Source organism: Notechis scutatus, chromosome 3, assembly GCF_049901735.1.
Source record: "Notechis scutatus isolate UNSWTSFEM ecotype Mainland chromosome 3, rNotScu1.2, whole genome shotgun sequence".
Taxonomy (NCBI): domain Eukaryota; kingdom Metazoa; phylum Chordata; class Lepidosauria; order Squamata; family Elapidae; genus Notechis; species Notechis scutatus.
In genome coordinates this window covers 94,597,529-94,841,321 of record NC_142011.1, presented here as the reverse complement: position 1 = coordinate 94,841,321, position 243,793 = coordinate 94,597,529, and the positions used below count along the sequence as shown (strand labels likewise).

Sequence of the window (243,793 nt, the reverse complement as noted above, 5' to 3'; positions counted from 1 at the left end):
AAGTTCTCATAAGTTTACTAAAATCACTGCATAAACAATATTACACTGGTGATCCTCTGTAAACTTAGGAGTACTATTGTTTGGTAAATGGTCTGCATTTCTTTTTACACAAGCATATTTGCTGCTATGAAATAATGGTGGCTCGTTTTCCAAATATTTACAGTTCAGCCTTTAAGGTATTTAAATCTGCCCTTTTCAGTTTAAGGCCTTTAGATCACATATTAAGTTTCAGAATAGTCAGTCATGCTACATTTCTTGGGTTCTGTTATAGGATAAATGTGTCTGTCTGATACATTTCTTTTTGCATATAGGGAAAGGAAATGATTAAAAACTGTTTCATGCCACAGACCAGCTATGGCTTAAATGTGAAATCAAGCTAGTACCATGATTCTAGAATGCTTTAGTTAAGATGGCCCGTTATCTGAATTCAGTATTGCATATACTGGCTGGCAGTGACTTTCAGGCATGGCAACTGGAAATACAACTGGAAATATCCAGGATGAAGCTGTAACTGACTGCATGCTAAACAAGTTCTGTAAACACATTTTCTTCTTAGCCTTTATAAATAACTTAATAACATACCTAATACTCCTTCCTCCTCTTATTGCTCCACAACAACAACCTTGTAAGGTAGGTTGGGCTGAAAGAGAGAATGACTGGTCCAAAGTCCCCCAGCTGGCTTTCATGGCTAAGGTGGGACTACTACTCAGTCTCCTGGTTTCTAGGCTGGTGCGCTAACCACTAGACCAAACTGGTTCTCTTATACAGCTCCATCCCAAATGCAAGCTTATATTGTGAACTGAAGTGGAGCAAATATATTCAAAGGAGATAGGCTCAAAATAAAAGAATAAAAACACACACAAAAAAGGCCAACTAAAACAGATTAAAAAACCTGAAGATCTCTTATTTCCTTTATTATGATATCCTGAGTTGTTTTCCTTTAGTCATTTACCACGCACGTAACCTCTCAATAAATAAATATTCCTTACGTTTTATTCCCACTGCTGTTGGAAAACCCGTCCCCTGAAATGTTTAAACCTTGATTGAAAGCAGAAGTCAGTTTACATAATGACACCACTTCTTGAAGAAGCCCACCCTCTTCAAGAATTTCATTTCCATCTTGGGTTTCTCTCTCCCACGGAACGAGGAACGATGGATTTGGACTCAAGCTTGGTGACTTCTCATCTGCAGAGGTCCTGCTTAGTGTTTCATTCCACTTACTCTTCAGTTGCAAAGTTTGCAGAGAATGTTCCTGCATAGTTTCTTGGGGTGAATCTGGAGATCTTAGATGATTATTAGATGAGGTCAAGTCATCAGCACTGGAGGTAAGGTTAGGGTTTTCTTTACTTAGCACAGAAACAGATTCTCTATAACTGCTAGAAGGAACACATTTCCTGGGTGACCGAGGAAGCTTCTTTTCCGTGAGGATGTTGTCCTCCTGTCGCTGATTCCAAGTAGCCAGGTCAGATGTCCAACCACTACAGAGTAGGGCAAGATTGCTCTCACTTGGAGTGTTGGATTTATTCTGAAATAAAAAAGAGAATGTGAAGCCTATCAGAATTCTTCCCCTTGGTGGCTCTAAATAACAAATTCACTGTATTTTTAATCAGAAAAAATAGCATAGAAAAATTACACTAAATTTTAAAACATCTTAATTAACTTGCCCATTTTTATTCAACTGAATGAATCAATAATAAATTATGTAAAATTTCTTTCCTTACAGAACAATTTTCCAAATTTTGACTTCTATTTCGATCCCCACAAAAGTTTTAAATTTGAGTTAATCCAAGTTAGTTTCAGGAGTTGATTGAGTTAGTTTCAGGATGTAAAGATATTCTAGGTGATAAAAAAAACCTGAAATGAAGACAACTCTTAATGTTGTAAAATTTAGAAGTTCTTTTTATCCTTAATCACAGTATTTGGGTCCGATTAGATCTTAGAGATCACAGCAGAAAGAAAACTACTCAATCAGGAACAAATGATCAGCTTCTAATTGACAAGATGATTTTGGAAAACTTTAAGAGAAGGAAGACCAATTTGGATAGATTACAAGAAGGCATTCAACTCCCTGCCACATGAATTGGAGGGAAATGAAAGGTACAGAAATGTGAAAGTTTGACAGACAGAAAGACATGCCTAGAAAATAAGAGGAGTCAGTAGAATAATCAGAAACACTGTGCAAAGATTAATGGCACAATGGAAGAGACAACTGCTGTTCAACGGGGATGGATTGGGAGAGGTTAATATCATGAAAGGAATCTTTCAAGGAGACTCACTATCACCACTACTGTTTGTCATTGATTGGTCTGAACAATTCAGGCCATGGCTATCAAACATGAAAAACATCTGCCAACCTATCCTACCTCCTTTACACAAACACTCTGACGCTATATGGAGAAACACCATCTGAAATGGAATCGTTGCTCAACATTGTCCAAATATACAGTCCAGAGACTGTGATGAGTGTGAACCAAGCAATTGTGCCATCTTACTTACATAGTTACTTACAACAGAAAAAAAAACAGTGAAAATCAAATGAATCAATATGCCCTATGGACATAACATCAAGAGTGGATGAACATCAGTATAAATACCTGGGAATCCATCAAGCTGAAAAGATCAAGTACACTGAAGTCAAGAAGATGATTAGTAGTGAATACATTAGAAGAGTGATGAAGAACCTAAAAGTCCAAGCTCAGTGGTGAAAATACCATCAAGGAGATTAATATCTGGACAATTCCAGTTATTAGATATACAGCTGGAACAATGCTTCAGGCTGAACTAGAAGCAAGTTGGGCAGCAAACAAAATCAATCAATCAATCAATCAGAAAAACAGTGACAATGAATCATAGCCCTTCAACCATGCAGTGATGTTGACAAACTGTATTTATCAAGGAACATATATGGATATGAAATGTTGCAAGTACACCAGACAGTTGAAGAAGAAAAAAGGACACTGGAGGAATTTCTGAAGGACAGTAAAGAAGCACTGAAGCTAGTATACCATGAAGACTTACCGAATACCAAAGAAACTAAACTGGCCTATAAGAAAGACCAAATGAAGAAAAGAGCTATGGGAAGGCAAAGTATTATATGATCAATACCTAAAAACACTAGCAGGCAAAACAGATAATAAGATCTGTCAATGGCTAAAAAAAGGAGTGTTGAAGAAAGAGACAGAGGGACTAACACTGGCAGCAAAAAACCAAGCCTTAAGAACAAATGCATACAAAGCCAGAATTCAGAAATCACCATCAGAAACCAAATGTCACCTCGGCAAAGAAGCTGAAGAAACAGTGAACCAGTAAGCTGGTAAGCTGTAACAAGAAGATCGCACAGACTGATATAAACAACAGCATGACAAAGTAGCAGTAATGGTATAATGGAACATCGGCAAAAAAATACCACCTGTTTGCAAGCAAGAATTGGTGGGGTCACCAAACAAAGAAAATAATAGAAAATGGAGAAGCTAAAGTGCTCTGGAACTTTAGAATGCAAACAGACAAGCATCTGCCACAAACACTCCAGACATAAGAATTATTGTTAAGAAAGAAGAAAAAAAGTCTGGATAGTGGATAATTGACAGTCTGGTGGAGTCATTTCTTCACAAACAAAAAAATATCCACACCACAAGCCAAGCAAACACCTGGGCACAAACAGACCCCCCCTGATACCTCCAGCCCAAACACACCCCAGCCAGCCACCCAGATGAAATCTAGCTTCCTAATAAACGATAGCCGGACATTCACCCAAAGCCAAGCTGCGCTAAAAGCCCGCAATACACGAAACACAATGTTGCCAGCCAATCAAGACAAAAAAACGCTACAAAACAGACAGAAGATATTAGAAACACCAATCAAGCAGAACACAGCAAACTCCAAGACCAAGAAACACAGATCAAGACTCTCAACCAATCAGGATGAAGAAAAAACCATTCTAACAAAGCACAAGGCCAGCACCAAATTTAAAACAGAAACGGCTGCAAAGCCTGACACACAGACAAACCCAATACACAAGCCTGATGATGGCAGATGAGATTCTGCCGAAACGTCGCTACAACTTTAAAAGCACAACTATAATGATGTGGGAAAATACCCGAACAAAGCTGAATACCACACACACACACACACATATTGACCTGTTGATCAGCAACTCTAACAACTGGCTTATAAAGGGTTAGAGAGCAGAAGGGGTCAAAAAAATCTGAAAGGTATACCAGCCATAAAAGCCAACGTTACAAAGAAGATATTTCAGATTTAAGATGGAGGCAAGATAAAGCAACTAACCTTTGACTTGTAGTCAATGTTATCCATCGATCGAAAAAAGTCCAAGCTTTTTGCCCCCGAGAGCTTCCCTTGATCAGAACTATGTGTACTCAGTGTATCCAAAATCTCTCCCAGCAGATCCATTTCTCCAGGAGGAACAGACGTTTTGGATAATTCCCCAGAGTCGTCACTGTCATACAAATAGTAAGACGTTTCCTCACTGTCTTCCGATGACAATCTAAAGAAAAATATAAAGTCTTTTCACTACCGTGGTATTTTATGACCATGACAATGAATTTAAATGTTGGCGAAGCTTTAGCTGACAGTTACTACAAAGATCTATTTTTTTGGGGGGGAGGGCGGGGGAGCCTCATAGCCCTTGCATTTGTTCTGAAAAAAACATAATTATTTAGTTTTGTGACTTTGGACAGCAGCAGTCAGAAATAGCAACTTGTGAAATTCTCATTTCCAGTAAGCTAGAAGGAGGGGTGGAGGGAGATAAACTATGCCCATTTTTGTCCTCAGGTTGGGATGGAAAACAAGGAAATGCTGCAGGGAGATGTTTTTTAAATGCATACCCGTAATGCATTGTGACAATGCCTTAATGTATAGGCTTTTTGTGAGTGAAAATCTCACTTCAGAAAACACAGCTCAAGAATGAGCTCTTTCAAAACCTTGCATTTGCAAGTGTTTCTTTGACGGAATTTTCAAATCCATGTGGATGGGATTGATTTCAGTATGGTCTATTTTTCATTATTATTTCCTAAGCTTTTGATGGCTGAAATGTACTTAGGTTAAATGTTCCGAATTTAAGAACTGGAGGCCTACTACATTATTATCGAATATAGTTTTAATTTTAATAGGTTAGCCAGACTTGAAAGGTACGTGGCCTTTGTTTCTTTTTGAACTGCTGCTGTTACTTTATAATTCATAATTTGAAAAAAGCCAAGCAGTAGGCAGAGGCACTACAGGTTGGGAATTGGTACAGAATATTGCCTTGAGAGCAATATTCTGACTCTGCTGAGTCAATATTCAGGTGTAAAAATATATAGCCGTATGTTTCAACCTGGATGCCCTTCCAGATGTGTGGACTTCACTTCCCAAAGAGGTACGACCACTATTAACAAGCTGGATTTCAAATCCACACATCTGGAGAGAGCCAAACTGAGGCTGGTATAGGTGATTGCATCTAAGTATACTTGGTGCAGACATGCAGGAGGAACAGCAGAAGTAGCACTAATCAGGAAATCATATACAGATGCAGTGGAAAGCCTTCTTTCAGTATATTATTGCATTCAGGGATATACACACACACACACACACACACACACACACACACACAATTATAGCAAGTTTTTTCCCCAAACAATATGCCCTTGGATACAGGTTTTGAATTGCTGGTTGACAGAGTGCCTGTACATTATTTTTTCCTGTATACATCATATGGTTCCACTTTATCTTTCAGTCCACCAGTTACTTTCTATAGCTTCTATCCCAGCTGAAAGTTAATCAACACTTTCAATGCAGGCAGTCCCCGGCTCACAACCATTCATTTAGTGACCGATCAAAGTTACAATGGTACTGAAAAAAGTGACTTCTAAACTGCCGTCACACAATCATCACAGCATTTCCATGGTCATGGTCACATGATCAGAATTTGGGTGTTTAGCAACCAGAATGCATTTATGGTGGTTGCGGTATCACAAAGTTATGTGATCCCCACTTGCTACCTTCCTCCTTTGCTTCTGGCAAGCAAAGTCAATGGAGAAAGCCAGGTTTGCTTAACAACCCCATGATTTACTTAACAACTGCAATAATTTGCTTAACAATCCTGGCAATGAAATAAAATAAAATCCTGGTCATAAAATTAGATACAACTCACTTAACAACCACCTTGCTTAACAATGGAAATTTTGTTCCCGGTTGTGGTCGTAAGTAAAGGACAACCTATATTTTATTTACGCTCTCCCTTTTTACAACAAGCAGCATCACAACTAAGTCTGTTTTTCCCTTTCCTCTTATTTGTTCTGTTTTCTCCATAATTAAAGGCCCTGCTCGGGATTCTTCTGTTTACCTTGCCTCTGAGTGGCACTCAAAATCAATGCAAGGTTTCCCACCAACTGTGCAATATCTGCTTTGTTTCCCCTAAGGTTTTACCAATTGGTCCTGGATGTATAACTCTGTCAATAAACCACAGCTCAAATCACGCCTAAAATCAACTTACTTGCTTCCTGGGTCTAGCTCATCATCAGCATCTTCATCCAAGGCAGAGTCGTTATTTTGCATATTGCTTGAAAAATGCCCAAAGCGTGTCTGAAAAGGGAAACATTCCTTTTAGTTTTGGAGAGGTTGGGATTCATGGTCCATCTTCACACAGCCTGCCAAGATCCTGACTGCACTCTTCCCAAGCAAGACTGCCCAGTAGTTCTAATCAACTGACAGAAGCTGTTAACCGTATGCTTCCAGCAGATTTACTACCAAACTAAGGTTAAGATTCATTCACATGACAACTCTTCCAACTATGAAAAGGAGTACACAAAATATATTCAAAATTCCATATTAAACGGAATGTAGATATGCAGGGTCAGAAAATGAAAGGCTATTGATCATGATGTACACTGTGACCAATGACTGCAGGTAGGCATGGAACACTCTAATTCAGGGCTGTCAAACTCCCGGCCCATGGGCAGGATGCGTCACGCACTGGCCACGCCCACACCCATTTTAGAGAAGGGGGGAAAGTCCTGATACATCTTGTGATGCCGCCGTGACAAAATGAGTTTGACATCCCTGCTCTACTTGAACTTTCCTAAATTGGAATTATATCCACATCATTTCCTCCCAATGCCCTCCTTCCCTAAGGGATAAAAATTCTTATCTTGAAAAAGAAAGTGAAGGAAGAAAGGAGGGAGGGAGATACAGCAAGAAAATAACGAAACTTTTTTGAGTTAAATATTTAAAATGGCTTCCAAAATATTCAGACAATTAAGAATTGAACTTTCACATTTTTAAAATTGAATATTTAAAGCAGCCAAAGCGATACTTTTTAAGTAAAAGGTGGTTGACTACAGGTAGTCCTTGACTTACAACAATTGAGCCAAAATTTCTGTTGCTGAGCAAGACAGTTGTAAAGTGAGTTTTGCCCCATTTTACGATCTCTCTTGTGATAGTTAAGTGAATCACTGTAGCTGTTAAATTAGTAAAGCGGTTAAGTGAATGTGGCTCTCTCATTGACTTTGCTGATCATCAGGTTGCAAAAGGTGATGACATGACAAGACACTGCAACCGTCATAAATACATGCCAATTACCAAATGTCCTAATTTTGATCACGAGCCCCCCCCCCACCATGTTGCAATGGTCATGTGTGAAAAACAATCATAAGTCATTTTTTCAATGCTGCTGCAACTTCAAAAATGAATAGTTGTAAATCAAAAGACTACTATATTCAAATCATTTATAAAAATTAAATCTTATAGCAATCACCCACAAGATATGTATTTTGAGAAGACAATGTACTTTTTAAATTCAGACTTGTTCCAACACTAAAGTATGTATATGTAAACACATACTTTAGTGGAACTACCAAGCTCTAAAAAATTCCAATCTTTACTTATTAAAACTATTTTCCTTTTTTTTCCATATCAGTGCTCAAGATGATAAATGCATCATGAATTCTTATTAACTTATTCTGCTTCTGGTGATTCTATCTCTTAAATTTACCTAAGATAAAATATGTTGGCAGTATTTCTTTAAATAAAGTATCACTGTGATATTTAGGCCAATAGGATACTGTCTCATGGGATTATTGTTAAAGAATGAATTCTGAAAACAATGAATACTTAGTGTGTAAATAAGGCAGAATGGGAAAGCACTGATAATTGTATAATCCAGTTCAAGGTGACTAAATTCCATCAGGGATACAATTTTCTTCTTTTCTTAAAAAATATCCACAGAAAATTGTGATGGGCCAATGCTCACTGCGCGAATTCATACAGGATAGAAGATATTTCCAAAGAAAGCAACATTTGCAAGAACTTCCCCCATTGTAATTATAGATATTGTGGCAGCATCATTCATTCTGTTTTCTTTTATAAACCCCGGTAAGCTGGCATGTTACACTTTATTTTGTGTTGGGCAGACCTCGCTTTGAGTAGTGGTTCATATCTGGCAGAGCATTTTAAGAAATATTCAAATAAACAGGGATAGGTTCATAAAAGTCCTATGAAGTAAGGTTGAAGAAACTGTTTATTCTTGAGAAAAGTAGACATTGAGTCAGGACACGATTGTATTTTTTGTTTATCCAAAATTATTTAACATCAGTATGGGATACAGAGTAATGGATGTAAGCTGAAAAAAGGCACATTCTGATTGAAAAACAAATGCTATTGGTAAAAGTAGTAAAACAGTATAATCGATTAGTCAGACAGGCAATGGATTCACTTCTATTCGATGTTTTTTATCAAGAGGCAGACGACCATGTCAGAGTATATTCATGAACTGGAATAAAGCTTGGTAACAAGGTCAGCCAATGAATAGGCATAGCAACTAAGTCAGCCAATGAGGACTACTTTGGAAACTGAAACTAGAAGTAGCCTAGGCTGGAAACTGAAACTAGAAGTAGCCTAGGCATGGCTTTATATTAAGCTCTGCAGCTCTGAAGCTATGTTGAACTCTGTCTATTGAAAATGAAACTGTTTCTTTCCTCTGCTGTGTATAATGCTTGCCTGCTGAACTAAAGTGAAACTGATGTCTGTTTCTGAGCTGCTCGTGTGCTACTGAAATTACTTGCAATCTACAACTGGTTTGTAAAATCTACTTATCATGTTTATAAAGACGTTAAATGAAGCATCAGCCATCTGTGTTTATTTTTCTGGTGCTGAATTAACGCTCCAAAACTCTGAATAGACCATCTGTCATGGAAGTTGTAATTTGGATTCCTGCATTCAGCCAGACATTGGAGTGGATGGCCTAAATTGCACTTTCCAACTTTGTTTCCATGTTTTAGCTCAGGTATTCAAGCACCAGCTCCTTTGCTTCCTAAATTCCAGTTGCTCCTCCTCAGAATTATTGCTTGTGGGATAAATGGGCAGGTCCCCAGAACTTCTAAAACATCTTGTAAAAATATTGCGCACTTCCTTCTGGTGTCCAGGGTGAAAACTGACCAAGTTTAAAGGAAGAAATTAAAAACACATGGAAACAAACTAAGGTGCTTTTCAGTACTAATGAAAGTGAAAATGAAATCAAAGACAAATGTTCTGGCTAAGCTCAATTTTCAGTATGCAGAGGCCATGGCTGAGATGTGGGCAAGAGAGATGATTTCTGTCACTTATCATCAGTGATATAATAGACAGTATGCAATAGATATCAGTTACAGATAATCTGCACCTCAAATTTTAAAGGCTATTTTCTTATAAAATGATAAGAAATGGGGAAGGGGGAAGACACTCCCCCCCCAAAAAGAAGCAAAGCTTAATAAATGCCAAAAGGAGAGACATTGAATGCACACCTACAGAATTTGCTAGAGTTATTTATAGTAACATTTTATTGATGTTCCCGGCTATTTGCAGATATTCAGCCTTTTAATTTTTGTCTTTACTTCATTTTCAAATGTGTACATTTCTCCCCTGCCAATTTTGGGAAAGGAAGGGGGAGAGCGGAAGAGAAATGGACTTCTGTTTCCTTCTTGATTAGTATTCTAATAATAACCAGACCTCTTTGCTTAAGCAAGAATGGAAAATACAGCATTTGCTTCAAGAACTAGAAATGTTTTATCAAGGTCTTCATTTCCTTGATGCTTGGCAAATGGTTGCCACAAATTGATTTTTCCACTATAAATAGGTAACTATGTTTTTTTTAACATGATTGCCATGTTATTACAATTATCACATCTTTATGTAGAAAAAGAAGACAATTGCTGAATTCAGTTCCTTAAAAAATGTCAGTATCCAAATCAGTTACAATTTCTGAAAGAGTAATAAAATATTCTTCTTTTGGACACGCTTAAAGGATAGGATTCGTTTTGATTGTTAATTTTAATAGTGACATTGTTAGTCATAAGTGCAATCCTAGATGACATGGAACAAAAACTGATAGGTTGTTTAAAAATGTGCAACTGCCAAAGAAGATTTTTTTTTTTTGTAATGTGAAAGTATGAACTGATCCTAGGACTAATTTTAGGGTGGCTTTTTTTTTTTTAGCATATTCATTCTGTGTTCCCATTAGTATAGTATTAGGTTCAGATTATTCAAGTTGTATCTAATACTATGGAGAAAAGATTAAGGCTGCACTTTGCTGGTTTTATCTCTAGGATAAAATAGTGTGTTTATTAGTATTGGACTGTTCCTACAGAATCAGAGTGATTTATCTTTTGATTTATAAACAAATAAGTTTCTAAAGTTGTCTAAAATGAAATGAAATCCTCTGAAAATGTTATTTTTATGAGAAAAAGCAGAAATTAACATTAGTGGACTTAATTCACAAAAGTGGAAAATAATTGACATATTCCTTATACTGAACTACAAAAACTTTTGGGAAAGTAGATTGGGGTTGATTATATTGTAAGCAGATCCAATTAAATCAATAAAGCCTATGTCTATTACCGTTAATTTGTATCACAATTCCTCCCAGAAAAGTGGACTGGAGAAAATAAACAGATATAACAAGGATACATAAACTTCTGATTTATTGTAGGTAAGACAACTTTATATAAGACTTCTAGCAGCTGCTATGTTTAAATCAAATATGAATTCTAATTATATTGTAACTCACATTCAAATTGTGTTTCTTTCTCCCAGTCAACTGTATTTGAAAGAATGTAAGTGATGTTTTTTAAAGACTACAACGGACCATTTGTATCTGTTCCTTCTTTTGGTAATGTCAAGATGCAGACTCAAGCTATTTCTTTTAAGTGTATGAGAAATGATTCCCACACCCATCACATTATTTTATCTATTCTAAACTAATGGTAGGTCCAACTCATTGCCAACTGATATTTAAAAAAAACCATAAATGACAAAATTTAGATAATTTTATGCAAGATTCTTTGGAATTTGATCTTTTTTTTAAAAAAAATCAGCATGTTGAATTGTTCTACATTTGTGGTGTGTGTGTGTGTGTGTGTATTCAACTGCTACTTCCCACCTCTACCTCATCTTTGAAAAAATCTTATCAGTAGCTGCGCTTGTTATCCCTTTACTGTCTTCAAACTCTTTTATGGCCTCATAGAAATCATGCTAATAAGATTCTGTTGCAAAATACAGATATGCACATAAAATGGAAATAAAGATGGCATGTATAAGCCCTCAAACAGGAATAACATAAGGAAGATGGGAGGAACAACCTCTTCCAAACTGCTGCAGAAAAACCCAGGCTCTCATCTCATGTGATGTCATTGTACTATTGTTCCCCTTTTGGCTATCGAATGGTGGCCTGCCCTTAGTTTAAATCAAGGGTGTCACTCAATTTCATTGAGGGCTCCATCAGGGTTATGTTTGACCTCAGGGGGGCTAGAGGGCATGGCCAACTTGACATCACTCACGTTTGGGGCGCCTGTGATGACCCAAGTGCTCTGCCAGAGAAAAGGGGCTCACAAGCTCCGTTTTTGGCTGTGACAGCTTCCTGCAACCCTCTTCCAATGAAAATGGAGCTTGGGAGGGTCGCACATGGCCCTCCCAAGCTCCAGTTTTGATGGCAGAGGCACTGTGGGCCGGTCATTTGCTGTTTCTAGGTTGGCCCCATGGGCCAGATCTAAGTACCCCCTAGGCTGGATCCAGCCTCACGACTTGAGTTTGACACCCCTGGTTTAAATAGAGAAAGTACATCTATGCTCTTGTAAGTCACTTTTTGCTACCATCTCCCTTAAGAGTTTCAAATCTTACTTGGTAATACTAATAAGTAATAATAATAAATAGAGCAACAAAATATTTCATATTATTAAAAAAAGAGATTAAAAATATGTAAATGGTCAGGAAGAACACTATTATTTATTGATCAATACGGGGTTCTTACATTCCAATGTCCAGGAACCAGTGAATCTCACTCAATTGCATTCAGCTAAAAGGATATTGTTTCACAAAAAATAACCCCTTCCTTTCCCTATGTTAGAAGATATGGTTTGCATCAACTGGGGAAACAAATACTTTGAAAAACATCAATGTTGGAAAGCCAAGAATGAAATAAACATCTCCAGATTATAAACATGGAAAGCAATTGTTGAAAAACTATTATAAGCTTTTAAAAAAATATTGTTTTGCTTTTTACTTGCTTTTCTATAGATACAGGACTGTGTACGTATGAAGAATTATTTTACATGCTCCCTGAAAAGTCATTTATACCACTAGAGGGCAGTCTCGTAATTTTGTGCAGCCTACATTTTCTATTTTTAATTAAAAGATATGCAGGCTGCAGTATAGATGGATCATAATTGACAAGGAAAGACAAAAGATTGTCTCTTCAAACAAAAACTAACAGAGCCAAGCACATCTATGGATTATGCATTCTTTTGTCTAAAACAATGTGCTAATTGACTGAATTTACCTTTTTTATGAGAAATCTTAAGCTAAAACAGACTACCAAACTGTCGATTCAACACTGCTCACTGTTACTCTGCATGACATCTGTCACATACAATATTCTATTCACATTACTTAAATTGCTAGATAGAGCTCAATGGTGCCCTAGCATTATGTAGAATGTCCTGCAAAAGGCAAAAACAGAGGAAAAAGGAATGCCCGGGTGCCTGAACTTCAATACGATTCCACGTGCTCTGCCGAATCTCATTCTCAGGTATTTCTTCATTTCAAAAAAAATAATGATGTTCAATTTTGCTTTGAATCTGTTGCATGCAACCTTCAATTCACAACAGGGCTGAATGTTGCCAAGACCGAACCCTATTTGTTCAGTTCATTCCATCTTGACAGATAGAACAGGACACAACCTATACTGTATCTCTGAGGTTGGAAATGGTGGGGGTGGATAAAGCACAAAGGGGGCTCTCTTCTGTAGGGGGACAGCCTGCTTTCAGGAAAGTCAACCTGTCAGCCTGCAGGAGACTCACAACCACAGTGAGACAGCAGCCACAGTGAACACAGGGTTGCCAAAGCAAGTGGTTTGTATTGGTTCAAAGACATTCCATAATTTGATTATGCATATGATTAATTCAAAAGTAGCAGCAGAAAACGTTCATTCAGAGCAGCTCTATGGGAAAAAATCAGTAGTAAAGCAACATACACAAGTACTTCAACCATATTTTTGGTTGGCTTCTATACTACAAAGTGGATTTGCTAAGAATATTTCACGTTTATTTTAAGTTCATTACATAGCTTTATGACCATTCCTGAAGTTATGTTTAAGCAACAAATTATATTGCCTATACAATATAACATCTTTGTGAAAAATAATTCACTTTCAATTAATTTCTGAAAAAACCCTGTATTTTGTACAAAGTAATTTTTTTTAAAAAAATAAGACACTTATAAGTAACTGTATACCTTGAGTTACCAACCATACATATACATCATACATTTCACAAAAAACAAGGAAGCACTGCTAATTCTTCATTATAACATATGTTCCTAGCAGTGTTACACAGGATGCTACCAAATGTGTGACAAAGATTTATAAGCCAGTATCTTTTCAAAACATGAAAAGCTTCTTTAAAATGGGTTGAAAATGATGTTCAGGATAATTAGCACATCCTCAAATATACCTACCTTTGTTCTACCTGAAATATTTACTTGAAAGCAATGCTGTGGAAACAGGCCTGCATTTTAAAAGATCCATCTAGCTGATGCATCTATGGATACTCAAGAAAACCATCCCAAACTGAAACAAACTTTTTACAATCTAAGGCATTTTTTACAGGCTGCATTAAAAAAGAAAGGTAAAAATTAAAAGGAAGAAAAGGCAAAGTGGGAGAAAACTGTTGACATGTAAAAAATCCTGTCATTTCCTTTTTTTAAAAGTATTCTGTTCAATCCAAGTTAAGGCGAAGGGGAAAGGGATTACTATTTAACCATGAAGGGATGAAATGGTTAACTGTAAAATACACTTCAAGATTTTAATAAGGATTAATAATAAAAAGCCTCAGCCTGCCGCTTTCATTAGATTTTGTTGTGGTGGCTTTTCCCTTGCTTAGGGCAATCCATCTGTTAATTTTGACTTGCAATGCAGTTAAGCTCTTCCTTCTTATTTTCCCTCTCCCGCCTCTGCACACCCACAACCAAACAGACTAGAATAGCTATGAGGAGGCTGGCACATGTCTTACAGAAATAGAACAATTCTTTTCAGAATTTCTTAGGTGAAGATCAGTTGTGCTGTCATAGTGTGGGATCTCTTCCCTGTTGCACGCAGAAGCAATCTGGTGTACATACAATGGAGAAGTTAGTACAATGAAAGCCTTGGCAATACAATTATTTATGCCTATTTTATGTGCATGTGTAAAATCTATGCATATTTTAATGCACTGATTTTTGAGCTCTAGCGTTGAAATGGAGGGGGGGGGAGAGCAATTGATCTTGGCTGTGACAGAGATTAGTAAATATTCATTGTTAACAACTGATCTGCACTCTGACCAATGCCAATATTCTCACTGGGCCAAACTAGCCTTGTTTTCAATAAAAGCAGCGAAGTACCCTCTCCCTTGAGCCCTGTTAGACTGACGCTGCAGTTGGAACTGTCATCTTCACACAAAAGCAAAGGGGCTGGGCTTTACAAATGCAAAGCCTAATTGGGAGATCTCCATGTCTGTACCCTTGACATTTATTTAAACCTCATCAAAAAAATAGGAAATAACCAAACTAATTAGCAGACTGGCATAAAAACTATTATTTGTTGGGGTAGAAAGCATATTCATATTCAGCTCTAGAAAAATGACAATATTACTAATGACAATGTCAAAAACAGCATTAATACGATCTTCCAGCAGGAAGATGAGTTTGATTTTTATGCACTGTTTTATAAGGGCAACATATCGGCCCTAAATTACTAATATATTTTTTATTTGAACAAATATAAAGGGAGAAATACTGTGCCTTAAAATCCAATTGCAGAGCCAGGACTACATAGAAAAATGTACAGTATGTACTTTTATAGAATCTACATAGGTAAACATTTTGCAGTAGAACTATTATAATGTGGCTGAATAGAATTCTACATTAGGAAAAGTGACACAAATACATTAATTAGTAATTGATATATGCAATAGAATAAGCAGATCATTTAACTAGTTACTGGAGATTTCCAGATTTCCTTTTTTTGATGCAAAATTCATATCAAGGAATTCAAGCTCACCAATGTTATTTGAAATCTATCAGCACAGCTCATTACTTTAACAGTACAATCTACTGATCATTAGCCAGTCACTAAAATCTGAGTGGTTTTTATATAGGATCTAGCATATACTGCTCTAATCTATAAATTGCTCACAATCTACCCATGTCAACCTATCTTATTCTGGAACATTTTGCTCTCATTATTAATGTAGCATGCACGGGTTCTATTATTAAACAATTAAAAGTGCCGGAAACAGACTGGAAAATAGAAAAATAACTTTTCTTAGATATAGGGACATACAGAAATAAATCCATGTGAAAATCCAAATTAAATCTAGAAATTGTTCCTTATGTCTATAGAAGATAGCTGTATATTTAAAATATACAACTTGCCATTTCCATTTATACAACATAGTGAACTTGTGCTAGAAAATGACATGCTAGTTGTCACAATGCTTAAAAGTGTTAACTAGATATCTGTACTCTTTACATGTATTATTTGCTTTCTCGGTTTTCAATATTTTACATATTTATAGAACTTAGATTTCTGAAAAACATGATATATTGTATTTTTACTGACACCAAGAAAACTACAGATGCAGCAGTTTGCCACTAAGGATTATTTTTTAACAGTAGATATAACCAACTTGCTTAGTTAAAATTCTAATATGTCTACATTTGAGTTGATTGTTTCTGGACTAAGAATTTGCTAGGAAGCTATACATGCTCTACCTGGCATTGAACCTAATCCCATGCTCTAATGCTGCTAGATATACATATGAAAATCCTACAGGAGTTTTGATATATATAAACATATATATATATGAATATCTCTCTGTGTGTGTGTATGTATATGTATGATGCATGATGTATGTTTATATATATGTACATAATACATATATGCATTGTCTGTCTGTCTGTCTATATTTTGCAGGCAATCCAAAATTCATCAACTATCAAAAATCAAATGGTCAAATTTTTCATGTTCATATCTCTCAAAGTGAAGGATACTCTTTCAGCACTTAGATTATACTAAAATAAGTTTTGTCAACATTTATATCTAAATGCAGTATTTACCAAAAGTTAGAAATTCATGGTAATGTTGCATAAGAATTGCCATTAATCTAGATTCTTTCTGCAAATGGTATAACAAGCTAAATGAATCTTTTGAGACAAGCCTTCCATGTCCTAGGCAAATACAATTCTAGTCTTTACAGAGGAAACACTTCTTTAAAAGCACACTGTATTTAAATAAATTACATTTTCATTGCAGTTTCTTTTATTTATTTATTTAAATTTACATGCTACCCAACTCTGAAAGCCAACTCCATTATTAAACATTTATTCATAAGGTGAAGTGCCAGTTTGGATACATCTGAGATAGGTTGGATACTAATGACTGTGTAGTGGCACTGTGTGTATGAGTGTGTTGTGTGTGTGTGTCTATTAAACAACCTTTTGTGGACCACTGGGCACATTTGCAATTTTGAGAACAGTTCTCAATGGCTACAAAAGACTAGGCTATTTATTTTTAAATGCATTAACAGAAGAAAACATATAAACGATGGTTTATAACATCTCTGTTACTTTTGCCTACTTACTGAACTGGTAGACAAATTTTAAAATTAACTAGCCATTGTTTTTATTTTCTAGCCCTGTCTATTTAACTCATGTGAAACCCAGATACATTCATATAAATAAAAATAATGCTAAAACATGCTTTGCTTTGGAGAAAGCAATGTTCCCATTGTATGTTTTATAAGCAGGGGTCAGGGAACAAGGATAGAGGGTTCACAATGCTTATTACTGCTGTACATTCTTCATCTTGATTAACAAATACCTTGTTTGTTAACAACATCCAAAGGGAGAACATTTTTAATTACCTGTGCAAGTCGCCTTTTTTCTGTGTTCTCTCTTGAAGAATTATGAAAGGTATAGAATGGAGCGTATTGTGAAAAACCTGAGCTACAAATTCCATAGCCATCTTCTCTTTCCTACAGAGAAAATTGAGACTGAAAAACGTTTGTAACTACATATTTCTATATCTAGTTAAACACATACACACGGTTAAAAATTTGGTCACCTAAAAGATTTAAATGCTGGAGTAACAACTACCATATAATTTTTAATTATGATGAGACTATCAAGTAAAACAAAATTCCTTTCATACATTTGAGCCTTGATACCTGAGGAGAAAGTGAAATAGTGCTCAAACTACTTGATTTAAAAATGAATATTGGAGATAAACATATCTGAATATGTGGAGACTTGATATGATGCCTTCTCATACTTTTAAATCATGCTCTTGGAAGGCTTAGGGTACTAAAATAATGCCACTATTTACTGAACCAATGAAACCTAAATAGACAACTATTCCTGTTGAATTATATTTCTCTGGTAAAAGTCACTTGCTTTAAATTCTCAGCTAGAAGCAAAGGCTTCAATTGTGACATCAAAGTAATCAGCTTTATGAAAACATACATCCTGTTAATAGATCTTTGAAGACTTCTGTTTTTTTCATGATAAATATGCAAACAATAAAGAGATTATTCAAGTAGATGCACAGAATGACAGAGTTGCCAGAGGGCTTGTTATAAAAAATTCATTGTTGAACAAAGGGCTAAGCATATTTCAAAAGTCATTAAAAACACAAATCTTGTGGGATTCATAAAGTATATACTTCAAACTGAGGAAAGAAACAAGGTAAGAAAGTACAAATTTTGCCACATACCTTGTGTTTCAACTTACTCTTCACCTCTTTTATTCCCTGTTTTGCATGATTTTTTGCCTGGGGGAAAGAAGAGGAAGGGAAAAAAGCTAAGTGTATCTGCAAAGCAAGGGTTTGATATTGCCCTAGATGAAGTAAAATAGAATTCAAAATTAAAATGTTTGCATTATGTGGTATAACAAAAAGAAATCACTTTGTTAATTTCATACAGATTGCTAACAAGGTTTGCATTAGGTGTGCATTAATTGTTGACACTCTTTAAAATTGTATTTCTTTAATGTAACATTTTTATGAAATGGTGTACCTATAGAAATAAACTCTTAGTTTGGCTACAGGTTGAACAGGAAAAAAGCTCAAGCAATCTAGCTCTTTTTATATGCAGAGCCATGACAAAGTGTTGTGTTCTTCATAGTTACTATTAATAGATTTGAACTAAAGTTTTATGCCACCTCTTCACATCAGCCTGAATAAAAATGACAATTATAGTTCTCTTTTTAAAACAGGTGAAATAATCATTCTAGAGGCAAAATAATTGTAAAGAAGTGTGGTTTTTCTTTCAGAGGCAATTTTAACTTTAAAGAGGAAGAAATAGTATTTCAATTCACTTTATTATTCAACTTCAAATTCTTGCAACTCATTCTTCAAACAACTGCAATAGTTGGCTATTTTTCTATCCAAACTAAAAGCCAAATTAAAGATAATGAAATTATTGTTGCTATTCCCAACATATCCGTTACTTACGAGATTATGAAATGGTCTTTATATTTGAGAACTACTCTTCTTATGATAAATCTAACTTGGGATGAACTATAGAGGAAAAACAACCAGCAGCCAATGACTCACACATGTATTTTAGCCCCCCATCGTATTGTTCTCATTAAGCCCCTGCAACTCCCCAAATTTCCCCAAACTGTGCAATGCTAAGCTGTTTTCTCTGCTAACTCATATTTCTTGTGGCATGTAAAGGCAAAAAAATGGGCAGTAGGGGCAGGGGAATGGAATAAATATTGGTTATTTTTAAAATGTTTGCATGCTGTGCAAATAATCATATCCTCTAACTGCACACTCAGTTATAAAAGGCCTTTAAACTTCATTGTTTTCAGCAAACTAATTTACATTTCAACAGTATAGTATACACAGATTGAATGTCTCCCAATAGAAAGCATTAAGTTTTCTCCAGCAAGTGCATATTACATATGCAGATGTTGCTTGACTTCAGTGTTCTGTGACAAGTATATATAAATGTATGGTACGTATATATGTTTAGTTGGAGTGTGCACAAGGCACCCTCCATCACTAATTGCCTAGGTGAGAATATTATGATAATCATCATACTTGATTTTCCATTGGACAGAAGCCATTATTTTATCTATTCACATTTCTGCAATGTCATGACAGGACACCAAGATGGAAACTTGAAACTAAGATGTCCTTTATTAAACCAGTGAAATGCTCAGAAGATGATACCAAAGGGACAGCACATAGGCAATTTTTCCAGCATTCTCTTTAAAAATTTAAGTCAGCAGTGAATATAGGAATAGATTCGTTACAAAATTATAATGTTCAAAATAAAACAGAAAGACACCCAGTGGTGAGAAAAGGGAGCAATTTTTTTACCATTCCCTTAGAGAATGTATAAGTTATAAATGAACACATGAATTCACAGTACTTTCAATGTATTTACCTGAAATATGGGTTCAGTGTGATTTTGAACGATGTAAATTTAAAAATTCTCTTTTGAAAATGAAAGTAAGGAACTGATTCATTTATTCATGAATGAAGCTCAAAGGGAAAGAAGCAATTTTCAGACATCTCCCTGGTTTTGGTTCTCAGTGTTTTTTCACCCATAGCACCTTCCCAACACTGAGATAATTGTCATGTATTAAGGAAACAGGTTGTAGTCAGATGTACTGATTAAAATGTTGGAACAGCATCAGGGAGACTAAGGTTTAAATTCACCAATCAGATAGCTCTTCAGGGTTAAGTATCCAGATTATACCCATCTGGAACAACCTCAGGGATGAAGTTGGATATTACTACAGTATGCACAAGATAATATAAAGTCTCTGTATAATGTTTAGATTCACCACACTCTGATTCAAATTCAGAATAGTGTGGTCCATTAACTGGACCTTAAAAGTGTTACTAAATCAAATTGCTAGTGCATATCTTAGGCAATATATACAAGAAAACTCAATTATTTGTTAATGTTCACAAATTCACACTGATCCATCATTCAACAAATACTCTCATTCAGTGTGGTCCATTAAATTATTGGTCATTGGTCTACAATTTGTTGATTTGCTGGACAATCCTTTGAAACCATTATTGGCATAATAAAATTATTAATTTAAAAATGTTTCTTGCAAATCATGAACTCTATACTGGATTGTTTGCAAATCAAATTCCCTTTCATTAAACTCAAATCAATATTCCAAACCTTGGCTTGACAAACTCTTAAGCCTTAGCCAAGGCCATGGCAATTTCAGTTTACCAAAATACCCAATTCTGTAATGATTCTTCCTTCTGAGAAACATTTATTCATCAAAGAATACAAAAGGAGTATTTGAAAGAGAAAAAAACAAAAGTCACTAAATTAGCCTAGGTTCCAACAAGCAGTACAAAATACAGTTAACCATCTGTTCTGGTGTCTTGTCTCTTACTTGTCAGTTAAATCCAGCTTTAGTGTCAACAACATAATCTTCCTAGGGACCAAATATTTTCATGATTTAATGAGAGTCCATTTGGTGGTAACTTTCATAGGCCTCAATTATCTGATCCACTCCTGAATGACCCTCAATTTTATAAACATAAATTCAAAAATTAATTTCTTATTTGGTAAATCCTAAGGTAAAGAGAATTATTGAAAATAATTTCTAACTGATAGGCATCTGCATTATTTTATCCACTATTAACAACTTACTATTAGTTCCCAAGAGGTGGGTGAACTCTGTCACTCCCAATATATATAAGAAAGATGATAGGCACAATCCTATCAACAATTAGTCAGCCTTTTGGCAATAATTGGCAATTGTTATGTTAAATTTTTCTATTATAAACTTTGGATGAACCTGGAAAACATCTTGCCCCCAAAGTAGGCAGGTTTCAGCCCTCATAAAAGCATCCTTATGTTGCTTTGATTGAGATTCTGTTTCTCATTGGAGTCTTTAGAAGAAATCGTAATAGCCATTGACTACCACCTTTTCATATTTATATTAAAATACTATCACATAAATTAGTGGCATATACAATGACCTATCCACATTTTCCCTTTTTAAAGGAGATAAACAGGGATCTGTTCTTGTACCTTTAATTTCTATATTAATGACACCATTATGACCCTTTCTAAACAGAAACTTCATTCTACAACTCTAGCTATTTGATCTATTTCTATTTGTCTTTAGATGATATAACTGCTTTATCTGTAACTTTAGTGGGCCTTGGCAGTTGCCAAATTCCTTTACTGATTTACTGCTCTAGGGAATTTCTTGAAATTAATTTTTAATTGTTTTTGGTTAATTATTTAAAAACTAAATAAAACTATTTAGTTTAGAGAAATGAAACTATTTAGAAACTTCTTTAGAATGCACTTTAAAGTTTCTGATCAGGTGGAGAATTTAAAAAAGACCAGTTTACCAGGTAAAGGACTTGAAAAATCTAGGCATCCATTTTCTACCTTCCACCTGCTGCAGTAAACAACTGAGTTCTATGTAGGAGCCCAGAAAGCCTCCAATGTGACCCTTAAAATGTGTGAGCCATCAAAGCAATAATCGTATCTTAGCAGCAATTAAATTAAATAGATCCAAAGGGCTTGGTAACCAGCTGTGATGCCCAGCTATGTGTTTGTTAAGGGTGCTTTGCCTTTGGAAGCTATCCAGTTTATTTCTTAATTTTATTTTTAGGAGCTAAATTTTGGGTTTTTGCTCAACATCAAATCTTTGGACTCAACTTCCCCTTGAACCACTACTTATGAGTCAGATGTCTTAAGTTTAAAAAAGCCTATAAAATGCTTCTCTTTTCAAAATGGAGGCTTTAAACCAGAATTTGATACTGGCAAAAATTATGGTAGTGCTGGATGTTTTGAGATAATTTTAATTGTTAAAATATTATTATTTTAGTGTTATTGTATTGTTATTTTCTGTAGTTTTCTTTGCAAGAAGCTCGAGTATAAACACCAAATAAAAATACTACTACTATTTATATTACTACTACTGCTGCTGTCTGCTGCAACAACTCCTAAGCAGAAGAGGGGAGAATCTTAGCACAAAGAACTGGAGAACTGAAGGAGTTTCACCTCTAGATTCAGTCACTGTATGGGGGGTTCTGCAAACAAGTATATGACATAATGAGTAGATTGACATCACTCTCACTAAACTTCATGTGTCTGATTTTGGCTTTCAGTGACTTAAACTCTTCATTGAGGATTGTTATGGTTATAACAATTGTTATGGTTATAAATTCATGTTATGTGTAAACTAGGCTACTATAAATTGTTCAAATTATGGTTAAAGCAAACAACATATTAGTATAATGTAGAGTTAGCAAATATTCTGTAGCATCTTGAAAAAAAAGGGAATAAAGGTAGTCTTCAACTTACAACCATTCATTTAGTGACCATTTGAAGTTACAATAGGCACTGAAAAATGCGACTCATAACCATTTTCACACTTATGACCATTGCAGTATCCTCATGGTCACATGATCAAAATTTGGATACTTGGTAACTTGCATTTATAATGGTTGCAACCTTTTGTGATCTTCTGATAAGCAATAGGAAAGCCCAATTCACTTAACAATTGTGACAAGATCATAAAATGAGGCAAAACTCATTTACTGTCTTGCTTAGCAATGGAAATATAGGGCTCAATTGGGGTTGTAGGTTGAGGACCGATGAATTATGTGCATACTTCTTAAAAAAGCTCTCCTCTGCCATAGCGGAACTTTTAAGCATTATATATGCGATATCATTCAGAACCAGCTCCTTACCAAACCTATGGTCCTTTGCTACAGTCATCTTCAAAAAAAGTGACCCCAGCCTGGTTGAAAACTGCAGACCAATCTCACTGTGTTGTATCACGTGCAAAGTCATGGGATCAATCATTAACCCTCCATTTAGAGTCAAATAACCTACCCTCCAAAAAACAATTTGGTTTCAGGAAAAAATTGTCCTGCAATCTTCAAATCCTACACTGCAAAAACATATGGACTACTCTACTTAACCAGGGTAAAGCTAAAGACGCAATTTACATAGACTTCTGCAAAGCCTTTGATTCAGCGGTACATGACAAACTACTGTTAAAACTAAACTCTTACGGCATTTCCGGATCCCTTCATAAGTGGATTACTGCGTTCCTGTCAAACAGGCAACAAATAGTAAAAATAGGGAGTGCTATACCAAACCCTGCTCCAGTTAACAGCGTGTCCCCCAAGGCAGTGTTCTAGGACCCACACTCTTTATATAAATGACCTTTGCAATCAAATTATAAGCAACTGCATCCTCTTTGTGGATGATGTAAAACTATTCAACACCACCAGCAATGCTACTGTCCTTCAGAGCGACATTGATTATGTGTCTGAATGGTCAAACAATTGGCAACTCCAAATCTTGACCAACAAATGCTCTGTCCAACACATTGGTAAAAAAAAATCAGTATACCAAATACAAACTAGGAGGATATGACCTCGTTGATGATCCTCACTCTGTCAAGGACCTTGGAGTTCTCATATCAAATGACCTAAGCGCCAGAGCTCACTGTAACAGCATTGCCAAAAAGGCACTAAGAGTTGGAAATCTAATCTTACGAAGCTTCTCCGGAAATATTGAACTGCTGACTAGAGCATACAAAACAATACTCGAATACAGCTCATCATCTGGAATCTGCACTGTATATCGGACATTAATACAATTGAGAGAGTCCGGAAGTATTTCACGAGAAGAGTACTAAACTCCTCTGCTCACAACAGAATACCTTATATCACCAGGCTTGAGATTTTGGGCTTGGACAACCTTGAACTACACTGCCTACAGCTGGATTTAAGCGTAGCACACAAAATTATCTGCTACAATGTCCTACCAGTCAATGACTACTTCAGTTTCAACCACAACAACAAGAGCACACAAAGATACAAACTCAATGTAAACCGCTTCAAACTTGATTGCAAAAAGTACGACTTCAGCAAAAGAGTGGTCAATGCCTAGAATGCACTACCTGACTCTGTTGTTAATCCTCTAACCCCCACTCCTTTAACCTCAAACTATCTACTATTGACCTCACCCCATTCCTAAGAGGTCTGTAAGGGGCGTGCATAAGTGCACCATTGTGCCTACTGTCCCTGTCCTATTGTCCCCATTTATTCGTACCTATTTCCTGTATTCTTACTCATGTTTATACTTATACCTATTATGTAAGCGATTGACAAATCAAATAAATAAAATAAATATAAATCTGCAAAAATGCAGCAGGAAAAGAATAGCTCTTACATATTGGTATGCTGTTTTCACAGCTGGAGTAGCTTTGTTCACTGCTGTGTTGATCAAGGCTCCTCCTTTCTGAAATACAATATACGTATACACACATAAACACAGAGATTCTGATGTACAGAAAAAACAGTTTAATTCTAAATTTAAATAACATACTTAGTTTCTAAAGGAAAATCTACACCTCTGGTTAATTTAAATTACAACTCTTAGCATGACCCTGAATATGCCACTTTGAAGATTTCTACAGCTGCCTTTCGTCTAGGTTTGTCTACTACCACCCAGAGTTTACAATACATCATTTCTATGGCTGACACATTTATCAGTATACTCTAATGTACTCATGTAGGGCACAATCCACCAGGAAATTGTCTTTCATAATGTTCTGATTGTATAAATGGGTACTTTGTATGAGACATTTGCACTGGTCTGCATGTATACACTTGTATATATTGCACAAATTCTGAGCAATCTTTCTGCATGTTTTTAAATAAGATTACAATCACATGGTAACACTTTTTGCACTGCAAGATTTACTCCAGTCTCCTGACATGCTGTCATACCTTCACAGTATGCATCCACTGATGGTATGTTCTTAAATTTCCTTTAAAAATATAAATTAAAGGGAAACAAAGATTAGAACCATTTTTGCTATACTTTTATGCATAATCTTCACTGTACATGAAATTCACATTCACAATGAATAGAGTTTTACAGCTCTTATCTTCAAAGAACATCAGATTATATTATTTTCTCTGACAAAATCTGTTGCTGATATGAACAGAATTTTAAAAATATGGTAAATTTAGAATTAGAATCAGAATCAGAATACAGCTGGAAGGAACTTTGGAGGTCTTCTAGTCCAGCCCCTGCTCAAATAGGAGATCCTATACAATTCCTATACAAGTGATTGTCCAATCTCTTTCTAAGAACCTCCAGTGATGAAGCACTCGCAACACCTGAAGGTTATTTAGGGATTGAAAAAAATACATATATGCACAAATATATATGTATTATATCAGGGTATTGTATAATACTACACTTTCTACAGTCTTACAGTTGAACAACATTTTGCAAGGGGGGAGAAGAGCAAATCAATGTGCGTTCAATAGTATTACACTAATAAATTATTCATAATGGTCAGGGGAAATTGGATTCCATAAAAGGTAGCACTGCTATTTATTTTGCATGCAAATAAATTTAAAATTTAGCAGAACAAGTGGGTTTAGTTTTAAAACCATTATTCATTTAAAAATAGTATGAGAAATGATAGTTGCTATAAATTCCTAGCCAATGGCTTCTTTTAGCACTTTGATTTGTTCCATTACACTGAAAAGCTAGTCTGGGTGCTGACAATTCAAAGTGTGAATTCTTACCTTTAAAGCCTTTCGTACCTCAAGACTTGGGTATCTGAAGGACAACCAATTCTATCTGTTTCCCAATAAGACCTGGTACAGCGGGCTCCCTTTGCAGGGATTGGCATCAAAGGTGGTATTCAGCAGGTTCTGGCCAGTTCTCGAGAACCGGTAGCAGAAATTTCAAGTAGTTTGGAGAACCAGCAAATACCACCACTTCTAATGGGAGATTTTATAGTATCCTTCCCCTGCCACGCCCACCAAGCCACCCACATAGAACCGTTAGTAAAAAAATTGAATCCCACCACTGATTGGCATCTTCAAGAATCATAAAACTGAAGAGGACTTCTGGTTTGAGCTTCTTCAGCGACAGACCGAAACCTTGTCTCTGCGAGGCTTCGATCAGTGCTCGCCGCTGGAGCGCCCCGAGCTGGCTGGTTTCGGGTCTAAGCCACCCCGTAGAGGTGGTGAAGAGGGGGGAGACTGCCAGCAGGGTTGAGGAGAGCCGCATCTCTCCTCCCCAGCTGGCCATTACTCCCTTTCCCGAAGGCGGTTGCAGTGGTGGTCAGAAATGGCCACCACAAAGAAAAACTCGACCGGAAAAGAATGTGCAGGAGGAAGATAAGAAGAGAAAGTTTTGGTTGACCGGGTCAAACAGCAAAAGCATCAAATAAGGTACCCTGGAATTGAAACTGTTAAAAAACAATAACATTGTTCTCTAAGAAGATTTTTAAGCTGCAAAGGAGAGAGAAAAGGGAAAAGATTTGGTTTTCTCCTTTTCCTATACTGACAGCTAAGAGACTTAAGCAAGAAATTGGAAACAAATCCACTTTGACATCAATAGGCATTTAATGCTGAAAATAAAAAGTCAAAGGGATAATAAAGATTTCTGGATAATCAAAAGCTTTTGAAAACAGGAAAGGAGAGAGGAAGAATAAAAGGGCAGGATCTGGAAGGGAGGAGACTGCCTGGAATTAAAAAAGAACTTACAGCAAAATCTCAACAAGACTTCAAAAAGATACATTCTAACTGAAATATCGCAACAAAAACCCCAGGAAGAGAAAGTCAAAAAAGAAATAAGAAGATATAACTCAGGACTATCTGGATTACTTGATGATTTCTGAATTCTTGGTTATTGTTTTGAATGACTAAAATCAATCGGGTGGTTGTTTAAAACTGTTTAAAATGGCTCCACTTTTAGAAGAACTGAAAATGGAACTTAAAAATTACAAAGAAGATGCACAAGAATGGAGAGGTTCTTTTGGCTTCGTATGTCAGTTTTTAGAAATTGAGATTTGGAATTATGAGAAACAACAAGAAATGCCTGCAGAACAAGAAGATTGCGACAAAGAAGAAGCCATCTTTAATGAACAAGTAATCTTAGATGGGGGGGAAAAAGAAAGGGGAGAAAGAGAATGGAAAGTTTAAGATTGGGAAAAACAACTCCAAAAAAAAAAAAAAGAGTGAAAAATAAGTATAAAATCAAAAAGCAACCGAAGAGGGAAATGCAGAAGAGAGAATTAGAACTAGAGAGACAAGGGGGTAAAAAGGGGAGAGAGAAGATGAGAGGGAAGAAAGAAAGGAAAAGAAGTTATAAAGGACAGAAGCAAAATATAGAGAAACAGGGTCTATTTAGAGATAATGGGTGAAAACTTAATGGAAAAGGGGATTTTGCAAAGGTACATAAGATAGTATGGTTATATTAGAAGCAGAAATAATTTTAGAAAATATGAAACAATGTATGATTAAAATGTCTGATAAAATAGCTATTGTAATTCAATGGAATGCTTGTCAATAAATAAATGTAACAAAAGGTATATTTAATGATTTATAAAACATATGTGAAGAGAAATAAGGGAAAAATTAATTATGGAGATTACATGTGTTTTTAAGGAAGTATAATATTTAATTGAAAAGAAGTGTTAAAGATGTTATGGTTTTAATGATTATTAATGATAGAACTGAACTGGAATGGAATGAGGGTTTATAATTACATATATTTACAATCTTTCTTTTTTTTTTAAAGAATATAGTGTGTATTATAAGAATGTACCAAGCAGAATTCGATTGGAAGTTATGTATTATGTATTATATTGAAGGTCATAAACGTAAGGTATATATTGAAGTTTAAATAAGAGTTGAATGGATGTAATTAAAAGATATAAAGGTGTCATACTCCAATTAGTAACTACAGGAGAAAATTTGTTTAATGAGAAAAGATAATATGAAATTGAAACAGAACAGACAAAAGTATAAATATAATGATTTGAATTGAGATGAGATAATCAAAATAAAATTGAGAAAATTAAAAGAGGGGAAAAACTATATAGAAAATGTAAAATAGTATAAAATATGGAATAGAATACAAAAAGGAGCATGAAATTGAGTTTTGTGTCTGTATAAAGAAGTTCAACCCGGGACCATGCTATTTTCAAAAAAGATGTTTTACTTGTATTTTGTGTGTGAAAACCCAAATAAAACTTTATTTAAAAAAAAAAGAATAATAAAACTGATGTTCTCAATGACTACCCACTTTTATGGAACAGATGTCCTCTGGAAATTTAAACAAACCCTTCCTGATTGGTTTTTAGGAAAGCCATTAAAAGTTGGCTATTCTAGCAGGTCCTGGAGGTGGAAACATTTTAATATTCCTTCTGGCTTTGGAGGAATTATCCAATTCATATTGCTGGTATTGATAAAAGTACCCTAATCCTAACATTGTTCATCCAAAAGAGAATATCATGATGTGTATGTATATGGATGTATGGATGTGTATTCAAATCAATCTTGACAAGCTCCTGCATGTTTTCTGGGTAATATTTTTGGAAATGGTTAGCTATTTCTTTCGTCCTAAGGTTGAGTGATTAGCCCAAAGTCTTCCAGCTGACTTTGTACCTAAAGTGAAGTTAGAACTCAAGTCTGGTGCCTTAATCACTGTAGAAAACTGGTTCTTATGTACAATTACTAAAGCATTTTCATTTAAAACTGCAGATACTTGCATAAAAACTGAACATGTAATTTTGAGAAAAGGAAGATGAACAAGTAAGTCTGAAGAGTCTTTCTGCCTGTCATTTTTAATTAACCATTATATTCAATTCTATCAATTTGCCCTAATAATGTTTATGATATCCTATGAAGCTGAAGTTATAAACCTTCACAGGAACACATATCGAACACACAGAAGTACAATTAAAGAGATATAAAAATTTTAAAACACTTAATTCAATAAAGAGATCAAGCCTCAATTGTGGTTTTTGGTATTAAGAGAATTGGCATTAATTATCAGGCATATAGGTAAAACGTTATTACAATCACAGACTAATTTCACCGCTCATCCATAAGAATAGTGAGTATTTTATTCATTATTATTTTTTCATTCTAACTACTCAAGTATCACATTAGTTGCTTTAACTTCTATATATGTTGAAAACTACAATTATTTGAAATAAAAATACAAACAATTGTTTGGTAAAATATCAATACGATCATATATAACACGTATTTTATATAAACTTTTGTTCATCTCCTATATAAAAGCATCTAAAATGTCAATCAAGATTTTTTTAAAATGTTTTTGGATTTTTAGCAACATGGAATCTGAATAGTATTTCTATTTCAATTATTTAATCAAAAAGTACCCACGGGCAGCACAATGCTAAAAACCAATTTAAAAAGTATTGTCATTTTTTACTATTTCAATTAATACAGGAAAAATGAAAGAACAGGTAGGTTGTGATTAGTGTGAGTTTGAATAATGTGATATTTGATTTAGTGAGAACTGTAAATTGTGTTTAACCCAAAATTCACTTAATGAAAGGCTAGTGCAAGCATAATTTAAGCTATTACATATGCAGTTGTGTTTGGGGTTTTAGAAAAAGCACTACGCAATCTAAAACCATCTCTCTCTATTGGACCGGATGGAATATGTGCCTACTTCTTAAAAAAGCTATCCACCGCCATAGCCAAACCTCTAAGCATAATCTTTGAAAAATCCTTCAGGACCAGCTCCTTGCCTAACCTATGGTCACAAGCCACAGGCATCCCCATCTTCAAAAAGGGAGACCCAAGCCTAGTTGAAAATTACAGACCAATCTCCTTATGCTGCGTCACCTGTAAAGTCATGGAATCAATTATTAACCAATCCATCATCCTCCACTTAGAGACAAACAACCTACTCTCCAATAAACAATTTGGTTTCAGAAAAAAACTATCCTGTAATCTGCAACTCTTACACTGCAAAAACATATGGACGACACAACTCGACCAGGGCAAAGCAATAGACGCAATCTACATAGACTTCTGTAAAGCCTTTGATTCAGTGGTACACGACAAACTACTCCTAAAAATAAAATCCTATGGTATCTCTGGACAACTGAATAACTGGATAGAAGCATTCCTGGCAAACAGACAACAAATGGTCAAAATCGGGAGCGTCCTATCAAATTCTGTACCTGTCAATAGTGATGTCCCCCAAGGCAGTGTTCTAGGACCAACTCTCTTCATACTCTACATAAATGACTCTGTGATCATATTAAGAACAATTGCGTTCTTTTCGCTGATGATGTAAAGCTGTTCAATACCACAGACAATACTGCTACCCTACAAAAAGATCTCGACTATGTATCAGAATGGTCAAACAAATGGCAACTTCAAATCTCAACAAATAAATGCTCTGTCTTACATATTGGCAAAAAAAATCAGAAAATAAAATACAAGCTGAATAGTCAAGATCTTGTTGATGACCCAAGCTCTGTAAAGGACCTTGGAATACTCACCTCTAATGATCTAAGTGCTAGAGCCCACTGCAACTACATAGCCAAAAAGGCATTAAGAGTTGTTAACCTAATCCTATGTAGCTTTTCTCTGGTAATATCACACTACTAACCAGAGCATACAAAACATTTGCTAGACCAATACTCGAATACAGTTCATCAGTCTGGAACCCACATTACGTATCTGATATTAGCACAATTGAGAAAGTCCAGAAATATTTCACAAGAAGAGTTCTCCACTCCTCTACTCGTTGTAGAATACCTTATGCCACCAGACTTGAAATTCTAGAACTAGAAAACCTTGAATTACGCCGTCTTCGGTCTGATTTAAGCATGGTATATAAAATCATACATTGCAATGTCCTACCTGTCAATGAATACTTCAGCTTCAACCATAACAACACAAGAGCACACAATAGATAACAAACTCAATGTTAACCGCATCAAACTTGATTGCAGGAAATATGACTTCAGCAATAGAGTGGTCAATGTCTGGAATACTCTACCCGACTCTGTAGTTTCTTCCCCAAACCCCAAAAACTTTAACCTTAGATTGTCTACTATTGACCTCACCCCTTTCCTAAGAGGTCTGTAGGGGGCGTGCTTAAGCGCACCAACGTGCCTACCGTCCCTGTCCTATTGTTTCTCTTATTCTTCTTTTATTTTTCTTATATGTACCCATTTCATGTATTCACAACTATGTATACACTTATACTTATTATCTTGTAAACAATTGGCAAATCAAATAAATAAATAAAAAATAAAAATAGATGCTGCTATTCTTCATGTGTGCAAAATGGACAAAAGTAAAGTTCTGTCAGAAGAAAATAGGGAAAGTTTTAAAAATAAGAGCCTTGTTATTACCCTAGAGTGAAAATTTGGTGTAACTGAATTACAATATATGAATGAGGCCCTAGCAACATTAAAATAAGGATGAGATGTTGGTATGCTTGAATTTCTGGTAGACTTTTTAAAAAAAATTGCTTTCTATAAGTACTCTGTGACTTTGTATTAACCATACATTTAAATTACAAGTATATTCTTTTTATCCTTTACTGAAATAATTCATATTTAAAATATATATAAAAATTCATTGCCTATTTCCTTTGAGCTGGAACCAATTACCATATTTTCTATGGAAATATTACTTCAAATAGTGCAAATTTGAATAATGTCACCATTTCATGGGATTCATTAGCTGTCCTAATCAAAACCTACCTGTAGTCAAGAAGTAAAAAAGTGTTTATCTACCTCCACTTCCTGATGAGATTTCTTCTTCAAATATATCGGAGAATCCTTTTCCTGCGTTTAGCTTTGCAAGTCGACCTTCAATAAACTGCAATAAAGTATGTATCAAAGCTGTAATAACTGTTAAGAAAAGTGTATAAAATGTAATTTTACTAGCTTCTCTACAAAGTGCTAGAAATTTAGAGAGGTCACATCTACTTCCATTTCATTACATAATCACCTGTCCATCCACCCTTCACTATTACTTTTATTCTTTGTAGCTTTTAAAGCTGAATTTGGGAAGAGGGAACGATGATTTGAAACTTAATACTTGTAGTAGTTTTTGAATCAGAATTCACAAAATAAGGTGTTTTTTTTTGGGGGGGGGGAATCACAATCACCATGAAAATATAACAGAATGATTCCATAGCAAAATATTTTGACACTGATTGCATTTTAATTAATCTCAAATTGGAATATAACATTTATTATCTTCATATTTTAAAGGCATGATACTCAAATATTTTCCCTTCAAACTGGTATCTAATTTGCTTTAACTCCGATATCTATATTCATTTTAAAGTGTGGGACACATTTTAAAATGTTAAAGTATGTTAAGAAAAAAAATGTCCACCTATGGGATATATGAGCCTAATCTGATTGCAGTATGATAATCTTAAACAAGGAAACAGCAATTATATGGTGCCATATTTGATATATTTACATTCTAAATATATTTTGTAAAAGCAAATCATATTAAAGAAATTCAAATTTGTCAGCTTGAAATCAATGTCTAAAATCTCTATTTTCCCGTTAAACCACTGAATTATTCTAAATTCACTGTTTGAATTTCTCCAAAGAACATACAATTCTAGCCTACTTAATATTGGTTAGAAAGAAAACTACTTTCTTTAAATAACTCCTAACTTTCATACTATGGTTATATACCAATTCATACAAGCTCTCTTAAATCTTAGTTGCTAGATACAAGCAGTGCTGTAATTATAACAACGAATTGCGCTTGAAACTTTCTTAAGTGTTAACAAACTTCATACTTTCAATGAAAAGGATAGCAGAGTAAAAATAACTTCTTTCACCCACTCAGTACTTTTTACAAAGCAAAAACCTTAATGTCCTTATTACTTAGATTAGAAGAATTCCAAGCATGTATGGAATGCAAAAGTGGAAGAAATGCACAAATACCATTTTATACTGTACAAATAGGTCAAAGAAGTTAATGTTTGTCATTTGTATCAACCATATTCTACAGAAATTTAATTCAAACACTTTTTTAAAGGAAAGTCTCTAATTACACTGATATAAATCCAGTTCATAAATTTTGTACAATTTGTTGCCTGAGAATTTATATAGTAGATGGCAGCTTTTTTGGCCTGACAGATATATTTAGAACCTTGTGAGCATAAAGGACTAATACAATGGGCACAACTAATCCCCAAACAGAAGGAACTGGGGAGATTGTTTTATTTTTTAATCTCCTCTATACTTCCCAAAGGTTCATTTGTCAGAAGACTTAACCTTCTACACATGGTACTGGATTACAGTCACCCATCATTTTTTTCTTCACTGAAACTTGGTCTTAAAATAATCTTTTAAAAAATTAAAATTTCATGGGACAGAGAGACATAAGGATATGGAGGGAAGCGTTCATAGGAACTTCATAACATTTAGCTATAATTTCTATAAAATTATCTTAATTTATTTAATGAGGAAAGCAGAACTATGACCTGATAAATTGATATTCAAATAAGAATATTACATTAAGTAACAGTAATGCTTTATATTGAGACCGCACCTAGAAAATTGCATCCAATTCTGTGATCATGATACAAAAAATGTTGAAATCCTAGAAAGAGTGTAGAGAAGAGCAACAAAGATGATAAGGGGTCTGGAGGCTAAACCATATGATGAATTATTAAGGGAATTAAGTATGTTTAGTCTAACAAAAAGGACTAGGGGTGATAGCTATCTTCCAATGCTTGGGGGGCTGTCACAGAAAAAAAGGGGGTCAATTTATTATCTAAAGCACCTAAGAGCATTTCCTCTGGTTAAAAAGCCAGAACCTTTGGGGTGGGGAGTGGTAAAGAGTGGAAGATCATTAAAGAGAGATCCAATCTAGAACTAAGGACTAATTTCCTGACAGTGAGACAAATTTATCCATGAACCGTTTTGCCTACAGAACTTGTGGGCGCTCATTGGAAATTTTCAAGAAGACCCTGAACACCATTTGTCTGGAATGGTATACAATCTCCTGCCCAACTAGAAGTCCTTCAAGCTTTATTATTCTATGTTCTAAGATAAGGATTAGCTCATAATATAGGATAAATATATAAGTTATATAACAAATATACAAATACTGGATTTTATAGAGCTTCACTTTTATAAAATGTTTATGAAGTCCTATCTATTTATATGCACTGAAAAAGTAAATGTTTACTAAATGATGAAGGGTCCAAAAATTATTTTTAATCCCTCCCATTTATTAAGAGGACAAGAATACAAGATCTATGTGCATGTCTTTCCTCTCACAATAAAATTCTTTTTTCACTTTATAATTAATCACTATAAAATTAAAACCAATGGTTACTGCTAATAATTTTAAACAATGATTTCAATTAACAGAAGTTAACATTTATCATAGTTTGCCAATTTAAATCTCACCCCAAAAAGTTAGTGCTAAAAAAAAGGATCTTAGAAAAAAAAGGAAGTGTCTAATTCTCCATCCACCAAGATCTCTGAACCTGGCTATACATAATCTGAAAAGAATCATGACACGTTGTCAAAACTCCCAGCGTTAAATTATTGACAATTAGAATCTGAGTATAATTCTCAATGCAATAACAATGTATTGTAAAAACTCTCAATTTGCATTACATTTTCATAAACCTAAAAACAATCTTTCTCAACCCTCCAAAAGTACGGGCATTTTTAGGGTACTTGTGAGGTAATACTTCTTTGCCAGGATTAGGTAGCCAAAATATGAGATAAACAAAGAAATTGTTTGACTGATTGCACATTTTCCAACATGAATACCAAATCGCTGCTAACTGAAATGGTACACAGGAGCCAATAAAAATTAATTATTTGGCTGACTGTCATATGCTATCACAGATTATCCAAACAGGCCTGTCAGTGAAAATCTGATGCTTGTCAATGGATAGACTGATGACATGAAACAAACTGTTCCATGAATACATTTTGAAGAGGACTAGATAAAGGCAGACTCAGCAGTAGCAGCGAAAGACATGCTATCACTGATTATTTCCTCTTCTTCTTAGCTAACATTCTTCTCCCTCCACCCGCCCCTCAGCCTTAACCTGGCCTTTTTCCAAATGGGATGGTTCATGGTCAGACCGCGGTAAGGGATCACTGGATTATTTCACAGCAAGAATGAGATAAAGCACCTTTAACCACCACTGTGCAGAAAACATTCTTTGAGCCACAAAGCATTATCTATCCAGGGAGAGTTAAGAAATCATTCTTTGCTCTCATACGAAGCACATGATTTATGAATGTAAGATAACAGAGTGTTAAGCATGAACTGAAAGGAGATATTTGTTTTGGGTCTAATCTTATACACACAAAATGTTAATACAAATTGGAAATTCATGAAAAATTAATAGATGCATCATTAATTGTGTTTGGTGGATTTGTCAGATTTCACCAGGAAGAATGACAAACTAAATGAACAATAGTCTTGCCCCATCCCCCTATTTTTTTCTTCACCTTAAGTAATATAGATTTTGTACATCTGCTTCAACATTATACCTATTTACTGGGTATTGTATACAAAACACAAATATGTCCTATTAGCAATTCAGAGCATTGTCTAAATAATAAAGGAGTTATTAATAATAAAATAAATGTATGTTTCAAATCAGGTCATATTTTAGTTTTAACCAGACTGGAACTGCTTCGATTATTTTATCTTGAACAATTCAGTAGCACAGGGGCTTATAAAAATTGAATAGAGGTGCAAAAACTTGGTCAATGTTCTGCTCTTAACAGTATATACTGGGTAAGGATTTCATCCATTTTTCATACACACATCATGTTTTCTATTTCAAATCAGATAAAACAGTTTTCTTTCCTTCCAGAAAAAAAACATTTTCTGTTCTTAGACTTAGCAGTATGCAGCCATGCACATAAGTATTATTATACCATCAGCAACTTCAGTAAAACACATTTCCCAAAGTTTAAATAGTTAACCTTTTTCTTAGGTTATTAAATTATATATTCCTTATTAATGGCATTAAGTGAAGGAGATTGATCAGCTTAGTTTTGTACTTATCCAAAATAGCTATTATTAAAAGTATATACGTTTAAGGCCTTAGAGAAATTACATACATATATATGGCGAGTCATTCAAAAATGGCTGAAACTAATGAAATACATATTTGTGTGCAATACTTCATTTCAATTATCAACCAATTCTATTTGAGGCTTTTTATATTCAACTAACTGGTCTAAGTGGACATCACCAATGCTGTGTGTATGTTAGAAATGTTAGAAATCTATGGTGTAATATGTAGTGTGTACTTTTTACACACTGCTTTTGCTTCCTGTTTATATGGTTACAAAGATGTTACTTTCCAAAACAAGTGTTTCAGAATTACAATGCAAATGTCTGCCCTGCTGCTGTTTCACATATACCATCCATCCATCTGTCTCTCTCTTTGAACTTCTTTTCTGTTTAAAAAAACAGTATTTGCCACTGAACCTAAAGCAACACTTTAAATTCAAATCTCTTATGATTTAAGTAACCTTGAAAAGTGCCTAATTACAAACAGGTCTTGGATCAGATGCAGCTGGGATGTGGAAGAGAAAGAGGAGGAATTATATAAAATACTAAAGGGGCATAAAATAGTTTCAAAACATATTTCTTTCCCTATTGCAGAATAATACTATTTCTATTCTTTCTTATTAGAAACTGTACTTTTCACTTCTACTGCCATAAATCTTTATACCAACCATTAAATTCCAAGAACACACACTTTTTTAAAAATGAAAGTTACCTAGCATCTTGTGAATTTCACTTATCTGTTTTGCACTATATCTTCAAAGAGAGTCAGAAGATTAATTAAATATGGTGTATGCCCTCCCCCCCTCAAAAAGGTTAATCAAAAGAAATGTTTTCTATTTTGTGCTGGAGCTTGGACTGCAGTGTTTAGCCAATGCTTAGAATAAGCTTTTAGGACTGTTCCTATTTGTATCATTTTGTTCTCTCTTCATCCAACAATGATTTCTAACAGGCTAGCAGAGAAACTAATCTTCTGGCATCAATCAATGGCATGCGGCAGCAAATACCTACAATTGAAGTAGCCCTTCTAAATCCTGTTTATATCAAGACAGTTCAAAACTAAGAATTTTTTTCTCAATTCCAGACACACAATTTGAGTTCTAGCTTTTGAGATTCATCAGACAAAATAGTTCCGAAAACACTGCACTTTCACCCTTTCCTTTCCTCTGTTACAACTACAAGGAAGAGGTAAGAAAGCACCTACTTCTAAAGAATAAAGGTTCCTCATAACATCTGAACTAGAGACAGATTAAGTTTTTAAAAAATGTTTGAAAATCACCCATGATCAACAGTTGTTGTTCCACTCTGTTTTTTTCACAAGACCCTGAGGAAATGGAGTCTCTGTTGTGCCTTTCTGGCCACCTGGATTGTGTTGATTTTCCAGGTGAGATTTTCGCTGAGGTAGACTCCCAGGAATTTAAAGGAGGAAACTCTTTCCACACAGCCCCCTCGAAGTAAAGTGGGGCAGGTTCCTCTCTCTTCTTCCTGAAGTTTAACACCATCTCCTTTGTCTTGCTGATGTTCAGGTGCAGGTTGTTTTGTAAGCACCAGGTGGATAATTTTTTAACCTCCCCCTATGCTGTTTCATCTCCACCTGTAATAAGACCCAATATGGTGGTGTCATCTATGAACTTAATGATCACAATAGATGAGTTAGATGATACAATCATGTGTGTACAGAGTGAGTACAGAGTAGGGACTGAGCATACACAGTGCTAAGCTTCAGGAGGGTGAATATGACAGACCCAGCTCTCACTGTTTGTGGCTGGTCCCTCAGAAAGTCCTTGATCCATTGTTTTATCAATGGTTGGATAAAAAGGCATGGTAATGTAATAGACTAGATAATTTTGTGATAGAAGTTTAATAGATTGATATAAAACATAATATAGACATATATACCGTATTTATCGGCGTATAACACACTGTAATGGAATGAGACGCTCTTCATGGCTTAAGAGGTAAATTTTCACCCTCTTTTTTTCCCACAAGCCCTGAGGAAATGGATCCACAGTGTCCCTTTCTGCCTGCCTGGCCTGTGCCTTGATTTTCCTGGTTGATTTTGGGAGCACTCCCAGGAATTGAGAAGAATAACTATTCAAGCCCCTTTTACTCAAGTAAAGTGGGGCAGGTTCCTCTCTTCTTCCTGAAGTTTAACACCATCTCCTTTGTCTTGCTGATGTTCAGGTGCAGGTTGTTTTGTAAGCACCAGGTGGATAATTTTTAACCTCCCCTATATGCTGTTTCATCTCCACCTGTAATAAGACCCAATATGGTGGTGTCATCTATGAACTTAATGATCACAGTAGATGAGTTAGATGATACACAATCATGTGTGTACAGTGAGTACAGGAAGGGACTGAGCACACAGTGCTAAGCTTCAGGAGGGTGAATATGACAGACCCAGCTCTCACTGTTTGTGGCTGGTCCCTCAGAAAGTCCTTGATCCATTGTTTTATCAATGGTTGGATAAAAAGGCATGGTAATGTAATAGACTAAATAATTTTGTGATAGAAATTTAATAGATTGATATAAAACATAATATAGGCATATATAACCACTGGTTGAAAGTATAACATAAATTTGAAGATAAAACTTGGAACATCTCGTATAAAATGATGGAATAAATAGTTTAGTCATGAATGATTAATAACTGATAAATATATAAGCATATGTTAGTTCGACAATGTGAAAACTGATATAAATTGTGAGTAAATGACTACAAAAGGATAGCAAAAAAGATTTGCAACCAACTGACACACTGTATGTATATAAAATGGAAGATGGTTTTATGTTTTTATGTTTTGTATGTGTATGTTTGTTTTTAAAAATAAAAATTCTTTATAAAAAAAAGAAAAAGAAAGTCCTTGATCCAGTCGCAGATGTAAGAGGGAAAATCCAAGTCAGTCAGGTTTTCGATAAGGATGCTCAGCAGAATGGTATTGAAGGCCAAGCTATAGTCAATGAAAAGCATCCTGCAATAGTTTCTGGGTTTCTCCATATGGCTCACCACAGATGTAAAGCAGAAGCTATGGCATCCTCTGTCGATCTATTTCCCCTATAGGCAAACTGATATTTACCAAAGTCGGTGGGAGGCATGTCCTCAAGTGTTGGAGAGCCAATCTCTCGAAGCATTTCATCATTACAGAGGTTAATGCAATAGATCTGTAGTCATTTAGGCAGTTAATTGCTGTTTTCTTTGGGAGTGGGACAAATCATGCTTTCAAGCATGATGGAATGCAGGCCATTTGCAGGGAGATGTTAAAAGTATTCAATTTTAAAGAAAGTCAAAGTCAACTCTATGAGATAAAATACTGTTTTTTATTTAATTTAATTTAATTAATTACTTTATTTTATTTTATTACCCTAACAGCAATGTGCTCATCCATAAGAAAGCCTCTTAAATAATGCCAAAATATTATCCATGACAAGTATGAGCACCAAGGAGCTGGGAGCAGACTCTTTCTTCTGTTCTCCACATATGTTTGCATCATACCATCTCACACAGCAAATTTCCTAGTCCTGAAGAGAGTAGTTTAAGAGAGGATTTGGAAGCTAGCAGACATTTGAAAATTGGCTCATTTTTATTAGCGATAATCAAATTAAATGTATATATTTATCCAAAACTTTTTATATATAGCAATAGCACTTAGACTTATATACCGCTTTGTAGTGGTTTACAGCCCCCTCAAAGCAGTTTACAGAGGGTCAGCCTATTGCCCCCAACAATTTGGGTCCACACTTTACCCACCTCGGAAGGATGGAAGGCTGAGTCAACCTTGAGCCTGGTGGGATTCGATCTGTCAAATTGCAGTAGGAGTAGCTTGCAGGACTGTATATAAACAGCTATTCATTGAATAAGGGCTTAAATTTGTACCTATATCAGAACCATTTATTAATACTTTCCCATACACCTGCCAGATCTGTTCTAGAGGATTAGAAAATCTGCCAAGACAGATTTTGGATGCTCACAGGAGGGTAGCAATGATTCCAAATAGAAATACAGTTACATATATTGGAAAAAACCCAAGACCCTTTAATTGAAGCACGTTTATTTCTTATTATCTCAAAGAGTTGTCACTAGAAAGAACCTTTTGGGATTATAATAGAAATGTACAAGAATTTATCCTAGCTATATTCTAGTTTCTTCTCAGATCATAAAAATCTTTCAGTATTCCAATCAAAATTCAGAAACTGCTACTGATGATTGTTGTAGCATTTCTCTGTCCCTGAATATGCATATACTACATGCATTGGAATAATATTAGATCAAAATCTCAGAAATACCTGTTTAAAAAGTTGGAGATTCACTGCAGTTTCCAGAAAATATTTAGTAGAACTGGAACGATGCTTGATAAAGCTTTCCTCACAGAAAATGATAGGTTCTCCCTAAATTTGAAAAAGATAAGAAATATACATTTTTATAAACAGTTCTATTTAACATTTCATTGCAATACACCAATTATTTTGCATATAGCAGTATTTGCAATCAATATCCTGGTAAACGTAACTTATTTTTCATACTAAAAATAAATTCCCTATGATGCATAGACAGAATACAACTATGTTTTAAATGTAAGGAAAACCAAATGCCCAAAATAAATTATTTTGTAAAATCTAAATTTTTAAAATGTCATGCCTAAAGTATGCTCAGAAAAAAAACAGACAATCAATAGCTAATCATGGGCACAAAACAGATTAGAAATAATTAACATCCATTTTAATTATTCAAAAAAAATTCTGTTACTTTAATTAAAATTTCATCTTTTCTGCAAGTGAAGGACCTTGTTTTTTTGGTTTGGGAAATATATCAGAAATACTGAAAACTAAAGAAATAAAATAAAAGGACATTTTCTTAGCCACAAGAGTTGCCCTATGTGATCCAATGGGTCTCTACTAAGCGTTTTTTTCTTGTGATTCTGTAATAAAATATAGTATGCCCAATAATCCAGAATGGATTATTCAAATTTTGATTATGCAAATTAGCTATGGATTTTCCATGAAACCCTCATGTCTGTTTAATTCTCTGATGGATGCATTCACATTTAGCTAATTTAATTATTCAGAAACATTGAATATTCCCCAAATAATTTATTTATAATTTATAATACTATAGTAAATACTTTCAAAAGAATCCAGTTAAGATTTATTTATTTTTAAGTCACAAAGTTAAATAAAACTGTGTATCATTCATGGGTTAAAAATGGGGTTAAATAAGGCTAAAATGTTTTAGTTGGATGCCCAAATGCCAGAAAGAAACCACACCGCAATAAGAATAGAAGCAAAGCTTAAAGGTTTGTTCAAAATGAATTTCTAACACTACAAATGTAAAATTATATATTTGAAGTCCTCCCCATCAAGACTTTAAGTTACTACCACTGCTATAATAATTTGAATAAAAACAATCAGAATACTCTTGTACCAGTCAACCTGAAACAAATTCATGACAATCCTCTATTCAGTTTCAATAAGACTAGAATTAAAAACTGAGTCTTCCTGTTTGTGCTTATGTATTAAAAATAATATTCTTTCATTCCAAACTATTAAACGTCAAGGATAATTCTGAATACTTTAGGGTTTTATGTATCTATCACCTTCTGCAGTAAATATGTATTGATTATAGATTGTTAATAGCTGATGTATATTGCTACAGTACATATGATTTGCTACAATTCTTCATGAAAAGAATTGAATGAAACTTTCTGGAACTAAAAGGAAAGACAGGAGTATTTCATGCCTATAATGTTTATACAACCCCTGAAATTTCAAACATAAAGTAAGTACTACCTCAGACTCTGGTGGATTGGATGGGAAATTAATAGATAACATGGATAATTTTAAGAAAGAAGCTTCTTTGAACTACTTTGAAACAGGCTAGTTACTAGTACATATCTAGTACCTCCTATAAATCGTATTAACCTTCCATCATTGGGAACTATATTACTTCAATTTCCCAGAAACTCAAGTAATTCACTGACTCTACATGGAGATCTGTTTGAGAGGAGGGAGACTAAAACCAGCTGTAACTTAAACATTTAAAAGTAACTTCAAGTTGTTACATGTTAGGCACTTGCATAAGGTCCTATATTTAAAGACTACTGTTCTCCTTTCTTGTGTTCCATAGACATCTCCAAGAAAAAAGCCAAGATTATATACAAACATTTACATGCTACTAATATAATGGCAATTTGTCATACTGTAACCATCAAATCATTTCTCAATGCACTTTCCCCAAACACACTGGACTTGTTACATACATTGACTTTTAGTCTACATTAGTCTCAAATTTTTTGGCACTACAGTACATGAAAAAGAAGAAATGCTATTATATGGGTCTTCCACACTGTGTCCTTCCTACTCCTTGGTGGATATTTTCTTAATTCTTGAGCCTCGTGCTAAAATGCAAATCAAAGAAGATTATTCTAGGAGTGTCTGTACAAAAGTTGCTAAGGATCAGAAATCTGATTAGGATTAGCTATTTCATAATCAAGTTGACCTTTTATGGTCTGCTTGGATTACTGATAACAACAAATCATTTTGATTTGATATGCAGCTTTTGGAATCAGAAATGCAAGTAAATACAAGAGAGAGGGAAACAATTGGGTCTCTGGATACCTTACATTGCCAGGGATAGGAATTCAATAGATCACAACTCATTCCCTGCCTCTTAACACTCAGATTCTTTTTGCATTTGTGAACCAGCAAAATTGCACGGGCCTTGAAACTATTGTATCATCTTGGGATATTGCTACGTAACACCTACACTTAGAAATAGATTCGGGGATTCACCTCCTTTGGAAAAGAAAAGATCCAATTATGGTGTTTCTGACACATAACATAATCACCTCCTGTAACTGCCTGTTTTATGTCAATAATCTTTTTCAGAAAAATGACCAACAAATGACCAACTACTCTATTAGTTTTCAATGTAATCACATCAAGCCAATTCAAAAATTTAAAGTTTACCTTTGCAAAGAGTTCATTCCTTTTCCTCTAACATGTCTAACATCTCAAATACAGAACTAAAAGTCATTTGAAATTACTTGAGCAAGGGAAGTTGCAGAGCTCTTGAAGGCACAGCTTATTTTATCCCCAGTTATTGTTAGACAGCAACTTCAATCCAAGAAGATACCCCAAAACATCCAGTGGAGGGGGCTCCAATTATCTTAGCCCAAGGCCTGGGAAAACAAAGCTTCATGGTTCTTTAGAACACCAACATTATTCCCAACATACCCTCAAAGTATATTTTTGATCAAGGTCTATTAAGAGCTGACTACTAGTATTTTTAATATCAGATTGATTTTTTCCTTTTTGGCCAGACAATATATCTGTCCGCTTGATTACAGTTATTACAGAACTCTGTACATCCCCATCTCCTTTTCATGGGCTAGTGGGCACAGCAGGACACATTCCTTTTAAGCTTCATCCACATTTTAAATTAGCTGCTTAATATAATTGTAAATAACTTTTGACACACGAGCTCAGAATAAATCATTATCATGAGCATAAAATAAGCTAAATCCTATAATTATTCTAAAAGCAAATGCAAAGCTGGCTCAGTAGATATCTTGACTTTAAAAAGATAACATTGTGTATTATGGTTCTTTTCGTTCACAATTAGAACATGGTTTACAATAAATTGTTTATTAATTAGGTTACTTAGGAGTTTTGGTCTTTGACTAACATAGTCAAACTGTTGCAACTGGTATTCTTTAAGGGTGTTTTACAAAAGTTGAATTTAAGTGGAATGCAATAAGATATTTAAAGGTCATTTTACACTATCACGGACAGTACAAACTTTGTGCTCACTGGCCAGAGTTCCATTAAAAGCAAAAGTTTAAAATATACCAAAAAAAAAGGAATTTAAAAAATATAATTACAGCAAATTTTACAAATAGTAAAACAGAATTTGCCCATATTCAAAGAAACACAGTCATATTAGTCAACTTATAATAGCTGTATTTAGAATGGATTTGAATGACCTTGCAATTTACTTAAACTGTAAAACACACTAAGAGTCTTTATGGACAATGCAGCAAAACATTTTCAATTGTTCTTTTGCTACAAGAATAACTTTTAACAGAAATTTAATTCCAGGATAATGAAAACCTCTGTCTGACTAGGAAGATTTTCTGCCAGTCACAGAAGATGGGGAAGGAAAAGAGGTGTTCTCTGAGAATCTTCCAGTAAGGCAAAATAGTTGGAAAATATATATCACACTTCTCATTTTTAAAGTCTCTGCTTTAATGAGTTCTTCCAATCTTATTCATGACAGTCCTGATCTTTAGGTTAAAGTTAGTGGACGAAAAATGATGGCAAAAGTATGTCCACATTTATTATGTACAAAACTTATCAAGAAAACAAGAGCAGTTAAAACCCAGTTGCTTATGTGAAATATTTTGGGAAGGGAAAAATTATGTGCGATAAATATGTAATTCTTCATGATAAAGCAGGAAGAAGAAAAATACTGTAATACACTAAACAAATCACCTTTCTCAAAAACCATATCATTAAAAGATTATAAAGAACATAAACAACTAACTTGATTTATACTTCACTTTAAAAAATCTGGCAGCATTTCAGAAACCTAGCCAAGAGAAAGATAAAGCCATACAAAAGATACTGGAACCTCTGCAAGGGTGAAAACCACCCACCACTTAACTCGGAAAAAAAATAACAAGAGTTTTGTTTAAATAATACTAAGGCTTGGCAATTATAGTTTGAAAAATTGGAGAAATTTCAAAGCCAAAAAGAATACCATCTTCTTTCAGTTGTTTAATGTCCTATAGTATATAATCCAAGGATATGATGCAAGAATATAATCTAAATCTTTAGATTAAGAGAAACTGGGTTAAGGAAATCTTAAAGAGTCTTTAGAAACTTTAACAACCAAACTCAAAAGGCTGTAAGTTTTGCAAGGTGGGTTAAAAGGTTACATACATTGGAAATATATTTGTAATATACATAATTAACATACTTTTAAAATACAATCATGTTTGTGTAGAGGGAATGGGACAACTTGCCACAGCCAACTCGCTGTGACCAACTCGCCACAGTCAACTCACCATGGCCAACTTGCCATGGGATAATTCACTGCAGGACAATTTAACAATTCTATTTAATTATTTAAAATAAATAAAAAAATATTTTAATTTTTGCCATTCACATTTCATTCTGTCCCTACTTTTGCATCCTTTCTTTAATGATTCTATTCCACCATTTCTTTGATATTACTGTAATTTTTGTCCTGTGTTGAATTATGAAGTAACAATGTCATCACACAGTCAACTTCAAAAGCACCATTTTACTGAAAGATAGTACAGTAAATGAAGATAATTCGGTGGTAAATATATAAATTTCAGGACAGCTTATATTTATTGAACTAAAAGAGCCTTTAATCGCTGTATTTATGTATAATTTTAAAGAATGATTCATATTTGTACTGTGCATGTGCATGTAAATATAGATTATTTACCCACTTGATTAAAAAACTAAATCAGTTGCTGTATGAATAAAATAAAAAATAATAAAAAATATAAAAAATAAAAAAATAACCAAGAGCTGGGAGCTAAATAAGTGAATTATATACAGTATATTAGGAATAATTCTGGCTTATTCATTGACATAATTCTGACTACATGAACTTCATTACTGCAACCTGAGAACCAAAATCTGATATCACTCTTCAAGTGATTTACCCACTGATATTAGAAATGAGACAAATGAAGAGCAAATTAAGCATTTTGTGTTTTTAGAGTCAGTTTGGTTTAGTGATTAAGACACTAAACTAGAAACTGGGACACCATGAGTTCTACTCTGGCCTTAGGTATGAAAACCTGGTGGGTGACACTCACTCTCAGAGAGGGTTATCGTGGGGGAAATAGGAGGAGGACCATTTATAAATGAGTCAAGTTGGCCAACATAGCTAATACTCCTAAGTCATTTACTTAAGTCATTTATAAAAATAATAAAGGCATGATATAATTAAAATTAAATAAATTTCTTCTTCATCTGATCACTGTATATTGCTTTCCAAAAATAACATGGCTCAACATGAGAGTTTTCTAACTGCAGTGAGATAGATAAAATTCAAATGTGCAAACATTCTTTAGAATTAGAAAATAGATCCCTGAATGATAAATGATAGCTTACAGGTTTGTATCTTAGTGCATCTCTGTAGGAACCAAACAAGGCCACCTGAGCTCTGAGGAACGCCCTGGATACTCCATCACCAGTGGCTGTGGACTGCTTCTTCAGTTGATTTTTCAAGGCCGAGACCTGCATTGACAGAGAAGAACAGTTAATTTAACACTTCAGAAATTGGTAAAGAGAGGTACAAACCCAATCAGCAGGCAAGCTCTGGTTTCTGCAGGTCAGCCAAAAAAATCATGTTCTTCCTTGATAGCTTATCTTTTTAACTGCAAAGTACACCTGCTGATCTGTTAATTGAAATGAAAGCAGGGGAGGCTGGTAAGTGCTAATGCAAATTGGTTTATGCTCTCTTTTTTTTCCCAAGGCCTCTTGACATAAATAAGCTTTAATTATTTTACAGTAAGTGGTTTATGAGATTCTTTTTCTGTAGATTTCTTGCCACCATCATACTACTTATTTGGATGTCTCAGATAAAGATGAATAGATATTGTTCAATAGAGTTACAACAACTTTCTTTAGTTTTCAAATTTAGCTTATCTCTTGAGTGTAACCCCATTTATTCTGTGCTACCAAACTTAGAACCATGTGTTTTTTCTCCTGCCAGAAGAGATTTCACTAATGCTGTAGTTTATCATGAGCCAGAAATGATTCAACTAAATGGTAATGACAATGCTTTTATAAAATCACCATACTGCAGCTTATGAGTTGTGTCTATCTCTAAACCAGCTCAGGGTCAGAACTAATGTTATATAGCCTAAGTTAAGATAGTATACGCAAGAATGTATGTTATAAATAAGTGTCTGTAGTATATTTAAAAACAATCTGTTTTTCAAGGGGTTTATCAGAAAGCTGGGAAAAGAAGAAAGGACGCAATGGGAGGTCAGGATGGATAAAGTGAAAGTTGAAACACTGAATTGGAAAGTTTAGGTGAAGTATGAATGGAAGAGAGACTAACATTTGCATGTGAATGAATATGTACATATCCATATGCTTTTATACTTAATATGGCTCTTGAGCCCACGTGCGCATTCCTTTTGCGTGTATTTTTTCAGCCAGTTAGCATATAACACAATAAGTTCTATACAGATACACATGGAATTCATATGAGGTTCTTGCTCAATAGTGTTTGGATAAAAAAAAAACTATGAGAACTAAAGAAGAGCTCCACAACTGCAGAAAGTATTCTGCCAATAATTCTCAGAACAGGAGCACTTTTGGTTTTACAGAAGAATTGTATTAGAGTTAATAATGAATTAATGATTCTTATTTTGCAGACAAGTTCACAGGTTGCAAATATCACTGAGTGCAGCTTATGCAAAATCTCAGCTAGCATTGTATTTATCTATGAAAATCAAAAGGCATTACTACAACAAATGTGTTTTTTTAAAAAAATCTACAACAGTGAATATTCTTTTTTCTTCAGATAAGCAGCCATGATTATTCTTGACAATGATTATTGTAATTGAAGCATCAATCTAATTAACAATGCAACTCTGAATAATGCTAATGAGAGCTGAACATGGCATCGGAGAAAAGACTAACTCTACAGGTGATAAACTTTCACAGTAGTGACATTTTCCAATGTAAAGTCACAGTTACTGTGATATGATCAAAGACAGAGACCCCCATTGGGTCTAATTATAACTATAGTTTTGGAAAAGAATTACTGAGTTATTATGTTCATAATCTATGCAGAAAGGCCTTTACAGTATAGGTCCTCTCCCTATAGTTGTGATCCTTTCCATTTATATTTGAGCACCATGGATTCAGATAAAAGTTTAGAGTCTGATTCATTTAGACCATGAAGAGCCTATTCCAATATTCACAGAAGTTTAACCATACCCATCCAAAAAAAAAATTCCCGATTTTTAAAAAATATATATTAAATTAGAAGTTTGTGAAGTAATTGATCCATTCGATATATTAATAACACATATATACAGTTATGTACCATATAGAGTTTTTTAAAGGAGGAAGCAAGGTATCAAAGCAACAGCAAGTGTACATAATGGAGAGGGAACTGGTGTACATTTTAGAAAATCAGTTGCCTGTTTCTATAAGGTAATTATTGGAACAAGCAAAAAATAATAATCTTAAGCATTTTTAAGGCATAAGCTTCACTGAATTCAACAGGTCTTCCCTCCAATAAAAAAAATGGATCATAGTACGAACACACTATCCGTTATCTGCTGTTTTTTCCTCAGATTAACGATGTTTTAAATTAATCTCAAGGACGACTAATGCATAACAGAGGTGTGAAAATCATTTCGTTTAAACATAAGAGACAGTTTTATAGTATTGAAAAGATACTGCACATACTAACTCTAAGATCGCATCAATTGTATTGGGTTCTCGTTGCTCTTTGTCTTGTAGCATAAGGAAAAAGTACACTATTCTGACAAAGCGATGCTGATAAACTGGAAAAAATGCAGAGGCCAGGGTCACTAACTTTTGGAATCAGTAAGAGAACTAGGAGATACTGCCCTGGACAGTGGTGGGATTCAAAAACTATTGCTACCAGTTCTTTGGGTGTGGCTTGGTGGGCATGGCTTGGTGGGCGTGGCAGGGGAAGGATATTATAAAATCTCCATTCCCAACCTACTCCAGGGGAAGGATACTGCAAAATCCCCTCCCCAACCCCACTAACCTGCTTTCCAGCTCCGTCCTCCTGTGCAGGGCAACAAAAGATGACCCAGCCGATCAGCTGGGACCTGGGAGGCAGATAATAGATGGGGGTGAGGTCAGTCAGAGGTGGTATTTGCCAGTTCTCCGAACTATTCAAAATTTCCGCTACCGGTTCTCCAGAACTGGTCAGAACCTATTGAATACCACCTCTGGCCCTGGATAATCAAAAGGGAATGCATGTGAGTGTGTACACACGCACATAAAAACAATACTGGAACTTGTCAAATCTGACATTATAGTGAAAAGTTAAAGCACTAAATCTGTAACTAATTTACTGTGAACAGAATGGAGCACTGAAATTGATCTTCAGTCCCCCAATATTAGGAATGCTGCTATTTAATAATTTTACATACCCCATGTATTTTCAGGTACAGTTCAATTTAAAAGGAGGGCAGAAAGATATAGTTAAAACACAAAGTAGAGAGCAGTACAATGGTACTTCATGACCAACTTTTTCTGTTCATTAGCTCAACCATGGTCACAGCTTTATAGCAAGATGCATGATGCGCGCCTGTAAACATTTAAATTAATATAAATTAAATGACCTCTGTGATCATATTAAGAGCAAATGCGTTCTCTTCGCTGATGTTGTAAAGCTATTCAACATCACAGACAATACTACTACCCTCCAAAAAAGACCTTAACTCTGTATCAGAATGGTCAATCAAATGGCAACTTCAAATCTCAACAAATAAATGCTCTGTCTTACATATTGGCAAAAAAAAATATATCAGAAAATAAAATACAAGCTAAATAATCAAGACCTTGTTGAGGATCCAAACTTTGTCAAGGACCTTGGAGTATTCCCCTCTAATGATCTAAGTGCTAGAGCCCACTGTAACTACATAGCCAAAAAGGCATTGAGTTGTTAATCTAATCCTATGTAGCTTCTTCTCTGGTAATATCACACTACTAACTAGAACATACAAAACATTTGCTAGACCTATACTTGAATACAGCTCATCAGTCTGGAACCCATATCATGTATCTGATATTAACACAATTGAAAAAGTCCAGAAATATTTTACAAGAAGAGTTCTCCGCTCCTCTACTCATTGCAGAATACCTTATGCCACCAGACTTGAAATTCTAGACCTAGAAAACCTACGCCACCTCCAGTCCGATCTAAGTATAGTATATAAAATCATACATTGCAATGTCCTACCTGTCAATGAATACTTAAGCTTCAACCATAACAATACAAGAGCAAACAATAGATACAAACTCAAGGTTAATCGCACCAAACTTGATTGCAGAAAATACAACTTCAGCAACAGAGTGGTCAATGTTTGGAATACTCTACCTGACTCCGTGGTTTCTTCCCCAAAAACTTTAACCTTAGAATGTCTACAATTGACCTCACTCCCTTCCTAAGAGGCCTGTAGGGGGCGTGCATAAGCGCACCAATCATGCCTACCATCCCTGTCCTATTGTTTCTTTTTATTTTTCTTATAAGTATTTATCTCATGTATTCAAAACTATTCTTATATCTGTATTTTGTAAGTGATTGACAAATCAAATAAATACTAAATACTACAAATACAAGGAGGATCTGTTGTCATAATAGAGTCCCAATTCCACACTATGCCTAGAAAAGGGACTTTCAGTGGCTAAACCTGTTGAATGCTAATGTTAATGAAAGAAAAGTGTTTGGATTTTCAGAAAATTAATAAAATGATCATTCTGATATAATAAAAGAATGTACATCCATATGTATAAGAAAATGAATATTTATTTGTGCATTTTAAATAACTGCTGTTAAATAATATGTGGTTCATATACAGGTAAGTCCGTGACTTACAACCATTCATTCATTGACTGTCCAAAATTACAATGGCAATGAAAAAAAAGACATGACAAGTTCTCACATTTATGACTGTTGCAGTGTCCTCGTGGTCATGTGATCAAAATTCAAGTGCTTGTTGAGTGGCATGCATTTATGATAGTTGCACTGTCCTGAGATCATGTGATCACCATTTGAGATCTTCCCAGCTGACTTCTGACAAGCAAATGGTCAATGGGTGAAGCAGATTTGCTTAATGACCACATGATTCCCTTATGAACTGCAAAGATTTGCTTAAATGTGGTCAAAAAGGTCATAAAATGGGACATGACTCACTTAATAACTGCCTTGCTTAGTAACAGAATTGTGGGGCTCAATTGTGGTTTTAATCTGAGGATTACCTGTAATCATCCTACGAAACACATCCCTTTTAAATGAGGTGTTAGACACTAAAACATTAATTAATTACAATTATAATTAATTAATATACATAGGCACATACATTTTGGAGCAATTTAAATAATTCAAATTATTAAATAATTCAGAGAACATTTTGAAAAATGATACTCTCTTTTTTTAATTTTAACAATACCAATATATTCTACTGCCTGTCTCTCCTCTTCCTTTTGGTAACTACTGATTAGCATATTTCACTCTGAACTATGAGCTACTTGTTTGAAATTAATATATATCTACTTCCACTTACTTAACAGTACTAGAATGTCAACAACCTGGTCACTGGGGCAGAAGTGCAGCTTATCCAGCAGCAGCATGACTTTGAAATACATTCAACAATGATCAAAGTTCAAGAATACAGAAGTGATGTTCCGAAGGGTCTGAAGAATCCATTACTCCAGTTCTGGATGAATTGTTCTAATTATAATTTAATTTCAGTTAAAAATATCACTTTTAGTTTTTTTTTTTTTGTTTTTGATTTTGATTTTCAATTCTAAAATCTATATTGTAGTTGTGCAATCTGGATAGCTGAAGAACATTTCTTCCTATGCTTCCCTTTCCCAAACTACAAGGTGATTTGAGGTTTTCTGCAAAGAGTCTTTTGAGGATCACTATGATACATGAATTATTAATTCCAGAAGCTGCTTTTTGATTTAAGAAATTCTCTCTCCAGAAAGGGTTTGTCAAAAAAGTTTACTTTCAGAGAAAGAGTCTGGTTTTTCCTTTTAAAAAGATTTTATGAATTAGACTGACCTGAATTTAATGAGAATTTCATGCTCATTAGCTTTTACTCTAATTATCTTTTTATGATGGGATGTAAATTATAAGTCTGTTTGAAAGTTAATTATAATAAAAATATCACAAGGCATTATATGTAATATTCTATGAGAGTATACTTTTAGACTTCTAGCCACTGTGAATGAAACTTTAAATAACATTTAATAAATAACTGCAGTCTGAAACCAACAATCTTCAGTCTCCTTTTTTCAGAAGACTTCCTTTCTTCTATCTATTAGCACCTTAGAAATTGTAACTTCATTTTAAGATTTTTTAAAATTCTGCTTTCAGGACAGTAGGACAGTATTGTTTGACAAGAGTGTTATCTGGTATTCTGTTTAAAGATACAATTAAGATGTGAAGAATGAAATTAGGATAATCATGTTGGCTTCAACTTTTTAAAGAGTTCTGTCATTAGTGAGATGCGCCAGCCTTCTCAGCTGAATTTTTACAGAACCCCACAGTATCATGAGTCTCTAGTGGTTCTGCAAGAGATGATTTTTTTTTTTTTTTGGGGGGGGGATCTTCATTTTTTTGAATTGTAAAATTTTTGCATTTTTTGCATTTTTTATTCAGGGGTCTCTTGAGACCTCCAGAGGGGAAAAAATGCACAAAGACTACCCTAGATATTCCAGATGTGATTTGGAAAATAGTTATTAATATAAATTTTGTTTGGAAAATTCATCTGCTAAAATGCTTGTGGTGCCAATATGTTGAAACATATAACACTACATTCCATTCAATATCTGTCCATATATAGCCTCCACTTCAAGTGATAGTAAGTATCTTAAAGTTATTCAGGACCTGGTTATCTAAATCATATAACTGGCATCACAGAATCCATACTTGCAAGAATGCAGTGGCTTCCAACAGTGGCCTCATACCTTAAACTCTCTTTCAAATGTAGTATCTATGACAGGGGTGGGCAAACTACGGCCCGCGGGCCACATCCGGCCCGTTGGTCTGTCCAATGCGGCCCGCCCCTGAAAAAAAATCGCTGCCATTGGTCTGTCCAATCCGGCCCGCCCCTGAAAAAAAATCGCTGGGCGTGGCGTATTGCCCTGTGCCGCGTGGCCCCCAAAGCTGCAAAACAGTGCGGAGCGATCTAGGGGTAGGAAAGAAAAGAAATTTGCAAAGGCCTCGGCTGGGAATTCGAAATCACCTTCGAGTGCGACCTCTCCGAAGGTGAGTCCCCGCCGATCCCCATTTTTTTTCCGGGGCTTCCAGGCTTAAACTTTGCAAAGGCAAAGCTTGCAGGCTGGAGCGTCTTCCCGCCGAGGAGCGGGAAGGGTTCCACCCGGCAGGCGGGGCGGGCTGCTTGGAGCCACCTAAAGCTAGGCCGCTGCTGGTGGAGCCTTGCCCTGCCTTGGTGCCCCGTTTCCCGGCTCGGCGGTCCTGCTCGGGCGGCACTTTAAAAGCCTGCTCCCAGCACCCGAGCAACTTCCCAGCAACTTTCCGCTTCGTTTTAACTCGCGGGCGCTCGCGCCTGACCCCAAGCCGCGCGGCAGAGGGGAAGCCCGGTGGGCGGGCGGGCAGGCGGGCTGCTTGGAGGAGGCAACCCGGCGGCGCTCCGGGCTTCCCCTCCGCCGTGCGGCTCGGGCGGCGCGAGCGCCCGCGAGTTAAAATGAAGCGGAAAGTTGCTGGGAAGTTGCTCGGTTTTCCGGGGCTTCCAGGGCTTTGCAAAGGCAAAATTTGCAGGCTGGAGCGTCTTCCCGCCGAGGAGCAGGAAGGATTCCGCCCGGCGGGCGGGCGGGCTGCTTAAACTTTGCTCAGGCGGCACTTTAAAAGCCTGCTCCCAGCACCCGAGCAACTTCCCAGCAACTTCCGGCTTCCTTTTAACTTGCGGGCGCTCGCGCCTGGCCCCGAGCCGCGCGGCAGAGGGGAAGCCCGGTGGGCGGGCAGGCTGCTTGGAGGAGGCGACCCGGCAGTGCTCCGGCAGCAGCAACAGGCAGTTTCGCCCGGGCTCCGCTCAGGTGTCCGGCTGGGGCTGTCAGGAGTTGCTACCACCGGCGCAGTTCCGTGCGGCTCCAGTCCTGCGTTGCCTTGGGAAGGAAAAGGCAAAACCAGGAGCCGCTGAGCCTGAGCCTCCGGTGCCGCTGCTCCCATTGCAAAGCACCGCCGCGGCTCTTCCTTTTTGCCTTTCCCTTCCCGAGGCAACGCGGGACTGGAGCCGCGCGGAGCCGCGCCGGCGGTAGCAACTCCTGACTCAGGGGGCCTCCGAGGGGAGGGGAAGGAGAAGAGGGGGGAAGGGTGGGGGGGGCGATTCCCAAAAAATCTTGTGCTGACCCGGCCCGTCTGTCAAATTTTAAAAGTCAATGCGGCCCCCGAGCCAAAAAGTTTGCCCACCCCTGATCTATGATGTAATGTGGATTCTGTTTTAGACCTAATGTTATTAAATGTAAGCCTGATTTATAAAGAAAAACATAATGAGGATAATAACTAAATAGAGCAAAACATTTATTAAAGAAAATTAACTTTTATGAAAAAAATGGGCACAAAAAGAAAAAGGTCAACTGAGAAACATACATATAAAAAGACAGGTGGGATGACTGCACAGAAGAACTGTACCCTTCAAAAATCCTAAAATCAATGATACATATGAAGATAAACTAAACCAAATATCATAGACCAGGGGTCCCCAAACTCTGGGCCGTGGCCCATGACCAGGTCGTGGCCTATTTGCAAACAGCCCACATGAGCATCAGGTCGGTGTGCACACATGAACATGCAGCTCAACTTGTGCAAGTTGAGCTGTGAATGTGCGGGTGTGCTGGCCCAATGCTCATGCAACCCAGTTCTCCTCTCCCTCCCCCAGCCGGGCCACCAAGCTGCAAAGGTTGGGGACCGCTGTGCTAGACAGTGAAATGGCCCTGGAAAGTACCGCAACAACAAAATGCTGAAATTAAGTTGTGAGAGTTCTGTTTAAAAGCTTATAAGATGATGACAAACTTTTACTGGAAGTTCATAAATTAATATTAAAAAATTGTAACAATGCCCAAGAATTGGAAAAGATTAATTTATATTCTAATACAGGTCTGTCAAACTGGCAGCCTGCAGGCTGAATGCATCACGTGGAGGCCACATCCATCCCAACTCCACAAAGGCAAAAAACTATACATCGCTATACATCGCAATATGTCACATGACGTGATCGAGTTTTACACCTGTGTTCTTATATCACAAAGAGTAGCACACAGGAATTCTTACACAGAAGAATAGCTGCACTTATCTTACATCTAACATGAAAATATTCTAGGTTTTGCAATCAAGATCCAACAATATGTGAAATAAGAATTGCCAGCAGTACAAGTTGAATTCAGGCAAAGTCAAAGTCAATCAAAGCCATATTGCTAATATCTAATGGAAGTTAGCACAGGAATACCAAACTGATGTTTATTTTTAATTTGACTTTTGATGTCCAAACCACAATAAATTGTCAATAGTCTTTAAAGTACTCCCTATTAAAAAATATGCATGATGCCCAGGAATCAATAGAGTTTAATATGAAGCACCTTAATTATGTTAAAAACTTGGAAAAGAAAGTGTGGAAGTTATATATTGGCACCAAATATTTAATTTACATGTAGAAGATATCTTGGAGATGCTGGAATAGACAAAATAGAAACTGAATTTAAAATCACTGGGAGAAATAATTAATAAAAATAAGTTGGAAATACCACTTGGATGGTTGAAAACAATGATGAATGTAAAAGAAAAGAATAAAAAAGCCAGATGGTTAAAAGTTTTCTTAAACTACAACGACATTCAACAATCTAAGATTATGTTAATACAAAACCATCCCAAAGCAGGTAAACAGTGAAGATACTGAAACAGTAAGAAACTTTATTTTCCTGGGCTTAAATATTGTAGGATAACAATTGTGGTAATGAAATAAAGACTATCTGCAACTTGAGAGAAGGATTATGACAAAATATTGAAGTGCAGAGGCATCACATTAAATACAAAAGTAATGTTCAGTACACAATATTCTAAGCTGTAATATATGCCTGATAAAACTGAATCATCACGAAATAGAATGAAGAAAAAATAATGCCCATGAAATATAGTGTAGTTAAAACACTTCTGAAAATAATTTGAACTACAAGGATACCAGGTAAAGTGAACCAGATTGCTCACTGAAAACACTAATAATGAAACACAAAATGCCAAGGACAGAATCATTGGAGAAGACTTTGATGTTTGAAAAAAATGAAAACAACTGCAAAGGAGATTGACAGAAGGCAGGGTAGTAGATGCTATTATTGATGGCACAAGATAAACAATGAGAGTTCAAAAAAGCAGTTACTGGCAAAGAATCTTGGTGATTCATTCTGGCAATGAAGATTTGAAACTGACTGCAGTACCAACAAAGCTGCTTTTTAAATTTGGTTTCTGGAATGTATCACTTAAATTTTGTAAAATATACTGTTTAAATTGCTATGCCCTGAAATGTAAAATGTAGATAAAACATCAAGCAGGGAAAAGGGAGATAGAAAAGAAACTGAAAAATGGGGACAAGTGGAGGAGTTGCTAGCACAGAAATATTATATATACAACATAGTATTAATATATTTAGCAGCTGTAACAAATATAACTTCATTTCCTTAGTTAATTAAATCTTATAGAAGAATGATTGTTAATTCCAATCAATTAAAAACCTTTCTCTTTTCTGTGACAACACAAAATTGTTTGGAATATCAGTACAACTCAACTAACAAATGTATTCTTAAATTAAATAATTTAAATATTACCCTTATAATGCACTAAATAACTTTAAAAATATTTTTCTAGTATAGTATATAATCATAATAAGACCAAAATGATACTTAAATAGTGACTATCAGACAGCACTGGCAAGAAATGACAGGAAACTTCCAAATATATCCCCACCCCTTTACCCGTTTAAATGTGTATTTTAAGACTCTGTACACAGCTTGCTTATTAAATAGAAAATAAGTCTTTTGACCTTGGATATTTCAACATCCACCATCTATTTATCTAGAAACAAGTAATTGTGTTTATCATGGGATAGCAAACTTGAAAAATTTTTTTGGAAATACAGATATGATAACCAAAGAAAAGAACTATTATGAAAACATGGGATTATTATGTCCAAAGGATGTTTGGACTGACTGTTCTTCACGGGATTACATTCTTTCAAAAGGAGAAGGAGTTCATTTATGGACTCTGCCTTGCTCCTTAAGAAAGAAATGGCATCAATAATCAAAATTACCTAATAATATTTGTCTAAAAAGAAATCATCCCTCCCAATACCGCAGAATTAGCCATCATTATTTATTATTTATTTATTTATTATTATTTAATTAAGATATCTTATGGAAAAGATAATTGAAGATGGTAGATATATTTGGAATGCTGAAAACCTGTTGCTCAAATAGAATGTCTTCCCTTGGTATGCACCATCCTCTCCGATTCATCATTTCTTTATTTTTAATCAAATGGGAAATCAGCATCTATAACAATACATCCAGCAACAGGCACAACTTCCTCTGCTCCTCAGCAAAAAAATTCTCTTAAGTCATAGCATGTTTATAAATGAAAATTGTTTGTGTGTGGAGAAGAGAGATTTGCAATGTAATGCTTATTTCATAAATGTGTCATAGAAATGTTTCCCAGAAATGGGGAAAAGAAAGAGAAGCCTGAGGTGCTGGAAGAGGTGGTGGGAATAAAAAGATGGGAATTTTATGATTGGCCAAACTTGCCACAGCATTATATGATGAGACAATATATTCTCCTAATGTGCCCAATACCCCAAACAATAATCCCATTTTGTCATTCTTCCTTCCTCATCTGGGACAACCACTTCTAGCCATGAAAAACTCAGGTAAAACAAAAACACCAGTTGCAGATCTTGCATCTTAAATCTTTACTAAAGTGGAATCTGCCAGATTGCTGAGTTTTCTCTGCAATATGGCCTATTATATCAATATCATTTAGTCAGCACACCATGCTAACAAAGAATTTTGAGAGTTACAATTATAACACATCTAGAGGGTATCAGGCTTAGGTGGCTAATTTAAGATAAAATTTTAACCCAGGGGGAATTTTATTTGACTGCTTTCCTGATATCTACCAGAAATTCCGATCTGACATATAAGGAAAGAAAAACTCAATGACTAAATTAAACCAAAACCCTGTTTCTAAGGGAGCCACTATTTATGTAAGGGAGGCAGCTAGGTCTCTAAAGCAAAAGATAAATCTACAGTGAAATGATGAATTATAAAAGCTAGGTATCCCTGGAAGAAGACAGGAAAAGAGAAATAGAAACAAAGTGTTTTTAAAAAGCCTTGTGTTGATTTATTTTTCCAATTTTGAACATCTTAGGAATAGCAAAACTGCTACTGGAATGGTAGTATTATTAACTATCAATAAATCTAAACTATTATGTGTAAATATCAGAATGAAGCCTTTAGGATTAACAACACACACTACATAATGAAACACATGAAGGATCCACATGAAATAAGACAGGTAGTTCAGGACAAGTGTGACCACTGACCTTTGAATACCCCCTAGTCAATCTAATAAGCCTAATATATTTTCCATGTATAGAAAGGCATTAAAGCCTGTAAGTGTAAGTGTAATGTTTTGGTGAATGAGCTGAAAAGTCTTGCTAATTTTTAGATAATTATATGAAACTTACATAAATATATATATATATATATATATATATATATATATATATATATATATATATATATATATATATATATATATATTAATTAATTATATTAAAAATTAAATTAAATTAAATTAAATAATAATGTTTTTCAGATTTCAACTAACTTTTTTTGAAAAATTTTTTTAAAAAGCATTCTCAATTAATGAGATATTGTAACATGAATGAATCACAATTTTACAAATCCTGGACTTGTAAATACGGTACAATAGGCATAAGAATCATGTAATATTTTAAGTCTTTCAGGTTATAAAAAGCTGAGCCAGAAAAAGTATTCAGGAATTTAGGAACAATTTTGAATTCATGTTTTGATTCCTAAAATAAATGTAAAGGTTTATTTATATGCTCATTTTTTATATGTCCCCATTAACACACTACTTTATCTCTTTTAACACTTTCATATATAAAACCTATATTTAATATATAAAACATTTTAATGTCTTTGAGAGAAATGGGAGGTTCAGAAATATAAATAAATAAATAAATCACAGTAGATTATATACCACAGATGTAAGACATTAGACGCAATGTACATAGGGAAAGGAACCTTATTTTATATGCAAAGATTCACATATTTTCATGTATTATAGAATAATAACATAAGTATTTTTATTTGATAGCCTTTCTCAAACCTGTTTATTGTTTAATATTATTAAAACCACCAACCGCCAAATACAGACAATATTGGTATATGTACATAGTACAGTATCAACTTTTCTTGGTCTATAAACTCACAAAATTGCAGAGAAGATAAGCACCCCACTTTCAGTCTATGCTTATATGTGGTTTTCATTAACAATTGAGAACTACAAAAGGGTGCATTTAGCATGGAAGCAATCAGGACCGATAAACAACTGGTACAAGAAATAAACTATAGTATGTACTACCAGAAGGGAAAAATAAAACTTTTTAGAGTATACAAATAATATATTGTTTTATGTTAATATTTTACATGGAATGTTCATTTTTGTAAAGGGCAAATGCTAATTAAAATAAGATGTTTGTAGGATTTCATATAGAGTGAAATGATAAACAGATCGGTATGTTTTCACTAACAACTTACTCCAATTCAGTGATGTTTTCTTTTCATGCATATGATTATATCCCACCAAAATTAATATATGAGCTTGTTTGTAGATAAAAATGTCTAGAAATCTTTGAATTGACATTCTATTCAGTCCAATTTTCCTTAGCAAACATATTAAAAATATTTTTTCTACTAATATATTTAGAAAATCTGTTAAATCATATTGTCTTTTAGAAAAATAAGACAGAAGAATCCAAAATAGAAATGCAGGCACCCCAGATCATCTTTAGTAGATGTATGCAAAAATGTGTCCCTTTTCATACATTGGGTGCATAAAAATAGAGAAATCTCTTTTGTACTCAGTACTCTATGTGCTTGGAAACTACCCAACTATAGCACTATGAATTTATATGGGATATACATAAATGATCACTTCTTCTTAGTGCAAGATCAAATATACATTCCCATCAATAACCACATATTTTGAGATTTAAATTTATTCTGGTATTAACTTCAAGATGTTAATTTATTTAAAGTAGTTTTAAAAATGAATAATGCAATCAGCTATTACCCACGTTTGTTAGTTCCTTTTCAAAAGCAAAGTAGTAAAACATTAATCTGAATATTATGCTTTTGTTTTAAATAACATATAAAAATAAATGTCCTGATATGATGAAAGAACGTATATATTAAAAATATTATAACTAGGAATAAGGTTGCTGTTTTATTGTCTTGAGTGGTCTATACAAGTATATATGAATGCACATGTATGTATGCTCACATATGTGTGTGTGTGTGTGTGTGTGTGTGTGTGTGTGTATTTCATTTGAGAAATAATATCGTATTATTTCAGTCTCGCTTTGAACCATCTGTTATCATCAGTTTCTACTGAATTCTGTCTTTAAAATGAGCAAACTGTGGTAGGGAAAAAGCTATTTTTCAGAACCATGTTGCAGAAGTCCAAAAGAAAGTAAAATGTTATTTTTGGGGTGTCTATATAATATGAACTGTAGAATATATCCTATTATACGCATCCAGAAAAGGGGGGGGGGGGAAATAATCAGATAAAAGACCAAGTATAACTGCCACAATTTATCTGCCTTTACAGTCAAAAGGCAGTTTTCGTCATTTTCAAAGGATCCAATGTATTTTATGACAAATAGGTTTTGCAGTTTAATTTACAAATAGAATTGTAAGTATGGCATTGTTGCTCTGCCAAAGCAAATGACAAACAGAGTAGAGTTTTAAATTCATGCCATCCTCAGCAGGATAGAAGAGATTAAAATAAAACTGAAATAATTTAGACAAAACAAATAAATGTTTCAAAAAGTTGAAGGAGATCAAAGTATGCATTTTCTGACCCCACTCTACAAGCATTTCTTATTATATTGACCAATGTCATCAGATCGTTAATTAAAAGGAGAAGTGCTGGCAGGTGGCAGGGAACCAGCAGCCGATAATTGGCCCCCTTCTTCTTTTTGCCTTCAAAAACTCCTTTTTCCCCCCTTGCAAGATATGCCACTAGGCAGTCAGAAATGCCTACTTTGTAATATAATGATTAAGATGAGATGAAGAGACTCTTGCATTTAAAGCTGCTATGCCTAATGAATGCAGCAAGCTTTATAATTATGATCTTCCCTTTTTCTTCACAATAAGGAATATGACATCCCCTCAACATTTCCTCAACTGTCAAAAGCAAGTAAACAAACAAACAAAACAAAACAAGACACCATTAAATAGGAAATCTGATAACATAATGTTTGATGGAGGAAGGTACTTTTTTTTTAACTTAGCGGGGGGGAGGGGAATAAAACCAACTAGACTTACCACTTCGCTTGGTAGATTGCTCAGGTCATTAAATGGTGTTTCCAATGTATTTGTGTCAACGTTTAGCATCACCACATCCTCCACTGATTTACTTTTGACTCTCTGAATAAGGAAACATATTGAGTGCTTCTCTTTCCGATTTTCATTTAAAAACATACACATATAAATCTAAATTGTAAACGAACAAGTAAACAAACTAGAGATGAAGCAATCTAGGTCACAAAGAAATAAGCCAATATTTCCATGGCAGCATTGTGCATTAAGAATTCCCTTTCATAATGCATCACTAACATAATTAATGAAATTTAGAGTATTAGAAATAATACCCATCAAGACTATTTCTTACAATGCCTGAATAGGATCTCCTATTCTTCTGTCACTATATAAAACCATTTATCCAATATTTGCCTTGCCATTATTTGCCTAGTGAGAAACAAGATGCTAGAACAAGTGGACATTTGGTTTGGTTCAGCAGGGCATTCCTTACAACCTTCCTTTTTTGATTAATGCAAGCATAGACTGATAAAACACAGCAGATACAGGCTTACAGACTTAAATAACAAGAAATAGATGACATGTTATAATCTCACATTACTGTGTACATTTAATATCTAGGCATGTCCCCATTGATACCAAGGAAACAATTCCATGATACTGTTGGACAGGCTTTCTTGAGTTGTTCGCTCTTTTAAATTTAACCTGTATGATCCTTAATCAAGCAAATCAGTAGTCTTTCTAATGCCAGTTTTAAGCAACGTCTATGCTAGATGAAATGGCTCATCACATATGGATATACTGAGGGGAAGATTACTTTTCTTACAATAGTTTCTGGCCATTTTCTTTTCTCACTCAGTCTGAACTTCTCAAATAATTGCAAGAATATTTGAAACAAGCAGGTGATCCTGCCCGGTTCCTCCCCACTCCATAATTCTATTCCCTTCCATGCAGAAGTCTCGATATCATTAAAAGGCACACTGCCAGAAAAGCTTGGTAGAATGTTCAGCATTCCATTTTGAGGCTGATATATTTAGGACTGCTTCAAGGGTTCACATGAAAGGAACTGTTCCTCCTCTGCTGTAGCTAATGAAGATGGGAAGTTCTCTTATTCTGTTTCTCAACTACAGAGAATCTCATATAAAACAGAGGAATCCAAGGTTAAACCAACTTGTTTCTCTTTTCCCCTCCTATCCTCCCAATTACCCATAAGTTGCATTTTTTTAAATATTGACGCCTATTCAGGAATAGTATGAGAGATCCAGTTAGGCTTTTAAAATGCTTGCACATTATGCAGCCTTAACATATAGACATGGAGAAAGAGAAAGTTACTTACCTCCATTAAACTGAAGTGAACTCCAATCAAATAAGGCATTGGTGCACTGAAATTAAAGGGGAGGAGAGGGGGAGAAATACATTAGATACTAGGAAGATGTAAGCATGTTTGCCAGCTCCAAATATTAAAATGCCCTGTAAGCTGGAAAATTCTGGTTCAAAACCTAGCTATCATTCCAGCTTTAAAGTAAGGAATAAGACAAGACTATCTTGCTTTCAACAGCTCTTACCTTCAACAGCTCTCACTTCTAAGTGTGAACTTTACCAAATGGAGACTGCAGTCCTCTCCCAATAGTTTTTTTCTTATCATGCATGCAATATGATCACTGATCCATATCTCTGGGTCACTCTCAGTACATATTCAGAAGAAACGAACTGGATCGTCGCCATTTACTAATTACTATTTTGTATCCCCTATATCTATGCAATTTAATTATTTACTTAGTAAAATGTTGCTAATTGCAATGGATCAAAAAAACTCAGGGTGGAGATAAAACCATCAAACAAATGAATATGAAAGCACTTATCAGCACATGATAGGTAAAACAAGATGGATAAAACAGATAAACCAGGCTAAACTACCAACAGGCTTGGATAAATTGTCAGGTCTCTATGTGACGTTAAAAGAAAACAAAGGCATGTGCCAGCCAGGCTTTTCAGAGAAGAGAGTTTTATAAGACAAACAGAAAACTCCTGTCTCATATTTGCATTTCTTCGAATAAAGGGAAGGTGGAGGAACCCCCCCACTCATCAAATTTTTATATTTAATATTTAGGCAGGTGATACAACAGAAGCTGTCCTTTAAATATCAAGGTCCCCAGCTGTTTTAAAGCTACCATAAATACCTTGAACTCAGATCAGAAGCTACTGAAAGTGACTTCAGTTCCTGTAAAACTGAGATAAATTGGTCAGTTTGGGCTAATAATCATCTTATAGTAATGTATGCTCTTATATTTTCAATCAGTAAGCAAGTCCAAACTGTCCAAAATAATTAAAACATTGGGGTTGTAACTGACAAAGATGAATCTAGTAGCACACTGAAGGACTCCCTCAAGGACTGAATACATCCATTTCAGTGCATGTTGCTTGCCCACTTCCAAAAAGAAGAATCACTGATCCATATAGACACCATCTTGTCAGACAGCATTGCTTTATTGGTTGTGATACATCTTATTAAAACATCTAGACTTCAGTTTAATAGTAGCAATATTGCAATGACTCTAAAGACTGGGGAAAATAAAATTGGGTATTATCATCACATTGATGACACCTGACTTTAAGTCACAGATGCCCTTCTTCAGTCTATTCTTTTATATTTTAATAGAATGAAGGACAGAAAATAATTCCATACCATCTCCTAACTCAATAATCTTGAGCAGATCAGAAAACCCAAATAATGTCACCTGTGCAAGTTAACTGAATAAATTCACATGGAGTAAAACTGGCTCTATTTTTCATTTATTGGTTTTATTCATGGAATAATCTCTTATACTGCATTTAGCTAATGCACAGGTGAAACTCAAAAACTTAGACTATCATACAAAAGTTCATTTATTTCAGTAATGCAACTTAAAAGGTGAAAATAATATATGAGATAGACTCATTACATGCAAAGCAAGATAGTTCAAGCCGTGATTTGTCATAATTGAGATGATTATGGCTTACAGCTCATGAAAACCCCAAATCCACAATCTCACAAAATTAGAATATTACATGCAATCAATAAAACAAGGATTGTACATGGAACAATATTGGACCTCTGAAAAGTATAAGCATGCATATGTACTCAGTACTTGGTTTGGGCCCCTTTTGCAGCAATTACTGCCTCAATGAGGCGTGGCATGGAAGCTATCAGCCTGTGGCACTGCTGAGGTGTTATGGAAGACCAGGATGCTTCAATAGCAGCCTTCAGCTCTTCTGCATTGTTCGGTCTCATGTCTCTCATCTTTCTCTTGGCAATGCCCCATAGAGTCTCTATGGGGTTCAAGTCAGGCAAGTTTGCTGGCCAATCAAGCACAGTAATCCCATGGTCATTGAACCAGGTTTTGGTGCTTTTGGCAGTGTGGGCAGGTGCCAAGTCCTGCTGGAAAATGAAGTCAGCATCCCCATAAAGCTCGTCTGCAGAAGGAAGCATGAAGTGCTCCAAAATCTCCTGGTAGACGTCTGCGTTGACTCTGGACTTAATGAAGCACAGTGGACCAACACCAGCAGACGACATGGCTCCCCAAATCAACACAGACTGTGGAAACTTCACACTGGATTCAAGCATCTTGCAGTGTGCGTCTCTCCATTCTTCCTCCAGACTCTGGGTCCTTGGTTTCCAAATAGATGCAAAAGTTGCTCTCATCAGAAAAGAGGACTTTGGACCACTGAGCAACAGACTAGTTCTGTTTTTCTTTTGCCCAGGGAAGACGTTTCTGACATTGTTTGTTGCTCAGAAGTGGCTTGAGAAGAGGAATATGACATTGGAAGCCCATGTCCAGGATCCGTCTGTGTGTGGTGGCTCTTGATGCACTAACTCCAGCTTCAGTCCACTCCTTGTGAAAGTCCCCAACACTTTTGAATGGCCTTTTCCTGACAATCCTCTCCAGGCTGCGGTCATCCCTGCTGCTTGTGCACCTTTTTCTTCCACACTTTTCCCTTCCACATAACTTTCTATTAATGTGCTTTGATACAGCCCTTTGGGAACATCCAACTTCTTTTGCAATTACCTTTTGAGGCTTTCCCTCCTTATGGAGGGTGTCAATGATGGTTTTCTGCACAACTGTCAGGTCAGCAGTCTTTCCCATGATTGTGATTCCTACTGAACCTGACTGAGAGACCATTTAAAGGCTCAGGAACCCTTTGCAGGTGTTATGGCTTAATTAGCTGATTAGAGTGGGACACTTTGAGCCTAGAATATTGAACCTTTTCACAATATTCTAATTTTCTGAGATTGTGGATTTGGGGTTTTCATGAGCTGTAAGCCATAATCATCTCAATTATGACAAACACGGCTTGAACTATCTTGCTTTGCATGTAATGAGTATCTCATATATTAGTTTCACCTTTTAAGTTGCATTACTGAAATAAATGAACTTTTGCATGATATTCTAATTTTTCGAGTTTCACCTGTACAATTCAAAAGACCAGATCATTTGAGGACTTCCGGTTTGCAAGCTTTCGGCGGCGGCAGGGATTTGCGACCGCGCGATCCCTGCTGCGTTCGCCACCAAGGTTCCCCCGATCCATTTGGATCTGGGGGATATAGCTGCCCCGTAGAGGCAGCTGAAGACAGGGGGGATCCGGCAAGGGGTCTGGGGGTGTCGCAAACCCCCTCCCCAGCCGGCTAAACCCCCTTTTCCCGAGGCGGAGGAAGGGCGGTCAGTAATGGCCGCCACGAAGAAAGCTGCAGCCGGACAAGCAGGTGCAGGAGGGAGAAAGCTGGAAGAACAATGAAAGTTGCTTCTAACCGGGAAAAGACGGGAGAAAGTGACCTGGAACCTTGAAGGCTGCTAAGTATACATTGTTCCTTGTGAGAGTTACAAGCTGCGAATACTCTAAAGGGGAAAGTTTTTTCTTTGTTCTACTCTCCTTCCTAAAGTGACAGCGGAGAAAAAAAAAACCTTTTTGGCTGTGAGTGGGAAGGGAGAGGGAAAAAAATTGGAGCAAAATTTGAAAATAAGGAGAAGATTGCCTAGAATTGCAAAGAGTTGTTAAACATTAAAAAACTTCCAAAAAATATATTTGAAAAGGAACTCTGTGATTACTTTAACCCCAGAAAGAGAAAGTGAAGAAGAAGAAGGTATCTAAAAGAAATAGTGTGTTTGGATTGTTTGGTGATTTTGGAACCTTTGAGAATTACTTCTGATTAAAACATCTGGGTGGTTGTTTGGAAAAACTTTTTCTCTACACAATGGCATCATCTGTGGATGGATTGAAACTTATATATCAAAAATATGAAAGAGAAAAACAAGGAGGGAAAGATGGTCTTGGCACTATTTTTAAATACTTAGAAATGGCGGTTTATACTTATGTGAAGCAGAATGAACAACAGGATGATGGGGACAAAGAAGAAGAAGAAGCCATCTTTGATGAACAAATGACTTTGATTGGAGAAGGGAAAAAGCAAGAGAAAAAGGAAAAGAGGTCTTTAAGATCTGGAAAAACAGCCCAAAAAGAGAAGAATAAGGTGAAAAGGGGACATTATGTTAAGAAACAACAGAAAGGGGGAAAGCAGAATAAAAGGGAGGTGGAGAGACAAGGGGTTAAAGAGGACAAGGAGAAGAAGAAGCAAGGGAGAAAGGAAGGGATGAGAAGCCCTAATGGTGGGGAGCAAGATGTTAAGAAGCAAAAGTTTTTCAGAGATAATGGATAAATCTTATTGTTAAAGGGATTCTAGAAAGGTACATAAGACTGCATTTTTATACCTGTATTTAGAAGTAATCATAGAAAATTAGAAATAATATGTAACTTAAAATGTGATAAAATATTTAACATAAACTAGTGAAATTTTTGTTAAGAAAAAGGGAGTACTTGTTAGGGATGTACACCCTAGCAGAACGTGCAACGGTAGTCAGTCAGGCAGGCAGATATGTGAGATAAACGTTGTTGTAGCTTACACTCAGTAAATCAGATACACTGTGCCAGTTAAATAGTTTTTATTCCAGTAAGAGTTATAGCATAGTCAAACAGTCCATATATCATACACTTAGTTCAGTCCGTCCGGGGATTATCCATTAGCAAAGTCCAGTGTCGAAAAAGAGGTCAGTAAACTCACATATAATCAGTCCAGTAATAGATCTCTTTTTGCAGTAGAGATATGAAGAAAATCAAACCTCTTTTCTTCGTTCAGCAATAGTAGGGAAAAACGCAGTTATCACCATCAATCCATCATTGTCAGCAATCCAGTAAAACGCCGGCAAACAGTGAGCTCTCTTGCTCCCTCTTATGGTGATTTTACAACCGCACCCAAAATACATGTTTTACAGTTAAAGTGATACATACACTTAAACTCACTAACATAGTTTATATATATTATTTTACCCAAACTAAGTTAGGTAACCAATGTTATTCCTAACAGTACTGTAATGAAATATGATTCAAGATTGTGATGTGGGGGGTTAATAATTTTTGGAAAGCATAAGTGTTCCCACAAAGGCATGATTTTTGAATTGAAATGGACAAAATGTTTAAGATATAAATGATTGTTAATATTAATGATTAGAATATGGTATATTAGCGAATTTTTTTGTGAAATGAGAGATTTGAAGTAGAAGAAGGAGGAACATTTTAATGAAATATTGAGCTATAATATGTGATGTGGGGGGGGGGGAATAATTATGGAAAATAGGGCTCCCATAAAAGTATGTGATTTAATTGAAAAGCAATGAGTTAAACGTTTAAGATATGAATGAATATCAATACTAATGAATAGATTTGTATTATTTTTGATAACATAGTATAATTTTAGAATGTACCAGACAGAATCCCAATGTATGTCATGTGTTTTATATTAAGTATTATAAATATAGGGGAAAGAGATAAAGGCATCATACTCCATATAGTGTACAGGAGAAGTCTTTCTTCTTTTTTTTAAAGAAGAAAAATAAATGGTTGGCTGGAATAGAACAGACAAAGAATAATAAATATTATGATACGAATTGAGAGGAGATAAATAAAATAAAATAAAATTGAGAAAATGTAAAGGAGAGGAGAAGTCATATAGAAAATTGAAAATGTTAATAAGATATGAAATGGTATTTAAAAGGAATATGAATTTGAATTTGTGTCTGTACCAAGAGTTATAACCCGGGACTAAGCAACTTTCAGAAAAGACATTTTTTATGCTTTTATGTTTTGTGTTTATGTGTATTTATGTATTGTCTGTCTTCAAAATAAAATTTGTTTAAAAAAAAAAAAGACCAGATCATTTGCATTAATACTATAAAAATTTGACAAAATGGGAAAAATGAAAGGTCTTCACATGACCTTCCTAAGATACAAAGCTTCTATTATTTTATATCTACTAGTAATATTAGAAGGAAGGGAAGGGAAGGGAAGGGAAGGGAAGGGAAGGGAAGGAAAGGAAAGGAAAGGAAAGGAAAGGAAAGGAAAGGAAAGGAAAGGAAAGGAAAGGAAAGGAAAGGAAAGGAAAGGAAAGGAAAGGGATTATAAAAGGATTAGACTTGATCAAAAAGTGATTATAAAAGGATTAGAACTGATCAATACACAGCAGGGAAAAATATGAAGTCTTGATGTATACTAAACGAGTAAGAGTGACTTAAAATGCAACTGTGATTTACAAAATATAACAACAGTATATTTGTAGACTTAGTACATAGTATTCTTTTACTTGCTGTGATTTTTAGAAAAAAAATCTTTTTTAGCTTTTTGCCAGTGTCTAACATTTTGGCCAAAGTTTTATCAAATCTGGTTCTATTTCTCAGTTTGATTCTATTTAATCACTATTTCCCAATGGGATAAAAATGCAGCCAGTGCTAAATACTCAGGTAATTCAGCCAATAGCCACAATAACTATGCATGCTTAAACTTTATATTTTTTTCTTTTAGTTATAGTATCTGATAAAAATTTTCAATATCCCTTAAAAACTTTGCCCCTCGTGAAAATATTTTTTTTTTGCATGCTCGCATTTATGCACAACATAGGATAGTCAAAGAAAATGATTTGAAATAAGTTGGAAGCATTCCCAGGATGTTCTTAAAATGTTTATCTGTTTTTTTTAATTGTATCTCCTAAAGCTTGCCCTGAATTTTACCAAAGAGGTGCCCATTTTGATGGTATTGATTATCTGTCATGGCATAGTCTTTTCTGCTCAGATGCATGTGGCCAGAAAAATACAAGGGTCATAAGAAGGACTCAACAAGGGAATGATTTGCAACATAGGGAACGTGTACTGGGACCAATTTATGTCCCTCATTCATGACATGCATCATAGGCACAGATGACCTAACACCAGATTCACTTGAGACACAATGATATAGTATCACAAGCCAGCAGGGGGTTCTCGGTTAAAGCAGATAAAACCAGACTAATTAATTGTTATATATCTTTCCCACAAATATGGCAATAAACTTTCTTTCATTCTTCTCTAATACATATTTTTATAGTAAATACAAAAGAGATATATAGAACCTAAATGTAATGTTATGACTGCCAGACTAATATTATGCTACATATTCTATTATTCAAAATGGTACCTAACACATTGATCGATACTATTTTACCCCCATCCAATGATATTTCCTACCTTGTGAATTGGAAACTATGAAGTTAAAATTAGGGATTTTATTCTGCAAGGGGGTTGAACAGAATGACCAGCCCATAAACCACTTACTTTTCAACCCCCTTATTTTTATGGCCCGCAGGGCTTTGGAAATTATAAATGCAGAGTTCACCCAAACAAACAAACAAAATCCCAAAACCCCAATCGATAAAAAGCATTGATTTTTTTCCATAAAAAAACAATTCAGCCTCAGTTTGCCAATAAGTACAGAACTATGTTTGCACTTTACACGCGTGGTTTCCAAATGTGACTTCAGTATAAAATTGAAAATAATATAATAAAAAGTTGCAGACTTATGATTACAGCTGTGAATTTGGACTGGAGGTTCGTAGCTATGATACTTTTCTCTAGATAAATCAGCCTCCTTTTCATACAAATATAAACTGAAGTAACAATATATAATGTATGACACAGAATACAGGTGAAAGATATACAAATAACTCTGTATTTTATTTATTTATTTATTTATTTATTTATTTATTTATTTATTTATTTATTTATTTATTTATTTATTTATTTATTTATTTATTTATTTATTTATTTATTTATTTATTTATTTATTTATTTGATATTGCCGCCTATTCTCCCATGGCGACTCGAGGCGCCTTACACAATGTAAAACCATATTTAAAACAAAAAATAAAAATAAAAACAATAAAAATAATAATAAAAAGAATCAAATAAATTAGTAAAGTACAATAGAACAACATTTGGGAAAACAAAAAACAAAACAAAAATAAAAACCAACTTCACCCACCCCCATGCCAACAACAGCAGATTATTATATTGCTTTACAATTTACTACAAATGTTAGGAGTAGTATTTATGTACACTGACATTAAATTAGTGTTAAGAAGAATGAGATTTTTAGGTTCTTGGGAAGAATACAAATTTACAATAGAAAAGATGCCAAAAAACTCTTTTCTGAAACATACTGAGCAAAACTGCATTCATGAAATTCTCCCATCCAAGAATAGAAATATGATTCCTGCACATTCTTCTTTTTCATTGTAGCCTCCTAAGAGGCTCATGAAGGTAGTTGGAGAATCTTCCAAATTCACAAAGTCGTAGAGCAAGGAATAGTAGAGAAAAATTAGCCCTGCACCCTAAAATTACATCTTTCTCCTTCTCCATAGCTAAAGTCTTATTAGAACTCTTCTATTTGCAAAGCAAACACTCCAATAAAATACAGTTCATAAACCAATACATAGTTTATATGAAGGAAAACAAATTGGTATTAGTTATTTATGCAACCTTTGGAATAATAATCTTCAGTGTCCTGCCTTGATAAGTCAATTTAAGGGCAGTTTAAATACTGTATAATTAGATTAATATTAAAATACGTTTGATACTACTTCAATAAAAATTGCTTCACATATATTGGCTATCTCAGGGAATCTTTACTAAGTGATGAGTACCAAATATATTACTGTGGGGGGTGCTTCTCAGAAATTGGAATATTAAACCATACAGTCTGGTTTTGCTCTATTATCAACATATTTGAGGATCATATCAATAGGATTGTCACTATGAGTTGTATTAACTGCTTTGCGTTAAGGATGTACTTCTTGGTAATATAAACCATATTTCAAATCTATTATGTTATCAGAAAATCTGCATTTTCTGGCCTGGGTTCCAGAATTAACATTTATCACTGAAATCTATATCCCATTTACAATAGTACATTGTGGATATATGTTGTCTGCCATTATACACCTTTGAAATAGTTGTGTTTATATATTAATTTGGTGAGACTTTTTTCATTTAATTCTAATTAAATTTTTATTATTTATATTACTCCATTAACTCTTTTGAATGTGCAAATTACTTTTCTTCTATTAATTAATTTAGTAACATAGCATTTATTTTAAAACCACTGGATACTATTTTAAGTGTGTCCAAAGTAAAGTGACATATTATCTTGCATTAAAATCAAAATGCAGGTTTTTATTTAAAAACAATGCTTGACGTGAATCAGTTTTTTCTTCATATTTCATAGAAAAGTAATACTGGGGAAAGCTTGGCATAATCCGTTTCTGATTAGTAATTTATATCGTTAAAGAAAGTGTCAAGCACTTAAAAAGAGAAAAAAGAATGACAGTTAATATACATGCATGTTTTTCTTCTGGCAATCACTTATCAACTTATGAAATATATATTTTAATCTAGTCCATCATTTTCTTAAAATAATTGGTTTCTTACATAAAGTATGTAGAAAATTATTATGGCTTTATTGTGAAAAATGTTTGTTCTACAATAAAAACAAGGAGAATTTCATAAGAAATCATTATATAGTTTTAAGTAGAATTCTGTTATCCTGTAAGAATATAAATAGAATTCTTAAAAACAGATGCTTCATCATAAATTAGTGTTATAGGTAAGAAATTACATCAAGAAGTTAATAGGATTGTTTGGGGGTTTTTTGTTTAAAAATCAAGCAAATCTAAAATCTATCAGATGATTTGGTACTTTTGGTTTCAAAATAAATTTTAATTCTCCAGGCAGCAATTAAGCAGAACCTTCAAATTCATGAGACAACCTGATAAGTTGCTTTACTCCGGATAAACGAGATAAATCAAGCTGTCTATAAATCTAGGTTTACATTTTAGGCCTTTCCACAAGGCCACACATCTTTTCAGGTCAACAGACTTTTGGCCATTCTTTTTCTGGCCCTGAAAGTTGCACACATCTACTCTATATTTACATAAAATTTACTCTGGCCTGAGCATCACTGGTTTCCCCTCATTATACCTATGGATTAATGCTATATGATTGGATATTGGTTCTAATGTTAAAAAGCATTTCAACTCTTCTGACATCTTAAACTTTTGCTATGTATACTTTTGCACCAGGATGTATATGTACTGCCAGTACACTGTAGCAATGAATGAAATTATTTCATCTTGGAAGGGGGATACTCCTTCTTTCACGTATGTTATTTTGAGATTCTCTCTCTACCCTTTGATTTCAATTATTTTTAAGCTCATTAAATCATTGCTTTCTTGACTGGGACAAGTATATTAACTATATTAAATCTAGATAAACTATGATCATGAAGATCCCCTCCCACTCTCTGCTCCTCATTCATCCCTTTTTTTTTTACTACGGTAGTCATATTTTCTTGGTTTTCTTTTTGTTTATTTATTGTTCTATTATTTATTTTTGCTTTGTTTAAACTTTCCTTTTATTTATTTTTTCATTTTTTATTGTTGTAAGTCACCTAGAGTAGCCCCATGGAGAGACAGATGGCAAATAAATATAATAATATTAATAAACATAAGTAGTAACAATGACATTTAACAGATCTCAGTGGGTCTGTACAGGAGCTTTTGAATACCTTCCCTCAACAGAGAAACATTCTGAGTCACATTGATACCTCTACATCCATTTGGAAAATATATAAAAAGAAAGATAATAGGAAATTTTGGATTTTGTCTCATGTCAGTAATTCATCAACTTCTAAAACTTAGTGATGTAAAAAAATAAGTCATATAAGTCATGTTTCATATCTTAATCCTGCAGAAGTACAGTTTCAAATATTTTTATCTGTATAAAGCAGTGCCAAATATGGCATGTTTTCAGTTTGAGACTGTACTATTACAACTGGATTTAATCTTCAAACGATCCTATTTATTTAATTAAACAGCAACAACATATTGTCTTGCTTAATTATTAGAGAGGTAAAGAATAATACATATTTAGCCTCTTACCAGCAATAATCCAGGAGATGTGGTGGGAGTACCGGGATGTATATATGCTGCCAGTACATTGGATATAGCAATGCAGCTGACCCATGAATACAAGCAGTTAACTAGAATTCAAAGGAGACACAGCAAAAGTGTGATGTTATAAGAAAAGAAAGAAAACATTGTATTAATCATGTCAGCAACAATAAACCTGCAATTATATGTACATACAATATTCAGATAAACATTGAATTTCTATGTACAACAGAAAGGTTGTATTACTGTCAGTCACATAATGAAGTATCAGTAATAATCAGAATCTCATAAAGAGATGTAGAAATAGTTATCTTCTACTGAAAGGAAACCACTTTTCAATCTATAAATGTTTCTTCATATATTCATTCATAGGCAGAATGTTGTCCCTCAGAGGGACAAAGCACATTGTATAGTCTCTCTTTATTGTAGTATGAACCAGAACATAAGAAAGTAAATTGTACTGAAAAATCTTTCATGATAAAGGATTAGATTCATAGCAGAACTTTGGGTTTTTGTACATCAGTTTGTTTGACAAGTTTATAAACTTCAGTTTCACACGCATAAAGAGTGAGACAGAGACACAATAAAGGAGAATTGGTACAAGATTAGCTAAATTATCAAAATAAAGCTTCCAAAATACTTACTGATTTTCAGAAATACAACTGGCCATTTTAGAAAAAGAAATACAAGTTTTTATGAGCATTACAAAAATGCCAGCAGACAGTTAAAATGGAAGGGCAAAAATATGATAATTCTATGTGTATAATTGTGGCTTTCCCACAATTTCAGTCAGTCAATCAAACTAAAATTTAGAATCACTGACACAAATATAAAATCACAGTATTACTAAACTGCGTAATTGTGCTTATGGAACGTAAAGTATAATATAGAGTTATACAGAACCAAATCAGTGTTAATACATACTATGGAAAAAAGCTAAAAACCAAAATCAACACAGAATAATATAAAGTTATTATTTTTTGAGCATTGATATTTCAGCTATGTCTACTAAGGGGCACATTTGCAACATAAAGGATGCTCATAAAATGAAATGCACATACATAGCTAATAACTACAATGTTAAGACTAAAATTGGATTAAACTTCCCACAAGCAACAAAGCACCATTCTCCTCAGAAGCTTCCAACTCATCAGATGACTTATGCATATACATGCATGTCTTATCCATAGTGGTCTCCAACCCTTCCCAGGCAGCTATAACCAGCCCAAGATTGTGCACCCCACTCCCTTCTTAACGAAACAATAGTCTTTTTAGTAAATGGAAGAAAGAGAAGGCTCTCTGAGATCTTGGTTTGGTTTGAGGCCAGAATAACCTCTGAGATAACAACACCAGCTGCAGTCCTTGCTATGCAGGGGAAGGTATGGCAGAAGTGGCCCAGGTACAGAGAACAAACATTATGCCAAGGATAATATCCCAGAGAGAAAATGCTATTAAAACAAACAAATGGGTCCAAGCTGGCACTACTTTAAAATCTTCCCTGAATAAAATGCTAAACAGGAGTCTTACTTTTATTTAATGAGGAGTTAAGTCTCTACTAACAATTATCCCAGGAGCCTCAGTCTGTTTTACAATTCACTAAGGGTACAAGGAATACATCTTGCACATAATACCCTGAACTTCTTAAGTGTTAGCCTAGCTCATATTATTAAGAGAGCTATTTGAACTATGAGGGAGATTAACAACAATGTGTTTCTGAGGACAAACCGATTGCAAAAGAAAGCCAGATGCAGCCAACAGATGAATTTCACATGAAACAGATCCTAATTCTCAGAAGGCACTGTATGGTCACAATAGCCAGAATATAATCTATTGCTCTGCTTTCTCTTTGTAAATCTCTGCTTATTAACTATGTATTTCCTGATGCTATAATAATGTACATTTATTACAGCATTCTGACCGCAATGAGCTCAGAAACACAAACTTGGCATCAAGTACGGAATCTTTGTTTACACAGCAGTGAGAATTCTGCATAAGCATATTTTATAGCAAACATGGCAGAGGATGAAGATATATAAGCACCAGAATGTAATTTTTCTTATCATTAGATAGTGGCTCACACAAAAGAAAACACCTGTATACATTACTGTACAAACTAGGGTCATATTAATGAACAAAAGAGCCAATCTATCCATACAACAAGTGTCTGACATTCTGCAATTGCACAAAACCAACTAAACATAGCATTTCCTGCCTAATGCATTGGCAACTCACAATTCAGTTGTCGAAGATCCCTACCATAGGGCCTGTCAGGAGCATGACTCAAAAAGAAAAAAATAACAGAGGATTCTATAACACTCCTCCTGAGTGTGATGTGCACAATAATATTAATAGCTAGGATAGTTTGGAAAAGAAAGTATGTGTGTAGGCATATGCATACACATATTAGGCTTATGTGAAGTAGTACCATTTTGCAAAGGCTCCTTAACTTCAGTTGATGGGTTGAGCTGCTTGTATGTTGTGTCTTGACACTGAAAAGCAAGGCACCTAACTATGATTTCTCAAGGTATGATTTCTCTGACTGGCTAATATATTTCAGTGGAAATATCTTTTGCAAAGCTATGTGGCCCTTAGAGGTATCCCAGGGGTCTAATGCAGCTAAGCATTAGCTTAGAGCCAGTTTAGTTTATGTTAAGGCACCAGGCTTGAAATCAGGAGACTGTGAGTTCATTCCTGCCTTAGGCATGAAAGCCAGCTGGATGACTGTGAGCCAGCCTTAGCCCAGCCCACCTCAAAGGATTGTTGTTGTGGGGAAAATAGGAGGAGGGAGAAGTATTAGGTATGTTTATGATATCTGCAGTGTCCAGGAGTTAAGTAATCACCATATACAACCTTCACAGTTGCCTTTTGACAAGCAAAGTCAATGGGAAAGCTGGCAGGAGGTTGTAAATCATGGTCAGTTGGTGTCTCACTTAAAAAGGTTGTAAAAGAAAGGTTGTAAAATTGGATGTGGCCACGTAATGCTTCACTTAATTACTTCTTCACTTAACAACCATTTTTTCTGTACCAATTGTGATTGTAAGTGGAGGACTAATCTATAAAGGTGGGATAAATATAAATAAATAAGCAATGATTTTAACGTAGTTCCTTATAGAGACCCAGGGGTGAAGAGAGGATGAAATGAGCCATATCTTTCTATACTGCAGATAAAAGGCAAATGTAAGTCAACAATTCAAAATTAAATATACATACTTACATACACACAATGAATCTGTGTAAATCCTTAAAAGAATGTTTCACTTAAAATTTCAAAGATTTCAAATCATCCTTTTAAATATGATTCCATTTGTAGGAACTGTATTGGTGTCACCAATATACATCGCACCAATCATTTTATTGGCTTCTAATGTTCTTCTATGTGTACAGAAATAAAGTAAAGTAACCAGAAATTCCAATTTCTGGGATTGAATGCCTTGCTTTTTTAATGTAGAGAAAGTACATTTCCTGTAAGTGGATCACCCCAGCAACCAAAGTTACTTTTATTAATATATCATAATAATAAGTCTGCCCATCTTACAAAAATGTGACTGAATGACATGCAACAGTTAAGGAAGTACCACTCCATTACACAGCTATAAGGTTATCAACTGTTAGGGGTAAAGCGTGGTAGCTCAGACATATAAAGTAAAATAATAAGCAAGGCATAAGGAATAAACAAATCAAGTTCTGGATCTATAAGATGATACTATAAAAGGAAAGATTATGGATAAAAATAATACTTTGTTGTCTTCAGCAAAGAGCAGTGCCATTTCCAAAAAGGGGTGGGACACAGGCCACCTGAACTGGGGGTGGCCAAGAAAGCTCAGGTACTTCTGTCAGATATTCCTACTTCATGTTTTCAGAGGCTTTTATTTCTTAAATATGAATGCAATCAACAAGCCAAAGTTGTTTCAGAGAAATCAGCTTCCACTTTAGAATTAAGCAAATCATTTGTGTTATGAATTTCTGGCCTAAATTAGGAGCAGAGAAAATGCTTTTTTTAAAAAAACCCATAAAACAAGAGATTACAATTTTGAACAGCATAATACACTCTCATTCAGATTAATCTAACAGGATTAAATATGGAAAAGAAGGAAGTCTGAAAGCCCCTGAGGGATATCATAAGGGCAAATTGCCAAAAAATGAAACATGAGCCAGTGAGGAAAAATTGGAGGCTATAGTACTACCAAGGGACTTAAATGTTCGACAGTTGGAGCTTCAGTAATGTGTGAACTGAGGGTTACTGTATCAAGATACTCTGTTCACTGACACATGGAATGTCACTATTGACCACCAAACAGCCCAAGCTTGACAGTTATGCTCCAGTCAGCCAAAGATGTCATAATTTCTTAGTTAAGCTGCCCATTTCTGATTAATTTTTGTTTTCTTACCTCTGTAGAATAGCTCCAATTTTACAGAGTGCCATTACCATCCCCTTTGCTGCTTGCTGTTTTAATTGCTGTTTTCTTGCTATAGAGATAATTTAATGTTTCTGCAAATGAATTGCTTGCAATTCTCCATAATGTGTATTCCTTTGGATGCATTTCCAATTACTTTCCCATACAATTTATCTAATAGTCACTATTCTAATCATAGTTCTTAAGCCATTAAATACAATGCTTTCTAGTGATTTTTACATGCAAAGAGACAGGAGATTAGATATTAAACCCTTAGCAACTCTACCCAGGAAATGGGTTAGTCATGGATCTCATGCCTACTGATTAGTCACAGCTATTTAAAATAAGAATGGAGCACAGTTAAGCATAGATAATTTCATCTAAACTGAACTACCCTTTATTAAATGCTAGACTTCTAGATTGTACTACTCCTCTTCTGAAAAATAACCTAGAAATATAATCACTGTCATAAATCTAAAAACTCAGACATTTATTTGTTTATTATAGTATGTCCTTCTAATAATAATTATTGCATTTAAGATTTCAGGTATTTTCCTGAACTTTGCTATCTTTCTAGTATTTTCAAGAGTGGAACAAACAAATACCTGAAAAGGAGTAGATTTCTTTTGAAAAAGTCATACATTAGTCTTTCACTAAACATAGATGCAAATTTCCTTTGACACAAGTATATAGAACCGTATTAGTGTTTTAAATATATATTAATAAAGATAAAACTTGCCCAAAACAAACTCAGGTTTTAGTATTTGTCACCTGTTATTATTATCTTACGATGTATAATGTCACTCCATCTCAGTCCTTTTTAAATCCTTTTTAATTTTCAAAAATCCCTGTTGGTTCAAATAGGGGTGGATGGATGATGGGGGGGGGAGTATAAATGTTTTGTTTTGTAGCATACCAACTTCTGTAATGTCTGTATGCAGACATTATTCACATTACGTAATGTGCATTTTACTTCACAGACTGTAGTATTTTAGATTTAGAGTACACAATTTAATAATATATATTGTTAGAGTAGCTTATGTTACACTTTTATTTTAGAAACTCCTTCCTATTTTGGTATTTTATCTCACCTACTTGATATTAACATATTTTTTGGTGTATAAGACACTCCTCCTTCCCAAAAAAGTGGAAATGTCTGCGCATCTTATATAGCGAATGTTGCCAAAGTCTCACCCAACCACCTGTCCCCACCCTTCAGACATTCTGTAATGTCCGTATGCAGATGAATCTGCATACAGACTGGAGGCTGAACAACTAGCCTTGTGGTGCAACCAGAATAATCTTGAACTAAATACACTCAAAACCGTAGAAATGGTGGTAGATTTTAGGGAAAACCCTCCTATACAACCACCTCTTACATTATTAGACAACACAGTATCAACAGTAGAGACCTTCAAGTTTGTAGGTTCTATCATATCTCAAGACTTAAAATCTTTAATACAAATTATTTTTTAAAAAAAGAAAAACGTACATTAAATGCTGACATTTTCCTGGAGATAACTGATGTGCAGCAAGTGCTCTACATAACACATTCTTTTATTTTTTTCATGCATGAAAATTATTTCTGTACATGTGAAAATGAGAAAATACGTTGCAGTGGGAAGAATCCTGTGTATGATACTTCATATTGAAAGGCACAATTTTTTTCAAAACTATCAATTTGCAAATGTCTTTGCAATTTCAATTGCAAAGTATATTGGTAAATTGCCAGTATATTATATCTGGTACCCATCAAGATTCCCTATTTCAAATTATTACATTTCTATTTCCGTTTATTGACAAATAAATAAATAATAAATAATCTCCTCCCAAATAGATGAATACATTCATGAGAAGAAAGAAACAAAAATAAACATGGACTGTGTTAATAAATCCTATACGTGATTGGGTTAAAATAAAATATGTAATGTTGTATTTTTAAAAAGCTAAAAAGGAAATTCTTGCTAGATATGTAAAATAGCTTTTTGGGAAAATGATATTAGCATAAAATATAAGGAGTCTTATGGTTGATATTAAAGTTATTCAAAACATTGTATTCATTACTCAATGTATTCTACAATTGCATTATATTTTGTCTGGGGAAAATTTTTTCTAACTTTCCCCAACCTGAAATAGCAGCAAGCTGAAAACTAATCTTAGATACTTTATGGCTTGACAGTGCATACGCTATCTTGTCAGCATTTTCACTTGTGCTATAACCTCAAAAGAAATAGCTGTGAAGATGCAAATAGGGAACCAATGTGATTGTTTGATGGAGCAGAACTAGGGAACAATAGGAGAAACATCACAAATGACACTTATTTTTTAAATTAGAGCTGCAGAAATTCAGAAGGAATCCAATTTCCTAATGCTCAAGATATACAATTCCACCAATGCCCATAAAAGTATGAGACTTTGAAATCTGGATGCATGAAAGATATTAAGAAACATTATTTCTCAACAGTTAACATCTATCGCAGGAGTACACTAAAAAAACCACAGGACATTTGTTTTCTATCAACAAATAATTAATAAGCATAAATTTATTTTTAATGTGACTCCAAATTAGATTTGCTTAAATCTTTAATAATACTTATGTACACATATTGTATATATGATGAGCAAGATATTAGAAAAAAAAAATACTATCTACGCTTGAAAATTTGTTAGCTTTTATATTTTCAGAGATCACTTATACATAATCCTAGACTTGTGACCATACATTCAGCACCGATTCAAAGTTACGATGGGGATGAATGAAAGGATTTATAACTGGTTCCTGAAGTTATGGCTGTTGCACAGTCCTGTGATCAAAATGGGGGCACATGGCAGTCCACTTGCACTTACAACCACAGGAGTGCTCCAACTTCCCTCACCCACCTATCTCTCACCATCTATGTCCTTTCCCGCTCCCCACTCTGCAACTCCTGCTGCCCTAGCTGACATTTACCATCTCCCTTCTCCTGCTGCTGACCTAGCATGTCCAGTCTGGCCCTTCGCAAAGCAGTTGTTGGCCTTATGAGGCTTTCTTTGTCTGGTTGCTCACAGTGGTTTGCAAGACCTGAGGAAAATGGCCTCATGAGGCCAGCGGCTGCCTCACTAATGGCCAGGCCAGGAATGCCTGTTAGCGGTGAGAACAAGAAAATGGCAAATGTCAACTAGGGCACAGGACAGCAGGGGACTCAGATTGCATGGTAACAAGGGCAACTATGGGCTAGACTGGGGTGGCTGAAGTTTCCTGGGATGGCAGAAGTCTCTTTGCACCTTGCTGCTACACTAAGCTAGAACTGGGCTTCATGATACAAAGGGCTTCACATTGCACTGCAGCTCAGGAGCTTTTGCAACCCCAGAACTGTGGCATGCTAAGAAGTCCCTTTGTGTCATGCTGATGGGTTGGGCTAGGGCTGGTCTTCATGCTGCCTTGCAACACCCACGGGATCTTGCAGTTCACTAAAAAAGCCCCTTTGTGCCATGCGGTTGGGATGGGCCATCTGAGGCTTTGAGAGTGGCTGTGGCTTTGCATTGAGGTTCAGGTGCTTTTGCAGCTCCAGAACCAAAGTATGCCCAAAAGCCTCTGAGCTGCAGTGTATTCTTTCCCAGCCTCCCTGTGAGTGCACACATGTACACACATATGCTGTATGGTCTTCCCTAGCCTTCCTGAATCAGCACAAAGTCCAACTTGCATCTCACAGCAGTATCCCCTAATTCACATGAAGCCTGTGCCCGGCCTACCAGGGTTACTTCCTAATCCCCATAGCAGCCCCGCACTCCTTACCTTGGATTTCCTTCAATTCCCATCTTAACAACACACATGTCTAGAATTATGGTAGCCGCTAGGACTACCAGGATTGCTGTCACTAAGTAGTGTGTTCACATGTTATCACGCTTTATGATCACATCATTTAGTGACAAAAATTACTATCCTAACCATGATCATAATTCAAGCTCTATCCTTATTCTGTTTATTCATTAAATTCATATAATATAAGTGAATGATCTGAAAAATAAATTTGATATCATGCTGAAACAGTTTCCTTATCCCTTGGCATTTAGCTTTCCACAAATATTGTATTTAAGTCATTTCAGAAATTTTATGTAAAACTACGAATAAGTAACTTGAAGAATATTTATGAAATCAATAGCAATATTATATCAATCAATTTTATTTATGGCCAAAAGGCCAAAAAGAAGTTACAAGCATACTCTAAACTTGGCACTGAATAATATAGTTTAACAAATAAAATACAGAAATATATTTTAGTACACTTAAACAGTGCATTTCTTTGTTCAAAAATAAATTCCTATCTTTTGAACTTATGTTGCCACATTAGATAACAATTATCCTTCCTAATACAATGTGATATTCATACCCGCTTTATTAGTTAAATTTTAATAAAGTCTTTAAACAAAGCAGTTTTATTTATATATTTTTAAAAATTATCAATTAACTTTTCACTTACTCAAGAAACTTAAAAGCCTAATGAAAATCAGCTTTTTATGTTTCTTGGCTTAACAATGACTAAAAATGGAATTTAAATCAAAACATGGGAAACATGGTATTGCTAATTTCACATGTTTACAGAACATAGATACTCAAATATGTTATATTTATATTGGAAAAATACAATATATTTAATTCTAAAATCATGTTGATTTAAGACAGCAAGATTCATTTATTCCTATAATGGTTTTCTTTGGATGGTTACTAGTTACTCTCTCAATTATATTCCTCAAAGCTACAATAATTTGATTTTAACATACTCTTATCCCAACAATTACGTCCACATTATTTGCTAAATTGTTTTGCTGATAAATTCTAGCAAAATGGTCACTCAATTTTGTCATGTTATTTAAGACATTCTCAACTGTTTAAAAGTTATTTTTAAAAGCTTAATATTTCTGTTATTCTTATATCGCCATGTTAATTTAACATTTATTCTTCTTCATATCCTAAAACACAATTGATTTTTGGATTAAAAAAGAAAAGCTGAAATGACATTGCTTTACTTGTTTTATAAAGGACAAGCAAAATGCTCCCTTTTTATGATCCAGAAAGATAAAAAATTTACTAACACTCATCTAAAAGCCAATTGAAAGCATACAGGTCAGTTGACAGAAAACATATGATTTGTTTATTTGCTTATTTGTAACTTGCCTTTATTATTTATACAAATAACTCAAGACGGCAAATATCTTCCTCTTCCTATTTTCCCCACAACTGCAACCTTGTGAGGTGGGTTGGACTGAGAGAGAGTGACTGGTCCAAGTCACACAGCTGGATTTCATGGCTAAGGTGGAATTTGAACTCACAGTCTCCCACATTTTAGCCTGGTGCCTTAACCGCTAAACCAAAGGGTGAGAATGGGAAGAAAACACCAGACACAGTGTGCCAAAATAGAAACTAAGATTCCACAATGGGATTTATCATATAGAGAACTAGGAGAATAACTTTTTTTCTTAATAAAAACCATGTTTGCCAAATCCAGAAGTTACCAATTCATCTTGTATTGTTCCCCACATATAACCTTCTGCTTTCTTAATGCAGCAATAAATAAGCCATCCTGTGAATTCTATTCTGTTCTTTGCCAGAATGCTATATTTCTGTACTTCTCTCTTACATGAGATAATTAAGTCTGAATACTTGTAAATGATTCTAGATTCAGGCTACTATAAATACTGAGGTGAAGAGGTGAACAACTAGCATTATGAAGCAGCTCACTGCTTACTTTTTCCATTTGTACTTTCCAGTAAGCTCTTTGTGTCTCTGACACTATACCTAAGCTCTATGCATATTTACAATTTCAGATCCAAGGCCAACTCCAAGCTGAAATCAAGTACAAATCAGTTCATGTTTCTACTCGTAGCAGCTTGTTTTCAATCTTGGCAGCCTTTTGCAGTGGAAAGACTGATTTCTCGGTCTTCTATGTCTTCCAGGACACTGAAAGATTGATATTCCCATGGCTTGAATTTTTTACAAGGCAATCCTTCTCCTCTATCTCCTAACTGGTCTGGCAACTAAGCTTGCCAATGACTTAAGTGTGATGTATGAACCATCCCCAGATGGTGCCCCTTTCTGAGGCTCCACTCAACGTACAGGAGGATGCAAGGCACAGGTCCAAGGAAGGAAAAGAAATAATTCCTATCCCATTTATTTTAAGTCAGCTTTGCCTGGTGGTAAACCTCTATGCCAGGAATTGGGAATAGATGAGTGTTAGCCGGTTCCTTGTGTCTTTTGTTCTTACACTTTCTCAGAGGGGTAACCACAAGAATGGAAGAGAGGGTAGAGAAAGAGTTACTGGTCACATAGCAGAAGAGATAGAGAATAAGTAAACTATTGGGGCTGTTTGTTCTACTCTGGCATGTTTGATAAATAATTTTGAATTTTTCTTAGAGACAAAGTTGGTTGATGTCCTCATAAAAATTGCAATCTCAAGAAATCAAAGCATTCCCGAAAGGAAGAGAATTGATGCCTGTTGCCTTTTGTCCATATACCAGTGCAAAAGATATTAATTAATGAACAATGAGATCAATAACTATTATGCTACAATATATATTCATTGGTAATATACGTGTCAATTATAATTACAAAACATGCGAATTAAAGAAAAAATGTCCAAAACATTCAAAATAACTTTCAAATTAAGAAGCAGGTGGGCCTCAACTATATATAATATGACATTTTATGAAAATTGTAATTAGATGGTATAAAGTTCTGAAATTTCTGCTAACTGTATGAAAAAGAAAAGATGATGAATAAATAAAAATTTGAAGAATTAATTTTTTTTATTAATATACAGGTAATTAAAAATATAAAATAATCAATTTTAAATATGTATGCATTGTGCATATTTAGTTAATGATGGACAATGTAAATATTGATACATAAGGTAACTGAAAAGGAATGTTATTAAAAATTTCCTTATTAGATTTTAAAAGATACAGTGCATTTAGACCAAAAACTTTAATGACTTCATTAACAATTACTTGTCTAAATACAGAAAAATGGCTATGCCTGTGTATCATAGTTCCTTAATTTTGAGAGACAAAATAGCATCTGTATTTTATTTTAAATAACCTTAACTTACTAACTCAATGGTAGTGCCGCAAAAAAATGCAAGTGAAATAAATAAATACCTCTGAAATACATGTTTTAACATAAAATAATCATCTTCACTTCTAATACTGACCACATCTAGCACAAAAGAAATTTTGAAATGAGTAAGTGGAAAGAAATAACATTTTCTTGCAGATTAGTCTAAAGAAAGGCAGCTTGTAAAAAAAGAAAAAGCCCAAAGCAGCCCCTTTGCAAAAAGCTCCAGGGTGGGGCAATGCTTTGCGTTCCAAAGCAAAAAACAATAGCAGCAAAGTCAAAGGATTTTTCTTTTCTTTTTTTCTTTTTTTTTTCTTTTTTGCATGCTGCGACTCTGGACTGGTTTGAGGTTTTTCTTTTTTCACAGTACAAAGCCCAGCTGGGGCCAGGAGTTTTTTGGTGTGTCTCAATTCAGGCGTTGCTTTTGGATTTGGGTTTGTTTTTCAAAGCGTGAAACCAAGGCCAGCTTGGTCCAGCAACCAAACCAGGTACACCAGAAATGAAAGCAAAAAGATAGTGAAGGTCAGCTGGGACAGCAAAGGGCAAGGTAGCAGGAGCGTTGGTGTGCAAGCTGATATTGTCAACTGCAGCTGGGACTAAGCTGGAGGGGGGGAGAGGCTGGGACTTCTGGAGCTGCTTGGCACCCCACAAGGAAGGATGCAAGGTGGACAAAAGGATAGATATGAGGGGGAGATAGGAAGGTGGAGGTATCCTCTTACTTTATGGAGGCTCAAGGTTGGGAGGGGCCAACCCCAGAATGGCCTGGATTAGGGTGGGCAATTGCTTAATGACACATGATTCTTGGTTAACGATAGTAATGGAGACTTCTGGGATTCCATGGCTAAGCAATGCACTCACATCATTTCACTTTATGACTACATTGCTTTGTGATGGAAAGTCCGGTCCAATTGTGGTCGACAATCAAGAACTATCCATTCTTCTTAGTTACCAACATTTGATGGATGTAATCTACAATTTGGTCCACTTATACATGTTGCCAGGCTCACTTGCTATTTTTCATCCCACTTCAAAATTTGTTGAAAAGGTTTGGATAAAAAAAGTTAATTTTGAAAGGATGTATTCCTAGGGATAAGTATTATAGCAATTACCTCAATGGTAGTCTGGATCTCGGCAATTGGGAATGCTTGGCCAAAGATTTGGTCTAGTTAATATTTGCGAGTGAGACAGATTTTGAGGGTTCTGGTCTGGACTTGAAAGTCATAACATCCCAAGAAAAATAATAGCGAGAAAATTGCATGAAATATTAGTGAAATCATAACAGTTGAACTTATTTTAAAGATACCTTTATAATTTTTTTTAGTTCCTACCTGCTGACAAAAGATGTTTGGGGATGCTATTCTGAGAAAAGGACAGGAATGAATATCAATATATATATATATATATATATATATATATATATATATATATATATATATATATATATATATATGTGTGTGTGTGTGTGTGTGTGTGTGGAAAATGTGTTCTTTTTCACTGAAGTTATTATTAGCAAATTATTTCAGCACTTTGCAGGTGAAAAAAAAACAGAAGTATGTCAAAATAAATACACTGGCAACTATAAACAATAAACTGCTGCAGAGAGAAATGCAACACATTAAAAACATTTTTAAAGTAACAGAAGGTAACCATCTGTCTACAGTCTAAATATTTAATTAATGCTCATTTTTAAAAAATTAAAAATGCCGCAAAATGTAAGGGAGCTAACATATACACAAACAGTACTGTACTTTTAAAAGTATCATGAAAGTGAAATAAATATTTGAAATTAATAGAAAATAATAGGAATCTACATTTCTTTTGATAATAGATTATATTGAAATGATATAGTCATTAAAATAGTGTGCTATTTGTGGAAATTCTTTTCACAATTTTTTCTGGTTTTCTAACATTAGTTTCAAATGGCAAAAATCAACCTCCAGAAAGCACTGAAAAATACTTTAACTTTACTTGCTATAGTAAACTGGATTAAGGATTGGGTTAAATTAGAAAATAGAAGGTTATTAGTATTAGAAGGTTTTGATCTCCAACTTGGCTCGCACACTTTCATGTGGGATGGAAAATCTAAATAACATTCATATTTCCAAAGGCACCATGTAAGAAATGTGTTGTTCAATGTCGGGGAAAGATTTAAAAAAAACACTACCCAAAGGTTCCATTGTGGCTATCTACATTGGAAGCAGTCACACATCCAAATGTATTGGATTATGAAAACATTGTCAGGTATAAAGATGTATTATATGACACTCTAGAGCTTAAAAACAGGAACCAAATACAAATTCAAGGAAAGGAGATAGCATGGTGGCCCTTTGTACAAATACAAACCCATTATTAAAAAAGATAGAGAACAATTTGACTTTAATATGACCCTACAAGAATTAGATAAAATATGGCTAGGAGAGGAATAGAAAACAATTAGTAAAATATACAAATATCTTTTGGACTACAAATTAAAAGAAGAAACAGTCACAAAATCTATGATAATTTGGGCCAAAAACGTGGGTCATAGTTTTGAATTAGAAAAGTGGGAACACATTTGGCAAACAAATTACAAATTAATCATGTCAGTCTTGTATAAAGAAAACTTATATAAAATGGTTCATCGCTGGCACCTACCTCCTGCGAGACTGGCTAAGATGTTCCCCAACCTACCAACCAACTGTTGGAAATGTAACTACGCACAAGGAACATATTTTCACATGTGGTGGACTTGCCCATGTGCTCAGAAATTTTGGAGAAATATTAGAAATTGGATTTTAATTATAACAAAACAAAATTTAAAATTTGAACCCAAAACCTTTCTGCTAAGTATGATAGATTCAAACATGGAGAAAAAATATCAATATTTAATTTTGCACATCATAACTGCACATTAGTACATCTAGGAATGGTAGTTGTTTGTTCAAGTACACATTTGTTATTTGGCCCCATGGAAAAGAAAACCTAAGCAATTTCCTAACACACCTAAACAGCACACACTCAAAAATCAAATTCACCATGGAAACAGAAACAAACAAACAACTACCATTCCTAGATGTACTAATTTACAAAAAAACAGATGGCACACTAGGACACGCCATATACCAGAAGAAAACACACACCAACCGCTACCTCAATGCCCAATCCCACCACCACCCAGCACAGATAAACTCCATGACCAAAACACTAATTGCCAGAACCAAACGCCTGGCAGACAAGACACACATAAAGACTGAAATATGCACCCTGACTAAAGTACTGACAGCCAACAGCTTCCACAAAAGCAAAATCACTGGCCTGATCCACAAAAACACACTGAGACATAATGGAGACCTAGAAGATGAACAGACCTATGGAACAGCTGTCCTGCCCTACATAAGAGGTATTACAGACAAAATCAGTAAGATACTACACAGGCATCACATCAAGACTGCCTTCAAAACAGAAAAATAGCAGCCATCCTAAGAAACCCCAAAGATAAAATTGACCTGGAAAACCAAGGCATATATGAAGTCCCCTGTGCATCATGCCCGGCCACATACATTGGACAGACCAATAGAAGAATTAGTACCTGCCTGGATGAACACAAAAATGCAGTAAAAAAGCTGGAACACACTTCCTCACTAGTCCAACACATGAAAGCCACAGGTCATAGCATCGACTTCAATGGCACCAAAACCCTAGCCACTATAGAAAACCCCAGCTACAGAATTATATAAGCCGTAGAGATTGAAAAAAACCCTGAAAGCATGAATAGAAGAGATGACTCCACCAGACTGTCAATTATCTGGAAGCCTGCACTCACAAACAAAAAAATCTCCACACCACAAGCCAGGCAAACACCTGGGCACAAACAGACCCCCCCTGATACCTCCAGCTCAAACACACCCCAACCAGGCACCCAGATGAAACCTAGCTTCCTAACAAATGATAGCTGTCCGTTTACTCAGAGCCAAGCCGCACTAAAAGCCTCCAATACAGGAAACACAATGTTGCCACCCAATCAAGACAAAAAAAGCTACAAAACAGACAGAAGATATTAGAAATACCAATCAAGCAGAACACAGCAAACTCCAAGACCAATAAACACAGACCAAGACTCTCAACCAATCAGGATGAAGAAAAAACCATTCTGGCACAGCAGTAGGCTAGCACCAAATTTAAAAAAGAAACGGCTGTGAAAGTCTGACTCAGAGATGAACACAATACAGAAGCCTGATGATGGCAGATGAGATTCTGCCGAAACGTTGCTACAACTTTAAAAGCACAACTATAATGACGTGGGAAAATACCCAAACAAAGCTGAATACCATACATACATACATACATACATACATACATACATACATACATACATACACACACACACACATATATATATAGATATATGTAGGTCTAGATGTGTTCGGGTCTTTTCCTGTGTAAGATTAAGAGTATCTTGGCGACGTTTCGGCGAGGTCCCACTTACCATCCTCAGGCTGGTGCTTTCGGCTTTGTGCCAGTGCAAGCAGTGTGTGATCGGAGCTGCCGTCTCTCTATAAATACTGGTGGTGGGGGCTTGTGTGCTGGGTTGGTTGGCTGCGCTGCTGCCTCTTGATTGATTGATGGAGTTGATGTTAGTATAATAGGCTGTGTGATGGCCTTGTGAGTTTTGTTGTGGAGATATCCTAGATTTTGTGCTGTAATCTCCTGGGTCGTTTATTTTGTAGTGATCTTTTTTCCATTAGCCTCTCGTGTTTTAATGGCTTGGGTAATGGGTTGTGTGATGGGCTTGCGAGTTCTTTTGTTGCGGTATCCTGGGTCCTACATTGTTATCTCCTGGGTCATTTGTGTTTTGATCTCTTTTCCATTAGCCTCCTGTGTACTAACGGCTTGGGTAATGCCTTGTGTGATGACCTTGTGAGATTTATTGCTGTGGTATCCTTGGTCTTGTGCTGTGATATCCTGGGTCATTTGCTGTGTTGCAACTTCTTGAGTTCTTGTGGTGTAATTTCCTGAGTTTTCTGATGTGATGTCCTGAGCGGGTAGCTGTGATGTAGCATTCTGGGTTTTAGTCTGGCTTCAAGTTTGGGGTCTGGGTCTGTGTTCTTGGCGTGTGTCAGCTTGTTTGGTTTTGGGGTTGGGGGGTGCAACAGCTGGCGAAGCAGCCGTGGTCTGGATGGTGGCTGTCCTTCGTTTATAGGATGGGCTTGGGCCTGGGTCTGATGAGGGGGATTGGCGGTGGTGTCCCATGTTGTTTTGGGTCTGGTGTTGGTTTTCATGGCTGGGACTCGATTGTTGGTGAGGGCTAGCTTCCAGACCAACAAATGAGTCCCAGCCAGACAGAAGATATTAGAAACACCAATCAAGCAGAACACAGCAAACTCCAAGACCAATAAACACAGACCAAGACTCCCAACCAATCAGGATAAAGAAAAAACCATTCTAACACAGCAGGAGGCTAGCACCACATTTAAAACAGAAACAGCTGTGAAAGCCTGACACATAGACGAACCTAATACACAAGCCTGATGATGGCAGATGAGATTCTGCCGAAACATTGCTACAACTTTAAAAGCACAACTATAATGACGTGGGAAAATACCCAAACAAAGCTGAAAATTATAATTATAATTATTTTTATATAAAAAAGAGATACCTTTCTATAAAGAAATAACTCCTTCCCTTTCATCACAAGTACCAAGAATTTCAGTAATTTATCACTTTCTCTGTGACTATGTTTTCTTCTCGTATGTTATATATAAACCAATTCTCATCATCCTACCATAATCAGCAAAAATGCCTTAAGAGTTCTCAAAAACTCCTATAAGATATAGTACATATTTTAACATCAAATAAATCAATAAATTTTAGTACATCAAATAAATCAATTTTATATTTCTTTCAACAGTGACATCACTTTCTCTGAAAATTAAGTCTCTCTTCTTCTCATGTCCTTAATCTTGATCAAATAAAAATCAATATTATGTTCTTTCCTTTTGCTTTTAACAATCTTGATCTTTAATCTCTTTAAATGGTGTTCCAGAACCTGATTTCTTTTCAATTTCTCTTAGTCTCTTCTCAGAAGCTTCATCAAAATTTTAATGTTTTATAATAGCAGACAATCTTAAGAGTAACTTCTGAATGCATTTTTTCAGATATCCACCTCCATGGGAAGGTGTCTTAATACTTAACTTCAAAATCTCCATATATTTTAACAACATTCTAAACAAGAAGGATTATTGTAATTAATTTCAGAATCTTACTTCAAAACAATATGGCCTCCTAGTCCATGTGTAACTTTCCAAAATCAATGTTCTAAATGCCCTTTTGCTGCATTCCAAAGTAAGAATTTTTTAAATCTTTAAGCTTCCATAAATTTTTCTAACCAAGGACTAAGGGAAACTCATCCAATGAAACTTGGTATTCTGGAGGTTCTTAATATCCCTTAAATACCCAATAACAAGCAATTTCTAGAAGTAATTAAGAAATGAAGTATTCAAAACTAATATCCTTTTGAAAGCACTGACTGTGATAAGGGCAAAGATGGCAATCCTTTGGCTCCTAGAGCTCTATACTTGCCAAAGACCACTTATGGCCTTCTTCCAGAGAGATGCTGTCTGGAGGATATGTGAGCAATCCCAAGTCCTCTCCATGTCTGGAGAGGAATTCCAAGAAGCTAATTTATTGGCTCCTTGTTCTGTCATGAATGGAAACTGCATTCTCAATGGTGCTGTCTTCGATTTGTCAGTGCTTCCCCAGAAGTCTGGGTGGGCATGTATTTTAAAGATGACATATAACTCCCTTTGCTTTTTTTTCAAGCCTGATGTTAATTCTTTATTATTTCAAGTGACTCAGAAACTGAAGATACAAGAGGTGCAGAAATTACTGTAAAGTTATTTTCTTTTTCTTAGACCTGCTTATTCTCACTCAGATAAGAAATCTCATAAAAACTTATTTTGACAAGCGGATCAGCCATATTTTTCAAATTATCTATGTTTAATCCAAAAAAGATCTGGGCATTTATGGAACTGAGCAAATTCACAATCCAATAGTGGTAGGAAGATCAATCCTTGTTGATCTGTTCAAGCTCCATGTTGAACAGTAAAGGAGGGAACCATTTTGGATCATGAAAATTCATTATCTCTACCAAACATTTCTTCTCCTCCTCCTTATCTCATTCTCCTAGCCTTGCTTCTAAGCATTTTATCAAGTTTTTAAAGTATGATTCAGCATTTTGATGAAAAGATTATCAATACAAATAAAGCTTACATTCAATGGGATGAAAAGCACCAATAAATTATTGTACAAGTAACAATATAGTTACGATATATCTGAATCTGGCAAATATTCATGAATCTCTTCTTTAGAGTCAGCTGGAAGATGAGCATGTTGAAGATTAATGCAATTGTAACAAATGGGAGTTGTTTTGCATTCCCTAGCATCTGGTCAGTTGCTCTGCTTTTTTCAAATGTTCTCAATTCCCTTGACAACATTAAATGAAATAACATGTCTGTCAAAGGAAGGAAAACTGATAAGAAGAAATATATCCTATTTGGAGATATCAACTAGCTAAGAGTTATCTAACAGAACATGAGGTCATAACTGATTCACTGGGTTAGGGAAAGGACAGCCTCCCAATTGCAGTGAATCACTTCACTTTCTTATTTGTAGTCTTTATCTTTTGAAGATGAAAATTTATTTGTGAGAAGATCCAAGATTATGCAGTTAGAATGTACTTACAAATGTACTGGCCATTCTCAGATAAAGAAATGCTATGTGTGTGTATATTTAAGGGGTGGGGAAGAGAGAGAATATTTTGACCTCTGCATTAAAGCATAGCATCCTTTCCACCTGCTTCTCTAACAGAGGCCTTGAAACAGACACCCACTACTTAACATATTACTGACAGGATGATGAGAAGGCTCTTGTCAGGCACAGGCCAGCTGGGTGTTAGAGACAAAATGCACAGCCCCAGCTGACTAGTTAGAGGAAATCTGGAGAGGTACAATTACAGAGGCATATGACAAGCCTTCATGCCTGACTGACTTGAGAACCAATGACATGGCATTAAACAGCAATCCTTTCCATACAGTGGTCACAGAACAGCAATAAGTCAACTGATGCACTGTTGTAAAATCATGATTTATTCCTTTGCTTTGAATACACAAGACTACAGCATGATGTTCTGGTAGAGTACCACAGCAGGTTCACTTGGGGCCCAAACTTCTCAGGCCTGTCTACAACAGGCATAAAATCAATGCTCTGCCAGTGCCTTTCTGAAAATGCTTCTCACACTAGTTTAAGGAGAGGAAAAATACACTAAATTCATACCCACAAATATTAAAGCTATGATATTAATATCATAGCTTTAAAACGTACAACAGCCAAAGGGTACGTACATCTATTATGTGAGATGGCAACATAAAAAACATTATAAAATAAATGTTTTGGAAATAAATATGCACATGACTTGCATTCATTAATAGTTAAAGTGCTATTATAAAGTAAGAAATGCAAATATAGTGACAACCAGGAAGCTGATCGGTAGTGGAATTCTCATAACTTTTTAAGCGAAATCTGTTGTTTTCCACCAACACAACCCTCAATGGTGTCAGACAGTTCCTCTGTTTAATTTTTATGCATAGTAAGTTTAATACTTTATTATCACAATTCAGTCGCACAGGGTTCCCAGATATAAAGAAGGTAGATTAGAGTATGGCAATTTTGTACTCCCACCTCCCTTCTCTCCCACTCCACCCCAAAAAGGAAAGCTTGAGAAGGAAAGAGCTTGAATTATGGGTTTTGAACTTGGTCCTACTGCCCTTAGATAGTGAACCAAAACTGAGCTGATAACACAGAGGTGACATCATAATTCAGTCTGCATGAACTGTCATAAACACTTGATATTAAGTTAACCTCCAAAGATAAAGTACAACTCCTTCAACAAAAGAAGGGAATTGATAACACTCTTACGGAAAAGTAGCCTACATTAAAAAAAAACACCTCCTGGACTTATTAAGAAATAAAGGGAAAATTAATTCCTCGGTAAATATCTTATTTAAATATCCAAGATCTATACAAAACATTTAAAATAACTGACAACGTTAGATTTCAGTTTTATGTTCAATATAAAATTTTCTGCTTTTGCCTTTTCTAAAAAATGAGAATAATTGCATTGAAAACGTATCCATAGTTTATCAGGAGAATTAAAAATTTGCTTTTCTCCCCCAGGGGCCTCAGGTTATATGTGGGGTTGGCGATCAGCAAAAGAGAGTCCATTCTTCTTCTGCCCAGTGTATCTCTTGCTATTCTCCGAGCTGAGGATCATCCTCAAGGAATGTCCTCTGAGGTGGGATGGGATGGAGATAATTCATGCCACAAATCAATTTCATGAACAGGAGAATTGGTGGCTACAAGCACCACCCTCTGCTTCTTTTGCCCAACCTCCTGCCAGGCCTGGGAGTAGAAGTGGAAGATGTGAGAAGAAATAGCTCTTTGCCCATCAGACAAGATTCATAGGATTCGAGACCCAGCAAATATAGAATTCAGCCTGAGGGGGGGAAGAAATCTTCTGCTAAGAAAAATAGAATTGCTCAAACAACAAGAAGGCGACAGAGGAGAAGGGGAGCTCCTGCACTAGCCCATGTGAACACTGGAACTACACAGATCATAGCCCTGACAGATTACCAGATTCATTGAGGTATCACAGATCGTACAGCAAGATTTTGGTCACGAAAGGAGGAAAATGGCCTTTATAAATTGGAACTTTAAATAAAAAAGTAAGCTGCCTTGACCATGGGCTATAAATGAGTGCATCCTCTCAAAATAGTTAAAACAGCATCTGTTGGAGTTAGCAGGGCATAAGGATAAAACTTTAGAGTATAAAGCTATTAGCTTATTTTAATGTAAGCTAAGAATATAATGGTTAGACTACACTGTTGACCACAAGTTGGTTACATTTGCAGGATCTTACTAGTTTAAACCCTGCTCCAGTGATCAAGGAAACAAAAAGATTAAGACCCCTTTAAATTAAAATAAATGTATTCATATAATATTTTGAAGAATAAAAAAACGTTAAGGAACAAGAAAAGCATTTTGCCATTATATTCTCCAGATTTATTTAACTTCCCAGACTAGTCCACACCAATACCGATCAAGTGTGAGCTTGCTTAGCTTATTTTCAAAATCTGCCATTATTGGCCAGGTATTGCAAGTTATCATATATAATATGATACAGCTCCAAACCGTGCTTCGCTATGAAACTATGTGATCGGGCTTAGTTTTGGGGGAGGAAAATAAGGAGAAAAATTTGTGCCTCTGCCTACCAGCATCCATCGGTATTCATCTGCCTAGTGTTCTGTCAGTATGTGAGAGAGTTGAGGGATGTTTGGAAACTGAAACATAGAAAGTGAAACAGTATTTGCTGTGTGAGCAAGGGGACAGCAAGGAGCGTGGATGTGGCTTAGCTCAACTGTTCTGTACTAACGCTGGTTGCTGCTGTGAAACTGAAACTGGAACTCCTCTCCTTTGCTTGTGTTTTGCATTTGGAAGAGATTTCTTTTCAGGTGGGGAGGGGGAGTAGAACTCCTTAGCATCAGAGCGTGTTAATAATAATATATGAAATACTAATGCACCTAGAAGCCAAGAGGAACATACGTGCCAAATTTCAAGTTTGTAGGCTTTACGATTCTGGAGATTTTGTGATGATGCATGAGTGGCATTTCGCTTTTATATATATGGATTAAGTTGCTGCATTGAGTACACTAATAGCCCTAGCAATAATCTCACAGAATGACTGATGCTGTTTTGCATTTGATTCATTTTCAAAAAAAATTCTTGCCATGCTAGCTGAAGAGAAGGAAAATGTCTCTTTCAACATCAACGCTGAAATTTGTGGCAATTTTACTTTCCCTAATAAATGGGACCTTTATTTCTCTTTTCTTTAAAAAAAAAAAATAGACGAAGAGGAGTATGAAGAAGAGAAAATGCACTAGTTCTTCTAAGCAATTTATAAGAAGCAAGTTACAATAATGCTATTCACTGACACAGCAGCTTGTTTTTTGGGGGGTGGGTGGGGGGGAATCCTAAGGATTTATATTCCACAAATAAAAAGCCAATGAATCATTCAAAAAGTTTTTTGAATTAATTAAAATTAATGTTTTTGCACTGGATTTATCTTCAAATGAGCATTAGTTTTTGAAAATGTTAACACATCCACCTTATTGTTAAGGAAAGAATAGAGACTCATATGGTTAAAGTCTCGTATTAAAGTATTAAGTAAAGCAAATGGTTTGAGGGAGTTTACTTAATTTATTTTGGGGCTTAAATTAAACAGATACTATGCAGATATAAATGATGCCCACTGGCATGAAGGCAATGTTATTTTCAACTTTAACAGTGATGGATTTAGAGTTATAAATGACACCACAAGGGAAAAGCTGAAACAAACAGGACTATCAAAAGATTTAGGCATGGATAAACACAGCACACCCTTTATCTCAGTTCCATCTGCAATGACACAAGCAAGCCATTTCAGCCTAGGCATAACTGATGTAATAAAGTATTTGGAATAGTAAGTCATTATCAGTGTGAAGAGCTGCTCAAATCAGAGTCATTACAGTATATCTTCCTCAAACACTACTAGATTTAGGATAGCAGCTATTATCATGGCCCTTTGATTCCTGTCTAGTAGGTCTGATGGAATAAGCTACAAGTGAATAATAAAGATCTTATAATAGCCCTTAAGAATTCTTTATAGGTTGGAAGGCATAGAAATCTAACTCTAGAGGGTTAAAGAACTCTCGTCCCTGGGTAACAAAAAGTAATTAACCCGCCTTAATGTATTTGAGTAAGCCTATATCAATCAGATTTCCGTGCTTCAAGAGTCAGATTAAAATGTCATCTTTTAAAAAGAGTATGTAGATATTGTCTTATAAGTATATAAGGGACATATTTAAATCTAGAGAGATATGCAAGGCCTTTTTGTGAGATGCTCAATATAGACTACTTGAAAAGAGATGTGTGAAGTACTCACAGTGCTTAGCTTGCTGGAGGTAATAATAATGCGTCTCTCGTGCAACATGCTGGCATAAAGTTGTAGCATGTTATTCACATCCACAGCAACAAAATATTCTGTAAGATTTCTCTAGTTAATGAAGAATAAAGTCTGTTAACACATTAATAAAGAAAACTGAATGATATATAAATTTATTTCTGCATAGTTAAAAGGGAAAATAATATTTTTAAAGAAATGTCTCCTTAATAAGCATTTAACTGAAATTTATCTATTATCATTTGTATATTTTGAAAACATGTCCAAAGAGTAATCTTATATTTTCAGAAAGCAGCCTCTTTAATTGCTTGTTTTTGAGTTTACTATGTATCTATAACTATTTATTTAAAATTCTAATTATATATACATAGTAAATCCTAAGTAAACCCTTGCATTCATTTTAGCTAAATTAGCTGCATAAATGCAGTATAATCACACACCCACTGCTGCCCATACATATGCACACATTATCCAAAATATCCAACATTATTACATTAATATTTAATTATGCAGTTCATATATGTCAGGGCTGTCAAACTCCTGGCCCGTGGGCAGGATGTGTCACACACTGGCTACGCCCACCCCCAGTTTAGCGAAGAGGAAAAATGTCCAGATATGTCACGTGATGATGTGATGACTTGAGTTTGACACCCGATAAAGGTGAATGAAGCCATATTAATGAGGGAGTTTAATCAATAAGTATTCAGATTTCTACAGATGTTTATTAAAGATTTAATTTGTAAAGCTATTTAAATATTGCAAATATAGTACAAACTTACACTTTCAGGAACAGTTGGTAATCCAGTTAAATCAGGAGTAATAAAATACGAATGCTAGTCAAGAAAAAGAAATAAAAATACAAAATTATTATTCAACAAGACAAAATCATTATAAAATAATACTGTCTGTATAAGCAACTAAATTTTAGATCTGCTTTGAGAGGACCTATTATTAGTAATCAGAAGCACCAGATAATTCAACCCATGTTGACGTATCCATTAAAAAAAAACAAAAACTTCTGCTGAAATCATGCTATAATGTTTATTCTGCATACATACTAAACAGATTTATGATAGCAGCAATGCAAAAGAGGATCAGAATAGCTTTGCACAGTAAATTAAAATGAAAGCATTTGAAAGAGATTAAAAGAAAAATACCCCTTTAGTTTCTCTGACACATACTACCATTCTAATTATTAACTAGTTTTATTGGAAAATGGATTAATGGAGATGTGTGCTACAATAAAAACATATCCAGTTGCTATTTTCTTATCTTTAGAGTGACACATATGTAGAAGTAAGAAAGGGGTATGTGATATTCCTCACAAAACTTAATTTTGTTTTGGGGATTATAGTTACTGACCCTTACCACGTATGGTTCTCATTGTGAAACATTTATGAGTAGCTTTTTTTTTTTTTAAATAAGATGTGTTATCCATGGTTTTTAAAAAGAAACGGGAGGTAACCAAACAGAGGTTTTTATAAGGGAGTTTGAAAAAAAAGCTGTCCACACTCATTTGGGATATAATTAATAGCCTGGAAATGATTCTTCACTTTACTGTTTCTCATTCTGAAAATCTCACAGTGACAAAATGATTAATACAGAAAAACATAGGCTGTTTTCAACTTATGACCATAATTGGGATGGAATTTCTGTCTTAAGTCAGTGTGGTTGTAAAGTAAGGCATCACATGACAGGACTCAATGTTGCAACCATTTTTGCCATGGTCACTAAGCAATTCACATGATTTTTAAGCAAATTCAGCTTCTCCAGTTGACTTTGGTTGTTAGAAGCCAGCTGGGAAGGTGGCAAATTACAATTGTCGTAAATGCAAGTTAGTTGCCAAATGCCCGAATTGTGATCATGTAACTGTGGGGAATAACATGATTGTCATCACTTTGAGGACCAGTCATTACTTTTTCAGAGGCCATCATAACTTTGAAACAAATTTAAACAAATGGTCATAAATCACAAACTATCTATATTAACTAACTAGGCTTCTCAAGGAATACCCAAACTTATTCAAATAAACTTACATTTGTTTTAATCAAAAAAGCAGAAAGCAAGCAAATGGAACTAAAAAAGAGGGTTGGAATCCTATAAATAACTCAAATTAATAAGGGTTTCTTTAAAATTAAGATATATTTCACTACCAACATAAAGTATATTTTATGAATACTACTACAGAGATAAAGGAGGAAAAAACCTATTATCTCTCCCCCTATGTTTGCAAGAAATAATTTTTATTTATGGAATGACTGATATTGGATTACATTATTCAGAATGTTACATTCAGAATGTTGTGCTTTTAACAAGACAACATGATAGGTTGATATAAAAGCTGATTGAAGCAAGATGTGATCAACTGAGAGTTCTGAACACCATAGGTGCTTAATATAGAAAAAAAAATTCATTTCATTTCATTTATTAAAATTTCAGAATGTCCTACTTTTGTTCTAACGCTGGGCGATGGTAAACCTTATTTTAAAATAGGAATAATCCTGATTGCCATGCAGCTGTATTTTCAACTTTACTGCACAGCACAATCTATATTCTAGTAAAACTCTTGTGTCCATTTACCTGCTTGTAACCTTTAACTGGGGGGGGGGGGAAAGCATCATTGTACACAATTTTTTTGAACCAAGGCAAGTCAAATGGGTTAACTCATGAAGGTTAAGACCCATTACTCCCATGGTAGTGGAATTTTCGGAAGTTGTGGCTGATAGTGCCTCCACATTGCCATGGTCAATTATTGTCATTTCCAACGCTCCCTGACAGCTTCCCACAAGTTAATAGGAAAGCCAACAGGAAGCATAAACTCAGTCATGATTGACCACCACGTCTTTACTTATGGGAAACTAGCAGGGAATGTTTGTAATGAGGAAGCCAGAAAAGAAGGTTGCACATTGCCTAGATAAGTCTTCTCCACCTGCACAATTTCCCCAGCCCCTCAGCACTTGCATTGTGCTAACCATTTGAGCAACCCCATGGATCTTTCCTGACCTATACTGCGTCCTTATGTGCCTTTCAGAACACTGGTTTTTATTAGCCTTTGGGCTGATGTTTGCTAGTGTTTTCACCAGATTTAAAGTCTGCTCCTCTAGCACGCAGGACAATTTTCTTTCCCTGAACAGATGGGAGGAGAAAACCTTGCCTTACCAAGGTAACAGACCTCAAACTTGAAACCTTCCTTTCCAATTCCCCATTGTCCTTCTAGTAATCATATGATTGCAGGGCACTTGACAACCAGTTGTAAATGTGAACAGATTGCTGAGCCCCTGAAATGTGGTCACATGGCTAGGGGCCCAAAATCATTTACAACAGTTGGTAATTGTTTACATTCCATAAAGCATCTGTTCTAATGCTGTCATAAGGGCAAACTCATAAAATCACTGGTCATAAGTTGAGGACTGTCTATATGTTTAATCTGATCCATTGGCTGGTATCCTTGGGTTTTTACCTCTTTGGATTATTTCCTATCGCTAAACCCTTTCTTTGCTTTTTGGCAAGATGTAATTTAGAGAGATTGGTTTTATAATCATTGAAAAGCCAAACATTCAATCTGCTGAACAATTATCATGAAAATGACACTGAAATATAATGAAGATGTGATGGGAAGACATTGCTCACATACTTTTAACAGGGCCATCTGGAAATATATTCAGTGAAAATAATACAGTTTGATTCTTAGGCTACTAAGATCCCTTCCCTGACATACACAAACAACTGAAATAGAGAAAAAAACATTCTCTGGATATTTTTTTAATAAGCAAAAGAGGTGTAAGAGTAAACTATTGTCACTTTATTAAATATTAAGACCCTTTTTAGTAGGCAATTTACACATATAGTTCCAAATCTGATAATATATATTCTTGGAAAATATATTCAAGTAGTTTGCCTCTCTGTGACCAGAGTCACAACAAAGTAATTTCTCAAGAGGCATTTATAAATCTCTTGCAATCAATAGACATCATTTGGCAAGCAATGTTTTAAGGACTTGAGAAGAGTATTTTGCACTTACTATTAACATATATGGTTGAGTATTCAAAATGTGCTCACTGGAAAACACTTTCTTGTTATTTTTCCAACAAGATCAATCAATTTATTTTTGAAGCAAGGCTTATTTGGCTTTTTAAAATGTGTTCCTTTCTAAATGAATTTGCCTCTTCTTTTTTTTTAATAAAGTTTTATTTGGGTTTTCACACACAAAATACAAGTAAAACATCTTTTTTGAAAATAGCAACTTCTTTATACAGACACAAAACTCAATTTCATGCTCCTTTTTGTATTCTATTCCATATCTTATACTATTTTACATTTTCTATATAGTTTTTCCCCTCTTTTAATTTTCTCAATTTTATTTTGATTATCTCTTCTCAATTCAAATCATTATATTTATACTTTTGTCTGTTCTGTTTCAATTTCATATTATCTTTTCTCATTAAACAAATTTTCTCCTGTAGTTACTAATTGGAGTATGACACCTTTATATCTTTTAATTACATCCATTCAACTCTTATTTAAACTTCAACATATACCTTAAGTTTATGACCTTCAATATAATACATAATACATAACTTCCAATCAAATTCTGCTTGGCATTCTTATAATACACACTATATTCTTTAAAAAAAAAAGATTGTAAATATATGTAATTATAAACCCTCATTCCATTCCAGTTCAGTTCTATCATTAATAATCATTAAAACCATAACATCTTTAACACTTCTTTTCAATTAAATATCATACTTCCTTAAAAACACATGTAATCTCCATAATTAATTTTTCCCTTATTTCTCTTCACATATGTTTTATAAATAATTAAATATACCTTTTGTTACATTTATTTATTGACAAGCATTCCACTGAATTACGATAGCTATTTTATCAGACATTTTAATCATACATTGTTTCATATTTTCTAAAATTATTTCTGCTTCTAATATAACCATACTATCTTATGTACCTTTGCAGAATCCCTTTTTCCATTAAGTTTTCACCCAATATCTCTAAATAGACCCTGTTTTTCTATATTTTGCTTCTGTCCTTTATAAATTCTTTTCCTTTCTTTCTTCCCTCTCATCTTCTCCCTCCCCTTTTTACCCCCTTGTCTCTCTAGTTCTAATTCTCTCTTCTGCATTTCCCTCTTCTGTTGCTTTCTGATTTTATACTTATTTTTCACTCTAATTTTTTTTGGAGTTGTTTTTCCCAATCTTAAACTTTCCATTCTCTTTCTCCCCTTTCCTTCCCCCCCCCATCTAAGATTACTTGTTCATTAAAGATGGCTTCTTCTTTGTCGCAATCTTCTTGTTCTGCAGGCATTTCTTGTTGTTTCTCATAATTCCAAATCTCCAGTTCTAAAAACTGAAATACGAAGCCAAAAGAACCTCTCCCTTCTTGTGCATCTTCTTTGTACTTTTTAAGTTCCTTTTTCAGTTCTTCTAAAAATGGAGCCATTTTAAAAAGTTTTAAACAACCACCCGATTGATTTAGTCATTCAAAACAATAACCAAGAATCCAGAAATCATCAAGTAATCCAGATAGTCCCGAGTTATATCTTCTTATTTCTTTTTCGACTCTTCCTGGGGTTTTTGTTGCGATATTTCAGTTAGAATGTATCTTTTGGAAGTCTTGTTGAGATTTTGCTGTAAGTTCTTTTTTAATTCCAGGCAGTCTCCTCCCTTCCAGATCATGCCCTTTTATTCTTCCTCTCTCCTTTCCTGTTTTCAAAAGCTTTTAATTATCCAGAAATCTTTATTATCCCTTTGACTTTTTATTTTCAGCATTAAATGCCTATTGATGTCAAAGTGGATTTTTTCCAATTTCTTGCTTAAGTCTCTTAGCTGTCAGTATAGGAAAAGGAGAAAACCAAATCTTTTCCCTTTTCTCTCTCCTTCGCAGCTTAAAAAACTTCTTAGGGAACAATGTTATTGTTTTTTAACAGTTTCAATTCCAGGGTACCTTATTTGTTGCTTTTGCTATTTGACCCGGTCAACCAAAACTTTCTCTTCTTATCTTCCTCCTGCACATTCTTTTCCGGTCGAGTTCTTCTTTGTGGTGGCCATTTCTGACCACCGCTGCAACTGCCTTTGGGAAAGGGAGTAATGGCCAGCTGGGGAGGAGAGATGCGGCTCTCCTCAACCCTGCTGGCAGTCTCCCCCCTCTTCACCACCTCTACGGGGTGGCTTAGCCCCAAAACCAGCTGGCTCGGGGCGCTCCAGCGGCGAGCACGAATCGAAGCCTCGCAGAGACGAGGTTTCGGTCTGTCGCTGAAGAAGCTCAAACCGGAAGTCCCGAATTTGCCTCTTCTTTTTAACACAGGGCTATTTCATCCGTTTATGCTTCTCCTTTCAAATCATGTTCATTTTACTTTTGTTTTGCAGAAGAAAAAGTAACAGGATTTCCAAAGAAGGAAATGTTGTTAAAGCAACAAATGGCGTGGTAACAAAAATAAAATACATATTATAATTATTGATAAGTACTGTAAGCACTTATTGCAAACAAGCTTGAAACTACAAAATGTTTCTGGAAAGGGGGCTTTTAAAAACTTCTTAAAGGAATACTCTCCTTCACTAATAAATAATTATATTCACTGCTATGTTAACTTTAAATTTGCAATAAACAATGTCCAGATTGTTGCTATTCCAATCTTCTAGTAACATAATGATTGTATTTATCATGTGTGTGTGTGTGTGTGTGTGTGTCAGTAGAACCAATCCCATATCATTAGATTAGATTTTAAAGAGAATGAGAATTCTAAAGACAGATTTTTTTGTTTCTATCACCAATATGCCTATTTGCAATCTTCAATATAGGTTTATGTGCCTTCTATCTCAAAATAGCAGGAAACCAATTTTCAGCCATTATGATGAGGAGTTTCAGGGGCTGAAAAAATAAAGACATGTGAGCTGCAAATGAGGTTCTGACACTGTAGGCTGTCCATCTCAGTGTAAAATCCATTTTTAAAAAATATTTTATTCCCACTTTTTTCTCTTCAAAGAATTCAAAGCAGGAAATGAGTTATGAGTTTCATCTGCAATAATTAAGTCTTGTATCATGAATTGCTTCTGGATAGAAGGCTTCTAAACAAATATCTGATTTCATGCTAATTCATCCAGTAAACTGGTTGGCTTTCAATTTCAAAAAAACTTTATTTCAAAAACCTGATATCAATGTGTTAGCAAAAAAAAAGATTTCAGCTTTGCATTCAGAGTCCTAGAGAAAGCGACAGAAAGCATAAAATATATTTATGGGGGATCAAATTAGTTTATTCTAGACTGATTGCAGTTAAAGATAGCATCCCAAGTACCTTTCAAAGCATTTTTATAATTTAATAACTAGTATAACTTTTCACATAATACTCTTATTAAAGAATTTGTACATCCATATGTACAAACTATAAGTACTGGTAATGACCTAGCTTTAAGTGTACGGAATGCACTATGCAAAGAATAATCATCAATTACATGTATTGTGTGGTATTTGTTAAAATTAAGGGAAAAGTAAAAAGTAAACAGCACATTTAAGAGACACCAATTCCTTGATCCAAAACTACTGTGTTTTGGGTATCAGAATATTTTCTAAAACTAAAATAGGTTAAAGAAGTATAATGGCACACTTACTAGATTAATATCATTTATACTGCCAGTGTCAATATTTGGACCTTTGCACTGGATCAAATTAGAGGTAATGCTGTAGTACATAGACACTATTCAATCAAATAAGTTGGGTTTAATTTATTCAGAAGCTTCGTTTGAGAACAACTTAAGAGCTATTGTAAACTGTTTCTATTTCATCAGAATTAGTTAGCAAAACTGTATTTAATATGTGTTTTATTTCCTGTTCAGTCGGCGTCTCTTGTAGTACAGTCTTTTAAACTTGATCCATTTACCAGCTACTCCTCCAAGATTATATGGGAGAATAAGCACAATGGAATGCTCCATAATAAAAATCAACATATTTACTGTTAAAGTCATATCTATAAAAAGAATTTTATGGGAAAAACCAAATTCACCACTACTTACAGAATTGACCTATTATATGATCCAGCTCAGGGGTGGGATTCAAAATTTTTAACAACCGGTTCTGTGGGTGTGGCTTAGTTGGTGGGCGTTGTTTGGTGATCATGTGACTGGGTGGATGCGGCTTGGTGATCATGTTATTGGCTGGGCGTGGCCAACTCAATATCACTCACATTGAGGCACGCATCTCCTCTCCTGGCCTCTCATGACTGTGGGGATGCTGCAATGGTTGTAAGTGTAAAAAAGGGTCATAAGTCACTTTTTTCAATGCCATTGTAACTTTAAATGTTCACTCGACACAAGCAAAGTATCAGCAAAGGACAGAAAAAAATTCCAGAGAAGTTCCTGAGACAGGAAGTCTAGTCCTGCCAAGAATGTAATAAGAGTTAATGGAGAGGCAGTTTCTGTAAGCAAAACCAGAATGTTTCCTTCCTGACTTCCTTACAGGATTAGGCCTGTAATTTCTTCTAACAACCGGTTCTCCAAACTGCTTAGAGTGTTAACAACCAGTTCTAGCAAATAGCTGTGAACTGGTAGAATCCCACCCCTGATCCAGCTGGGACTCATCTTTAATATTTTAATTAAAATTCAACTTTCTATAGTAAAAGCCATACTTACCAAATTTAAGCTGATAGGAGTATTTGCCTCTGGTACAGAATGGTTATACCATGTTTCTAATATATCATTCAAGTCAGCTTCCTGTGAAAAATATTTTTTTTCAAAAATATATTCAATAGACATAAAAACTTCATTTGCATTCATTGTATATCAAGAGCAAAAATAAGTACAATCCCTTTCTAGGCAAACAGAAACCATCTCATTTTCCTTCATTCTCAAGTGGACACATGAAAAATTCCATGGTTAATTGGTAAAATACTGTAGTCTTTCCATCTGTTAATCAAAGCTTTATGGATTATGATTGTATTTATAATAATATTCCTATATGAACAAGCAAAGAAAAACATTTTATAAAGCAATGCATAAAACTATGAAACAAACATTGGTACAAAAATGCAACAACATTGGTACAAAATAAACAAATGAATAGTACAAAAAAAGAACAATAATATAGGTGGAAAGGGCAACCAAATCATATAAAAACCAAGCCAAAATAAAAATAAAATATGCCAGATAGAGCACATGCCAGATTTATTTATTTCCAGGACAAAGCTTTCTAAGAAACTACAAAATCATTGAAAAACTATACAATATAATGAGCACTGTATGCGCCCAATTTAAAAGCTTTATAGCCAACCACTACAATCTAGATAAAGCAGAAATAAAATAAAAATAGTATCTGATATTAAATATCAAGTCCATTGTCTCACTTAAAAAACAGATTTTCTACAAACTACTACAGGGCCCAATGTGTCTCTTTTGATAGGCAATCAACAAACATCAATACATTCCTGAATGATGCTCAACAATCTGGTAATGGCCCTACAATAATGGCCTTAGTTTCTAAAGATGATTTTAATATTCAAAGCAGGTTCATAGTTTCCAAAAATTATCCCAAACTATCTAAATTACTTTTAAAAATGTAGCCCTTCCTGGAATGAACTCCAGGAAGGGCTACACTTTTTAGAAAGAGGGCTATATAAGCCTATTCAAGGGGTATTGGAGGTCCAACCCCCTGCTGAAGCAGAAGACACTACACATTTCAGACAGGTAGCTGACCAATCTCTTCTTAAAAGCCTCCACTGGTAGAGCACCCAAACTTCTGAAGTCTTGATTTCTATTTTTACAGTTCATCTATTTCCAGTTTTACAAATAACTGGTTTCTTCCTCAATAACACAAAGTGTCTTATAATAAGTCATACTAAGCATAAACAAAGGATAATCATTGAATAATATTATCCCTATCAATATAAATTGTGATGCTTTCTTGCATTTCTTTAGCAAATTAATTTAATATTTTGTAGCAAAGTATTAAAAGTGTCCACACTCAAGTTCTACCCAGGGTGTAATCCTGATGTATAATTTTTAGCATAGAAATGTCATTCAATTTCCCTACTTAAAAAGGTTTTTAAATTGTTAAACTATTCATTTTAAAGAAAAGTAACAATAGCAGTAGCCTAAAATGTATGCAATTCTTGAAGTTGTTTTCAAAAAAAGGGACTGCTACCTTAAAATCATTGACGATTAGCAGTTCTTCACAAAATCATTTCTATTTAACAACAACAAAATTACCTGCTCTTTAGCTAAATATTCCGCCAGTGTATTTAAAAGTTTGTAGTACATCTCAAACCATGGCAAATAGCTGAAAAGACAAATAAAACAGCTGTAAGAGAAGGAAGCATTATTTAAAAAGTATTTCACTGTAATGCGCTTTTTGAAAAACCTTAAGCAAATTTGATGCCAAAGTGGAAAATTCACAAGAAAATATAACTGAAAATATTTCAAACCACAAAGAAAGAAGCAATGTTAAAAAAAATATTCTGACTACAATTCAAGTTTTGACTACAATTCAAGCAACTTCTCTCTGTGGGAAAGCAACAGTTCTTATCTATCTAGCTTACATGATATTGACAGAGTTAGTGCACTGGGAAGTATTGGCGGGAGAAAATTCAATCTAGACCTTATTCCTGAAACACTCAGAAAAGTTAAACAAATTCAGAGCAATTTCCTTCTTTGTCATTTTTCAAGTATTCTGATATTTAGTGGAATGTTTAATTAAATATATGTTATAATTAAACAGTACCAGCAAACTATCGAAGATAAATATATCCTTAGTCAGTACTCTAAAGAATAGTCAAATATCCTGCTAATACACTCATTTAATCCACCTATACTCCCTTTTAACCCCATCAGTCAGGGTTCAAGAATAGGACCTCATTTCACAGCAATGTGGATTTTTCTGTATTTGTCCAGTGACAATAAACCCAAGACTGTAATTTCAACAGAAGCCTGAAGTTTCTTCTCTCTCTAGAACACATTAATGGTTGTCTTAAATTTGCTTTAGAAAAATCTCATTTGTAACTAAATACTTGAAAATTTCTTTTTTAAAAATAGAGTATATTTTCAGCCTATTTTATTTTAATTCTCAAAGAATATTCACAATATTCAGTATTCACCATCTTTTAAAAATCTGTAATTTCAACCTTTTTAAAAGATCAAGGTTCCATTTTACAGTTGAAATGTCTCAACAGCAACCTTAAACATTTAAAAAAAACATTTAAAAAATGTTATGTGAATACATGAAAAATTATGGCTAAAACTATTATAATGTACCTTCAACCACACATTTGTGCCAATATTTTCATATATAAAATCAGGATGATCATGCATTCACGAGGCCATTATGAAAAAAACTTGTTTTAGGAAAAAAAATGCACCAGTTATTTACATACAAGGATCTCTGCAAGACAGAGTTACACTAGGCAAATGCGTACTTCCTCTGTTAGTTATTCCTCGTATAAACCACCATAATGTCGAACAATGCTTCTGGAAGCCCCCTCAGTCAGATATTTTGTCATACTACCTCCCCTCATTTCCCCAAACCACATGAATATTTTTTTTTATTGTGGAGCTTCCATCCATTCAACTGCATAAAGATACAATACACACAAATTCTTTCTGAAAATCTGGTTGCAAAGACTGGAATGGGATGAGTTGAGACACTTATATGATAACTCATAATGAGGAGCACAATTAGAATTTGTATAAGTTTAAGATAGATATTACTGAACCTAGAGAAATCTTTACTTTAGAAATAATCACACAAAAGCCAACTCACAAAACTGGTTCAGGTGGTATGTAGAAATTTCAGCAGGTTAGCAAAACTTTCAACAAATTTGCTGCCCACTATATCAAACCAAAAGTTGGAAATAGCATCTGCAAAATCATGGATATGGTCGTGTATTCCTTTTAATCTCATTAGATCCTGCCGAATGTAGTCCTTACCTGTTATATAAACAACACCCGATATTTCATTACTAATTAAAAACATATTTAACATATTCTTTTAATCCAGTGAGCTACCAGACAGGCATTCGAGCCTTCATTCAAAGACAGTCTTCAGCTTTGTTGCACAAGGTCGATTTCCAGCTCTCTTGCACTTCCACTACAATTCTGATAAAGCTTTTATATTCATAAGTCAAAGGTTAAATAAAGGAAAGGAAATGTTTTCTGTCAAACAGTCAGGCAACCACTAACAGTCCTGAACTATCAGCAGGAATCTTAACTTCTAGTATTCAAATAAAACTAAGGAAACCGCCTTTCCGTAGCTAAATGTCTTAATGTCTGGGGGCTACTTTCTGTCTGGAAAATTGACACAAAATGTGTAAAATTGAAACATTCTGTTTTGGTGGATTTGCTTGAAGTGGAGGATGGGGTGGGGAGGCTTCAAATAGTCTAAGATAAAGAACTACAGTACAAAGACTTCCAAATAAACCAATCTATCATATTTTAAAAATAATTTAGAAATCTAAGATATTATGTTATAATAAATTTTCATTAATCATTTTTATTTAAATGATGACAGCAATTTCTCAAAATGCAATAAGTTTAACAGCTAAATAGTACTAATTATACCAGTTCAATTATTGTAATGTAAGAGCACCATATTAGAACTATTGGGGGGCAGCACGGTGACGCTATAGTTAAGACACTGGGCTTGTTGTTGTTGTTGTTGGCAGGAAAGCCGGCAGCCCAGGTTCAAGACCTGAGCTCTACGAGTGTGAGTTTCCATCCTCACCCCAGTTCCTGCCAACCTAGCAGCTTGAAAGCATACCAATGCAAGTTGATGTATAGGTATGTACCACTTTGGTAGGAAAGTTACAGCACTCTCTGACATCCTACTGGCCATATGACCGTGAAAATAATAGAATAGGATAGGATAGGATAGGGTAGGGTAGGGTAGGGTAGGGTAGAATAGAATAGAATAGAATAGAATAGAATAGAATAGAATAGAATAGAATAGAATAGAATAGAATAGAATAGAATAGAATAGAATAGAATAGAATAGAATAGAATAGAATTCTTTATTGGCCACGTGTGATTGGACACACAAGGAATTTGTCTTGGTGCATATGCTCTCAGTGTACATAAAAGAAATGTCATCAAACAGTGCTAGCTCAATGGCCTTGATATGGAGATGACCACCACGCCTTACAATCAGTAATGACTAGCGGAGTAAAATTCACAGGGATTCCTTTACCTTATATTAGAACTATTAGAAATATTTCTATCTGACTTTCTTATACTGTTAAATACCCAACTCAAACAAATTTCAAAAGTATAGTATTTCATGCTACTGAAATTTATAATGACATTTATAACTTTATTATGACCATAATTGAGCCTGGAATTACAATTATACATTTTAACAGTTGTTAAGCAGGTGTAGTAGAATTTGATGCAGACCAGGAGGGAGGGAGCCAAGAGGAAAATGAGCCTGGAATCCTTGATACACATGAAAAGGCTCAGAGTGAACCCTCCCTAACCTTTCACATGTATATAAAAAAGGTAGATTGAGCTTTAGTAAGATTAATAGTGTCAGGCACAAGGGACCAAGAATGACAGGATTTACTCAGAAACCTTTCTTTATTATTACTTGCCCATAGAAGGAATTTTAGCCAATGAGCATTTTTTGCCAGAAACCAGAAGTAAAAAAAAAATGCTGAAAATTGTGGTCATGTGACTGCAGGATACTGAAAATAGATATATTTTTATTTATTTATCCTTCCTATATTATTTTTACAAATAACTCAAGGTGGCAAGCATATCCAAAACCCCTCCTTCCTCCTCCTATTTTCCTCACAACCCTGTGAGGAGGGTTTACCTGAGAGCCAAGGTTGCCCAGCTGGCTTTCATGACTAAGGAAGGACTAGAACTCACAGTCTCCTGGTTTCTAGCATGCTGCCTTAACCACTGAACCAAACTGGTGCTCTGCAAATGCAATCATGAGACTCCGGCTGTCAGAACTTCAAAACTGGGTCAAAAGTAGCCCTGGGGAGATATGATATAGCTTTGAACAGCTGACCTGTCATAAATTAAGGACTCCCTATATTAAAAACAAAGCTTGATATACTGTAGTCTTTTTATGCTGAATATTGAAAGACATGAAATAAAGTTTTGTGGAGGCCCTGACAATGTTAGAAATGTTGGCTGAAAATTTGCATGGGAAAAAAATAGAGAAATTTCAAATGAAATAATAAAAAAATTACATAGCGCTCATAAGAAGTTCTATCAACCTTTTTGAGAGAACCAATTTTCTGTTCATTTGTAATATAATTTAGTTTTCATAGGTAGAATGAGGAACAATTACGTTCACCTAAAATAGGCATTGGTAAATTTACCTGAGAACGCCCTTTCTATCTATGCTGCTAGAGAGCCCAGGATGGGTATGACTCCTCCTGATGATATCATCAAGCTGGGTCCGTATAGTATAAAAGTAGCAGCCTGTGGGAACCCCCCCCAGCTTTGGCGAAGATACTTGACAGACTTTAGTGAGTGTCTCTGAAAGCCAAAACAGAATCGTGAGCCATAATATACCTCACCACAATCCAGACGCAACAAGGGAGAGGCTGGGCTCTCTAACAGTATAGGTAGAAAGGGCGTTCTCAGTTAAATTTACCAACACCCATTCTTCTCCATGCTGCTGCAAGCCCAGGATGGGACATACCAAAGCCTTCATGTCCTTGGGAGGGTCCTCGTCCAGTCTCTCACTCTAAAGTAGGCACCACTCGCTGAAGAACCCGTCAGCCAAAAGCAGCGCTTGTGGAGGCGTAGGAATCCATGCGGTAGTATCTGATGAACGGAGACGGGGATGTCCATGTAGCTGCTCTGCAACTCTCCTCTAGAGGTGCCTGGGTGGCCCAGGCAGCCGAAGTTGCAGCACTTCTAGTGGAGTGTGCTGTCAAGCCGTGTGGTACCGGCAGAGCTTTGGCTTTGTAGGCCTCTGCGATGCAAGCCCTGATCCACCTACTTAAGGTGGCAGGAGAGGCCTTGTTCCTCCAGTGGGAAGGGGAAAAGGATACAAACATAGCCTCTGTCTTCCTAAACATTGAAGTGTGTTTGATATAAATTCTGAGAGCCCTTCTAACATCTAAGGTGTGCCATTTGCGCTCTAAGGCGTGGTGTGGACGGGAACAAAAATCAGGAACCACTATGTCTTGGGATCTGTGGAATACAGAATTTATTTTGGGTACAAAGGTAGGGTCTAAACGAAGAACACTCTATTGTCGTGAAAAGTGCAGAGGTCCTGCCGTATAGATAGAGCAGCCAACTCTGACACCCATCTAGCTGAAGTGATGGCAATTAAGAAAACCACCTTGAAGGTCAAGAATTCTGAGGGGTTCGAAGGGAGGTTCTGTTAGGGCCTGGAGGACCTTGTGAATGTCCCATGATGGAAACCTGTGAACCACAGGAGGGCAGAGATTGGAAGCCCCTTTTAAGAATCTCTGAACTGAAGGATGATGGGACAAGGAAGGAAAGGAATCCCAGGATATGACTGAAGCAAGAGCCGCTACTTGACAGCGTAAAGTGTTAGCAATCAGGCCTTTGTCAAGGCCATCCTGGAGGAAACGGAGGACCTGTGGTACCCACACTACTGTAGGAGAGAGACCTTCCCTGTGACACAAATGACAAAAAACCCTCCAGGTGGCATTGTACATACGCGTCGTAGAAGATTTATGAGACGCCTGGATAGTAAGAACGACCTGGTCTGGGAGATTGGCTTAACAGTTGCCGCTCAAGCGCCACACGGTCAATTTGAAACACTGGGGATCCAGGTGGAGCAGTGCCCCCTGATGTAGTGAGATCATGTGGTCTGGAATCCTCCAGGGAGTGGCTACAGACAGGTTCACCAGATCTGCAAACCAGGGTCTCCTGGGCCAATGGAGGGCTAGGAGAATCAGCTCTGCCTGTTCCTCCAGCATCTTCCGAATGACCGCCGGAATGATGGGAAGGGGAGAAAGGCGTAGAGCAGACCAGTGGGCCATCTGCTCCAAAGTGCATTGGTCCCCTCCACTCCCTGACAGGGAAACCTGGTGAAAAATCTGTTTACTTGAGCGTTTTGGGGAGAGGTGAAGAGGTCTACTTGCGGGGTCCCGAACCTGAGGGAGAGATCCCTGAAAATGGACTGGAGAAGGGACCATTCTGTGTGGTCAACTGGGCTCCTGCTCAGCCAATCGGCCTGGGAGTTGTCGACTCCCGAGATGTGGTCTGCTGTGATAGACAGCAGATGTCTCTCTGCCCACCTCCCCAACCTTTCGGCTTCTCTCATGAGGGCCCTGGACCTTGTGCCCCCCTGCCGGTTGACGTGCGCCTTTGCAGCCATGCTGTCTGTCAACACTAGCACATGGGATCCCACTATCCTGTCCCTGAAATGTTTCAGGGCTAGATAAATGGCTCTGTGTTCTGGCCAGTTTATGGGCCCAGTCCTGTCGAACCGGGGCCAGATCCCTTGAGCCATGAGACCCTCCATGTGGGCTCCCCAACCCAGGAGACTTGCATCGGTGGTGATGATCAGTCTGTCTGGTTCCTTGAACGGGAGACCTTTGAAAGGGCTGGGGAAACCCACCACTTGAAGGAATGGCAGACCTCTGGAGAGAGCAGAACCTTGGCAAATGTGTGGCTGGTTCCTGCTTGTTCAAAGGGGAGCAGGAACCATTGTAGAGCCCATGAGTGTAGCTGTGCCCACAGAATGATGCCCATGCATGAGATCATTTTGCCCAAAAGTTTGGACAACAGTGACAGGGAGACAGTGTGTTGACGTTGAAACTGTCGAATGACCTCAATAAGGCTCTCGGGCTGGAGACAGAAAAACTTGGCACAGAGTTGTGTCGATGATGGCTCCCAGATGGTGCAATCTGGTTGTTGGGAAGAGATGGCTTTTCTTGGAGTTGATGGAAAAACCGTGGTACTGGAGGCAATGGAGAGTGGTTTGAAGATCTTGATGGGCAGAGTGAGTGGAGGACGACAGGATCAAGATGTCATCCAAGTAGCATTGGATCCTCACTGGAACAGACCAGAGCAAACCCACCAATGCCGCCAGTAACTTTGTGAAGACTCTTGGGGCAGACGAGAGCCTGAAAGGAAGGGCCCGATACTGGAAGTGGGAATTCTGGTAACAGAAATGGAGAAACTGGCGATGATGAGGCCAAGTGGGAATGTGGAGGTAAGCCTCTGTGAGATCAATGGAAAAAGGAGATTGCCCTCTCGAACGCTCTCCAGAATAGAATGCAGAGTCTGCATTTTGAAGCACCTATATGGGATAAACTCATTCAGAAATTTTAGGTTGAGAATGGCTCGCCACCCCCAAGGCCTTAGAGACCATGAAAAGCCGAGAATAAAGCCCACGTCCACGTTGTAATTCAGGGACTGGTTGAATGACCCTTATATCAACCAGGTGACTAATGGCCGATTCCATAAGTGCCCTTTGTGAACTGTCCCGGGAAACAGGGCAGGGTAGAAATTTTTCTGGGTGTGGTGATAGAAATTCTAATTGTAACCCCGACCTTACTGTATAGAGTACCCAGGCATCTGTCATTGACTCCTCCCATCTGGAAGCAAAGGAGGCCAAACGACCTCCGATGGGAGGGGAGAATGAGAGATTATTTAGAGCGACGAAAAGAGCGATCTTCTCCCCCATGAAAGGGCTGTTTACCCGCAGCTTGTTGTCTGCCAGTAGCCTCATGGCGTTGATCGTGACACTGAGAATATGCTCTCTGAGATCTGGAGAAGCGAGAAGCATTTTCGGGCCTGAATGAGGGAGGCCAGTATGGGGTAGGGCGGAAGTCTGCCCTCTTTCCTGTTGATGAAAGGACTTTCCTTTTGTCTTTTGTTTCAACAACAAATGGGTCAAGGGCATCCCCAAACAGCTTCTCACTGGTACATGGGGCAGAAGTTAGTTTCCACTTTCGGCGAGGCTCCGCTTGCCAATTTTGTAGCCATAGCAGTCTCCTAACTGCCACTGAGATGCCATGGCCCTGGAAGAGAACTTGGCGGCACTGAGGGTAGCGTCCGCCGAGAACTCTGCTGCTGCTATGATCTTATTGAGGTCTTGATGCGACCTACAGTCTGATGGAGGTATGCAGCCTTGAAGTTGGCATAGCCAGCAGATGGAAGACTTTGTAAAAAATGATGCAGCAGACGAGGCCCGGATGGCTCAAGCCGAGGCTTGATGGTTACGCTTCAGTGTTTGTTCGGAGAATTTGTCCTCTGCCTTTAGTATATCCTCAGGCTCAGTTGGAGTGCTTGAGGAGGAGGAGGCCACAACTGGGGAGTCTACTGGGGGAACTGCCAGAGCCGTACTAAGGAAGGACCCACGTTGTAGAACCGCCTATCTTGGGACGGTGGGCAGGGACCTGCAGTGGGGAACGCAAATTGTTCCTTGACTAAGTCAAGAAAGATGATGGGGGAAGGTAGGATCTCTGAATGAACAATGGGTTTGGAGAAGAGGGAATCCCCATGCCCCAATTGTACCACTTGAGGCTCGGGGGCAATTTCCTCTGCTGACAACTGGGCTGTTACCAGTGCCTTGTGTAGGAGAGGCTTGAATAAAGCGGATTTAAATACAGAAGCCAAAGGAGGCTGATCAGGCCTCAGATCTTCCTCTTCCTCCGAGAGGTTGGGGTCCCAGATTTCTCCCTCTTCCAGATCAGAATCAGGGGAAGGGCTGCGCTCATATGATTCCTCATACTCTCCCTGAGTGAGGTGCACTCCTTCCGCATAAGTAAGATGGGCCCTTTGTACTACACGGCGAGGTAGTCCCCTTTGGGAAATCTTGCTAGAGGAAAAGCCGGGAAGGAAGGCTGAGGTCTGTCTGAAGGCCTGAAGATGTGTTGAAGCCCTCTGCCAGACCCTGTCTGATGGCTAAGGAGACTACTTCATTGATGTCAGAAGATCTGCCACTCGATGGAGGATCCGAGGGGCCTCTGGTCTTGATCGAGAGCTGCTTTGGGCCACAGATGGGATAGATGAAGAAGAAAGATCCCAAGGAGTCTGGGGGCGAAGTTGGGATCTGACCTGCTCAAGTCTTGAGGTCCTGGTTGGATTTCAAGTCGCTCTGGGGACCAGGATTGGAGGTGGCTAAGAGGAGCTGAGGTATTTTCCCTCTCCCTAGAAGTAGCTGACTGAACAACTAGAGGATTGGCTGATTGGGAAGCCTGTTGTAGTTGACCCCTCATTTGCTCAATAGTTTTATTAAACTGCCTTTCTAAGGCTGCATGCCTTCGTTTCTCTGCCTTTAATTCGGCCTGGGATGTTTTCTTAGGGCCCAAAGCTTTAGCCCTAATCTTGGCTGCCACCTCCCTTTGAACAGACTAGGAGTGTTGTTTCCTTCTCTTTCTTTTGCCAGCTTGGGGGCCTTGAGAGATCAGGCCTGAAGGCTCTGTGTGGGCCTTATCTTGATCCACAATATGCATAAACAGACACAAAGGTGCTGGAAGCGATCCTCACTATGTGTTGTCTATGCAGTAGCCTGAATAGGAGCTTATGAATAGTAGAAGCTGGCCTTTGGGGGAATGATGCCACCTAAAATGGCCGCTCGCTACTTTCTTTACAAGAAGCAGCTTTCAAAATGGCCACTCACCATGTGCAGTTAAAGAAGAAGCCTCCGAATTGGCTGCTCGCAAGAGCTACAGGCTACACAGGGGTTAAACCGCTCCTTAGGCTGTAAACAGCCCCGAACAGCGAAATCGGCAATAAAGTGAAAATTTACGATCAGCTGAGAGGTGCTGTTATCACCGATGCGATCTTTACGATCGTGGAGGCAGAAATCACTGAGGGAAGACTGTGGGGGAGGATCAAGGGTTACTCCCTATTTACAATCTCCCTCGGTTGAAGAAAACGTTGAATCCTCAGCGTTGCAGGAGAGTGAATGCCAATGATGAAGATAGCTTTCGCTTTTGCTAATTAAACTGCTTTCAGAGACACCAGCTTATGATCATCGAAAGAAGCTGAGTCAAAGCTGGGGGGTTTTCCCACAGGCTGCTACTTTTATACTAGAGGGACCCAGCTTGATGATGTCATCAGGAGGAGTCATACCCATCCTGGGCTCTCTAGCAGCATGGAGGAGAAAGGAAGTATATATATTGTTTGAATTTTTTTCATCATCCAGCTCTATTCTCTCCCCACTATTCTTAAAAAATGTAGTCAAATGTAGTTCCTCAATAAGTCAATGAATGAGTGTAATAATAACCCAAATAATGCATTTTTCCTCAAAATTTTGTAAATTCTCAAGCATTTCATTTATTTCTCCTTTACAAACAAGATCCCAGACATAATGTTCTATATCATATTCCCAATTAATATAGTATAAATGTTGCGCACATATGGAATGTATCAAGAATAATGATCATATTATTGTTCAAACCATGCTTACATATAGAATATTGAAACATTTGGTGCAAGAAATTTTTTTCATAGATTCTTCGGGCCCTTGACATTATACATAAAATTTTTGGACTGATTTTCTGGACCTTCAGTGAACTGCCAAAGTGAAAAACAAGGAACAACCTACTGGCACATCACAAAGAATCTGTACATTACCATCTGTTGGATTGTACACATCTGAGTTCCTCACTATTTTCCTCAGTGATTCCAAATATGATAATTCCATTGTGGCCTGAACAATTAACTATGCAGTCTGCAGCTGCCCCTGAGGTTTTTTTCTCTACACTCTACTATAATCTTGCAGGCCAGTTCATGAACAAAATGACTGTCCTTAACAGTTTCGTTTGAAATATTTATTTTTAAAAACTCCACTGGTATTAATAATGCAGCAAATAGACAGTAGACAATTTTACAAACCTAAGTGGCTTCAGAAAAGCATGCAAAATAGTCCCAATCTCAATCCAGTACAGTACTTTATACAGTACTTTAACTACCATAAAAGGGAGGGGGAGGAAACAGAAGGGTAAGCAGCTTGCATTACATTAACATTTAATGTAATTTAGTTCTCAATTGATTGTGTCATCAAGTTGGTCTTGAGTGTTAACAACCAAGCTAGATCTTCTTCAGGATGATCTGACTCCAATCTAGTCCTTCAGAACTTCCAACTGTACACCCATTACTCCTGTAATTGAGCTCATTCACCTGGTTGCTGGTGGTCTTCTCCTCTTTCCTAAAGTTATAGACTTTCCCAGAGAGCCCTTATATTGTCTTAGAAAAAAAAAGAAAGCAATATAAAAAAGATGTCCCAAACTTTCAGAGATTATATCAGAGAAAGGAATCCAAAATAAGGTGATTCTATCATCTAGCCAAAAATGTAAAAATGATTTGATATGACTTTTATATCCAACAGCTTGCACATCCTACAAAAGTAAGGGACTCAATAGTAGTAACTGTAAGAGGGATCTTGGAGTCCTAATGGGCAATCCCTTAAATATGAGCCAGCAGTGTGATGCAGCTGCCAAAAAAACCAACACAGTCCTAGGCTACATTAATATTGGAATAGAATCAAGATCATGTGAAGTGTTAATATTACTTTATAATGCTTTGGTAAGGCCTACTTTGAATATTGCATCTAGTCTTGGTCACCACAATATAAAAAGATGTTGAGACTCTAAAAAGAATGCAAAGAAGAGCAACAAAGATGATTAGGGAACTAGAGGCTAAAACATATGAAGTACAATTCCAGAAATTATGTCTAGTTCAATGAAAAGAAGGACTAGGAGGTGACATGATAGCAGTCTAAGGGGCTGCCACAAAAAACCTGTCTTCCAAAGACCTGAAGGCAGGACAAGAAGCAATGGATGGAAACGAATAAAGGAGAGATCTAGAACTAAGGAGAAATTTCCTGACAGTTGGATCAATTAATCAGTGGAATGACTTGCTTCCAGAGGCTATGGGTGTTCCAACACTAGAGATTTTTAAGAAGAGATTAGACAACCGTTTTTCTGAAACATTATAGGATTTGCTGCTTGATCAGAGGGTTGATCAAGGTCCCTTCCAACTCTATTATTCTATTATCCACATATTGCTTGTTATTATAGAATTCGCAAGGCAAATCTTGGGATTTGTTGATTCAATGCAAGGTGGTAAGAAAGAATTTGCCAAAACACCATTACTGGAAATCTGAAGTATGGTGTCTCTGTACCTGTTTCCTGAAAGCAAGCAAACAGGGAAAAGAATTTCTAATTATACTTTTACTGAAGCAGTGAATAACATATTTCTGAAATACATGGAAACTGTAATTGATGGCAGTTTTTGGAGATGGAGGAATCTATTAAGTAGATTCTATTAAGTAATTCATAGGAACATGTCAGATGCTATCTAGCTATGCATACAGCACTGATAGCAAATATATTATAAACTTGGTTTCTGAAGGTTTCCTTATACATATGCACTTGACATTGCCCTACAATCTTCAGCTATAAGAAAGAGTAATAGTAAATATTAACATAGTAAATTAAGTTTGGGGAGGATGGAATAATTTAATGGTTATTAAATTAGATGATTTGGATTAATGCAGTACTATTTAAAGTGACCTCCTAAATTTATAAAATCTAACTATATTTGGAAAGGAAAAGATCATACCCCATCATATCATTTACCCAACTTTCCAATATAATAATTATTACTGTATAAACTCTGCCAGTTGCTCGTATTTCTGTTATCAATACACCTGGCTAGTTACTCAGAATTATACTTTCTAAGCATGTCTGATTATTTTATTTTTGTTTTCTAGATCTGCCTTCTATTTCTGACATTTCTATTGCGGACACCCATTAAGTTAGCATGCTCCCTTCCTTTGCAATTATATGGTAAATTTGTTAAGTTCCATACAGCGCTATTATATTTGTGAAGTTTCCATGTGGTGCTATTTTAACTGTCCAACCAAAGATTCATTTGCCTTTCTTGTTTATCTGTGAGACAGAATGCTCCATAATTTGTTCTAAACTGCTAATATAGGCATCTCGGTTTTGTTTTAAAATGGCTGAATGTTACTTTCATTTGGTTTTTAATTAGCAATTTATTGTGGATCTGTCTTAGAGCAAGCTGATAAGATAATATTCACCAAAAAAACTATGCAGTTGTAATAACATTTTAATCACTTTAGCCTATAGTCTTTTGTTGTTTCTGATACTATTAAGTATTCACTTAATTCTACTGTAACTGAAACATACTAGCAAATGAATCACTTGCTCATAAAACAGTACTACTGCTTCAATTATTATACTATTGCTCTTTAACAGTAGTACTGAGCTTTCTTACGTAGATCTCAATGGCCTAAAACAAATTTTCACATAACCCAGTTTAAACACCCATCTGAAAAGATTTTCTTTAAATACTGTTTTCCTGCCACAAAATCTTATGTTTATCAATCTTAATAAACAGTAATGCTTCTCCACGTTAACATTTTTGTGACTTAGACTAGAGCAGGGGTGTCAAACTGGATTTCTTGGAGGGCCGGATCAGCATTGTAGTTGTCCTCCATGGGCCAACAGTGGGGAGGAGATGGGACGGACAGCCTGTTTTTGGCCTGGATGGCCTCCTGCAGAACCTTTCCATCCAGGCCAAAAACGTGCCGCAGGGGGCTGCTCACTGCCCCCCTCCCATGGCCTGTTTTGGCCAGCAGGGTGTTGCAGGAGGCCGTCCAGGCCAAAAATGGGCCATGGGGGGAGTTTCCATCCCCACCATGGCCCATTCGTTCGCAGAGGCCAGTCCTTTGCTACTTCCAGGCCAGCCCCACAGGCCTGATCTAAGCACCCCATGGGCCAGATTCAGCCTGCAGGCCTTTAGTTTGACACCTGTGGGCCAGAGTTAGGAAGAAAAGGTTTTCCTTTGTCTTCAGAGTGTCTGACATCAAATTATAGTTAGCAAAATGTTGCTCAAGATCATCCAGAGCCCTACATGAGATGAGGAAATGGCAGATATTCAAGCAAGTTTCAGAAAGATAACACAGCTGATAACTGAAGGGCCCCCAAAATATTGAAAATAAATGTCAATATGTACTTCAGCTATCACAGAAAGGTCTTTGAGTGTGTTGACCATATTAATATCTCCTTGGGAAAAAGGAAAACCCAGAACATCCCACTGTCCTCATGTGAAATCCATAGATAGAACATAAAGTGCAGATTCAACAAGTTGAAAAAGACTGGCTCCAGGTCAATAAAGGAAAAAAAGACAAAACTACACTTTTGCTTCATTTATAGAGATATCGATAAATACTGAATATATACTATGTATGTAATATACTATTATATATGTGTTGAACATATATTGAGTGAAGCTGGATTAGAAGAATATGAATTTAAAATTTGAGGAAAAAACATTAATATCTGTGTATATCACTAATCTGATAGGTAAAAATCAGAATAATCTGCACACTCCGCAATGAAACCAAAGACACAGTAATAATAATGGGGATATGATGAAATATTAGGAAGAATAAACTAGGCTAATATTAATAAAAATACATAAAAATATATTCCTAGTTTTAAAGTTGTTTCTATATTAATACTCTGTGTGTGTGTGTGTGTGTGTGTGTGTGTGTGTGTGTGTGTGTGTGTGTGTGTATGATGGTAAGAGGACTGAATGGAGAATGAGATTAACTATGTTAAGACAAAATGTCTAGCTGAGCTTTTTCATCACAATAACAAGTGTATCTTCCCTTCCATTGTGTTCAGAGGAGACTACTTCTGTTTCATATTTGCAATTTTGTTAATGAAGTGTAACCATGGCTAACTTTAAAAATGATTAATGTTAACACATCCATTTTAAAATGTATTTATTGCAATTAAGATTAATAAAACCTAATCCAGGTTCAAATAAGATAATTTGATCTACATTTTTAAATTATACTTTCTGGATTTTTATGTAAACTGAATCACAGGTACCCTACAGCTTCTACCCACATGGAATCTGCGATGATATTGTCTGCTCAGAAGCTAGCATTCAAAAATGTTAATATTTATGGAAACCTTCTTACAGACATGCACTTATGAGAAGAAAATACAGGGAAGCAAAATCATATAAAATGTAAAACGAAGTTATTTTTATATCTTATAAAAACTTACATTTTAAAAATGAAATATATAAAACAATGCAGAATCCTGAATGCAACAGAGACTAAATTAACATGACAATAAAACTACCTACACCTTTTAAGTTCTGGCTGATTAGTATTGGAAGCAGCTTTGTTTGTACTTTGCATAAGAAATATTTCTAGGCAATACTAATAGATTTTCATATCCAAATTTAGGGAGAAAAAAAATCCCACAATCAAATTACTTTTCCAATGATAATCTTAGTGGCAGTTGCTGGATAAATTGGGGGGGCACATAAACATTGCAAAGTATTATCTGTTCATAGAGAAGGAAACAAACTAGGGTAAGTGGTAAAAAATCAATTAACTGAATAAAAAGTTGTCAACTGAATTAATATTAAGGGTAGATGAAAATAACCCTGTCAGATATTGGCTTCCCAAAGTATTACATGGATTATACACATATCACTCATTAAAAAAGGACACTTTATCAGGAAAAAAAATCCTAATCAGAGCTAAAAAGGAAGAGCTGTATTTCTGGGGCACTTTCCATAACAGCAAATTAGCCTCAGAGCATTTTTTTTTTTTTTTTTTTTTTGGCTGTTTACCTCACAGAAGTAAATTCAACCTCAAAACCTTTGCCATTAACAATTTTTAACCATAGGAACATAAATTGACATTCTTATCTGAGACAGATTCAAAATTGCAGTTTGAAGATTGAAACTTAAAATTTGAATTAAAATTAAAGTTGGTTGGATCCTGCTTCATAAGAAGCAAATCTACTCCTAAACAGAAAAGAGTCAGAAAAGGAAAGGAATATTCACATTTATACAATATTAGAATATTATTATTTTACCATTTAATTAGGTTTCACTGTAGCCAGTAACATGTGCAGGAGCCTATTAAGAAATAACATCCACATGCCAATTATGGAAACATTTGTATTTTCGTTGAATAAAATGCAAAAACCTTTATACCTAAATATTATTACAGTTACACATGTTGATGAAATACTGAAACAATGGGATTAAGAAAAACCGAAGGCAAAAATCTATCAACTTTGCTCTGTGATGATCAGTCCAATTCAACCCTTTATACATAATCTGTTTTCAAAATGAAATGTTCACATGTTGCATTCAGATGGCCTGCTTTTCCACAGAGAAAGTCACTAAGCCTACATGTAGTCCACAACTAATGACTACTACTGAGTTGTGAATTTCTGGTATAAATTGATGCAATTGTAACATGAGTCATCAGGTGACAAGACCAGATCTTGCAACCATTTTTACCATTGTGGTTACATAAATCACATGGTCATTAAGCAAATCCATTCCCCAATAGACTTTTTTTGTAAGAAATTGGCTGGGGTCATTAAAACTGGATGTAAGGGCAACCCAGTTGCCAACCACCCCAAACTGCAGTCAAGTGATCAGGTTGTAAGTGAAAGGAGGTCATAAATCACTTTTTTTGAAATCACTGAAACTTTGAACCTCCATTAAACGATGGTCACAAGTCAAGGACTACCTATATTCCACTTTATGTCTGAATCAAACCTTCCAAGAATCATCTACAACAGGTTCTACATGGAGAACACTAAGAAGCTTCAATAGCGCCAGAATGTTCTCACACATATCATATTTTATCTTCATATGTTTTAATTTTAATTGTAGTTTCTTTGTCTATTGTGAGCCACTCAGAATTGTTGAGAGTTGGCTGACATACAAGTCTAATTAATTAATATCAATAATAATCCCAGTCCAATACATTATAGTTTCTGGTACTCTGTAAAAAAATTATCCTATGTCCTCCATCCTCTATGATTTTTAACTTATTAGCCAAAGGTATACAACATAATGTATGTTAAATTTACCTTGAATCAAGGCAAGTGCAAAAGCAAAGGTATAATGCAAAAAGCCTTGTAATAAGGTTAGGATAAAAATTCACACATACTTTAATATACACCTTGTTATGTTGCAACTTTGCTTTTCCTCTGGGTCAGTTAGAAGATGAATTTCTATTAATTAGCACTAGGCCTTCACTTCATTATCATAAGGCAATTTCATTTGCAGCTGCTGTGTCAATTTTTCTCTTTAAAACAACCTCATACAACCATTTACATAACCTGCCAAGCCAGGCAAACTATGCAGCATTTGTAAAATATCTCATTAAAACAATTTCTGTCCCATTGAAAAATATAGTCTTTAATGTCAACTATGCTTATTGTGATGGCAGCATATATCTCTACCCATCAAAGCTTTCTAGCTATCATGGAATCTACAATTTTTAACCAATAATTATCAATAACTGTCCAAGAAAGTAGGCAGGCATACATAGCAGCTTACCTTAGAATGCATAGGCACACTTTGCCTCCTGATGTTAAACGACAAAATCCAAATCTTTGCTTGCTTTCAATGTCAGTAAGCACAAAAGTAAAATGCTGTCCAACTTGCGTTACCCTAGGGGGAAAAACAGTGTTAGGAGGCACTTCCTTTGACATTAAAAAACAAAAATGCAGAAAATTAATATTAATATTATTAGATTGTTATCATAAAATAGTTTTAGAAAATAAAAAAGACAATTTAAATCAAATCTAAGTAATATGGAAAATAATATGAAAAGACTTTGGCATGATCAGACATAGATGTAGTATAGTAGTCTTTACTTAGCACAGGGGTGTCAAACTGGCGATCCGCGGGCTGGATGCATCATGTGCAGGCCACGTGCACCCCGGTTCCACAAAGGCAAAAAAGTCATGATACATCACGTGACATCACATGACGAGATCAAGTTTGACACCAGTGACTTAGCAACTACTTCATACAGCAACCATTCGTAGTTACAAAGCGATAACCAAGCTGCATTTATGACCCTTGCAGGTCTGTAAAGCAAATGAAAGCTGAAGTAAAATCATAAGCATAATTGGGGTTTCACTAGCAACAGCTTCACTTAATGACCTAATTGCCAATCACAACTGAGATTGCTAAACAATGACTACCTGTATAACTTTTTTTAAAGAATGTAGAATGTTTGTACTTGAAAGAATAGCAGGAAATTTCTAGATAGAAGAGCTTTAGTGAAAAAAATGCTGTTGGTAGTATGAATATTAAAATATTACTTTGTAACAGGAAATAAAGAATTTAAGACATTAAATTTTTACTTTGACCAGAAGACCTTAAAATGGAGATTACAGTCCTGTGAACTGACTCTGGTATCCAAATTACAAACCAAATACTAAAGGAATATGGATTTTTAAAGTAGCCGGCACTAACCATTAAAAGGAAATGTAACTTTTTAAAAAAGTAAATAGTGCTCCAAACTGTTTTCTAATAAAACCTAATATTATTGTACATTTCTCTCTCTTTTTGTTTATATATGTGTTTAATATAATCTTAATAGCCAAAATAATATATCATTGATCAACATATTCATCAATCTTGTTGACTACAAAGGACTTTTTCAAGGTCACTATAATAGATGGCAACATTTTAAATACATATTTAAACAACAGGGTATACTCTGACAATGGGATAGATAGGGAGTATTTCTATTTCTATATTTATTATCAAGACATAATTTGAAGTTTTCTTGGAGGGCAGATTAAGAATTACTCTTTTTATATATGGATATGTAGTTATCAACATCAAATATGAGTTGTTTGCCCTTCTACAGGAAAAAAAAACATTTGCCTGTAGATTTATATGAGTCTGTGTAATTGTTCAAGAATGTGTAGTCATTCATGTGACAGAAAGATTGACATAAAAGTTATGAGCTGCTTATATGCCTTTGATACTGTTTTCATTAGCATATATAGTATCCTTTCCAGTTTTACAAAAACAAATGTTCATAGCTTAAAAGTACAACTAAGACAAAGACAAAAAGTTGCAAAATGAAAAATGATATGAAGAAAGTAAATAGGGATTTTTTCCAACACAGAAGCAAATGAAGACAAAGTAACTTCATAAAAAGGACAATCTCAATGAATTGAGAATTATTTTGACAAATATCCTTTTGTGTTTTGCTAGATGAAAATTATATATGATCCAAAAATGATACTTCTATATTAATATTCATTCTATTTTCTACAGCTTAGTTCATACGTTTAACTTTAATATTTTCATTAAAAGATAAAATATTCTAGTGGTCGCCAACCGGTGGTCCGCGAGAAAATTTTGGTGGTCCGCAGAGAAATGTCACCCCCAGAGCACCCCCCAAAGCAATTAATCCAGGCTGCGCAGGAACACAAGGCTGCACTGCCCACATGGCCTTCAGGAACCCTCCCCCTCCATTCACTCCTTACCTGAAAAGCTTGCCTACTAAGTTGCTATTTTTCCTTTTTTTTTTTTTCTGCTGTGCCAGGAGATTTAGATTAGCTAGAAAGCAGGAAATCATTGGATTTCTTGCTTTCTAGCTGATCTTTAGCTCTTCAACTCTACTTTAAAACAGAGCCGAATCTTCCTTAGGACTGAAGCAGTGCAGACTCAGGTAGCCGATGGCAGAAACATAGATCTCTGAGTAAATCTGTGATTCTGTGAGCAACTCAATTTGCCTGCCCGCTTTGCCTGCTTTTGGGTAACAGTTGCTTTTTTTATAAAAAATTCAATATTTACATAAATATTTATAATATTTATATACAAGCTATGCCCAGCCAGTCACCTGACCACCAAGCCACACCCACAAATTAGGCCACGCCCACAGAACTGGTAGTTAAGAAATTTGAATCCTACCCTTGCCTCTGTGTGTGTGTGTGAGGGGGGGAGAGGGAGAGAGAGGTTAGATCAGATCTCTCTCTCTCTCTCTCTCTCTCTCTCTCTCTCTCTCTCTCTCTCTCTCTCACACACACACACACACACACACACACAAACACCAAGGTCAGCAAGCCACTGTCAGTCAAAATTCATATTAGTGGTCCCCGGATTTAAAATTATGAGTTTGGTGGTCCCTGAGGTCCAAAAGTTGGCGACCCCTGATATATTCTACCTTTAATATTTAGTACTTATATATATCATAAGTAAAACATATTGGAAGAGCAAAGAGAACTTGGTAAGTTCTAACTATTTTATTCCATATAGCTGGTATGTCAAAAATCCACTGCAAACCACTTTCTACAGCAGGGGTCTTCAAACTTGACAGCTTTAAGATTTATGGACTTCAACTCCCAGTATTCCTCCTCAGTCATGTTAGCTCAGGAATTCTGGGAGTTGAAATCCACAAGTCTTAAACTTGCCAAGTTTAAAGACCCTTGTTCTACAGTGAATGCATAATATTATCATTAATTCTGAAGCTATACTCTATGAACCAACTTAAATTGCCCGGGCTTTGCCGAGTCTGGATTTTAGAAATTACTACCTAAACAGCCACCATTTATACTGAAAATTTTCATGTTTTCTAATATTTACTAGTGCATAATGTGACATTATGAAAGAATTTGAATCTTTAACCTTAAATTATGTTTCTCAATAATACAAAGAATAGCTAATAATGTCATCACATCTTTTGCTTTCACAGCATAGACATTATGAATTATTTTGAAGCTACAGTATACAAAAACGCTATGAGCTTCCTTCTCTTGCTTACTCCAAATTATAGGAAAGCCATATCACTCTATGTGAATACAAAATTGGAAAAGAAGTCTGGTGGGACCTTTTCAACTAACAAATTAAAAGGCATAATCTTGTATGATCTATTGCTCATTTCATTAGATGTAATGGAGTAATTACATTGATATAGGATATAACTTTGAGATGGAGTAAGAGGGTGGGCTCGATGTGTCTATTGATCTCATTGGGCCTTCTGAATGCCTGATTTATTCTACCGTGTTTCTCACAAAATAAGGCTAGGCCTTATTTTTTTTTTGACCCCCGAAAAAACGGCTAAGCCGTCTTTTCGGGGGTGACTTAATTCCCCCCCTTGCACCCTCAGGTGGGCGGGCAGCGACAGCTTGGATGTTGACCTCGGCGTTGGTGGAGCACTTCGTATCGGGAGACCTTCCGCCACCGCTTTCCCTTCTCCCTTGCTGCCGCGACATTTACAGCAACGCCGTGGCGTTTGGCGCAGCCACATGCGGCCAGCCAGGGCTCCTCCCTGCAACCAGAGCCCAGCGGAGACACTCAGTTTCAGGCGCTCCTGTCACTGCCTTCCCTTTGCCTTCAAAGGTAAAGCCAATTATTTTAAAAACGATGCCCTACTACAACAAAGACTCCCCTGCCTGAGAGGGCAGCCCAACCCCAAGTGGGGAGGTGAATCTCCCGGGGCCGCAGCACAGGATCGGCCCACCTTGGGAGAAGCGCCCAGCTGCCATCCCTGCCTTGCGCCAGATAGAGCACGAAGAGCTTCGCCTGGGGCGCCCAGCACAGCTGACAGGCCATCCCTCCTTCCCGGCAGCAGAGCTCTCACCAAGGCGAGCGCCTCACCGCCGGACCCTCCGCTCATCCCACCAGGGCCAGAGCCGTGAGGGCTGGGCAGAGCCAGGAAAGCGAGCCGCGGGTGCACGCCCGCCTGCCAAGCAAAAGAGCCGGGCCGACTTGAGCTTGGCTTCCTTCCCAAGTCCCTCCAGCGCAAACCCGAAGGGGCCACTGGGAGAGGCTGCATGAGGCAGTGATAGCGCCCACCCGTTCGCGGACAGGGAGGCGAGGTGATGGAAGCGCTGCTTCCCAGGCCGGCAGAGAGAGCCCAAAGCCGCCCATCCTTTCCACCCCTCGCCCAGCCCGTCCCCATCCCCATGCATCTCCAAATGCGCCGGCAGTTCCAAACGCTGCAGCGGAACGGGCATCAGGCAGAGGCGCTGACTCGGCAGAGCTCAGCTCGGAGGAGGACGCGGCGCAGGCTGTTGCCTTGCCTCCCTGTCCACGGATGGGTGGGCGCTATCACTGCCTCGGGTGGCCTCTCCTGGTGGCCCCTTCGGGTTCGGGCTGGGGGACTTGGGAAGGAAGCCAAGCTTGGGTTGGCCCGGCTCTTTCGCTTGGCAGGCGGGTGTGCACCTGCGGCTCACTTTCCTGGCTCTGCCCAGCCCGCACGGCTCTGGCGCGGCTCTGATGGGATGAGCAGAGGGTCCAGCAGGGAGGCGCTCGTTGCCTTGGCGAGTGCTCCGCCGCCGGGCAGGAGGGCCCACCTGTCAGCTGCGCTGGGCGCCCCAGGCGAAGCTCTTCATACTCTGCCCGGTGCCAGGCAGGGATGGCGGCTGGGTGCTTCTCCCGGGGTGGGCCGATCCTGAGCTGCAGCCCCAGGAGATTCGCCTTCCCACGTGGGGTTGGGCTGCCCTCTTGGGCAGGGGAGGCTTTGTCATACCGGTAGTAGGGTGCCCCACCAATGCCAAAGTCAACGCAGGCAGCACCATATCCAGGTATGCAACAAAAGTACTTCCTAACGGCAAGCCCCCCTGCCATTCCCCCCCATTTTGCATGTTTAATATAAGCCTTAATTTGGGGGGAGGGGCTTAATTTGATTTTATGCCAATAAAACATGCTGGGCCTTCCTATTGGTGGAGGCCGTATTGTTGGAGAAACACGGTATCACTTGAGCATCTCAAATGATGGATCAAAACATGTAGCTGAAGCCTAAAATCTGGCTATAAATGCTACATTTGGTAGTACATTGGATGAAAGCATGTAGAATGCAAGGTGATGTGTAAGTTTTCTATATAACATGGTATTTATGTCTCCATAGTATAGTTTTACCATGACATCAAAGAAGTGGACTCATTCTGTAGATCAGCTGGTGATAAGGAAGAAGTTGATATCATGATAAAATGTATTGAAAATTCTTTTCCATGGCTCCAGATAATGAAAATCTCATAAACATCTCCAATAAAGGAAGTAAATGTTACAATATTATTTGATCAACTGTGATGGAAATTGTCCTTTTAGTAGTGTTTCAAATTTGGTGAATATTGGTGAATTAAGCATGATTGTCAGTATTTATAGATGAATTCCAAATCATATTTGTCTAATAAATATAAATCTGGGAATGCAATTAGCTGATACTATTAAAATGAGTTTTTGTATTTTTGTTCTCTTTTTTAATGTGTTAGATTTGCTTAAATATTTTCAAAAATATTGGCTTTGAGATGCTTTTTCTTGTGGAAAAATGACAAAAGTGATGGAATTGCTAGGAACAAATTGTTTCAGTTATTATAGCTCACATTTCTACCACTGACTAAATAAGCAATAGAACAAACATTCCTCACTAATTTAATAAATGAAAACCCAGAGAAGAGAATTATTTGTCGTTCAGACTTGGAAGTGTGGGGTTCTTGGTGCACTCTTAGTTTTTTTTTTGTTTTTTTTTGCAGATGTTTCATTAACAAATTAGTAATGTACCAAGAACCCTACAAATGAAAACCTCTCCAAAATATAATATAATTTTATTTTATTTTATTTATTTCTTTAATTTGTTTATTTATTTATTGCATGTACCGTATATACTCGTATAAGTCGACTCTCGAATATAAGCCGAGGCACCTAATTTTACACAAAAAACTGGGAAAACTTATTGACTCGAGTATAAGCCGAGGGTGGGAAATGCAGCAGCTACTGGTAAATTTCAAAAATAAAAATAATTAATTTGGGAAACGATCTCACTATCATGAAAGGTTTAATTGATTCACTAACCCAAAAGAAGAAGATGATGATGACAGCGGGAGGCAGGAGTCACTCTCTTCCCCTCCCTCGGAGGCCCCTGAGTCAGGAGTCACTACCGCCGGCGCGGCCCCAGTCCCGCCGCCGGGAAGGGAAAGGCAAAGCGCTTTTGCCTTTCCCTTCCCGGGTGGGGCTGTTGGGAGTCGCTGCCGCCGGAGGCCGCGACTCCACACCATTTTTTTTCCAGAGGGAATCTGACTCGAGTATAAGCCGAGGGGATTTTTTCAGCACAAAAATGGGCTGAAAACTAGGCTTATACTGAGTATATACAGTATTTATTTATTGCATTTTTATTGCATTTATTTGCTGCTCATCTGACGGTTCAGGAATTACATATCTAATCGCTGGAAACCATTCTGTCAGCAAATGGTCAAATGAAACTTTTAAAATAGCTACAGAGAAGGAAAAATATAAATCAATCATAAAATGATCCAATGTCTTAACAAGCCACAAAGTTTAGAACTACGAGACAGTTCAGAACTATTTTTCTATTTGCAGCTGGTGATCTACAGATCTAAGCATTAAAAAATATTTTCACTGTTAAGGACAATGAAATTATAATTGCATTTGACAATGAAAAGGCAGGATTAATTTCACTTTAATTAAGCATGATTTCTTCTAATTCATTGCACAAACTCTCAAGTTAGTTGACTTTTGTTAGTCTACCTCCTGTCTTACATAAAATCTCTACACAGATTTTAGCTTCCAAGTGACTGTTCTACTTAGCACTATTTTAATTCCTATATTCAAATATTCTCCTTCATAAACTGTATTACATTTCTATGTTCTCCTTTATAAACTGATAATTTATCCAGTTGTAGAGCTGATCAAGTTTTAATTAATTTTGATACTTGACTCAATTATTCTCCTACGCTTTTACCTTAACTACTTGATAAGCAAATACTTTTTTTCCTTGACTGTGAGATCTGAATATCAATTTAAATTAATCTAATCCAGGTAAGGAGACAAAAACAGCCATTATGCGATGATTCATCATTGTATTATGTCACATTTAACCTGTTCAAAGAATACTGTATATACGTATATGTGTTCACAGAATGATTTGAATGATTTTTTTGAAACTGTTAACATTAATATTTATATTTATACATATTCCAGAATACATAGGAAAAAAATGTGGTATTTAAATTTAAAAATAAGAAACTGGCACTCATTAAGAATTTTTTTATCAAGGGCTATATCATTGCAATTTTTATTTTAAAAGCTCTCACCTCAAACATAAAGAATTTTTTTTAATTGAAGTTTCAAAAAAAGCAATATCACTGTAATTCTCTATCATAAAGGAAGTTATACTGTAAAATATGCAAACTGTAGCCTCTCCTTGGGCCTTTTCTTCCTTGCCTCATTTGGTTGTTAAGATTCAACATTTGTTTTGGTCTTCTTCCTCTAACTTTCACACTTTTGAAATAAAAGTCTGTTCTAATCTATAAGTAAGGTTTTTTTTTTTTATTCTAGTGTCCCAAAGGTGCTTTTTTCAAGAGGCACCTGGACTTTCTGGTTTTTCTTTGAAGACCTTTCGCTTCTCATCCAAGAAGCTTTTTCAGAGCTAAAGAAGCTTCTTGGATGAGAAGCAAAGCATCTTTAAAGAAAAACCAGAAAGTCTATTTGCCTCTTGAAAAAGCACTTTTGGGACAACCATAACCTGGATAACTGAGAATCTCCTTAGATATCTTATTCTAAATGGTTAAGAAAGACAGAAACCATTAGCTATGAGAAGCAGCTGGATGATATTGGACCAGTCACTCTCTTTCAACCCAATCCATCTCACAGGGTTGTCATTGTGTGGAAAATAGCACCCATATATCTGCCACCTTGAATTATTTGTAAAAATAATGAAGATGGGATAGAAATAAATAGACAAACAAATAAACATTTCTTCCTAGTTACATAGGCCTTAAAGTGTCCACTCAAATATTGCCATTTTATTCATAATGTATGCATAGTGTATAATTGAAAATATCCTGGACCAATTGTTTTATAGTACAGTTATTAATTTTTAAGAAAACCTTAACTGCTTCATTGTTTCTAATTTTCTTCATTTGTAGTTGCTGATTTAGTAACCAGTAGGTTTTAATGCTTTACCAAGAACAGTATCTTAACTATATTAAGTTATATGCATTTTTACTTTCTTTTCAACTTTTCAGTAGCTCCTCTAAATTCAGTGGGTAAGATAGACTGCATAACACATATGTGCAGATCTGAAGAACAGGGAACATTTCCAATGCAAATCTATTTTCAGATAAACACTAAAAGAGCAACTGATTCAGCAAAACAACAAAGAGATCCATTTTGTATATAATAAAAAACTAATAATATTTCTATTAGAAGAAACATTGGCATGCTTCATGGCTCAAACATACCTGTATTTCACAAAGTTTTAAATCTCCTATATTTTTCCATTAGAATAGTTCTGATGTGATTAAACTTACTTTACAGAGTTAGAAAAAGACTGATTCTGAAATTACAGTCTCATTGTTGCTCTTTCTCAGTTTGTTTTATTCAAAGTTTGTTTTATTTATACAGGCCTGTTTTTGGCCTGCAGAGTGCTTCTGGATGCCAGGGAGACCGAAAATGGGACTTACGGAGGGTTTGAAAGGCCAAAAATAGGCCAGTATTCACTCTGACACACAGACATTTCCACCCACTTTTTTTGGGGGGGGGAGTGCATCTTATAGTCCGAAAAATACAGTAATCCTTACTAGTTTAATTTAAAAGCTCATATCAATTCCTGGTTAATTTTAATTATACTTTGTTATTTGAGTTTTCAATTTACCCTCATTTCAAAATACTGTATTAAAGACACAGAATGATTAGTGGAAGCTAATGAAAAGCAATTGGCTAATTAAAATCATTTTAAACAATGCCCCCAAATGTTTCTTGAATTACAAAAAAAAAATATTACACAGGGTAAATATCCATAATTAAAATCAATTATATGGGATAGAACAAAGTCCTACAGTTGACAGAATGTTTGTATATGAGAAATGTGCAGAGTCAAATCTTTATCTGGCTATGAAGTTCAGTAGGTGAGCTTGGAATTTTTTAGTTATTCTTCCTGACATGTGCCCTCCAACTGGATTAAAGAATTGTAAAGAATTATCTCCATTGAATTCTACCGGTTAAAGAAATCTCCAATGACTAATCAGCTACCGGTAACTTATAATTAAGCATTTCATTAAGCCTTCACAGAGTTCCACATGGAACAACAATTCTGCTTAGCTGGTGTCATAACAGCCATTCTCAGAAGAGGTGGGTTCCTCCTATGACAAAATGAGGAGCAATGCCTCTTCTAATGGCATCTGTCACCCACATTTTTTTTTTAAAAAAAGGTATTAAAAATCATGAATGTTTTTCTTTTAAAATCTACTGCTTAATAACAAATGCTTGCTCTACCAAACTATTAAAAATGAGTAAATACTGCAGAAGTAGATACAAATAATGTCTTATAAACTTTATATTAATCAGAAATACATGCTAAAGATTTACGGTTATATATTAAAAGCCTAAAAGTATACTAAAATCAAACTGCTACTGCCAAAGATACCTATTAAAACTAAGAATTCAGAAAACATTTTACTTCTTAATTATTTTGATTCAGTGACTCAATCCATTCAATATTTTCCTAAGAAAATCAAAATTTTGCAATGCAAATTGTTTTCAGAGCACCAACCTCATTTATTGAAAAGTTGTGATAAGACATACCTTGTAATGTCAAAAGGAAAGCAGAATTTAGGTATACTCTGGAGGATTGCCTGTAAAAGCAAAAAAAAAAAAAAATGTTATATGTATTTAACAATTACCTGAATATGCCTATAACTTTTTTCTCAGAAAAAAATCAAACAATATTTGATAGGAAGAGGAAACTGCTGCATGTTCCTGGATCAAAATAATTGATTATTAAAAAGGAATTAAGTTTGTGCTTTGGCAGATTGCAAAGACAATACCATAGAAACCCCAGGAGGGAAAGGCCTGGCCTGAAGGGTATTAACACCCTTCACATCCCTGCTGGGATTCCCTTCAACAAGGCCATATGGATTTTGCAAGAAGCACCGTACCATATGGGTAGGCCACGTCTGGTGCTACTTGTACTACAGACTAGCCATAGGGACTTCTGATGGATCCTGGCTCAAAAATACAAATGTTGTTTCAATTAAAATGCAAACAGAGGAAAGGAAACTAAGTTGACAGCATATACGTTTTATGAGCAAATGTTTTTAAATGCTGGAACTTTTCATTTGTTATGTGCAGAAAATTAGACAGAGTTAACCCTTTAGGAGAGCAGCAAGGTTCAAAATTACCTGCCAATTAAAAAGAAAAGAAAAAGAAAATACTTGTAATTTTATAGAAATAATACACCTATTTCTTCCTGTTGGGTTTGACATGCTACTCAGTGACACTTTTCTAATTACACGAATGGCATATACTGGTTTGAAAATTTATTGGGTTTTTTGAAAGTTTTATTTGGGTTTTCACAAAAACAAAATACAAATAAAACATCTTTTTTGAAAATAGCATGGTCCCAGGTTATCACTTCTTCATACAGACACCAAACTCAATTTCATGCTCATTTTTATATTTTATTCCATATCTTATTACCGTTTTATATTTTCTACATAGTTTTTCCCTCTTTTAATTTTCTCAACTTTATTTTAATTATCTCATCTCAATCAAATCATTATATTTATACTTTTGTCTGTCCTGTTTCAATTTCATATTATCTTTTCTTATTAAACACATTTTTCCCTGTAGTTACCAATTGGAGTATGACACCTTTATATCTTTTAATTTTATCCATTCAAACTCTTATTTAAGCTTCAATGTATACCTTTAAGATTATAGCATCCAATATAATACATAACTTTCAATCAAATTCTGCTTGGTACATTCTTAAAATACACACTATATTCTTAAAAAGAAAAAATTATATATGTATATATATATATATATAGTGTGTGTGTGTGTGTGTGTAAATAAAGCACACATTCCATTCCAATTCAATTCTATCATTAATATTCATTAAAATCTTAACATCTTTAACATTTCTTTTCAATTAAATATCATACTTCCTTGGGAACACTTATAAACTTTCCATAGTTAATTCTTTTTTTCCATATTTCTCACTTATATTTTTATAAATAATTACTAATAATTAAAAATGTTCCCATTTAATTCTCTCAATCATTTTAATTCATTTATTTATTACCAAACATTCAACTACATTACAGTAAATATTTTATCCATCATTTTAATCATATTTTCTAAAATTATTTCTGTTTATAATATAACAATGCTATCTTGTGTACCTTTGCAGAATCCCTTTTGCAATTAAATTTTCACCCATTATCTCTAAACAAGCTTATGGTTACAATCCTTATATCTTTTCCCTGTTTCTCCATTTCTTATTTCTGTCTTTTACAACTTCTTTTCCTTGCCTTCTTCCCCTCTTCTTCTCCCTCCCCTTTTACCCCCTCATCTCTCTACTTCTAACTCTCTCATCTGTAATCCCCTCTTCTGTTGCTTTCTAATATTATACTTATCTTTCAAATTCTTCTTCTTTTTGGTTGTTTTTTGTAGTCTTAAACCTTTCATTCTCTTTCCCCCCTTTTCTTTTTTCCCCCCACTTAAAATTATTTGATCATTAAAGATGGCTTCTTCTTTGTCCCAATCTTCTTGTTCTGCAAGCGTTTCTTGTTGTTTCTCATAGTTCCAGATCTCTACTTCTAAGAATTGAAATACGAAGCCAAAAGAACCTCTCCCTTCTTGTGCACCTTCTTTCCATTTTTTAAGTTCCATTTTCAGTTCTTCCAAGAGTGATACCATTTTAAAGATGTTTAAACAACTACCCGGTTAATTTTAGTCATCCAGATGCAAAAACCAAAAATCACCAAGTAATCCAAATAATCTAAGGCTGTTTCTTTCTGCTTCTTTTTTTCCACTTTCTCTTCCTGGGGTTCTATTATTTTGTTACCAAGTTTCAATTAAGATGTATCTTTGAGGAATCTTGTTGAAATTTCACTGTAAGTTCCTTTTAGTTACAGTTCCATTCCTTAGTTCCAGGCAGTCTCCTCCATTTTTCCAGATCCTGCCCTTTTATTCTTTTTTTTTCTCCTTTCCTGCTTTTAAAAACTTTTAAATATCCAGAAATCTTTATTATCCCTTTGACTTTTATTTTCAGCTTAGATGCCTATTAATGTCAAAGTGGATTTTTTTCAATTTCTTGCTTAAGTCTCTTAGCTGTCAGTATAAGGAAGGGAAGAAAAAAAACCTAATCCTTTCCCTTCTCTCTCCTTTGCAGCTTCAAAATCTTCTTTGGGAACAATGTTATTAAATTTAAATTCCAGGGTACCTCATTTGTTGCTTTTGCTGTTTGACCCGGTCAACCAAAACTTTCTCTTCTTATCTTCCTCCTGCACATTCTTTTCTGGTTGAGTTCTTCTTTGTGGTGGGCATTTCTGACCACCACTACAACCGCCTTCGGGAAAGGGAGTAATGGCCAGCTGGGGAGGAGAGATGCGGCTCTCCTCAACCCTGCAGGCAGTCTCCCCCTTCTTCACCATCTCTACAGGGTGGCTTAGCCCCGAAACCAGCCGGCTCGGGGCGCTCCAGCGGCGAGCATGGATCGAAGCCTCGCAGAGACGAGGTTTCGGTCTGTCACTGAAGAAGCTCAAACCGGAAGCCCCTGGTTTGAAAATTTATTATAAAGTGAAGAAAAATAGTAGAATAAAGAAAGCAGTCATAACTATCTAGAGTTCAATGCCACTATGACAAAACAAGAAATAGGATTGGCGCCATTCCCTTATTTTCAGCTATATGGTACCAATATTCACACAAAATTAAACTGTTTTTTTTTAGTGACATTAAGGTAAGATTACTGAAAAGATTAATGTTATAATGAAGAAAGATTTCTGCTTGAACAGTACAATCTAAGCTCTAACAGAGGACTGACAGGATGTTGTATCGGACATGGCAGTTATGCTATCTCTGCATTTTCACACAGACAGAAGACGGCTAGGTAAGTAAATTTACTGCAATAATTAGGAAGCCATATACATGAAGATCTCGTCCATCTAACAACACTCTAGTATCCTGTCCTCCATGTAAAAGTTATTTGCCAGGTTTAAATGCTGGACCACTTCCTTCCACCTTCCAAATCAATAGCTGTTAGCTGCTCCTTTCCCACCCTGAAATTTCCTGCCATCCATTTTGTCTTAACAAAATGGCTTCTTCAAGCAGGACAATCAGAGCAGTGGTGGGATTCAAAAGTGTTTACTACTGGTTCTGTGGGCGTGGCTTGGTGGGCGTGGCAGGGGAAAGATACTGTAAAATTTCAATTTCCAGCCCACTCCAGGGGAAGAATACTGTAAAATCTCCATTCCCTCCCCACTCCAGGGGAAGGATACTGCAAAATCTCCATTCCCTCCCCATTCCTGGGGAAGGCTACTGCAAAATCTCTATTCCGTCCCCACTCCTGGGGGAAAGTTACTCAAAAATCCCATTCCCTCCCCACCCCACTAACCTGCTTTCCAGCTCTGTTCTCCTGTACAGGGCAACAAAAGAAGACCCAGCCGATGAGCTGTGACTCGGGAGGCAGAGAATAGATGGGACCAGGGCCAGTCAGAGGTGGTATTTGCCGGTCTCTGAACTACTCAAAATTTCTGCTCCCAGTTCTTCAGAACTGGTCAGAACCTGCTGAATACCACCTCTGAATCAGAGATTCCACCTTGCCTTCTTCAACCCTTACAAGAAGGAAAAAAATTGAAAAGATCGCTTGGGGGAAAACTTACAAGAAGAATTTTCTTTCAGTTACTAATATAAAATTAGTATTTCACTAGGGGAATGGGTAGGAGAAATTTGGAGGAAATTGGCTAGTTACACAGATTCAGGTAGTGTGGCATAAATGTTTCATAAATCATTGTTTTCTTACTGGATGCACCTTAATTACAGACCCTACTTAAGAATTTTCCAACTTCAATGAAAGAAAGAATGGTAGGAAAACTTGGAAATATGCATCCCATGCTTTATGAGAGCTAATATAGCTGGGGGGAAAATATCTCCTACAAGCATGTTTTATGTCCTCAGTTATTAGGATCTGATTAACAACATCAGGCAAAATATACATTTCTCATTATTGGATTTCAGATATATTAAATTAATTGCCATAATCTGTTATTCCTTGGAAAATTTAACTTTCACTAATGTTATGTGGCTATAATTTCATATTACATTTGTGTGAGCAAATTCTTTCATATGTTTGCCTAATCTTCCAACTTAGATTTCAGGTTCTAAATCAGTGCAAAATTTGCACTGATACAAATGCAGTGTAAGATCAAAATGAAAACCACAAGAAATTGGTAAAATCACTATAGAAAGAAAAGGAATGGAAAAAAGTGCACGCTCAAAAGCTGGTGACTGTTTTATTAGGTCCTAGTCTCAGCGAGGCAATGCTATAATTTTATTTGGACCTTCCAATATATTTTCAAGAAAGATTGTCTCCATTTTATAAAGCATCACTAAAATCAGATTGTCACAATTTACTTAGAGATAGCAAATTAATGCTACCCTCATAAAAAAGAGGCAAAGTAATAAATATAATATTTAAACGCTACTCAACTTATTAAGCTTATTATAATAGAGAATGCTGTTTCCTCCCCCTGCCTTCTTCTTCACAGTAATAAATACAAGTTTGTCTTTACCAAACCACCACAAACAATATTTCTTTGCAATATTGATTAGTAAGCACATAAGATTCTATCTCTAAGGGACTGTATTGCAGACATTTGTAACATCCCTGTACATTTTCTAGTCTTCCATAAAATGAGAATGCACAGAAAAGAGGAAAAACAGATATTATTGTATTTCACTGTAACAGATATATCAGCCCTTGCTGCAACATTGTGAGGGGCAAACTAACTCAATACCTTTCTTTCGATGCCTTCCCCCGTCTGTGTGTGTGCGTGTGCACAAACACACGTACACACACATACACTCTCTCTTCTGCAAAATATGGCCTCAGCTCGCTTCCCAACTGGCAGGATCATCCCTCAGGGGACAAGTCTTTAAACCTCCGCACTCTTTAAAATTCAGCCAGCCAGCAAGTCTATACACTGGTGTATAAACAGTATACGAGAAAAAAAAAATCCCCCCAGCTTATGTCAATGACAAAGCAACTCAGCAGTTGACTGTTTCTCCCCTGACAGTATAAGCCAGATCAATAGATGGAAGGCTATCTAGGCTTGTAAAGATCAGTTCTCTGCTTTAATTACAGGTGTTATTCAGATTTTACAATAAAGGAAATTAAGATGTTGTGCAGAATGTTTCTTAGGATTAAATATGCAATCAGCTGAAAAACTAAATTACGGAATATTTGTAGAAAGTATACCCATGTTAAAGTTGACTGAATAACACTGAAATACCCTTTATGACAGATAGTGTTTCTATAGAAGACAAAAAGCCATTAAAAATATGCTTAAGTCATGCCTTGGCTAGTAGTCAGATCAATTTGACATTCTGGTAAAGAATTTCTGTAACTAGTGCTGTAAAGAGATACTGATTTTTTTTTTCTTGGTAATGATATCAGTAAAAAAAAAAAAAAGGTGTCCGGGGTTAATATACCAGGATTACATCATGGTCATTCAGGATGTCCTGAGAACCATAGGTGCAATTCAGGTAGATTAGAGAAACAAAAGCATTTTTGTAACCTTCTTGCAACCAAAAAAAAAAAATTAAACTACTCTTAAAGACCAAAGCTGTTAGATAAACCAGTCAATGATTTTGCTTATTAGAAGTAGCTTTAAAATTTCACAATTAAATTGATTACTAAGAAACAAATAGGGAATGTTTCTCTGCTGTAAAGAAAAATATATTTTTCTGAATTTGTTTTTACAAGTTTTAAATTCTGAAACCCAAAAATGAAAACAGCATACATTTGCTGAAGGAACAGCAAAAGCTTCTCTACCTAACCCTTTCTAATATACAGGTAGTCCTTGACTTACAACCGTTAATCATATAGCAACCTTTCAAAGATACAGTGGCACTGAAAAAAGTGACTTATGACTGATCCTCTCACTTAGAACCACGTCAACATCTCCATGGTCATATGATCAAAATGTGGATGTTTAGCAACCAGCACATATTTACAATTGCAGTATTCTGAGATCATGCGATCACCATCTGTCATCTTCCCAGCTGGCCTCCAACAAGCAAAGTCAATGGGGGAAGTTGATTCCCTTAACTGCAGTGATTCACTTAACAATCATAGCAAAAACGGTCGTAAAATCAAGTGTGACTCATTAAATCACCACTTTGCTTAGCCACAAAAAGTCTGGTCTCAATTATTATCGTAAGTCGATGACTACCTGTACAGCAAGAATAAGGGTTGTTGGTTCTTACCTGATACAACCTTTCTCTTTGGGTAGAGATAGCATTCAGGATTGGGTTATCAGTCACTGCTTGCTAATTGGACTAAGTCTGTCAGATCTTTTTTTTTTAATAAAGTTTTATTGAGTTTTAACAAAACAAATAAAACATCTTATTTGAGTACAGCATGGTTCCGGGTTATCACATTTCCATACAGACACAATTTCATATGCATATTCATCTTATGTATTCAACTTCATATCTTATTACTCTTTTTACTCTCTCCTCGTTGACAGAGAAGCTCCTGGATGGTGATCTCCAAATCCTCTGTTGCCCGAGATGGGGAGGATGACTGGATCAATATATCATCCAGGTAAGACTGGACTCTGACTGGGATGTCCCTAAGGTGGGCTACCAGAGCTGCCAATAGCTTTATAAATGTTCTGGGACTGATGAAAGCCCAAAGGGTAAGGACCTGTATTGATAATGCCTCCCAATATAGCAGAACCTGAGGAAATGTCTATGGGCTAGAAGAATGGGGACAGGAAGGTAGGCCTCAGTTAAATCTATGGAGGTAAGGAAATCTCCCTCCCTTATGCCCTCCAGAATAAACTGGAGAGAGTGCATCTTAAACCACCTATATTTTACATGGCAGTTAAGACGCTTCAGATATAGAATTGCCCTCCTACCCCCTGAGACTTTTGGGATTACAAACAAGATGGAATAAAATCCCATGCCCTTTTGGTCCTCAAGCACCGGCTGAATAGCCTGAATCTCTAGCAGGTGCTGAATGGCTGTTTCCATGAGGACCTTCCTCTCGCTGTTTTTTGAAACAGGGCAACGAATACAAAACTTCAGGGGTATAGAGAGGAACTCTAGAGAAAGGCCCGAGCAGACCGTCTCCAGGACTCAGGTATCTGTGGTGATCTCTTCCCAACACCTGGCAAACAAGGCCCAATGTCCCCCAATAGGAGGATTGGCATCAAATTTATCTGGGGTGTTGGAAGGGATGACCCCAACCCCTAGAAAGGGCCGCTTGTTATTAAACAGGCAATTTCTTCCTGTCCTGTCTTGGGATTAATCTTGCCTGGGGTTGAAAGGTCCCTGGGGTCTAGAACCCCCCCCCCCCCAGTTTCAGGAGCCCTATAGAAGGCGTCGATTGGAAATCACCCCTTCTGGATCTGGAGGGCAAGATCTTCCCCTTGTCATTGGAATCCACCAGTACCTTGCCCAGAGCAAATAATTTATCACTCTTGAAGGGGGCAGTAGCCAACCTCCACTTATGTCTCATATCAGCCTGCTATTGCCTGAGCCAGAGCAGGCGGCGAGAGGCTACAGTCCCACTGTTGTACTCACTGAACTGACGACAGTTCCCAATCTGGTCCGCGTTTCTGGCGGGAGCGCCGATCGCTCCCATTGGTTGATGCCGTTTGACAGCCGGCTATAAAAGGAGCTGTCAAACGGCATCAGCTGTTGCCGCCAGCTGACTGCCTGTTAGCCCCGGCAGCCGCAGCAACCCTTTATTCACCGAATAAAGCCTTTTCGCTGTTAGCTCTGTGTCTGCCTCGTATCTACCGCTGCTCCACAACACCCACCTATTGCCTTACAGGCAAATCTGGCTGCACTGAGGGTGGCATCAGCAGAAAACTCTACAGCTGCTAGGAGTTTGTTTATATGCTGGTGTGACCTGACATCATCCAGTGGAATTCTCTCTTGCAGCTCTTGAAGCCAGATGAGAGAGGCCCTGTTAAAAAAGGATGCGGCCATGGAGGCCTTCACAGCCCGTGCTGCTGACAGGTGCGTCCTCTGCAATGTTTGTTCATCCCTCTTGTCCTCTGCTTTCAACAAGTCCTCAGGCTTCCCAAAAATATCAATGTTGGCTTGTAGGGCCGCAACTGGGGCATCCACAGCGGGCACTTCCAGGGCTTTAGAGAGATCAGCTCCCACGTTGAACAGCTTTCTGTCCAGGGAAGAAGGGCTTGGACCTGATCCAAGAGACAACCACTGTCTTTGGATGACTGTGGTGAACATCTTTGGCGCAGGGATGACATCTGCTGTTATCGTTTTCTCCAAAAATAATGAGTTATTGGGGTCTTCAGAAGGATAAGTTGGCTCCTGTGGTTCAGGAGCCATGCTTTGCCCTGTGGCATTCTTTGCCTTAAAGAGGAGCGACTTGAATATGGCCGGTTGGAATAGGCCTGGCATTGGGATTTGGTCAGAATATTTCAGGCCTTCATCATCTGAATAACCTCTGTCCATCAGCTGCCCCATGTCAGGTGGGGTGGAGTGGGAACTTCCACCGGAAGCATAAGACCCTGACCCTGAATGCAGGGAAAGATCATCCTCATAATGAGGCCTCTGTCTCCTGCTAAGTTTTGAGGATGATGAAATTGAAGCCTCAGAAGGTGAATGCCTGGCCTGTTTCCGGGCTGCTGACACATCTTGCTTTACTGCCTCAGCTAAAAGAGCCTGCATGTTAAATTGGAATTCAGGCTCTTGTTCCACCACTGGTGACATGGGAGTAAATGTGGCCTCAGAGACCAGTCTGGATCTCTGGGCTGTCACTGGAAATTGCCCTGTTGCTGGGCGGACTGAAAAGAAGCTTCTAATTTCAGAGCCTTCAAGGGATTCTTCATCAAATCCTGCTCTTCATCTCCCCCTGTGGCCATTTCAGTTACTACTCTCCTGTCATTTTGTGAATGCCTGTCTCTTCTCAGTAACGGTCGTTCCTCATTTTGGCAGGAATCTGAGGCTATAGGCGCCATTTCTGCACTCTTTTGGGCCTCCTCTTGTCCCTTAGTCCACAATTTCTTCAGTGCCTTACCTGTGCGCCACTTGTCCCGCTCAGCTGCCTTGGAGCTCTTTCGAGCTCCTGCAGCTCTATTCCTTGGCTTGGGGCTGTCAGAGGAGATTAGTTTATCTGGGGCTGCTGGGCTGAGAGCATGATGGCCTGCGAGCTGTCTCCTCCGCTTTTCTAATTGCATGGCTAGCATTCTGTGGCAAATCAGCCATTTTCCTCCCCGATGCTGCAAACCGAAGCCTTAAGAAAAAAATCTACTTCAGTTTCTCTAATCTATGCAGGTCAGAACGACACTCTAACTAAGGTCCTAAGTTTCAAAAGGGAGTTTCCTGTCTTTGTTCTTATCTTCTGCCCCCGTTAAATGCTGCCGCGGTAAAAAGGCTTCTGAGGTAGCCGTTTAAGCCACCAAAAGCCCTCCCAAGCCAAACATGGGGTAATGGTGTGGATGGTATTTCTACATACCTCCCGCTCAAATACCTCAATCATTGTAGATTGGCCCTCAGACGATCTGCTGTCCGATGGGCTGGGTCTAAGCCTGACAGCTGTCAAATGAGTAGACCGGTCCTCAGTAGTAGATAGTATTCAGGATTGTTATTTTTTCCTAATTCTCCAATTATTTTGATTCAAATTTGAATTCTTTTAGGAGCAAAATTAACACGTAGTCCAGCTAGCTGACTGAGTCAATTTCTGGGGCACTCTTAGCAACAGGGGGAGTGTCCTCAAAGATCTGACAGACTCAGTCCAATCAGCAAGCAGTGACTGATAACCCAATCCTGAATGCTATCTACACCACAATGGAGAAATTGGCTGACTGAATCTCAGGAACCTTATACTGTATAACCAAGGCCTTTAACTTTGGAGTGATATCAGTGGGCATATATAAAAAGATACCACTTTTTAATAAGCAGCTGTATCAAAAATCCTTGACCAATTTCAAGCTCTAGGAGCTCTAAATGCTTTATACCCAACTAGAAAGTTCATAAGTTTAAAAATAATATATAAATACAAAGGGAAAACCAGTATCACAATACCATCTGTTGCTACTTAAATTTCATGTAGCAAAAAGAATTAGTAAAAGCCACTGTGAAGTTAACCAAACAGCCACTTGAGCACATAATCATGCCTACTGCATGAAAGGGGAGGGCTGCAAAAAGTACTTAATTTACAGCCTCCATTGCATTCTCAAATGTCAGTCCAGCAGATTCTTTAATATGATTAAGACTGGCTTGTTATCAACTGCCCAGGGCTTGTGACAAATTTCACAGCACTTCAAGAATAAAATTGCTTATCTTCATAGAGATTTGCACTCTGCTTTTGACATAAAATAAGGTGCCCATTTTGTTGCCTAGCTCAACTTTATGAGTTTATTTTCTATTTGCTATGGCAAGATGCTTGTAGCTGTGCAACCGACAGCCTGCTGTCTTGAATCTTATCTGCCTTGGCTTATTCAAGTTAAGAAGGAAGAAAGGAACAGAGGAAAAATGATTGGATGAATCCAATAAATATATCTCTGTGCAATGAAGTGGTTTCACTAGATTTTAAAAGAGGAAATAATGAATATACTTATGAAAGAACCCATTTGATCCAGAACTTTATAACAGCTAGTGTTTGGAAAACAAGGTTTTGAAGAAAGCTGTTTTCTTACTAAACTAAAAAAATAATAATAGAAGAAACTGATTAACTCCATCCATTTTAGCCTAGGTTCAGATCTGCTTTATGGAATTAACAATCATGAAATAATCTGATAGATGATTCCCTATGGGACAAAGACTGGGAAAATCCAGTATAATTCTGTTCATTTTGCTTGATATTTCATTAGCATTTGACTGACCATGGAGACTTTTTCAAATGTGTCTGTCTGTGAGACAAGGTTGAAAGCACTATTCAGTGGTTCTATTCTTACTCAAAGGAACTCTCATAAAACAAATAAATTCCTTGATATCAGGGCATTTATATGATGGGATCCTACAATGTTAAATTCTCTTTAACATCTATACAAAGCTTGAAGTACCATCAATGTACTAGCAATACACTGCTCATAATATCTGAATCAGGAAAAGGTCTGCATGGCCTAAATTGGCACTTGCTTTAAATGCTCTCATGAGTTAGACTATACAGCGAAAATGAATACATCAGAGCTGAATTCTGAGAAGAACTGAGGAAGGATCAGGGATGGGATTCTACTGGTTCGGCCCAGTTCTATAGAGCCAGTAGCTCTGAAGAGCAGCAGACATCGAAACGGTTCTGTGTTTGCTGCTGTTTAGCTCACCCGCCCACCCGAGCTCTTCCTGTCCTTTATTTCCTGCTTTTTCAACCTCAGCTGCTTTGCGCGGCACAGCTGAGGTTGAAAAAGCAGGGAGAAAAGGTTTTTCGAATTCTACACACCTGCGCTCAGCGCTTTTCAACTGTCTGGGCAGCACAGCCTAGGGTTGTTTTACACACGCGCGCAAATGTAGTCACTGAACCGGTAGTAACACCGGTTGAATCCCACCCCTGGGAAGGATATTGAAAGCACTGGACTTTTCCCCTTCAACCAGAAAGAATGAACTTCTGAAAGCTAGGTATTTCAAAAGGAATCCTTTATTGTAAAGTAGTGAATCCAGTATTAGTCAAAGCAGAATCTAAGATGCTTCCAGGCATACAGTAATAGAAAAAGGGAGTTAGAACCCCTCCCCTTATTTAGATGTGGATGTAGTCAAACAAAGAACCAACATGTTAATTCCCCCCTCCCCTTCTCTGGGAACATATCTTAGAAGAGTTTCCCAGGGGTATCTTCCAGAGCTGGAATTTTTATGGTCCCTTCTCCTCTTGCTATCTCTCCAAGAGGTGACAAGTTTCTAGACATCTGGCTCCAGTCCTCCAGTTGTATATCCTCTGCAAGTTATACAGATTCAATATAAGATTTAATATATTCAGGTTACATAAAAAAGGATTACTTGTACCAACATTCCCCCCCCCTTCTTCTTCCATTGAAGAATGGCAGATACATTAAATAGGAAATCTGACAGATATATTAAATAGGAAATCTGCTTATTCTAAAAAGGATATTACTTCCTCACAGAGAATTAGTTCTAATTTAGGGAGTTCCTGGAGTCATTATTACCACTAAAGGGGAATCTACATTATTACCAGCTTCAGTTTCTTAGAGACATGAAAATCTTTCAAGAGTTAGTTCACAATATGGAGATACATGTATAATGCACTTTTTTCACATCAATAAATTACACAAGTCTTTTTCTGAGTAGCTACTTACAAGCTGCTACCAATGATTACACCCTCCTTCTGCCATTTCACTTCATTTTTTCTTAGATCACTATAGTGATGGCAATTGTTTTCCATGTACTGGCAACTTTATATCTGTATTATTTATTTATTAATAAATTTATACAGCCACCAGTCTAGCAAAAAGATTTTTTTACACAATATGCTGTATGTGTATATGCTGTATATCTTTGTATCAGGTCTTGAAGATGTAACTGGTATGGAATGAAGCAGGCAGGTTGCTTACTACGGCACCTGGCCATGCACATACTACACCAGTGCAAAGCAAATGCTCAGGGTACCAATCAGCTATCACATACATAACAAATGTCTGCAAATACAAAATAAAATAAAATCCTGTTCATTTCATCCTCCAACATATGTACTACTCTGTACTATGTATTTGAAATTATAATAAGGAGGCCAGACGAACAGTAAACTACTCCAGTGCAAGGGAACTACTTCTACTTCTGGAATCCAACTTTTTAACTTTGGAGGCTGGGAGATCTACAGTACCTCCTCTTCATCTGCATTTATAAGGGAGGCAGATTTTATCTAGATCAGGCAGTCTCACAGAAATTGAGAACTCAAACCATAAAAGGGCTTTTTATGGATAATAACAGCACCTTCAATTAGAATCCAAATTTATATAAAAAAAATTAAAAGTAACCCAGAGACCAAACAAGAGTGTTCAGACCTCTAAATATAACTCAACCCTAGAATTCTAGTTCCACAATAACACTACTAGATGATGGGCGCAAAGCAGCTGCGGTTGAAAATAATTGAAAGCGAGGATGAGCACCATGAGCAACGGGAAACAGAAGAAGAGGAAGCATCTTCTTTCAACTACACAGTCCGTATGCAACGCTACCAAACAACTTAAAATGGATGACTTTTTAAATGATATTCAGTCAACGGTCATAAGTAATAAATTATCTGTTAGCCTTTCTAACAGATATGATCCACTGGAATGGGACTTACAAGCTGAGGTAGAGAGCTCACAGCTTCCGGACATTTCTGCTTCTTTATCAGGGGAGTCTTTCCTCTTTCAAACATCAGCTGTCGATGCTGCCACTGAGGGTTTGTTGCAACAAGAGTATGGGGAATTACAAAATAAAAACTTTTTTGATTTTATATCTAGGCAATGCATGCTGACGGCACAGACAGTGCTGACTACTTTTGAGCTTTTAACTGAGGTCAACAATAAAGTGGACGCATTAAAAGAGTCAACTGTTAAGTTTGCTGATCCAAAGATGGACGCTAATTTGGGTTTCACTAAAAGTATAAAAAACTTGTCATGTGATCTACTCCCTCACCTAGAGGTGCATGCTAAGCAAGGTTCTCTCTCCCAAGAAGTCTCGGATAAAAAGCACACAAGTTTTAACTGTTATCTACAGCGGCATCAGATTACCTTACAAATTTTAAATAACCAAATGAATAAAGGAAAGTGGGGATTTAGAAATGCGGTTATTCTTTCCCTTAGCCAGCTTCTTCACTGTGAAAGGCAGCTGGTGGATTTGCAGAGGGTGGAATGGCTTCCCTCCAGAGGGGCTTTTAGACGTATTTTGTTGACTTTTAAACCAGGGGTCCCCAACCACCGGTCCGCGGACCGGTACCGGTCCGCGGAACAAGTCCTACCGGGCCGCTGGTTTGCTGGGCGCCGCCATCTTTTTTTGATGAAAAAGTGCTTCCGGTGAGCTTTTCCGGTAGAAAGCTCACGGGCTCACCGGAAGCACTTTTTGAGCATCCAAAAATTTCTCGATCACGGCGGCGCTTCCAGCTTATCATGCTGGTACCGGGCCACGGCGCCCAGCTGATGCCGGTACCGGGCCGCGGCATAAAAAAGGTTGGGGATCACTGTTTTAAACAACCCACTATAGCCAGTATGCTGTTTAAAATGAATTCCTTCCTTAGTGAATTTGGAATTTTTCCTACTCGCGTGTTTACTAAGGAGGATATTAGTCCTTTAATAACTCATATTGGCAAGAAGAGCACTGCTTTCCGCAAGCCTAATTGCAATGATTTTAAAGCTGTTAACTCTAAGGATGTTATCTCTCCCGCACCCTTGAGAAGTGGCAACTTGAAAAATCAACCTCCTAGCCAGCTGCATACTGAGATACTGGAGTCAAGCCTGATTAATTCTTTTTGTACTTTGCCAGAGCTAGAACAAGCGGGCATCATTAAAAGATTAGACGACCTGAAGGATCTTTTAGAAGTCACACGTAAAGCTGCAAAACCTTCCATAGAATTTGCTATCCCGGTTGCAGATGTTAGTAATGCTCTTTCTGAGAATTCTGATGAAATTCCTCTTCATACAGATGCTGCAAATAATAACTCTGTAAAAGAGGTGTATAGGCAAGAAGAAAGGAGTGGTTGCTCAATTACTGTGGAACAACAAATAGAACAACAAATAGAAGATGACCTTGGAGTAGATGTTGAACTGCGTCATAAGGAGGTTCCCACCTGCTCATTGCTACTCCCTTTGGTCTCGGACACTATCCCACTGGGCCAACCTGCAATGATACCTTTGCAACAGGTTGTTGGCCCTCAGAAGAATTTGGAGTCTGTTTACCAATTTGGCAGTAGTGAAGGCAAACACCTAACAAACCAGTGCGTCTTTTTTGACTCTGAGGGAATCTTGGATAATATTACTCCTGTAGAATGACTGGAAAATGTTAGTGTCCCTCCCAATGCTCACATTAATTCCCTCCCTATAATGACAAATGTCAAGCAAGTAGATTATTTTCACCTTTTCTCCTGGAATATTGCTGGCTGGAAAGCCAGAGCCATGGATGGTGACTTGGAGGATTTCCTGATAAACTTTGATCTTATAGCCCTTCAGGAGACCTGGCTGACCACGGATGAAGAACAGATCCATTTGCCTGGCTATGTTTTGTGGTCTATTCCTGCAGTTAAATCTAAGACTAAAGGAAGGGCCTCTGGAGGCTTGTCAATTTTACCCAAAGCAGACTTGGGCTGGCAAGCCCAGAAGCTTGGTGTTCGGCTTGGTTCGGGTATTTTCCCACGTCATTGTAGTTCTTTTAAAGTTGTAGCAACGTTTCAGCAGAATCTCATCTGCCATCATCAGGCTTCTGTATTGTGTCCGTCTGTGGGTCAGACTTTTACAGTGGTTTCAGATTTAAATTTGGGGCAGCCTATTGCTGTGCCAGAATGGTTTTTCTTCATCCTGATTGGTTGGGAGTCTTGGTCTGTGTTTATTGGTCTCGGAGTTTGCTGTGTTCTGCTTGATGGGTGTCTCTGATACCTTCTGTCTGTTTTTGGTTCTTTTTGTATCTTGATTGGCTGGCAGCATTGTGTTACTTTAATGGAGGCCTTTAGTGCAGCTTGGCTTCGGGTAAATGGACGGCTATCATTAGTTAGGAAGCTGGGTTTCATCTGGGTGCCTGGTTGGGGTGTGTTTGAGCTGGAGGTATCAGGGGGATCTGTTTGTGCCCAGATGTTTGCCTGGCTTGTGGTGTGGAGATTTTTTTGTTTGTGAGTGCAGGCTTCCAAATGATTGACAGCCTGGTGGAATCATCTCTTCTATTCATGCTTTCTGGTCTTTTTTTCAATCTCTATGGCTTCTCTGATGACTCTGTGGCTAGGGTTTTCCATAGTGGCCAGGGTTTTGGTGCCATTGAAGTTGATGCTATGACCTGTGGCTTCCATCTGTTTTGAAGGCAGTCCTGATGTGATGTCTGTGTAGTACCTTACTAATTTTGTCTGTAGTTAGTAAGGTACTACACAGACATCACATCAGGACTGCCTTCAAAACAGACAGAAAAATAGCAGCCATCCTTAGCATCCCCAAAGATAAAATTGACCTGGAAAACCAAGGCATATACGAAGTCCCCTGTGCATCATGCCCGGCCACATACATTGGACAGACCAATAGAAGAATAAGTACCCGCCTGGATGAACACAAAAATGCAGTCAAAAAGCTGGAACACACTTCCTCACTAGTCCAACACATGGAAGCCACAGGTCATAGCATCAACTTCAATACCCAACCAAGCCGAACACCATATATATATATATATATATATATATATATATATATATATATATATATATATATATATATATATATATATATATATATATATGGATCTTTGGTTATTCGGGTTTTCTCCCGCGTAGATTGGAAGTATCTGAGGCAACGTTTCGATGAAGTTCATCGAAACGTTGCCTAGATACTTCCAATCTTACGCGAAAAACCCGAATAACCAAAGATCCACATACAAATACCATGAGAACCTCAGAAAACAAATATATATATATATATATATATATCCCTCCTCCTCCCCTTATTATACACCTAATATCTGGGCAAATTTGGAAGAGACAGTTATAAAATTAAATGTCCAACATCCTAACATTACTGTAGTTTTGGCAGAAGATTTTAATGCCAGGGTAGGGGCATCTTTACATAACTTTGTTTATTCTGGTGTTATTCCTTTATTTACTATCTATTCCTTCCTGGCATTCCAGTGATTACAAAAGAAATATTGCAGGTACACAATTGGTTTCTATGATTTATAACTGTAATCTCTACATTATAGGAGGTAAGGAGTATGGTTTTATATATCCTTTTACTTATCACTCAAGTAACTCCAGTAGCGTTCTGGATTATATATGTATTTCAAGAGATAAGCTTGAGAGGTTCGCAGATATACAAGTCCACGTGAGGGAAGGTAGTGATCACCAACCAATTTCAGTTTTATTTCAAGGAAGTTTAGATATACAAAGAAACTCATCTTGTGGCAAAAGGCTTTTTGCAAACCTGTAAGTGAGACAGGATAGAAAACTCAAATGAGCCAAAGTTGATATTGTGGCATTATCTATTTTTTTGGATTCTGCACAACCTCAGATCTGGAGAAGCTTAATTTCTCATTCATCTGCAGGCTCAGATAATATTATGGCCCATTATGACGATCTATGTCATTCATTGAAGAAATTTCTTACTGTCAAACTTCCGATAAGAAACCGCCAACAAGTTGGAGTTAGCTGGTTTGATTCTGACTGTTCGCACAGTAGAAAATATTTGAGAGCTGCAATGCATAAGGTTCAGCGATGTCCCACCTCAAAAAACTATAGCAACATGTTGAAAATTAGGCATGATTATAAGAAATTGATAGCATCAAAGAAGGCTTCCTTTAGAACTAAATTATGGCCGGACTTGGAAATTTGGGCAAAAGGGTCAAATTCAGCTTTCTTTTGGAATGCTGTCTCAGGTATATTGAAGGAATGTAAATTTTATTTTGATATCCCCATTCCTGCTTCAACCTGGGAGAATTTTTATTCTAATCTTCTTTTTAAACCCAATCAGGATTCTATGCATACCCAAAGCAATGATTTATTAAGTTTAGAAAATCTTCCTATCTGGCCCCCTGTTTCTGTTTCAGAAATTAAATCCATTATTCGATCATTAAAAGCTAATAAGGCACCTGGTGAAGATTTTTTGCCCCCGGAATTATTTAAGACTTATATGGACTGGTGGAAGCCTTTGTTAGCAGGGCTATTTACCTTTATAAACAATACTGGCCGCATACCTGTGGGTTGGGAAGTGGCCATTATTGTTCCCTTACATAAAAAAGGAGACAGAGGCAATCCAAATAATTACAGACCAATAAGCCTAATAGGAATTGTTGCTAAAATGTATGCAAAGCATTTGTTGAGCAAAATTGAAATCTGGGTTATGGAAAATAATCTTTTGGCAGAGGAACAAGCAGGCTTTAGACCAGAGCGATCTACCATAGATAATTGTTTCACATTATATCATTTGGCAACAAGGTATTTAAAAATGGGTAAGAAATTATTTACTGCATTTATTGATCTAAGTGCGGCTTTTGATTCGTTAAACAGAAATATCTTGTGGAGGAAACTGGTAGACCTGAACATGGAGCCCAGACTCCTTTTTCTGGTTAGGGCCCTTTACTCAAATACCCATGTGAAAATCCCTACTGGCGTAAATGGAGCCCTGTCTAAGAGCATACCTACCAATATTGGCGTAAGACAGGGCTGCATTTTAGCGCCAATGCTTTTCAATCTCTATTTCAATGATTTACCAGGATTCCTACATGCAGTAGATTTGCATATGCCAAAGATTCTTGATAAATTTATTAATACCCTTTTACATGCCGATGATATGGTATTAATGGCTCATTCACAAATAGGCCTGAGGAGACTGTTGCATAACCTGAATACCTATTGTACTTTGAATTTCTTAAATATTAATAAAAGCAAATCCAAAATGTTGGTTTTCAGCAGATTAATGGGGAGTCAATTGAATAAGTAAATTCTTACACCTACCTGGGAGTGGTCTTTACTAATACAGGATCTTGGCTTAATCACTTTAAAAGTAGTGCATTAAGAACTGAGATAAGCACCAAAAGATTATATAAATTATTTAACCATAATTACCCAGGCACTTTGACCTCTATGTTGAAAGTATTTAGGGCAAAAATAGTTCCAATGCTGACATATGGTGCAGAACTGTGGGGTTTAAATAAAGCCTCCCCACTTGAACAAACACAGACCCGCTTTTTAAGACACTTATTGGGGACTGATAAGAACACTTCTGCTTCAGCAGTCAGAGTGGAATTGGGTATCCACTCCTTACATAGCCACTTAATAATTAAAATATTTACATACTGGCTAAAGATACAATCAATGGATTCGGATAGAATTCCCAAACTATGCCTAACTGAACAGTTAAATAAGTTCCAATTTAACTCCTGGGCCAGTCAATTCCACAGAGCCATCTTAAGACATGGGTTTTCTACCCAATATTTATTGACAAGGGTTTCCCAGGCAAGAGAAATTTTTAAACAGAAAGTCTTGGATATTAGTGCCCAGACTGACATGGAATTATTAGCAAAACACAGATCTATAAGATGGTTGGCTAAGAATACAAACTTCTTCCAACCTGAAAAATACCTTTCAATGGGTAGGCCACAATTACAGAGAAGAGCCTATACCAGAGCCAGATTTGAGTTACTGGATTCCATGTCCAGACATGAGCGCTTCCACCATGTACCATACCACGAGAGAACCTGCTTATGTGGTTCATCTGCCATTGAAGATATTTCCCACATCTTGTTCAACTGCCAAATATATGCTCCCATTAGGCTTAAATATTTATCATTTCTACTGGAAAGAACAGGCCATTGGGAATCAAACCACAGATTGTTATATTTCCTCCGGGCCTCTAATTTACACATCGTCCGTAGGACTGCTAAGTTTATAATCAAGGCAGCGGTTCTAAGAACCCAATATATTGAACAAACTGGTGTATCCTGCAAGGGTGATCTATTATCCGATTTTTGACTCCCTGGTTTTCCACATATGTTTTATTATTGTATTCTTATATATCTAACTTATCTGTATTTTGTCTTGTTATATATTTATGTTACGTTACTGATAAGGTCTTATGACTATTCAATAAACCTCTTACCTACCTTACCTTACCTACTAGATGATGACATCTGGAGATTAACTAGAGAACTATAAATCACAAATTACCTCCTCATGCCTTATGGCAGAGTTGTCAAACTCACAGCCCACGGGCCAGATGCATCATGCGCTGGCCATGCCCATGCCCAGTTTAGCAAAGGGAGAAAGTCGTGATACATCATGTGACAACGCAAATTTGATACCCCTGCCTTAAGCAAATCTTTGTTACAATATATACTGTTTATCCTGTCCCCATCCTTTTTCTTGTGAATTATATACAATGTTATGTATATGTGCATATATGTACATATGCTGATAAAGTTTGGTCTAGTGGTCAAGACATCAGGCTAGAAACCAGGAGACTATGAGTGACCCAGCTGTCACCAGCTGGGTCACTTTGGTCAAGTCACTCTCATTTGGTCTACCCCACTCCACAGGATTCTTGTTGTAGGGGTAATAGGAGGAGGTTAGGAGTATTAGATATCTTTGTCATTTTGAGTTATTTATAAAAATATTAAAGGCAGGATGAAAATAAATAAATAACCTTATAAAGTTACCTAAATTTACATATTATTGTAAATCTACCATTGTATCTATCAATGCACTGCACATCAGTATTTTTATTAATTAGCCTACTCCAGTGCAAAGTTTACAGTTTCTTACAACATTTTAAGGAATATATATATAAAGAAACTTTCTAGACATACTAACTGAAAAATAGACCAGAAAAAAATAGTTGCAGGACTTTGCTGAAAACATAGAGAGCTGCTGCAGAAACAGTATCCAAACAATGAGCACACACCTGACTTGAAGTTGTTATATGCAGCTATTTCACTACATCCTGTGGTTGGCAAACACAGCAAGACTCAAAACCACCTTCTGTGAGTCATACTGGTATAGAATCTAATTAGTAGGGCTTAGGGTGCCTATAGTAAGAAAAATGAATAATTTATCCAATAACACCATCATATCTTTACATGAAAATAGGAGAATAGTGACAGAAGGGAATCTCACACCTTTTCCCCCAGCTTTAAGATATACAAATGCATGCATTTTGCAGGGCTTTAGAAACACCATATGGAAGTTGTGAATACTAAAATAAGTGTGGATTGAGGAATGGAATGGAATACTGGATCTTATGAATTTCAGTCTGCTCCCAATTTATATAAGCATTACAAGGCAAAATAGCAGTTATTAGCTATTGTTTAAAAATGTGTGAAACACAACAGAAAACAGAAAAGGCACTATGAAAATCAGATACCAATGCAAGTTCCAAGAATGGCATTTAATATATCATCATTTTTGGAAAAGCAGTCAAGAAAAAATGTTGGCATCCTATTTAAACCTTATCAGAAACAGCCTGAGAGTCCCAGATAACATGAACAACACAACATTAAAACACATTATTCAGACAAATATGAATGAAAGTAAACCGTAACTGCTTTGAGATCTGCAATTATAAAAACAACAAATTGAGAAAAAAAGAGAAGAACAATTTCCAATTTTTATGCAGAATAACCAAAACAAATTCTTCTAGAACCTGCAGAGTACTTCCAATTCTTTACTCATATTTAACAAATGTGTGTCCTTTTAGATCTAAGAAAATCCCCCTTTTCCATGATCACAAGTCATGTCAAACATTAGCATTCAAAAATGTTTAAAGTATTCCTTCAACATGTGCCATATATTCCTTAAGATATGCAATGTAACTGTAAATTAAATGCATGTTTAACATATAAACAGAAACTGATAAAAAAAAACCTGTGTATATTAAGAATATATTAATACTGCAAAGAGGTAATGGGGAAGGGACCAAGAAAGCAAAACCAAAACCAAGAACATCTATTAGCAATGTGGTTTTCTGTTACTGTAGTGTAGCAAATCACAGACCTTATATCTGTGTCCAACATTTGTAGCCAGACAGAATGTACATATTTATGAAATGTTGTGATCAAAGACAACCTAACAGAAAGAAGCAAGCAGGAAAACTATTTTAGGAAGCAGGAAAACTTTAACAATGCAATTTGAGTATAAGATGCTCTTTTTGCTGAAAGCAAATCAAGGAATCCACTCTGAGTATAAATTCAACAACCTATTCTAATTCTAAAGATACTACTACTCTATCACTGAATAGTAGTTATTTTGTCCAGTGCATTGATTTTTAAAGATATCAGTGAATAGTTCACTTTCTTACACCAGCTTTTTTACAAGGGAGTGAATGTAGACTAAATCCAGCATTCAATTTGTTTGGGTTAATATGCAATATCAAAAATGCTACCCTTAATTAAATATTACACTTGGTAAAAAAAATAAGCATTTTTGTTTTTCTCTAAATAGTGTCAAATATTACAGCTGTGCCATAAGTAACATATGCATACAGTCTATTAAAATGCACATAATTTATCTTGCTCAAAATGAAAACATATCTAACAAGTAATTCTATTCATCTGGCCCTTTTTCACCCAGCCTTAAGATATACAAATGGATGCCTTTTCACCAGAACATAGCAGCTGGTAATGAAAAGGAAAGCATTCAAATGATCATTTTCACATCATATTCCTTCGTCTTTTCTCTAGTTTCTCCTGTCTTTCTTTGAGCTCCATTCTATTACAAGAGAACTGCTTCTTAGATCAATTCATATTTCCATAATCCACACTGCTGTTTCTCCCTCTTCTCCCCAGGGTAACTACCCCCTACATCCAGGACTCTGGCTTACAACTGTCATTAAGACCTGTAACAATAACAAGATAACAAAAGAGGTTGGTCAAGATGAGGCTTGCCTCTACCATATGCTGATCAAATGCAATATTTCAGACCCATGGAAATGCTATAAAACAAAATCATGCTCCTAGCAAGGCTTTGGACTTGCCACTTGTCCCTCCAAATGCAAGAAATATAATCTTTTTTACAATGTCAACTATATACTTGAGGTACATAAAACATTTATGTACAAATGATAATTTGCATTCAGGGTGGAAGGATTCAAACTCTTTAAATACCAAATGGTAAGGAGTCCTTCCTCAGGACTTCAAAATATTTGCTTAGAAAAACAAGAGTCAGACCTGAACTCTGTATATAAAACAACTGGATGGATAATAAGCTGTAAGTTAATAATAAAAACATAATAAATAGTTCACATTTAAAACTGTTATATGTGTATTTTCCCAATATTTTCATAGTGCCATGAACATATTTTAACAAATGGTAAGAACAGTTGCCTAATCACACAAAAACTCTAAGGTTTCGGGTTATTGTTCTTGAAATCAGATCATATCACATCAGATGTCTATGATTCTCATCTGAAAAGTTATAACAAAATTACATGTCTTTCCGGAATAATTAAGGATAAAATATACAAATAATACAATTCCTGTTTCTCTAGGGTAGTCTTTGTTTCCATGTACAGACCAATTGAGGAAAAAAGAAAGGGGAAAAAACAGCAAATAGGAAAATGGGCTTCTTCCAGCTTTATTTTTTCCATTTTTTTTGTTCCCTGTTAACTCAGTGTTCTTTGAAGTAAGTGTCCTTCAAATCATGGATTATGAAGCTGAATAGTTTCAGAAACCAAGTTTAGGTTTTGCTGTAGTTAATCAGAACAAGAGTGAAATATTCCTCACAATCATGCTAACAGAAAAGTGAGAGCCAATGAGAGAAGTAAAAGTTTGAATCATACGTGAACAGCCAATGCCTAGTTCTGGTTATGTATCATGCCTTTCAGCTAATAAAAATTTCCATATTTCAAATTTTTATCACAAGAAAACATTACCTTCCAATTATTCAATTTTCAGGAAGTATCCATGCTTATTCTGTTGCTTAAAGCCAGGGGTGGGTTTCTACCGGTTCTGTCCACCTCTGTAGAACCGGTAGCTCTGAAGAGCAGCAGACATAGAACCGGTTCTATGTCTGCTGATGTTTTTGCCCACCCACCCACCTGGGCTCTTACCTGATCTTTATTTCCTGATTTTTCAACTTCAGCTGCCGAACGAGGCACAGCTGCAGTTAAAAAAACAAGAAAAGAGGGCTGTTTCAAAGGCCCCTCCTCAGCAGGCAGTGTGCTAATGATGTGCTAATGACGATTTATGACGATTTACAGGCACATGGCGGGCAGGGAAGCTCGTAAATCCCGAAACGGTAGTTAACCATTTCGTATCCCACCCCTGCTTAAAGCCAAAGTTCAAGAGCAGGTAGCCATCCATAATAAGCACATCAATGAACACTACTGTAGTTCTGCACAGTGATTCCATACTGAGATAAGCAAGTGATAAGACAAGTGTTATAACTTCTTCCAGAATGCATTTACTGGATTCAATATAGACTTTCCTCCCCAAAGTCTTATTACTATACAATGTTTATTGAAGAAATTTTTATCTTGTCATTTCAAGAGCCTTTGTTCCTATTTAGAAGTTTTGTTTACTTTTTTTTCTGCAGAGACAATACAAAGAGTATTACCCCTGGACAAGCAAACCAGATCCCTTCATATAGCATAAGTTCACAAAGATAAGGTTGTTCCTGGCACAGGATAATTTTCACAGTGCTGCTCCAGAAGATCTTGTCTGGAATTGTTGTTTCTCCACCAAAAAGTCTGGTAATTTTGTGTTGGAAAGGACAATCTATGATAAAAAGGAAGTTTCCTGTCCAAGCAGATTACATGTAAACTGAAAACTATTGTTCTCTCCTTATAGATAGTCCTCACTTTATGAGTAAAATTGGGATTGGCAATTCCATTTCTAACTAACATAGTCATTAAGTGAGACATCATATGACTGTAAGACGGGTGTCATTTACAATCTCATTCTGGGAGTTGATCCCAAAGTTGGACACCTCAATTACAATGCTGCAAATCACTCTCAGTTGTTAAATGAGACATGAATGCCTGTGACTTAAGGCTTTATTGTCAGCTTCTCTATTGGCTAGTCATAAAATTACTTTTTTTCAGTGCCATCATAACTTTGAATGATCGTTAAACAGAACAGTCATTAAGTAATGTGTACCTATACTGGAATGCGATAAAAGCCAGTCAAGTCTGCAACTTAATTTTATGAGAATTAAGAATTTGGAGAAGAAGAACATTTGACTCAGTGTTTCTCCTCTCTTAATTAAGGTAGTATCTTAGGGCTCTGAATTCTTAGAATATGAATAGCTGAAAAAGAGCTTTTTGAAAAATCATATTATGGTTTCTTTTTGTAATGAAGAAACTCCTTTTTAGAAACAGAACTCCTGGGCAAAGTCCTGAAGCAGGAGTGACTAAAAAGTAAGTTTGCAAGAAGGAAAGGACAAACAAGAAAAAATTTACTTATAATCAGACAGAAGAATGGCTGGCAAGTAGAAATGAACAGATTTATGTCTGTTGTGGAATCTCATAATGTAATGATTTGCCAGGGAGAGGGATATGTCGGTGCTTACTTATCTTCAGTTGGTTACGTAGTATATTAGAACAGAAGCTATAAAATAGGGACTGAAAATGGGTACCTTCTCAACTAAACCTAATTCAAATAATGGTGGTCCCATCTCAACAGCTCTTCCTTCACCTGGCAAATAAATCCTTTCAGGAAGCAGTGAGCAATCGTAAGTAGCAAAATGGTTGCCCAAAATGTTGCTTTCTTAACTTTTTTGTGCATCTGAAAACCATGGAACAGCAAATAGAGCATAGTATAGTTCCTTACCTACTCCCAGTAAGTAGGAAGAAAGAAAAGGAAGAAGTTAACATGAACTTTAAGCTTTTAATCTAACTATTGGGGGGGTGGAGAACTTCGGCTTCAGGGCCAAAAGAACAAACTTTTGAAAACCAACTCACTTCTATAGAGGAATATTGGAAGGTACTATAATCGCAATGTTTACCTTAAGGGTGATATTTGACCAAAAATATGTCAGAGTATTGTATAACTATTTGAAGGAAACATAAAATGGGAGGAGCCATATTATATTAATTTCAGGTGGTGATTATCACAAGAATAAAGCAAATTATTTATTTTGTTAATTTAATTGTTAAAATAGAAAAAACACAAGACATATAGTAAAGAAATATAAATAAATACATATTAGTTTGCCTTGTAGAAATCAGGAATCTACAAGTGGGCCAACAATCCAAGAGTCAGGATGAAAATATTTTTAAATTTATTACAGAAATACAGAAACTGTCACTTTCACGAAAATTGAAAAGAAACAGGTATAATTAGGGGAGGGGAATACTGCTGTGCATGCCTTGATTTTAGTTGCATCTTTTAAACTTAAAAAAAAACTTTTTACACTTTAATAAACTATAAACTGCTTTTATATAATATGACCATTTTCTCGTATTATATGCATGATACATGGTAAGCTACAAGGCCTCTTCATCCTTCATGTTCTCTTTGTGTTAAAAAATCTATATCCACTTTTCTTCATCAGTCAGTTGATTGGTTATGTGGTAGACAGCAGAAGACCACAAGATCTACCTTGATCAGAATGATGGGGGAGGGATTAATCTCTTTTTCACTCCTTCTCCCAAGCAACTCTATGGGAAAAAAATCCTTTTTTTTCTGTTTTCAAGAACTGTATCTATAGAGCTTCAAAGGAAAATCTACCTAAGTTCTTAATTAACACAGTAAAAGAATTTAAAATATTAATTGCAAGTATAATACTTTTATTATTCATGTACGCCCAGTGTATGAATATATATGGACTATAGTATGCCTTTGAGATTAAACCATAATTAAGATAGTAAAGCTAAAAGTAACAAACTTTGCTCTCAGTCAAAGATTCATTAATTTCATTCTGCAAATGAAGTTTCTGTGTGCTAAAACAGAGTTCAACTTCTATTACTCTGTGAAAAATTGTCAAAAAAACAACAATCCCAGAATTAAAATCAAAAATTCTGTGCTATTATGAACAATCACTATTAATATTAACAATCAGTGTTATTGATTTTAATGGAACTCACATTTGTGTAACTATATTCAGTACAAGAGCACAAGTGCTGAGTTGTAAACCGCACTGGCGAACATAGCTCTTATATAAATCCTGATATTAAAAACAGAATTAAAAACAGAAATCAAGCTGTTGTTTATATATACCTTATTTTTTTGAAAGTATCTGGCATTCTTCAAAGCAAAACTGAAAAATATGTTTGAACTAATTAAATTATGGTTTTATTTTTTTTAAGGAGTAAAATATATTAAATACAAATTTGTACACAGGCTCTCATAACCTGTTAGCAGATTGTTAAAAATAACGTATATCAAAAATGGGTAACTGTTATCAGATTGAGTACTTATTACGAACTATCCATCAAAAATTGTAAGCAGAAGTCGGGGGAAATATAAAAGCAGGAGAGACCAGTTTAAAATCAACATTTTAATTTTTATTATATCTATTAAATTCAACATTTACATGAATTGAACTGAATTGAATCAGGTTTAACATGATTATTGCATGCATATTTAATGACTGGCCTCCTGTCAAACTAAGAATTATAGTTCGTAAGTTTTGAAGGGACTCTGAAGCTATGTATCCTCAGAACTTGGATTGTACACCTTTGATAAATATTTTATGCACTGAATATTACAGATTTCTGTGAAAAAAGGCATTCAAAACCATTAATATTTAGTTCCACCTGTTTGGCCTTAGGTGTAAGACAGGGGTGTAAAATTCGCATCATCACATTGTCATCATGTGACGTATCGTAACTTTGCTAAAACGGGGGTGGGCATGGCCAACACATGACGCATCCAGCCCACAGGCCATGAGTTTAACACACCTGGTGTAAGACAAACTGACACTGTGCCATCCATATATCACAGTGTTTCTCAACATTTAGAGCTTGAAGATATGTGGACTTCAGCTCCTAGAATTCCCCAGCCACCATGGCTGACTGGGGAATTCTGGCTGAAGTCCACACATCTTCAGGTTCTCAAGATTGAGAAACACTGACGTGTATGATATTTCTACAACCAATGGGATGAGCTATCATGAAGCATTCATAACTGATCTAATTTATCTGTATTGTGTAAATAAATGTCTAAAATCACCACTTGAGCTTATTAATGAAGTTATGCACCTGGTGACAATTTTAATCTTTTTATATCAATCATAATTACACTAATGTAGCCCACAGGAGGGTTATTAATAATAGTAGGAAAACAATTCCATCAGAGATATATCCACACATACATCCATGGCCTTAACTAAAGTAACTAATATCCTGTGTAATGTTTCAAGCAGAAAACAAATTCTAATAATACAATCAGCTGGTGAAAATTCTCTTACTGCTATTCCCAACCATCTGTCTTTCTCCAGCACTGTAGAAAAGTTGATGCAGAGAGAGAAATGATGTTGATATCATTATTGTTGTTATTACATTTACTGCTCTGTCATTTTAAAAGGATCAATCTCACATGTCTAACCTGGTCTCCAAAGTCCTCCGGGAACTTCCACAAAACCACAGGATCTGTAAATAATTGACAGGCAGCATTAATCAGAGGCAAAGAAGCAGCATCTTATAGTAGAGTACATTAATATTAAAGAGGGCCAATGTTGCTTTAGGCTCACAGAGATAGATACTGTACAAAAATGTGTCTAAGAAGAAAATCCTAAAGTATTCAAAACATGTTCTAAAACATCATATTAGAATTATATTTGCATACTTGTTAACAGATCAGTAGGCTATTCTATACTTATTTTACTCAATGCTTTTTAACTGTACAGTTTTTCAATGTTATTTAAATTATTTACCCAACTGTTTAATTTAGTAAAGACAGTTAGAATTAGGGGGAAATGTATTGCTTCCTAATGCTGAAATTACTATTTTATTCTCTTAAATGACCATCTGGATTTTTTTCCCTGTCTTCTAACTTTTGCAACATTTGGGATTTTCAGAGAATAAGACTGAAGAAAACAAACAAACATATCAATAGTTGCATCATGGCACTGATTCATGCATGCATATATTTGCTTTTGTTCCTGCTTCTACCACTGAAACTCCATCTGTAAGTAAATTTAAATGCTGCATCCATTTAACCACTGTATGTGTCGCATGATTGTTTGGATTTTGGCTCATATTTTACTAGTAATTTATGAATTATGCCTAACCAATGTTCAATATTACACATTCTAAGATTTTCAAAGTCAGATTCACCTCTCAGCATTCCCCCTTCTGGATTTCTTTTATTCCTGCATTACTTCATTGTATTTCAAGATACTGCAGCCAATTAAATGTGCAGGAGCACTGTGTGGTAAGAGGCATTATTATGTGACATTGTAGCATACAAAGAAATTGTGATTGTACCTTATTTATTTTTATATATTTACTACTACATCCTGTCATTTTTATATACATCTGAAATGTAAGTACATTCAATTAGATATAAAAGACAGCTAGACTCTTTAGATTATAGCAGTCCCCATAATAATTCTATCTACAAACTTACAGTGCATTTAACTTTTAATAAATATTTAGTAAGAAAATTATTTTATTATAAATCAAGTGGGAAGAAAAAATTTACATTATTTTATTCCATACTATTTGAAGGAACAGAAAGGCCACAGAACTTTACAAGTATTACAAGCATGTTACATATTCATGTCAGAGCACATTTGTTATATAAGCTATTATTTGAATGTAGTATAGATAAGCAACAATAGAGAATTTCAATGGAAAATGATATTTAATTTCTTCCACATATTACACTTAGAGAAAATTGATATAGGATGTTCCACTGTTGGTATCATAATCCAGTTCTGATTGTTAAAATAAAACAATTCTAAAAATTGTTGGAAATGTAATTACCAAGTCAGATTATTATTTTCTATTTGGTGGCAATCTTTTAGAGCCCATCAGTTCCAGAAACTAATAATACTTTGAAACAAATCTTAAAAGTTGTTTGCCCTTTCAATACGCAGTTTTCTTACTGAACATTACAGAACCACATCTTTCTTCAAATTATGTTGAATCTAACTTCACATATGCCAACTGCTGCAAGGAAGGCACTGGTGCATCCATGAGAAGGAGGAAAAGGAAGAGGGCAAAGGATGGTCAAAGAAAGTGTGGCATGCAGGAAGGCTGGGAGGGGGGGGAGGAATTACATTGTAGCCGGAGGTGGTATTCAGCAGGTTCTGACCAGTTCTGGAGAACCAGTAGCGGAAATTTTGAGTAGTTCGGAGCACTGGTAGCAGAATTTTTGAGTAGTTCAGAGAACTGGCAAATACCACCCCTGACTGGCCCCGCCCACATCTATTCTCTGTCTCCCGAGTCCCAGCTGATCGGCTGGGTCTTCTTTTGTTGCCCTGCACAGGAGAACGGAGCTGCAAAGCAGGTTAGTGGGATGGGGAGGGAATGGGGTTTTGCAATAACCTTCCCCCAGGAGTGGAGAGGGAATGAAGATTTTACAGTATCCTTCCCCTGGAGTGGGGTGGAAATGGAGATTTTACAGTATCCTTCCCCTGCCATGTCCACCAAGCCACGCCTAGCAAGCCACGCCCACAGAATCGGTTGTAAAAAAAATTGAATCCCACCACTGATTGTAGCCTTCCCTGTCAGCTTCCCCATTGACTTTCCTTGTAGGAAGCTAACAGGTAAGGTTGCAAATGGCAACTATATGACCAGAGGATACTGCAAATTATCATAAGTGCAAGCTTGTTGCTAAGTAACCAGATCACAATCATGTGACTGCAGGGGCACTGCAACAGCCAGAAATTCAAGGAACAGTCATAAGTATGTCTCACTTAGTGTCATTGCAACTTCAAACAGTCATTGAACAAGTAGTTGGACAGTGAGGACTATTTGTAAATTGAAACTATCCTCATGGAAAGTTAACCCTGTAGCAACTGCAGACTAATCCCCAAAGCACTAAGAAATGACTAAAAGATCGCACCAAATTTCTGCAACCCCATTCACCAGATATTATTCAATCATAATTAATTATGCATGGTAATGTTTCAGACCCATCTTCCAGGATAACTTTTAATAGACAAATGATTTAGTTTCCTTAAGAACTATATAAATTTTGTTCAAAAACAATAGCACTCCACAAATTTATAAAAAAAACGAAACACAATTTAAATTATTTTTACTGGATACATTATTGTGTATTGGTAATGTTTATGTTTTTCTTGACTTATTTCTGGTAGTTGTAATCTACTAGATATCAAAGCTTCAAGAATTATGGATTTTTTTTCATAGATGGGAGCTGAGAAAATTATGTAACACTAGCAGGAGACATCTACACCTAATTTGCAACGAGATTTTTTTTTTATAAGTGCTGTCAACTCTTGATTTATTTTATTTTTTTCAAATAAAAGGACAAAGAAATTTTCAGAGTATATAAGGCTATAGTTTTAAAAAACTATAACAATTTTCTATTTGTTTATTTTTTATTTTAATGATTAATTTTGAAGTTAAGCAGTATTTCATATTTTTTCTTCTGTTGAATAGAATATATTGAAACCAGTTTTGCATAAACTGTGAACCACTAGCATTCAGAACCCTCTTCATGCGGGACTCCAATATACAACACATGGCATCTAATCAGACCATCCAATAATAGATGCACTCTGAAAAAGACTATCAAAAATCATAAGATATTGGCACCAGTTGGAAAAAAAATGTTCCTCTCATCTGCATAGAAATCTGTTGTTCTCACATAAGAAAGAAAATGGATTGAAGACTATTATCATACCTAACCTAATCCCTTTTGAAGACACAGAAGTGACTTTTCTGTTATTGTAATATATATGATATGCTTATCTTCCATATTTAAACTTACATATAAACTACAGAACTGGATATAAAGTACTTTACATTTTATATTTACCATCTTAAATACCAATATTGAGCAGGAGACAAAGGATACAAAATTGTGTGTGGTTTACTTCAACAGTGACCAACAAGAGGAAAAGGCATTCATTGTTCAAAGATATTATAAATCAATTCAAGAGACATTTCAAAAAACATATTTTTATTAGAAACCGCATCCCAAAACATTATAAATCCAATATTATCTAAATTTGCTTTCCTTATCAGATATTTGAATCTTACTTAATTCATCATTCAAAGTATCCTATTTTATATTGCTTGAGGTTGACATACTAAAACTACTACGATAATGGAAATGTAAGTTAAAACAAACATATACAAAAGATGTATATATGCCTATCTTAATTTAGAAAAATAAAGTGTATATTAATAATAATGAAATGCATCTGCAAGGCTGGTTCTGCTACATTTTCATTTATTTTTATACAATGTCATCTCTTCTCACATTCCTAGAATTGATGCTGCGTTGGAATGCAGAGCAGTTTAGACTCAAAGTCACAAAGCCCCCAACCTTGAGTGTTGACGTCATTGTCTTTGTAATACACATTACAAATACATATGAAATATGTATACAATAATTAGGCAGAGAGGAAGAATAGGTAGACTTTCTGTCAAGTATTTTACGTAGTGTAAGACATTAAATCCCTCTGAACAGCATACAAGTAGTCCTCAATTTACGATAGAAATTGGGACTTATTAAGTGATACAGCTGCGACCACATCACGTTGGCAGCAGCAATCTCTGAAATCCCAACTGTCACTGTTAACTGAACCCATAATCATATGGTGTGGAAATTCATTGCCTGTTTCCGACATCTAAAGTTAGAAAGAAGTCAGGCAGTAAGTGGCTGACAGGAAAGTGGCTGATGCTAGGTGGGGGAGGGAGCGAGAGGCTGCATGGGGATGTGAGGGAGGGTTCGGGATGGTGGGTCAGAGATGCTGTGCAGGTCAGGGAGGGTGTGCAACAAGCAGGGCATGGGAGGTGATGTATGGGCCATGAAGGCTTAGAGGTTGTGTGCAAGGGAATAGAGGCATGGCATTGGTCAGGAAGAGTCAGTGTTATGCAAATGGTGTGACACACAGATTAGGGAATCATTTGCACAAAATAATCTGACAACAAGCATAGATTTCATAATCCCTATGCCTTTTGCCATTAATAGTTTTAAAAGATACCATGCATTTTCTCATAAGCAAGAAAATGGGAATAATTATAAAGTATGTATTTTCTATTTAGTGTTTTCTCATATAATTTGAGGGGGGTACAAAGGTTCAGTGGTTAAAAACACCAACCTTATCAGCTAGAGCTGACAGCCCAGGTTCGAGACCGAGCTCCATGCAACAAGGTGGTCTCCTGTTACTTGCCCCAGTCCCTGCCCACCTAGCAGTTTGAAAGCATGCAAATGCAAGTAGATTAATAGGTACCATTTCGATGGGAAGTGTTCTGTGCACTTTGGGCATATAGCCACACTGGTCGTATGACACAGACATTGTCTTCAGACAATGCTGTTCCCTCAACCAAGAAACGGAGATGAGCACTATGCCTAGAGTTGGACAAGGCTGTGATGACCCAGGGCACGGTACAAAGAATCGCACAAACAGCTGGCAGTTCAAACCGCCTCTTCAAAGTTGAACAAAGGCTCCCATGTTTCTGGCAAGTCTCAAGCAGAATGATAACAAAACCTGACACAAACCTCAAGCAGCTTCTTCTTTAGTCCAGCCCAGTGCTATCTTCACCAAGGCTGCTCGGCAATAAATCCAGAGGTATTTGGCAAATTAAGGGCAAATCAAGAAGTTCAAGGAACAAAAGATCCAGGTAATTTAGTCCAGGACACCCACAGGAATGCAAGGACTCTTGGCCAGTTCACATATTGGAATATTGACAATTACAAATGGTATGGAAAGAAATTTATATTAATCTACTTTGACACTAATAGGCAACCTTAAGCTGAAATCTAAGTGTCAAAAGGAGAATAAAGATTTTTTCTTGGTCATTTTAAAGCCCTAAAAAGGAGACGAGTGGAGGCAAAAGGGTGGGACTTGGAATAATCGAAAAATGGAGTGCCACCTGGAAAAATAAAGAGGATTAATAGTGAAACTTTGAAAAGACTCCCAAGGATACATTGTAACTGAAATCTTATTAAAAGATACAGTAACCCACGGAAAGGAAAAGTAAAGGAAAGAAACAAGAAGGAACAGTCTGGGATCATTTGGTGATTTAAAAAAAAAGTTTTTGGCATTGGTTTTTTTCCTTCTTTTTCTGTTTTTACTTACAAGTCAATTGGGTGGTTGTTCAAAAGTGTTTAAAATGCCATCACTCCTGGAGGAATTGAAGATGAGTCTTAAAAAACAGAAAGAAGATGCAGAAAGGGGAGGAAGATCCTTTGGCTTCGTATTTGAATTTTTTGAAATGGAGATCCTGAACTATGAAAAGCAAAAGGAAAAGCTTCAAGAGCAAGAAGAAGGGCGGGACAAAGAAGAAGCCATTTTCAATGATCAAATAATGCAAAGTATGGTAATAAGGGGAAAAGGGGGGAAAGGAGTTAAAAGTTTGAGATCAAAGGGAACAGCCAAAAAGAAAAATAGTCTGAAAAAGAAGTATATCAGCACGGAGAAGCAGAAAAGAAAACTACAGAAGGGAAAATTAGTGTCAGTCTGTGCTCCATTCAAAATCCAAGAAAGAAATACTTAGACTCCATAGATTAGAGGAAAGAAATCTTTTACTGAAAATTGAAGTGGTAGCTTCAGGTAAAATTCTGAATCTGAGAAATTAGGCGCGCAGATCACATATACAAAGTGATGGAATTGTTCCCACCCCCCAAAGTTCAAAAGATTCTTCCAATTAAAAGTTCTGGATATGATCATGTGGACATCTTCAGGTGGTGATGAAGCCTCTGTCCGTTGACCTTGGCATATTTTGATAAAGATTTGCAGTTGCGCAGAGAAAAGAAAGCCAAGCGAGAAATAGAAACCTAAAGCAGGAATTTATACTCCCCCCATTCTCCATATATACAATACAAGAATGTAACACCTCCAGCTCTCTTCCCAGACAATTCCCCCCTCCTCCCCCCGTTACTTTATGGCAGCCAAAAGATGCAAAGCATGCAAAGCAGTAGCAGAAGATCTTGAAGGCTGACAATTAGAGAGAGAAGGGTATAAAAAAGGGATGAGAAAAAGGGCGGAAAGATAGAAAGGGAAAGAACTTATGAGGGACAAAAACAGGAAATAAAGAAAAAGGGGAAATGTACTAGGATTAAAGCTCAGCTAGAAAACACAGAGACAACGGTTAAATTAAGTTAAAAGTGAGGATTCTGCAAAGGTACAAAAGATAGTGTTGTGACAGTAGAATACTGTAATGAGTTAGAAATGAAATAAGTAAGTAATCTATGAGATAAAACTATTGTTATGTAATGGTATGTTTATTTATAATTAATGCAATAATAAAGAAGAGAGGGAAACATTACAATTGTTTCTAAAGATTGATAAAATATTGAAAAGAAATGTGAAAGATTTATAAGGAAATTTATACCAGTTATTAGAATGAATTGGAATAATTATTTTGCTTATTAATAGTAAATAATTTATAAGATAAAACTGTATGACTATCCAACGGTATGCTTAACAGTTAAGTAATAATAAGAAAGGGAGGGAAACATTTCAATTGTTCTCAAAGATTGATAGATATTGAAAAGAAACGTGAAAGATTTACAAGGTTCATACCAGTACTAGAATGATTTTGAATAACTATTTTGCTTACTAATGTATATATATATTGACTGCAGCCGGCGCGCAGCTCCGTGCGGCTCCAGTCCCGCGTTGCCTCGGGAAGGAAAGGCAAAACCAGGAGCCGCTGCTGCCGTTGAAGCGCCGCCGCGCTCTTCCTTTTTGCCTTTCCTTCCTGAGGCAACGCGGGACTGGAGCCACGCAGCCGCGCCAGCGGTAGCAACTCCTGACTCGGGCCTCCGAGGGGAGGGGAAGGAGGAGAAGAAGGGGGAAGGGGGGCGATTCCCAAAAAATCGGAATTCCAATTTTAATCGGAAGAATATCATGTCTGATATTATATATATAATAATAATATAGACAAGTCTGACCCACAGACGGACACAATACAGAAGCCTGATGATGGCAGATGAGATTCTGCTGAAACGTTGCTACAACTTTAAAAGAACAACTACAATGACGTGGGAAAATATATATATTGTTTTCGCTGTTTTTAGAATTTTTCTTTTTACATTTTCAAGGGGAAGTACCAAGCACAGTCTGAATGATGAGATCTACATGATATAAAATAGATATTAGAAATTTGAATGTTATAATTTTAGAATGCACAAATTCAATGTTTAATGAGATTTCATATGATAATAACAATAAGATTGAAAGGTGTTGCACTTCGATTGGCAATCATAGGGGGAATTTTGCTTCTTAAGAATGTTGGAAGAGAACATATGAAATTGTAAACAAGACAGACAAAAGTATAAGTACAATGAATAAAAAGATATAGAAATTTAGGTAAAAGAAATACAATTGAATAAGAAGAAAATGAGATAACCATAAAAGAAAATTAAGAGAAGTAAAGGGAGAAATAGTGAGAAGTTGGAAAAAGAGTAATAAGATATGAAGTTGAATACATAAGATGAATATGCATATGAAATTGTGTCTGTATGGAAATGTGATAACCTAGAACCATGCTATACTCAAGTAAGATGTTTTATTTGTTTTGTTAAAACTCAATAAAACTTTATTAAAAAAAAAAAAGAAACTCAAGTATTTGTTCCTAACAAATGCCCCTCCCCACAGCATCTCCTTAAGTCTCGTTCCCCCGGTGTGCCTTGAGAAGATAGGCAGGGCACTCTCCCCGCGCATAGACTGCTCTGTCTATGTTGATCACGCCTCCTCTCTATTCACCAAGCCCTTAGATCAGGAGGGGTAGTCCTAGCTCCTTACCTCAGCTCTGTCCCTCATGTTCCTCCTGCCTCTGTTCCTCCCTGCCTGCAGGCCTTACTACTTCAGAAAAACCTTGTTTTCTGTATCTTGTACAGAGGTGGATTTATAAACTGTACAGATGCAGAGAGATAACTCAACAAGACATCCATAACAAAGAACATTTATTGGTTCATCAGGTATCCTCATAACTCACGTTTGTGATGAAGTTCTTCTTTTATGACCAATCCTTTGTATATCTGCCTTGTAGTAAAAGATGTTTATCTCCTAACCCATCTCGTAGCGATAGAAAGAAGGTGCCATGAGTAAGAGAGTTCAGACAAAGAATGAGGGAAACCTCCCCCAACCCACCAAGGGTCAATCCAGTGACCAATCAGGATTATAGATATGGTCACGTGACATGAGCTACATTTCCCAAGATACCTTTAATTACATTTACCATGATGCATTACCTTAAGGGGACAGCTCATAATTCCTAAGTAACTATCCAGTTCCCATAGACTGGCTGAGACAGCACACTCCCCGCCTGGAATTGTACATTACACTATTAAAGGAAGAGAAAAAAAATTAACTATAAACTAAGATAAGCCATAAACAGTAATACTAACTGAATAGCATATAACTATATAACTAAGATAAACAGTAAGCTGTATAACTAAGAGAAAAACAGTAAACATTAATAATGCATCAAACAAAGCAAAGCATGCAAAACTTGAGGTTCAATCTTCAAGATCGGCCTCTTGGTGCAAGTCTGCTGGTCACCTCTGGCGGCCTTTTAGGGTGTACAGGTACTCTTGATGGCAAAGGTGAAAGTCTGCTGGTCACTTCTGGTGGCCTTTTAGGGTTGGAACAGTACTCTTGCTTCCAAGGTGTCAAAGGGCATCGGGAAGCTGTTGGAAAGGGTGTTGCAGAGGCATATGCTCGTGTAGAGCGTTTTAGTGGATGGCTGGTGGTTGCTGGCGGCCGTTTAGGGTGTCATAGCAAAGGTGTACTGATCGGCGGCGGCCTCTTAGGCTGGAACGGCATTCTTGTTTTCGATGGTGCTAAAGGGCATCAGAAGGCTGTTGGACTGGATGGTGCTAAGGCATTTGCCTAAGTTGGAGTCCACATTTGATCGACACTGACAATTCCTATGATCCCCAATCCTAGTGGAGATTTGATGGCCACTGGGCCGTCTACAGGGCCACCGACTGATTCGGAGAAGAGAAAGGCACGTGGGGCATTATTCCCCAGCAAGAGTAGGATATCAGCCTCCAGACCTAGAGTGGGAAAGTGAGCCAGATGCTGTAGGTGAGGCATGCTACTTATGACCTCAGGTGTCGCGATCTGACTGCGGTCGTTTGGTACCCCATCACATTCAAACACGGGCAGTAGTGGGAATCGGGAACTTCCATCTAATGGCTCTATGTAGAGTCCAGTAGCTCTCCTCCCTGCCGTGCTTCTTGGTCCATGGCATGTTGATACAGTGAAGGGAAGTTTGTCCTGTTGCACCTTAAAGAGGTCGAAGAATGCGGGTCTGGCCAGGGTGCAGGTACTTTGAGTGTCTTTCTGCACGTACATTTTCACGGCATCTTCGGGGCAAATCTCAAAGTTCCGGCTCTCACAGTCCCGCTGTGATCACATAATAAAAATTCATACTCATCTGCATTTATAACTACCACTCATTGCCACTCCATCACCACCACCTTCAACTTACCCTCATTGTGTTCTTCACCTGGGAAGAGGCAAGAGTCCCAGACAAGCAGGCGAGAGCTATGAACGGGTGCTAAAGAGTAAGGGGCTTGAGTCAATATGGGGTTTGCTGTGGCAATGAGCCATGTGCATAGTTGGGGCTTGAGGCTGGCCATCTTGTGGCTTCCCACAGCCAGTGATTGAGGCAGCGCTCTAGTTAATGCTGGATCTAAAATAGAAGCCTGGGGACAGGCTGAGATTGCTGAAGGCCAACACCACCAAGCAATACCACTTCAAGGCTCATGTTTTGGCAAGTACCATGCTCTCTAGTACCCACCTACAGGATCTGTCTTTTGGCCCATGGTTCTCATTTAGTGGTCTCAGCTAATGATCTGCACTGTCCTGGGTTTATGATGGCAACTGGGACTGCTAGGATTTCAGTCACTAAATAAAATGGTCACATGACATTGTGCTTTATGACATTGTTTAGTAATATAAATCCTAGTCCCAGTTGCCATTGCAAACGAAGGATTATCTGTATTACTTTCTATTTCAAAGAAGACAAAAGAAGACGATAGTATTAATCATATACATGAAAATAATTAATTATTCTAGCTTTGTACATTCCTGGACTTCAAATTAAAATGTTCTTGCCATTTCAAGTATTTCATATGAAAGGTACATATTAGAGGCTCTGAATATTAGTATCAGACATATCCAAGATTAGGAGGAAATCTTAGAATCCTATCTCTAAACAGATAAAAGCTTTAAGAACTTGAATAGATGCTAGCACAGGAAAGTAAGGGAAAGCAAGCAATATTTGCCAGGCATCCATCATAATCAAAAGAAAGAACAGTTCAAAACCAAGAAGCTTAATAAAAAGAAACATCATTTCAAAGGGAAATATTTGCTGTATGACATTTAAAATGAATCAGATTAAAGACAATATGTAAATATCCATCTTAGTTTTGTACATTCTTAATAGCATACTTTCATGCAAATCACTAAGAAAAGGCATTTTTATGTATAGAAAGGGCGTTGGTACTTACCTGATACGCCCGTTCTCTGTGAGCTGTGAAGAGCATCCAGAAGTGGGAGGTGCTTCAGTCTCTTCTGGAAAGGCTGGGCTTAAAACTCTGGGATGCTCCTCCTCCTCCACAGGACACCTCCCCAGCATCCCCCAGTTTTGCGAAGACTGAGTGCCAAAGTCCGGAACTCATCACCTAATCTGGATCCCTGACTGGAACGGAACCCCCCCCCCCAGACGGAAAGAAATGGGTAGGGCTGGATGCTCTTCACAGCTCACAGAGAATGGGCGTATCAGGTAAGTACCAATGCCCTTTCTCCCATGAGCTGTTCAGAGCATCCAGAAGTAGGACATACCAAAGCTTGGCCTGTCCTTAGGGAGGGACTCTGTCTGGATCGAAATCCACTCCTAAACTCTGTGGACCCTCTGCAGGACTCTTCTGCCAAATGAAGCGTCTGCTGAGGCATAGACATCAATTTTATAATTTCTGACAAAGGGAGATGGTGAAGCCCAAGTTGCCGCTCTGCAAATTTCGTCTATGGAAGCCCATGTGGCCCATGCTGCTGATGTTGCTGCACTCCTTGTTGAATGGGCTGTAATGCCTTTAGGAACTGAGATGGACTGGAATTCGTAACTTTTAGCTATGGTGGCTCTCAACCATCTACCGATGGTTGTCGACGACACCTTTTGTCCTAAAGTGGACGGGTTGAAGGATAAGAATAGAGCCTCAGATTTTCGAAATGCCGCCATGTGGTCTAGATAGATGCTTAATGCCCTTCGAACATCAAGTCGATGCCATTGATGCTCCAGTCTATGAGATGGTTTCGGAAAAAATTTTGGAAGCACCAACTCCTGCACTCTGTGGAAGGCTGAATTTACTTTAGAAGTGAAAGGTGGATCCAATCGGAGAATCACTCTGTCCGCATGAAACACGCACAGGTCCTTTCTCATTGACAATGCTGCCAATTTGGAAATCCTCCTTGCTGATGTGATTGCAATTAGGAAGGCCACCTTATATGTCAGGAATTTAAGACTAGCGGTTCTTAAAGGCTCGAACGGGCCAGTTGTAAGTGCGGCTAACACCTTGTTGAGGTCCCAGGTGGGATAGCGGTGAAGGTCGTAAGTTTGCAGCACCCTTAAGAAAGCTGCGGACATGTGGATGGTGCACTATGGAACGGAGGTCACCCCAGGCTATCACCAAGGCTAAAGCCGCCACCTGTCTGCGTAAAGTATTTGGAGATAGGCCCTTGGTCAACCCCTCCTGTAAAAAGTCCAATAATTGTCCTATTGATGGGGCAGTTGGGTCGATCTTAGACCCCTGGCACCAGCGACAGAAAGTGGACCATGTGGCTTTGTATATACAATTTGTTGAGGACCGTCTGGATGCTTGAATGGTGGCAATAGCATCCTCTGAAATCTGTTGGGCCCTTAAACAGCTCCGCTCAGCCTCCATACGGCTAGACTGAGCCATTGTGGGTTTGGGTGAGGTATCGGCCCTTGGGAGAGGGAAACCTTCAACGGTGGAATTTTCCAAGGTTGTTCTCTCGACAGGTCCTGTAAGTCTGTGAACCACATTCACCTGGGCCAGTAAGGGGAGACCAATATCAATTCCGCTCGTTCCTCCAATAACTTCTAGATCAACCTGGGTAGTACCAGGAGTGGAGGAAACACATATAGAAGTCCGGGAGGCCACTGACATTGCAGAGCGTTGACGGCCTCCGCCCCCTGAGTTGGGTACCTTGAAATATACTGGGGCAATTGGGAGTTGAGAGGAGAGGCAAATAGATCGATCACCGGTTGCCCAAACCTCCGCACTGCTTCCTGGAAGACAGACGGGTGTAGGCGCCACTCTGCCTGATCTATCGTGGCCCTGCTGAGCCAGTCCGCTTGTGTGTTTAAGGCCCCTGCTATGTGTTTTGCCTTGAGCGAAAACAGATTGGCCTCGGCCCACTTGAACAACTTGGCCGTCTCCAGTGTCAGAAGTTTGGAATGGATACCCTCCGGTCTGTTTACGTGGGCCTTGGTTGTGATATTGTCTGTCAAGACCAGAACGTGGCGTGATTGGAAAAGGGGTAGAAAACTGCGTAAGACCAGGTGAACTGCTCGCAGCTCCAACAGGTTGATGCTTTGTGATTGTTCGGAAATAGTCCAAATTCCCTGCGCAGTGTGGGATTGGAAGTGAGCTCCCCATCCTACCAGGCTGGCATGGGTTGTGATCGTTGCCCTGTAAGGTTCCTTGAAAGGACACCCCTTGTTTATCATTTTTTCCGACCACCAGTGGAGCGATCGGAGAACATTGTGTGGTACCTTTATCCGGACGTTGGAAGTGGCTCTTCCGGATCGCTGGAAAGGTAGCAGGAACCATTGCAGCTCTCTAGAATGGAATCAATCCCAAGGCACAATGGAAATACAAGAAATCAGTTTCCCTAACAGTTGAGACAGCACTGCCAGGGAAACCCTCTTTAAGGCTCTGATCTCTCTGGCCAAAGACTGGATACTGTTTAACCTGTCCTGAGAGAGAAAGACCTTGCCCTCCACGGTATCTATCACTGCCCCTAAATGAACTAACCTAGCTGAGGGGATCAAATGGCTTTTATTCCTATTTATGGAAAAGCCATGACCCTGAAGGGTCTCCAGAGTAATCTTGGTATCCAATTTTGCTTGATGTCTGGAAGATGACAAAATTAAAATATCATCCAGATAACATTGTAAGCGAATAGATTTGATCCTGAGTGAGGCAGCCAAAGCCGCTAGGACCTTGGTAAAAGTCCTAGGGGCGAAGCCAGACCGAATGGTAGGGCGATATATTCGTAGTGCCGATCACAATAGCAAAATATAAGATATTTGTAGTGAGCAGGTCTAATTGGTATATGTAGATAAGCCTCTGTGAGATCTATAGAGGTCAGGACATCGTTCTCTCTGATGCTGAGCAGAATGGACTGGAGATTAGTCATCTTGAATTTTCGATAAACCAATGATCTGTTCAGACGTTTGAAGTCCAGAATTGCCCTCCAGCCCCCCTAACTCTTTGGGACCACAAACAATAGAGAGTAACAGCCTTGACCCCGCTGTTCAGATGGGACCTCTCTAACGGCCCGAATATCTAGAAGATGATTGATAGCCTCCTGCATCAACGCCCTCTTAATGGGGTCCGTGGACCTATGGCTCCTAATGAAAAAGTTCAGGGGGGAGGATTGAAACTCTAGTGCCAAACCAAACCTAATAGTGTCCTTGACCCACGCATCAAAGGTGGAGCTGTCCCATTGATCAGCAAACAATTTTAGCCACCCTCCAATGGGAACTGCTGTCAAGGACTCACTTGGGGCGATGAAAAAATTGGCCTCCGGTGCCTCTGGGGTTTCTTCTGTTTTGGCCTCCCCGCTGACCTCTATCAGAAGATTCAGACCTATCCTGTCTAAAACTGGGCCTGTAGCTTGATGTTCTCTGAGATCTGGGAACGTATGGGCCTTGATAGTAGGGCCAAAAGGAACCCCTTCAAAACGACTGGGGGTTCTGTTTTCAGACCTCTGAAAAAAAGGGGGAAGCACTTTTTTCTTGTTTCTATTCTCTATAAGGAGGGGCTCCAAGACACTGCCAAATAATTTATCCCCCGATATTGGGGCTGATGCCAACTTGCATTTATGCTTGGTATCCACCTGCCAATGCCTGAGCCATAGCAGTCTCCGTGCTGATACGTGAGATGCTATGGCCCTAGACGAGAATTTAACTGCATTAAATGTGGCGTCGGCGGAGAATTCTGCTGCTGAAATAATTTTAGCTATGTCCTGGTGGGCTCTGACATTTGACGCCGGCAATATATCCCTCAAGTGGAAGAGCCATCGTAAGGAGGACCGTGTAAAAAAGGACGCCGCTGTAGCTGCCCTAATGGCCCAGGCGTCAGAAACGTGCGCCCTACGGAGTGCCAACTCTGCTCTCTTTTCTTCCGGTCTCAGGGCTCCTCGGCCTCGTTGGGAAAGGTTGAAGAAGAGGCCAGTGCCACAATGGGCTCATCCACCTCCAGCGTTTTGAGAAAATTTGAAAACTCTGGTGCCAAATTATAATATCGTTTATCGTACCCTGTTGGGACTGGGTATGATGCTGCTGATGCCCATTGATTTTGTACTAATTCAGCAAACATACCAGGGACAGGAATAGTTTCTGCCTCATTAGCCAGTTGTGAGAATATTAGATCCTCGGATTCGTCCTGAGACCCTGTTGACAATGGATGAGGGTTTGATGTGCCTAGTTTAGCGGTATTCTTTGCCTTCAACAGTAATATATATATATATATATATATACATATATACATACATATATATATATACAAATATATATATATATACACACACACACACACACACACACACATACATACACACACACACATACATACATATACACACGCCCATATAAATATACATATGCCTATATTTATATGTAAAACTGTGCATATGGTAAACAGTATCTAAGGATCCCCAACAAGGGAAACCCCCAAGCGCTCCAAGCGAGAACTTTCTGGATCCCTGGTCCCCAACAAGGGAAACCAGCTATACAGGATCTGAGGTGGATTCTTTCCTATCAAAACAAAACGTCCCGCTGTTTAAAATGGCACTTGCGGCTTCACTCCAAAGAAATGATCCAAAGGCAATTGCAAGGAAATTCCTGTTTAATGACTAGCCTGCTTATCCAACGTCAGCCAGACAAGGGAGAGCTAAACCCAGGGAGAACGAAGTGGGAAGGTACTGCCCCGGTCCCCAAAAAGGGAAACCAGCGGGAAATGGTGCCTGTGATATTTAGGTGCGAACTTGAGCCAGCCATTGAAAAAGGCGGGAAGCCAGAATCTCCGCTGCTAATGTCTGAGAAGTCTAACGAGCCGCTGCTGCTGAGGCTCTAACTTGCAAGTTAACTGCTCCTGTCAGACGAAACGGCAAGGCGAAGTGAGCCGCAGCTGCAAGCGCTCTGTTACGATCGCAGAGAAGACGATTAGAAAGTTAGATAAGGTAATTGCCTGAGGCTATTGCCTCAGGCTGCCCGTGGAGTGGCAGGCTCCACTAGTTACAAAGAAACTGTTTTTAAACTGATCGAGGCAACCTAATAGAGGCACAAGCCTGAAAAAAGCCAAATTAAATGGGGAAGATTATTACAAGCCAAAACAACCCAAGAGCAAACCTGAATCAGAAAACCGTTCCAGTCAGGGAGTGCACAACCTCTTACCATGAAGGCTGAGCTAAAACTGGGGGACGCTGGGGAGGTGTCCCGTGGAGGAGGAGGAGCATCCCAGAGTTTTAAGCCCAGCCTTTCCAGAAGAGACTGAAGCACCTCCCACTTCTGGATGCTCTGAACAGCTCATGGGAGAACAAACAGAATTTTTATTCTTATAACTTAATCTGAAGTCTATTAAAAGAATTATCTGGCCAAAAAAAGTATACATATATGATCAACTATTCTTACTTGAGTAAAAAAGTTAATTATTCTGATTACATTGCTCAAGAAATAGAGAGCAAAAAAATGAGAAAACTATTTCGTTTGAAAGACAACAAAGAAGCTCACCTTTTAATTAAAAGATTTATAGTATGATAAGTGGAATGTAGGTAGACTTCTACCGATAATCATTTGTTCGAATATCGGTGGTGTGATTGTGAACTGGGTGTTTGGCAACCTGTTTGCATTTGCAACCTGTTACCAAGCACAGCACAATCATATGATCGCCATTTAGAGCCTTCTCTGCTGGCTTCCCCAGAAAGTCAATGGGGAAGCGGGCAAGGAAAGTCATAAGTCATATGTTTTTCCCATCCATGCCCCTCCTATAGCCTCTCTGCACTTGTACTGACTTTTGTGCACCCATTCATGACCGCAATTCCTTGCACCATCCCCAACTCGCACAGCACTTCCCACTTCTCACGTAGACTCTTGCAACATTTCTAATTCACACAGCCAATCTATTTAACCCAAACAGCACCTTTCACATACTCCCTCATACTTTCGCTGAGCCATATGGCACTTATGTACCCCCTCACAGCCTTTCTGAGCAGCATCTTTCATACATTCCCTCACACACCCTCCCGCCCTATGCTTATACTTTTAAAACTATTTTAAAAACTGTTGGTATCAATGGAGGTTTTTTTAAAAAAATCTGAGAGCTAGTTTGTAGAAATTTTCAAGGGGACTGCTACTAGGGACACAAGAATTTACCTCTTCTCCCTCATAACATTTTTTTAAAATATCACTGAAATCACTTTATATAGGCTATCTGATCTAAAGTGTGTGTACAGTCAAGTAATTTTCCCTACCAAAAACCATGAAAGGTTGATGTTATTTAACTTTTCTAATTTGACCAGAAATGCTAACTTCTGAAATATGGTTACTTGGTAGCATTTTTGCTGTTGAAAAAAAAAAAATCTGAGTTATCATTTTTCCACCTTGGACCGTGAATCTCTTTTGCCCATTTCCACAGATAGAAAGCTATTTTCAGCTCCCTGGGAACATAAAAGGAAAGTCTTTTTCGCTGCAATGCCATTAGTTATGCCATAAAATGAAAACCTTAATCGGGTGAAAGTTCATTGCACAGAAAGCGCAAAGATGAAATTGAACATGCCATGCTTTCAGCCTGGCTACAAAATGAAGGATTTAGAGAAAAGGATCCCCCTCTCATCTACTGAGCTAACAATTGGACCTCTCAAACATCATTCTTTTCATCATCCCTGCAGGTTACAGGGATGACCTACCTGACCATTTTCCACAAGAAACTGGCAACCAAATTTTTCTAGAAGCCATTTGACTTGTGATATCTAGGGGACAAGTAATATATTTGTTCGATTGCTCATTGTATTTTTGCTTTTTTATATCCTATTTTAATTAATTATATTTGTAAGCTGACACAAGTTGAAAAGATTTGGACGACATAAAAACGAATGTAATAGCATCTGCAAAAGTGAAACCAGAGTAAATAGTATTCATAGTTATGTATACTTTAAAGCAGAAAAGTGAAATTTGATTCCTCAAAACGAGATCATGCTTGAGACAGGACAAGTAAACAATATTCTCATACTTAATAAGTATCACTATAAAATATTATATTATGTAATATATTGATTTGTAAATATTCTCATTGGTTCTATTAAAAGAAATGAACTTTGGCAAATATTCTTTAACTGTTGATTATTGGGTATTTCATTGCAAAAACCATTTCTATATTTAAAAAGAAAAAAGTAAGAATGCTGATCCCACAGCTTTCATGTGAGTTTGTTTCGAAAAGAGTGAATTAGGCTGATTTAGAACCTTCTCTCAAAAGGTGTTTCACAGGACAAATGCTATGAGAGATAAAAGGTGCAAGTAAGCATAATGAAATCAATGGGAACTGCACATGAGTCGCAGACTCTCATGCATCTTGTCATTACCAGATGCCTAGGTATATACTCCACATTATCAAATGCCTCCCCATATGTAACACATGGTGGTGCGTCATCCTACTTGTTAATGATGGATATGACAAAAGGTTAATAGGAAAGGAAAAGAGACTCATACAAAACCATTTGTGATTGTTTACTTAATCCACTGTTTACTTAATGCACTGTTTATGACACTCTGGTACTTATCAGATAAGAGAACGGGTTAGCAACAGAAAATGACAGAGAGGTTTGTTGGCATCATCTTACTCATTAAAGCAAGATCATTCTTTTATCCCAACCATCTATCCCAAGAAATGCCACAGCCATGCAACTGGACTGAATATCTTCAGTGGTGGACCATTCTTCATTTGGGATTAAAATACTACTTTGTTAAATAATAAGAACCTACCTACTTATCTCTTCTGATTAATTATATGTCAATCCTCTTGATTGTTCTCCTTTTAATTTTCTGAAGCTATGCTTCTATATTTAAAATAATCAAGCAGGAGGTGGTAGGGTCTGTAGTTGAAGAAAAAAATCCACCAAGTAAAGCAAAGTGATTCTGCTCCTTTATGATGCTCAATTAATGCTCAATACAATTCCAGCTATATACATACATACATACATACATACATACATACATACATACATACATACATACATACATACTCTGTGATGCTCCTCTATGATGCCCTATAATCCTCAATGCAATTACAGGTATATATTATCATGCACACAACATCACTTGCCTCATATGTTCCTTCTGTGAATGTGGATGGACTGCACTGATTAAGGACAGAACCCACCAAATTTTGTCATTCACACAGTAAGTTAAGGATTCTAAACCCAAATGAAAAATAATCTGTTAGAATTAATGTTTGAAGTTTCTTCCAGATATTCATGGGACTAAGTAGCTATAAAGTTTGCTCAAGGGTAAAGATTATAGTCTTAAAATAATTCTTTTCTCAATATTGATTCAGAAGAATGAAAGCTAAAGCTTTCTATTGTATAATTTAAGGCATTATGTCAATGCATACATGCATTTATTTATATTATTTCTCATTTGACTTATGTGAAATAAAGTTCACACACACACACACACACACACACACACACACACTCATTGTAATTCTATGTATGCCTGTTTTAAAGTTGTATTGCATTGATATTTGTGGGGTGGGGAGGGAGGAAAAACATATTGTCTTTCAAATTGTTTCAGTACTTTAAACCAGCGGTCGTCAACTGGTGGGCCGTGGCCCACCGGTGGGCCATGAGAAAATTTTGGTGGGCCGCAGAGAAATCTCACCCCCAGAGCACCTCCACAAAGCAATTAATCCAGACTGCACAGAAACACAAGGCTGTGCCGCCCACATGGTCCGCGGGAACCTTCCCCGCCCACTCATTCCTTACCCGGTAAACTTGCCTGCTAAATTGCTATTTTTCCTTTTTCCAACCATCATCTGGTATGCTATGCTGGGAGATTTAGATTAGCTAGGAAGCAGGAAATGGTTGGATTTCTTGCTTTCTAGCTAGTCTTTAGATCTTCGGCTCAGCACAGCCAAACCTCCCTTAGGACTGAAGGTTTGCTTGCAAGAAAATTTAGTGCAGACTCACGGCAAGCAAATTTGAGAGACTGAGCTAGCCGCCGGCAGATACATAGATCACTGAATGATTCTGTGAGCAACTCAATCTGCCTGCTTTGCCTGATTTTGGGTAAAAGTTGCTCTTTTTATAAAAAATTTAATATTTACATGCATGGTGTGTTGTGAGTTAATTTTATGAGTTTGCTTGCAAGCAAATTTTATGTGAGAGACTGAGCCAGACAATGGCAGATAGATAGATCTCTGAATGAATCTGTGATTCTGTGAGCAACTCAATCTGCCTGCCTGCTTTGCCTGATTTTGGGTAAAAGTTGCTCTTTTTTATAAAAAATTCAATATTTATATAAATATTTATAATATTTACATACAAGCCATGCCCAGCTAGTCACATGACCACCAAGCCACACCCATAAATTAGGCCACGCCCACAGAACCGGTGAGTGGTCCCTGGGATATAAAATTATGAGATTGGTGGTCCCTGAGATCCAAAAGGTTGGCGACCCCTGCTTTAAACACCTTAATGCTGGGAAATAAAATCCCCTTATTTGGCAAATAATTACTGTTTAAGGAGCTGAACATCCACAAAGAAAAGGAAAAATCTACAGAACATAGCACCCAGAAACCTCCCTTCCAAAACAGGATAGGAAACAATGGTGGCTGAAGATTTATATGCCAGAACCCTAACCCTAAACTCCACGACAAGGGTTGAAAAGCATAAAAATGAACGTGAACCTAAGAGGGGAAATAACCAGAATGGTTATTTTGCAGAATCATATTTCTTTTAAAATCTTACACAGGTAGTCCTTGCTTAATGACTGGTTGCATAGTGACTGTTCAGAGTTCCCATCGACCTTTCAAGAGCTACTTAGGACCTGTTTTCAAAGATCCAATGTCCCGACCCCAAACACCCACATGTACCCCTGGTCACATGATCACATTTTGGATACTTGGAAACCAGCTCCCATTTATGGCCATTTGCAATATTCCACAATCATATTACCATGATTTTCAGCATTATTTTTTTTTGCTGGATTCCAGTGTTTACTCCTTGTTTCTGGCCAAAAAAAGGCCACTGGTGAAAACTGGTTCAATTAACAACTGTGTCACTCACTTAATGACCACCATGAGTTACAACCTTAATTCCTAGCTCTATTATGGTCATAAGTCAAAAATTACCTACCAGGTTTTTTTACAATAGCACATCAATAGCACATCAAAGTTCATTTAAAGTTGTCCTGAGTTGACTGGCTGAAAAACCACTCCTCAAAAATCTGTTGAAAATTGTATTTATATATGGGATTCTAATCCACATTTTATCAATTACCTAGAAGTTTTGAAACTGAAATGCTAAAAAACATATTGTATTTTTGTTGTTGTTGTTGTTGTTGTTGTTGTAATATTGTTGCTAAAATAAGTATCTTAACTGAGATTTTCTTTTCTGAATTTTAAACACTTTTTAGTCCTTTCTAAAAGATATTTTTCAATAATGACTATTTTATTTTATTTTTTGTATGAAGGAAATGGAAACCCTCTGTTTCTTAAAATAGGTAATGCAGGGACACACAAGGGAACTTAGCTGACACTAAAACCCAAATCTGATCCGATAGATCAATTCCCATTCTGGGAGTATCCAGGATAGCATAATTCAAACCACTCTGATTGTGACATTACCAACTGTATCAGATTTTATTTTGCAGCCCTGTGATCCCACTAGGAATTTAACATGAGAAACTAGAGTTTCTTACTTGCACAAAGAGGTATTCAAAAGCTCTACTAGTTTAAATCAAAACAGTGAATCACAATAAGATTTAAAATAACGTCCACTGATTCCTGCTTAGGTGTTTCAAATTTATATTTTACTTTAAATATACTAGTCTATTGTTAAGTTTTCATTTTTTGCATTCTATTTACGTTTAATATTATTTTACAGTTCAAATATATCAAGCCAGGGGACAGAATAAAGACATTTTAGTAATCAATAACTGAAAACTTGATTTTTGATTTTCCTTTTCCATTTTACACCATCCTATTTCAATAGCCAAAGAGAGGGAAATACACTCATCAGTCACCTGATGGAGTAATTCAAAACTTAACAAAACAGGGCTAATGGGTGAGAATTGAATTGAAAACACCTTGACAAAGAAAGCAATTTCTTTTCTTCACACTCCTCTGAAGCTGTGGGTCGAACCATCAACAGTGAGGGGCCATCTGTCCCAAGGGCCTTCCATGTGAGCACAAGAGGGGGGGAATTAAATTCTGTTCCACATACATTTAAGTATTGATTTATCTATGACAGGCAACATAGCTGAAAATCTATGTTTTGACGTGCTTCACATACCAGTCTTTAAAGGCAACACTAAACTTCTGATAAGCAAAGAAAACAGGTTAATAGGGTTGTTGCAGAAAAAATAATCAGTGTTATTCCAACTGCTAAAAAAGATCTTTTAACAGAAATATGCTATTAGGCTAAGTTGTAGGCCTTCTGCGGCTCTGATCCACATGCACATTACTTTTGATCCATTGCTCTTACTGTAATTTTGGTCCCCTTATAAGGAACTGTGGGAAATCATCCAATTTTTATTTCTGTTTTCAGAATTTTAAAAAATGATATATTATGAACATTTATATTTCCAGAGTTTTCAGATTGTGGAGGTATATAAAGGTCAAGTGTATAAATATCCACATTTCCCAATCCAAGTAACCCAACATACAGAGTACTGAAATTGTGAGAAGGCAGAGTGCTTGCCAGAGGGAGGTGAATATCAGAAAAACAGCACGTATCACACATCCCATATTTACTGCTTTCAATGGTTCTAACCTATACTTATGATTTTCAATCCCTATAGTAAAGTTGAAAAGGTCACCTAACATATTAAATTCTGCAATATCTAAAACAAAAGAACATAATGCTCAAATCATCTGAATTGTAATCGTAATATGACAGACTAGGAGAAATATTATTTATTTAAATCTTTGACTAATGTCTAATGGCAAGAAACATAGTTAATTTTAATTAAAAGCAAATCAAAACAAATTTTGTTTAAATACCATTCATATTTTAGACTAAATCCAATTTATTTTCAGGTTTAAAAAATACTGCCTGAAAGGTTGAAAGAATTAGCAAGTCAAGAAGAAAAAAAAGAATTGGGACATATGAATCATTCCATGAGCCACCCAGAATCGTGACAGAAAGGAGCAATCTATAAATTCCATAACTAAGTTCATCTTCATCTACTTTTATTTCAGATAAAATAGATATTCCATGTCTTATATTATTTCATTCAAACTCAAACGGAACACAGAAATATTATGCTTGCAATGAGAAAAAGCTCAAATCATTTACTAAAAAATAGTTCATATCTGAGATTCTAAGATTAAATAATTTACACAACCCTTAGCATATATTTTTATAATGCGAAAATATGCTATTTTAGATATAAATGTAGTATATCTTTTTGTAAATATAGGCTATATATACAGAAATATATGCAACATTTCCATCTAAAATAAGATTGTGGGTTTCTATTAAAAATATAGATGAAGACAAAAAAAATAAACCACACAATTCATGTAGCCAATAACTTCAAAAACAACTTTCATATACAGTATATTTAATTTATATATACTTAAGAATAAAAAGAGTAATGATTAGCTTAGACCAGTAAATCTGATATGTGGATATCTGTCTGTTAACTGACACTCAGTTCCATCACATATAATTGGACTGGAACTAAGTTCCAGACCACTTTTAATGCCAAAACAAAATCAGACAGAAAAAATGTCCTAATTTCTTTAGCATTACAACTGAGGACAGCTCTCCCCTGTTGTTGTACAATAACAATGACCACCCAAAGATCTCTGTGTTAACTAAGGACAATCTTCCCACTATCTGCCAAATAAATTATCTGAAAGACATTCATAATATAGTTGGTTAACTAAAAAGAGCCCAAGGAGTAAAATACCATTTTCTAACAATGGGGAAAAAATCCTAGGAATAAATGTAGTTAGCCTGAATAGTTAATTAGCACAAAGCACAAAAATCCATAGAAACACAAAGGGATGTTGGCATTACCTCAGGAGGAAAACTGGTGTAAAACCAAAATAATTAATAATTGTGCTTGACCAAGGGACGTTTACTCTGCTCTTCCTTACACTAAAAGAGGAAGAGAAGAAATCTTCACAAGTCACAAGAAAGAGGAAGAGAAGAAATCTTCACAAGTCACAAGAAATTCAAAGTCAATAGAAATCATGCCTCTCATGAGAATTCACATAACCACCCTGACAATCATTTCCTTGACCCGTTTTCAGTAAACAATACCCAAAGTACTTGGAGAGGATTTTCCCTGGCCTTGTTCATCCCACTCTTTGCTGATCTCTTATTTTACGGTCAGAGGTTAAACTCCTGACCTCTCACCCCTAAGGCAAGTTCTTCTCCCCTCTTGCATAAAAAGTTTTTCACACTGTGCAGCATTTAGATTAGTCCCTTTCCTTTAGAACAAAAGCCATGTCTTTGTACCACTGGTTTGGGCAGGGAATCTGTACATCAGAGGATGCTGCTTCTACTTAACATTCACAATAACTATATTGTGAGGCCCCAGTAAAGCCTCATCTCTCAGTGTCTAGACTTTCACCCAACCAACCAGAAAAAGAAAATCCTATCAGGCACTCAACTGAAAATTAACTAAGGTATCCTGTTGTGAACCTGATGAAGATGTTATTTGAACATACGGAAAAACTTTCCATTGTTTAAGCGGAAAGATAGGAGAAAACTTTAAGAGATACAGGCCTTAAACAATAATGGCACTAATTTTTTTAAGGCTCAATAAATATATGGATTTTATCAGGATGCAACTACTTCCTTTAGTGTTCTTTTAAAAGGTACTCATTATAAAATTTAAACTATATGTCATGGGAAAAATGTTTTTCTCTAACTTTAAATCTTAAGGGAAGATACCTAAAAAAAATTCTTAAAGCTTTTCTAAGTCAAAATAATGACTAATTTTTTAAAAAAAACTAGAATGGGGGACACTCCACTGCTACATCATCAAAAATAATGAGGTTTTTCTAAATTGAAGAATAATGTGCTGCTGTAACTTTAGCTTGGGATATTAAAAGAAATGTAAACATTTTATCAAATGATAGGCCTATATGTTGTGATATTTAGAACAAGCTGCCCAGGCACTTCAGCCATACATAGAGAAACATGCTTAAAGTTCTGCAGAGTCCTGGCGCTTTTTCTGAGGCAAGAAGATTTAAGAAACTCAGTTCATATCTAGCTTGCAAAAATGAAAGAGACTCAAAATCTTTAAATTAAGAGACCCCAGGGTTTGTTTGTTTCTGTGAAACTAACGAGACCCCTCTCCTGATTACACTTAGTTACAGTTTAGCAGAGACATGGAGTTCCCCGCAGGAAAGGTGAATACCAGACTGGGCAAAAAATGGAAGACAGAAAACAGCTCTACAAAATGCAGGGGGGGAAAGACAGTGAATAGACCTGCTCTTCGTAATTCCTCTCTGGACAAGGATAACACTTGAGATCGCTCACAAGTGCTTCAGAGAGTTGCTCCTTGCAAGGAGACCACAAATCAACAGTCTCCTGCAGGTTTAAAGCTCTGGGAGACAGACAATAGTCGTCTTGTTCAAATTGCAATTGGTGCCTTAAAAAGGATATTGGGTTTGCACACTTCTTTTTCTAATCACTTTCACAAATTGCTTTTTAACTGTTTTTCAGCTATTAGGAACTTTTGGATTGTCATGTTCTACAGCATTGGCTGAGTTTCCTTCTATCCTTGGTGAAAGAAATTTTAAATACAAGTTTAGGGACTTAAAATCTGGAGTAAACAGCAAAAGGGTGATTAAAACTTTTATTTTAGAAAGTTACAAATAATGATCCAGATAAAACAAATAAGATTCTGCAATTAATTATAAAGAATTATTTTCATGAGAAATAAGGTAAGACTTAAAAACTTGGATACTACAGAGAAGTAAGAAGGAACTAAAGATTACAATTAAAAGAGAAGAATACTCACTCAACTTACTAATGCCAAATGAAGCAAGTATTTTAGTATTGCATATGCTGAAGGATATTTTTTAACAATGGATCCCGAAGTTAATTTGAAAAGTGCCTGTCTCTACAGATTGACTGACTATATTAACTGACATGATTAAGACTGGTTTAAAAGTGGATTTAAAAATGACATGCTGTAAGACTCACATAGAAAAATATGTTGCACTGGACCTAAAAAAAACCCATCTGAAGTCTTAATAATTAAAAGGAATATACAAATAGCAAATCAAGAGAGTAACCTGGATATTTTTTCTATAAAAGCCTAGACAACTTTTTAAAGCTTTGAAGCAATACACAAGGGCTCTCCCTTTCTCCTATTCTCTTCATTACAAGTCCAAAAAAAAAAATAATTAGGTAACTAGAGGTTAGTCTTTGACTTACAATAGTTCATTTAGTGACCATTAGAAGTTACAATGGCACTGAAAAGAATGACTTATGACAATTTTTCACACTTATGACCTTTGCAGCATCCCCATGGTCACATGATTTATATTCAGATGCTTCACAACTGATTCACATTCACGGTTGCAGTGTGCTGGAATCATGTGATCCCCTTTTGCAACCTTCTGACAAACAAAGTGAATGGGGACACCAGATTCACTTAACAACCATGTTACTAATTTAAGAACTGCAGTGATTCGCTTAACAAATGTGGTGAGAAAAGTCATACCATGGAGCAAAATTCACTTAACAAATTTCTCAATTAGCAACATAAATTTTGGGCTCAATTGTTGAGGACTACCTATACTCAAATCACTTTATAAACTTTACTATTGAATGGCCCTTTGAATATGAAACTTCTCATACAGCATTAAGCACTATAAAATGTGATTTCTATACTGATTGGTGGACCATCTTATGCTCTCACCTTTTACCCACAGAAAGAAACAAGTTAGCTCAAGATAGCTTAATAAGAACCCAATTATGTCAGCTTTGAAGCTTCTTTACTTAGCTACCTTACTGGTATCATGCAAAAGGCTATTCCTTTAAAATCCCATATAGCTTGATGCCGGGGTATCTATCAATTTATTTCATTATTAGTGGATCAAAGTAATAAATGGATTATTAGTATAATAAGTACAAAAACATTTTCTGTAGGCCACCATATTCAAAGATAGTTTGGCTGACAGGTGGGAAGAGAGGACTCTGAGGAATACTCATGTTTTCCACATTGAAATCTATTCATTAATGTATCAAACTTCTATGCTGCCCATCTTGCCAAGGCAATTCAAGATAACTTACAGTCATTCAATAAAAATATCATATAAAGCAGTGGCCCCCAACCTTTTTTGTGCCACGGCCCGGTACCGGCATCACAAAATGATCCGCGGTCTGGTACCGGCATCAGCACGCATTGCAAGGCGAGCCGAGCGACCAGCCAGCCAGACGTCCCCCGCTTCTCCCCGCCACCTTCAACTCCTCCTTTGTACCTTTGTCGATGGGCTTCGGGACGGCTTCAGGACGGTCGCTCGGCTCGCCTTGCCTTGGGTGCTGAAAGAATCCTCACGGCTTAGTTTTGTTCGAAGCCGCCCCCCCCCCCTTCGATGAAACTAAGGCGCGAGGATTCCTTCAGGACCCAAACGCCGCTTTCCAACTGGAAAAGCTCACCGGAAGCACTTTCTCATCAAAACAAGATGGCAGCACCCAGCAAACCGGCGGCCCGGTAGAAAATGTTCCACAGACCGGTACCGGTCCGGGCCCCGGTGGTTGGGGACCCCTGATATAAAGCATTAAATTATAATGACAATAAATTTAAAATTCAGTTAAAATTCAATTGACCAAGATGGAAAGGAAGGGAACAAAGTACACATGAGGATGTAGGATCTCTCTAATCCATTTACCACCTCCAGGATGCTATTCCATTAGGGTCCCAGACCACTTGGCAGGCAGAGCCAGTTCTTCAATCCCTTTTGGAAGCCCAAAAAGGTGAGTACGGATCTCACCTCGAGGGGCAGGATAGGATCTTCTAAAGTGTGGGCAGAAAAAGTTCTCCTGAATTTCACCAGCTGAAATTCCTTGACTAACAGGATCTGCAACAAAACACTGTTTCTTCTGCCAGCATGGGTAGGGCACGCTAATCCCATCAGGGTGAGATGGTTTCACAGATAACCTGGACCCATGTCATCATTGGCTTTAAAAGATGAAAAATAATACCTTGAATTGGACCCAGAGCAAACTGGCAACCGACTGTATTAAGTATCTAAGTACCTGACTGCTAAGTATCTTAGTTGAGCATTAGAACTGAAATCTAATTTCTCTCTGAGAAGTAGCAAACCTTTCAAGAAAAAAAAAAATCACAGAATTTCCAAACCACAATTCTTCCCAGGATAGCGCTACAAATTAGTGCTATAGGAAAAGGAATGTCAATGATTTTTTAAAATGTTATTATTTGAGAATTCAGTTATTAACATATTGAAACCTATTTATCCTATATCAAGTTTGTAGCTTACCTATTCTGAAATTGTTTTTACTATTATTCCCAGATTGTTCTTTTTAAATGTTGTCACTTTTAGCCTTAGAAAAAATACATACCACTTAATCAGATGCCAACATTTCACCTTTTTATTGGTTTGGAAATTGTAATGATGTATGGCAGTGGCCCCCAACCTTTTTTGAACCAGGGACCGGTTTCACGATTATTTATTCTTCCACGGACAGGTACCTGAGTAACGCGAGACTCCACCGCCATCGGGACGGCTCTTCATTCGAAGTCGCCCCCCCCTTCGACGAAACTAAGGCACGAGCACCCAAACGCCGCTTTCCAACTGAAAACCCGGAAGCAATCGAAAACCCGGAAGCGCAGTCGAAACAAGATGGCGGCGCCCAAGCTTTGCGGCCCGGTAAAAAATGATCCGTGGACCGGTACCGGTCCGGGGACCGGTGGTTGGGGACCCCTGGTGTATGGGAAAGACTTTGGGAGACAGGAGAAGAGTCACAGAATAGGAAAAACTCAGACAAGTAGCATCTGAGCTCAGGGGTGGGATTCAAATTTTTAACAACCAATTCTGTGGGCATGGCTTAGGTGGTGGGCATGGCTTGCTGGTCATGTGACTGGGTGGACATGGCTTGGTAGTCATGTTATTGGCTGGGTGTGGCCAACTCCATATCACTCACATCGAGGCACGCATCTCCTCGCCTGGCCTCTCATGACTGTGGGGATGCTGCAACAGTCGTAAGAGTGAAAAATGGTCATAAGTCACTTTTTTGAGTGCCATTGTAACTTTGAATTGAACATTGTAACTCTATACAGTAAAGGAGGGGAAAAAATCTCCAGAGACGTTCCTGAGACAGGAAGTCTAGTCCTGCCAAGAATGTAATAAGGGTTAATGGAGAGGCAGTTTCTGTAAGCAACACCAGAATGTTTCCTTCCTGCCTTCCTTATAGGATTAGGCCAGTAATTCCTTCTAACAACCAGTTCTCTGAACTGCTTAGGACGTTAACAACCGGTTCTAGCGAATAGGTGCGAACTGGTAGAATCCCACCCCTGTCTGAGCTACACAAGCAATGGGAGCATGGCAATATCTAAGGAGGAACCCTTTCTAGTTCCTTGGGCTGTAAATGTGAGGTGGGTGAAATGTACTTTCAAACTTGCAAGATTCTCTTAATGTAGCCTTACAATAAATTTAGAGCTAGTACTTCTGGGTGTGCTTCTTGTCTCAACCCTTCACTAGGCTAAGAGGAATAAAGCAACTCTAAATGAACACATGGAGAGGTATAACAAGAAAACAAATTACTTCATTGGTTCTACTAAGTTTAGTGGGCTTTATTTCCATGTAAATGTGCCAGGGACCATAGCCTAAGATGCTCTTGAGTTGAATCCATGGGAGTTTCCTCTTAGGTTGAAATCACAAAATTACCTTTTATCACTGGCACATAGCTTTCCATTCAAAGTCTATTATCACAACGGTATGACTAAAAACAAGTTACTCATGAATTTTTGCAGAAAAAATTATTAATCCCCATCTCCACCTGAAAAAGCACTCAGGCTAGCATTCTTCTGTTTTCTAGAAACTCAATACCAATATTCTATTTTTAACTCCACAGGGCATTACTAGATGAAAATGCCCTTAGGCTTCTACTTTAAAAAGCCTAACTTTTTTCCCTTGGTTGCCCCTCCACCACTACCCGCTCCTCTTTTTTTGTTGCTGATTGAATTGAATTAATTCCTTGTCAATTACTTTTATAAAACAAATAGATGAGAAACAGCAATATACTTAGCAAAATTTATTAGGTTTACAGACATGGGCATCTACATTACAACCAGCGATGTCAATTAACATAACTAGATTCCCAGAATGGTTGTTTTTTTTCTCATCAAAGCAGAAGACAGTAACAAAATAAAATAAGGAGTTGTAATCATTCCTTGCAGGCAAAAAACAAAAGAGCAGGAATAGGCTACAAGTGATTGCTCTCCACTGATAATTGCCAATTACCAGCAGGAAAAAAAAAAGCTGGCTGGGCTGTTTTTTTGTCAGAAAGCAAGAAATAAGAAGTGCTTTCATGGCATCTAAAAGAGTAGGGACATCACTATCTAAGCCTTACCTCATAGCAGAGTCACAACATAGGCACTTTAAAAAAGAAGCTTCTGTGTGATGTCACTGTGGGGTTGGGGTTGCCAAGAATTCTCCTACTTTGCTGCTTACAGTTAATTTTGTTTAAAATATTTATAGATCATCTGTTTTCCTAAGCAGGAATATTATGTATTATTAAAAATATAGGACAATAAAATTGCAGCAGAAAAGTAAAGAACAAAAATAATTTTATAATAAATAATAAAACAATGCAAAATTGATCAGCGGTCATGAAAGACCCAATGAAACAATACAGTTTTTTAAATTAAATGTTCAGAATTCTTAGGAAGGTCAGCTACTGTTGGGTCATATTGTTAGTTCTAAAACAAACTAGGAATCCATTCTTTAGTGAAAAGGTCACATTAGTACAAGGCATGATATGATAGGATCACACTATATGCCAGTAGGAAATGCTGGAATAGGTAGGAAGTAAACAGTAATTGGGGCCAGAACCCAAGGCTTGCAAACTGACTATTATTATCTTTCTGGGACTTCATTTTCTATCTTTCTCTCTTTTTCCAAGACCTCTTTTTATTATCTCTTCCCTTCACAGCAGGCTAATGGAAAAGGGCAGATCCTTTTTTGTAAAAGATCTGAACTGCTCACTAATTGCTTACTTTTGAAATTAGGCTGAGAACCAGGCCAAGAAATGCATGTAGCCTTGAGACAATGAGCTTCCCACACCTATTCTAAAAACATAACACATTGAGATGAAGGAGGAAAAATATCTTCAAATATCTATGAGATTTTTACTATTGTACAGTGGCATGGATCAGACATGATCAAAGTAGCTTAAAAATCGGTAATCTTTACCTGATTTTATTTAGCATTATATCTGAACAGGACCTCTGACATGTTCTTCTTAGGGTAGCATTTTGTTTATTTTTTTGAGCTAGCTTTTGACTCCTGGGCAAGTCCATGCAGGTTTTTTAGCAAGATTTTTCAGAAGTGCTTCCTCACTACATGTTTCCTAGGGCCGAGAGGGTGTAACTGATGCAGTGTCACCCAGCTGGCTTGATGCCTAAGGCAGGACTAGAATTCACTATCTCCTGGTTCCCAACCTGATGCCTTACCATTACACCAACTGATTAAATGTTTTAATAATTACATCCAAAAATATACTTTAATAAAATGCCACACTCATATTCTAGAAGAGTGGTAAACGTGTTATTAGTTACTATAGCTTGATTACTCCCATTCCACATCAACCTCTTTTTAAACTCTCTAACACATGTACTTTCAAGAATAGGATTTTAAAGGCTCATGGATCTTTATCATATTAGGACTTTCCTCTCTAAAAATAAAATAATTGTCAATGGAATTAATATTTAAATCAGTTTCAGCTTTATTGGGATAAAACTAGAGAGCTCTTTCTATCTCCTGATATTTATTAGAGCCATTACAGAATAATCCAGATTTAATCTTATGTGATTTGTCTCTGCCATTTATAATCTACATGTATTCAAGATTATTGGTAATTCATGATCTCAATGTACCTGCTATGAAAAATGCCATACATATTTTAGATTCCATCAGCCATTTAAAAAATATATTTAACAAATCAAGAATGAACTATTTCCATATCATATTGATTCCAACTTCTAACAATAATGTTAGAAAGGATGTGGAAGAAAAAGAACATATTTTCCTCCAGAAGTTCAAGGCTGTGTACATAGCCTTTCCTCCTGCATTTTTCCCCACAAGAGCAATCCTGTGATATATATTGAGCTATAAAATGACTGGGCCAATCTCATCAGATTCCATGGCTGAGGATATATTTGAACCTGAATTACTCTAGTTCTGATCCAAAACAATCACTGAACTACACTGATTCACGGTTCTTTATTCAATCGTAGATATTTGCCGAAATCACTCATAACTTGGGACATGCCAAAGAATTACCAATTACATAGTATATGATATATGCACTACTACTTATTACTTACTTGCTAGTAATTATTTACACACCACTAACTACTCACTAGTATCAATCACTGTATAATACTTGCACTATGTAATACATGCACTGTGTAATAAATTATTCATGCTGCTCCTATGAATAGTCCAATTAAAATGGCTTTTTATTAGATATATGGCAAGATATATGATTCAACAATTTAGAGCAATATATGGCATTCAATAATAAGATAAGCTTGAAGTGTCTTGGTTTCTGTTCTGTTATTAGGCTAATCTATATTGGATATCTTCTGATTCATATATTTCCTGCTATAAAAGCTTAAGCATTTTTACTATTGTAATTTCAAAATAAGGAAAAGAAGCATTAGAGAAAAAAATCTAAAATGCATTATAAATATCAGAAAGCTGTTAATTGAAAGAGACGCTTTATAGCAAAGTCTTTAAACCAGTTCAAGGAGCTTGTGCCTTGAACTGGTTTAAAGACTTTGATCTCAGTTCAGATCACTGATTTCTGCCATACAGTGGCTACTTAAAATGTTCATGGTCTTCATGAAATCAGCTCTTCATATTTGCTCTAAATTTTGCATCCATTTGACCCAAAAACGGTCAAGAAAATATTCATATTTCTTAAATACAAGGAATGCAGCTTGTTCGGTTAATAACAAATAAGCTGGTGGTGCGGGTTGGTGTGGCCAGCAATTGCACCATTTTGCCTTCCAATAAATGTTTTATGGTTTGCCATTTTCATAATAGCAATAGCAATAGCACTTAGACTTATATACTGCTTCACAGTGCTTTTACAGCCCTCTCTAAGTGGTTTACAGAGTTAGCATATTGCCCCTAACAATCTGGGTCTTCATTTTACCAATCTCAGAAGCAGTGGTGGGCTGCAATTTTTTTAAAAACCAGTTTTCTGGCTGGATAGACATGGCCATGTGACTGGGTGGGTGATGTCACTCATCACACCCAGCCCCGCCTCCTGGCCACTCACCTCAAAGGCAGAGGTAGGATTCAGCCGGGGGAGGGGAGTTGGGAAACAGCACCCTGAAGGCAATTTTAGGAATCTGTAAGATAAAGTTCCTTGGATTTGCTCTTAATTAGATTCTATTTGTACAGGTCCTACAGAGGTATGACTCACCCAGTTATCAGGGAAGAATTTGAATGGTTACAGGTCCTGAGGAAGTAGACAATCTTTGGAGCTGTGATTTTGGGCACAGGTAAAGGGGATAAGCAAGAATTGCTGGAGCAACATCCAACTCCCAGGAGCACCATACATGATGCAAGGCACAATAAAAGCACTCTACATGCTCTTCAGCTAGCAAGGTATTCTTTGATTGATCCTCCTGGTAGAGACTTTGCTTAACATAGGTAACAGCAAAAATTTGTTGTGGACTGCATGTTCCTGAAACCTGGACTCTCTTGTTCCTGACACTGTCACTTGAACGCAAACTAGCAATTTTCTCACATTTTACCTTTTGAAAAGAACCTGATATCACTTTCACCTGCTGCTTTGTGTTCTGGACCTCATGAAAGCAATGTTCCAAATTTGTTTGGAACTTTTTTTGGGACACACATGCACTTGCACAGACTTCCTGCCTGCTACTTCATATATTATTTAATATTAAAAATAAAGCCTCTGCAAACTAACTGCTATGGGTGAGCATATGTTTGGTTGAAAATAAAGACATTGGTAATATGGGATAGAATCAATTCAAGGACATGGCTTTACAGAATTACTCAGGGCTCTGCTCTCTCCCTGCTCCTATTTAACATTTACATTAGGGCACATGTGGATGTCCAGAACTTACATAACGCCTTACATAATTAGCATTTTCCCAGTTGTGATGAAGAGTGCTGCAATAAACACCTTAAGGCTACAAAATAAAGAATAAAACAATGACAATACAGATAGTCCTTGTCTAGTAACTGCATTTGATTTCAGAAAAATGACCTTAAGCAAACCACATGACAGAGGGACAGATTGCAAAGACTGTTAATTGATTGCGATCTCATTCAGGTAAAGTTCTCTCAGAGTATCCTGTGCCCATCCATTTTATTTGTTTTGTTTTGTTCCCTCCCCCTCCCCCTCCCCCCCCCAAGCTATTTCTTCTTAATTTGCTCTTCTCTAGAATACAGCACTTCCCTAAAAGGCTCTAACCACAAGATAACAAGATGAAGTCTGTAACCTTAATGAATGATCGCTAAGACAGTTACTAAATAAGGACTATCTAAATAATAGAAATTTGTTCATGTATAAATTATAAGATGAGTAGACTTTGAAAAATGTCCTACTCCAATTCAGAATTCTTTAAAAGCAAAAAATGTAAACATTTATATTTCTGTTTCTGTCAGCCTCGTGGAATCAAATCAGAATTCTGTTTTAGTGTGAAGCTTCATGAACAAAATCTTGCAAGTATGAAAATAAAATTCTCCTTTCTCCGTCATCTCCTTTACAGCCTAAGAAACTAGGGAGGATAACTTCTGAGACTCTTGCCCATCTTCCTCTAGCTATGGGCTCTGCTGTCTCTTATCTGACTGTTGTCTTGGCAGCATCTCTTTGCTCAGTCTCCCAAGGTCTTTCTCATATACCTGTTCTGACCCAGCTCCCCAAACACGACATAGTCTCTGACATGACCTCAAAAGATTTTTTTTATTAGGAATGCCGGCAGCCCCAGCAAAAAGTTTCTCTTGCAGCTAATAAGTCCATCCGGCTGGAAGATGAATAGTTGTCTGCCACACCTATTCATCTCTGCCTCCTGTCTTTTATCCCCAGCTAGGGTATGGCCTCGCTAGCAGCGGTGGCTCTTTCTTCCCCAGGATCGGCCTATGGCTTTCCACTGCTTTCCTCTTCTCTGCCTTCTGCGCAGCTGCGCGTCGGGCACTGGACCCAGCTGTTCCTCCTCTTCTTCATCAACCACCTCCAGACCTGGGGGCTGTTGACTCTTCATCTGAGGGCTGATGGGTGGCCCAGGCTCCGCCCCTCTCTCTCTCTCGGCCAGCTCCATTCCCTCTTTCCCCTCGGAGTTCCCTGGTTGCCCTGATGCTGACCCTGACTCCCATGCCTTGTCCTCTGATTTGGCTGCTGCGCTGACAGGCTACAACAATACAATATCTTCATTAACAGGACAATCTCTAAAAATTAAAATCAACTTACTTATCCCCACCACCATGGAAAACATAAAATAAATTTATTCTTATGGTCAAGATATATAGTATACGAGGTAAACTTTCTTACAAGGTGCAGAAATAGATACAGAATAAGTGCATAAAACAAAGAGGAAACTGCTACAAATAAACATTACAATCAGCTAGTGCTAAATGCTAAAACCAGCCGATGTGCCACATGGTTTTTTTAGAGGCCCCTTCATGACATCCCAGAAGTTGGTGCCATTTTGAGAGCTGGTTCAATTCTTGCGATTCAAGAATTGTGACTGCTTCAATAGTGCCCACTTCTATAATGGCATGAATTAGTTTAGGAAGGCTGCATGGTGCATCAGGTGATTCTCTTTTGGAAAGAGAATCAGCCAATGTGCTGCAAGACCTTTTACAGAGGTTACCTCACATGATTCTGGAAGCAGCTGCCATTCTCAGAATTCTCTCAGAATTTGGAAAATGGTGACCCTATGCAATTGGCACCTGAGTCCAGAATGATGCCAGGTGGCCCCTGCAGAAAGGCCACCTGTTGTATCAGTTGGGTACTGTTTTGGTAAGGTCAGAAGAGGCAAGTGGAGCAAGGCATAATGTGGGGGATGAGGCCCAAGGATATGAAACCCAGTGTGGCAGGAAGATGTGCAAGGGGTGGCTCAGACGTCTTGTGAGGCCTGGCACAGGACAGATTTAAGCAACCCTGAAGCACCTTGTGCTCCACTTTAAGATCACAAAGGGAGATCCAGGATTGTAATCACTAAGCCAGGAAATCACATGGCACCTCACTTAATGATGCCAACGACTTATGATGATAATTCTGGACTCAATTGTGGTTGCGAGACAAAGATTACCTTTATTTATTAATTCTCTACACCAAATATATTCTTGATTTTATAATTCAATACATATACAAATACAGGTGATCCTCCTTTTACAACCGCTTGTTCAGCAACTCTTCAAACTTACAATGGCACTAGATGAGTGCTTGTACTTCTGGTCATCCCAGCATATTACAATCATGTCACCATCTGCTATTTTCCACCTGACTGTTTTCAATTGGTCTTCTGAATAGAAGAATACTATTGTTAAAAAAATGGGAGGATAATAGCATCTTAAGAGCACCACCTGTGCCTGTACTGAACAAGTATCCCACTAAGAAATGAATGCAGGTTGCTATCGCCTCTCTTGTTTTTTGGGGGGGTCTTGAAATACTGAACAGAAACATAAGACAAGAGATTGTAGGAATAAATATTTGAAAAAGAAACAAAAGTTAAGGGCTTTTGCAATTTTACTTGATATTGGTTTTGGAAGATCTTTTAAAAGAATTGAAACATTAATGAGAAATGAGTGCAAGTAAGCAGAGAAAAATGGAAGTAGAAAAATAATTCCCAGGTGCTATGGTTATAAAAATATCTCACAATACACCATCACCTACTGCTACTACGACTGTTGTCATTTTATATCAGGCAGCTTTGCATGCTACCTCTACCCAATCAACTGCCTTAAAAATTAAATGTAATAAAAGTGAATTGATTACAATCAGGGCACTGAATGAATTTAATGGCCAAAGAGGAATGTCAGTGAGAAAGGAAGCAATCCCAGAAAGAGAAAAAGAAAGCTGGAAACACTTCTTCAATAACATTGTGTGTTTGGTCATCATGGCTAAGAAAGAGTGTCCATATTCAGTATGTTTGGTTGATGAACTTGAGATACAAATGTGTGCTTTTGTAATGATAAATTTGTTCAACTTTTGGAAATGAAGATGATCACATAATATATAAATAAATATTATTCTACATTTAGGGTGTAAACTCAAGTTCTGCCTTGTTCATGAAAACTTACTTCTTTTTTGTGATTAGACAAGCCTTCACACTAAGCTCACATTTGTAAATTTATCTACAGGCCTAAAAAAAGTGCTTGTTCTGCCTTAAGAATGAACCAAAATAATGAACCAATTACTAGGAGAGATATAATGCAGTTTTCCCCCATCCTGCATCAATCAGCAAATGCAGAAAGATCAAGCTCTTAGTTACTAACCGGCAGATTATCAAGATCTCTAAACTTGGCAATATACACATCATATTTTTATTATAAATCCAAAAGTTGGGGTAACTTCCTTTAGGCATTGCAGAGTTTCAAAAAGTCAGCTCCTGTAAATCAACCGTGGTTTGCGTAAGGTTCAAAATACATTAGTTACGACAAAAGTGCACCACAATTTGCCTATTTAAGGCAAGCTTGGTTGAAATGATCACATAAAGCTTCCTGTTTGTTCAATAGTAGTACAAAAATATATGTCTAAATTTAAACTAACAAAAGAATATACAAAGAAATTTCCTTAATTGTGTCCATCCTCTCCTATCATTTCTATATTTGGAATTCAATGTATAAACCTAGCCTTCAAAAAGCTAAGCATACAAGCCAAGAATTTTGTCATGCAGCCTCCACTTTTTCAGGTGATCCAGTCAAACTGAATATTGTTAATATTGCTTGTAAAAGAAATGGGTTTTGCTTCACGTGGTCGGTCATGAAGATTCACTGAATTTTTGAGAAATGCTCTTTTGAGAAATAGCACCACTTTATTATTCCTTAGAAAAATTTACCAAGAAAAAGTATGGTAATAACATGTATTTATTAAACAATTGCAAGCAGTCTAACACCAATGACACTAACACATATGAGTAATTATTTGTCAATTTTATATCCCCACCTTTCCTCCATAAGTTGAGGGTGGCTTACTTGGAGATCTTTACCTTCTCGTGCTGAGGGACTCTCATAAGAATAGCTCTGTCCCTTCCAACTCTGTTAATCTGTTTAAATCTGTATATCCAGCCAGCAGAAGCTATGTCCTACCAAGCCTATCAGCTATAACTGGTAGCACACATAACAGACAATTAAAACATTTTACGCACATGCACACACTTCTATATAATATATTAAAAACTAAGAGAGTCACGAAGCCAAAAAGGCTACATGGAGATATTAATGTTGCATGGGTGAAATTACTGGGCTGGAAAGGGGGAATCACTCATGGTACCACCGCATATATGCATAGAAACTTAACAAAAAAGATCTGGCTTAGATTAAATTCAGATTTTTTTAAGCACAATCTGGATGATCTACATTCGAGTTATACTGAAATTAAAAATGATTTCCAAAATATATTATTTGAACTTGAAAGCCTTCTTCTTGAGGTTAGCACTCCAAAGTAACAGATCAATTAATCATATGCAATATGAAGGACAGGAATAGCTAAATACTATGCATAACAAAAAAAGTCTGCAAAATACTGTTAATGTACATTAACTAATGCAAAGGTCCTCTCAGTGTCTACTATCAGAATGGGCGTTGGTAGAAGTCACCCTGAACGCCCTTTCTATCTATGCTGTGAGAGAGCCCAGGATGGGTTGACTCCTTCCTATGACTTCATTTAGCTGAGTCTGTACTAAGATATAAAAGCCAGCCCCCGGAAGAGACCCCAGCTTTGGCGAAGATACTTGACAGACTGAAAGGTGTCTCTGAAAGCACAAATGAATACAGAAATATGACTTACCCTCTCCGGACGAATCAAGGGAGGGGCTGGGCTCTTTCGCAGCATAGATAGAAAGGGCATTCAGGGTAACTTCTACCAACGCCCATTCTCCTCCATGCTGCATCAAGAGCCCAGGATGGGACATACCAAAGCTTGCATGTCCATGGGTGGGTCCTCGTCCGGCTCATCACACCGACTGTTGAACCACTCGTTGAAGCACCCGTCTGCTGAAGGCTGCAGTTGCCGAGGCAAAGACATCCAGACGGTAGTATCTGATGAAAGGAGACGGAGATGTCCACATGGCCGCACGACAGATCTCCTCCAAGGGTGCTTGGGTCGCCCAGGCAGCCGAAGTGGCCATGTTTCTGGTAGAGTGCGCCATCAGACCTCGAGGAACCGGAAGGGCCGCAGCTTTGTAGGCCTGCTCAATGCAAGATCTGTCCCACCTGCTAATAGTAGAAGAGGCCTTGTGCCCCAAGTGAGAAAGGAAAAGGAAACAAAATGGCCTCAGACTTCCTAAAGGAGGAAGTGCGCTTAATGTATATTCTAAGAGCCCTACCTACGTCTAGCGGGTGCCACTGCTGCTCTAAGTCATGGTGCGGGAGGGAGCAGAAGCCAGGCAACATAATGTCCTGGGACCTGTGAAACAGGTGTTAACCCTTGGAATAAATGAGGGGTCCAGACTGAGGACAACCCTATCGTCGTGAAAGGAACAAAGGTCCTGTCTGATAGAAAGAGCAGTGAGCTCGGATACCCGCCTGGCTGAAGTGATGGAAACGGGGAACACTACCTTCAGAGTCAGTAAACGGAGAGACAATGTTCTAAGGGGTTCAAAAGGGGGCTTTGTAAGGGCATAAAGGACCACATGAAGATCCCAGGAAGGATACCTGTGAACCACCGGAGGGTGCAGGTTGGAAGCCCCTTTCGAAAACCTCCTGACTGAAGGGTGATGGGATAAGGAAGGAAGCGAACCCCATGAAAGAACCGAGGAGAGGGCCTCAACCTGCCTGCATAAGATGTTGGGGGCCAAACCTTTCTCCAGATCATGCTGAAGGAATCTAAGAACCTCTGCCAACTGGGCTAAAGCGGGAGAGAGAGACCCTCCCTAAGGCACCATCGGGAAGGGCCTTCCAGGTGGCATCATAGATGCGCCTTGTGGGAGGTTTGCGAGATGCCAGGATAGTGATGATGATCAGCCACCTCTAGCCGCTGCCGCTCAAGTGCCACATGGTCAGCTTGAACCACTGGGGCTCCGGGTGGAGCAGAATCCCCTGATGAAGGGAGATTAGATGGGCTGGGATCATCCAAGGAGAAGCCACCGACAGGTTGACCAGGTCCGCAAACCAGGGCGTCCTTGGCCAATAGGGTGCCAGGAGGAGGAGCTCCGCTCATTTCTCCAACATCTTCCGAATTACTGCCGGAATGATGGAGCGGGGGAGCGGGGGAAAGGCATAGAGGAGACTTTTGGGCCATCTTCACCGAAGGGCATTGGTCCCCTCCGCTCCCTGGCAAGGAAACCTGGTGAAGAATCTGGTGATCTGGGCAATTTGAGGAGTGGAGAAGATCCACCTCTGGCGTTCCAAATCTGAGGGAAAGGTCCCTGAATACAGAAGGAGGAATAGACCATTCTGCCTGGTTGACTAGGCTCCTGCTGAGCCAGTCGGCCTGGCAGTTGTTGATCCCGGAGAAGTGGTCCGCCGAGATCAACAACAGGTGTTGCTCTGCCCATAACCCCAACCGTAGAGCCTCTCCCATGAGGGCTCTGGACCTCGTCTCCCCCCGCCGGTTGACATGAGGCATGGCGGCCATGTTGTCCATAAGGACTAGAACATGAGAGGCGGTCATGAGTGCCTGAAATGCTTGAGAGCTAGAAAAATGGCTCTGAGCTCCAGCCAAGGTCCTGAGCTATCTGGCCCTGCATATGGGAACCCCAACCCAGGAGGCTGGCATCGGTGGTTATCACTAGCCTGTCTGGGACCCTGAAAAGGAGTCCCTTCCAGATTAACGGGGAACACCACCAATTGAGAGATCTCCTGATTTGTGGCGGGAGCAGGACCTTGATGGATGAGTGGCTGGTTCCTGCTCGTTGGTAGGGAAGCAGGAACCATTAGAGTGGATAGGAGTGGAAAAATCTGTGGCTCTGGAGATATGACAGGGTAATTTGCAGATCCCGATGGGCTGCATGGATGAAGGAGGACAGAATCAAGGTATAAATTGGCCCCCAGGCTTACAAAATGGCCGCTCACCTCGTGGTGGAAGGCTTCAATTCAAGATGGCCACTGACTATGGGAAACAGGCTCCGAGATCGAAGAATTTCTCCTTAGGGTATAAAGAGCCCTGAGTGAAGTCAGCAAAGGAAAGGGCAGCCTCTGGCCACACGATCAGCTGGCTGACGCTGGTATTGGTTTGCCGATCGCTTTTTACGACCGCTCAAACTGCAGGTGTGGGGGAGGTCTACAGACGCTGCCCAACTTGCCTGAACAGCACTCTGGCAACGCTGCTCCCAACTTTGCAGGAGAGAGAAAGAGAGCCCTGCTCTCCTGGAAGAGCAGCTGCCCAGATCCTGGGGGCTGCTTGAAACGAGGAAAAACGGCACTGAAGATCGCTGGTGAGTGTTATCTAACAGAAGCTTTCAGACACACAGCTACTGACTGAAAGGAGCTGAGTCAAAATCTGGGGTCTCTTCCGGGGGCTGGCTTTTATATCTTAGTACAGACTCAGCTAAATGACATCATAGGAAGGAGTCAACCCATCCTGGGCTCTCGATGCAGCATGGAGGAGAATATAAGTAGATTCATAGTAACAGGGCAACTGTTTTTTTAAAATTCTATACTAAAATTATTTTTAAAGAATAATGAAAATCCCAGCAAAACATTAAAGTTGTATTATCCGTATGAGCAACATTTTTCTTCCAGCCTTCCTTCTTGCTCAGCCTTTTTAGAAGACAATATTCTCTGTTCCTGATATTTCTCAGCAACATTTATGACTGTGATGTCACACACTAACCTCTACTTCACAGCAAGATCAAGCAGAGCAAGCAGATGGGATACCAAAAAACAAAAAAAGAACACCCATTTAAAATATAAATCTCTTTTATAAAGAAGAAAAGAGTGCAGGCACAGACAATGAATGGGTTACATTTTTAAGTGTGATATATTCAAACTCTTATCCTAGCATGAAAATCCATTTAAAGCTAAAGCTGGATAACTGATGAATGAATGCGTGCATGTTATATTGGATTCATAAATATAAGTGAAATATTTTTAAAAAGGAAAGAGAGACATCAAATTCTAAAAGAGCCTAAAATCAGCCACAGGAATAAAGAGCATTAGCACCTTTCAAAACAATAGGAAACATCAGTCTATATGTTTAATAAGATTTTTAAATGAGGTTCATGGAGCCAAAAGGACAAATTCCTCACAATTACTCATCAGTCAGGCTTTTATTACAGTCAATGACCAAAATTCCACCCAAAAAGTAGAAACTGAACTTACAAAATAAACAGTAACTTTCATTACAGTGGTAATAATTTATTGTTTTATAAACAATAAAACAAAATTTGGTCATATTCAAAGAGATTCAATCATATTGGTCCTCTAACAATAGTATATAAAATATATTCAACTGATCCAGGAATTTAGTTAGTATGAAAACATAAAACATACACGTTTTATGATATTGGGCCAGTTACTTTTTATCAACCAGGATTGAGGGACCTAAGCCTATAACATTAAAAAAAAAAGCTATTTCTCTCAGAATGAAAATATACATAACCACATGCTGGTTTCCATTCTAATCATACTAGTTTCATGACAAAGGACCACATTAGGCACACTTCACACCCCTGGAAAAATAACCTTAGAAATTAGAATTCTGCCTAATCGAGCAAAAGAGCTATATGGGTGTGAACACCAAGTAAGAGTAATGCACAAACATTTGCTGCAAATAGTCAGTATAAATCTTGCCCCTTTGGAATAATAGAAAGATTGCAAAGCTATTGTCAATTTGGGGGCATTTTGCCTAATATTTGCCTAATGGGCCCTACACTCATCAGAGAAGTGAACCCTACCCCCAATTTTTAACTGACTGTTCATTTAACTTCCAAGAATCAGATCTAAGGCCTTTGGCAAATACCAAAATCTTACTTTTGGAATAATTTATCTTAGTTCCTTCCTTACAATGTCCAATTCCACAGTTACCACACACAGATATAACTTATTTCCTATACGACAATAAGAACTCTATAAGTAGAATTATTTTTTGTGAGTCATTTCCCATGTTGCTCAGCCTAAAATTTCATTAATGGCTCAATCACCAATCATAAAATATCAGAGGATAAGAACCTGGAACTAGACTAGTCCACTAATAACATGTTCCTCCAATCCAAAAGAGTAGTTTCAAGCTTGTTACACTACATAGACAAAATGAAAAGGTACGACTATTTAAACCTTAATTTTACTAGATTTAAATTTTCCATTTGATACATAACAGTCACCAGATTTATCTCATTCTTTTCATTATCTTTTTAAAAAAATAAATAAATTATAATCAGGAGTTGTATGACCCTGAGAGTGTGTGTGTCCCTGAGCGCCTATGGTACTTGTTTCCAGTTTATGAAAGGCGGCCAATTAAATTATCAGGCAAGGTGGGAGGGTCAGTCGACCCACTTGCATTTTGAAAGTATTTCATAAAGATTCCCTCAACATGATAGCCATCGGGAGAGAGGCTGACCAGTCACAAAATGACTATCATTTTAGCCTGTCACAAAAAACATTTACCAGAAACCATGCTGATAAATATGTTCTCCACTATACCCTCTAGTCTCTCAAGATATTCCTCACAACCTTCCAGGTTCTTTCTGGCAATGTGAACCAACTTCCAAGCAACGATCTAGTTTGTATTATGTTTATTTTTGAAGAAAGTCTGTGGAAACTATTTGAAGCGTTGTTTTAAAAACACATTTTCAATTTTGTTGTAGAAAAATATTTTGGGTGAAAAAAGCCCTTGATTTATAAAAATTATTTGGCTCTAATATACTTTCCATTTAGAACCACTGTTTAGAAGAATTTTCATAATAAATGGAATCATATGTCCTAACTTGATAATATATTGTCAAACTGGGCATGCCCAGCCTTTCTGTTACTGAGGTAGATTTTAAAAAACCCTTTTACATATTCTTAAATGGTTTGCCTGGCTTTTACTTCATTTTTTTTTTAACCAATGTCTTAAAAACTGTCCTGGAATTTCCCATGGGAAGCACTGATATGGAAAGTTGCACATGCAAAGATTTTCCTATTTGTATTTTTCAAGAGGATACATATTTGGAATACTGTGCTTTTAACAAGTGGTGCTTATTTTTCCATTTGCCTGTTAAAAGTTGTCCTCGATTTACCATCACAATTGGGATTCCTACAAACTTGGCAATCTTTGTTGCCATTTGTTAAGCAAATGTTACCCAGCATTAGCCAAGGACCCGCTCATTCTAAACCAGCAGTCGCTAACCGGTGGGCCGTGGCCCACTGGTGGGCCATGAAAATTTTTTGGTGGTCTGCAGAGAAATCTCACCCCTCAGAGCACCCCCACAAAGCAATTAATCCAGGCTGCGCAGAAACACAAGGCTGTGCCGCCCACATGGCCCGTAGGAACCCTCCCCGCCCACTCACTCCTTACCTGGTAAACTTCCCTGCTAAATTGCTATTTTCCCTTTTTCCGACCATCATCTGGTCTGCTGTGCCGGGAGATTTAGATTAGCTAGGGAGCAGGAAATGGTTGGATTTCTTGCTTTCTAGCTAGTCTTTAGATCTTCGGCTCAGCACAGCTGAACCTCCCTTAGGACTGAAGGTTTGTTTGCAAGCAAATTCAGTGCAGACTCACAGCAAGCAAATTTGAGAGACTGAGCTAGCCGATGGCAGATAGATAGATCACTGATTCTGTGAGCAGCTCAATCTGCCTGCTTTGCCTGATTTTGGGTAAAAGTTGCTCTTTTTTATAAAAAAAAATTAATATTTACACGCATGGTATGTTGTGAGTTAATTTTGTGAGTTTGCTTGCAAGCAAATTTTGTGACAGATTATGAGCTAGCCAATGGCAGATAGATAGATCTCTGAATGAATCTGTGATTCTGTGAGCAACTCAATCTACCTACTTTGCCTGATTTTGGGTAAAAGTTGCTTTTTTATAAAAAATTCAATATTTATATAAATATTTATAATATTTACATACAAGCCATGCCCAGCCAGTCACATGACCACCAAGCCACACCCACAAATTAGGCCACACCCACAGAACCGGTTAGTGGTCCCTGGGATATAAAATTATGAGTTTGGTGGTCCCTGCGGTCCAAAAGGTTGGCGACCCCTGTTCTAAACCATTGTATACCTAAGCCCTCCCAGCCCCAAACCTCAGTAAGACCTTCAACTCCCCTCACCCACCCATTTCCTCCCCATCTCTGACTTTTTGGGAAGCCCTGAACCTTGCCTTGTAAGGTGGGAAGCAGCCCTCACCATCCTGTACTCTGATACCCCTGCTGACCTGTATTTTGCCATCCCAGCTCATCTTCATCACCATGTTTTTGCTCCCACTGTAGATGAGGCATGCCCAGCCTAGATTCTGAGTTAGCAGAAACAGTGTAGCCTTCAGAAGGATCGTGTTAGGAAGGCTTGAAAGCTATCAGATACAATTGTTCTTGCCATGGTTTGGAAGGCCCCTTCTCCAAATAGTGCAATTGCGAGAATGAGACCCACTTAAAGAATGGCGCACGGTAACCATGACAGAAAGCTCTGCCTCACATCAGCTCTGTACGCCTGTCAGCAACTACAGAACAATGCAAAAATAAGTGGACCTGGACATAATGGGATAGAGAGAAGGGAGCAGGGAGCAGGCAAAAGCCGCCAAGGTTGAGACAACTTTGCACACACAGGTGGGGTGGCTAAGATGGGAGTACATGTAGGTGAGAGGGGGAACCCTACGTCTAGTTGTAAGGGCAGGTTGACTACTAAGCACCTAGATTTTGACCACATGACAGCGAGGGTGCTACAGCATCCATAACTTCGGGGAAGGGGTCATAACTTTCTTTTTCAACATCATCATAATCTTGTACAGATCCTGAACAAATGGTATAAGTCAGGGACTACCTGCAAAAACCATGAACACTTGAATTTAGCTAATTCATAGTCTCTACAATGCATCTAAACTGGGTATTCTTTCCAAATCCAACTTTAAAAATTAAAGATTAAACCAATACAAAAGCTTACTTGGGAAGACATCTTGAAAAAAATAAATATTTTTTTCAAGATGTCTTCCCAAGTAAGCTTTTATTTATTTTAGTTTGTATTTAAGCAGGATTATCATATCTAAGTAGATAAAGCATAATGTTGTTACTATCCATGAATCTTTCCTTCCTAACATGACCATTATCCACTTGTTATTAAAACAGTAATGGTTTAAAATGATTTAAACTAGCAGCACAAATGCATATGTGCACATAGCCAAAGAGGGTTCCTTCTTAAGCATCATAATTATATGTACTGCTAAAACACAACTTACGGAATCCATTATAACGTGCAAATTGAAGCACACACTCAAAGCAAACTGTATGTATCTAATTAAATATTATTGTTGTTGCTACAGCTAATAATAGTATATAAAACATATGTAACGTAGCAAGCTATAATAATTATATTGTTCTATTACTAAAAATAACCACAATAAAAAGCAATTAAGCACATTTCCTAACTATATTAGTCTATCTACATTAAAAATATATGTTGTTATATTTTGCACAATTAATTTATATGCAGAATATAAAGGCATGTGCATTACCTTCATTTTCAGAAGCCTGGCGTTTTACTTGTATCACCAAATCAAAGGTAGTCTCTGGATTTTCTCTGGAAGTAAAAACAAAATATCTGATTAGTCATGAATTGGTCACAAACATTTAAATAGTCTAATCACAGGAATGCTATGTTTGTTATAACATTAAACTACATAATAGTATTGACTCATAATTACTTTAGAATACACAATGATTATTTACCAACCATTCTTGAGACATATAGTATTGCATTACAATGCAAGCTCAACAAATATTATTTAAGCTTGATTGTTGAAATTCTTTAGATTATGTAATGGTTAATCCACCTCTAGTACACAAATTCTCAGCACTGAAAGACTGAGAATGACAAAGAGAATCCAGCCAGAATAAACAGAAGTGGGAATTGACACTGCAAGTGAAGAGTTAAGCTACAACTTGCTGAAAGTTAGAAATAACATTTGTTTTACATCTTTAGGAAAATAACTGTTTCCCCTTATATCATTAGGGATTAAAATAAGCAGTATAAAATAGATGATAAATGACCACAGCATAAATACTCAAAGTACACATGTATGTAAACTATTAATATTATATCCTTTATAATTCTATACATTAGCCAGTTCTTCTTTCAACATCTACTTCAAATTCTGCAGCTGTAACAGCTGTAACAAATAATTCTATCATTTTACAGTGAGTGAATGGACAAGTGATTACCTTTCACCATGGAATTTCATTGTGATTCTTGCAACACTTCCAATCTTGTCCTATGTAACGTCATGCAATTTATGGTTTACACATTATTCCTCCCAACTCCTATACATATTATAGTCCTCTATAGATTTTCAAAGCAACTGCTATTGCAGTTCTAATGTTTATTCATTTCTTACTGACCATATAGAATATAAAATACAATCTCAAAGATATTGTTACATATAAATGAAATAAACTGAATTTGATAAAGACTTTTTACTCAGTACACACCATTTTTTAAGTGACACTTTATGGCTTAAGGAAAAATTACCCTCACTTGTACATTACAGAAACTGTCTTATGGCCCAGCATGGATTTTTGTTTTACAATCAACTCTAATGGAATTTTGCTAATATTAGTTTTCCCTGAATCACGTTTCCCAGTTGTACTGGAATTAAACTTCTAGAATTTCCACTCAAATAATTTATTTGCAAAATACTAAAAAGTGCTAGAATGGAAATGAATAATCTTAAGACAGAACAACCGAGAAGCAATAATCAAACTGTAACTTCCTCTTCAATAATTATTTGAGCTTGCAAATATTAGTGTTTCATGCTGATGAATATGTGAGCATCCCCACCCCAAACTCTAATAAAGAAGTCACTCTCTGCTTGGTTAGGTAACTATTTCATCACAAGAATGAATAAATATGTGAATAGAAGGCCAGAAGTAGCAGGTATTAAATAGTAACTGGAACTGAATGTGCTACATACAAGAAAGTTAAACTACATAGTTGTTTAAGGAATCATAAACTTATGTATGTGTTGTGGAACACAAATTCAGTGTATTAAAATAGTCATGAAATTATTATCACTTTACCAAAATTACATTCATGGGGCTTCTACCCTTAAAAATAATCTATTTTCAATTTCTGAATAAGATGTTATGCTTCTTTACACAATGTAAATACTATGCTTGCTCAATCAGAAATTAGTCCTTCTGTGAGGCTAACTTATTCCTTAGCAACTGTATACAAGATTGCAACTATAATAGGATTTGCAACTGAGCTCTCTCTTGCAATGGTTTGTGTAGTTAAGTCTGCTAACTCAAGAAGTACCCACAATGACTGAAAAGAAAACTTCTATGATAACAAGTTCTCCAACTATAACCACAACTTCTTTAGAAACTAGATAAAACATCTCATACATCAATTTCTGTTTTCTGTATAACTACTTCTAGGCTTCCACAAAAAGTCCTTTCAAATTTTGTCACTTTGCACCATAAAGTATCAAACCAGTTCAATATGTGTTGGGAAAGGGCTTTTATGTCTATTCCAGCTGGCTCACCATGAACAGATCATTGTCAGTTTGCAAAACCATTAAAACTAGTTCAGAATGCAAAATTTAGCAAGGCTTGCAAGGTCAAGACTTTAATCGCAATCACCAAATGAGGGGACAGTTCATTCATTTTTCACTTTAAAAATAAGTCCTTGGAATTGGCATAGATATTCAAATGGTGTATATTTTTCCAACCCACTGTGGAAATTATTAAAAACAGAAAATTTTTATGTCTATTAATCCTGTGGCATCATTCTGCTCACATTACTCTCAGTCACGGGAATTTCCTTGCCAACTTTAATATCCTCCTGCCCCCTCTTGCCACACATGCTATCTTCTCAACTAATGCAGGGGAATTTTGGTGCTCCTATCAAATTGTTACCTGGCATACTGTACAGTACTGCACTGTTTATTCTTCAAATCCTATCAATTGGAGAAAGGGGAGAATGACATCTCAAGATACCCAGATGCACACTGTGGGCCGTGATTTCATAACTAGGCTGAGACTGTGCCCCAGAAATGGGGATAAAGTAGTTGGTCACCTGCACTGTAGGTTGCGAACAGATCAGAAAACACCAGCCTTGGCCTGTTGTGTTTCTTATTGGACTTCATTCTGCACAAATAGGCTGTCCGTGCTTTACTAGGGAGATCTGCACTGTCACTTGCTGACTCTATGCGATGGTGTCAAGTACTGGTCAACAAGGTAAGCTCAGCAGAGGCAGAGGCAGACCGGAGACAGAGGAATGCAGGTATTATACGGTCGGCCATTCAAAAAAGGACAGTCGGATTTCATGCTGCGAAGGGAAGGGGGGGGAGGAGAGTCTCTTAGGGCGATAAGCTAGTTTTTACCAAGGACAAAAGCAAGCCCAGCCAGAGCTGGAGGATCCCACCAAAGCAAGGCCAAGTGCTTGGCAAGGGATTTCTCCCCACCGATCGGGTTTGGGATTGCAGCCCCCGATAGACGCGCGCCAGAAGCGGGGATAGGGCTCCGTTCCCTTCTCCTCTCCTCCACCTCTTTCCTGCTGACCTCAGCTGCCGTCCCCGGCCGGCCTGCTCCTCAGCAGCCGCGCACATGCAAAGTGGGGCTGGGGGTGGTTTTGAGGCCTAGCCTGACGCCTCCCCTCGCTCACTCCGCAGCAGCCGGCGAGCGCATTTCCCCCTTCAGCCGGCTTTCCCCCGCCGCCCCGCTTCCACTGACATTCCCCCTTCCCCGCGCTTACTTGATCCTGCAGTCCATGGTCGCATCTCGGGGTGAAGGGTCCCAGGAGGCGGCGGCACCCCCTGAAGGCAGGCGCCAGTCCGGCCTGGACGGGAAAGGAGGGACGTGGGGGAAAGGACGCGCCGGCTCTTGTCTCGCTTGCTCTTTTTTCCCCTGCGTCCCAAGGGGAGCAGGTCGGGGTCGCGTGCGGTTTCCCAGGCGTCTTCGCCGAGGGTGGCCCGAGCTTTGCTCTTTCGCCTCCCCGGCCCGGCGTGACGGGCGGCCGTAAAAGCAGCACCTCCCTCCCAGCCTCTCTTCTACCTCTCTCAGTTCCTGCCGCAGAGAAGCGGCTTCTTCGGCACCTTGTGAAAAGCAGGAAGCTCTACAGGGGCTGGAGGAACCTCTTCCCTGGGCCTTGGCCAGGGCTGCTGCGACGGACGGACGCTTAGCCCAAGGGCGGGAAGGAAAAGCAGCAGCCTCGCCATAGGGTTCCACCAGCGAGGAGCTACGATTGCCAATTTATTCCCATCAAGGAGGCAAAGGAAGATTCGGGTCCGGGGCCTGTGGACTTTTAGCAACTTAACTCCAGAAAAGAAAAAAAAAAGGGGGGGGGGGACACCAAGGGGACAAACTTTTAACATTGAACTGAAACTGAAGACGCTCATCCGCAGACGACGCAACCCGCAAAGAAAGTTGGCAATCCTAGAGCTGAATTGAAATCCCCGTTTCAGTAGTGATCTACTTGGTACTATGTACTCAGCCGATCTCTCTTGCTGTCAGTTCAGAAGCCTTACATGTAAGGTGCACGTAGCGACCATATTTTCTTAGGAGGGGGGGGGATAAAAGACAAACCTGAAAAGGGGACAAATCTGAAAGAGGTTGATGAGAATGAAAAAAATAATCATAGTTGATGTTGATAAATTTGCTTTACGAAGGAAAATTCAAGAGCAGAACTAGAAAAAATAAATTTGAAGGTCAGGTTTCTGAAATGAAGGATTGACCTTTTATAATACAAGATTTGTAGCTCGCTATAGTGTAAGGAGATGTCACCTTTCTGATTTCATATGGAACTTTTTGAAAGCACTAGCCTGATGTTTCAAAGATTTAAGTGTTGATAAAGTAAATAGATAGATAGCAACAGAAATTTCATGCTCTCACTAAAAGACCTGCAAATTAGGAAGGCTGTTGTCTCTTTGGCCATGAGTTGGCATTATTTTCCTACATGCAATACTTTTCAATAACATGAAAATATCAGTGGGTATAAGTTTGCTAAAAGAGTGAAACTGGAGGAAATTATATTGCATTTTTATGTCTTCATCTTATGTTCCATCAAATCTTGGCCGACTCCTGTGGTCCTATAGAAAAAAAAGCTGTCCAAGCTGTTCTGTCTCTCCCTGCATTATGCAGGTGTGTTCCTGTTGTTTCCAGTACTGTTGTTTCCACTTCATGAGCTATTGGCTATTTCAGGAATCACTTCTCAAAACGATCAAATATTGGAATATGCCCATTGCAATTTCCATCAATATTAACTGTGCAAGCTGGTGTTCATTCTGCAGCTTGAATGTTCAGTTGCCACTACTTTCTCTTTACAGGGCACTAATTTCAACTAATTGAACTAATTTTCCATTGTACCTGAAAAATAATATTTGGGCTATAATTACACTGTAATTGTGTAATTGTCCTTTGATTTGAAAATTCCTTTACACATATGTTTTTAAGGACTGGATTAAAGGTAGTCCTTGACTTATGACCAGTTACTTAGTGACCATTCAAAATTACAACACACCCTCCCCAAAAGCTATTTGTGTCCTAGTTTCAAAGTTAGGACCACTTCAGCACCCCAGCTTCATTCATCCTTACAACTATGATTAAAACAGAGTCCCTTTTAAAGGATCATGAGAATAACACCTGCTTTCAGATTAGCATGAGGCTGCCTCTGTAGGAAAGCTGACTTATATCACATCAGCTGGCCACCTTTCTCAGAAGCTGCAAAAAGCAAAAAAGTAAGTTGGGTGCTACTGGGCTCCAGCTGGCTGAGGAGAGGCCTCCTGCAAGTTCTTGAGTAGCCAAGTGGGAAGCAGGCCCAAGACCAGTGAGGACTCCAAGAGGTGGAAAGCAGAGCCTGAGATACCTCACAGAGTGGGGAAGACTGGGAGACCTGAGACAGGTAAGTCTGGCCTATTTGAAGCCTATGAGCAATGAATAGACCATTTTCTACATAGAAATGTATTTAATTATTATCCTGGATCATTCTAACTCACACTTTCAGCGGTTTTCCGTAGAAGTTCCTCTCCAACTTTTGCATTTTAAATTGTCAGCAGTGATTAGAACAACTTTTTTCAGTGTTTAATCCATTTTTGTTATTATTTTCTTCTCTATTTTTTTAATCATTGTAAGAAATCCACAAACAAAGCAATTTCGGAGGTAGCAGCTTCTACTGAATGTTCAACTCTTCCTATAACAAAAGCACAAATGTTTTATAATGAAAGAAAGGTACTGTATAAAAGGAAGTAGAAGAAGCAATGGGAAAACATACGAAATTTACAAGTAGAAAGCCAAGTGAAGTGTAGTTGCAGATAATATCCCCTTTGTTGAGAGGCAGTAGCACAATAAATGCCCAGTCTAGGTCATCCCCCCAAAAAATATTTTTAGAAAGCACATTGTAATTTATCTATAATTATTCTTAGATGAATTAAGCAAACAATGCATGCAGGCATAGTCTTATAAATATTTTGGAAGTTTGAATATAACACTCAAGGATCATTTTGCTAATTAGGTCTTGGCATTTTCACCATTTCCTCTATGAACTTCTTGTTTCAATTCAAATAAACTTCTCTATTTTCAACAAAATATGCTTTCTGGGGGAGGGATATTTTAATGACATGAGAAGATAAAGTATTGATCTTGGGTAAATATTCTCATTTTTCATTGAAACATTGGAATAAGGATATGAAACTGCTTGAATACAGTCAATTGAACACATATCAGTAGTAATATCACATTTTATTCCCAGCTAAAAAAAATCCTGTTTTTAAAAGGAACTAAAGAATTTAAATGGAACTGGAATGAATTCAAGTTATGCTAAATTGCATGAATGTTACAAAATCAGAGAAATACCCATTTTTTTCTCTTAACCAACTATGGATCATGCACATAATTACATCAGATTAACTATAGGTTTCAAAAACATTTTACATACTTTTTTATTTTATAACATAAAAAATTCCAATTTCAATTGAACAGTGTTGTCTGGGTACAAATCATTGTAGGAAATAAAGTATTTACACCAATATTCATTACATTAGTATCAGTTATAATAGTAATAATAACACTAATTACTCAACTATGAATCATGCAGATCATCTGATTAACTAGGTTTTGAAAACTATTTTGAAGTGAAAGAGTGATACCGCTAAACCCATGCACACACCTACACACAGTTGGACACAGACACAGAATGCCTATGAAATATGTTGATGTATATTCTCAGATCCTTATTAACATCTATAATATATCTCTATAATCTATAAATATCTACTTATGTGAAAGGAATATTACGAAAGCTATTTCTGACACAAGTGAGCAAAGAAATGCATAGATCCTGAAGTATGAGCTGTCTGTACTTTCTCTTCTCAACTTGCCTTTGGTAAAATCCAAGTTCTAAGCAGGGTAGATAGTGCATATTAGGTACATATTAGTCCCAGCAGAAATGCACGTTGGTTAATAGCAATAGCACTTAGACCTATATACTACTCCACAGTGCTCTACAGGACGCTCTAAGGCTAAGCAGTTTACAGAGTCAACATATTGCCCCCAACAGTCTGGGTCTAGATTTTACAATAATCTGTGCTTTCCTGTTTATAGCTGTGTTTAAGGTAGTTCCAAAGTTTGGAGTGTGGTGTTGATATTTCATTAGTCTACCATGTCAACTACAGATTGTCCTTAGAGTACAACTATTCATTCAATGATTATTCAAAGTTACTATGTTTCTGAATGTATGTTACTCATGACTCTGAATTCACGTTCCGAATATCACAGGGTTCCCACATTCAAATGGTGGCAATCTGGGCACACAGCACTAGACATGTGATTACAATAACACAGCAAGCCATGGTCATGTTATCATCATTTGTGACCTTCCTGCTGGTTTCCCAGAAGTAAAGTCAAATCAGGAAGACAGCAGAGAAGGTCACAAGTCACAGTCATATTGTTTCTTGCTTAATGATCAAATCACTCAATGAAGAATTTTTCATTTTCAATTTTAGTCATAAATTGAGGACCACCTATATATTGATATGACTGTAAAGTGGGTAGAAGTTGGCAATGCTTACATATAAATGTGTCAATGAGAGGAAGGATTTAAATTTAATTAATTTGAATTCAATCATCATCAGATAAAAAATTATTTGGTAATTGCAAATTGCCTGCTTCACCCTGGCCTCCGAAGTGGCCCAGCTCCCTTCCAGATGAGCCTTCCTTCACCATTTTTCATTGCATCCCATGTGGCCCAGCTCCCTGCCTGCCTGGTAAGCCTTCTTTCACCTTTTTGCCAGTGTGAACGATCTGCTGCCACTGCCTCTTTGCCTGTGCGAACAGCCTGCTGCCACAGCCTCTTTGCCAGCATGAACAGCCTGCTGCTGCCGCTTTGCCAACTCGAATGGCCTGTCACGGCTGCCTCTGCCAGCATGAACAGCCTGCAGCCGCCACCTCTTTACCAGCGCGAACAGCCTGCTGCTGCTGCATCTTTGCTGGCACAAGCAGCCTCAGCTGCCGCCTCTTTGTCAGCACAAATGGCATATTGCTGCCACTGCTTTGCTGGTGCATATGGCCTGCCACTGCCACCTCTTTATCAGCACAAACGGCTTGCAGCCTCCCCCTCTTTGCCAGCGACAACAGTCTGCCTCCACCACTTCTTTGCCACTGCAAACTACCTGCCACCGGCGCCTCTTTGCCGGCATGAATGGCCTGCCACCTCCACCACCTCTTTGCGGGCCCAAACCACTGCTTCCACTTCTTTGCTGGCCCAAACCACCACCATCTCTTTGCCAGCCTATACTGCTGCACCACCATCTCTTTGCTGGCATGAACAGCCTGCTGCTGCCACCTCACTGCCAGCCCAAACCGTCACAGGCAGTTTGGGCTGGCAAAGAAGCAGTGGCAGTTTGGGCCATCAAAGAGGTGACAGCAGAGGTTTGGGCCCACAAAGGTCGGCAGGGGTGGTAGGCCATTCGTGCTGGCAAAAAGGCGATAGCAGCAGGTGGTTTGTGGCAGCAGAGGCAGCAGCAGTCTGTTGGCGCTGGCAAAGAGGTGGAAGCTGCAGGCCATTCGTGCCAGAAAAGAGGTGGCAGCGGCAGGCCATATGCACCAACAAAGCAGTGGCAGTGGCAGGCCATTTGCACCTACAAAGAGGAGGCAGCTGCAGGCCATTCATGCCAGCAAAGAGGCGGCGGCAGGCCGTTTGAGCCAGCAAAGATAGCAGCAGGCTGTTCACGCTGGCAAAGAGGTGGCGGTTGCAGGCTGTTCATTCCGGCAAAGAGGTAGCATCAGGCCATTTGTGCCAGCAAAGAGGTGGTGGCAGCAGGCCATTCACTGCCAAAGAGGCGACAGGCCAGTGTCTTGGGGTGGAGTCATGCCCAGCTGCACCAACAAAGGCCGGAAGTCGCCTTTCCTGCTGCAAGAATCTTTCAAAAACACTGACTGTCAGGCAGCGAGACCCAGCAAGAGATGAGGCGTCGGAGAATCACCGTTGCTGTTGCTGCACAAAGGTAAGTCTAAGGCCCTGGCCATTGCTCTGCTGCTTCGACCACCCCACTTTGCTATGAAATCAAGTTGGCCATGCCCACTCAGTCACATGACCCAGCTACACCCACCCAGTCATTAGGAATAATCAGTTGTTAAATTAGTTGAATCCCACCACTGGGAGACCTTATACCTTTTCTGACAAATGGCTGTCCAATCTCTTGTTGAAAGCCTCTGGTGATGAAGGTCCCACAACTTCCAAAAGCTGCTGTTCCATTGGTTGATTGTTCTCACTGTCAGAAAAATTCTCCTTATTTCTAGGTTGAATCTCTCATTGATTAGTTTCCATCCATTATTCCTTTCTGGCCTTCCAGTGCCTTGAAAAATAGTTTAACCCCTTCCTCTCTGTGGCAATCCCTCAAATTTTGGAACACTGCTGTCAAGTTCTTCTCTTCACTAGACTAGCCATGCCCAGTTCCTGTAACCATTCTTCATATGTTTTAGTCTCCAGTCCTCTAATCATCCTGGTTGCTCTTCTCTGCAATTTCTCTGTAGTCTCAACAACTTTTTTGTAGTGTGATGACCAAAACTGGATGCAATATTCTAGATGTGGTCTTACTGAGGCTTTATGGAGCGGTATTAGTATCTGACTTGATCTTGATTATATCCCTCTGTTAATTCAATTTAGAATTGCATTGGCTTTTTTGGCTGCCACCACACATTGCTAGCTCATATTTAGCTGGTTGTCCACTAAGATTCCAAGATCCCTTTCACAGTTACTGCTATTAAGCCTGGTTTCACCCAGCCTATATGTGTTCTTTTTGTTTTTCTTGCCTAAGTGTAACTTTTACTTTTCTCTACATTGAATATTGTTAGATAGGGCCCAGTGTTCAAGTCTGTCAAGATCCATCTGGATCTTGAGCCTATCTTAGTACATTAGCTATTCCTGCCAGATTACTATCATCTGCAAATTTGGAAGTTCCCCTTCTATTCCCTCATCTAAGTGGTTTATAAAGATATTGAAGAGTACTGGGCCTAAGACGGAACCTTGTGGCACCCCATTGCTTGCTTCCCTCCATGTAGACGTAGAGCCATTAAGGACTACTCATTGAGTACGGTTTGTCAGCCAATTATGAATCCATCTGGTGGTGATGCTATCTATCCCACTTTTTTCTAGCTTACCAAGAAGTAGGTTGTGGTCTACTTTGTCGAATGCCTTACTGTAGTCTAAGTATATGATGTCCGCAGTATTTTACTAGTCTACTAATTTAGTCACTATGTTGAAGAATGAAATAAGATTGGTTTAATATGATCTGCTTTTAACAAACTCGTGCTGACTACTAGTTATTACTTTACTCGTTTCTAGATGTTGGCAATCCTGTTTTTTATTATCTTTTCCAGTATCTTCCCGGGTATTGATATTAGGCTGATTGGTCTGTAGTTTCCTGGGTCTGTTTTTTTTTCCTTTTTTGAAGATGGGAACCACATCAGCTCTTTTCCAGTTCTCTGGTAGTTCCCTGGTGCTCCAGGATTTTTGAAAGATGTGGTACACTGGCTCTGAGATTACATCTGCCAGCTCCTTTAGAACTCTGAGATGTCAGGTCCCAGTGATTTGTATTCATCAAGATCAGACAGGTGTTCTCTTAGTATTTTTTTGCTTATTTTAACTTTTATTTCTGGTCTGCCTTTTACAGTTACGTTTTTGGTAGGTTGGGCTATAGTTTCTTTTTGCATAAAGACCGATGCAAAGAATGAGTTAAGAAGCTCTGCTTTCTCTCTGCTGCCTGTTACATCCTTGCCATGTTCTCTCTTTAGTGGACTGAATGTTTCCTTGATTTTTTTCCTTGTTATTTATATGTTGGAAGAAACTTTTTTTTGTTATCTTTGACTTTTGTTGCAAGTCTTTGTTCATTCTGGACCTTACTTTCCTGACTTTGTCTTTATCTGCTGATATTCTGCTTTAGTTGTGTGTCCCTCTTTCCATTTTTGTACTTGTCCTTTTTGTCTTTCAATTTATCAGAAAGATATTTGTGCAGCCATGCTGGTTTCTTCTTGGATTTCTTATTTTTATTTTTCAGTGGTATTGTGCTGATCTGGGCTTTTATGATCATATTTTTCAGAGTTTCCCAAACTTCTTGGGTTGTTTTCTTCTTTAGTATTTTCATCCAAGGAATCTTTCTCAAGTTCTCTCTGAGTTTGTTAAAACCAGGTCTTTTAAGACTCTACTATCATTATGTTATATTGCTTGTGTTTGCATTATGTTGAATTCTAGTATGACATGGTCACTCTCACCCAAGGTTCCCGAAGTTTCAACTGCCTCTATTACTTCTTCTCTATTTTATGTACATTAGTTCTACAATGTTTCTAAGAAAAATATTGCAAATTTTAGCAGCAAGTTCACTAGTATAATTCTAATTTCTTTCCAATGTTCAGAACTATGCTTCTGTTTATGGAAACCCATCGGGCAATCACATTGAAGCAAAAGATGTTGCTCTTGATACCACCCACAGAAATCATGGTGCCTCATAATTCTTTCATTTTATTTTGGCACATGAAACAGAATATGCAGCCAACATCCTATAGTGAGGGTTGCCAACAGTTTTTCCCCATCAGCTATGTTCATGGTGGTGTTAGTCTACACAGAGTGAAAGTAAGGAAAAAAGAGAAAATATGTAAGAGATATGAATTAGAAGTTAAATATTTTCAAGTTTTTTTTAAAAAAAAGGGTCACTTCCAGAATGCCCCCTATCTTAGTGTTCCTTTTCCATTTTCATTTCATGTATCCTTTCTCTACACTAGGTTGATCTGGAATCTTTTAGAAGTAGTAAGAAAGTACCACAAAAAATACTACATAGAGCAACCTATGTGAAACCTATGTGAAATGTTTAGAGATTTTTGGATTCTTGAATATATGATATTAACAAATCAGTGGTTAAGATTCTGAAAGAAGATTAAATATATTTTTAGGATCTTAAAGTGAGAAGATTTTTTTCATATTTATTAGATACTTCAGATAATATATAAAAAGGATGTGCTGTCAATGTTATTGTATTGGAATGGTATGAGGAAACCCAAACCATATCACTAATGCTTACCCCTACTGCTTTGCTCTAAAAAAAAACAATTAATATGGTTTTGGGCAAAGAGGAATATGATTTTGAATTCTGTATCCCCAATTTATAATTTTTCTACATATGAAGAACTGGTGGTTTGCTGAACATGGCGTATAGTTTTTTTAAACAAGCACTCTTTTATAGTGGAAACATGGTATTATCCTGGGTTTACAAACATGGTGTCAGGTTTGTAACTAACCAATTAATTAGTAATTAATCTTGTTAATACTAATTAATTAGTAATTAATATTAGTAATTAACATTGTGTATTCATTTTCTATGTATTATCCATGGTTTAAAATTCCAGTGCTTTGTTTATAAATTACAAAATGGGAAAATTGGACAAGCAACTTTTTTCAATTTAAAGAAATTTCTTATGTGAATTTGTAACTCTGTGTTCTCTTAAAACATCAAATTGGTCCTAGTTTCAGGGCATTCGTGGTGAAACCATGCTTTAAAAATGTCAGATATTTGTTCTGATTCATAACATGGCCCCAAGTTTTTCTTGTGACTGCTAAATTCTGTTCACAATTTAAAAAGATACTTCTGTAGGTTACTTGATACGATCTTGGCAAAAATGCTAAAGGGAAATGTGGGATGATGGACCCAGTCCTGGCATCGTATAGAGCAGGGCTGTCAAACTGGTGGCCCATGGGCCAGATGCATCATGCACAAGCCATGCCCACCCCAGCTTTGCGAAGGGGAAAAAGATACACTGAGTTTGATACCCATGATATAGAGAGATATTATTCATTTTTCATCCCTGAAGATTGGAAAAGATCCATTATTAATCCTAGTATACAAAAAAAAAAAAAAGAATAGGTAGAACTAGATAATTCTGCCACAACAAATTTCTGAGTCCAATAAGAGACTTTATAGAAAAGAATAGACTTCATTAAAAAAAGATTTTGTGCATGATAACATCTTTGTGAAGGAATAAGCTGGTTTCTGGTGAGGCAGTCAATGCTTGATTGGTGCTTTTTTCTTTATCAGCTAATGTCAAGTTGCTTTATTTTAGTCATACAACAGCATATGTTCAGATAAGATTGAAGTGAAAAAAATTACAGGTGTCATATTGTGGTAAATATGTACTGGGCTTGCAGATAAGCAAAGAATTTTAGATGCCAAAAAATTGGGTGAAGCTTCTCCAAGGATGGCCTTATCCATGAGTGCATAGGGTAGGTTTTTCTCTCAGATTTTTTAGGACTCATATATTGTACATAACTTCATCCACAGATTTTTCCAAAATACCATGAAAAATGTTTCATTTTTGGGCTATATTACCAGAAGCAATTCAAGGCAACAACCGTACATAATACAGTACTCCTTCCTTCGAATTTCTCACAACAGTAACCTAGAGTTAGGTTGGGCTGAGAGAAAGTGACTAGTCCAAAGAGGGGACTAGAACTCACAGTCTCCTGGTTTCTAGCCTGGTATTCTAACCACAAACTGATGAATTTTGTGAATTGTTAAAAAATAATGTCTGAATTATAACATTAGAAATCCTTAGAGATTGGATCAGAAACAAATTGGCAGGCAAATCAATTGCATTTACCAACCCAATTTATTTTAGGAAAAATGTAGTATACATCAAGTTCAGAAAGAAAGTAGTTTATTTACCTGAATGTGTAATTTTGAATCATGTGATATGGTATTAGCATTTCTTCAATTCTCCCTAAGCTGAAACTAATAAGTGGATCAAGAAAAATGCAACACTGTTAAGCTACATCATTAAATGCTGCTAAGAAGTTTGAGATAAATTGTCTTCACAATCATCCTAATATTTTACTGTTCCTATAACTGCACAGGTCTTCCTATCATAAAGTGAATCCTCTAGCTACCCTTGTACAATATGCCCTCTTATCTGCATTGCAAAAGTAAAGCTTATGTACAATATACTTGTATATTTACTTATGTACAAACATATAAATCAAATCACAATCACTACCAGAAAGCCTGTTTTATCTGAAAAGTGACATTAATCTCAGAAGAAACCACGTTATTGATTCCCATATCCAGCATTTACTAAGCCAATGTGGGAACTCTGTCACAATACTGTTGCAAAATATTTTTTGGTTCTTAATACTGCTTCAGATTAATGAAGATTATCTTACTACTGCATAACAGCTTTCAACGAACAGGTTCTTGGTTATATATTTTGAAAACTGTAGCAGTAGTTGTATTGTCATATTAGAGACAGAAATGAAAGGAATACTGTCAACAGTGATATAAGACTATAGTCTCATTGACTTTCTGAGAAGTCTCCATCTGTTTTTTATTATTTAGTTCAGATGTTTGGGAGACATTCAAAACATTTTGTACGTCTGAAAGGGCAAAGAAATTGAATGGCATGAGAAAAAAAAATGATACCACGATGAATATATTTAATGGCCATGCCACTATGAGTAAATAACATATTTGCAAAATTCTCAAAAGTATTTAAATGTGGGAAGCAAATTGCATGTTTGCTCAATTTGAGAAAACTGTTGTATATGCAGTATCTGTTTTGAATGTCTAAGAGTGCTAAGAAATATGCATATTACACTTTATTTTCAGCTTGTCACTGAATAAAGGTTTCCCCCCACCCACACCAAATATTGAAAACACCAAAAGATCAGTACCATCTGTGTTATGCCATTGACATCTTTCTATTTCAAAAAAATCCTATTTCCTTGGCACCCTGAGCGCCCTCCACTGCTGGGTTCAAATTAGGCAGAGGTTCAGTCATCAACAGAAGAAAGTAACTGCATATGTGGCTGTCAGCAGAACTCGGGGACTTTTTAGAAAGCTCAGCTAAGGCTGAAATATTAATTTTCTACACAACTATATTAAAATCCGACTAGTTACTGATGGCAATTCCATCAGGCAATTCCATCAATCGTACATGCTGTCATTAAAAGAGGATTGCACAAGTCGTTAAGGGAAAACCTCATGACTGTGACTTTCAACATTAAACAAATTAGAAAATTCTTAAGAAATTAGAATTCTACCAGTGAATCTGCTGCTGGACTTTGCAATATTTGTCTCACTGTACATATTTCAACAGCTTGTTTGCTTCCAATTACCAAAAAAAAAAAAAAAAATCTGGTCCATACTTCAATCCAAATTAATTCAATGCAAATTGTTCCTCTCACCCACACATTTATACATAAACCTTATCACCTTCTCCCCACTTTCCAATTCTAACACTATACAGGTAGTCCTAACCTTATTACTACAATGGTACCAGTGGTGGAATTCAATTTTTTTTACTACCGGTTCTGTGGGCATGGCTTGGTGGGCAGGGCAGGGGAAGGATACTGTAAAATCTCCAGTTAGAGGTGGTATTTGCCGGTTTTCCGAACTACTCAAAATTTCCACCACCAGTTCTCCAGAACTGGTCAGAATACCACCTCTGAATGGTACCTGAAAATTCATCATAACGCAGTATGGTCACTAAGCAAGAAATCATGATTGTTACTTGCAACCTTCCATACCAACTTCCTCACAATATCTAGATTGTGATCCTGCGACTTTGGGGGTGCTGCAGTGGGCATAAGTGCAGGGATAAATCATAACTCATTTTTCTCAGCAATGTCATAACTTTTAATGGTCACTAAATGAATGGCTGTAAGCTGAGGACTACCTCTATGGTCATTGACAGTAATCCTTGTAAATGTAATTTTCCCAGCACTTTTGACTTATGTTCATATTTGCCTTCATCAAATATGATGGAATGTAACGAGGAGTGGGAGGGAGGGGGGTACATTCCAGAGGAATAAGCAGCAACTGAACACAGATACTATGTGTGAGAGAAATTGGGTGAAGACAGCCCCTCCCTAATAGTTTACAGGTGCAAGATATACATATTGTAAATGCAAATGGTAGAGTCCTCAGTCTGCCAAAATTTTGTCTAAAGATATGAAACAATAAAGAATTCTGTTTGGAAGAATCGCTGTATCATTCTTTGTTTGGGGCCCATTATCAATAAAACTCTTAATTTTCCAGATGTAATTATATTTGAAAGTATTATTACTGGCAGTTTGAAATATTGTATTGTTTGTATGATTTATTGGGGAGGGGGGGGGTTCATTTATATTTTAATGATACATCACCCAAAGTCATAAATATGAGATGGATGATTATATAAATTGAACAAATAAAGATTTAAAAATTAAAATTCTGATGTACTTTCTATATTTCTATCCATGCCTTTCTCTTTCTCTCTCTCCTCAATTTCCTTCATGTGGTTGATTTTTATTAAGGATATGCATTTTAATATTAATATTCACAGCATTTAGTAACTGACAAATATATCCTAACTCTGGATAAGGTAGGATGGATGTAAAGCAGGGATGAAATTTAACCACCTCGGCCCACCTTGGGAGAAGTGGTAGGGATTATTTGAATCAGTAAAAAAATCACCCCTGGTTGCTATTACTACGGTATTATATAAGTATACCAAGCCATACCCACAGAGCCAGTAGGGAAAAATTTTGAATTTCACCCCTGATGTAAAATAGAATGAATAAATAAGCTTGCAGCGTTATTTATTGAGTAAGCATTAAACAAATGGGTGAATCTTAAAAAGAAAATGATAACAATCTTTTAAAATAAAATATTGTGCAAATTTGATTTACAGAAATAGGAACTTTCCAAGGAAAGCTTGATCCCAATACAAAATTTCTGATCCAACTTTAACTTAAGCAAGCCTTTTTTTAAAAAAATCTTCAAACCTTTAACAAGCTTTTTTTTAAAATAAATTTAAAATAAGAAAATAATCCAGGTCACTCTCTTAGTTTGCTATTTATATATCTCTTTTTATTATTAAAATATCAGCAGTTTGTTTCATATGCCTAATGTAGCATCTTTTTCCATATTATTGCTGTAGCCTGTCATTTTAAATCCATTTTCAACTCAATCTTATCTTGTCCAGTGAAACATGTACCTCTTCCATAGCTTTTAAACAGTTTATCTATGTTTAATGATGGCAGACGTTCTTAAAATTGAGTTCTGAGTCCATTGTTTACAAATATAATACATCCAATGTTAAAATATTTTGCTTTATTCTGTATTCATATTTCATAAGTCAAATTTAAGTGTTCTTTATCATTTAATGTTAATATTTACATTCTCAAGTCTCATCCTATCATGTTTAAAAAACAAAAATAAAAACAACTTTTTTCACAGAAAGGATTCTTATAATTAATTTCAAAATCTTATTTCAGATCCATGTACTTTAAACCACTTGTAACTTTTCAAAACAACGTTCTAATAACTCTTTTGCTGTTTATTCAAAAATATTTTTTGTTTAATCCTTAAACTTGTACTTAAGACTTCTTTCACTAAGGAAAGTGAAGGAAACTTAGCTAGTGCTATAAAACATGTTGATCCAAAAGTTACTAATAGCTGAAAAGCAATTAATAACCAACTTCCAAAAGTGATTAGAAAAGGAAGTATGCAAATCCAATGTCCATAAAGCTCAAAGCTCTAAATGAGTGGAGATCCTATCTCTTACCTATCAAAGTTCTAAAATACCAAAGACTGTCTCTTTGTAGTCTCTTCACAAGGAGCAACTTCTGGATCACTTGTGGGCAATCTAAAATCCTCCCCTTGTCCAGAGAGGAATTACAAAGAGCTGGTCTACTCACTGGCTCTTCATTCCATCACGTCAGTTCTCACTTTTCTACTACTTCTCCTGAAGTTCAATGTACAAAGCATCTAAATTGGCTATGACATGCCTTTTCGATGACAATAAAGATTCTAAAAGTTAAGTTATTCCAAATTAATGGAATCTAACTAACTCTGCATTGCGTTCAGACAAAACTTTAACTCCATGTCTACATGGGAGAATGTTTCAAAACAGGACAGAATAGATTTACTCATCCCAGTTGGGTATGCAATATTCCATTTTAAAGCAGATTAGTCTAGCCAGAGGTTTCACAAAAGAGAATGGCAAAGAAGATCATTTAAAAGTAAGAAATACATTAATAAATGAATTTCCTAGCTGAAATTTTATAGTTTGTTCATTTTTCTAAAATTTGAAATGTGTATCAATCTTTTTAAAGGTAATGATTCAATTGCTCTCAATCTTGTATGTATTTGTGAATATATATGTGTAATATAAAACTCTACTCACTTCTCTATCTGTGTTCTGAACTTGGACAAATTATTCCATTATGAAACAGAAAATATATATTTCTTGACATGTCTTTTGGCCATTTAAAATGTTTGCACTCCTGTGGGATTCAAGCTACTGTCCCTTAAAGCATGCCAGGGGCATAAGAATGATAATGCAGGCATAAACCACAGCCTGGAGAGACTCACAGACATTCTTCCTTGAATTTCCATCAGCTTTGAAAAACAAGATTTTATGTCTGCAAGCAAAACCAAACTTGCCAATGCTTCCACCTCAGTTGACATTAAGCACCCTGTACTACTTTTCTTAAGTATGTCATTCAAACTCAAATGCAGCTGGATAGCATGGAAAATTAGAGTACATGCCCAAGAATTCGACAGGAAGCTGACACTTCTAAAAGAATTGTGCATATGGATATCAAAATGTATCACGCCCAAGTCCTCATTATGCAATATTAAAAGTTTTGTTCTGAACAGAAATGACAATAATGCTGGAGTGCAAAAACCGTAGTTAAACTGAAAAGTTACTCATTACTTCTACAAAATATGTTTCCTTAATAGCATTCAAATGAATTTTGATCATTACTATCCTGGTTCAAATTTTAAGTTTGTTTTTTAAAAGAAATATAAGATATAAGCAGAAATAGGATTATTCAGAAACTGTCACAGAATAAAGTTTTAGATATTAAAAGGTCCAGTTTAAGCCAGTTTTATTTTCTAATTGTTAGTAATATTTTTAGGATGATGGATATACTTTCAAAAACATCTGATTCTCTGGACTAGTAATATTTCTATTGATCAACCAGTTATTGCACAATTGAAAATTGCATATTCGTAAAATATATGTTTACAGTATATCTTCATTCTTTGTATTTCTCTCTCTTGCTTGATTGGATGGGCGAGAGGAATAGCAATCTTTCTTCTCAAATGACCATTATCTATTTTGGGATGGAAAACTGGTTAATTGCTAGTAAACTCCTGGACGGAGAAAGATCAATGTTTCCCCTCCCTTGTAAGCCCATTTAAGATTACAGAGAAAAAAAGTGAGAATGTTTGAGGAAACAGAGTATATGCTTCATATTGGATGTGTGTATACATCAGTGAATTGTACGAAAGACACGCTGCTATGTGTACAAATGTGTGCATGTTAATCTGTGATATGGAAGTGGATGCACACAAATTTATACTAGTCCCAATCTCTGATCGCTGTGACCCTTGGCATCAAAAAGACTGCCTGTCCTTGCTCTTCACAGCGTTCTCTCTGGTTCAATCAGAGGACTTTATGCAAAATACCCAGCATAACCATTTTAACTTCATAGGGTACCACCAAATAATACAGAATCTAGGCATAATATTGTATCCTTTTTTCAAATTTCCAGTCCAGAAATAGTTCTAGTAAAGAAATAAGTAATAATAACTAAACAATAAATGATTGCTGCCTTCATTTTTTAAAAATCAGAAGAGTTGTAATCCACATAGCCAATAGTGTTCCATTTCCCATTACTAGTCTAATATTAAGTATTAGCATCTTCTGGCCAGAATTCCTAAACACATATGCCCTCCCTCACCAAATGAAACGGGATAGATTTACATTTTGGCAAAAACTTGAAGGCAGTTGTATTGTCACCTATGTCTGCTGTGACTGCTACAGAAAAATAATTGCAAGTGTAATTTGCATATGCAGACTAACTCACACATTTAGTTAATTTGTTGCCCAAAATGCTGCCAAGAATGTAGGATTTCTGCAAAAGGAAAATTCAAGTATTTTCCGCCTATATCAAAATAGCAGTACAAATCAAAATAATTCAAAAAGGCATGATTATCAGTTTGAATATTACCAGCTTTTATGATATGACAGTATAAAATAGTAAGCAATAGATCTGATTTCCGCTAAGATGAATTACAAAGCATTACTAAGGATTAAAACTATGTAATCCTATCTAGATTAATATCACTCAGCAACAAGGAGTACAAATTAATGGACAACTGACCTAGTTATAAAAATGTGGTGCTTTCCATACCACCTATCAATAAAATGCATTTTTACTGTCATCGTCTCTAACAGAAATAATCCCTTATCTGAGAAAGCTGTATTATTTCCCCATATTAATATTTAACTGAAATATAACTTTGTATACATTTTATCTAGAAAAGTATGGGTATTTTTGTTCACAATTCTAATAAACATAATTTCATTTAATATGAACAGGAATATTCATATTACAGTAAGTGAAATAAATGTAATAGTACAAATAAAGCCATCTCCCATTTCAAGAGGTTCAAAAATTGATGTTTTCCTGCATTAAGTCAATTTCTGCATGGGGAAAAAAATAATGTAATTTGAAAAGTTAGGGGAATATCCAAACTGAGCTTCATTTTGTCTTTCCACTTCAAGAATAAGCATGTCTAAACCATCTTCTACTTAAATCTTTTTTTGTGTAATATATTTAAAGAATCAATATATTTATGTACTTCCGTATTAGATGTTAGCTATTTTTGATGATCACTTTCTAATCTAATGCATTGGGTCTGTGAAAAATGGCATCCCAAAAGATTGGTTATAAATGGGGGACGACAACAAGTATTGGCTTTGTTTTTTGTGGGTTTTTTATGCCCTGCAAGTGTTGTGAAATTAGTTAGCTCTCTGGTTATTGAAGAAAGAGGGCTGGGAGCCTGAAATAGCACTGACGACTACCTTAAAGTGCCATGAACCACTGGAAGGGCCTGAAGCCTTGGCTGTCAGGAACGAAATTGCAAGACCCACAGGAGATGGGTCTTGACACTTCAATTAAGAATCATAGAACCTGTGGAGAGAGATTTTGGACTGGACTCATGACTAGGGCAATGACTAAGCCAGAGATGATCTACTGTACTGTAGATGCAATGGAGCTTATAGGACTGTTAGAATCTGACCATAGAGCCTTCTCAGGTTATAGGTGCCCAGAAGTCAGAATTGGCAAGGAGGCACTGCAGACTGCCAAGCTGTGTGTGGGTATTTTTAATGTGGCAGATGACTGTCCAAGGTCTTCTGTTTCATGCCATTCCCTAGATGTTTGTCTTCCGGAGGGCAAGGAAGAGTTTGCTGTATAGTGCTTAGCAGCACCAGAATAGAGGGTCTTACATTTCTTTAAAGGTTTTGCTTTGCAATCTGGCAATCCTAGAAATATTAATATAGAAGAGTTGCAAATATGCAAGTTAGGTATTGCAATCATCAAGGCTTTCTTCACATTATTGCACCATTTCAGGTTTTTTACACACAGAGACATGTATGTATGTATATATGATAAAGTAGGTAAACCACTCTTTTTGGATAAAAGCAGCAAAGAAGCTGTAGTAAACAAACAAATAAATAAATAAAACATATCCGTCCATGCTTGATTTTATACAGTGAGTTTCTCTTCATCATCCTTATATGTGAATATTAACAATGGTTAGCCTTAGGGCAAATCCAATGCTCTTACTCTGATTTATGTAATTCAACTGATCAATTCAGATCAAGGTAGCAACAGAGATTCTAACATTGTATATGATCCTGAATTTATTTTTAAGCATCCCCTAGACCCTTTTCCAGATAAACTGTCAAACATTAGTAGCATCTGAATGTGGGAAATATACAATGACTTAAAATACATTTAATACAGATTTTTAGAGAAGAAAATTTGCAATTTATGCACAAGATTATGGGTGGGCAATCTAATCATCTTCTATGTAGAAGAAGTTACCAAATTAGGGTAATAGCCACTGTATGCACCTATGTTTATTAACTGATACATATATATCTGCACTCATTCATAATAAAAAAAATCCATTTCTCACAAACCAGAATATCATGCTTAGCAATTTGCCAATAACAGAAAAGGTCTAGTCTCTTCAGCTTTGGGAATCATAGTTTTTGAAACTCCAGCTCACCATGGAGATTGCTAGATTGCTATATCTACAAGGGTATATCAAGAAAAATTATGAAGTATCGAAATCTAAGATCTGAAACGGAAGCAGCTTAGAGAACAGGAAAAAGATGTGAGATAAATCAAGCCCTACCTACCAAGCTTCTGTGAATTAATCTGTGAGGATGTGGTGACTTCCTTTGTAATATACTATAGTTGGCAAAAGTAATTTTTGAACTATTTCATGAAACCTTTCTCAGGTTTTAGAATTGTATTAACTTTCAGTTAGAGCAGGAGCATTTCATCAGGTTTGTGCAGAAGCCTGAAAAAAAATGGCAGCTTAAATGAATAGGTGCTGCATTTCAGTTTGCACAAGATCTAAATTCTTTTTGTGAACAATTTTCAAAGAATATACAGCCCAAGTGTCTACCACGTCTATGCCTTTTATTACTTATACCCTACAGCAAACATGTAAATATGTTCCTCACAAAATGTCTGCATCGAGTGTGAGCATCTTCCCAAGGTAATGATATGTGGGAATGTCCTTGGGATATGGGCAGAAGAAATGTTGCCTAGAAATACATTCAGATAAGGCAGGGAAAGCCCACAGCTGCATAACAGGCAGAGAAAGAAACTCAGACAGAAAGTTCCCTAGTCAGGGTCCCCCACCCCTCCCCCCCCCCCCCCGCCCCCCCCCCCGGCCCCCGCCCGCCCCCCCCGGCCTTCAACCCCCCCCCCCCCCCCTAAAATAACCCACCACCCCCCCCCAATCAAATGACCTTCAAAAAAGGCCGCCCCCCCCACCCCCCCCCCCACCCCCCCAACCACCCCCCCCCCCAAAACCCCCCCCCACCCCCCCCCCCCCCCCCCCCCCCGCCCCCCCCCCCCCAAATAACAACCCCCCCCCCCCCCCCCCCCCCCCCCCCCCCCCCCCCCCCCCCCCCCCCGCCCCCCCGCCCCCCGGCCCGCCCCCCCCCCCCCGCCCTAGATTACCAGGTTGTAAAAAGAGATGGCAGAATATTTGTACTTTCAAACTTACAAGCTTTTGTTAACATTGCTTTACAATAAAGTGGAATTAGTTCATTTGGTTGTGTCTCCTGTCTGGTCTATCTGAAATTGGCCACAGCAGCTAAAGAGCTGCAGGTAATCTCAACAGAAGACAGGTGATATCACCTGAAGAGCTAAAAACAGCTCATTTTCCCAAAGGGGTGTCTAGAAATCCTGAGTGCCCCCTTTATTTATATCATTAATTATTTAATTATTAATGTTGCAGGTGTATTGGTTACTCCAATTGTTAGATCTGGAGGAGTGGGCGCAATAACGGAGACAAGGCATCGGGTAGTGACACAACTCTTTAATAGTGACTTCAGAACAGAGCAACAAACTTGGGCAGCAGCAACTCTTTTATAGAGCTGGCTGCTGCCGCAATAACCAATGAGAACGAGTTTAACCCCACTTAGTCTTCCAATCCGGGATGGCCGCTGTCAGCCAATCAGGTTAGCCGAAGGCAGCCAATCATGATCGCTTACTTGCGGACCAATCCGAACTGCAGGTTTATGAGCCTGCAGTTGGAGCGAAGCTCGAAGAGTTTTTAATAATGAGTTTATTTAGTTAGTTCGTAACACCAATTCCATAATCCAAGCTTCCATATATTTCTGAATATATTGGAAATATAATTATTTCTAATAATACATAATGGAAATATATGATAAATCTATTTTAGTATCTATAGCTCTTTATTTCTGAATATTTAACATCACTGTTACCATTATTGGATAAGAAATTTTGTGTTACTCTGGATCTCACTCTGTCTTTTTACGTTTGGAAGTCTCATTTTTTTAAATGCTCATCTCAAGAGTATGTAAATTGAAAAAAAGATGAGGAAAATGGACATTGAACAAGAGACAGATGTATTTATTTATTAATTTAAACAGCCCACATCTAGGTCATTTACAAATTCAATTTTACTTTTGCTTACTTCTTTCCTCCCCGCACCACACACAAAGCCAATCCTGTTCTGTTCTGAATTTTCAGAGAGTTATCCAGCTGACAGAGAAATAAAAACAGTCTTGATGCCCTTTACATAATTAATTTCCAACCTTCCACTGGATCGGAAAAAATGAAAAGACTGATACCAAAATGATGGAAGAATACTTATTCTTTGTAAACTATACAGCGTAAATTATACAGTACTCTGAAGAATTTACCCATGTTTATATTTGAATATATGCAAACATTTGTCAGATATGTGATATTTATTTACTTATTTATTCATTCATCATTCGGAGAGAGGGAGAGGAAGAGGGAGGGAAAGGGAGAGGGAAGGAAAGAGAGAGAGAGATTATAACCATAACCATAGATATAAATAACACATAAGGCCAAAAAAGGTTGGGGCTATCCTAATCTCTCAACTGAGAATGCTTCAGAGAGCAGCAGCAGAGAAGGCACACCTCCTAGTTTTGCCAACCAACATTCCTTGGCTGATGGAACCCATAGTATGCCCAACCTGCCAGACCGAATTGGATAGAAACCACTATGAGAAGATAACCCTTCTGGTAATCTGGGTCTAAGCCATGAATTGCTTTAAATATGACAACTAGCACCTTGAATTGTACCTGAAAACATATTGGCAATCAATGTAGCTAAGACAGTAGTGAGGTTGCATATGTTGAAAATCCTATACCATTTACTACTTGGGAAGCTGCAATCTGCACTAGTTGAAGTTTCTGAATGCTCTTCAAAGACATTTGCTTAAATTCATTGGGCCCCCAATTCCAATGGAATCCAGACAGCGTACTAGAAAAAATCATAAAAAACAATTAAAACAATAAAATCAAACAAACATCCTAGATTAAAACAATAAGCAGTCTCTCAGATTTCTAGGCCCTATGCCCTTAATCTTTGTGGCTTGGCAGCCCAGCTGGGGGGAAGATGAAAACTAGGCCACGCATGCGCGCAGCTTGACTTGCACAAGCAGTAGGCTCTGGCACACATGCGTACAAGTACCCACCAGTGCACCGCTTATGCAAGTTCAGTTGGTGTGCACTCTAGCCAGCCACTCATGTGGCCCAATTTCAAAAAGGCCAGGGTCTGGTAGTGGCCTGCGACCTGGGAGTTGGGGAGCCCTGCTCTATGCCATGCAGGACTTTATAAGTAATAATCAGCACCTTGAAGCTGACTGACAACCAATGCAGCTTTCACAGGAGTGGTAGAGCACTGAGACTTCCGGTGACATCTTCCTCGTTGATAAACTAGAGACTGCAATCGTCCGCAGCTTCAATCCATGCTCTTCCATCGGAGGGCCCTGATCACCTGCATTTGGGGCCAGAACCACCCTGTAGGGGTGGTGAAGAAGGGGGAGACCACCAGCTGGGTCAAGAGGAGCCGCATTTCCCCTCCTTGACTAGGCATTTTACTCCCCTCCAAAGACAGCTGTAGCAGTGGTCAAATATGGCCACCCTGAAGAGGAAGAACTAACCTGGACAAGATTGTGCAGGAGCGGTGAAGAAGAGGACAGCATGAAATCCAGGCTAATCAAGTGCAGCTTTTAAACACAGGGTATCCTGGAATTAAAATTTTAAGAAATTTATAAGAGAGATAATTAAAGCAGCGACCAGAGAAAGTGAAGAAAAAAAATTTGACAGCTGAAATTGGCTTTGAATTTTGAAAGGAGGAAGCCAGAAGAGGATAGTTGTTTAAATTGGATAAATATATGATCTCGGCACTAAACAGGTATAACTAAAGTTGAACTTGAACATGTCAAAGAAAAAAGAAAAAATAGTATTTGATATTTGGACTTATTGGAACTTTGAATTTTAAAAGCCCTAAATAGAGAAAAAAAGTGAGAGGGAAAAAGGGTGGAATTTGGATATAACAGAGAGTGCCATCTAGTGATAAAAGAAATTATTTATGACTTTTTATAACCTGGCTCCTATAAAGTTGGATTTGAATCAAAGTAAGTGAAACTTTGTTACAATAAAATAGAGACTCTGGAAAATGAAAGTGGAATATTGAACATTAAAACAAAGAAAGAAGCAAGAAGAAATTAACTTGGGATTGTTTGGTGATTTTGGCATAAACTCAAATTTATGGACATTGGACTATTTGATGAATTTGGGAAAACCTGAACAGGAATTAATAAAAGCTGATCATTGGAAATAAACTTTATAGACATTGGCTGAATCAAATTACTAGATAATTGTGGATATAAAGAGTAAAGAAAGATATATATAATACACAACAGAAATGTTTAAAAATGGCAGAACTTTTTCTGGAATTAAAAATCGAATTAAGAAATATGAAAGAAATGCTACAAGAAAGAGGCAAGTCATTTGGTTTTGCCTTACAATTTTTAGAAATGGCGATTTTAGAGTATGAAAGGAGTGCCAGAAGAGGAGGATCTGATTAAAGAAGAGGCCATCTTCAATGAACAATTGGAGCAACAAATATTAAAGCGAAGGGGGAGAAGAATGGGAATTAAAATCTGGAGATTTGAGGAGGCAATAAAAAAGGGGAATATTTTGAAAACCAAACAAAGTAAAAGGCAACAGCAAAAAAGGAAATTACAGAAGGAAGTTTTAAAGAGGGAGGGGGATAAAAATTTGAGTAAGAAAAGGAACCAGGAAATAAAGAAATATGGAAATCAAACAAAAATGAAAAGAAATCATTTATTCAAAAGACATAGAGACAATGGTTAATTAAGAATTAAGAAAGAAGATACTGCAAGGAGATGAGATGTAGAATAAATGTATTAGAAGTAACAAATTATTTAGAAAGTAGGAAAATATAGATTACTAAAATGAAAGATTTGAACTGATCTTTTTTGTTATTGGAAGGCTTGTTTTTTGTTAAACTATACACAGAAATAAATGGAATAAATGTGAAAAAAGAGAAATTATGACAGGTTTATTAACTATGTTTAATGATTTTATAGAATATGGTTGAAATGAATTATGAGGATTGTTGCAATGAGATTAGTATCAGTTATTATGATGAATTGAACAGATTGATTTTTCTTCTTGAATTTATGATGCAACTGAAGGGGAAACTAGCATGCGGAATCTGACTTCGAGTAAAAATGAAAATAAATTGCTTATTTAAAAGACATAGAAGTAATGGTTAATTAAGAATTAAGAAAGGGGATTCTGCAAGGTGATGAGGCACAGTATAAATGCATTAGAAGTAACAAATTATTTAGAAAGCAGGAAAATATAGATTATCAAAATGAAAGATTGGAACTGATACTTTTTTGATATTGGAATACTTGTTTTTTGTTAAATTATATACAGAGATAAATGGAATAAATGTGAAAAAAGAGAAATTATGATAAGTTTATTAATTTAATGAATTTATGTATTTGAAATGAATTATGAGGATAGTTGTAATGAGATTAATATCAGTTTTTATGATGAATTGAATAGATGAATTTTTCTTTTTAAAATTATAAATGTTTTTGATGTAATCGAAGGGAAAAGTACCATGAGGAATCTGACTTAAAAGATATATCTGTTATGTAGTTACTAGGAGATTATTGTTATTAATTTTAAGGTGGTAATTAAAAAGTTAAATGATTACTGGGATTTAAAGGGGAATTAATTAAATGATATATATAGGGGTTTATATATAAGGTATGGGGTGGCACACTCTAATTGGTAATTGTAGGGGGAAACTTTTTTGAAATGTTTAAACTGAGATGGAATTTTTGAAATGATGAAATAAGAATATGTGATGAAATTGCAAACCTGACAGATAAAAGTATAAAGCACAATGAATATGAAGATATGAGAATTATTTAAAGTTAAAAGAAATAGGTTAAGAAATGACTTGAAAATTTATAAAATAAACTTAAGGAAAGTATTTGAGAAAATTAATAGAAAATATGTAAAGTAATGATAGATATCTAAATGTGAAAGATGAATATGTAATCAAAGTCATGTTTGTATGGAAATGTGAAAACCTGGAATCATGCTGTTCACTAAAAAAAAAGATGTTTTTAAAATGTGGAAAACTGAAATAAATTTTTCACCAAAAAAAGGAGTGGTAGAGCACTATGCAATGCAGCTTGCATAGGAGTACATGGGCAACTGAGGTACTTCAGTTATTGCTTGTGCCACAACATCTTGAACTAGGGAAGCTGTAGCTTCAGGGTGGTCTTCAAGGGTACCACACATAGAGCACATTACAATAATCCAATTGTGAGCAACCATTGATAGCTATATAAATTGGATGAATGAATGAATATATTCTATTACCAGAAGTTTCAATCAGAAGACTAATTAGACAATGCATACGTAATGAACATAAATATAAAATAGTCTATCAGAGATGAATAATCACATTAATATGTTATTTACCTTCTGCTTTCTTTGTGAAAGTGGGAATGGGAACAGGAGGCCTTTGGAAGACCAACTGTTGCCATTTTTGTCATTATAGTAATATTTATCTTAATCACAACCAAAAACCCTAAATTCGTTTGTCTGAAATTTACCAGGAAAATAGCCAAATGTTGGTTCTGAAATTCCAGATTGATTAGGGAGTTAGAGTTAGGATGGAAATGTGTGTGTTTTGCCTCCAGAATCCTTCTGATCCCACTTCTACTCTTACTTCTGGAAAAAAGAAATTTTCACACCCTCAAAAAAACCATTTTGTTACATTGTAAAGTGTCAGTGCATTAGTCTGCCACAAGATGGAAAGGGGTGATGGGAAATGCATCAAGATCACAGATTGCCCACTACTAGTCTAAATATAAGTTGTAGACCATTGTAAGAGCCAATTAAACCAGAATACAGAGTAGCTATTAAGAGAAAGAGAAAGTTCCATAGCCTGGAGAAGCTATCGGTGCAATTTAAGTGCTCTAGTCTCACCAGTTAATAGGGTTGATTGCAATATATTACACTTCTACTAGCTCTATACCCATGTTTCACTACGAAACTATGTGATCAGGCTTAGTTTTGGGGGAGAAAAATAGGGGGGGGGATTGTGCCTCTGCCTACCAGCATCCAATGGTATTCATCTGGCTAGCGTCCTATCAGTATGTGAGAGAGTTGAGGGCTGTTGGAAACTGAAACATGGAAACTGAAACAGTATTTGCTATGTGAGCAAGGAGACAGCAAGGAGCCTGGGTGTGGCTTAGCTCAACTGTTCTGTACTAAAGCTGGTTGCTGCTATGAAACTAAAACTGAACCGAAACTCCTCTCCTCTGCTTGTGTTTTGCATTTGGAAAAGATTTCTCTTCAGGTGGGGAAGCGGAGTAGAACTCCTTAGCATCAGAGCATGTTACTAATAATATATGAAATACTAATGCTCTGGTGGTCATTTCAAAAAACCCTTTCTTAGTGAGCACCTAGAAACCAAGAGGAACATACGTGCCAAATTTCAAGTTTGTAGGCTTTACAGTTCTGGAGATTTTGTGATGATGCATGAGTGGTATTTTGCTTTTATATATATAGAGATTATTGTTCATGTTAAAGAAAGTCAATTCATAAGGATAAGAAAAAACCCACACTCATTTAAATGAAAAGGGAAAACAGTGAGACTCGCAAACTTTGTCTCTAGCTTATTCTGATAGATGTACAAAGAGCCATGAAGAACAGGAAGTGTAAGCCACTCGCACTTTTTATGAATTACCAAGTCTCCGAAACCTTTGAGCCAATGTTCAGAGCAAGGAACGATGACTCTCTATTTAATAGAGCCTTAGCACACAGACTAGCAGGTCCATTAGCAGAGATTTTAACTAATCTTGGGTCTGCTAAAGAAGAAAGGAAAGAATTATCATTAGGTAATACTTAATCTTATGCAATCCTAGGTAATTTAGAAATACTGCTTGCATAATGTCAATCACATCTGAAGATCAAAATAATGTATGCAAATTTCAGTATATTATACCTATCTCATCTGATACCATTTTTTTTGCAAATCACTATTAAAGGACAAATGGAAAATATTTAGGAAACTGATAGTTTACTTTTTAAAAAAAGCCTAGGGACTATGTACCATTTTTTGTACTTTAGCAATGCACCCGATATATTGCACATCTATACATAATTATTCATGAAACCAATCTGTTTGAGGAATCAGCATCCAGTATTGCGAGAGAGATAAAATGAATTGAAGTGTAGAAGACAGGCGGTGTCATCTAATGAAGTTAGGATTTATTTAAATTCAATTGACCTTAGGGATATTTCAGGAGTTTGAAGTGTTACTCAGACACTTCATTAAAAGACAATCTTTAAAACTGGAGAAGAATCATTACTGAATTTCATGGGACTTAGGAAATAGCTTATTTCATCCAATATTCCATTGATTGCCAGGAGCAAATTAATGATTATGAGATTTGCTTATGACATAAAATTAGAAGACAATTTATTAGAGAAAAACAATCTGAGTGATCGGTCCCAGTTCCCTTAAAAAAAATAACTTAATAGCCTTGTGCAACACTTAATCTTAGATGATAATGAGAAAGCCAACCATCACTAAGTTAGAACTTGGACCAGGAGACCACAAGGAAATTCCAGGATTGTGAAGTATTACAGAATGAGAAAATAAAGTTGTTTGCCATTGCCTTCTTCCTAGGGCCAATGGCTCTAAATCACCACACTAGCTTCTTTTAGTAGGTTTATGGCACAACTAGGACTCAGGTTTCCCTATTCCTAATCCAGCACTGTAACCACTATATCAAACTGGCTCTTGTTTTCCATTGTATTATTCCTTGTATGGTAAAGAGTGTAGGCAATATTATGAAGCTTAAAAATAATTAAATACCTGTTGCAGTTGCCAAAGGGTGGCACTTCTCTGTCTCCATGATAAGCAGATAGAACATAGACCATTACATTATGCAAAATGGCAAAAACTGCAGATATATAAACAAAATTGACTTTAATAGTTTTACCTTTGGGAAGCTTTCATATTTGTTACTTGTATTAATCTGTGATATACACTGCCCTGACTTTTACGCGAGAGCACAGATCTGTTGAAGACCAATGCACTTAATTTTTCTCTCGGTGTTTTGTGAACAAAAAGGAGGAAACAGAACAGGGGAGGTCAGGCCTGCATCACAGAAAACTTGCCCTTTGTCATACATTTTGTTTCACAAACCACAATGGCACAATGCATACAAAACACAAAGCCAAAACTAAACACACACAAAAACATGTTTTGGGTGGTCCTGGAGAAAAAGCAGTCTGGGTGGTTTCTGAGAATTTGAAATAGGCATGTTGTGGGGTTTAGGCCATGGATGTACAGAGTGTCCTCATTTAGCAACCACAACTGAGACTGGCAACTTAATCATTAAGCAAAACTAAATGAAACGATGACCACACATGATCTTGCCTCAGTTTTCCTTTACTTTATTGTACAGACTTCAGAAGGTTATCAGTGGATGGGTAACAAAATTATTTTTTTCAACACTATTGTAACAGCAAAAGGTCACTGAATAGGCCATCACTAAAAGACAAATGCCTGTACAGGTTTCCTTGAATTAGGAACCACAATTCATTTCCCTATACCAGCAGGACAGACACAATTAATATTGGAAAGGCAATAATATCCTTGAAAGTGGTGAATTATTTTTTTAGCCCCTTTTTACCCCAGGAAATAGGATAGGAATAGGAGGAACCCCTAGGCAGCAATTATAGATAGACCTGGCTCAAATGGCGAAGCCAGTAGGGAAGTTTGAAAGTCACTCACACTTTTTCTCCCCAGGAGCCCAGCTACAGAGTAAGGAGTCTCAAATGTTAGGATGGTATGGGAAACATCTATGGAGTAAATACCCATTAGATTTAATGAGTTTTGCTAGCAAGGTTCAGGTCTTCAGCTCATAGGAGAAACTGAATGATACCGTTAAAAATACTAATTTATACATATTAAGGAAGAGGAAAGTTAAACATTAAATTACCAGCTTTCCCACTCTGCACAAGCACTTACAATTTAGCAGATGTGACTGCATTGAGATTCTGGTACACTAGTGGCTTTGTTCTTGCATTATATAATCTCTTCTTGAGTATAGTTGATCATGTTACAATGCCAGCAGGAATCCATCTGTTCTACCGTGATCCTTCTGCCCTGTGGGTAACAACACCAATCCTAGCTATAGATTTCTTTTGCATACCCTCTGTTCTGCCATAGCTACATTTATCTAGTACACAAATCGTATTATACTATGATACTATTTGAACTTGCTTCAGATTGCTTTCAGCTATTAAAAAAACACCTGCAGAAGTAATCAATAAATTTGCTCTCCTCCAATTTAATTTATTATATATATGGATAAAGAGTAAAGGAATGATAAGACCTGACATGGATTGAATAAAGCAAATAACAGTGCACTTCTATAAAGAAAAAGAAAGTAAAAGTGTAGATTAGCAGGCTGATCCTGAGGGAGGAGTCAAATATGTCATCAGTCTCAAGTCCCTTCACACTCACAAGAGATCTAAGTCTAGCCCACCTTGAATTCCATTGACTCTTATCTACCACCAATTTGTTTTGACTGTTAGTAGTTCAGATTCTGGCAAAGAGTTTAAGCTTGCAATAAACTTTTACATTCATTTGAATTTCTTGGATTTCTCATTTCTCGTGTTTGACAAGAACTCTATTAAGCTCTGTAAGCCAGTATGGAATTGCAGATAATTCTGGTCAGATCCAGCACCTACCAATCATGATGGCAGTAGCATAAAAATTTTGCAACGTTCAACACTCAAACCAAAGCCTCAGGGATAAATCAAGTTTTCAAGGCTCTTTTAATATAGTCAACATTGGAGCCTGATGAAACTCAGGTGTTCTAGACAAAGGGTATGTTACAGGGACACACAGAACACACATGGTTTCAACTTTTGTGTATATACACATATAGGATAATCACAAATGCATTCCTTCAGATAGTTTGGCTGCTCCACATTAGAGGGCCTGAATAAGACTCTGCCAATTGAAAGTATTTGAGGGCTTGTTCCTAACACAGGTTATCCTAGGCAATGAATACATTTCCTCCTGGACACACAATGAACTGCAGATTGATTCACAGTGGACTCTCAACCCACGCTGTCTTCATGCTGGCTTTAGAAAAAGAGTGTATTTGATGACAGGGCAAATATTCTATCAATGCTGTGGCATCC

At 37.1% G+C, this 243,793-nt stretch overlaps 1 protein-coding gene across 3 annotated transcripts; it reads right to left on the bottom strand.

The window, feature by feature from the left end:
• Positions 1–898: 898 nt before the first annotated feature.
• Positions 899–214,335, bottom strand: DENND1B (DENN domain containing 1B). 3 transcript variants are annotated; one of them, XM_026671732.2, is made up of 22 exons: positions 213,858–214,335; positions 210,619–210,683; positions 163,536–163,579; positions 134,985–135,034; positions 124,971–125,084; positions 107,883–107,952; positions 106,311–106,391; positions 98,451–98,504; positions 97,654–97,764; positions 74,145–74,245; positions 63,150–63,195; positions 61,820–61,921; positions 46,565–46,690; positions 40,700–40,801; positions 32,122–32,206; positions 25,307–25,347; positions 24,747–24,815; positions 18,269–18,325; positions 17,421–17,531; positions 6,491–6,579; positions 4,288–4,504; positions 899–1,525 (listed from the first exon to the last, which is right to left on the bottom strand). In XM_026671732.2, the coding sequence occupies exons 1-22, from the start codon at positions 213,872–213,874 to the stop codon at positions 986–988; spliced, it is 2,292 nt and encodes a 763-aa protein (XP_026527517.1). In that variant the 5' UTR covers positions 213,875–214,335; the 3' UTR covers positions 899–985. The 3 variants fall into 3 exon arrangements, with proteins under 3 accessions (XP_026527517.1, XP_087816914.1, XP_087816915.1); XM_087960788.1 differs by lacking the exon at positions 17,421–17,531 and having other exon boundaries at positions 213,858–214,203; XM_087960789.1 differs by lacking the exons at positions 163,536–163,579; positions 213,858–214,335.
• Positions 214,336–243,793: the final 29,458 nt, after the last annotated feature.

Bases quoted from the DNA above. Each gene is read 5' to 3' on its own strand.
- DENND1B (XM_026671732.2), bottom strand. The intron at 61,922-63,149 runs GTAAGTAACTTT...TTCCTTATTCAG, and splicing joins TTCACTTCAGTTTAATGGAG to AGAGTCAAAAGTAAATCAGT. The intron at 25,348-32,121 runs GTAGATAAACAC...ATATTTTTAAAG, and splicing joins AATCTCATCAGGAAGTGGAG to GAAATTTAAGAACATACCAT.